Below are 256,858 nucleotides of genomic sequence, written 5' to 3'. Positions count from 1 at the left end.
TTTTTGTAATTAATAAATTGCGGGATGTGTTTCATGAATATTTTTCTTCTAAATTGCCAGAAAACGTATGAGAACCCCAGCTGTAGTCTTTATCCTGGTATTACGCACTCGTTATGTTGATGGGAAATGCAATCTTGAATTTTCAGACATAGCAAAAAAACCATTGAAAAATCTATTAAGTGTTTTTCTCTGATATTTAGCAGGAGTGGCTTTGAAGCACAAGGCTGCCCAGAGTCATGTACACTGTGTCTCCGGCCTTGGCCACTCAGCAAGGTCAGTGCTAGGCATGCTTGCTTATTCCAGACGCTGACACACTATAGATCAGGGAAACTGACTGTGGAAGTAGGTCTGGTCTTAAGGAATGAAAGCAGCTGCACCTCAGAGGCCAGACACAGTAAAACTATACCGCAGTATGGGGGCGGGGGTATGACACCTGCTGGTATTTGACCAGACAGTCATTTCAAATATGTAATTGTGGATTTACTGAGTATTTTAGCTAATAATAATGAGAGAGTCTATTCTGAATGGAGTACTCAAGCAAAAACAGAAACTCAAACCCCCGACCCACATTATTCATGTGTAATTTTGTGACATCATTCTGTTCAGATGTTGAAGACATATGGTTTTGCAGATGTTATTAGCAACCACCTCTAATTGATTAAAGCTAGCAGTGTAGTAACTGTAGTTCTTTTAAGAACAAGCAAATTAAACGTGCTCTGTTACCTTGTATTAGCTCACCTTACAGCAAATACAATGCTCAGACAGCAGGTTAACATTTTGCCACTGTAATAATACATCAGCACACAGTTTGAGTGTTTTGGAAAGCATGTGAGGGCAAGGCCAGGTGACTGTGACAAGCACCATATGCTCATGCCATAGTTTTAAAGGGGTTCCTCTCTGCCAGAGGGAATATGATGTACTATTAAATTTCTCTGGGGTTTATCTAAGCATGATCATGTTCTTATCTGGGATCAAAACATCTCACTAGGCTATCGAGGTCACCATCTATCAATTATATTTGGCTGAATTCTGGTTTTCTCACAGACACGCTGCATTGAACTGATTTTACAGCTGAATCCAGGCTAAAGTAAGCTACAAATGTTAGCCAAGATTTTCAAACATATTTTGATTTATTTCTTTATTTTTAATAAAGTACATAAATGGACTTTGCATGCTCTTGCCAGCTCTGTTTTTTTAAATTCTTGGACTCCTCTAGAGTGGCTTTACATGACTCACAGTTCAAAATAATCCCTGTTTCTTACCGTGGACTTCAGTGCAGGCTCTCAGCTTTTAAACTATCTGAAACAAGCTATTTTGCATCCAGTATCTGTGTATCCATTATTGCAACAGCATATATAAACCGAGGGAAAGGATGATGGGTCGACTTCAGAAAAATGATAAGAAAGGTTTGTTGCAGCAATAATAAGTCTCAGAGTGAGAGAGATTTACTTAGGCTGTCATATGCCCTGCAATAGAATTCCTTTTCAATAATTCCAACATCTCAATATGACAAGATATAATAGCACACATTTCAGGAGTGTAGTAGGCCAATACAATGCATTTTCACTGCATTGCATACATTACACTGTGTCCAGCAAGCAGCTGATCCTGAAATGTTTTGTGTTTTCAATGAGTGGACTACTAGTCTCTGGTCTGCTGCACATTTGTGAAATGTTATTTTGGAAAAAATATGTCTGTGCTGTTGAAAACAACACCACAGATGACCACCCGTGCCATATGAGTTCAAATGAACCCTGGTAAACTTCCTCCAGTGCCCTTTTCCAAAGACTAAATATCCCCTCTTTGCCTCTTCGCCCCTCCCAGTTTCCCTGTAAGAGGGTTGGGTAAAGCTGGCATGGCCGATGAGGATCTATTTTTATCAGCTGCTCCTGTTAAAGCCCAGCAGTACAAGTTCAGGATGAATTGCCCTGGTGACGATGTAAACAGACACTCAAACACACAGCCTACTTGGTGACATTTATCCTGACAGGAAGGGGCCTGGATGGGTGGGAGTGGGCTGATGTGGGCCGCATGTTTGACACATACACGCACACAAACTCCATTTCACATTACTTAGATCGCAGGAAAGCCAGCCAGCTGTTTACCAGGATTCCAGTTGAGCACATGAGTAAAAGAGTACACTGTAAACTCTAATTCCTCGATCGCTGTTACACTGAAGTTAAATATGAGACACTGTCAGATGTTTCTTGGATTACATGAGACTCATATGATGCTTGAAAACATTTCATTGTTAATTTAGTTACTATATTCCCTAGAAGTGATCTTTGAAAAGTATTTTTGAATGGTTTTTCATGTCTTCAGAACTGGTCTGCAATGTTTACAATGCAGGCTACACCGTCTTGCATTTGGCTCAGTAACGCTGACGATTTCTTCGCTGTTTGTTGCACAATCTCTGCTGTTGCCTAATGTGTCACCGGTAACTTTCATCAACAGACTTTCTGCGCATGACTTTACGCTTCCGCTGTAAACATACTGTGCTTAGTGTGCATATGTCAGAGATCAGGGTTTCGATACCCAGTGGTACCACCGGTTTACAGCTCTGTTTGTTGATACAGGTGTCCTGTTATACATACTCAATGTGCAAGCCTCATCACATGTTGCTACATGGAATTCTTTGCAGAACAGAAATCATTAGCTTTTAAATTCAACTGTCAATAGCAGCGGTCACGCTGTCCAATTTCTGGTATGCTACTCATTCATTAAACAGAATATCGTGTATTATCAAACATCCACCATACCTGCTGCTGAAACAAGCGTGTATATACTGTATATATAGTAACCAGTTATCCATCCCTTCTTTATTTCATAATTTATTCAAACATCTTTGCACTCTCCACCATTGCACATACAGTATGGATATGCCATACATGTTGTTACTACACTGGCTGTTTGTTCATTCTGTTTACACTGAATGCAAAGGGAAAAAAACAGAGCCCAGTTCCTTGTATGTGCACATATACTGATTCTGATATATAATAGTGAACAATTATATTTTGGTTTAACATCTACCAGTGATAAAAAAAAAAAAAAACCCTTATATGTGAGATATGTGCTGGTTGGTTTGCATTTGACAGTTACTTTACAATGTAATAAGATAGATATAAATGTGTTATTGTCTTAGAAAACATGATGTATGTTAATGAATTTGTAAATATTATCCAGCAATATGTATTGATGTAAGAATTACAGATCCTGTTTTGGTTTCATAATGAGTACTTACAGCTGGGAAAACAAACTTATATTTGTAATGGGGCTATTGACCCTTCATTACCAGATGATGGTAACATCACAAATAATCTGCCCATACAAAGAAACCAAGACAAATGAGTCCTTCAATTAAGCCATGTGTAGTGACGTGGAATGACACAAGGAATAAGTTTTGGACATATGAAGAAAAGGAGGTGTGAAAAGGCATTGAAAGCCTTAGAAGTCAGCTGAGATCTCTCTCTATTATGAATACAATCCTGCCCCCTATCAGTGGAAATGAGTACTAGCTGGTTCAGTCCTAACTCATGGCCTATAAGAAAGGTTTCTCATTAATAATAATAATATATACTTTATTAATCCCCATGGGGAAATTACTCTCTCTGCATTTGACCCATTCCCTCAGTGAAGCAGTGGGCAGCAGTGGGCAGCCACTAAGCAGGCGCCCAGGGAGCAGTGTGTAGGGACGGTACCTTGCTCAAGAGTACCTCAGGGTAGCCGTTCAGTGGATTCAAACCCCCGACCTTCCGATCATGGGGCGACCACACTACCTAGTGAGCCATCCCTGCCCATCCCCATCCCTTACCAAGGTGTCACAGAAAATGCAGCTTATGACAGGTAAAAGCAAAGGTCTTGCAACTTTAGTGTCTTGCAACAGTAAGGTTGCAAGACTGTAGCAGCCTTACTGTTGCAAAAGATACTGATGGCCTCAGTTACGGGCATATTTCTGACCTTCAGGATGTTACAGTGAATTAGGGAAGTGGAAAGAACATCGTTCCACCACAAACCAGCCACAATTAAGCGTTCCTCACAGGATTTCTGATAGAAGAGGCAAAAAACTCATCAAAAGAGTTGTCCAAGAGCCAAGAACCACTCTGGGAGAGCTTCAGAAAGAACTGAGGTCTATGCTAAGCAGCCAGACTTGGCTGGCTTATCCAGGTAACTTCTGGGTTAAACCTGGGTTTTCTTTACTATGAAATGATTCGCTTCTTATCAGAGTAAATCGGCAGATTAAGGATCAACAGGTATGAAATTACCACCTACCTACCAACCAATTCTCCAGAAAAGAGTGTCACCATCCCCAGGAGATCCTTCGGGCACCTGCGTGTGAACAGTAAAAAAAAATATCTAAAGTTTAAAAAAAAAAAAAAAAATCCTGTCTAATGTCTTTGATTCCCTGATGAGCATTATTAATTAACACTTACATATAATTAATTCATACTTACATATTTTTCTTTCAATTTTATTGTTCTATAAACATTAATATATTTTTCTAAAACAGGACAGCTACACTGTACTTGCTGGTCTCATCTCATATTTGTACTAAGTTGGAATTCTGTTTTTAAATGTAATTTTTACTCTAAAACTGTAAACAGCACAGAGTCTGCAGCTTAGAGAATAAACACTCAAACTGTCAGGAGAAAGTTATGTTCAGAGTTTGGGCTTAAAATAATCTGGAAGCGACACGTTTTCACTAATTCTTTTCTTTTAAAGCACGTTGTAAGTGTGATATAGATTCTCTACTGGGACAATACATAATATGTTAAGCTGTACCTTACTAAAATCACAAAATGAAGCCAAACTTTGTCAGTTGTCAAAGGATGCCCTTTAACAGTGTTGCATTTTACTGGCATTTTATGTTGTTTTGAGATTTTCATCACCATTTGATAACGTCTCTGGAGTAGGTGACACTCACAGGGATCATTTTCTGTGGAAGAAAAGTCACATGAGTCTTGAAACCTCCCTTCGTGATTGGTCAGATGCTGACGTCACCCCTTTCATGTGATAGCGCAGGGGAAATACTGGGTTAACTTAGGGAGTTGATAGCCAGCGTTGTTTTCCATTTATCCTGATCGCCAATGTTAGGGTAGGTGAATCTAGGTAGGGGAAATAGCTTCTTTGAACTCGCTGTGTAGTATAGAGCCCTGAGTTAACAGGTACAGTTGTTTCAAAGAAAACTAATTCACTCAACCGCCATGGCCTCTCTGCGCGTGCAAGACATTTTGACAAGCCAATAAACCACTGGGAGAATACGATCACAGATAACAGGGTTTTACACGATAGCAATCAGCCTATAATGAACACAAGTGCAGCCATACAGCCCACTCCACAAACCACTTTGATGTAGTTTGTTTTTCTTCTCTCGGATCTGTAAGATATACAATTGAAATTTGCCAAAGTGCTGCAATTAATGGGACTCAGAAAGATCGGAAGTGTCTTAGATTAATGCCTGAATCTTACAGCATATATTGTTAATAAACAGCTAACAACTCAACGACACCGTGTCCTGGTGTGCTCAGCAACTTACACAAAATTAAACACACGCATTTGGCTAATATACGAATTGTGTATCTCATATAAACACGAGAAGGTCTTATGATTACAGGCTGGGGCTAGCCTGACATCTGCTGGGACAAAACCAGCAATGCAATATGATAGATAAAACAGCAAATAATAAAAAAGTGCTTGTTCATACTTACATATATAAAATCATATTTGACTATAATGTGTCTTTGATAACATATTTAAATTATCCATTAACTTTATGAGATTTATGAGAAATAAGGTCATCGATGAATAATTAACCAGTTAGTCACTCCTCTGAGCTATTCTTGCTCCTCGTGTTAATTTCGTCACTGGCTGGGTGATGTAGACCCGTTTAATCGGTTATCTGTTCAAACGATCAGAAGTCATTGTTTTTTCCCCTGACGAACGGCTGGTCATCGCTCTAGCTTGTGATTGGACGCTGGCGAGCGGGTGGCCGTCTCAGCAGCTAATCCCGCCCTTCGGTGGCCCACTGAAACGCCCCCCGCTTGTCGCAACCTTTAAATGACGTCACGCCCAGCGAACGCGATACGCACCAAATATCAGGACAGTGGTCGGTCATTGCGGTAAAAAGTAGTAACAAGAAGAGAAGACAGACGCAGTTTCTAAGCAGACTTGCTGCCGTCTCTAACCGGAATAGTGGTTACTCAAAGGTAGGAAGCCCAGCCAGGGCCGGACTGTGTATATTTGTGTGTACGAGCCTTGTCACTGTGAAATTAGAGAGGGGTCGGACTGGGTTGTGGCCTGCAGGTGCGACTTCTGTTTGCCTTATGTAAAGGCTATAGAGTTCTTTTAAAAACAACTTAATAGGCTAAACTAAATTCTGCTGACTAACCCTGATAATAAGTGGGCTAGTCATACTAACAAACGCTCATTTAAAATACAAACGGATCAAATATTAACAGACTAGCTTTAGCTTAACTCAAATTAATTCAAGGCAGCGTTGCTGAGCAACAAAGGTTCCGGTTATAGTTTCTGTTCTTTCTTTCTTTTTTGTTTTCGTGTCTTTTTTTTAGTTTAGAGCTTTTTTTTCTCTGTTTCCTCCAAGCACCTGTTTATGTGACAAAGGTATGGTTCTGATTGCTCTTAATTGGGTCCAATGGGGTGTCTTAATATACACGGAGTCTTGTCTTGTCTCTAGACAAAGACAAGGTAAACATGAGCTGCCAGGCTACCGAACTGCTTTGCCACAGCTCAGCTTGTACAAACATGATGTAAATATAATGTAAGCTCATTCATTGTGGGGAATATGGGCTTTCCCCCCCATTTTTATATTTTTTTATATATATATATATATATATATATATATATATATATATATATATATATATATATATATAGCTGGTCCTTTTAGGCTCTGATATTTAGGTAAATATGTGTATTTTCTATGAACAGAATTTTTAAATTGGCATCATATCTTAAGTAGTTCAAGTCCTATGTACTAAAAAAATTGATTTTTTCTTTTATTGCTTAATGCTAATTATTAACACTTCTTTTGGCTTTGTGAGGTTATATTTTAAATATTCTATGGTTGTGCTTCCATGTTCTTTTACCACACAGTTTATTTTCCCCATGTTAGTGTTAAACTCAAGGATAATACAACTGTTAATGAAACTTCTTGCTTGTCATTATTTAACAATGTCATTTTTAGTGGCATTTAAACGATTCAGGAAGGTCTAGTGTTCAGTGTCCAGGTACTCCATGCGCCCTGTTTGTCTGTGATATTGTCATCATGATACTGTTGTGGAAACACATGTGATCTCACTTTACTCATTTATTTTTGCTTTTCGTCAGAGGGGAAAAACAAACACGTGACACATGCAAGTTAACACACTCGGACACAATAAAGACTGAGAAAACCTTCATAGAAGTCAACGTCTAATAATAACTTCTCATCAAAACTTAACCCTGTACCAAAGTCTAGTAAGAAATGTATGTGGGTATAATAAAAGCCCATGGCCTTCAAGGTGAACTTTGACAGTGTATGCAGACATCCTCAAAGGTGTCAGGTTACCGATCATTTGTTTGGCCTCTTTCTCAACCTTCAACACGTAATCTTACACAGGAAGAGAGGGACAGAATAGACCTTCATCACAGGGGACACTTTGGTGTCACCTCTCATTGTCCCAGCAGGACAGGTGAGCTTATTCCAGTGTTTTTTCTGCTGGTGAGTGTGCTGGCTTACTGTAACTTCTTAAACAAATCATCAGGAATTGTTTTGTCCCTCTTAGGCATCTTTAGAGGGAGTGCCGTCTGCCAGTAGCTTGAAGAACATATTCAGGTGGTGAAATGCGTGAAAGCTGTGATGGAGCTTATTGTTACACTTGGGCTGATAATGTTAACACTCCCACAGCATTTTGAAATTGGTATGAAACCAACCTCGTAGCTTATCTGCAGGTATAACATTACCCAAGAGCCACAATCAAACATGGTTATTAATGCTGTTGGGCAAAAAGACGTATGTACTTTGAACCCAATAAGAGATTTTCCATAACTGATAAGTACAGAAAAGTACATTGTTAAATCCTACTGTGCAGATAGGGTAATAACACTTTTCAAGGTCCAGTTTGGAGGTACTGTGTGTGTGCACATTTTTTAAAATTACAGATGGGAGATTGGATGTGGATAAAAAGATGAGCAGGAAGGAATGAAAGCCATTTGGATGTTTATAGTGTACATATACAAGGTCCCAAAAGGATTCCAGTGACATAAGCACCGCTACAGTTTTCCAGCGATCAGCCTTTTTGCTTTTCGTGGCTCTTCTACGTGAAAGCTAGCACATGTGCTTGGTGCTGGTCCCTGATCAACCTTCTCAGAAACCACTGGTTGTGAAATACACTTGAAAGAAATGACTTTTAAATGCCTGATCTCACACGGTTTATTTACTTTGATAACGGCTTTGGGATCATTTTCTTTCCCATGTTTGATTCGCACACTGACAAAAAGAAGACATGAACGTGTGATATAATGTGATAAGTGTGAAAATGCAACTTGTACAGGCCTTGTGGTTACAGAGTTCTTTCTTCCTCTCTCTTATTCACGTGTTCTACTGGCCTCACCATGTACTCTGTGAAGCCAATCTTTCTGTGTGAATAGTAAAATAATTATGCTTGCCTCTGGAAGGGTTGATGTCTGCTGTGACTGACCACTGAATCATAAGATATCCTCTGCAAACATTAGAGTAATGTACTGTGCTTGTCTTTCCTCTGTGGCTGAGTGGAGATAATGGCCGTTTGCCAAAAGCATGGAATAGTCAACAGGTTTAAGAAGTAGAGTGAGTGAAGTGTGTGATGTACACAAACTAGAAACAGTTTCTCTTTTTTAGAACTTTGGCAAATTACTGCCAAATATAACTTTAGACTTTCTGAGTAGGAAACTGGAATATGGAGCAAGTGAAAAGGTATTCTGTGTACTTCTGTGTAGCTTCGGTGTATCTGCTTTCTAGTCAAGAAAAGCGCTGTAATCACACCATCTTTAACTTTTTTTTTTCTCTCCTTTCCTTTGAAGCAATCGTTTGACCTACAGCCAAACATGGAGAACCCGCCTCCATACCCAGGCAATGGCCCAACTGCTCCTGGTTACCCAGCCCAGGGCCCACCACCTCAAGGCTACCCAGCGTATCCTCAGCAGGGATACCCTGTGAACATGGAGCAACCTAACCCAGCTTACCCGAACTACCCTCCCGGACCAATGGGCCCTGGTGGTCCTTATCCCGGACCAGGACAGCCTCCTTATGGGTACGCTGGACAGCCTCAGTTTGGTTGGCAGGGTGGACCTCCTCCCGGGCCCATGTATGGGGAAGCTCCCAAAAACACAGGTGAGCACTGTGACCCACAAGTGCTACACAACACTTGTGAGTCCAAATCGAGCAGTACTAGCAGGACTTAAAATTGTGTAAGGACAGTGACAATTTGAAGTCCTGTGCTGAATTACTTATTGACTGGATGTTATGGGGATGCACTGGGAGAGTCTTGCAAGTCTGCATTCAGCTGCAAAGCAGCAGGTCACATGACCAACAGGATTAGCAACTCTCATTACTCATAAACAGTAGGAAAGCTGTGTGTAGCTACATTGTTGTCACACACTGGTTTTTGAAAGGCATTTTGAAGACATTTTTGTGCTAAGAATGACCATATTTGGGTGAGAGGATGCAGTGCTACATTGTCAACTGGCTACTAAAGGAGCTGCAAGTTTTGGCACCTGACATTGGTTTCAGGTTTTAAGTCTGGAGGTTGCCCCTTGTTAGTACTACTAGGAAGCTGATCTATTAGCATAAGCTGTATCTTTTTAAGGTGGTTACATAAGTACCTAAAACACGCATTCTTTGTAATGGCAAGAGAAGGGCCTTTCCGCTGCTCTAGCAAATATGCCAGATAGGCAAATTAGCTTATTGCTCACTTGATCTTAGACCTTAAACATTTTCTTGATGAGTTTATGGTCATAGTTGAAGTAAAACTGGTGGTATACTTTAGGACTGGCCTGCCTTGTGATTAACAAATTTCTTCTGAATGAACTGTATTGCTCAGTCACATCCTCCCAAGGCATGACATGACAAAAAAAAAAAAAAAAACTTCTTAAACAAATAACTGATGTCTATGTTCGTGACAAGTGAAGTGGACTATATCTAAATGTTGAAGTGGACACATTTCATTGAGCTCCTGAAACACGAGTTCCTGTTTGGGATGGGTGTGTAATTTCTCTTAGCTAGTTTTAGATTAGGCTGAATATTGAATCGAAGCTTCATGAACAGGAAGTCATTACTTTAGTTGTTACCCCCCCCCCCCCCCCCCCCCCCCCCCCCCCCCCCCCCCCCCCTAAGTGTGTGCTTAACACAGTAAAGTCAACATTGTTTAACAAAGTATACAACACTCTCAGGCTGAATGAAAAAACAGGATTTCATTTAGATGCTTGGCTTCCTTAAAAAAGTCCCACTTTATTAAAGCAAGCATTGGGGTTCCGCTGCTTTATAGGCCATCACTCTGTTCCCTAACAACATCAACAAATACCGTGTTGTTAAGTCGTGGTACTCGATAATCTAATTGCCAATTTGACAAATGCCTGTGTTTCTATCAGGAACCATAATGTGGTACAACTTTAAGCATCCCGAGCAGGCTGCTAAGGTTTCAGATGTGTGAAGTCAAGCCGGGTTTTAGATGAAAGGTGTGTTAATGCAGCTTCAACTCCCCACTGAGCAGCCAATAAAGTGTAGCGCAAGCTGTGAAACAAAGGGCACGTTTTAAAAAGAAATATTCAAAGTGAGTATGCAAAGAGAACAGCCTTGCATGAAGAAAACACAGCCAATCCTTCTATTTATGAAAGCGAGCACTAAGGTGTTGCTGCTTTTGTCGCCTAAGATAAACCTGATCTGGTCGATAAAAGGTAAGTGTGCTGTGACTGAGATTCTCATTGCAAGCCATGTCGATTAGCGGCATAAAAATAAATATTGGCCAAACATTTATTAACCTTTGCCACATCGTTATCAGAGTTCAGTATGAAAAGTGGTAAGCCATCTGTCCTTGCCTATTGGGTCAGTGGCATGTCACCTAGGTAACTTGCCTCCCAGCTGAAGCTGTTAAAAGCTGGATTAGTGTTTGCTTCCACATAAATGATTAATCACAAACACAAAGAAGGCGAGATGTGCTCATTCAGGCTGGAGCAGCTGTTGAAGCTAATGTATGGCTAACACGATCATTTGATTCGACAAGTTTCCACATGTTGGCGAGGGGTGAAATAAAGCTACTGCTACACATGTGAAGTAAAGGGAGACGTCTTGTTGCCACACCGAAGGCGAGCTGATGTTAGTCAAGTGTAATGCTGTGTGATCATGGCTGTGCGCTGCTATGGTATTACTGTAAAGATTAAACTCCTAAGATGACTGTAATTAGAAGAAAAGTGTATAAACCCCTGGTTACACTTGAACTCCCTGCTGGAGATTTGACACTGAGAATCCTATAACTGGGTTTTATGTTGTTTTAGAAAAATCACTAATTGCTTTCTTTCCAACCTCTTTCTTCCATCTCTTCTCTTTGTTTCGCTGTAGTGTACGTGGTGGAAGACAGGAGAAGGGATGACACAGCAGACACATGCCTGACAGCCTGCTGGACAGCTCTGTGCTGCTGCTGTCTCTGGGACATGCTGACATAACGTCATTCCCCTACTGATTGACCCCCATTACCCTCTTGCCCCTATTTCTGTGCCTCGAAGCCCATCGCCCTTTCTCCCATCTGCCTTAAACCTTGCACTTCCTCACAAACGCCCCTCTGTTCCCTCCAGAAGTCCCATATGCCTGTAAAGCTATTAATGACTTCTATAAATGAAGTCCTCCCTCCCACATGGAAGCTTCATCCCAGAGCCTCGTACTCTACCTTAATGTGAAACCCTCCACACTGACTGACTGACCTATCCACGGTTACACAGTAGCAGTTTCTGACCGAGCCTGTAAACATGACCAAAATCTCAGGTTCCTTACTAAAATTGTGCAACAGCACACAAGCTACAGATTTGCACACCCAATATGGTAGATGCCAAACATACAGCATACTATGATCTCAGGCTCATCCTGCGTGATTCACTTGGGCACTTTATAATGATTGCCTCTGTAATATACTCCTTCCTGTCTTCATAACCACATAAAAGCTTTGCTTACTCCTCCCCTTCAGCTATGCTATCTGCAAAACTTCAAGGACTTTTACCCAGTATGATGATACCCAAAGGCTGTGAGAACCCCGCTGCAGACAGGGCTGATGCTTGAAATGTTTCCCATCTCATTTGCACACAAGTCATTTTAACAAATGTACGTTTGTCCATAGGCGGTAAGACAATAAATGGAATGCTTTTATTTGTTTTAACAGTGATTTATGTTTGATTAATGGCAACATTTAACGGCCACAATGGTTTTTTTTTTTCTTCATATACAAAGAAATGACTATCAATATTATTTTTATTATATTAGCTTTTCAGCTTTATTTCTCACTGAAACAAGATGTTGTGATTGCTATACAGACCGATCCAAATTACCCATACGATGCCTTTTTGCTGTAGATGACTCTTGCATTAAAATAATTTATTGCCATAACAATAAAAGGCTCTGTTTGTTTAATGGGCTGCAGACTGTGAATGAGGTGTGTGTGTGATTTAGGCAGGGATGACAGTGCAGATTTATGGCTGTTGGTGACTGGGTTTTCAACTATTTTTAACACCAAATATCTTACAATCAAATAGAAGGAAGAGGAGGGGGGGGGAAAAGCAGAGGAGAAAATGAGACATAATTGCCAGGCAGTAGTTGTGGAGGAGGTAAATTACAAGATGTACAGTTACTCTAGCACAAACACTTTTAGGGTACTTGTACTTCTAGTGATTTTCTTTTTTTGCCACAATACTGTCATAGTCTCAGTCAGTACATTTATTGCGACTTTGAAGCCATGATTACTTGAAATGCGGGATCCTTTAAATTTCCAGAAGAAATAATAGAATAAACGGCACAGTTGAAACATCGATCTGTTGATTATTATCCATGTTTATCGATTAAAATTCACATTACTATATATGTTCAGAATATAAAGAAGACATTTTTGTATTTTACTTAAACCTATAAGAATTTCCTCTAATTGGCCACTTGGGGGCACTGTGGAAACGGTCTGTAAAGCTAAAATTCCCTTTTAGCAACATTTTCCCAGTTACATTACCACTCTGTGACTTTTTATCAAATATAAATCTGATACTCACCTGCCTTTGTACAGCCTTTGGTGTCATGAAGCGTAAGATTTCCGGTTTACCTGCTAAATGTTTCCACTACAGTTGCCAGCTAAGCTAGTTCACTACAACTGGTGGTAACGAAAGGAGACTATTTCACCACCCAAACTGCCTGCTGTGCCAAGAATGAGCCATCACTGAAAAGTCGTGAGCTTAATCATGAAAACTATCACTTTACACGTTAAAAATAGCATTAGACCGTTTTCACAGTATTTCACTTAATTTGTGGGATACAGCAGGGAGCTCACATGTGAATCAACCATAGTTTGCATCACAGTTCTCATTAAGCTAGCCTCCATAGTATTTATAACTGTTTCAATTAAAAGACATGCAAAGCTTTTTAAAGTTATAAGTTTCACTTGTGCTTTTGCTGCTGTAACCTACAGTGACTGGACAATTTATAAGGTTCTTATTACTGCTAATATGCATTCAAACAATAACATGACGGAAACTTACAGCATTTAGGTTTGAAGACATGGCTGACATGACCTAGTTCAAACTAGGGTCAGAGTGGGAAGAAAGGTGATTTAAGTGACTTTGAATGCGGCAGTTCTGTGGGGGAAAATGCCTTGATGATGTCAGAGGCTGAAGGAGACTAGACTCCTAATAGCTGATAGGGAGGCAATAGTAACTCAACTAACGAACTCACTCTGTCCCACCGAGGTATGCAGAAGAGCATCTCTGAATGCAGGTTATGCCGAACCTTTAAGCTGATGGACTAGAGCAGCAGAAGACCAGACCAGGCATCACTCCTGTCAGCTATCAACAGGAAACTGAGGCTACAACTCATAATAGAAGATTGGGGAAATGCCATGTGGTCTTATGAGTCTTGATTTCTGCTGCAACACTTAGATGACTGGGTCAGAATCTGCCATAAATAACATAAAGAAACATGGATTCATCCTGCTTCGTATCAATGGTTCAGGCTGATGGTGGTGTAACAGTGTGGGGGATATTTTCTTGTACCAAGTTAGCACTGTTTAAATGTCACAGCTTAGCTGAGGATAATTGCTTACCATGTCTATCCCTTTATATCTAGAACCATCTTATGCTGTCATCTTTTCACAATGCTCAGATCTCCTCAAACTAGTTTTTTAAATATATGAGAGTGAGGTCACTGTATTTAAATGGCTTCTACAGTCACCAGGTCTCAAGCCAACAGAGCACCTTTGGGATGTGGGGTAATAGGAGAGTTACACTATGGACTTTGTCATGCTGTCATGCCAATTTGGAACAACATCTCTGAGGAATATTTCCAGAACCTTCTTCAGTCTGTGCAAGTCTGAAGGCAAAAGGGAGTCCAACCCAGTACTGGCAAGTTGTACCTAAAAGAGTGAGCAGTGAGCGTAAGTAGACAGTAAATTCTACACATTGTAATTACATCACTAATACCCATTAACACAAACATTTATAATGTTTATAGGAAACATTTACTAGAGTAGTTGCTGGTGGCATGGACATGTAGATGTCAGAGTTGTATTTTTTAAACTATGTTGTCTGAGCTGGCGATATATCAGATCCTGCCCTGTGCCTTATCTCGATAATTGGCAACAGTGAGAAACCCCTAAAAAAAGGGAGACCACCACTTCACCTGTCAAACCTGGCAGGTGTTTTGCTGGAGACTAAGAGTGAAAGTGCAGGTTCGAGTCTGAGGTTGTGTTTTTTGGGGGCTTTTAAATTTGTAAGCAACATCATCAAAGGCACTGCGATATCATCTGCGACCGCACGCTCCTCCTTTATAATTAAGCCTTCATTGAGAATGCTGTCACATCTACTTTAGCTTATGTAAACATGCCCGAGTAAGTGTCAAGAGGCAGCAGATATAAAAAATGTAGCCCCCCCCCCACAGAGCATAGACGAGAGGGAAATGGTAGCTCTCTGTGTGTTTATAAAACACTGCTGTTAATTACCTCTTATTTTCTGAACAAACCTAAGGAAATGATGTACAGTTAACAAAGAAAGCGGTGGGTGTGGGCTGCCCGTTTTAATTATTGGAACTTTCCAGTACCAGCAACAAGCTCAAAGATACCTTTGAAATGCATTTCAGCATCACACAACTAATACGAATGCATGTCATAAAATAATGAGGATGTTCTGTATGAGTAACATCGGTAGTCTTCAAACGGAAAAGTGGGATGAAAGTGAAGTACACGTCACTCGGCTGAAGTAAACAATTATGTTTTATTGATAAGGTTTCTCAGAAGAGTCTCGTTTTCAGCGAATGTATAAGAATCATCCTTTGATAATACTGATTTGGTACATTATGACATCCAGCACGAGTCTCTTCACAGTGAGAGGGATCCATTACTGCTACTGCTGTTGGGATCTAGGACAGCTTCCGAACAAAAAGGAAAAAAAAAAAAACAGTCAAAAACAACAAACTGGGGGTGGGGTGGGGGGGTCGATATTGTAGATATGGAGTATTAGAGTGCCACAAAACTCTAGAGTAGTAAGACCAGCTAAAGATTTTGCACATTACAAGCCACTTCCTCTTAGAAATATAAAACTTGATAATCTGAACAATATTCTACTGTGCTGCATAAAGGTAAGTCTATACACTGTACATCGAAATATATTTCGAAAAAACAGATTTCACAGTTTTAAAGACTTTATTTAAAGTATAAACTGTTTTTTTTAAAACACTTTATTACATAAATTATTCTTTTTGAGAGTGACTATTATTTGCCCTGGCAGCAAACGGAAATGAATACAAAAAAACCCCAAAAATGAACAATTTCTTACATATCTTACAAAAGAAAATAAACTCATCCATTTAATGTTCATATTGAATAGAACTGGTGACTCATTCATGATTGTCATATAGTACTAAGAATAAATAAATAAAAAAAAAGAAGAAGAAAATCAAATAAATACTAACGTAAGCATGTTGTCTGGACTCTGTGAGCGGTGTGTTTGATCGTTCTGTACAGAAGTGCCTTATGTGAAAGTCTCACAATTCTACCGCGACTGGAACGTACAAAACTACGGCATCTACAGTATACGCAACATCCTGAAATTCAGTGTAGTCGGACACATATGTAAGTAGTATGATTCTTTTCCCCGTTTCAAAATAAACAATGCCGTGTGACACCACTGTCCACAAATATAGCCATCACATTTTTTTGACTTTGTTTTTCTTAAAAAGTTTACTTCGTAGTCTGTTAACAGCGTGGATTTTTCAAGGATGCCGTTAGCCTGCGTGTTGCTTGGTTGGGTGTCCGAGGTGGACAATGGGAGGCCTGAGACAGGGAGACGACTCATAGTGTTGGGCAACTCTTAGCGTTGCCGTGTCTGTCGCTGTGCACGACGTCCTCCTTTTGATGAGCAGTTTTAATGGCGGCACTCTGGAGTGGCTCTGCCTCCACTTTGGTCCCTTTTTTTTGTTTTTTTTGTCTCTAGCGTCGATTAGAGACAGACGAGCCTCGATCGCAGAAGCCACCGCAGTGCAAACCCTCCGTGTTATCAGTAGCTGTCATGGACGCTCTCAGTGTGACCCAAAAAATATGGGCAAAAATATCACTATCTTTTTTAAAAAGGGGAATCTTCTTACTCATTAAGCAACAGTTCTCAAAGTTCTTCAGTGCTTTTTCAGTTGTTCAAAGTTTTTTCAAAAGAAAAAAAAACAGAACAAAAAATCTGACTGACTAAACTGTATTTTTTATTTGTATTTTTATTTTTTTGCCTGTGGCAGTAAAATTAACAATGTGTTGTCTGGTAAGTCATTCTTTTTTAAAAGTCCCTGCAGCGTTCCGTGAATAACCCCGTTTGTTGGTTAATTCTCCATGGGTTTTAAGAGGAGGGAGGGTAAGAGAAAAAAAAAAGGAACCGGGACAAAATCTCGAGATGTGAAAGTGGGAGAGAGTGGGAAGAGTCCGCCCTTCCAGTGGGCTGTTACCTCCTGCCCATCTCGTTCTGTCTGAGAAACTGGATGTTGTTGCTGCTGTCAGCCAGTTCTGGATACTGCTCCACAGGCAGTACGTAGTAGCCGTCATAGCCCTGTACTCGACCTGTCGTTAGGAGCTGCTGTCTCTCCCCTTCTGTCCAGAGGCGACTGCCTCCCTTTCCGTCCCTAGCCCGCTGCTGTTCCTTGGCCCAGGCCCCCGCCAGCGCCCTCTGCCTGGCCAGCTCCAACAGTCTTACCTTCTCTTCGTCCAGCACGTCTGCAGCGAGCCCGTACCGAACGCTCAGTAATAATGACGGAACTGCAAACTCCACGGTCACTCCTCTCCTCGACCGCCCGCTCACTGTCACATTGATTCCGCTCTCCAGTGACTTGCGCCCGTTTGTGAGCCCCAGGGCCAGCAGGTCGCTGTCAGCAGAGCCTACCTTCACAAAGTAGTGGCAGTCCTTTCCATCCTGTGTGTAATGTGTGCCTTCCAGGTACTGCGCACCATTGAGCACCAGAGCCACTTTGCGGCTGTCTTCGCTGGCCAGCGCCGACACACCGGCCACCACTCTCCCCTCCTGCAGTGCCAGCATTACTCCTCTGCCTATTATGGGGGTGCTGGTGCCGAACCAGTGGCCGGGCTTGTCCTTGCGCCTGCGACGCTCCTTGTTGAGCAGACGACCCTCCAGGGCCATGAAGGCCTGGTTGTGGCGCTCAGCTGCCTGCTGCACTCCGGTTATGAGCTATATAGAAAAAGTTAAAGAAAAGCTTTGTCACTTTTTTGAAAGAGATGATAATGTAATAACACACAGCTGACCGCAGTGAGTAAATACAGGGCACATTTATATTAGATTTAAAAGAAAATGGTCAATATTTGATTTAATAATGAGAGTGGGTATATATTTTAAATAGGTGTACCTGTCCGTTCTCACAGTGCTGGGTGGCCTGCAGCTCATACGGTGGCTCCACAAAGTAGAGCGAGTGTCGAGGGAACCCTGGGATTATGTTACTGAGCTGGAAGCCAAACATTACCAGCCAACTCTTCACATCTACAGCAAGCAGACGAGGGGAAATTACTTTTGCTGAATGACAAAGTTAAACACAGTAGCAAATGAATCAGTGGTTTTATTATAACAAAAAACCAAAAAACTGAAAGCGTGTTTGCTTTTGTGACTTATCTCGTCTGTGCCATCTGTAGTACATTGTTACTAGCATAAACTATCTAGTCCACAACAATCTGTTCTGCTGAACACTAGAGATTCCTGACAGTCTCAGGACATAAGCTAAGATGAGCTTGTTAAGTAAACTAGAAGCGTTATTTTCCCTGCTTTTTAATATGCCAGGAAGAAACACAGCCAACCATCTGAGACAGAGTACAAGGGCTAAATATTCATACAACACATTTCACCATTTGGCCCACATAATATTTGTAACTATCTACCTGTGACGTAGTTTTTAACATCCAGCATGTCACTGAGTGGGTTGTTGTTCTTGAACATATACAGATTAAAGGGAGCGGGATCTTTTCCTATCTTGGGCCACATGCTGTAGTCGGGTGAGGTCCACCGTCCAGCCAAGACGTCATAGTCCCGCTGGGTGAAGTGGACCAGCTTCGTCAAGGGGTCGTACAGACCGCCGTGGAAACCCACCACCAGTTGGAACTCTGGGTTAGAGTCCAGATACACCTCGCCGTAGGCGGTGTACTGGACCTGGGTAACAGAAGCAGATCAGCCAAAATTAAACAACAGTGCGGATGGTGAAGCGGGAATAAATGTGGAACGGGTGTGATTCACAGCTGGATACCTGTTTGATCATCTGTCCATTGCTGCTGAAGACTGCTAGCGGTGTGCCGGTGTTGTCAGAAGCTATGTAATATTCCTCTCCACTGCTCACCTCCATGGCAAAGAGATGACCCTGATCAATAGACAGTTACAAATTCAGATTTTAGTTCAGGATCATGTTTGTGTCGATTAATCAGTCTGTACCACAAACGTTATAGGATGATCTTATAATTAACCAACCACGCCCACCTGGAGGTCATAGTAGAGTGACGAGATGTCAGAGCTGGAGTGATTGAAGATGTGCGTCACCCTGGTTGGATGGTTGAGGTCAGCATAGAAGAACTGAAGGTGCTGCCCCAGGCTGTTCCTCGTGGACACCCTGCGACCGACCCCATCATAGTGATATACAACGCTCCAGCCTCCTGGACCTCTGTTGTACGCCCGCAGGAGCTGACCTTTGGAGTTATAGTCGAAAACGTCCGACCCACGCTGACTCAGGAAGCCGTCTTCGTCCAGGCGATACTGGACATCTCCCAGGCGCGTAATGCGATCTCTGAGGTCGTAACGCAGAGGCAAGATCCGGGCACTGTTCCCAGGATTCAGCAGGTGGAGGTTACCGTTAAGGTCGTAGCTGTAGCGCCAGGTAGACCAATCATTCACCTGGAAACAAACAATGATGTTTGTAAATCAGAGTTATGGATACTTCAGCCTCTAATGAAGACACACCGCACAGTTAGAATCCCAACCTCTCCGCTCACCTTGACGCCACTGAGCTGCCCGTCTCCATCGTAATCGTAGCGGTATTGTGTGGTGTTGGCGTAGGGCCCGATCTTAAGCTCTCTCTTCACCACACGTCCCATGCTGTCATACTGGACCGTCATCCAGTACATGAGAGAACGGAAGATCTCGTACTGGACCTCCTTGATGCGACCGTGGGTGTCAAAATGCTTACTCAGTGTCATAACGGCAGTGGTGATGATTTGATTGATGTCGTAGTAAATGACCCCAAACTTTCCAAAGTGTTCTATCTGTAAGGAGGAAAAAGCAAGAAAGGTAAGTTACAAATACTTGGAAAGGGCGTTGCTAAAACAGGAAAGTAAACCAGAACAAATCTTCTGCACCTTTCCAGAGATCTCATCATATCGGTAGAGGTCAACAGGCAGTGGCGTCTCACTGATGACCGGCTTCATGCTGGCAATCCGGAAGCTGTTGTCATGGTAGGTGTAGTCGAACCGCGCGTTGACCATCCCCTCCTCACTGAAGCGATAGATCTGCTTGTCGATAAGCGGGCCCATTTTGCGATAGCGGATTGTGCAGGAGAAGCCCCCGCTCTGCAGGTTGACCATCTTTAGCACACCGGCTGTCTCGTCGTACCCAAAAGTGACGGCGGTGCTGTCGTAAACGATCTCCGACAGCTTCGTTAGCTTGCCGTACTTGTAGAGGACACGCCGCCCGGTGCCCAGGTAATGTACAGCCTGAGGTCTGCCATCCTCACTGAAATCGTGGATGATGGAGGCGTTGCTCTCCGGAGGGTTGTAGGTGTTGCGAATATAGCCGACGGACACGTGCGTGAACATAGTGTGGCGAGCGACACTGGGCATCGTGACAGCTGTGACTCGACCCGAGGCGTCAAACTCAAAGACGTACTGCCTCTGGCTTTGCAGGAGCAGCACCATGGACTGGAAGCAGAGCAGGGAGGTGAAATACGGATTAATATAATAGCATTATCACTGGGTGACTTGTCTCCTGTGAAATAGCACCAGGAGTAATTTGCTCTCTCCCCTGACAAATCTGAACCTTCATAACCATAAAAATGATGTATTATTTCACTCAGTCCTACAATCCAAATTACTGTACTTTCTTGCTAATGCCTTCCTCTGGATGTGACTCTGTGGATGACAGTGTTGAAGATAAATGCACTCACTTTGTCAAGATAGCTGTAGCTCCACACCTTCCCGTCTACAAAAGAGCGAGACAGGATGCGTCCCTGGGGGTCAAATTCCGTCCTCTCACTCATGCTTCCCCTCTGCAGCCCTACAAGCTGTCCGGTGGCAGAGTACGACACGTTGACCACGGCCAGGCTGCTGCTGGGCAACCACATAGCTGGCCGGCCCTGAGCGTCGTACATGATGCGCAGTGTGAACTTGCGGTGATCGTCGTAAATCTTTTCCGTACGGGTGTTGCGGTCGAAATCAATGGAGAGGAGATTGCGGCCGTGAGCCTAAAGAAAAGGAAGGCGTTTCTCAGGTAAGTTAAGTGAACTGCACATGTGGATTTTAACAAAGCTGTGGACAGCTTAGTAAAATTGGTTACCCTCAGCTTCCTCCCAAACACGGTGATCTTGCCCTTGGTCTGCTCCTTGCGCAGTCGCCACTCAATGGAGTTGAGCCCATTGTCTGTAGGCAGAGTGATGTTCCTTCGGCCGATGGTTGGACTGACAGAACCCGCCAGGATGTGCGGCTCTGTGTGGAAACTGATGCCCATCCCATTGGCGTACATCACTCTTAGGGTCCCGTTGTTACACAGCTGATAGCTGTTCCTCACCTGGTCTGTAGGGGGACACCAGCAGACACGGCATCAAAGACAAGACGAGAGGCACATAAAACTTCCAGGTTCCAACTCAATAGCCAATGTCTTTTGGGAAGCTTCCACAATGAGTGAAGTGACCCGGAAATATGGGTGTGGCGAGCATAATAAGAGCTGGTAAACACTAAAGTGCTTTAGTGCTTCCTTTATGACTTCCTTAAACACAGGCTACACCAGACTATGAAAGGAAAGAAGATAATGCTTGAGAACAAAGTGATGACTAGAATGCTAAACTGTCAGTCTAATGCCACATGTGGAGCTGATATACAAATACATCGTAAACTTTTAACAATTTATTAAACCAACTCGAAGCATTCCACTTTATTTAAATCTGCTGCTGCTTCATGTGAAGTATTTTTCAGCATGAGTTTACAAAAGCGGTATATAAATAAAGCTAATTAGCCATTTTAAAATAATGTAAAAGGGAAGGTTGTGTAGTTTAGTGTTGCGTGCTTATATCCTTGTTTTGGGAGCTGCTGCACTCACTGCCAACTTTTAGGATTATCAGTACTTAATTTTGCTCCAGAGATGCTGAAAGCCTCAATAAAGGAAGAGTTAAAGTAGATTCAGCGGAGAGAGACAGAAAGAGAAAATACGAGTGGATCAGAGGGGGAGCAACATCTCTTAAGACAACACCACTGCTGTGACAGGAAAGGGTATTCTTCTTAGAAACTCCAATCTAACTAATAAAGTGGAAAGTGCTCCATCTTTGGGCAATTTTAGCTTCTACCTGGCAAACTCAGGTCAACAGCCTCCTCATATTATCAAACAGCTTAGTGTAAGTGCAGTCTCTTTGCCTACATCTTTGCAAATCCACGTTTTCCACTGAGGTGAATGAAAAGTGGTTTGAAAAAGAGGAAGTCTGACTATTTAGCTGCAACCTAAGTTCTTGTGTTGAGATCCAAATGACAGTACCTCAGAAGAAGCATAGTACCCAAATCTTAGTGAATCGAAACCTGAAAGTATTCGATTTCACAGACAAAGTCTGTGAAAAAATTATAATCTATGAAGTCAGAATAGCAAGGTGAAGGCACTGGTTTCATATAGAGGATACAGGCAATAGATAGGATATGAACACTGGTGAGGAGAATACATTACGTTTTATGACCTTTCAGGCAAGGATACATAGGATCATTCACTCTGAAAATTACTGTACGTACAGTAAAAGTAGGTGAAGAGATAAAACATAAAAGACTGTAGGTTCCATCAGAGAAGTTGTATCATTTTATCTTTGCACTGCTTTTCAACCGTACTGCATTTTCACTGTGGTCTGGGAAATGTTACATAAGCTTTCTACCGTTTGGATGGAGCTGATTCTGTCAGGCAAACTGCAGCCTGTGTTGACAGACACACGTATTTACTCTGTTTTTTACCGCACAAAATCCAAGCTTAGACCCGGCGGACCAATCAGAAGTGATCCAACAGAACGGGCACTTTAGCATCTGATGGCGATGGGAAATCCGAGTCACAGAGGCTTACGTCAGTCGGAATCAGATCGTGTCCATTAAACGTTTACGGACCTGATTTCTGATTCCTTCCCACAAAGTGTGTGCTATTCTAAATAAAAAATCCTCAGGCTAAAGAGACATCGCTCCACAATCAACATCTCTCCAATTTATCGACTTCAACAAGAATGGAGACAGATAAGCCCGTGATTAATGCAGAGGCTAAATTTTCCCTCTGATGTCTGAAAGCAAGCTCTCCTCCCCACCCTCGATCACAATGAAGTGATTAAAAGCGAGATTAAATTGTTTTCAGCTCAGAAATATCGAGAAGATGCAGAGTTGGGAGCTTTCTTTATTTCACTTACAAAAGGTGAGGGGGTAGGGGATCGGATGGTTGTCTCTTTGAAGTCCTGCCATAAATGACAGTAATCCATAAGGCCAATTTGTAATAAAGCTCCAGGCACATTTTAACAATGCCTCAAACAGACAAGTGAAGCTTTTTCCATTGACTTGGCAGCAACAGCCTTTAGATAAATCTTCTTCGCTCTCTCTGTCTGAACAACCTCGTAATAAAACAGAAGCGAGGTAGAGGGATAGTGAGCGCGCGTGAGAGAGAGAGGGTGAAATGAGAGCTGGAGGGCCAAGGAGAATTCACTGTGCTGGAGTTAATGAAGAGAGCGAGAAAGAGCCGAAAGTGAGGGAGACGGTTAAGTGAGTATGTCAGCAGAGAGCTGCGCTCAAACCCACACAGTGCAGTGGAAACCTTAAATTACTTACAGCCGTGTGAACAACTCTTCTCTTCTACCGCAACAAAGGTGGACAACTGAACATATACGTAGACGCAACGTTTTCTCAATGTTTTTGGACCGTAACGAGTCCGGTTTGGATTCTAGCGTCTGTCACACGGCGCCGGTCAGTGGAGAGGTGGGGGCGTCGGGAGAATTCTTCTTCTTCTTCTTTGTCCCCCCACCTCTCTAAACAGACCAAATAAGCTCAGGGATCATGGGAACTGTCAGTATGTGTGTGTGCGTGTGTTTCTGTCTGTGTGTAAGGAGAGAGCTTGAGGGATGAGGAGGATTCACTCTACACGAGTTAATGAATTTTGCTGTGATGATATTCAAAAGCAGGATGATCCCAGCTGGGATTAACTATATATTGGTAATTTTACTCCTTAAGAGGGGAGCGAGAGAGGGCTGGGTGTGGGTAGGGGGAAAGAAAATAATCTCCTGGAGCATGCACATAACTGAGTGAAAATTAGAAGACTTTCAATTAGAGCCGGCAGGCCGGAGCACATTCAGCATCAGAGGGCGGCTGTGTTTTTTTGAATGCTAAGACAAAGCAGTGCTAGAGCCTGCGTGAATCTCATTAGGGCGGTGATACCACATAAACAGATCTGCTGCACCGTTATCAGGATTACTTAAAAATCTACTCAGAATGACTAATGAACGATAGTTGCTTGATTTACACTGTTCCATGTTGATAAGGTGAACCCAGGATTAGCCTGTCTTTGTGCCACATCATTTCACAAGTATTTAAAAATTCATGGGCGGATCATTTTTCCGCTGTGTGTCCAGGGATGTGCTAAGCGTGTCCCCTACCTTGTACCACGGTGTATGAGGCTTCAACCGAGGACAGGTTGGTGATGACGGTGACATCGTCGTCTCTGCTCGAGCTCTCAATGTCGATGTTGATGGAGCGCTCGATCTCTCGGTGCAGACTTGTCACCATGCCCGTCGGGTACGTCACGTTGGTCAGGCGACCCTCGCTGTCATACCTGGGAAATGGGAGATTGCAGACTTGTTCATACTTGTGCCACCTGTGTGTTGAAAATCGAGCGCACACCCAACAGTCACAAAAAACACTTTGGCAAGGGGGTGGGGGTGTTTGGTTGTAGATATAAAAGCTAACACTTGGGGGCAGCAGAGCACTGTGTGAAATTCAAGGAGAAAGCAGGAATCGGAGGACAGGAATTGATGGAAATGAACCCGACAGCACTCAAAGAAGAAAATGCACACAGTGTCACACACTTACTGGTAAAATGTGGTCCATCCAGTCTCGTCAGCTTTGGTTGCCAGGAGGCCCGTGTTGCCACTGTAGCTCATCAGAGCCACTTCTTGGCCCAAGGCTGACACACTACGCAGCCCCCCACTGGGGTCCAGTCCAAGGGTCACCACTTGATTCTCAGGCAGCAGCACCAGTCTGAGCAGGCCGGCTCCTCCTCCTTGGCCCACCCCATCCCGCCTCACTTTCACAGTATTGTTGCAGTTATCCACCAGCATGGCCAGCTCGCCGTCAGGGCCATAGGTGAAGTTGAAAAGCGGCTCCCCAGTCACAAGGCTGACTGTCTGGATGTGAAGCCCCTCCCCATTGAAGACGTACAGCTCCTGCTCCCTTGGAGACGCGACTTCGTACTGCGCTGATCCCACGTACCCGACGCTCGAGAGGGCAGGGCCGGGCCGGTTCGCCCGCACGGCTCGGATGCGTATGTTGTTGAGGTCTGCGATAAAAAGAGTCCCGTCGGGGGAGACGGCCAGGGAGGTGGGGGAATTCAAGCCGGCGTCGGGGGCGTAGCCCTCGTCACCGTAGAAGCAGTTGCAGTTGACGTCGTTCTTGCAGTCGCAGTCAGAGGCAGCACCGGCCAGGAGAGAGATTTCTCCATTAGTGCTCACCTAAAAATAAATAAATGAACAAATAAATAAATAAATAAAAACACCCACACTCTGAACACAGAAACAACCAGACAACCGCATACCTGTCTCACTCGGTTAATCTTTTTCTCATCTGTTTCAGCGATGTACAGGATGCCGGTGTGGGACAAGGCGATGGCTGTGGCGCTCTCCAGGGCGGCGTGTATAGCCAGCTTACTGAGGCTGTAGTCGATGCCCGGCACTTGGCAGTGCATAGGCCGACCTGCTATAATGCTCACCTTTAGGAAACAACGCAGAAAGTATTGATGATCCAAAAAAGTAGGATTCCAACATAAGATTCCAAAGTAGTAAGTAGTATCTTCCTAGAACTAATTAATCAGTAATTTTCTTGCAAAACTTAGAAAACTGGTAGAATTTGAACTTTTTACTTCTAAATTGGCTTTAGGAAGGCTAATTGGGACGAAACCTTGTCAAAAGCCTATGGTGAGTGTGCACTCTAATGGGTTTGCAGCCTTGTATGTACAGACCTGGTGGTTCTCAGTGATGCGTAAGATGACATTGTTTTCCAGGACGTACAAGGAGTTGTCCATGGGGTTCACTGCTAAGTCTGTGGGCCACTCAAGACGCACCTGACGGGCAGAAACAGAAGTTATACGATCTGTGAGACGGTATCTATACTGAAAGGGTGCCAAGGTTCAGACAAGTCTCTTATTCATTTAAGTGACTGCAGCAGTGTTCACTTTCTTCTGATCCATTCATTTATCCATTGACTCTTTAATCCCTCCCTAAATCAGTTTCTCCCTGACCTCCCGGCTGGCTCTACTCCACAGAGTCATCATAGCTCAGCAGTAAGGGAGCTCTTAGATCATCATCAATCACACCATCGGCTTTTGTCTCTTTTTTCCCCCCTTTCTCTCCCACCTGGCTGACGTCCATGCTGGTGTCACAGCTCAGAGGCCGCACGGCGGTCAGGTCGTTAGCCCCCAGCAGAGTAGAGATGATGCCATTCTGGTCCACCTTGCGGATCATGGTGGCGTCCACGAAATACATCAGCCCGTTTTTATCCACTGCGATACCTGTCAGCGGGGGGAGATGAACACCGTGAACGACGACTCATAACTCAAACACTGCGGGGCCATACCCATAGACATTTTAAGTCAATTAAACTTCACTCTTTCAGCCGCTGAAAATGAATAGCAGCCCGGGCCGCTCAATTGCTCAATGCTTCATCGAATGAGAGGGAACACAGTGATGGAACGGGCATTGAACTGTTGAGAAATGTTAGTTTTGGGATGAGTCATCGGGATGCCGAGCTGAACTCCCCTCAGAGGGCAACCGCAGACGGCACGCAGATCATCTAGAATGGCGAGTGATCTCTTGCGCTTCTCTTCCTTCCTTGGTTTCCTCTTGATCTCTTTTTTGTTTTTTGTTTTTTGACACCCAACTTTCGACTTCTCATTTGTTTATACCTCTCTCCGTTTTATCCTTTATCACTGGGTTGGTGTCACCCCGTCAGTCTATCAGACAGCAGACGCTCAGAGAGGTGTGACTGTTCAAGTAAAGTGTGCCCAGAAATAACTTCTAGATGCACTGGGATAGAAAACAACAGATGGAGGATACAGCGAAGGGCGCACAGGGTAAATGATATGGAGATAAATAGGAAAAAGAGCGGAAGAGCTGGAGGAAGAGAAGAAACAGGAAAAGGGAGGAACTGACGCTTTCTGACTGTGTGACGGGTAAGAGAGAATCAGCAGTTCATTGTCTGCCCCGATCGTCCCATCTTATCTCATGAACCGTGCATACACACACACATGCATGCACTCTTGCATGCATATTCTAACATCTGTGGCGCTACATGTACACACATGGCAAGAAATGTGACAGTGTGACATCCTTGACAGTTTGGTGTCACAGTGTTCTGAGATCCAATGATCCACAAAAATAATCCCATTATAAGTTTAACATTAACCTGGTTTATAACCTCCTTCTGTCTCTGTCCTGCTTTAGTTGAGTCATAAGATGGGCGCATTATGAAAAAAAAAAAAAATCTCATCAGTGAAAATGTAAGCCCCCTTAAATTACACGTCTCGTGAACTGAACTGTGGATCACAAAGTGTAGGTCTCCTCAACAAAACTCATTTCGAAGGATGTCTTAAGAGTCTGTATCCACATTTTTTACTGTAATACAAGAAAATGCAATTTGAATAATATGAAGTTAACTGTGAAGTGAAATTCCCCCTAAGTGGCTCACCTTTGGGGCTCATAAGTGTAGCTTCAGTGGCTTTTCCACCGTCGCCACAGCGCTCATCGAAGGGCAGGCACTGCTCCCCGGTCCCCGCCACGACCTCAGCATTATCCGACAGCAGCCGACCACCAGTTAATGATCGGACGCGGTAAATCCGTCGCGAGTTTGTGTCTGAGATAAACAGCGCCCCAGATACGGGATCCACAGCCATAAAGTACTTATGGGTTGGGTTATTACTGAAGCAAAAAAGACAAAAAATCAAAACGGGTATAATTATAAAATCAGCCTGGATTTACATTGTAAATGATACTTCAAAACGCTTTTGCAATTTTTTTTTTCCTTTGCTGGTATGTTGTTAATTTCTCGTCCTGAGCCTCTTACCTGTGTCTGAAATCTTTGTTCCTTTAAGAAAAGAAAGGGAGACAGAAGCACAGCAAAACAAATGTTAATTCACACAGTCTGCACAGAGCAACCTACAGAGAGCAACACAAAGCTGGCAGTGGTGTGAAGAGCAACATTTAAAGATGTGTAAAAACACCCTGGGGAAATGTTATCTAGCACAGTCTATATTTCTTGCCAGTCCAAGTCTCTCACCTCACTTCTTTCATCTAACATCTTGTAAGCACTGAAAACATCCAGTCTTTATCCACAATTTTTCCTTTTCCTGCTGACTTACCTCAATATATCTGCAACATCGAGAAACCTCTAAATTCAAAACTACTTTCCTATTGATTACTATTCTGTTAATTCATAATTTACAATCCCACAGTTGATCTGGAGGTTTACCTCAGTTCCAGGATGCCGGTTGTGTTCATAGACGGGTACACCCGGCGTACAAAATTGAGGTCCCCGACATACAGGCTGCCATCGATGCCCATTGCCAAAGCAACCGGAGCCAGCAGCTTGTTGCCGTCTGCGAGGCCGTTACAGCTGGGGCACGAGATGCTGCGCCTGCGGCCGTTTCCCATGATGCTCGTGATTACCGGAGGCTGCTCTGTCACAAAGATGTTTTCCCCGCTGCCTTTGTGAAGGATGCCTGGGAACAACAAAAGAAAAACAGATAAATCAAAAGCAGATAAGGGCTCATTATTCCACAGGTAACCGTGGAATCAGCTACCCCCAATCACATCCACCCTGATGTAGAAATGGTTTCCTTTAACTCATTGCTGGAGCCATCAAGGATGCAAAATTTAACTTGTTCAATGTTTTTTTTTTTAATTTAATACCTGGAAGCTTTTAGCCTCGGCTGAATTTGTGCATTCTGAGCTAATTAGCTCGTTCAAACCAAGCGGCAACCTCTAGGGTTGAAAAACAAAGCCAACATAAAAGTGCCAAAAACCCCCAAAACAAAACTACAGTTCCCTTTAATTGGTAGCTATCAGCTAATTCAACTCACTGAACTGGACTTCACGACTGAGTGTGCGGTGACAAATATTATGTCAGCTTATGTCCAAGAAGCCGAGGTTCCAGTTTTAATGACTGAAATTCTAGTATTATTTCACATTTATCTCTGTCTATTCGAGGAAACGACACGGACTGCACCTTGGTAACTGAGCTTACTGGCACTAGCTGATCCTGCGCCAAGACGGCGATGGCCATAATGCTAAAATTAAGGCTTCACAATTGGAGTTCACAAACCAATGGGTGATATCATCTTTTATATACAGCCTATGGCATACCACTCAAGCGATCCCGAACTCAGTTTTGGCAAAGGTGTCCCTGCCAACCACACCACCTGTCTCTGTTTTAGTAGCTGCCGCTGATTGGTCGGTGCACACTTTTAGTGGATGAGGGAGTCAAACTAGGTGAGACAACACTTCCTGTGAAAATCCTCACTGACAGGTAAAGTCTGGCAACTTCAACTAGAGGAAGCGCAGTGTGGTCTAACCCCCCTCCACCATCACCACCAAGACAATAGCACATTGAGTACTGTAAACCTGCTACACACAGGGAACTGGCTAAATATAAACTGGAAGGCAAAACAGGGGAAAAACAGAAAAGGCTTTTGCATAACTATCAGTGTGTAAGTGTGTGTCTGTGTGCGTATACGTACCACTGCGTGTGTTGAGTATGTGGTGCTTGTCGAGCGACCAGCCGCCCAGATTGGTGGGATCCAATTCGTAGCCCTGCAGGAGGGCCGTCCTCTTCTCCCAGAGGATGAGACTGGCACATGACTCATACTCATAGCCCACTGACACTACATGCAGGAAAGAGTAGAGACAAGAGAAACGAGAGGGGTGGGGTTGGGTGGAGGGGGACGCGCAAAATAAAGGGATAAGAAAACATCAAAGAATCATTTAAGAAACAACAGAGGAAGAGAGGCTGTGAAACTTCATCAAAGTATAATCTCCCAAGTTCATTTAAGGTGTGAAACACAGAGAAGCTAGTTAGCACCTGTACCAAAACCTGCACTCGCACCTTACTAACACTCTGGCGTGCTGTTAAATCAATTAAAAAGCTTGCTAATTGGAAAGATTGCCCTTTAAACCTGGAGGCCACGCTGACTGCAACGGTAAAAACTTTGCTTGCGGAAAAATAATGCCCCGATTGTGTACGCGTCCTGACTGAGCCACGGTTAATTTGAGTAAATAAATTGAACAATTAAGGGAAATTAGTTGCGATCAGGTATATTTTTGAAGACTACTTAGAGAGTGTTTGTGTTACGTGCATGTTTTCTGTTTTTTTCATGGGTGTGCTGTTGTGTTCCTGCTTGTTAAAGGGAAAAAAGTGTGTTAACACATCATCTCCCTCCTGAGTCAAAGAGAGTGCTGCTGCCAGCACATTTTCGGCTTCACTACAAGCAGTAATGCAGTATACCTGTGTCTGTATCTATGCTTAGCAAAACGTAACCTAATCATCAGCCACGTATGTCCTTTATATTCTCCAGGAATTGGAAAATTGCTCCTACTCAAGGGACATTTAAGATCTTTCAGCGAATGCAATTTTCCAAACAGTGTGCCCCTCCACACTGAAGCCCCAGATGTCCACTGCATCTGTGGCCTGACAGCAGTGTTTGGCTGACAGCATCTGTGAGCGACTGTGACAGCAGAATGTAATAGCACTGAGGCTCCCCTGGACTCCTGCTTGCTGCTCCAGTAGTTAACTGCTAACTCCTCCTGATGGCTAATAACCCTTCACCACAGTTACGGCTGGCTGACTGAACCAAACGCGGCTTCAATGAAAAATAGACATATGAAAAAAAAAAAGAGCCCTTCACTGGGGCCATATTGCGAAGTGGATCCAAGCTGGGTTTCTGGTGTATTATCTCCCCTTCAGGCTCACTAATTAGCCCCACTCCCTCTGTCACAACCAGTGCTGTCTTAGTGGTAAAGTGTCTAATGTATTCAGGGTGTGCAAGGCTGGGAGAAAAAAATGATCTGTGCCCGCCAGCACAGCTTTTCCTCTATCCATCCCTTCCACTTACCGACAGCTTCGGAAAGCCCGTAGACCCTTTGCCCGTATGCATCTGTCTTATCCCAGATGTAGGTATATGCCAAGTTGGGCGAGGCGTGGAACCACTTCTGGAAGAGGTGGCCCTCCACAGCGACCATCAGGTGAACCTTCAGAAGGCCCATGGACACCACGGCTGGAGTCATGGTGACCTTGAGGAGGGAGCGATAACCTTGGGTCCTGGAGCTTAGGTAGCACAGCTTTAAACTTGTGCCAGGCACCTCGATCTGCTCATGCAGCACCTGGAAGACAAAGAGAGGATGGCGGGAGAGAGGGATTAGGGAGGATTAGAGAAAGAGGGAGTAATGGGGGTCACGCTTCCACTGATGGCTGAAGGACAAGAAATGGCAAAAAAACAATGGGAGAAATAAAGGAATAGGAAAGAGGGAATAAAATGGGGGAACTATGGAAGCGGAAGGAGAAAGAGAGCTACAAAAAGATAAGCATACAGGAGAGTGGGAAGAGAGCGAGGGAACCAGAAGGAAGATTAGCCGGCAGCCAGAGGTCAGTGGTACTGCACCTGTGTCTCCGGTATGATGGGTTTCTCCCCTGGCTTGGAGCTGAAGAAGGAGGAGAGAGGGGATGCAATCACAAGTGGGTCAGGCCTGACGAAACCGCTCAGGTCACAGCCTGGGATCGTGTTCTCTTCTGTCTTAAGCACCAGAGTGTCCATAGCATAAAACTGGCTCCAGGGCAGCCACACGGTGCGCTCCTGGCTCAGGAAGGGGGCGCGCTCGAACCGAAGGGTCAGTGATGCACCACCATTAGCTATCAGGTCAAACCTGGAGAGGTTTGCGAGAAGAGGACGGGAATGAGGTATACATGGGGAGTGCCGTGGTGGATGGACAGGCCAAGTTACTTGGACCTAAACAGAGCTTAACACAGCAATTACTCCACAACAACAAAACACCTGAAATAAATATTCCGACATTATTAATTACGGTCCAAAAAACAGTACACAGAGCACAACAAGGTGACAAGTTGAAGGCCAACCTAGCCATCGGTCTGCTCTGAAATATGAATAAGGCGATGTTAGAACACACGTCTCATAACAGAAGTGATTTTATTAGATGTTATCCTTTTACCCTTTGTCACCAAATTATGGGTAGCAGCTGTAGGTTAATGATTAGTAGAGGAAAAGGTCACACACACGCACGCATACACACACAACTGACATGTCTTATGGGAAACGGCCAGAGCTGCGTGAGGAGCTGCGAGAGCCTCTAACAACTGGAAGAAAATAACATAAAATCAGCAAGACCAAACAAGACCAGACGGAGACGTGTTCAATGAAGACCGCGTCTGGAATTCAAGGTCAATTAAACATTACAAGAAGTTCGGATATTTCTCGAAGAAAACGCTGCAAAGAAACAAATGATAAAAGGCGATTGCTTAAAGAATATGACAGAAGACACGGGGGGAGGGGAGAAAAATGTATTTTTAATGCGTGGAGGTCAGGCTGAAGAACCAGTGAATCAAATTTTGAAATAACATGTTAGAGATGTCAGCCAGACTTAAATTCAATAGAAGTTGTTGGGGGGGAAATTGGACAGAGAAGTCAAATCAAAGCGGCCGAGCAGCTGGAGTTCCTGCAGAGGAACTAAAAAGACATGTAAGATGACTTAACTAAATGTGTTTGGAAAGTGGCTATCAAAGAAGAAGAAAAAAACTAAGAAATTCAAAATTGCTTAAGCTGTTAAGGCTTTGATTCAACCTTGCTTTGATCGCTGCAGTGAAAAGGAAAATCACATGTGAAATCACAAAATCAAATCAAGTTTAACAGGAGGAAGAAGTAAGAGGTAATCAAGTAGAAGGAAGAATTTAAACCCTACATTGCGTTTTGCACTTTGTTTTTCCCTTTCTTCCTCTGCATTTACTATAATGTACATGTGTTTTGCTTTTTAGCAGTTTCACTTCAGAGAAGATTCTAGTGTTACAATCCTCAGTTGTGTTGTTCTTGTTACATACATTTACCCCTCTGCTATTTGAAATCTCCTTTTCTTTCATGTATCTAATTATTTGTTCCACCAACAGCACTGCCTTCTCGTGGGATCAGTTTTCTAACCTAATCTAATCAAATCTGATTTAATAACAGAGCCTATGTGGTGAGGTAGTTTCCATATTTCAGCAAGGAGTGCTGGGTGGCTGTTGTACATACATTCCATCCTGCCGTGTCAGCGTGTATCCGTAGTGGGGATAGTTGACAAAAGACACGTTCACCCCCACCAGAGGGGTTCCATCTGTAGTCAACACCTGACCCCGAATTAGAGATGCCAAGCTGGAAGAAGACAGAGGAGACACAAGTGAGGGGAGCGAAAGTCAGCCTGTCAAACCAGTCTTCCCAAACCATCCATCATCTGATTTGATTAATCTCTCCATCTTTCAATCATCCAATTTGCCCATTCAATTATTGCCCTGCTCTTCCACCACTCATTAATTAGAAACAATCAGCTACCCCCACCGTCTAGATGAGCTTGTGTCAATCACGTAAACAAACCATGACAATATAGATGGGCATGTGCGCGTATTGTTAAGTACGGGCGAGAGATTGCATTCTCGAGAACTAATAGACGCAGATTAACGTTTAAACATTTCAGGGTAGCGTCGCTTTGATAAGTTATTTTCTTTGAAACGTCCGATGTCAGCATGTGTAAATATATTCGGAGGAAAATCAGCACAGTGGACAGCGCTTCACAGCTCTTTTAAATCTATGGGGAATCTTGGCTTGCCAGCAATTGGCTGTGGGATTTGTTAAGGTCTTGGCTAGCTGTGCGAACCATTTCAAAGTCTATTTGATATTTGTTTTTGGAAATCTAAAGATTGGAAATGTTCCACGGCTCGTATTTATTCACTTAAATGTCAAATCTTTTAAGATTCGGCTGAAATGCAAACTTGCAGGCATGCATAGTCACCACACAATATTACAGTGTCTGCAACACCAATGAAAGACAAAGTAAATGTAAATGATCAAAGCTTTTAACCTGCATTCCTACTTTCATTATTGGCTTGTATTGCTAGTTTGTGGGGCGTAGAACAGTATCACTACACTGTATGTATAGATATTCACCGTTGACTTGATATTATGCTCATATTTTAAAATATTAGATCTGTAACATTTCTCTGAACGGCTCTTTTGTGTCACATTCGGCCTTAGTTGCTAGCGGTTGAATTATATGTATCATATGCTTTCATGTGGATTTCCTGCCATACCTGGAGTTGAACGGGTTTTCCGAAGGGATGATGTGGGTGCTGTCCCGTCCCACAAGCATCTTGACGCGGTCGTAGAAGGAGCGGACTCGTGGCTGGGACATCGGACTCTGCTGGATGACTAGCAGAGGGTCCCGGGAGCCCCGGCACAGGGGGCTGTTCTGGCAGGGACTCTGGATGCAGCAGTCTGGGTCCATGCAGTCTGTCAGTCCATCTGATAGAAGAAGAGCAATGATAAATACTCTAAGGGACGCGAAAAAAAAGAAGAAGCTTTGAATAATCTGTTTCTTTCACTTGGGAAAGTTTAATTTTGCCATCCACAGTCAGGGCTCTTCTCAGGAGACCTTAATTTTATATTTTGTTTAATTTATTATTTTCTCCATCACCCTTTATTTCTTTGAAGAAGCAGATTTTGCTCGTTGAATTCTTAAAGCACTGTACGCCCCCCCACCCAAACTCACCTCCTTCGTTGTCCTTGTTGTCGGCACAGGAGGTCTCCATGGCAACACTGCAACCAGGGCCCCTCCACCCCGTCTGACATTCACAATGCCAACTCTGCTGGCCCATGGTGCACTGGCCGTTACCGTTACACAAGTTAGGACAGCCGTCTGTGAGAAGAGGACAGGAGAGGAGAGAGGGAGGGGGGAAGGGAGAGAAACAGGGTGATGTTTGTTTTATCATTAATGATGCACAGATGAAAACACACACGCACGCACAAACACACGCACGCACACATATGCTCATATGGTAATGATAGATCAATGAGTCACACTCAGTGTGGTAACCAAATAATTGTAGCATACTGCCAGTGCTGATTGTTCAGGAATCAATTCCAATCAGGAGGTCAGTTTCCATGCACACCTTTCCATCTTTATGTCTCTGCACCTGAGGGATGGCTCCTAGTGTGTGTATATGTGTGTGTGGACCGAGGTGGATAGATCACTTTATTCACTTACTGGATGGAGCCCAACCCGATCATCTCTCTCTCTTTCTCGGGTGCAGTTTCACTCTCTCTCTCTTACTTATGATTCAGTGTAGGTAATGGGATTCTGATGGCCTGAGAGTAATGCTTTCTCATGAGAGAATGAGATTATGCTTGACAGAGTGTGTGCGTGCATGCGTGTGTCTGTGTGGTGGCAGTCTATGAACTAATAAACCTTCGCTTTAGCGTATGCAAAAAACCCTTACCAGAATCTACGACCCTGGAGCCAAGTAAGTTCTGTAACTAGCATAGCAAGGGCACCCTCAACTCAGGAGTGACTTTAAGGCAAGGCAGAGCGGACGTTTTGAGGTGCTCTGGATAAGGGAATTTGCAATTATAGAGGAAAGTGCCATTTTCTCACTTTAATATTATCTGGTAACTTTTGGAGGCTTATATCATATATACATATTTATATATGCTATATATATATATATGTGTGTGTATGCTTTATACATGCCATATTTCTCTATGTGATGCTGTAAACTGCAGCCAGCTATCTTGACATAAAGACTGGAAGCAGGGAAACAGCTAACTTGGCACTTATGTTATAATATCCATCAATCAGTTCTGCTAAAACTGCACAAAATAACATGTTATATGCTAAAAGTGAAGTGCGAAAACTTGCATTTTGTCATTTTACAGGAAGGTATGTGTGGGATTATTTCTTGCCAGGCAGCAGAGACTTCCTGGAGTGTTGTGACTGCGTGTTGGCCAAGAATCCAGGAGAAAATCCAGAAAGTTACAGCGCTATAGGGCACAAACAAGCCTCATGCATAACCCCTTGTAATAAGTTGTTTTGAATTCAATTCATTTATTTATTTATTTTTTTGTATAGTGCCAAATTACAACAATCATCTCAAGGTGCTTTATATTGTACAGCAAAGACCTTAGGATAAGACGACCCCGACAATCAGATGAACCCCTATGAGCAAGCACTTGGCAACAGTGGGAAGGAAAAACTCCCTTTTAACGGGAAGAAACCTCCAGCAGAACCAGGCTCGGAGAGGGGCGGGGCCATCTGCTGCGACTGGTTAGGGGTGAGGGGAGGAAGACAGGACAAAGACAAACTGCGGAGCAGAGTGAGACATTTTTGCACGTTGGACAGCGAAGCTAGCTTTTACCTGGCTTGATGCTAATCTTAGCCAAATGGCTGGTGGTTCATGATGAACAGATAGGCCTGAGATTACATCAATTTTCCACAAAATGTTCATTTGTTCCTTCTAACTGATTCCTATATTAAGACAATTTCACCAAATTGGGACCATTAAATATCTCCTAAATGCCACGAAATAAAAACTTTTCTTTAAAAATCACTAGATTCCATTTGATAATTTGCCCCCAAGCTGAGACAACGTACCCCATCAATGTCATTTAAAGGAAAAAAAGCCTTTAACTCCTGGCTTGACTTACAACTTTCCCGTATCTTTCTAAATCGCACCTCTCTAACTCTAACGCAAGACTGTCTGTTTGCCACGTTATAATCTATCAAGGAGGGGAGGGGTGGGGAAAAAAAGGCATGATGACACACAATGACAATGTTTTCTCCAGCAGCACAAAGAGCCCCAAACAAACTTGTCACAGTGATTTCCTCTTAAACAAATGAGGGAGCGGGATGCGACACTCTTAAGTCTACCCACGGGAGACGAAGGCAAAGAAAAGGGTTGACTGATAAAACAATACGTGCATGCACGAAAAGGCTCTCGCTCGCAAACGCACGCACACGCCCAGCACGACACACCCTGGAGATATGACCTGACATTTCTCACTCGGTAGTATTGTGCCGACAGAGTGAGGAAGGACAAAATAACCCAGTAAGAGATTATGAATATGAAATGCTTTTCACTGAGTCCTGCTCAGTAGATTAATGAACATATTTTCACTCAAGTTGCACTGTAGGATTTTGCCCTCTAACAAATCGCTGCATCAATAAAGCCATGCATTATGAATACAAATAGTGCAATCTAAACCGTGGCAGTGGCTAAATTAACAGGCATTTCACCCCGATTGGCATTTTATCATATGTCTCAACCAACAGACGATGAGGAGGGAAAGTCAACAAAGGACTTTTAAAGAAAGACAGCGCACCATCTTGTTTGTGACGGAAGAGGTGGGGAGCCGGGCGAGCTTAACAACGTTACTCAGTTCAACAAGAAGACTCAAATCAAAGGTTTTATCTTTAATTATGACCATTTTCTGCATCAGGGGACTGCTCATGATGCTGTATTAACAGTCAGCCTGGAATAGATTGTCCCCAAGTATTGAGCTCAGGGAACAAAGGCAGTTAGCAGTGATTGCCTGTTAAATGGAGTTGCCATTTAAAAGCAGCCAAATACTTATGAAGCACCCGGACAGGACAATCCATAGCGGGCATTGATTGGCTTGCCTGGGCAGGCCGGCACGAGGCTCCTCTCTCTTTAATGCCAGGACCCAGTCGATACCCCCTCATACTAACTAGAATAAAGTGGGATTTCAGAAACTATTAAGTCCACCCTCCCCAGTAATGTGGTTGGACTCTGATGAAATCCTCCTAAAAAGGAGAAGAAATTGCCTTGGGTTATGGGTGAGCACACACACACACACACACACGTTATATTGGTGTGCAGTGTCTGTGGGTGTGGGTGTGGATGGTGGGGCATATGACTCGAAAGATATCGTGTAGGACTCCAAGGATGAAGTGAGAGGGAGGCAGGCGGAGATAGAGACAGATAGAATGAGAACAAAGTGTATAAAAGAAAGTAAGTCGAGACATTGTACTGAAAAGTTCCACCTTTCTCTCCATTCCCCTTGTACCCAGCTCTGCCTCCTTTAAAGGTCACGAAATAAAGGTCACAGCCATAAATCCGCGATCAGAGCTCATAGATGGACCAGATAACGCTGTACTTTCTCAAATATACCCCACTTAGCTGCTTCTCCTATTCTTAACAAGCTACCTTTGAAATTACATTGATTGCTTTATCCCAAATTGTTCTTTGACCTGCCTCTCTGTTTCCCTTTGGCTCCGTCTCTTCCTTTTTCTTTTTTTTACGCGCTGCCTCTTGCTCCCTTTTTAACCCTGCAATTTACCTTTTCTCTGGGTTGGCTCTTCATAAAACAATGAGAGCTATTCCATTAAGCGTAGAGGGTGAGAGGACACTCTCAACGGCGCTCCAGGGACCTGTACTGTCAGGCAATCTGTGCCGCTCCGTGCAACCCGGCAGAGGTTCAGCTGCGGGGCTATCTATTAAGCATTCTTGTTGTGCGTGTGAGACAACTCACCTCAGACCCGAACTCGCCTCTGTGTGTTAACCTCAGCTGTTATTCTGTTTATTATTGAGTGATCTGACTAAACGGCATATTTTTTTGGTTTGGTTTGGTTTGGTTTTGGAGGGATGTTGAAAAATAGAAATTCTTAAATTAATACTGTAGGCCCTTTCAGTCACACAAGCATAATCAAGCACACACACGTGCACAAAATAAATTTAGCAGCCACTCTACCATGGCCACGACACTTGCCACACAAACCCAAATGTAAACACACACACACACACACACACACACTTAACAGTTCTGTATGTATTTGACACCACATTGAGGACCTGCATCATTGGGTTATGAAATACACCAATTACCTCCAAACTTTTTTACAACTTTCATTATTTTCTCCTCGTGTGAAGCATATTGTGTTGACACAACACATGAGTGGAATACCTGAGTGTTTTTTTTGTGTTTCCAGGCTCCACGTTGGAAATATTAAGGAGAACACGCTCACACGCATGCACGATCACACTTTTCACAGCACAGCCCCTCGACACTGCTGATACCACACTAGGCTCTACGGTACCCCACAACACATCAAGGCTCAATGACAGCTAACCCCTGCTGTAGTCCACTGCTGTAATGGGAGTGCACTACATGTAGGGAGTCATCATTGAGGCTGGAGCCCTAATCTACGAACAGATAGCACCACAGAGTCTACAGAGCCAAGCCAGGCCAAGAACCCACAAATGCAGCAGCTAGCTTCTACCACCACAGGCTAAGAAACAAAACACCAGAGTCAGATACGGTACCTGCTTTGTCAACCATGCTCCCATGGTCTGCAGTGGGAGAAAATGTGCAAAAGGTAAGAGATGGGGAGAGTATTTTTTTTCTGAAAGAAATGCAAGCAACATCATGCAGAGCTGAAATGAATAACAGGCAAGCTGAGATAAGCTAACGCTGAGAGTGTCTGGTGCTAGTGAAGTGTGCTTTGCGCCAAGCTGAGGCCTGATAACTCTTTCATCTTGGGCTGATGGTGCAGTCAAAGCTGCCCTACTTTCTGATGGGGGAAATCGGGAGATCATAAACTGTTATTCCCCTGTGCATATGTATGTGCCTATGTGTGTGTAGGTGTGTATATATATATTTATATATCTATATTTTGGTGTTTTGTTTGGTGTGTGTGTATCAGATTGCAATCACAGTGCTTTTGGTGACAAGGAAATGAGACTTTGTGTCTCAAAGCACTGACGGTGAATCAAAGGAATCTGGCACTCATCCATCCAAAGTGACAGTGATGTCAATATGAGACAGTGATTGACTGACAAAAACGCTCACTCACACTCTAGCGCAACTGTGTGCATGCACACACCATAAACAAAGTGAGAGTTATTTTTTGATTGCAGTGAGGTGAAGTGGGGATTTTTTTTGTGCCTTTCATCACATAACTTTGGTGTTTCAAAGGCCATAAAAACTAAAACTCCTGGGGTCTGCAGTTGAGAGGCAGCATAAAACAGCTAAATCCTGCTCTTGTGTAATCTCCCACCCCCACTTCTAAGAAGTTTGCACCTCTTCTCTCTGCTCGCCCACCTTCTACGTCAGCCCCTTCTTCAATTCCCCATGGCCTTCCTCCTGCTTCCACTTCTGATTTCCAAATTCCTTTAAGAAAGTATAAAGGAGCTGCCAGTTTAGCCTGACTGGGTGCTGGTGTTTCTGTGCACACCCACGTGTTGACACACAGGCACGCACGTCAAACACACAGCTCCAGACACACGCTCACGGGAAAACACTCACCGATGGTGCAGTGCTCTCCGTTCCAGCCCTGGTGACACTGGCACTTCCCGTCCTTGCAGGTTCCATGTTTGATGCAGAGAGGGTTGCACACACGCTGGTCACAGCCTGCACCGGTCCAGCCTTCCTCACAGCGACAGGCTCCGCCCATGCACACTCCATGGGTTCCACAGTCCACTGAGCAGACCTCTGAAGGAGAAAAGATTTGGATCACAAACAAACGGTGCTAGACTCAAAACTCAGTGTTTCCTGTATTTATTATTTTTAGTATTCTAACATTTCATATACAGTCATGTGAAAAACTAAATACAGCTCTTGATTCAAAAGCTTTTAACCAATGATGACTTGAAGTAATTGTGTTTTGTATGACTCAGCCGCTCACATTGTTGTGGAGGAATTTTTTGCAGCTTTGCTTCAGTTCATTGAGGTTTGCAGGCATTAATTTAAACTCTCTTAAGGTCTCCCCACAGCTTTTCAGTCAGCTTGACGTCTGGACTTTGACTGGGCCACTGGAGCATCCTGATTCTTTGCTTTTTCAGCCATTCTGCCGTAGATTTACTGGTGAGTTTGGATCACTGACCTGTTGCATGACCCAGTTTGGTTCAAACTTCAGCTGTTGGAAATTTGACTCTAAAATACTTTGATATACAGAGACGTTCATGGGCAACTCAGTGACTACAAGGTGACCAGGTCCTTGTCTTTTCAGTGGTGATGACAGGCTTGTTTTGCAAAACAACCTGAAGTCATCATCCCTCCATCACCATGCTTGGCAGTTGGTTTTTGGATTTGCCAAACATCTTCACATCAGTCTCATGTATCAAAGGACATTCTTCAATGGAAAAGACACAAGAAGTCTTGTGGTTTGTTCAGATGCAGCTTTTCAAACCTAAGCTGTGTTGCCGTGTCCTTTTTAGAGAGAAAAGGCTTTCTCCTGGCAATCTTTCTAAATAGGCCAATCAGAGTGTTCAGTTTTGTTAAGTCTTTTTCTATTTGTACTCTCACAAACTTTAACATTTAACATGTTAACTGAGGTCTGCAGAGTCTGAGATGTAGCTCTTAGTTTTTTTGGAATTCCTCTGAGCATTGCACGATGTGACCTTGAGGTAATTTTGCTGAGAGACTTACTCCTGGGAAGATCTGAATTCTCCAGTGCAGGAAACTGCAAAAACGTGTGCTTTTATAGACGTGCTTACACTTGCCGATGATCAATTAATCAGGTGCATTTGATTAGCAGCTCCAGGCTGCTACTTACTACTTACCCTCTTTACTCCAATGGAAGCAGTAAGGGTGCACTTAGTTTTTCACAGGAACACATGACGGTATGTATTCATAATGGACACTACTGGCCAGTGAACATGCCTTCTGTTCAGATGCATGTATGTGCTTTTTTATGAATAACATAATAGCAAATGTTACAAAGTACCAGTTCCTAACTTGAAATGCCTTTAAACTATGGTGGTATCTGAAAAAAACATCTGCAAAAACGTCATTTTCAATCCTTTTAGTCAATTTTTAAAGCTAGAAAACATAAATGTGTCTGTGTTTGATTTCAAATCACATTGGCAAGTGCAAAAAGAGAGAACCTTGAGCTTCAAAACAATCAAATCCACATTACATGAAAACGCAACTCTCTGTCATGTATTTTTAATTAAAATCAGTAGTTATAGTAGTGCGACAACAGGGTTTATTTCCTGAGCCTCTATTACAGTCGCTGTCTGAGAGGCTCAGATGTTGCAGTCGGCGACAGTGCATGTGGCGAAATGTGACAATCCCGCTTGTGTGCTCAGGACCCCCTGGTGTGCAGGGAACGTGGTATGTACAGACGTTTTGATACACACTTGCTGAGGGATCCTGCAGTGTGAAACAATGTTGTCTTTATTAAAGTTAAGCATTGCTTCTCTCATAACAAATGCTGGAGCTCTCGTGGTGCTCCTGAGGAAGCGTTCCCAGGCTGGCATGACGGAGGTGGCTGTCTTACTTTCTAAAGTGGAAGCTTAACGGCTTCATTTTATTGAGATAAAGAACTGTGAAACCTCCTAGCCCATCTTGGTAAACTGTATGTGTTACTATCCGCAGTGCAAGAACACCTCCAATACATTCTTATGAAAGCCTTGGAACTAGCATGCCATTATCTCCCCGGTACTAGAATCACAGAATTGGCTCCCAGAGCAATACATAGCCAATTAAAAAAATTCTGATAGTAATCACGAAAGCTTAACAAAGTTAGGATTCCTACCTCATTTCTGAGTAGCTCACTGAATGCAGCCTAATCATACCTCTTGGGTCATACAGTCTTTCAAGTCTACAAGATTAAAGAAAGTTTTACTTTGGCCTGAACTGAGATGTGTTACAGCTACCTTGTTTAAACATTATAAATTTCCAGTGCTAGTTTTTTCTTATTGGCTGACCCTATAAACAGCCCTATAAACAGCAGGTGGGCGGGGCTTCTGCACTCAAATGCCAGAGCAGTGTATCCGACATGACCGTATTTGGATATTTAAAGAGTTTCGAGCAGTTTGAGGCACAAGCTTTTGGTTTGTAGATGCAACTTATACATGCACTAAAAGCCCAGCCATGTTTAATATGAATATTCACCTTATTAACAGTATGTATGTGTCAGAACACAGGGACAGAGTCATTTTATTCATGTTCCTTTTATGTAAAACCCAGAGTACTGTAGTTTGCTATATAAATAAAAGTGTTCTGCCTTTCCCAAATTTGGATTTTAAGCACTACCCTGATAACCATAAAAATCTGTCATTACCATACTGTCACTGACAGTCTACTGAGAGAGATGATTTTATATAGTCTTGATAGTACAAACTTGCCACATTTTTATTCCTGCATGTTCCAATTTGGCTTCGATACTACAACAGTTGTTGTACCCTGTTTCTGAGCATGTTGTAAATTTTTTTTTTTACGATTTGGTAGATTTGGTCCAAGTGTAGCTCGAAAACCGGAACAGTATGAAATAAAATGGCAAACTAATTAGCCATACTGGGACCGCGAAATATGTTTGGACAAAGGGTAATCAGCAGTTATTTCTCTCCAACTTTCAAACCCACAACCCCCATTTTTACCCGATGTATCTGACTCTCGCAGCTGAACCAGCTTTACAATCACACTCACCCATGGAGCAGTCGGGTCCCATCCAGTTGGGGTCACAGCTGCACAGCCCAGTGTCTGGTATGAAGGCACCGTGGCCATGGCACTGATCTGGGCACTGGGCCCTGGGCAGTTCGCAGTGGAGTCCTCCCCAGCCTGGCTTACAGTGGCACTCCCCGTTCACACAGATGCCATTGTTGGAACATGTCGGATCCATGCAGTCCACTGGATTAAGCCAGCAATACACCAATTTAAAAGAAAAAAAAGCAGGAAAAAAGAAATTAACAAACACAAACTAAAAAATGTCATTACAGAGCTGATGACAAAAACAAATTAATAGTTGTTTTTTAAAAAAACAGATGTGGCAGAGGACATCATTTCACTCTTTGTGTTTATAAAAAGATAATGAAATAAAGTAAAATGTTACCAGACGTATTACTAAAGCAATTAAAGCACACGATAATGAATAGCTAAGTCTATAATTGGGGCACAGCAGCAAATGCGTTCCACTCTGAAAGAGCAGTGCGCTTCGCTGACACATCATTTGGTGTGAGCTTTTCGCCCGTGTGGATGTGGAAGTGTGTGTGGCTGTATTTGTGTGTATGCGAGTATCGTGCCAATACATGGGGAGAATCTGACACTGTCAGTCTGCCAGGTTGACAGGCAGCTCTGAGTCCAAGCAGTGAGTGAAAACCAATTTGACAAATTACCTCCTCCCGGCAATGCGCACACCCAACCCACCCACCCACTCGCTCGCCCGCCCCTTCTCAGGCCTCCTCGCATTGCTCTGTCCCGGTCACTCGCATTTTCCTCTCTCCTTCTCTCTCTCTCTCTCATCTTGTCCTCTTCTTTGTGACACCACTCTCCCCACCTCCACCTCCTCCCTCTTTTTCCACCACCTCGGGCATGATTGACCCCAGCGCACATGCAGTATTAATAAAAGCGGCCCCCGTGCACACAACCTCGACCCTCCATTTCTGTTTGCCTGGCAGAAATGGCGGATCACAGTTATCGATTTTCATGTCGCTGGCACTTCAGGTAAATTGTTTGAGGGACTCTGCTGTGATGAATATCTGATTTGAGGCTGGAGTAGAAGGGGAAAAATTGGATGAGAGGGAGATCGGGGATCGGTGGGGGTGGGGAGAAAAATGAAGCGCAGAGGAGAGAAAATGCTGACCTTGTTCTCAGGCCCCGTGTTTTGACTCCTTCTGTCACTCATCTCTATTCTTCCCTTTGCATCTCCCTCTCTGCCGATCTTCTTCTTCACCCCTGGCGTGCTGCTTTCTCTTTTCCTTCTTCTCAACCTATTCTCTCTTTCTTCATACATATTCACCTCTCACCACCCTGACTCCAGCTCCCTCCTCAGCATCTTTTTATCCCTTTATTTTTCTCTCTTGCTTTCTGATGACTACGATCGCGGCGTGCTGATCCTTCTTAACAAAGATCAATAGAAGCGATTTCAGTCCTTAATAAAATCTGTGATATGTTTGGCTGCACCATCATACTTCATCTGTATAAATGGAGGGAACGGACGCTCAGTCAGCGCAAGATTATGCCGTGATAAGCTGTCTTCACTGGTGTTAGAAGGGGTAAATCTGTGAAGTTTTTTGTGCTTCACCTTACTTTCAAAGCGATCACGCAGAACAGTTTTAAAGAAAAAAAACAATCATGCACCATTACACCTCCTGCGCTCACCCTCTGCACAGTTTGGCCCTTTGTAACCGACGGAGCACACGCAGTTTCCATCAGTGCAGGTGCCGTGGCCGCTGCAAAGAGGATCTATGCACTGTGTGACAGGGACGTCGCATTCGGGTCCTTTCCAGCCGCTGTAACACACACAGGAGCCCTTGTCGTACTGGCCGTTGCCACTGCACAGCACCGGGCACGCTGCTGTAGGAACAGAGAAACGGAGAGATTAAACCCTGCGCATAAGAACAAACCAAACAAACAAACAAAGAAAAAAACAATTAGCAAGCTTTTTAAAAGATCGCCAAAGCGGCGAAAAGTGCACGTCGCCCACCCACGCAGATCCGCATCCCACCGTGCAGGAGGGTTGAATAGAGTGGTTAAGGGGCTGGAGAGCGCCAATGACATGAAGAGTAATTACAGGCAGAGGTAACTAAACTATTCATCAAAGCTGTCTACCCCAGGTGAGCACAGAGCCAGGGAGTCGTTAGCTAGGGGAGCTGCCATTCATCATCAGTCATCTTGTCTCAGCTCCACCTAAGGCCATGCACCATCTTGCTACTCTTAATCCTCTTCTCCTTTTTTTTATTTTTTATTTTTGCACGCAGCTGAAATGTGTCTGCTCTTCTAATTAGACAGCGGAAATGACAGATTTTTCTTTCCTTTTCATCCTTGCTCCGACGGAAGAAATGCATTCGTAAACAGCTAATACCTTTGGAGCAGTCCATGCCATGGAATCCTGGGAAGCAGTGGCACACACCAGAATTACACTCTCCGTTGCCATGGCAATTGCGCGGGCACTCTTGCACTGAATCTGTGAAGAAGATGAAGTGAGACACAGAGAGAGAGAGAGAGAGAGAGAGAGAGAGGGAGAGGCGAGGGGTGAGACAGTTTGACGGCAAGCATCAAAGCCTTCCATTAAACCATTGGCACAATTCATTCTTTAAGATACTACAAATTGAGTCGAGGCGCTGCCGAGTCTCACAGTCGCACAGACATCAAACGCCCTCCTCCAAGATTCCATGCGTTTCTTTTTTGTCTGCATTTTTCATAATGTGGCAGGAATGTATTATGAATCAGCCATTTCGACGAGATGGGATCCACCAATGCTCCGCTCACAGAAAATAAGAGTATCCCTCTCCACTCTCCTTCTCCTTCCTCTTCGACCCTTTTCTATCCACGGCTCACTTTCTCACTCCTCACTCATGTCCGGCCCCACCGAGGTCACTAATATTTCATCAAGCTGCGGATGTTTGGTGCAGCTAGGCCAGATTTTAGCTGGACTCTGTGAGCTGCTCCATCTGCCTTCTAACCTACTCACCAGAAATGAGAAACAGTTTGGTGGGAAGGAACGGGGTCGGTGCTAATCATAATCACAAGGAGGACACTTGGACTTTCATCCTCTCTGTTCTATATGCTTCTTCCAACTTCCACTCTTCTTACACAAAGAATGACACAGCCAAGCCTCACTGCTTCTCCTAACACTTCCCCTACTCCATGCACCCCCCCCCCCCAAATAAAAAAAAAACTAAAGCCCCTCGCCTCCCTCTTTACCCTAATGCCACCCTCTCTTTCATTCTCCTCTTCAGCTCCTCCTCCTCCCGTCCTTCACTCCACTTCATCCCATTCTGGCTTTGCCCCTACCATTAGGCCTTTCTTCCAACTCCCCCTCTAACTACTCCACTCTCATTCTGCCCCTGCCGCCTCCGCCTCTCCATCTCGCCGCTACTCCAACTGCTGAAAGCTCTACCCCTCTGTTATTGACAGTGAAGGATTCTTTCACTCCGCTTGACTCTTTCCATCCAACCCCGCCTTTTGTCCATTTGTTCTCCTTTGGCTCGAATGCAACCGAAATTATCTGGTTACGATCCTAAGATCATTCTGTTTATAGGGCCGTGTGACACTGTGGTCCTCATCCACCTCAAAGATGAAGGTTGTTTAATGTAAGTGTGTGGGTTTTTTTGTTTTTTTGCCACACTGTTGGACATATTAGCGTGCCCAACTATGTTTTGGCAAACATACATTTTTAACTCACTGAGCAGTCTTTCCTACTTGACAATGTTACTATGGTTGTGTTGCATTGGCAACATTGTTCACATGCTGCCGGGGAGCATTTTTGCACGTTGTGAATGTGTAAAGTCACCGAGTAACTGATGGGGAATCTATTTGACTAAAATAGCAGCATTGCTCTGCCGCCAGTGGTAGAGAAAGTTTCTGCGTGCCTCTCTCTAACCAGCTCCTAAATTCCGGTGCCTAATCTCATTCTCACTGCCGTTCTGCTTTTCCCTGCCGCGCTGCCACCTCTCCGCCCACAACGACAGATGCCGACTCTGTCTCACCCATGACATTCGTGCTGAAGGAAACCGTCTCTCGCTCCCGACCGTCGTTGTAGAAGGCCAGGTGCCAGGCACCGGCGTCCAGGTACTGGACAAACACCGCCTCATTGAGGACCACGGTTTGGATGCTCCTCCTCTCCCGTGGAGACTCCACCACACTCCACTTCTCCTTCCCATCGAGGCGCTCCATATAGTCGTACTGCAGAGGAAAACGTGTGAGAGCAAGTTCACTTTTTCAGGCTTCAGAAAATGAGCCATGGTTTTACATGCTTGAGGAATTTGGTAAATAAGATAGCTGGCAAATGACAGTGAAGCATGAGGAAGGGAACACAAAGTTCCTCGCAGGGTTTTCTTTGGGTGTCTGTGTGCATTGCAGGGGAGTGTTTTTACAGTTGCCCCGACTGTGCAGTTTCACCAGCTGAAGTCAGGTCAGGCAGTGAAACAGCTATCTGGATGCAATTATCCCTTCCTACAAATCGAATCCATTGTTAATGGAGTAGCTTCTAATTAATAAGAGGCAGTAAAAGTTACATTACTGTGAAATTTAATTAAGTGTAAATCTTAGTCTAAATTAGTTTTTTCAAACAACTATTACAATGAATCACAAATGAATTTTAAGATGTCCCAAGAAACAAGCCCGTTTCTTTCTTTCTTTCTTTTTTTTAAATACATTCTCCACTCAGATGAATATGAAGATTATTCTTTCATTATGAAGCTTTCATAATGAATGAAATAATAATTTGTGAGTACCCCATTATCTCAAAGATGCTGATGGTCCTTGTACAGATTTTACCTGCGCATGCGAAGGAGGCAAGCCCTTGCGGATGTACACCCCGAAAAGTGCATCTTTGCCGAGGGAGATGTTGAACTTCAGGAACTGTGGTTGGCTGAGGTGGAGCAGGGACCTCCAAAACACTCCCGGAGGGACTTCTTGGGTCACCCGCCTCCCAACCTCGATGCTGCCTGAGTCTATACTGCTGTTCCGGCCTGCCCATGGACCTGGAGCAAAGGGGAAAGAAACTGCATAATCTGTGATTCCAGACATTGATTGGTACAGTCAATAGTTAATCATCGCACTTTAATGGGAATAACCTGGCGCAAACATTGAATGGTATAGAGGACACGCACCATTAGCTGTGCAAACTGTTCAAAGTTTATAGTAAAACGAACGCTGTTAGGCGCGATATGCGGGATGCAAAATGACGCCTCTGTATCAAAGCCTGCACGACTGTTGACTCTGTTGTCTGGGCTGAAATGATAGAGGGCTGATAGAACTGCAGAGCACAGATTTCCAAGCAGACAGGCCCGCACACAGAAACATCCTGCAATCAGGTCAGTCATCTAACAGCACAGTGTCGGAGCCCAGAGAGGGAAAAGACAGCAATGTGAGCGCGCGCGTCTGTGCGCAGAATAGCAAAGAAATAAAAGTAACAATGTGGAAAAACAACAGCAGCATCTGGCCCAGACAGTCACACACACAGCAGTCCTCTCATTAATACAGAATACAGACACAGAGCAGCAGCCCACACGTACCTATAGTACACGCTGTGTATGTTGCAGAGCGAGATCGAGCGAGCGAAAGAAGAATAGATGGAAAAAACCGCATGGGGGCCTTTAAAGAGAGGGGGTGAGCGAGGGGAGCTTTACCTCGCTGCTGACTGAAACCCAGCTCAACACAACTCAGCAGAGTGGTTAAGCAGCATACACAGACAGCACAGCTACTACTGCGTCATGAATTATAGAAATAATTTATGTGTGCGAGGCTGTCTGGTTAGGAGGGAAAAAAAGAAGCTATTGGGCTGTTTTAGTATTTAACACAGCAGATATAGCATTTATAAGCCATAAAAGATAAGGCTGACATTCTTCTTGTTTGCAACAAGAGATGTGGCAGTCTGTCCTTCAAAACTTTCTGACTTTCCTGCAATGAGTGGTGCATTCAGCCTCAAGCCAGTTAGGCCATAAATATTCACAAATGCATAAAAAATACTAAAGTCCCATTTGTTGATTTGTTTTATGCAATTGGCATGCTAATTAGGATGCTGCTTTAGATAAATACCTCCACAATGGTATAAAAAAATGGTGGAAGCGATTTAAAATAAACTCCAGCGTCCCCCTCATCAAAATGAAGGAGCACCGGAGCTCTGTGGCACAAAGAAACGAGTAGGCTTTGGCTGCACAAACAGCACTTGTTAGGATCTATTTATTGTTGAATTTGTTATTTTCACAAGGTCTGTTGCTAGGGAAAAAAAATGCAGAACATTAGCAGCCTTAACCTTTAAGTTTCTTTTTTCTTTTTTCTTTTTAAACATGTAAAGTGCTTGCTTCTTCAGGCAAAGATGTGTAGGAGGGGTGCGTGTGTGTTGCAGTTCATACCTCTCCCTCCAGAGGGCAGTGTGGCCACGTCGCTGTTGACAGGCAGACCAGCTCCCAGTCCGTTGTTTAACACGGGGCCGTCGGATGGCTTCAGCTGCCACGTCAAACCCAGCAAGTTGATTGCTGCACGCAGAGAGATGAAGAGTGAGGATGTAGGGGAGGAAAAGGAGGATGGAAATAAATAAATAAATAAATAAAAAGCCCAAGATGAAGGCTTGTCAAGGCGAAGAAATAGGAGGCCAGGCCTCTTAAATCTGATCTGTCATTTAGACAGCAAATCCTGTAGCATTAACAGAACCAGCCACCTCTATATTTAAGTCATGAATCAAACGCACGGTCATCAGAGTGGCGGGTTTAGTTAACAGGCACACAAACAGAGGCAAAATCTTACAAATCAGGCAATTAAACCACCTCCCCAAAAAATCCTTCTCTGTTTTGCTTTCTTAACCCCCGACCTCTCGCAGGCATCTTTCACGAGGAAAGCATCTTCAGCTTTTATTTGGAAGCCTTTACACCGTCTCACAGAGAGCAAGTGACAGATTGCTCTCTGAAGAGAATGCTCTATGGCTCTCCTTTCGCTTCTCCTCTTCTTTTGTCCTCTGTTGTGTTATTGTGTGCTGGTGGTATAAGGCTGCTCGAGTGTGTTCGCTCTTCACTTTGTCAGCTCTTTACTCTCCCCACGTCTCTTCCCTCCTTAGCCTGCTGCCAAGCGTCTCCTCCTCCTCCTCTGCATCCAACTCCCCCTCCTCCCAAAAAAAAAAACGAAAGAAAAAAAAGGAAACAGAAAGACTGTACTGCAAAAGTTCAGCGGTTTATTTGGTGACAGGTATGTTTTCTGTTTGTTGTAAATGATTTGTTTTGATCTCTTTAATGCCTTCAAAGAATCTTTGTAGTGGGGAGAAAAAAATCGGAGATGAATCGCCTGCTCGCGTCTGAATATCGAAGATAACGTTAATGTTAACGGCGGAATGCACCAGCATTTTCCCGCGTATACGTGAATACTGTGATGTGAGCTTTGATGATACACGCAGCACGAATCTGTGATCGAGTCCAATGCATTACGTAGGCGCTATCGCACGCTTCTCAGCGTCGGCCTTATCCCCACCGCAGAAGCCTCGCAACACCTGAATCCGAAACCCGGGAATCAATTTCCTTCTTGTCAAATTCTATCTCTGCTTGCCGAGGGTTTGCACACACAGGGGCCGGGAGTGTAAAAGTTGCAGAGGGAAGGGGATGCGGCTTTAGGATTCGCTGCCGGGGCAGACTCATTCTCACCCCCTAAAGTGTCCCGGCGCTCTTTTTCTCTCGCCCTGCTTCTTTGTTTCTTCCTTTTTATGCTTCTTCTATTCCCCTCTTTCCTCCCTCCCTCGCTAGTGGTCAAAAGAAAGCGCTGACACCTTTGGCTGCTGCCCAGCCTCCACTGTCAGCTCTTTTTTATTTTTCATGTGTGAGGGTGGTGGTGGGGGCGTGGGGGTATAGAAAACAAGAGACGGAGTGGGAGAAGCAAAAAGAGTGCTCCCACCCCTTTCTCCTTCCCCTGCTACCCCAACTCTTGCCCTCTCCTCTTTCACTGGGCTGACCTTCATTTCTCTCCTACTTTTCCTTTTAATTCCCCTTTTTTCTTCCTTCGTTTCGTCTTATCTCTGCCTGTCCCTTCTTGTAGATAATGCAGACATGCATCCACACACACACACACACACACACAGGTGCGCGCAAAGATGGTATCAGAGGGAGCAGTCGATTGAAAGCTTGCCTATTGAACCATCTGGAGACAGTAAGCAATTGTGAGTCTATTGTGACGGCACTCTCAATCTAGGTCATCCCCAAGAACACACATAGCAGACAGGCCTATAGTTAGCTTACTGTGTGTGTCTCATCATTGTGTCGGTGAGGGTTGGTGCACACTTTTCTCAAATTTGTTTTTCCTGTCTTGCTTTTTTCCCCCTTCTTCTTCGTCTTCTTCTTCTGTGGGTGGTTGTGAAAAGCTGACCAATAGATGGCACACTTACTCCTTAGCGACAGAAGCGCAAAAGCCAACAATTTGTCAACAGGATTCTTTTGCAGCAAGACACAGAGCAGGAGAGACGTGCAAAAGAAAGAAAGAAAGAAAGACAAAGAGAGACACTTGTTATCATTCTCTTTACAAGTGCCATCCCTTATTTCAACAACACTTCTAAGTTTGTTAGGGTGTAATTTTAGCTGAAATGAAACTGCTGAAATTGATGTATTTAGCTTTGTGTTGCCATAATTTTAAGCATTTTCTTTTCTGATCATAATTGCCATAATTACTGTTTTCAAACTGGATTGGAAGGCTTTATTAAATACCATGCCAATAAAGCCTATCTGAATCAGATCCGACTGACAGACTTGGGAAGAACAAGAGCGATAGTCAGACTTGGGCTGTTCTTCTTTTTAATCTTCGTCTTCTCACTCATGTTCAATTTGACAGACACACACACACTGCATATACGCACACATAGAAAAGATCACAGAGAAGCAGGTTTAACAAGCAAACGAGTCAGATTAAAAATAGATCAGTTGCTCCGTGAGGTTTTTATGTAATCTCGATGCATAATTCAGACAGGCAAAGTGCTTGCCAGTATCATCTGCAAAAAACAGCATCTGAGGAAAACAAAACGTGATCCTGTGATGACAAAAAAAAAAAGGACGGAGGATGATGGACGGAGAAACAAGAGAGATGAAAAGAGAGAGGTGGTGGCCGGGCTTGGAGAGGGGGCAGCGGTCAGGAGCTCTTAGAGAAATTGTGCCAAACCTCAGCACAGAGGAGGAGAGGCAAGGGGGGAACAGAGAGAATACTGGAGGACAGCGAGAACTGAGAGAATATTAAAGAACACATGAAATCCCCCGAGGAAATATAAAAAAGAGGAGCAGAGAAACAGGCTACAGATGATGTTGCAGAAAAAAAAGGGAGGAAAAGATGAATAAAGGCCCCCACGGATAAAGTGAGGAAGGGGGAAGAAGATGGCAAGTGAGGAGAAGAAAAGATTTAAGGGATAAGTGGCCCTGTATTCATTGACTGGTTGGGTAAAAAAAAAGGATGGTGGTGATTCATCCTTTGACAGTAAGTGGTTCACAACACGGGCAATCAGGCAGAAATACAATGCACATGTGCATGTTTTGGGAAATATTTATATATCTCAGAGTTAAAGGGTGTAAATGGATTTCTGGATGAGAGAAGGAAAGAGAAGGAAAATAAAGAGCGAGGCAGAGATGGAGAAAGGTGACTTTGCAGCGAGTGTCCCCTGACTGGAAAATATTGTATCATCATCATTCTGTTCTCTGGAACATGTTCCAAATGTTCAAATCCTCTCCCCACCCCTCTTTCTCTCTCTGTGCTCTTATGTCTCTCACCCTTTTCTGTCTCAACTCAACCTTATCATTGCCTGCTTAAACGCCACTGTATCCCCGCTGAACCATTTGCGATGCTCCTAATTGCTCCGAAGCCGGAGAACGGCTTCTCGCATGTTGTCGCATGCAATCGCTCGCAATGCAACCAAAATTGCACAAAGAGCACAAGCTCTGGTCGGCTGCAACACTTTTTTTCCTCCCCCCCCATTTCGCCTTCTCCCCTGGCCATCCCAATAAATGCATATTAACCGTTCTAATTCACCACTAAATTAACAACTCTGACCTCAATTAGGGCAGTAATTGTAGCTAAGACCACCTCCCCCCCAACTCACCCAACCATCCTTGGTCTGCCTTTTAATTGGTTTAGGAACCCTTTTCCCAGCCTTTCTAGCCCCCCTGCGCTTTCCCCACCTCACACACTCCTAAAACACACGCGCAAAAAAAGGAGCCACCTGAGAAAAAAAAGAGGCGTCTTCACTGTGTCTTTCTCTCTGTACCTCTGCGGCACAGGGGTGCAGTGCTGCTAATATTGAAGAGACTGAGGAAAAGAGCAGCGTGCCGCCTCAGGTTCTCAATATTCAGGCCATTTGGGACGTTTTCTCAGAATTTACCACACAGTATCCACTTATGTAATCTATAAATAAGGCAGCCTTCTCTCTCGGCTAAGTTTTGAAGGCGCTGCTTGCTGAGATCATTTAGAGCCTCAGACAGAGGAACGGGGGCGGCGGTTGGCTGCTGCCCTTGGGGGTCATATACACTGAGAGACACAATTTGTCTGCTTCTGAGTGTGTATCTGCGTATGCATGCTGAAAATTGCATGGTATTAACAACAAGCGCGCACGCACGCTGCAACCCCCGACGGGACCTCCTCACCCAGCTGATGCAACTGAACTGTAATTGACTGCAACACAAAAGGTTATGCGAGTTGCTGGCAGCTCCTACCTGCACGGCTGTGTCTAGCCGAGAGAAACAGCAACTCACTCAATCACACAGCTGAAAATGGTTTCTTTATTGGCACCGAAATATTGAGACGGCCCGGCGCAGACGTAGCCGCCCGGCGCGCGTGTGCGTGCACGTGTGTGATTGGTTAAATGAAAAGAGATGTGAATCTGAGTGATGTCCTCCTTTCTGAATCCTCATTTCCTCTTCAGATATCTCTACCCTGACCCCCCCCGCCGCTTTACTCCCCACACCCCCCAGCAACATCAACCCACTCTGCCTCGTCTCACCCCTCCCTTCCTACCTCGCTCCTTTCCCTCTCATCGATCTGTATTAGAAACAGGATATGAGGAACTATGCTATCTTATCACAGATCAGAGAGTGGGAGAGAATGAGTGAGGACGAAAGACGGAGAAAAGAGTTCGCTGTGGAGGCCAAGAGACGGAGAAACCGAAAGAAAATGAGAGACGGAGCGAGAGGATAAAAAAAAGGGAGGACAGCAATTTCTTTTCGCTTTGCATTCATCCATCTCCTGTTTCAAACACAGTACCAGTGAAGCACCATAGGCCTAATTGGACTAACGATTGAGGCCCCGATAAGACCCGCACTAATGAATAAATGAATGAGGAAATAAATGAATGAAATGAGCTCGTGCACACTAATGCACGAGACGGTATGAACATCGCTCAGCATCACATCACTGAGGATGCAAATCCTCGGCTCATGCACACATGGGCGTTATTTCCTTCAAAGCATGTACTGAAGCTCAAGTCAAAGGAAGAACATCGATGTCACCACTTAAACAACTCCTGCTCCCTGCTTTGCATTACCTTTACCAGTGCATTGACCCATGTATCCCTCTGGTGCAGATGGTATAGCACCTTGTCCCTGGTCCTGGCCATGCCCTGCCCATTTTCTGGACTGGCAACGTGTGGTAAGATCCTAACCTTTATCAGTCCGACAGGCCCTGCTGCTGCGGACACACGCTCCACGTCTGATCCTTATGCCCAGGTTCCTGCATTCACCATATGCCCAATTGCGACTTCACCTCCGCACACACACACATTAAATGCACACACGGACGCCTACGCTGGCATGAGTGACACATCCTGACCTCTAGCTGTTCCACCTCAGATCAGCAGAAGGGAAGCCACATGCAATGTGAGAGGGGACTTTGGGGTCAAGGAGGTGCGTTTGGAAAGCAGCCACATTGCGAGACCTGCATGGCCAACACAACTATCCACTTGACTGTCTTGACTTGCTTTTATACTTACTCATAAAAGAAGGAGTCTTATTCAAATAAATTCAAACTTTGGCATATAACTACTTGGGAAAACAAGCATGCACTATAGAAGTTGTTCTTGCCTAAAGGACGATCAAGTTAGGAAAAAATTGCTCCTTTTCTTGTATGCTTTTATGATTTGTGCTTATTTTTAATATGACATAATGAATACTTTTTAAAACATCAATCACTTAGCCTGTTAAGAGTAGACTTTTGTATATCATGTATATCAAAAAGTGTAATTAGGTGCTTTTTCTGAATCTTTTTTTTCTTTCTCAGAAGAGTACAGTAGTACCTCCCATCCACACAAGGCTGGGAGCATAAAATTAATATAAAGGCTCTAAAGATGATTGATAAGGAAAGGGACGAAGAACTAATGTTGTATTTCTAGTCCAGAAACTGTTCAATTGGCAGAACAGTAAAATCATTAACATGTGATTATGTAAGGGAGCAGTGATATGAATGCACTGTAGTGAGACACTTGTAATCGGGAAGAATGGGCAGTAAGCGATTGTGATCACTCTGGAACAGGAAGACAGCGGTGATGGATGGAAAGTGGTCGGCTCGGAGGCATGAAGGTCACGCTCGATGACAGTGCCACTGTGTGTGTGTGTGTGTGTGTGTGTGTGTGTGGAGTGTGGTTCTGTTGAATCAACAGACAGGGGAGCTGAGAGTAAGACTAAAAATACATCGTGTGTGTGCGCGCGCCTGTGCGTGCGTGCGTGTGTGCGCTCTTACTCATTAGTGGTGACAATACCATGTGGATTATGCCACGTTGCCTGACAAATTCCGCAGATGCACACGCGCACACATTGGCGCCAAACACCCCTGCAAAGGTGACACAAGCGCCCGCTAGCAAGTTTACTCATTGCAGTCAAGGGCACACCTGTGCATGTGTGTATGAAAACAGTCCACCTGGGCGCAAGCAGTTTGACACGACCTCGATTTCTCATCCATCAAGCCAGGCTCTCCTCTCATTCCTCACTACAACGCATTTCTATCTGTTTCCCCCCCTTGCTGCATATGTTTTTGCTCTCAGAGGTTTACATCCCTTTTCTCTTTTTTTAATCCTCTCTAACTTCTCTTTTTCGTCACCCCTTGTCCTTCACAGCCTCTCTCTGTCCTCTGTCACACTCCCTCTGTTCTCTGCTCGCTGTGATCAATTAGGAGACATTAGTCCCGCAGATATTCCAGGTGACAGAGCCCTCAGGAGGCCACGCTCTCCTTCATCTCTCCTCCTTCTGCTTCCCTTCAGTTTCTTCTCTCCACACCTGGCTGTCTTGTCACTCCTCCTCCTCCTCATCTCCTCTACTTTCCTCAGCAGCACAAACAACCTCACCCGCGCCCCCCCATCAACCAATCTCACACCTTACAGTGCTGACAGTGACATACCAGCCCTCCTCTCCTCTGTCTCTCCACTGATCTATCCCTCCTTTTTCTTTCCCCTTTATGTTCCCCTCTGCCCCCTGTGCACCAACTCCATTCCACCCCGTTCCTTTTTTTTCTTCTTCTCTCACCCCTCTCTATCTCGTTCTCTCCAGGTTGCCATTCACAATGATGGACCTGTCTTCTCTCCTGTATGCCAACCGCTCACCTGTATCCTAGCAACCACCTCTCCTTTGGCTCAGGTGCTCCATGCGGAGCAAGCAAACAAGACGCCGGGGGAATGAAGAACAAGCACTCTCGTTTATCCTCCTCCCTCCATCCGTTCAGTCATTCCTTCACACATAAAGAGGAGGCCATACTCCGCTGGAGTTTGAAGAGGGAATAAAAACGCTTTCTGTCCTCCCTTACAAATAAACTCCCTTGAACTCACACAGACACAAATAACGACTCGCAGCTCCAAACGCTTTTTTCATGCTACCTGTGTATGTTTATCTCATCCCCAAGGCTTCATTCTAACGGTAGGACACAGTAAATAAGCTTCACAGAGATGCAGAGAGTCAGCTATGCTCCCGAAACATGCAAAGTCATGTTTTTTCTGAAGACGTCATCCTCAATTGGCACACACATGTGCGCGCGTGAGTTTCTGGAAGATTGTCAAGCAATTTTTTTCTTCTTAATATTCATGTGAAGTCTGAATAAAGAAAAAAGAAAGAAAGGCAAATCATTTGAAGGCCAGCAGAGCCTCAGACACACACGGAGAAGTTAGGAGTTCTCACACACACACATGCCAACCAGCACAAAAAATGAAAAAGTGCTGTTCAGGCACATGTGTCCTGGTGTAATTTATGAGTGGGCTCCTGGGCGGACGCCTCAGAGGGGTCCTCTTCACGCTGCATGGCTCTGGGTGCTCTGCACAATCCCCACAGTGAGCGCTGGGCCCCACGCACACATAACACACAAACAAGGTAGTACAAAATCCCCCTTATGAGTAGTGAACTCGCTGCACGATTAACGCTACAAAAAGCATGGTAAACACAAGGGTTTCAGGCTTGGCAGCACTGCTACAGCTTTGTTCAGCGTAGAAAAAACACCGGAGCAAAAACATTTCCTTACAACAGCTGAAAAGGGGCCACAGTTAGCAATAGTAATAATAACAATAAAGTATCATTTCAGCTTTGTTTCAGCTTACTGAATTATAGCCAGTTGGACAATTAAGTTTGGTGGTGAAGCATACACACACACACTATTTGGCATATAATAAAACTGAAAAATATACAGAAAGTGGGGCTTAGAGGGAAAAATATTACACTCTATTTTCCCTTAATCATGCAATTCCATTAAAAATGCAATATTATACAGAATACTGACAGGGTATCTGGATAGCTTGCTCTTTTGTGCTGTAAATACACCAATAATAAAAAAAATCTTTTATAATATAGCTAACAATCTAATAGTACCTATTATTAAGACAGGCTGTTGTTAACAAGCTTTATGTGTCTGCAGGTACCCAAAAATTACTGATGGAGTGGTATGAAAAAAGAAAAAAGAAAGGTAGAAGCAAAAATTAGTCTTTGAAACAAATGTTTTGATTTATTTCCCCAATTAGATGTTCATTTAACAATTATATGTTCTGAAGAAAACAAATATTTGTGTCATTAAAGCCCCAGGTGAGCTCTGCGCTTCGAGTAAAAGATGAATAACGGGAGGTCTTTGGTTCTTTCTGCGCTTCAGTGCCCTTGAGTACATATGGATAGGATTTCGGGGGGGTTAGGGGGTATGAGGGCAGCGGTTGCCGTCCTTCGTCCCTCTCCCGGCTTTTGTTTTGTGGCTCCATATGTGGCTGTCTACTGCAGTGTGACCGTGTAAAGCTCAGGAGAGAATGGATCTTACTGTGTGCCCTCGGCAAGAGGCCTTGATCTGCTCTGGAGGACACACACCACTACTGTCAAGGGCACTCCACGGGGGTTACACAAATCACACAAATACTGACACATGCACAGATTGGAGTGCACATGCATAAAATTTGGTAGGTCGGGATGCATACGACACACATATGGCTGCATATATCACAAACTCACTATGGACGGTTAGATCGATGTGGTCACGTTTGGATAAATATATTTATAAATAAAGAAAAAAATGATCTTAATAATATATGTAGAGAGGGTTGTTATTTCTGCTGATGCCACTCTTCCCCCCATCTGTTGACTCTGGTCTCTCGGGTAAGAGGCCAATCAGGGGCTCAGTGGCACATCTGCCTTCTTGCACACACACCAACACAGTGAAATAGACAAACACACAAACATGCACATTCATACATAATTACATTTCCTCATTTTCTGTTCCTCCTCCTTCTATTGTCTTCCTCTCTCCCTCACACACACACACACACGCACACACACACACAGATGCATAGGTCTGCATTCTTTTGTCCAGTGAATGAGGTCAAGAAGGAATAAAATCCATGCCCACACACACACTCCCACACACACTCCAAGCAATGTTTTGTATTTTTTTGCTCCCTTCTCTTCACACAGATTCGCCGGTAGACAGCCCATCAGAATCTCTTCCTGATGTGCTGGGTAAGTGCTCTCCTCTGAGTATCTGCCATTCCTTAAAGTATGACTATCGCACGTTGGCTTCAGATCAGTGAAAAACATCCACTTTCCTGCTGGGTCTGTTAGGATTCCTACCTTGACTGATACCTGCTTGCAGAAACAGCCGCGGTATGCTGCGGTTTGTGTATCTTCCTGCCTCTCTAACTGCCTGTGCACTGATGCTGAGTGGAGGCCGAGGCTCCAGCTGGGGTCGATTTTGACAGTGCAGCAGTCGACTGAAGTGACAAAGCTCACGCCTTCTGAATCTGCTTTGTGTTTTAAAGGCAGCGGCTACTAACTTAACACTTTGTTGTGGAGGTGTGGGAGGTTTATGCATTTTAGGTCAATGCAACACAGTGTGGCGACTGAGCTTGTATTTGTTCAGGGGTGTATATATAGACAACAAAATAAAATAAAATCTGGTTAACCCTTTTCATAAAAATGTTGCTTTCACTTACCAATGAAGTAAGACAGCAGGATGGCCAGCAGGGCAGCGGCTGCGATGGCTGTCACCGCGGCACATTTCCAGCTGCAGTACTTGGACGGCTTCTTTAGTTTGAAGGCTGAGCGGGAGAAGGTGTTTCTGGGTAGCAGGCGAGGCGGTGGAGAATACACTGTTCCCGAGGTCAGGGGGTATCCGGGGGAGGAGCTACTGAAGAGAGGGGTGGTCCCTGACGACGTCTTGAACAAAAAATGCCTGAAGATGAGAAAAAGGGGTGAAAAAAGAAAAATCAACACACACAGAAAGACGCTTTATAAAGTAAGTGGTTAAAACAAGCTCTGCTTGAGTGCAAACACACCAAACTATAACCTAATAAGCGTCTGGATGACAGGGTCGCATATGTGCAAGCTTCTGTCCAATTTACTTTCCGATGAACCCTTCCTGCCATATGGGTTTTAACATCCTTGAACTGATTGTGTCTCCAATTCAGTGCTGTTCCAGTCCGAGGTCTCTTTTTAACCTCCACCTGCTCTTCTGTGGCTTCGCTTCTCTTCTGTTCACCCCACTTATAATTTGCGTCGTTTCTACCCTTAATGGCTGGCGAGGATCGCTGCTGTCCCCCTTTTGCTGTCCTCATTGTCCAGGTGGGGTCAGAGCTCAGAGAGAGGATAAAAGGGGGATTTGAACCATCATCCCTTTGCTCATATTACCCATTATCCTCTGCTATCACTGCACCTGCTCACCCGCTCACTCTTTCGCTGCTCCCCCTCCCCCAGCTGCTTTTCCTATTTCTTGTCTTATCTTTTCTTTTTCACTACCACTCCAGTATTCCTCTTCTTTCCCCCCTTTTTTATTCCTATAATCATGTCTTTCCTCGTTTCCCTCCTACAAAAAAAGTCCCTTTCTTCTTTCGGATTTTCTTTTGTTATCTGACCTTGAAAGAACACTTTCGCCATAGCAAGGAGAAAGACTGCACTTGAAGACTCTTTTAAAGGACACAAGAAGAAGAACTTCAGTGAAACCTTTGTGACATCTTTCATGGCACGCATGCACACACACAGCTCACACGGCGAGTGAGAAGCTGCCCCTGCGCAGACCTCAGGTGGTATGACAGAACAAAGCCCTCAGGTGAGGTGAGCGTGATCTATCAGAGGAGAGAAGGTCACTCCACTGCCTCAGAGATGAGTGAACAGAAAAATAAAGTCTTTTTGTGCCAGATTTTTGTGGAACTTGCTTGTTTGTGTGTTTGCTAGTGTGTGTTTGTGTGCACATATGAAGATGCTCTCTGAATGCTCTCCTACTTTTATCTTGTGAATAATGAACCTTGGCCGCACAGACATTTCTGCAAAGAGAGGAAACAATTTTTGGCTGTTACTTCATCTAAATGCAGTGTGAGGCCTAGAGCCTGGGTTTTAAGCATTCTGTCATGATTAATGGATAATTTTGGATTATTACAAATGCTAAACTATTTCCATAACTTCTCTGTTAGGATAACATTATCCTCACAAAAAATAATTACTCTGACAGGCCAAGAAAGTGGCGAGACAATAGGACGGGGAGTAAACAAGCCAACAGTTTAGGATTTGGGTAATTATTTTACAATTTGTATGTTTTTCTCTTCCTAAATGTTTGGCAAAGCCAGGGGTTTGTTTAAAATCTGACTTCTAATTTTATCTCCTGCCTAATCTGGCCAGATTCACAGGACTAAGCAGTGACTTGGTGGAATGCATTATGAAGAGGTGGAACTAATTACTACCAAATTACTACTAAGTCTTTATAAATCATGAAAAAAACCCAAACCAACCAGTCTTGAACCCCTCATTTCTGGATGTTTTACTAGTAAAATAGGAAACAGATGCAAATAGAAATTAAAACAGAGTATATCAGGCAAAAACAGAGTTTGCGCACATCTAACCAGCTTGAAGATCTGTATATGACCACCTTTATTCTTCATCACAGCATGAACTCTCTTAGACAACTTCTTGACATTTCTTTAAGAACTCTTCAGGAATAGTTCCCCAGGCTTCTTGAAGGACATTCAAAGCTCTTCTTTGGATGTTGGCTGCCTTTTGTGCCTTTTCTCTGTCAAGATGATCCCCCACCGCTTTAATAATGTTGAAATAATCTTAAATAGAAGAATATCTGAGTGTATAGAAGCCCATGAGAAAATTACCCGATGACCCACTTGACTTATCAGCTCAGAAAACATTTTCTGGTGACTTTATGGTCTCATTCACTGGTTTTAAGTCTTCTTCAATACAGCAAAATAAATAAATAAATAAATGAATAAAGGGTAGCTTTAGCTGAGATCGGTGCTACTGTATGCATACAGTATCCTTGGTTTTCACCTGTTTTTTTCGCTAACCATTACCAGTATTTCTTCTTCAGTCACCTTTCTCACTCACTATGTGTTAATAGACCTCTCAGCAATGAATCATACTTGTTATTAATCTCTGTCTCTCTTCCACAGCATGTCTCCTCTCCTGTCTTCCTTCTCTCACCCCAACCCATCGCAGCAGATGGCCCCGCCCCTCCCTGAGTCTGGTTCTGTCGGAGGTTTCTTCCTGTTAAAAGGGAGTTTTTCCTTCCCAATGTCGCCAAAGTGCTTGCTCATAGGGGGTCATATGATTGTTGGTTTTTTTTCTCTGTATGTATTATTGTAGGGTCTACCTTACAATATAAAGTGCCTTGAGGTGACTGTTGTTGTGATTTGGGTCTATATAAATAAAGTTGAATTGAATTGATCCCAGTTAATATAATGGTGAATAATGGATAAACCATAAGCTCTACCCCGTAGTTTAAATATGATCACATGGGGTTTCAAAATTCCAAGATAATGATGGCTAAAATGCCAACAGTAGTCCACAAATCAGTGGGCGGCATCGTGACAGCCCCGTCTATCTTTTATATGCGGTCGAACAAAACACAAAAATCTGAGAAGGTTGCCGGGTTTCTCTTTGACAAGCTGGAGTAAAGCAGATTCCAAGTCCCCAGCCTCGTGCTTTCTCTCTACCTCCACACCATGACAAATGACTCATTCCTGCACAGATGTGTGTCTGAGTTGTCCTCTTTCTTCTGCAGCCTGCTCTCTCTTCTTTTCAGACTAGTCTAATGGGACCAGTAATAACCCACCACTGTTACTGGACTGGATGATCTCTGTTTAAAAAGGTGTTTCACTGCACTTTGTGGTCTTCTATCCTTTTGATCACTGCTGTTTCATAACAGCATGTCCGCTCATCTGAAAACAGTTGGCAAAAACAGGTGACGTGCTCAGAGCATGAAGATTTAGTTTGGGAGCGCTGTTCCACTCTCTATCAATTATTCAGCCAGTCTGTGCTTTGTCTCTCTCTTTCTCTCTCATCATTTCAAGCCACTGATTGTTGGACTGCTATCTTGCTGGATTTTTCCCCTCTTCCATCGCTTCTCTCCCTGTTCCTCTCTTTTAGCTGTCAGGTATGGCCCGTGACTCCAGGAAAAGAAAATAGGCAAAAGAGAGAAAAAAAAGCTGAAGACAGATAGAGGCTGAAAGAGCATGAGGCGATGACACGCAAAGAAAAAAGAGGTTATTGTCTAAAAATACCACATTCTCAGTCTCGCCAACATCAACACATTGTTATGCATTGCATAAACCTATATGGTCTGGCATGCATGCATATATGCTCAAACACACAGGCGCGCCGTCCAAGGTCAAGCGGCTCATGTGCTCGTTTCAATTCATTTTCACAGCTGCTGACTCACTGTGATGGCAAGGCCAGCGGTAATTAATGGCAATACTCAAATAATGCACGTGTGAGCACAAGGGGAGGGTGAGCTGCTGAACTGTTTGTATTCTGCGCCACACAAAGCGTATGATTCGATGTGCTGGTATGTGTTTGAACTTAAGCAGTGAAATCATTTCATTCCCTGGCTTTGTTGTTTGTGTGCAGAAGCTCCGCTGTGAGCTTGGTGTGGGATGGGAATATGTCTATGGGCCATACTAATTACGAGTAGGAATGGAAAGTGTCTAATGTGCTCTGGGGAGGTAATTGACATTGATTTATGTTGCTGAGGACTATGGAGGGGTTCTATCATAGCAGGCAGCCGGCAATCACAACTCTGTATCATTAGGCTGGGGTGTGTGCGTGTGTGCGCTTGTATTTGTGTTTGTGCTTTTGTGTGTGCCTATTGTAGGGTTTTTGACAGGGGTCCAGCGTGGAAATGTCACACATAATTAGAGAGAGCTGACAGAGATTCCCTTAACCACCGCTACCTCGCTGTCATGCATTCTGTCTTATATATGCAACACACATCCATACAGAACATTAGCCAAAACTGACTCACACACTGACACACATTTACCCGGGCTCACACACAGGCGCCCACCCACGCGCAGTAAAATATAAATTTATGTGGGTATTCTTTCATGAGATTGCCCCGTATGTGCTACCGAGTGTTTAATTTTCATCCTTGCGGAACAAACAGTGACACAAGAGGGGAAGGATAGACAATGGAGATAAAGGCTATAGATTAGAAGACAGAGAGAAGACGAGAGGATGTGTTTTCACTCCGTTCCAACCCCGCTCCCCATTGAGAGAAAAAGAGGACCTGGACAATTAACCACAGAACAGAGAGCATGCTGGGTAATTAGCAGGAAGTCAAAGCTCGCATTCCCCTTGAGCGAACAAACACACACAAGCTTTGTGCATGCCCGCACACACGCACACTCTTCATATTCTCAGCTCTCACAAACATGCGGTTGCTTAGCATAGCACTTTCAGAGTCATCATCAGATGTAGAGAACAATTAACGGAGGTCGACACGGTATGGGGGTGACTGAAAAACAGTCAGATCTGAGAATGAAACAAAAAGCCCAGGGAGAGGAAGATGCTCAAGGACGGAGTCGTGAGTATTGCTACCTGCTACGATTGTAGGAAAAAATTGTGTGCAGATGGATACAGTAGATGGGGATTCATTTGCTTATTGTTGTGCAGATGAGGAGAAAAATTCAGAGGGCTACTAATGTTCATGAAAAGCAAAAATAAACAAATCCAGCCTGATTATGTATAAATCTCAGATTTTTCTTTTTTCCTGGCAAACTAGGCGCTGTACTGGAGTTTTATCCATTTTTTAATTTAGTTAAAGGAACATTTGAGAAATCCTTTTTGAATGAAGCCAGTTAGGCGCTGGCTCATTGATTTTATATAAAAACTGGACTTAGCCTCTAGCCTCTTAAAACTGCATTCTTTCTAATGGCCAGCAGGAGGCAACTTCTGTGGGTAAAACGGCACTACTAGTGTTGGGTGGAACGTGTTTGCTATTCATTACTGTAATCATATTACATTTTTCAGAAATGCAGTAATGTTATGCATTTCTGTATAAAATTTGACAATCACATTACAGTTGCTTCTTACTTAGGATATGCTGAATGTTTTTGTTGATAAGCACTGTTGTTTTTGCTGCTGTTAGCTTCTGTTAGCTGCTATTAGCTTCTGTTAGCCGCTATTAGCTCATGTTAGCCGCTGTTAGGTGCTGTTGGCCAGCATTAGTGAAACTACCTTTGAAGTGGACTCGGACACTCAGTGATAAAAGTCATAAAACATCAAACTTGTTTATCAGATTAAAAGTCTGATTTTTAGAACACTTGAGCATAACATTAGCCGGTATAACGCTAGCTTATAACCAGCTGCTGCTGTTGTTTAGCCGACTTTTGTCTGGAGATGGTCATTTGTCTAATCTGCTGACAATAAGTAACTGTGACAACATTGGAAATGAATGAGTATGTTATGCATATGTTCTTGTCATTGAGGTGAAGAGGAAGACCAACAAATATGTTGGGGGAACAACAAACTGGTGTATGCTCCTATGTATTTTTAATGGATTGTATATATGAGAATGTGTCAGTTTGTTGGAAGATGTAATTACACACTAATCAATGTATATTTAGAAGTACAACATTTTTGTTTTTGTTAAATAACATTAAAAAATTACTGAGTGTGTAGCTTTAATGTATGAATACGAGGTCATGTCATTAATAAACTTGATGTTACACAGGTCTGTGCCTGTTACAGTAGTGCGTACAGTATTTGGAACAGATATACTGCCTCTCCTCCTTCTTCTTCACTGCCTGTCGTTCCAACAGGTAACATCTTTGTATCTGTCCCCACAGTAATGCATTTGAAAGTAACCAGTAGTAACGTCCACCCCTTCCTTTCCAGCTCCTTCCAGATAAATTGAGATGCCGCAACCCTCTCGGTGATCTTATTCCGCCACCCCCGAGGGTTGTGGCCCACAGAGGAGCGTGCCGGGGTGCAAGGGAATATCCCGAGATCACGGAGATTGAACCTGGCATGAGCCACCCATAGGAGCTCAGAGGGAGCGATTGGAAATCAGATGCTTTCACACAAATCACGCGTGCGCACACACACACACACACACACACACACACACACACACACACACACACACATGCGGTCGCATTCACACAGAGAAATGTATTTTGTCTCTGTGTTTCTCATTCACACGCACACGCAGCGGCATCAGCCGTCTATAGTCATTTATCTCACACGGGTAAATGTATCCATGTTCTGCGGGCCTCAATCTCCCTCTTCTGCCTTTCTATCTCTCACACACACTCCCCAAAACAATCTCCTTCAATCACCCCCTCTCTCCATTTCTCTCCCTCTCTCTCCTTCTTTATCTCTCCCTCCTCTACCGTAAACCATTCCTTTCCACATTCCCCCGCCCTCTCACCTCCCACTCTCCTGACTTACATTTCTTTGCTATATAACCCCCCCCCCCTCGTCTGTTTCTATCTCTCTCTGTCTCTGCCAGTCATCCAAGCCCTGGGGTGTTCTTAGGTGATCAATCTTCATCCTCTCACCGCTGTCACACTGTCGGGTCAAGCCAAAACGCATGTGCACACACACACACGCACGCACGCGCACACACACACACACACGCAATGCATAATGAGTGGACAACAAATGCCAAGATTTACATATGATTACAGTGGGGAGCAGTCTGATTTAAAAAAAACAAAAAACAAACACATGCTTGGATGCAAATACACACACGAGCGTACACACATACACTCCCTCCCCTCACATGAACAGGTTGCTCATCATTTCCTATAGCTGCAGGTTATAATGAGATGGAGGACAGGCTCTGCCAGCACAGGGATGGTGTGACTCGCTGGCTCTGCCTGGCTGGCTCTGCCTGGCTGGCTCCGTCCCAATCACGAGCTCCAGCAACTCCAGCAGCTCCAGCCAGCACACCCAGCCTCCACCATAGCCTGGACCGGAGAGGAGGGCCCAATCTGGGCTGGAGGGTGGAGCCGGAATACTCTGTGTGCTGCTCTGGGCTCCATTCACAGCGACAGGCTCTGAGCCATGCCAAACCCCACCACCTGAACATGACCAAATACTGGCACTGTAGAGGCCTCAACAGTGTGGGCGTGTGTGTGTGAGACGCTTCAAATCTGCAAAGATGGCAGTTGTAAGGCGAAAAAGGATTTATAACTTTAAATACATTTTATTTTCATCCTAGATCACTGCATCAAAAACTGCAAAAAAACCCCAAATCGTCCTTCACCTCGGGTGATGTTGTGCCAATCACGTAAACATGACAACGCAGGCCTAGAAGAAGAAACTGCTAGTGGAAACAGCTTCTTTTTAAAGGTGTACGTATTCTTGTTCCTACCCATCATGCATACAAGCACAATGTGTGAGCACAGGTTGAGCATAGACCTGAGATCAGTGGGGATGAATTAAACATCGCCAGGCCTCATAAATACTGCACAGGTCCAACGCTCTGGGGAGTTTATCCAGGCCCATCAGTGCTGGAAGCCTCAGCACCCAGCAGGAGAAACACAAGTACAGCTTGCAGAGTAAATGCTCGGAGACTGACCACGCGCATGCGAACAAGCATGCAGGCAGCCTCCCTCTCACTGCCATGCTTCATGAATAGTAATACCCTGCATGAATGCTCTGTTTTCCTGGTAAGTGTTCTTTGTGTACTGACAAACCCACCCCACATGTGTAGAGTGTGTGAAAAGGTTTGTATTTCCTGCTTCTTCACTCCAGGTTGCATGCATAATACTCTTTTGTAAGGTGTCCTGTTTGGGGATGAGGTAGAGAAGGAAACTGAGCAGCACACTTTTATGAATCACAGCCTGGAGCAATTGGCTTTTCATTTAAAGGTTCATATACTGGTTTAGAAATAATGGAGGAAATGTGTGAGATCGTGGTTGCTTTGGGAACTAAAACAGTGCAGATACAGTTAGGCCCATAATTCGTTGGATAAAGACATTTTGTAGTTTTGCCTCTGTACACCACCACAATGGATTTTTAAAGCATACAATCAATAAGTGATTAAAGTGCAGACTTTCAGCTTTAATTCTGGGGCTTTTACAAACATTTTGCATTAACTGCTTAATTTTTAAACACAGTCCTGGATTTTCAGAGGCTCAAACTGAGAAACTAACAATTTTAAATACAAGCATTGTTATTAGTACTTGGATGAAAATCCTTTGCAGTCAGTGACTGCTTGAAGTTTAGAACTGTGGACATCACATAAATGCTGTGTGTCCTCCACTGAGATGCTCTCCGCTTTTTTTGCAGCCACCTCCAGTTGCGTGGGTCTCTTTGTATTCAATTTCAATATTTATTAAGATCAAGAGCATTCTCTTTTTGGCTGAGAACAAACGACTGACTTTGCCATTGAAGAATTTTCCTGTATATGGGTCATTATCCATATTGCAGGTGTACCTGAGCTGTTCCTTACCCCTTCTACATACTATGTTTTCTGGCTGATCTGATCTTCTTCTTCTTGAGTAAAATCAGAGTTTTACACTTTATTTTTTTCTTAACCATGGAAATAATTCTGTGATTGTGCACTGTACTTGTGGTCTCTCAGGCCTTTTTGGTGCCAGATGTACCAAACTATTGATTTGGCCACCCCTAAAGTTGTTCCTATTTCTGATAGGTTCATTTCGTTTTGTTCAACCTAATTATGGCAACCATATTTGCACTGACGTCTGTTGATAGTGAGAAACTATAAAATGCAAATTCAACATTTTGAATCAAGTTCAGCTATTATGTCTGTAAGAGAAGAGGACTTACCTGGTCGTGATGATGTTTGTCACAAACACACAATTATTTCTGGGACTCTGAAAATGTCTCAAAGTTAATGCAAAACGTTGTAAAACCCTTGCTAGTGTGCACTTTGATCATATATTTGACTTAAAATCCATTGTGGTGGTATAAAAGAGGAAAAATTACAGAAATTGTATCTTTGTGCAACATATTGTGGACCTAATTATGGACGTTTAAGAGACAATAAGCTGAACTGTATTATTCAGGCACTTCATGCAGGTGCTCCCCTCTCACAGTGCCTATAACTGATATCCATGTCTCAGGGTTCCAAAACTTTTATAACAAGTATGCTAAATATACAAAACTCATCATGGTGGAGTCAATCAGTGATTTGTTGAATTAAAAAATAAATTGGTGTTAGGTGGGTGTTAAATAACAAAAAAGGACAACAGTCAAAGCAGCATTTTAAGAGCAAATACAGGGTCAGTTAATTCCAGTGCAATTGCAATAAGTGGTTTCTCTTGTGGAGGCAGAGTAGTTTGTACAGCGCTCTGAGGTAAAGTTTGCAATGAAATTTCACAGGCTTAGATCACATTTTAAAAGGTGGATTTTGGTGAACACAGCTTTGTAGACGGGAGTTAATGAATATTCGGACTGTGATAGGTTTGTGTTACAGCTGGAGAAGTGTCTACATTTTACTTTTCCACTTTTCGGTGTTAAAAGCTTCGTTGACCTTTAAAGGAATGGAGATGTCAAAGTGGACCTTTCGTTTTAAAGCTGGGATGGGTAGATTTTTTTTTGTTGTTGTTAATGGTCAAAAATATTTTAAAAAAGACAAAAGTTTTTGATTTGTTTATATGTAGATTTCAAGAAAAAGCAGCTGATGAATGGTTAAGTGGAATGTTGCTAGTAATTTGCTAAAAACCACTAAGCTGGAGCCTAAGCAAATTATTATTAATTAATTAATATTAATTGTCTCTGTTCTTACACAAGAATGCAAATATTTAAATAATAAATATTTACAGATTTTGGTGCTATTATACAGTGACTGTGAGAGTCCAACACAACATTAGTGTTTTTTGGGATACAATGACATGACAGAGCAGTTGCAGAAGTCACAAGCTAACAATAAACGGCCAATAGCCAACATAGTATTATATTGCTCTATGTCAGCGGTCCCCAACCCCCGGGCCACAGGCTGGTACCGGTCCGTGAGTTGTTTGGTACCGGGCCGCGAGAGTTGAGGCTCGGGTGTGAAACTTATAGTTTTCAGGGTTTTTATTGTTTTTTATCGTTATTTTTTATCGATTTATTATTAACTCTGTTTCCCTGGGTCTTTTCCCCTGTGTTATGAATAAATCTTCCTTTTTTTGGTACCAGTACTGGTTTTATTTTGTTGTATTTATCCGTGACACCTTAAAGGCCGGTTTGTGAAAATATTGTTGGACATAAACCGGTCCGTGGTGCAAAAAAGGTTGGGGACCGCTGCTCTATGTGACGTAAACACACATTACCCTACACATCCTCCGCTTCCTATAAGCATGTCTCAGTGCATGCTTTGCTCGGGCGATCGTGGCTCAAGAGTTGGGAGTTCGCCTTGTAATCGGAAGGTTGCCGGTTCGAGCCCCGGCTTGGTCGTTGTGTCCTTGGGCAAGACACTTCACCCGTTGCCTACTGGTGGTGGTCAGAGGGGCCTGGTGGCGCCAGTGTCCGGCAACCTTGCCTCTGTCAGTGCGCCCCAGGGTGGCTGTGGCTACAATGTAGCTGGCCATCACCAGTGAGTGAATGTGTGTGTGAATGACTGGATGTGTAAAGCGCTTTGGGGTCCTTAGGGACTAGTAAAGCGCTATACAAATACAGGCCATTTACCATTTTGCTTCCTTTCACTTCCGCAGCTGATCCGTCAAGTTATTGTGTCCCCAGAAACACTTCTGTTGTGTTTTGTGAGATTTAGTTTTTTTTATACTTCCAATGTGTAATTTGTGCATTTTTTTTTCTTAAGCTCCAGTGTGTTTGACCTCTCAGGGCTGCTGTTTCATTAACTCACAGTTAAACACAGACTAGTTAAAAGGCTCCCAAAAGCTTGCCAGCAGTTGCCACGGCAAAAAAGCTTCGACAGCTTATTACTGGCTAGAGATAGCCAGTGTTATTAAGACACTCTGTTACCAGTTAGCTTGTCAGCCACAGCAGCTTACTAAATAGTCACTTCATCACTAAGGTTACAGCACCATTTATTTCAAGAGGACATAGTTTTAAAAGTGTCCATGGCCCATGGAGTCTAATATTTTTTTTGCCAGTCTGCCAAGACCTTCCATTGATTTGTTCCCAGTTCCCTAATTGCCTTCCTTTTTAAGTTCTTAAGTATTCTTTCATTTTTAGTGTAACAATTTTTGTGTTAGTCCTAGTGAGTGAATAGTTGTTATTTTACATCATGGCCAAATACACCACAGCTTCTTTCTTTCTCTGCTAACATTTCTGTCTGACACCGCCACACTGAGCTTACAGAAATGTTGCTGAATGGATCTGACCTTTCATTCCTCACTATTGATTACTCAAGGCTTATTCAACTGCTGTGCTTACTGTAAGTGGCTCCAGATATCAGCGTCAGGTAAACCTGTCAACAGAAAAACAATCCAAAACAAAACAGAAAATATATACTCTGACCTGGTCTCCAGCGGCACGTTACTGTTAAGCACCCAGCTGTCTTGTAACTGGACAGACTCAGGGGTGGTCGGACCATCTCCCGTCCCCGGAGCGGGCGCGTGAATGGGGTTTCGTCCGCCTCTCAGGGTGTTTCTGTTCAGGCTGTTGGCAGACTGGTGGGACAAAGTGTGGTGGTTGTGTGGAGGGGGCAGTGGAGGTCGTAGCGTGGTCTGACTCTGGTGGTTGGCAGCCCCTGGAAAAAAACAAGCACAGAGACGAATTTAAGAAAAACACTTCTGTGTGAAAATAGAGTCTCAGATCAAAGGGATCAAGGACTCGGCTCCAAAATGCTACAAACCCAAAAGCAGAACAGAAATGTTATTTGATATTTGGTGATTATTTCGCAGTATGTCAAAAGCAAAGCTCTTCAGCTTGCAAATAACTTCATTATCATTCCATTATGTACTACTTTTGCCTCTGCAATCATTTGGTGCGGAGTAGGTGTCATGTTTTCCAAACGGTCGATAACTTATTTGAGAAGGAAATTCCAGCTCAACAGATACGTGGAATTTGATAATCATCTTCTTACATTTTGATTCACGTTTTTCTCCATTTTGTCCATCTTCATTTTTATCCACTCCTCTCTCTCCTTGTCTTACTTTTACGCTTTCCCTCCATATTTCTTTTTCCCCCCAAGTAGCAAAAAGATGTGTGTGAGCAATATTAGAGCACTCAGCACAGCGTGCGCCCTCATCTCTTGCTCTCAGACTTGGGGGAACATGTCAGCTAGAATCCAATACCAGCCCTTCCAACAATGAGCTAATGGACTGTTGAGTGAGAGAGCTGAAAAACAAACCCGGATGACTCAGACGAGAACACCCATTCACACATTACACTTCTCCCTCCCTCCCCCTCTCCCTCTTTCCATGAATCAGTGGGGGATTTGAGCCCATCTTCATCGTGCGTGTGTGGGTTTGCACGGGAAAATCAATAAACCACATACTATACGGTACAGGAGATCTTAACATACTTTTTTTTGTTGCCAGCTGCTTAAAAAATTACATATCATGACAGTGCAAAACCTGCATGTCATTTATGCTTCACGCGGCTTTACGACATCGTTTGCTTTTTCTTTCATCGATGCCACGCATCAGACTTTCATCATTACTGAGTATGGAGATACATTATGAGATTGTTTACTTTGTGCGTCGTCTTTCTCCAATTGATCAAAGTTTGGAGCACATACACACACATATGTGTGGGGTGAAAACAACAAAAAAGCAACTGCTTTGTCAAGCTGCGTGATCACACTTGCCCTCCTCCATATGTCATCTTCTCTTGGATTTGATAAGAAAAGAAACAGCGTGCGAGAGGAAGGGAGAAGTGTGGATGTGCTGAACTCTCCTGTCTGCTCTTCTGCTTTGATATTTGCCTGTTCACGTGTGTGTGTGTGTGTGTGTGTGTGTGTGTGTGTGTGTGTGTGTGTGGCGGAGGGAGGGGGGGTGACGACTTTTGACAGATAGAAACCAAATCAGAAGGCGAATGCATTTTGCATCTACATCATGCAAATGCATCTTCCTTTGTTCTCCTGGATGGGTGTTTAAGGGGAACCCGGCTTGCTTGCAACTCCCGCTGTAATGACAACCAGTTTGCGAGGTGACCTGATTCCTCTGCGATACCGCGGGGACGCAGGTGTCACCGCCGTGGCTGGAGAACAGATGCTCGTGAAAGGAGAGAAGGGACGAGAAGGGGGAAGGAGACTGGGGGAAAAAAGATGGGGCCTGACCTCTGCTACACAGGAGAGACGCTAAACATCTGTTTGTGCGTGCAAAGATGCTCTTGGGAGAAACAGATACACATGCGTGCATGCAATCACCCGCATACATGCAGCCACAACACCGCCCGAAAGGCCATCCTTCTCTATCATAAACTCTGCATGTAAATTGATATTAAAGCATGCGGTGGGGTTTATTTCTTGTACTTCCCTCCTCCTCCTCCTTCCTATACTGCCCCATTTCTTGCTAAGGATTGTTTCTCTCTCTTTCATCTTCCTTTTATTTGCATTTTCCTTGTGTCCCTTTGCTGAAATGTAAAGCACTTTAAGATAAACCTTGTTTGTTAAAAGCACTTTATAAATAAAATTAACTAGACTTCCCCTCCCTGCAATGTCCCTATAAATGTGAAATAACTTGTACTGCGCCCTATCTGCATAAATACTTTTATATAGTGTACGCATATCAACAAAAGCACACACACATTAAAAAAAAAACCCAAAAAACAAAAGCCGTATACTAGGGGGGGCACGCATGCAGGCATGGACACAGTCCCAGCGATGCAAAAAATACAACTAGGCAACCCCACGCTCACTAGACCAGCCTGCTGTCTCCCATGTTTAAATCTGCGTACAAAAATGCATGCCTTATGCTTTTGTTCACTTTCCCTCCCATAAATATTGAACAGATTTTTCATTCAAATTTGGATGAATAATATATGGCACACCTTGTATGGAAGAGGAATACTTTTTTTTTCCCAGCCCTACTTTTCCCACAAACTGCTGTAGCCTGGGTACGTGAATGTGGTAAAATCTTCTGTGTGTATGTGTGTGTGTGCAGACACACTCCAACCACCGGAGAGGGTGTTCTTCAAATATCCAGCCACTAAATTATGTTGCGCAGGTATCGAGTCACGCTCTGTTCTGTCTGCAGAAACTTGCATCCACCACTTTTTGTAATAAGTGCATTTTGCTTTGCAGACTCAAAGCAAAAGAGAAAAAAAATGCTAATCCTGTTATCTATCATTCAGCAGCAAATTCAATTGCACGTCTCCAGATAATGTCAGAAAAATGTAAATTCGGAGAAAAGTACTGCCTGTAATTCTATGCATTAACTCTCTTCATAGCCTACTGGGACCGCCGCGACTGTCATGTTCTGTCGGGCTAACCGAACTGAATTGTTACATGATAGAATGCGATTGTTCCTTTTATTCTTCGCTGAATCAATATTTGCTGAATAAAGTGGATAACGACTCATTACTAATGCTCTGCTTGTGTTGTTGTAGAATGTGCTGCAGAGAAAAAAAAGAACAACTTTTTTAAAGAAAGCACTATTCTTCCAAAAAGTCCCTCAACCTTTGGTAGAAGTTCAAGAAAGAAAGAAAGAAAGAAAGAAAAAAACAGAAAAGAGAAGAAAAATCTCTCTAGACGTGCTACAAAATATTTATGATCAGAGACAAATTGCTTTCTTTTTTCTGCTACAGCACGGGAGATTGATGTCAAAGAAATTTGTTCTCATGCAGACTTCAAATCCATAAAAAAAACAACCCAAAAAAACAACCCTTAGAGCTCACTGGAGAAAACACAAACATATTGAGAAGTGGGGTCTGCCGGAGGAGCAAGGCCGAGGTACAAGGCTGTTTTTTTCATACATGCAGAGAACCGAAGAAAACATTTGCGTTTCTGTTTTGGCCACAAATACACAAACGCGAGTAGCCACTGGAACAGAGGCGGCGTGCAGGAATGAGGAATCTTGAGCTAAATGGTTCTAATAAATTAAGATAGGGGACTTAGTCAGATAAAGTGTGTGGTTTCCAAACTACAACCCGCAGGTAGGCTAATAGGAACAACCGTTTTACTAGGAACCCGGTCTGATAAAAGACCAAACATGCGAAAAAGGAAATGGAGCAATTAGTGAGCAGCCAAGCAGATCACATTTTATTCCACTTTATCTTTTTCTCCTTTCTTTTCCCTCTCTTTCACTCGCCAGTGTGAGTAAACAGAAAACGTTTACTTGACAGCTCTTGGTTTTGTTTTGTTTTTTGTGGAGAAGCTCTGAGCCCCCTTCCGACTGCTGTCAAAGCCTGACCCAGTTTATTCTTGTCCAAGGTCCCCTGCGACCGGAGAGAGAGGGGGACTATAGCTGTAAGCTGGTGCGTTTGGCTCAGGCTAATCCCTGGAAGTTCATTATGCTCGCCAATTCAAAGCGGCCTCGTTCAGCAGAAAAGCATTAGCCTGTCTGCTAACCTGTAAAACACACTTCAGCCAGAGGAAGGGCCTCACCACATCATATTAATCTCACAGTGTGTGTGTTTGTGTGTGTGTGTGTGTGTGCGTGTGTGTGTGTGTGTGTGTGGCCAACTGGCAGCAAGAACCAACCAAGGCAGTTTGTTTTGCAGCCTTGGATGGGTAAACTGTTTATTGACATTTTCTGTGGTTAACAGAGAAAAGTCACGGGGCAGGATGTGCATCTGTGTGTGTGTGTGTCTGTGCGCAGGACAGAAATGCCCATTCAGCAGTTAAAAAGGGATCATTGCAGGGCTCAGCTCCCACCCCTCGCTCCCTATCGTCCCTCTATCCCTCTCACTCCCTCTGTCTACCCATCTCTTTATTTCACGCCCCATATCTCCACTGCTTCCACTTTCCTTTTTTTTTCTTTTCTTTTCTTTTTTTTTAAACTGCTGCACCAACCTTCATTGTTTTTCATGCACCTTCCCTTCCAATCTAATTGCCATGCTCCCCGTGTTTTTAAGGGTGGTATATTCCCATGTGTTGCTGCTTCATGCGTCCTCTATCTGAGAATGTCACATGCTCCTCATTTGTCATTCTTCTCAGAGCTCTGAGGCTGAGCATGGAAGGAGAACTTGAGGTGAAACACACACACACACACACACACACACACACACACACACACACACACACACACACACAGCCTGACAAAGGAGCTTATTTCTCACTAAGATTTTACTGTACACAATTGCACACACCACAACAAACACGTGCTGGCACAAAGAGGAGATAAAGTTAAAGACATACATTTATACACACATACATGCACACACACACACCGCCTCTGCCTTGGCTAGTCATCTCTGTCTAATTAGGAGGCAATAATCCGCTAGAGAAGAGTCATCAAATTCAGCCAAAAACAAACAGTCTGAGCAGAAATGCATGCGTGCATTTTACCCTGCACCCACCACCCCACCACACACACACACACACACACACACCTATAAGTCCACACGCACACACACACACACACACACACAAATACAAATGCACAAATTGTCCAACTGCTTTGCAAATGTCACCCTTACATAAGCACCATTAGGGAAGAATAACATTAGCGGAGAAGAAGGGAGTGTGTCTTTGTTGTGCCTTTGTTTCTGTAGATTTGTTTCAACAAAGCCATTAAACATTCATTGCTTCGGCAGTGACTTGAGGTGGCTTCCCTGGCAGCAGATAGCTAGCCACTTTAGAAGAGGATCGAGCTAAAAATAGCTTAGTGTTCCCCATGCATAATGAATGGCCAGAGACAGCGCTAACGCTAGCTCTTTCCAGGAGCGATCTGCTACGCTCCGTTTGGTCGTCTCAGCTCTCCCGTCGTTCCGAGGGAGCGTTCCCAGACAGGTGCTCCGAGCCAGACAGTATTCCCATATAAACATTCGCAGACCAATTCCCAGCCAATCCTCGGCAACAACGTTCCGTTCCCATTCACCTGTCACGCTTCACTAGGAACACAAGTCATGTCTGTCCACCTGTTAGCTTAGGTAATGGTGGACTACTTTAGAGGAGCACACACACACGCACACACACACACACACACACACAAATACGCACACACACGCAGCATGCAGTTTCCTGAGGATTATCTCGCTGTGGTCAGTTTCTGCCTGGCTTGGTAGGGCTCATTTCCTGCCCAGCATCGACTCTCTCCAGGACCACACCAAACACATATTCAGACAGGCATGCACTTTCACAGCACATGCATAAACAGTCGCCGGTTATAGGTGTTTTATTTGCTCGCAGCCATCGCTCGCCTCGCCTGCATGCCAGGGTATGTTTATGCAGTGCCAGACTGACACTCTGAACTCATTTAGGCCGATTTTAATGGATGCCCAAAGCCAAGGACTCTCTCTGCACACCATTAGATCGGCAGTCCTGGCTTGGAAAAGTGGCACTTTCATCCGAATGTTGTTGTTCTCCCATCCAAATATCTCCCTTTCACCCTCTAAGCTCTCATCAGTTTACCCTTTTTTACCCCGTGTCTCTTTAACTTTCTACGTGCCTTCGTCTCTGTCTCCCTTTCACTCACTTCCCCACCACCCCCATCTATTTTTACTGGTGTGTTCTGGCTGCTTTCTTTTCTCTCTCCTTTTTTTTCATGCAAGATGTCTCATTAAACAACTTCAAGAAGTCAAAGTTTGGCTTTCTCTCTCTCTCTGCTCCCATTTGCCTCTTTGTGCCTCTTCTTCTTTTTTTTCTTCTTTCCCAGCTTCTCCGTCATTGTTTTCTTTCTTTGTCTCTCTTGCTCGCTGTCTGCGCGTACATGCTCAGCAGAGACTGAAAGAAGCCCCACAACAGAAAGTGTGGGTGTATACGAACAAGAATGAGAGAAAGAGAGAGTGCGCCTGCGAGCCTCACTCTCCCTCTTTGCCAGTGTCTGCCATTAGGGTGTCAGTGGCAGAGTGAATTTATTTGCTGTGCGGTTACTGGGCTAATGATTGATGTTGCCCCAGCAAACAGTAAACCAATTAGAAGGCTGATGTAACGTCATTTTAAAAGCCTCCTAATCACGTTGCTCTTGAACCTGGGACCCGGGCCTTCCCTAATGAAGATTTATACTGGATCAAAGGAGAGCCTAACGCCATTAACAATAGATTGTATTCCACCAAAAATCACATTAGGACTTCTCTGCCCACCCCTCTCCCTCCCATCAGGCCTTTGCTAAATATATCTACTGATTACAAGTGCAGATGCACAGAGGAATGGAGAAACAGGGGAAGAGCGGGAAAGGGAGGCATAGAGTTGCCCCACAGTAGCTAATTGTTGAGAATAAATGTGTATACTGATGAACAGCCTCATCACTGCAGATGTTTGCACGTGCATGTATACGCGCACATAGCGTAAGAAGAGAAAAATAGTTGTGAGGTGCTGATATAAGCACACGAGGCCTCTAACAGCCAACATGAAGGGCCCGGTGATGAAAGAGAAAGCTTAAAGCCGGGGAAACTAACTAGTTTGTCTTTGCTACGCTGATCCTCCTGCTGGCACTTAAAATTCATCATCCCCTTACCTTTCACTTTCCAGCGGATTATTAATGTCATATGGAAAATAACTACAAGCACACCTACTCAGTGGCAACCAAGCTGCACTCTGCAGAGTGTAGGGGGTTGCTTCCCCTTGCATCATTGTTTTTTTTTTTTTTTGTTAAAGGTGGGAGGGTTACATTTAAAATGCAATCCATTAACGAATCAGCAATTGTCAGTCTAGGATTGTCACATGTGCCACAAAAAAATAAAGGAAGAGGGAGTTTTTTTTATTAGTTCTTTTTATGCTTATGCAACAACTGATTCAAAAATCATAAACTGTTTTTTATTACAATCAGTGTCATCTAACGATTACCCGACGCTGTAATTGTTTGCTTTGAATTCATCCAAGAATGATCCAAATTAAAGGTTTTACGTCTTCCCGAGAAAACCATCTATTACTGGCCACAAATTCCACAAATTTTATTTATTTATTTTTTACGTTCTCTTATTATTTTAAAGCAATCACAGTAAAAACGTCCCCTCGGTTTGATTTCCAGCCCTGCAAACAAATGCTGACTTCAGTGGAATGCAGAGAAGCAGAAACAAATGGCCAGAGCCGAACAAGATGTGACATTAAATTAAAGCGCAGCATTGCTTGGCATTTTACTGAACGACTAAATCAGATCAGGAAATGGACACATGATGAGGTAATGCATCGACTCAGGTGATGGATGGCATATTGATGCAAACATTAAAATGAAAAAAAAAAGAGAAGAGAGAATGAAAGGATGGTTGAATGGAGCGCTCTCTTACCAGTGGACGAGGGCTGGGCCCGGAGCAAGTATGAATCCTCCGGGTGGGGCTCCAGGTGAGAGTGGGTGGAGTTTTTCTCCAGCAGGGGCACCTGGCATTCCCTGATCGGTGGAGACGGGCCAGGGGAGGGGTGGTGGGGGCGGACGAGGAGGACGGGAGGGACGGAGGGAGCAGGGTGGAGGAAGAGGTTGGAGGGAGTGGACGACCTGGAGGATGGAGGGACAGAAAGAGAGGGGGGGCAGAGAAGGACGGAGGGGACGTTAGACAAAACAGATGGCATTGTCTGACAGTGATACAGGGGCCTTCTCACAGAGGCAGCCTGAATGGGAGACGTGGATATTTTTAATGAGGAGATGCCACAATTTTTTTTAAGGGCCCTGTTCACTCAAATTACAGGTAACTTAATACCCCAAATTTTACGGTAACTGTATCTGAATTTTTAAAAAAGTTTTATTGGTATTACTGATTACTGTTTGGACAGAGCTAATGCAAATGTGTTTGTCTTTGTTGGGAAATAAAATAAAATTAAGATCAAAATGTCTCTGAATGAGAGATTTTATTTTTGTGCTTTACTTAATTTGAGCTAACCTTAACCTTTAAGGCTTAAAAATCTGCACACGGATAGAAACACCTGCTGCACGCACGTTGTACTCAACAAAGCTATCCGGTTAACCCCTAATTAAACTTGCTTCTTTGAGCATCCCCCTGATATTAACAATGTAGAACATGCTGGGTACAATCACAGAAGGCTGAGACACAGAGAATGATCAGCGCAGATCTCCTAAGTGCATTAATGAGTACAAAAAAGTTTCCTCTCAAGTCATGACAATTTTAGTGCCGTTTTCTCATTTTTTTTAAACGAAATATTGATATAAGTGGTTTAAAGCCATTCACAGTACTATACACACATGCACACACACGTATATACATACATGTTTTTTCATACACATGCCAAAAATGACACAGGATGCTATCTACTCCTGTAAACACATAAAAAATGACCAAATGAAGCAACAGGTGCATACTGAATTGACCAACGGTGCGATTTATAAGCTTCGTTTATTTCGTCATTAAAAGATTCCTGTTTCAAAACCAATGGTAGAAGACTTCTGCTAGGACCTACATCCATGATGCGATTGTCCTCTACATGGGTAAGACAAAAGAAAGTTAACAGCCAAGTCTTTAAATAGTAGGAGCCATGGGATGCGTGGACACAATCAGGCTGTCCCGTACACCAGAGAGAGAAGAGTGGGATGGAGAGAATTCACTCTACTCTCCAAAGGTTTGGAATCAAGGACAAAGACAAATCTAATAAATTCTATTTAGAGACGGCTCAAAATATAGAATAATTATGTCTGCCATATTTGCAGCTCAATCAATCAACAATATGATAAGAATGAGGCCACTGAGTCCAGTCAATCCGCAGAAGGACTCAGGTTATTATAACTACTAATTAGACAGTCGACCGAAGACTTTTTAACACAATCGTTTATTTTCTCCTCCTTCAAAGTAAGATCCCTTGTTAGCCAGCCATGTTTTTTTTTCTTCTTTACAATAACAAATTAGCCATTTTTTCTCCCCCAAAGTTTAAGCGTGTGGGGGAAGCGGTCTAGTTCATCTCCAGTTCTGCAAACTTCATCTATTTGTTCGTTTGTCGCCAAAGACTTCACCGGAAAAATCGAAAACACAGCCTTTCAGTCTCCTTTCTCTTTCTTTTCACACAGAACAAAAACAGTCAGCAACATAGCAGGAGAAAGACAGAAAAGCATTGAGACCTTGGAGAAAAAGAAAAGATAGCTGCACATTCATCATTGCACTATCTCCCCCCCCTTTCTTTTTTTTCCCTTACTGGCGCTCCTTCAGAATACAGATGTGGTGTGATTGTAATTTGACAGCATTCATCTTCCCATCACAGAGCATTGACAGGAATCAAAAACTGCAAAGGGCATGATAGATCGGGGGGGCATGGTGGGCTTTTTTTTCAGTGACAATGCAATTTTGCTCGCCTCGGGGGGGAAACGGCACCTGGGCGAGGGAGGGGAGAAAGATCAATGCAGACATCACTTAAGAAACAAAGCGGTTGGACATATTTGTTGGCTAACGCGCCCTTCTATGCGGCATCAAAATGAAACGCATTAATCATGGTAAATACACCTTTGACTCCAGGTGTTGTCGCGGCTTTTGCAGAGATTTATTTGATAGAAACAGAGACAGACTGATGCCTCCATCCTGCTGTCCAAACTGCTCCAGCTCAGAGCTTTGCGTCATGGAAACCAGAGCTAGGATCGATCCACAGCCCCACGTTAACTACACCCCAGAGACATGCTAGCCTTGTCTTCTGTTTAGGTATGTGTGTGTGTCTGCGTGTGTGTGTGTGTGTACGGTCAATCTCATCAGAGCAAACAGAGAAAAATGGATAAACAATGGCAAAGCAAACACTGTGGCCGACAGGAGGGAAAAGGGGACGGACAGAGAGGGACAGGCAGAGACTGATGGAGAGAAGGGGATGCAGGTGGGGGGAGACAGTGAGGTTACAGGGTTAACCGGGGAAATCAAGACTAGGAGAGACAGACAGAGAGAGAGAGAGAGAGAGAGAGAGGTATGGAGGGGGTTTGGGGGACAGTCAAGAAGCTATGAGCTGACAAAACTTATTGCCAATAAAAAGGAAAAAAATGCGAGGAAGAAAGCAATAGAGGAAGGGAATTAGGAGGGGAAGAGGCAATAAGAGGGGACTGAGCAAGATGGAGGACAGGAACAAAACGAATAAAGAGGTAAAGGGGGAATAAGCCACCGATACGAGCAAAAAAAAAAAAAGGCCCAATGATCTACATGAAGTGACTCTTTAAAGATTGATGAGAGGGGACCTAGTGATTTGCATATTTCACATGGCCTACAATGAGGCTACTGGTGACCACTGGCAATAAAAAATGGCCGTGCATGTGTTGCAGCACACCTTGAGAAGAAGAAACATGCATGTTTTTATCGTGGGTCCACACAGCTGTGTCTGTGTGTGTGAGAGCCCGTGCACATGCTGTTATTAATATTCTAAATGACTTTAATCACAAAAAAAGGAAAAATTGCACTAGTTGGCCAAAAGCAATTAAGGGAACTTTAATCTCCTTAGCAATTATGCTGTGGGGCATCCTTAACTCAGTCATTTCTGCCCGCTACATTTCTAGAAAGGTCAGTGGAAATTGCTTTGTGTTATTAGAACAAAGACTTGGCAATGAGCTCACGTGGTTCTCCTGACGATTTGTTCATTGCCATCCTTCAGCCGCCTCCCTGGCCATCTGTATACATCTCTCAGTCCTCCTCTCCCTGTGCCCGTCTCTCACTCACTTTGAATCTACAGCTCTCTCGCGCAAGTGTTGATTAGTGTGAAAAAGAAGCGTATCATGGGGGAGAATCTAGGCAATCCTAAGACTGTAGCAGTGTATTAGAAGTATTAGCAGTGTCCCTTGATGATTTGTGTACAATGTAAAACACAAGACACACACGCGTGCACATGCACACAGTCGTCATTAGTTTGTTCCGCGGGCACCAGGCTTTGAGTTGCTTGTATGAGTCATACAAGTGTATAAGCTTTGCCTGTTGCTGAGCTACTGCATGTGAATGAGCGAATGAGTTTTGCATCGTCTGTTGTTTCTCCGTGAAGCCATTCCTTACTCTGCAACAGCATTATACATCAGGCATAATTCTGCTAGTTGGCTGCTCAATGATTTCCCTTCCCTTCTCTTCCCTGTCCTTGCCTTCCTTTCCGTCCCTCCCTCCCTCCTGCCTCAATCCGTCCATCCGTCCACCCATCTGGCTGAGGTGAGGAGCGGTAGGCCGAGGGAGAGGAGAGCAGAGTGGAGCGAAGGATGGAGCGACAGCTGGAGCCCAGTCAGACAAGGAGAGACAAATTACCCCTCTAACGAGAGCCATTCATCATCTCTTCATCTCTCCCTTCATTCATCCCTCTCTTCCTCCACACCTCAACGTGCGGCGCGGCGCACCTGAAAAGCGCGCCGATCTGCCACACAACTTCACACTTGACGATGTTTCTCATTTAGTTGCTACTCGAGCGCGGAAAAGTCAATCAGCACGTGCTCCTAAAAAGATGACGAGGGGTAAAAAAAAAAAGTAGAAATAACAAAAAGAAAAGAGCGGGGGGAAAACAACAAGATGAGTGAAATGATTGAATGAGCTATGCGCCGGGAAAGAGGGAGGAAAAAGAAGCGACACACCCATGCTGGCACATGCAGAGACTCATTACCATGGCTGCTGTCAGCACAGATGTTGGACTGAGGGGGTGCTGTCAGTCAGTGTGTGCCTAACTATGCACATATATGTGTGTGCGCGCGTACGATAGTGCCTGACAGTGATCTGAGGGCTATTTAGACAGCTGTTGACACAATGGGCCCTTTTCTCTATTTATCCATACAGTTCAGTCTATCTCCTCCATCTCATCTCTTCCTGTTCCTCCCCTCTCTTCCTATTTCTCAAGTTCTCGCCTCCTATTTCCTCTTATTCATTGCTTCTTAATATTACACATTTGCTTGACTTGCAAGACGCACACCTGTTGTTGTTGTGAGCAACAACTGGATGTGGAAGTCTATCCAGGAACGGCCTACTTTATGCGTCCTCCCACATCCACCCCCTCTATTCTTTCCTTTCGTAATCAGCGCCATTGCCGAAAATGAGTGATAAAATGAGTAAAGTGGGAAGGGAGAGATGAGAAGATGATTCAACAGACGTGTTTTAATTAATAAAGTTGGGCTTTCATTGCCTAAAGAGATGATTGTATCACTGGCTCCCTCTTTGATGTGTAACAGAGTGTCTGGGTTTTTCTCTGCCCTAGAGCTCTCCTCTGCTTGTGCTACGCTTCTTTCTTTCATCTCGCCAGCATCACTTTGTCGCTTCGCAAGTGTAGGGGCCGTCTTCCCAAACACGCAGATCCTCCACGGACACACAAACAGCCCGGGGCTGTGGCTGAAGATGTCTTTCAGTAGGGGAAGAGTGTGCTATCCAGACTTCAGGGCATGACTCAGAGCCCTCTTCTGGTTTACTCCGAGTACATCGGTCCAAGTTCTCATAGTTTCTCTCAAAAATATCAGATGTTTTTCAAATTGAATTGAATTTTTTCTGAGAAAAAAAATTATTTAATTTTCTGTTCTGTCTCCGTTTTTCTGCTCCCATGCACAGACAAAAATATTTATTCCGGACCACACGTTCAAACTGTAAAGATCTGAACTAACTTTGAGCTGGATGCTAATCATCACTATTAATGAAATCAAATAACATTTGAGTTTGCGGGTTCTCAAGCATTTCTAAGAATCTTTAATTTAAATAGAGCTTAAACTGAGCTTATCCATTAATGTTATCTACTTATTTTAACAGCTTTTTGTTCACTCTCAATAAGCAACCACCAATTTCTCACTAGTCTGTTTTTCTGCTCCCATTCAAACATGAAGTATTTATTCTGCAGTCACTAAGGACCAAATGTTCAAACTGTAAATATCTGAGCCAACTTTGAGCTGGATGTCATTCAACATGATTAATTAAATCAATAAGAATTAACTCGCTTACTCAAAAACAATTTAAATAAGCGAGTTCTCAGTGTAGGCTTAAAAAAAGTCACGTGTTAGAGTCATCTAGATTTAAAAAAAAAAGTTCATTCTCATTGAGCAACAGGTAGCGTTGAAATATTTCAGTGAACTGAAAATAAAGTACTCCACAGTACTTCTATGTACCACTTGGAAAGTAGCTTCAAATTACTGGTTTGCATTACATTATGCACTCATTGCTTTAGAGAACAAAGCTTCTACACTTTTACACAATAACTGTTTCTACCAGTCTTTACAATTTTTTTAAAATAACTAAACATTTCGCAAAAATTTGTATTACTGACTTTATAAGCCTGTGACTGAGTGTCACCATTGTGACTATTGACTCGACGAAAATGGAATATTGATTGAAAAATACTCAGTAACTTGATGCAACACAACCAGCACAAGGAGGCTTGTGAACATGAATTAGTGAATTTGTAAAGAGCCTAACTCCACCTTCCAATTCCAAGCTACCATGGTGTTGGAGCTAAGAATATAACAAATACAACCAGTTAGCAACCAGTTGTGTTAAATCCTGTATTACAAAGACATCTGACAGATGAGTACATTGGGTTGATTGCAGCGTGTTGGTAGTGCCTTTGCATTCATAAAATAGATGGCAATTATTTGCAGACCTTGGCCGATCTGGGTGATCACATTCACTGTGAGTCAAATCACACACAGAAGTCACCCAAAGGTTATTCAACCTCCAAGTAACCAGCTGGTTGCTGCAACTACTTGTATTTGGTCTCAGACAGAAAAAAATATTGAATGCAATCAAAGAGCAACCACCGATTTTTACTTAAGCCTAATCCAGAAACTAATAAAAACTAAACAGAAATGAGCAAACCCAGTCCAGTTAAGAAGTGAAACTACACACAATTCGAAACAAAAATTAAAAACGGAATACAAAATTAAATTGAGTGGAAAATACAAACCTAAATGACACATTTCTCATCTAGCCAGATATGCTGTCTAAAACTTGAACGCTGTGAAAATTACAGCCAGCCTCACAGAAGCAGCACAAAAGGAATGAATGAAACTGGATTATTTGAAAGGGAAAAAAAGGGGATATGTATGCAGGGAGATGAAAAGTTAAAGGCAGAAATCCTCAAAAGACCTTTACCTTGTTCCATCTTTTCAATCACAAATCAAAAACCACCTCTACAGAAGATGGCTCTGAGGTCACTCAGAAGTAATAGGTTCTGATGATTAGTGGCCTCTTAACAATATCCTTTGGCCTTCATATAATGTGAAGTGCACTGGGATAATGGAAACCAATTACAAACTAATGTCAACAGAACTTTGAAAAGAAAGGCAAGGAGATGATGAATTGAATAACAGTGTTGATGGTCTCATCAAGGACTATTCTACGAAGGAACAGAGACAGACACAGACCTCAAAAGTCTTTGTGTGTCGTACTTGACCACCGCAACATGGTACTGACTGATTGAGCTTTGCTGTGCTTTAAAACCTATAAAAATACAAAAACCTACATTCACCTAAACAAAGTGCAAAGATAGTGGACAGGATGGAGAACCGAAGATGAACTGCACAATGCTCCCAGGGGATTAAACAGAAAGGAGCATTGTATAGATCAAAAAGGTGGAGGCCAGAGTCGACAGCTTTTACAGCAAGCCTGACCACAAATGCACGTGGATACATTTGCATGCACACAGTCGTATAGTATGCTACAGTGTGCTGCAGGAAAACAAATGATGCAGGCCATGAATTCTAACAAAATACTTCCCAGCTTATTCCAGCGTCTGCTTCAGGAGGTCCTTTCTCACTCCTGTCAAGAAACATTTTTTTGTTTTTATATTTTACCAGGGATACGAGAGCAGACCCAGCTTGACACAAAACAATACACTCGACCTTTAGCCCCAGCAGCACAAATGCAGTCGAGCATCTTTCAGCGTCTGCTAATTGAAACATGCCTCCCTGTTGCGGAAATGTGCAAGAGTGTCGTGTGTGTGTGTGTCTGTGGCTATACATAGCATTAGGATGCTACACCACAGTCATGCTGTCCACTGTCAGAGATGTCCACTGTGTAACTTGGGGCAACCACGCAGGCTGCATTACCATATAAATTACATCCATGTTGCTGCTCCTGCTGCGGATTGATGGTATTGTTATGGATTCTACGCATTGGAGCCTCATTGAAAACAATCAAAATAAATAGCCTCCTCCTTCCACATCAATGCAAACACACGCACAGATGCATGAGCAAGCGCACTTCACCACAGCTGCACGTGCACAAACACAATATACTTGCATGGGAAGCACAAAAAATACGCCCAGACCTTCAACCTAAGGTGAAAAGCTATAGATAGCTATCCTCTCAGCTTTCCATTAACTCTGAACATGCTCAGTAATTGCTGAAAGGAGCAGATCTGCACAGGGCGACATTTCTGTGCAGAAAAGTCGGTTTGCTGGTGTGTGTGTGTGTGAGTCGTTTGCAAGAACCCGTATCAATACATCACTTTTGTGCTGCTGCTGTGCTCACTAAGCAACCCATTGCCTATTAATGAATCAATCTGATCCAAGCAGAAAAAGTGGACATGTCAGGGAAGAAAACACAATAAATTATTAATCAGCAAAATCACCAAAAATTATGCATACGGCATATATTAAATCTTGTATTTATACAGTTCTAATTTGCAGCAACAGTTATCTCAAGGCACTTTCACTGTAATGTAAAGAGCTGTCAATATTAAAGGAGAGAAACCCAACAATTTGCTGTGACAGTTGAAAGAAAAAAAACTCAATTTCAATAGGAAGAAACTTCGCTCAAATCCAGGCTCGGGGAGGTCAGCCATCTGCCTCGAGCAGTCGGGGTGATGTGAGGGAAGTGCTGTTGCCATGGTGGGGGGGGGGTGTGCTTGGTCTGCAACAATGTTTAGGTGGGTGGTATGTGTGAAAGGAACATCCACATGGATGCCAGGACAGAAAGTTTGCCATTAACGTTGCATTGCATTGCAGCAGAATGATCAATGTCGTTCCCTAAACGTGCCAGCAGTTTTAACATTGTGTCTGATCCGTGCAGATATATGAACAGAGTAACAAGAACCACACAAAACACATCTCAATATGACACTGAATAAAAGCCGGCGTTTAAAAATGCCACCCAATTATTTTGAGTTTCATTCCTATTATAAAACGAAGACAAGTGAAACAAATATTACATCTGAATAATAGAAAAAGCACTTTTTCTGTATTAAATCCAAAAGATTTCATGGCACCAGCAAAGCTGCTTCCATGTTTTCGCACTTGAGAGAAGGGCCGAGAGTCACATATGGACAAAGTCTTGATTACCGGAGATAGCACTTGGTCTTGGCACTTAGTGTAGCCACTGACAAAAACAACAGAAACCTGCCTGCAGCTTTGGACATTAAATTTATATTCTATCTGGAAGTCCAATATCTGTGTTTGTTATTTCCACTGGAGAAAGCTTTTAGATGCTGCAGTAGAAAAATCAGTGGGGTGAAAACCTGGGCAGACAGAGCTTTCCCTCCAATCTTCCATGCTGCTGAATCACTCGCAGAAGGGTTTAGTGGCGTGAGGAAAAAATGTGAACCTGGTACAAGCTAGGCACATGAATTAGGAGGAGAAGCAGAAATTAAATTCAACATGTCCATGTGCTTGCCATGCAAAAAAAGGAGAAAAAAGGCAAGTTACAGTTAATTTAATGTAATTAGCTGTAAGTAATGTTTACTAAAAGATAAAAATTGGACAGTTTCACTGTTCTGATAAAGATCAAGGTAAGAAAGAAGCTTCACCAAAAAGAAGAAGAAGAAAAAAATTCACTGCTCAAAACATTCTCACTAATAAGCACTTAAATGTGAGTCACCCAAGCTTGAATTAAATGTTTACACCATTTCCAGACAGCCTAAATTTCCACACAGCTAATAATTAGGTCTTCTTCTGTGGTGGATAGAGAATGTGCTTATTTTTTATTAATTACATGAGGCCAGTGCGAAAAATAAACTCAAATCCTGCATTACCCACAATCATCCGAAATTAATACTACACTCATTAAAAATCAAGTGTTCGTGGAATGCATCATAAAAAAAAAAAGCAAATAAAGACAAGTGCACAAATAATACAAAAACACACATTCAGATACACACCATACACGGTTATAGTAACACATGAGCAGGTAACTGCATAAATACCTATTCAGCACAGCTCTACAAATCAGCCATTTTGGTGTGGTTGCTATGACGAGCTAAATCTTTAAAGAGCACAAAAAGGACAGAAAGATGCAGAAAAACAGAGCAGAACAATTAAAGAGCAGAAAAAGAATCCAAAAGAAGAACAAAAAAAGAGAGCGAGAGCCAGGGGAGAAAGAGGAGATGGAAAGCGATCCGCTTGGCGCACGCTAGTTTGCGACCTTGTGCAATCGGAGATAACGCGTTTAACTGGAAAGTCGTGAATCAACTCAATTTCAATCACACTCTTTTGTTTGAGTTGTTACATTATTTAATGTATGCGTGTGAGACAGTGGGCTTGTGAGGCTGAGTCAGCAGTGTCTCCTTTGACGATAAAGCACTAACACACACACGCAGTCCCCAGAACCCTCTACGTTGGGATCAGCCAAAAGAGGGATGATGTATTTAGAGCCAGTGGATAATGGCTGTACTGTGGCCTGTTGCTGAGAGAAACCTCTCCTCTCTTTGATGTTCTGCAGTCTCTATTTATAGTAACAACAGAAAAAAGGACTGAGAGAGCTGGAAAACACATAGGCCACATTTTGTTCTCACTAACTAGCTTACTGTTGAGCACTGTGCTCTCTCTGAGCAGGCGGTAGTGTCTCAACACTCCTGGCAGAATTTACAGAGCCGCTGGCACCTCGGTTTAGACACATCCTGCACCTCGGAGCAGTGAAGTTATTTATCAGACAGATACAGCATTGTTGAATTTGCAGTTTGCTAGTGCTGCTGCAAATTCTGGTATCGATCTGATACCAAGTAAATTCAAGGCCAGTATTGCCGATATCAATACCGATGATATGACTCATCGTAAATTTCCAAATTAGGAACACATTTTAATGACCACTAAATCACTGTGATTTTTACCTACCACAATAATTAGTCAACACAACAACAAGAAATTCCTTTAAGCTTTTCATGTATTTGAAGACGTAGAATGTAAGTGTGCCTGTGTCTGTTTAAATGTGCCATAGGCTATACATAAAATAGACATTTTCAAATAAATAAATAAATTACACAACTCAGTGGGCGACATAGCTAACTTAGAGGACAGAAAGTATCGATCCTGTTGCGCTACTATCGATCTGATACCGATACTATCAATATTTGGATTGATCTGCCTGCTTCTACTGTGTGCATTTTTAAGGAGTGAGGCGTAACAGATGGAGGCGTGGATTTTACAGCGGCTCTGAAGGTTCACTGTTCACTTGTTTTTTGGATACTGTGTCTCCTGTGAAACTTTTAGCATGACCACAGTTTCCATCAAAAAGCGGGCTCAATTACTTCATCCGTTTAACCTTTACGTACATTTCTATAAATAGGTCATTATTACAATTTTACCATAATAGACACCCAATTTATTCTCCCTGTTTGAGTTTCATTAAGAAGCTCAGTTAATGGAACTGACATTTTGGATATTACAAAAATATTATTTTGGGTGGATCTCTGACAAATCCTACTGCCCCTTTTGAAATCATCATCACTTGCAGGATGTACTTAGGAGGCGAGCGTTATCACTGATTGCATTATTAGCTGCTGCCTTAGTAAATCAGATGTTAATTACATGCAGATTGCGAGCTCAAACGGAATAAAAGGTGCAACTTGCTGTCCCACACTCTGCCGCGGCTCTCTCTCTATATCTGGGCCTTCTGCTAGTAAATGGTATTATTCTGTCTCCTTATATATGTAGTGTGTATGTATCTACCCTTCTTTCCTACATGATCATGCAATAGTCATACAGCCTTACAATTAGCACAGCTTGCATCAGCTGACATCAGCTGACTCAGAGGAATATGGAAGTCCCTATGCTAATGGACTTGACATGCAGTTGTGCATCTAGGTGTACGCCTGAGTGTGTATTTCGGAGCGCTTGTTTGTGGTCCCCTTTTGCACAAACACTCTCTTGCAAATGTGATGCAACTCCCCAAGGCACAACCTGCAAGCCCTTTCAGCTCACAAACAGTCATGCCCAGCCAAGCAGAGGCAAAAAGCCTTTAGTAGGCACTCTAGGAGACGCACAACAGCCGCACGCTCCACATTAGACTATTAGGCTCACCTCTCATTGTGAACTAGAGACCTCAGAGACAAATAATAAATGCTAATCTTTATAGGACGAAGCCAAGTCAGTCAGTTTAAGCTGAGAGCGTTGAATGAGATTTTTAATTACTGCATGACCTGGGGTATATTAGCACATATTAATGAGGATCATTAACCTAGAGGTAACTAAGACCCCTCCTCCTTAACTACAACTGATAGCACCTCTGCTGTGTGCTAAACTATCAGTGTGTGCGTGTGCGTGCATTTAAAAAAAAAAAGAAAGAAAAAACGTTTCACAGATGGCTTATTCCATCCCAACTGCCTGTCCTTGGTGAAAATAAATAACTACAGTGAATCTCCTTTTACAGTTGAGGAATTATACCGCTGAAAGTGTGAAAAAAGGCTGGGAAAAAAACAAAACAAGAACAGAATACAAAACCTTGGCCTGTAACTTAAATGTTGTTGTGCCCATTTGCTGCAGCACAAGGATGGGGGCAGGGAGTGTCATCGTTTTTATGTAGCCTTTGACCAAAAAAGGAAAAAAGAAAAATTCAATGGGCAACAAGTAGGAGCAGCAGAGAGCAAAAAAAGAAAGACGAAGAGAAAGGAAGACCAATTTCAATTGACATATGCAAAGGTCAAGGTAATTTCAATGGATAAAGAAGAGGACAAACAGGGGGAAAAAGAGAAACTTTCCTAGTATCTCTCTTGAACTACGAGAGGTTGAGGCGGAACAGAGGAGGTCTTATTTTCCACCCCCTGCAGAGTAAATGTCAGGGCTGATACTGACGTCACCCACCCATCGTTTCTATAACGCCTCCCCCTCTCCCCCGCCCCGGCCCTTTTCTCCAACCACATGTGTCAGCTTCAGTCTTGTAGTGCCATTACACCGCAGTCTCAGTGGTATAGAGGCAGACGCTTTTATCTCATAAGAGGGCAGACCAGCCGTATTTGGCTTGTAACATTTGCTAAGCACACACACACACACATTCACCAACTCATTCATGCAAAGACGCCTAATGCGCACACACGCACGCAGACACCCATTCATGCGCGTGCACGCTCTAACACTGTCCATTCCTCTCCACTCTCACTGCCTCAGCAGTTTATCCTTTCATCTTTACATAACTGTGAGGTCCCTCGGTGACCTGCTCTAAAAGTAGTTGTTCCACAGAAGACACATGCAACAATCCGCAGTGCAGGGAGGGACCCATCCACCCGAGGCTCGTTTCCCCAACTCTAAATCTCCCTCATTTCTCCACTCAAGCCAGTGCACCAACTGGAAGAAAATACCAATAAGATAATGAGCAGAGGGGCCAGTGTGAGGGGAGTTAGCTGTGCTGGTGCACACACACACACACACACACACACACACACACACACACACTCACACGTACACACAGATTTATATATGAAATATAGGGCAATGCAGCAGAGGGAACAGGACTCCTTTGTGCAGGAAACCCAAAGGAAGAACAAGGCCTGTGTCGTTGAGTGTTCTGGGTGGTTACATACGTGCACAATGGAGCCAATCACTTGAGCTGGAGCCAGTATGGAATAATGGGAAATAAAACTGTTCTCCGGTAGCCATTTTCATTATGTAAACTCATGGTAAATGTAATATGGTTGAATGCTGCATTTGCACAGTTTTGCACAGTTTGAGTTTAGACCATGGCAAGTTGGGCTGTGGTTCGTTTTATGTAACTGTGCATCTGAATGTGTGCACCAGCCAGTGTGTGTGTGCATCTTCCTTCAGTACACCATGCATTAATTGCCATTCCCAGTGGTCGTCAAGAGAGCGCAGGACTCCTGGGGGACATCTCCACCTTCATTAGACTCTACTGATCATCACACTGCGGTACCAAGAGAGGGCCTGTTCCTCTCTTTCATCACTCCTTCACTTCACGACTCCCTTGCCTCACGATTTTTATATGTAGCATTCTTTCTCAACCAGACCCTGCAGTGTCGTTTTCTTTAAATATTATCTTCATGGCATTTCTGGGTTTATTAAGCTGGCGCAGACAGAAAAAAGGAAGGAGATGCGAGAAGGAGCCTGTGAGAAAGTTCTAGACGAGCTGGACTTGAACGCGGTTGCTCCGTGCTCGCCCCTAAACTGCCGTACAACTGTGCATCTTTCTCCCTCAATTTGCAATGGCTTATGATTTCACCGTCTCCCCTCTCATCCTTCAATATTTCTGTCACCCCACTCGCGCCCCCTCCCCTCAAACCACCACCCCACTCCCTCCCTCCCTCGCGCTTCCTCTCCGCCCTCATCTCACACGTTCTTTTGCATTTTCATTCCCATCAGCCTTCCTTTCGTCATTATCTCTCAGTTAATACTTCTTACTGTCTCGAATCCCGGTGCAAGTGGTTCTTACCCCCAGGGGGTAAGTTCGCTCGCACTCCACAGACCCCTACAGACATGTAATGCCCCCCCCTCCTGCTCCCCACCAACTCCTCCAACTCATCCCTCCGCTCTCTCCTCCCCTCCCTCCTTCTCTCTCTCTCCCCTCCTTTCTCCGCAGTGGATGAGAGACGCCAGCTGGAGGAAACAGAGAGAAATGGGCCCAATTACAGCATTGGGAACTGAAAGTTGGCTAATTAACTCTAATTCGTTAACAAACTGGTTTTTCACCAAGAATCATCTCTCTCTGTCACATGGCATACGCATGCATGAGAATCTGCATTTGCATGCGCTGCCAAAGAAAAGAAGAGAGGCCGAACAGACACCCATCCCCATCTACACGATTGCAGGTACACACGCACACAAATACAGCAAAAAGAAAAAAACCCGCACTCCCTTCCCATTTCCACACAAACACACACACACACACGCACGCACACACACACACACACACACACACACACAGAAGCTCACATGCCCACACAAGTGTGCGCGGATCCACTTGCTCAGCTGTATTTACTGCAAGGGCAATATGTTGATTACGTTAGAGTGGCTGATTATTGCACAGTGACAGTAAAGGAAACAAATGTCTTTCATAGGCAGGCATCTATCTCTGCGAGAGGGCTTCTAGCTATAGACTATAGCAGCAAATGACTGCGCTGTACCCAGCTATGACAGACAAAAGAAGGAGTGCAGGAAGAGGAGGAGGGGGGGTAAAAAGAAGAGAGTGATTGCACGAATGATGTGCGGGAAGAACAAACCCCCTCCCAAAAAAACGAGGAGCCCCAGATGGAGACGCAAAAACAGATGAAATTAAAAAAGCGAATGGATGGAGAGATGAGATGAGACAGCGCTAGGAGATGGGTGAGGAGCGATACTCTGGATTTTGCACGGAACAAGTGAAGCAGTTTTCCTCTGCACTGGGATAATGGTGGTTAGAGGAGAGAACAATAGGTTTATCTAGTGCAAAGATGCTATCTGGGGTGAAGCACAAACATCACACGACCTCACACACGTACACACTGTAGGATGTTTCATTACTTGTGCATTACAGACAGTATAGGGAATTATAGTGTTGGTAGCACTTGAACAATAAGCTTGTCAGTGTAGAGTTATCAGAACAGGTGTCCAATGGGTACAACTTGTCTGAACACACACACACGGTCACACACACACTTGCAGTATATATGAGTATGAAGTTTGAAAGCATCTCTTAAAGCCATTGTTAGTAAATCAGGATATCCTCTCATCCCACTTGATGAGTCGTGAAATCCTCCTGGATTACCAGATACGATAACCAGCTTCTCACATATGTGTGTGATAATACACGTATGTACATAGAGAGCAGACACACAGACACACGCATGCAGTCTACACTACAGAACAGATGGTTTTGGATGGGAAATGTCACTTCTCAGTTCTTGCTACGCCTTTACTTTCATTCCGCCCGTCTTGCTTCTCCCTCCTTTACCAACTCTCACTCTTTCCCAGTAAATTTCTGCTCCCTGCCTTCCTCTCCAACTCTATACCTTCTTCATTGATTCCTTTGCAATGAGATTGATAGTTACTCCTCTCCCTCTCGCTCGCTCTGTTTCCCTGATCCACCTCTTTTTCCTTTTTTCACTTGCTTCATCTCTGTCCCTCTCTCACACCTCATTAGTAATGCTAATACCCCAAGTAATAGAAGACACCATTCAATGTATTTGTGTGAGTGTGTGTTTGTGTGTGAGAGAGGGACTGTGTCTGGGAAGGGGAGATGAGTTTCCCCCTCTGATCCCATTTCTCCGTCTCCGGCCCTGCTTTCCTTCTCGCCGGGGAGAAAATCCAATGGAAATGCAATCACAATCAGTTAGGGTCCAGACAAGAACGGACACACACGCGCACGCATGCGCACGTGCACGCACGCATGAGCACACACAAACACACACTCTGCTCCAGTACCGCAAGGGAGCCATGCAGAAAATTGTTTTGGACATGGTGATGAGGAGAGGGGGGTCGGGGTGTGGTGAAGGGGGGACTTTTTAATTTACATTTTTAATGTAAAATATCATTCAAAGAGGGAAAGTTAGGCATCTCATTATGCTGCTTCTTTATTACACGCGAGGCACATCAGTCTCAGGGTGCTGTGTCCTGGGAAATGTGCACGCTCGCACATGCATAAACACAGGCGTGAACAACCTGCGGAGCCCTCCGGCCGTAATCAGCGCGTAAGAAATGAGGCTCATCCTCCGACACAATAAATCTGGAATAACCTATTCTGTCTTCCAGAAATCATCAATCACAAATAATCTATATCTTTGGATTTCCCTTCTTAACTCAAATCTGTTGGGGAGGGGAAAACTTCGAACAGTAGGAAAACTTTAAACTCCTGCCCCGTTAGTCTTAATTACGAGTAATCTATTTGATGGTCTGGATCAGGAATTTAGCTGTGCATCAAGATCCACGGCGACGATCGCAAAATAACCACCTAAAATTTTTGTTTTTTGTCACCTGCTTTTCGAAAGGTAATGACCAAAAACATATAGGGACCATTAACTGATTACTTGCGTATATAAAATGCTGACTTGTGTGTGTTTGGCACAGATAAACCTCAGCATTTTGAATATCTATACTTTGCATTTTCTATGTCATTGTGTAGCCAGCGGTTAAGAGAAGAATGAGATATGATTGCTATTTTGCACTGAGATGAATCACTTTTTTTCCCCCGAAGATAGAGGTGTCTTTCTCTCGAGTACAGATGCTTGCCCTGTGTGTTTGTTCTACACAGTCTGTTGATTTCCACAACAGCACAAATACTATGAATGGCTCACAGAGGGAAATCATTATCTCTGTCTTTCTAAGCTCTCGCTCTGCTCAATCAAATGAGGCACTTTGCGCCTTCAGCTTTGCACCGCCTCTGAGGTCAGAGCCAGTGATGTCAAGCCAAAATGAGACTGTGTGGCCCTCATAGGCCCCGAGGACCCCCCGTGGCTGCCTGTGTCATAAGCGATCAGTGCCAGACCATCAGTCGGATGTACTGGCTGAGGATCAACCACTTGCAGGAGCAATAGTGGTGAAGCCTCTAATGGCATGGGCGCATGTCTACGCCTTTAAATATAGAGATCTGTGTATAAAAGCTTTGATTTATACGACATACCATCCAGAACCCTTAGGGAAGCATCTGAGATTCATTTTCTAGCTAGACAGTGACCCCAAACATACAGCTAGAGCCATAATGAACTATCTTCAGCAACAAGAAGAAAGAGTTCTACAACAGATGGTACGCCTCCCCCCCCTCCAAGTGAGCCCTCATATCAGTATCATGGAGTCAGTCTGGGACACAATAATTCCACACAAGAACAGTGGCAAGTTGTCCAAGATGCTTGGAACAAGCCTCATGCCAAGAAAAAAAAACTCAGCGCAAGTGTAGCTAGTACAATTGGTGCCGTCTTAACCCTATGAGACCTGACGTGTTGTCGCAGACACAGCCAAGCAAGCTGTCTTCTTATTACCGGAACTCATCGGAACAGTTTGAACTATCAGAATAATTCAAACTGGATTCAGCACAACTGGAGCATAAACATGCGCTATCAACATCTGCTTAGCTTTGTGTGGAAATTTAAATCACGTCAGCAGTGATTTAAATCTCCTCCACACACCAGCGCGAGTTGACACACAGTCGATAAGCTATCCATCTAATGGGCGAGTCTGACTGATAGCGATTTGTATAAACAATGCCGTCCATCTATTAAAACTTGACCTCCCCCCACCCTCCCACCCCTAACACGCCGTAATTCAAATTCCACACCTGTTTGCTTATCGCACTGAATAGCAGTTTTAAAGCAGCGGGGCTTCACGCCGACGCTCCGATAATCATCCCGCAAAGACCTCCTTGTCAAAAAAAGTGTAGTTTCACAAACTAATGCAAATACACAGTCGGAACGTGAACCTGACACTGCCCTTCCTCTATTTCCTCCTTTTTTTTCCCCCTATCTCCTTTCATGCTGTTTTTTGTCCTCTACAAGTCTCCTGCAGTTCTTAAAGGCTGAGACGGCACTGTGGGAGTCTGATCACTACTGCGTCCGCATGCACACACGCACACGGACAGACACACACTCTGTGAGTTTCCTTTGTATTGCAGAAAATAAAAAAAATAAAAAAATACTGAACCTTTAGAAGTGTGTCTGTCAAAATGAAATTGCTGGCTGCATTACAAGCCTTTGAAGGTATTGAAAACTCATTTTCACAATCACCCCACAGGCAGGTAGAGAGAGCCCGTGTGTGTGTGTAGTTAGACGGTTTTCACCAGGTGGGTTAGGCAATATTCTCTGTTCTTTTAGTCGGTTTGCAGTTGATTATTATTGTCTCGGCTACAGTTTGTTGCCATGCCCGTCGCCGTTTCTCAGCCCTCCATCCACCCACCCGGCACATCTTCGTCTGGATAATCCTTACCTCTTTCTTCCCTTCGAACTCTAAGGAAAGTCATTTCTCCCTGAAACCCCCCACTGGGGAAAAACAAACTTTCAAAGCCGGCCAAACAATGACTCACACATACACACATTCCTCTATGAAAAGGCACACTCCCACAGAGGAACATCAAGAGGCACTGAGCGGACATAATGGTTTTCTGATAATTATTCACAAAGGTGACTTTTGTGTGAGTGCCACTATGTGCTCAAGCTCAGCAGCATGGAATGAGCCCGGAGTTAGTCACAACACAGGCAGATGACCAACATTATGGTCAGTCTGAAACTGACTGACACACACACACACACACACACACACACACACACACACACACACACACACACAGAAGGGCCTAGGCACACACATATGCAGATTCCGTGACTCTTTCTCATCGTAATGTTTCAATTAGCTGCAGAGGACAGTCTGGCCCCACACTGATGGCCATGCCTCCCATCTGGGGTTACTGCAGCCACACAGGCAGGCGGATGGATGGACAGAATGACAGACAGGCTGATGGCCCTCCATGCTGATTAATTCGGAGAGATGAGGAGGGCGGGGTGAAAGCAGAACAGTGATGGAAATAATCAGTCGAGGCAGTGAGCTGTGCTTTTCCCAGAATTACAATATGGTCACCGAGAGCATATGGTTCTTCTCTATTTCAGTTTCTGTTACACCTCCGGCTCAGCAGTTATATAAGTCGAACTGCTTTCTTTGAAAACAATTTTCCAACTTATCTCTTCCGCATTCTTCTTGAACCCACTTTTGTTTGCAGTTATTGGGGACGTAAGGTGCATCGTCTCTGCTGCAGAAAACATGCACAACAACAACAACTACTGTCCCGAAGGACCAGGAGAGAGGAGGGCTGCGTTGCCCCTCCATGATCTCTCCCTTGAGAACCCCCACATTTTTATCCCCATCTCCGGTTTCCAAGGCGAGGCGTAATCGTTCCTGTACGGAAGTCGTTACCGAAGGATTGTGGTGAAAAAAAAAAAAAAGATCAATGAAGGAAAAAAAACCCAAGGTCATACTCCACTTCTCCCTGTGTCTCCCTGCTCACCTATCTAGCCTGGACCCCTCCTCATCTCTCTCAAATTCTCCATCTCCTTCCCTCCATCACCCTCTCTCTGGTGCAGGATAGTAATCCCATTAGGATCAATATTCCAGGCGAGTGAGCATCCTTTCACTGCAGCAATTACAAACCTTTAGAGACATAAAGGAGAGCATTTCTTCACAGCTTAGACCATCAATCAACTATTTAGCTTCGGAGGCAAAGGATGTTGTGTCTGTGTGTGTGTCTGTGTGTGTGTGAGGGAGACAGCATGCATGCATGCATGTCTGAGCGCGTGCACGCGTTTCTGAATTCTGCAGTATTGTTCCGTCTGCGTTACTGAAATGACTGTTGGGATTTTCGTCTTATAGATCCTATTATGGGTGCATGAATACATGAGAGAGCTCCTTAATGCACACTTCCCATCTGGCAGTGCAACAAGGCCCTATCATCTCCCCTGTGAATGCACGTATTAGTATTGTCCGCAGCGGGATTTCACAGACGGCTAGTCTCGGGTGTTTAGCTAGGGGTTAATATTTCATGCCTTCATGTTATCCCCCCTCCCCTCCCCTGCCATGCCGCCACCTCTCACTTCCAACATGTGCACCACATGCGCTTCTTGCCTCTGCAGCAACATTTCACAGCTACGCTCGTGTGACAAGTACAGTACGCTTACTGGTTCCTTGATGACAGTAGAGCATTCCTATGATTGTAATTTAACCCAAAATAGATCCATCGCTAACAAAAACACCACCGCTGCCGTCTTTCCCTAAAAACTCTCTCCCTCTCCGTTTCAGTCTCTAATGAGGTGGCGTGACTGACAGGACTGGTGAGGGCATATCACTTCTCATCTCGTCAGCTCTGCGGCCACTTGCGCCCCTCAATGTCACAGGGCTCCACTTTGCCTCGAGGGCCCCTGGCTTCCATCTATCGAGCTGCTGTACAAACCCCCATCTGGCACTGTTTGCCCTCAAAACAGAGACAGCCTTGGTTAGTTCGCATCTGGGGGCAGCCTTGCTAGCAGGCTCGCCAGCATACAGCAAGCTCAAAGAGGACGGGGAAAATGCAATTCATTAAAAAGCTTTATATACATCCTCTGCAGTGAAAATTGAATCTGTGTCTGGGGTAAAAAAAAAAAAATTGTTAGCGAGTAAAACAATTTAATCAGTTCTTTAGTGGAGCAGAAATTAAAAAACGCTACTGTAGATCTGAAGCAACACCACGGGTTACAGTGGATCCTGAAACAACAATGAGTAAATTATAAAGCCAAAGACTAACAGACAGGAAATGACAGATCCAAATGGCTCACTATTTTTATCGACAACTCAGAGCTGCATCGTAGCCCGTGGCTCACACTGTCAAAATGATCGTTCTAATTCTTTGCCATGAAAAAATTCAATTAGACTATCATTAGACCAGGCTGATGATGAGGTTCTGTTTATCGTTAACTGCACATTATTCGATTCTTCATTTAACAGGCAGCGCCTCATTTACTGATGATCCATTTAACAAATGCTTTTCTAAAAGTTTCTTTTGGCTGGAAATGTGGTGTTTTGTGGGTTTTTTTCAAAGTGTTTGTTGAGAGCGCCACAGAGGAAACCAGGGTAACTTGTCATGTTGCCTTTTTGATGATGACGAGTTCACTTTCCTGCCAGTCTGACTTAGAAATTCAAGCATATGACTGCGAGTAAAAAAAGAAAAAGCAAATGGAGTGGCAAAGGGGTTAACTGTTGGATAGCTGCTTACAGACCAGAGAAAAGGGAAACGGTGCCAGAAGCGTGAAGAGTGCATGCACGTATGGAAATAGTGAAAGCACCAGAAGGGGCTTGATGGCACTTGTGGTAGTGGATTATCGATTACACCCACAACAGAAAGCGGTAGCAGGAGAGAGGAGGGCCGGTGTTGTGCCAAAGTAGTTACCCCCGTCAAAAATTGTTTCCCCATCCACGAGAGCGCGCAAAGTAGGAGGAGCCACTTGCCCAGCTCCGTTCTGTACGCTACTTGTCACTGATCTGCAGTCGACGCAATAAAGAGTAAAAGCTGGAAACGGCAGGCTCGATAATTTAATATTAGTTTCGTGACATTGTAATGTGCCGTGTGGAAGACAATTTACATTAAACTGTACACTGAAATAACCTGCTGGGAATACTTTGTCTAGAAAAATACTTTGATACTATAATACTGTAAAACCAGACGCGATCATGGAAACACGTCGCTCTCCGGTGAATTTACACTCGGTTTACATTTTGTAGCGAAGCTATCACGAAGGAGTTTATTTGCGAAATCAATCACAGTATAACCAATAACTACAGTAACGTTGGAGAGGGTTTCTTCACAGCAAAAGTTATGGAGGGATTCAGATTTTATCAGGCTGTGTGGCATCGGCTGCCAAAATGTGTGCCCCCCCCCATCTGTAATCCATATTGGCTTTGCTATCACAAAGGGTATATTTGCAAAATAAGTCACAGTATAACCAATAAGTACAGTAACTTTGGAGAGGATTTCTCCTTCACAGCAAAAGTTATGGAGGGATACAAAATTTATCAGGCTGTGTGGCCTCGGCTGCCAAAATGTGTGCCCCCCCTATCTTTAATCCATATTGGCTTTGCTATCACAAAGGGTATATTTGCAAAATAAGTCACAGTATAACCAATAAGTACAGTAACTTTGGAGAGGATTTCTTCTTCACAGCAAAAGTTATGGAGGGGTACAAAATTTATCAGGCTGTGTGGCCTCGGCTGCCAAATGTGTGCCCCCCTATCTTTAATCCATATTGGCTTTGCTATCACAAAGGGTATATTTGCAAATAAGTCACAGTATAACCAATAAGTACAGTAACTTTGGAGAGGATTTCTCCTTCACAGCAAAAGTTATAGAGGGATACAAAATTTATCAGGCTGCGTGGCATCGGCTGCCAAAATGTGTGCCCCCCCTATCTTTAATCCATATTGGCTTTGCTATCACAAAGGGTATATTTGCAAAATAAGTCACAGTATAACCAATAAGTACAGTAACTTTGGAGAGGATTTCTTCTTCACAGCAAAAGTTATGGAGGGGTACAAAATTTATCAGGCTGTGTGGCCTCGGCTGCCAAAATGTGTGCCCCCCCTATCTTAAATCCATATTTGCTTTGCTATCACAAAGGGTATATTTGCAAAATAAGTCACAGTATAACCAATAAGTACAGTAACTTTGGAGAGGATTTCTCCTTCACAGCAAAAGTTATAGAGGGATACAAAATTTATCAGGCTGTGTGGCCTCGGCTGCCAAAATGTGTGCCCCCCCTATCTTAAATCCATATTTGCTTTGCTATCACAAAGGGTATATTTGCAAAATAAGTCACAGTATAACCAATAAGTACAGTAACTTTGGAGAGGATTTCTCCTTCACAGCAAAAGTTATAGAGGGATACAAAATTTATCAGGCTGTGTGGCCTCGGCTGCCAAAATGTGTGCCCCCCCCATCAATAATGCACATTGGCAGAGTTTTTCTTTGTAAATAAATAAATTTAAAACAACATTTAAATATATATATATCGTCTTTGTAAGTCACAGGGCTTTTCAAAATTTTGCAAGTTAGTTTTGGCCAACCTTTCGTAGGCCTACTTGACTCCGACATTGTCAAATTTTTCCAAAATCTCTGGTCACGTGGGTTTTCCTCATCAATTATGCAAATTAGCTCACGTTGTGCGCACGAACCGAAAAACAGAGTGGCTCTGAACTAACTAGAAGATTACTTTACAATTTGTTTTCGAAAATAACAAACACCACAAGAGAATGGAACCAGACGAGTACAAGATTTTGGTTGCATATAAACTGAAAGGCGAGTATCCAGCGCTTTTCACGAAGAAAGAGAAGTTTCTTCTCCGAAGAAAAGCTGCTATTTACGACATTGAAGGTAATAACAGCAACTTCGTAGCGTTTATAAATGTCATCAATACATATATATTAACACATATACAAAGGCATAATGTGTAGTCTTAATTTGCACTAACCGATTTAATTAGCTTGACCTTTCTTTGACCTAGTTAACCCCGGTTAATAGGCACATGGGCGTTTATTAAAGTAAAAGTTTTAAGGTTTGCTATTAAGAAGACAGCGTTAACTAAGAACTGTTTTTGTCCTTTTATAGCTTAACTACAATATATTACGTCGTAATTACTTTTGGAGTGGTATGTGCCACACCCTTTTACGCAGGTGTACCCACTGTTATGTCTTTATGTCTTTAAATTACATATGTGGAAAATTACGGACAGCAGGAAATTTGGAATTAAACTACTTTGAATTGATATTTGTACAAAAGATAACTCCATGATATCTGAAGGCCATTAGTTATAATGACTTTACACATCCATCACTTTGTTTAGTATCACTAATACAGTCTTGTGAGTGGCATAATCTTTTTGGCTTCTGAAGTAGTCATACTGTCATAACTATAGAGAACCAGTCCAATAGTCACCCCAAATTATATCACATACATAATTGATTCATTACATTGAAGATGTATTGTCATGACTTTTACCACATATAGACCTGTCATGGTTTAAACAGCTATAATAAACTTTTCTATTTTCTTGTTTATGTTTAGGGGAGCAGCTGTTTTACTGGCGCTACAAAGGCACAGACAAAACCATAAAGACAACGGTAGTCTGTGGGGCTGATGAGGCAAACACAATTTTTCAGATTTTCATGCCAGTCCTACTGGGGCCCATTGCGGGCAAACAAAAACAAGAGAAGCCATTTCAAAGCGGTTCTACTGGCCAGGGATGTCAGTGGACATCAATAATTGGGTGGGTACTCCAAAACAAACTCTATGTAATTCGACTACAGCTAATTTATTTTAAGAGGAACACAGCAATGTTTCTGTATCTCTCATAATAAGTTATGTAAACCTTGATCATCAACTCTTGTGTTTCTTATTGAATTGCTTTTATTTTTGATTAGGTTTCCCAATGTGCACTTTGCCAGGCAAGTGCTGCAACAATTAAAAAACCAGCGGAATACATTCCGATAAAGGTTAGTCATCGACCACAGCAAATAATCACATTTAATCACACAATGTTTTCATTGCTTAGAAACCTACTGATTATATACTTGAAAAATTATAACAGTAGACTAGCATTCTGTGTAATTTCAGTATTATTAACTTAACTATGATTTTGTTTTAAGGTCTCTCAGCCATTTGAACTGGTTGGGATGGACCTTATTGGAAAACTTACTGAAACCAACAATGGACATCAATACATATGTGTTTTTATTGATTATTTTACAAAATGGCCACAAGCATACCCTTTAAAGTCAAAATCAGCCGGGGAAGTGACAAACTGTCTCATAAAATTTGTCCACCAGTTCGAAGCCCCCAAAAGGATTCTTACTGACCAAGGCAAAGAATTTGTCAATTCTGTAAGTACTTTAGTCTTTGGCAAAAATATGTGAACTCATATTTGAATAATTTTTTGAAAATGGTTAATTTTCTGGTCTTTATAAATCTGTTTTTGAGATATTAGTATGACAGCTGTTTATTTAAATTCTTATTGTAATGTGCTTATAGTCAGTGTATATAACTTTCTTTTGCAGCTCAACAAAAGGGTTGCGGATTGTTAAAAATTAAAAGAAGCCTCTGCTCCCCCTATCACCCACAAACAATGGGCTGGTGGAGAAAATGAATGGCACCATCCAGAGGTAAATTCTTGGAGTACATGTTATACATTTATGGGGGTTCCCTTCAACCAAAACATGAATGCATGACATTAAACTATTAAAAAATGTAAATGATCTTTCATATGAATGTCTTCTATGTGCTTTCATTGTCAGAGCCCTGTGTAAAGTCGTTGGCGACCAACCAGAAATGTGGGATGAGTATCTGGATGCTGTAATGTTTGGACTCAGAACTAAAAAACAAGTGACCACCAAATACTCACCTTATTACCTAATGTTTGGCAGAGAGGCTCGCTATCCTTCCGAAATCCCAGAAGAGTTCATGGTATGTCTTTCTGTCTGTGACAAACTACACGGAAATCCCACACAACGAAACTTTTTTTAGTTTTTGAGGCACAGGCAGATCAGTTTCAATGGATGCTATGTCACCGCCATAAAAGCACTACACCACTGAATATTTTTATGGATTGTTCAAACCCTCAATAACAGTTTTCTTCATGTCCAATCAATCCCAAGATACACTGAAGCTTTGCCAGAAATACATTGTGTCTTAAAACCTTACCAAAGACACTTAATGTAAATTTTCACTGTATTTCTCAGTTCTTTTATGTATTATCTGTGTATCTTACACAAATTATAGTAATGATAGACATGTCTTTGATTCAAAGGTTGATGAGAGTGTGGAAGACATTGTGGGGCAGGAGGAGCTGTCGGAAGACATTCAAAAGCATCAAAAGCTGTTGGAACTGGTGAAGGACAATGTGGTCAAAGCTCAGGAAAAAACAAAGGGCAAAATAAAAATGATGACGAGAGATGTCGTCTTCAAAGTTGTGACAAAGTTTTAAGAGCTAACATAAGAAGTCAGCAGAGGAAAGGGGGAAAACTTGAAGCAAACTTTTTAGGCCCTTACATTATTACAGCAATCCAAGGTAAAAGTGCAGATCTTCAGGATTCCAATGGGACAATCATTCCAAAAGTAAATATTGACCAACTAAAGTTAAGCAAAGACAGCATGCCAAGAGTGCCACACCGGGGTTCAAAGAAAACAGCAGCCACATTACCAACAGCACAACCAGGTCCAGCAGCACCACAAGCTGCAGCAGCACCAGCATCTGCTCTAGCTTCACAGGCTACAGCAGCACCAGTGGCGGTAGCACCACCACCACCTCCTCCTAGAGCTACACAGCCTACAGCACCAATGGCATCACTTACATCACTATCGTTCAAACACAACATCCATCTCCAGTTCCACAAGGTATAGCAATAACGGTATCAGATCCAGAGTCAGGAGCAACAGCACAGAAAGAGAACGAACCAGCCACAAGTGCTACAGCACCAGAATATGCTACAGCTGTACAAACCGAATCCCAAACAGCAGCAGACCCAGCCTCAAAGACCATAACAGCAGACCAGGCCTCACAAACCACAACAGCAGACCCAGCCTCACAAACCACAACAGCAGACCAGGCCTCACAAACCACAACGGCAGCAGACCCATCCTCACAGACCACAGCTCCAAATGCTACAACCACACAAGCCTCAGCTCCACAGATTACAGCCCAGCAATCTACAGCACAAACCATGGAAGCAACAGTTCCACTTGTGACACCAGCCCCAGCAACAGCCACACAAGCTAGCCCTGCACCACCTCCAGCATCACCCTCTCAGAGATACACTGAACCTGTTGCAGAGAAATGTAAATAAATATAATATTTTTTATTTTTTAAAAAGGACTTTTGTTCCTATGACAGTGTTTGTTTCAGTACTCTGTAGATCATGGCATAGCAAATTTTACACCTTTAAAAAGATTTTTTTAGGTATATTTCCTAACAGAATATTTAAATTTAACAATATGTTAATGCTTTAAAAAAAAAACCTTCATGGGGCAAAACATTATAGAAAACTTGTAAAAGATGTAAGCCACATGTGTAAAATTACACAAATGAAAAAGTGAGTCCTTCAAAACTGTGAATCTTTCTTTTGTTGTTGTGGAACCCAGAATGTTAATGATTGATATTGTACATCTGATGTACACTAAGAGTGAAAAGTTTGGACACACCTTCATTTTAATGTTGCTTCTTAATTTCCTTGTCTATTTTGTAGATTCATTGTTGATTAGAACTCGAGGCATCAAAATTATGAATGGACACATATGGAGCACTAACCCTAACACAAATGATGTAGTAAACCAAAAAATATGAAAGAACCAAAATATTTTTATATCTTAGATTCTTCAAATTAGCCACCCTTTGCTTTGATCACTGCTTTGCACACTCTAGGCCTTCTGTCAGTGAGCTTCATGGGGTAGTCACATAAGATGATTGTCACTGCATGAAAAGCATGAACACACAGAAAAACACTGAATGGGAAGGTGTGTCCCTAATTTTGACTAGTAGTGTATGTTCTTCATTTTCTTCTTTTCTGAAATTGCTGTCATATATGCTGTTAGTGACATAGAATGCCCACTACAAGCAGTATATTAATGTTGTGATGATGACTGCCTGCCAGCAATAGTTCGAAAGATCAAATACTCTTTAAGAAGCTGCTTTTAACAGCCCAGAAATTGACACTCTATTTAAAGACAATAAAACTAGTTTTGGAGGAGAAAAATAACATTTTTCCAGAAATGGTTATGTAATAGTAAAGGCCACAGGTGCAAGCCTTGAGCCTGAGTATTTAAAACATATTCATGTAGCTTCAACTAAACATAATTTTAAAAATTGTTGTAATAGGTGTTTCTGCTGGAAAAAAAATTTGATAGGGGGCAAGAGCATTTCTATTGCTATGTATTTAAATTCCTTTTCTTTATTAATATGAATTTATTTAAATTTCTTTAGAGGACATTGTAAGTGTAACTTTACCCCCAAATAAAAGCAAATTTAAGTGCTCTTTTTTTTCTACAAAATACAATGTTAAACCATGTGCCCATTTTATCAGCGTCTTAAAAGTATTTACCCTGAAACACGCCTTTTGTCAGAAAACTACATAAGAAATTATGCATTTTAAATTTTGATTTACATTTAGTCCTGATGACTTGTCTCTTTTCTCATTACTTTTGTAGATATAATGGATGCCTGGGCTGGAAAGAGTCCTCACGTTCTACTCTCCAAAATTGGTGCTTACAAATTATTCTACTGGGATATCCAACAATTGGTCCGGACATGGAGTTGGAAAGTGAGGTACAGTGATCTTTACTGACAACAATGCAACTATCAGTGTTTTATTGCTTGACAACAGTTAAAAAATGTTTACATTTTGTATTCGCAGTCTATTAATGCATATCTTGCGATCATGGTGAGACAATGCAATCGCCATAATTCAGCCAAAGCAGCATTCATTGATTCATTTTCAATGACTGCCATTTGGAAGAGAAAAGCTCCAAGACTCAAGGTAGGTATCTCTAGAAGAATCTGTGTGTATTGTTTAAGTACCTCAGATCATATCCACATCCAGATTTAGATTGGATAACAGCTTATGGAGAAAGAACGAATTGAGACTGGGGTTAGTAGATGTGGATAGTTTATTAGACTTGCCAGTTCTCTTTTGTTCTCTGTTTGTCTGGTTTCCTCCTTTTTTGTACACACTCCAATCAATGCTTGATTTGAGATTTGCAAACATTTGGCTAATATCTCTTTTGAAATCATCAACACTGCTTCATCTCTTTAATAGGTACCTTTTTATTCTCAAGTGATTCATACGTCACTGTTAAAGAGGCTTAATAAAGCATTACACATTATTTTGCAGATGGCACAATGATCGCATTGAAAATGAGTGAAAATGAACTCCATGTCCAAAGAAAATCCTTAGAAAGAGCTTTATTAGTCTTGGAGGAAGTAATGTGCAAAACCACTTATAAAAATATAAGATAGTCCAGCTTCTTGCACAGTTTAAAGAAATGAGGGATGAATCATGGCTGTCACAGAGTACTTTATAAGTGGATGATATATAATATATCATAAATTGCTTTAATAAAAAAGGACTCTAAACAACATGTTATTGCATTTCTTTTTTTATGTCTGAAGTTAATATTTTTATTCTTTTGTTTCAATTTAAGATCAAACCCATGGAGCATGAAGTGATTCTGGGAATTGTAAATGAACATCATCACTGGACATTAGTGGTAAACAAAATAATTGCATTTACAATATTCATCAAATCAGTTTTATAAGAAAAATGCATGGCATGCAGATAATCTTAAGTCTTGAATTATTACATGTAATTCTCCACATAATTTTACTGTAGGTCATTTACCCACAAGAAAAGAAGTCGCTGTATCTTGATCCACTCGGAGAAACTAAACAAGGTATCCAAAATTGTTTGGAATCAACAAGGTAAGGATAACTGCTCAAATTTATTTCGACCCTTTATTAAACTCTTTGTTGCTTTTGTTATTTTGTGTTTATTATGACAATTACAAGTATGATGTCAATCAAAAATAAATGGTACTCAGAATTAAAAAACTAGCAGCAACAGGTTTAAATTTTTGTGTTCGTCTTCTGATATTGTGGTGTTATGGGTTAATTTTGCCTTTAAAGAGAAGTCTCCCCATGTTTCAATGTTTATTTGAGGACCTGATGTCTGTATGAGATGATGTTTTTACATTAGAAAATATAGCACGGGGATATTAATGTTTAGTAGTTGCATAAAGTGTTGCGGAGGTTTAGCACTAAAACATCAGACAAATGTCTAAAATAATTCCACATAGGTTATACATGTGTGAATTTCATCTTTGCTTCTCCTCCACATCTCTTCAAAGTGTACTGTGTAAGTGATTGATTTCTATATCATGGGAGAAACAGGAAAATAAAAGCACAAGTAATTGTCCACGAAAATGCGTTGTAGACTTTTAAAAAGTAATGATTTTAACAAAACAGTGTGGTCAGTGTTCTTAACTTGATGTTCAACAGACACTTAAGCTCTCCATACTGTTCATCTTTTGTGTCACCAAAATTTTAAAACATGTTATTTGTTTTATTGTACTTGTCTTTCAGGGCATTCATGCGAAAAAAAGGATGCAACGTCTCAAGATGGACTTGTGACACAGTCAAACACCCAAAACAATTGGACGCTACCTCATGTGGAGTCTTTGCATTGAAAGTACGAGTCTTAACCGTAATACATACATATATACAACAATATTGGAAATGTTGTGTTGTAATAAATGTTAATGACAGGAAAAGGAATATAAGATAATTACACAAAAAAAGAAAGAAATTGATTCACAGCAAACAAATTTCTATAAAATAACATTTACGATATTAGCCTATTTAGTCATCTTAGAATCTCTTTTTCAGTTTGCTGAAAAGATCTTGCAAAAAGAGTCAATAGACTTTCCGTCTACAAAAAGGCCATAAACACACACAGGCTGCAAATTGCCACCACTCTCCTCCTAGAGACAGGTAACTCATTTCCACAATTCAGTGTTCTGAAATCATGAATATTTCATCATGATAGCTGTAGAAACAAACCATATAGTTGTTTGAATGAAGTAATAAGTGCAGTAGGTAGTATACTCTGTGCTATTTTTTCACTTTTTAAAACAGATGACTTGACAAACATCTGTCTTTTCTGCGGCGAAGAAGAGCATGAAACTGACAACAAATGGGTAATGTCATCATGAAAGACTGCTAAATGTTATGATCAATTCCCGTAAATGAAATTTTAACATTGGGATTTATAATTATTTATTTTTTTTACAGATTCAGTGTGAGATGTGTTTGCGGTGGTTCCACCAGCTCTGCGTGAAAAGCCCACCACCAGAAGACGTGTTTATTTGTTTCGCTTGTACATAGTTGACACTAAAGGTGCACAGCTAGTGTTCTTATGGCACACATTGTTGAGAACACACATATCGACATATATATATATGTAGATGTTAAATTAAGAAGTCTAAAAAAAGAAAATGGTCTCCAAAGTTACTGTAGTTATTAGTTATACTGTGATTTATTTTGCAAATAAACTCTTTCGTGATAGCAACGCCAATGTGCATTATTGATGGGGGGGGGCACACATTTTGGCAGCCGATGCCACACAGCCTGATAAATTTTGTATCCCTCCATAACTTTTGCTTTGAAGGAGAAATCCTCTCCAAAGTTACTGTACTTATTGGTTATACTGTGACTTATTTTGCAAATAAACCCTTTGTGATAGCAAAGCCAATATGGATTACAGATAGGGGGGCACACATTTGGCAGCCGATGCCACACAGCCTGATAAATTTTGTACCCTCCATAACTTTTGCTGTGAAGAAGAAATCCTCTCCAAAGTTACTGTACTTATTGGTTATACTGTGACTTATTTTGCAAATATACCCTTTGTGATAGCAAAGCCAATATGGATTAAAGATAGGGGGGCACACATTTTGGCAGCCGAGGCCACACAGCCTGATAAATTTGTACCCCTCCATAACTTTTGCTGTGAAGAAGAAATCCTCTCCAAAGTTACTGTACTTATTGGTTATACTGTGACTTATTTTGCAAATATACCCTTTGTGATAGCAAAGCCAATATGGATTAAAGATAGGGGGGCACACATTTGGCAGCCGATGCCACACAGCCTGATAAATTTTGTATCCCTCTATAACTTTTGCTGTGAAGGAGAAATCCTCTCCAAAGTTACTGTACTTATTGGTTATACTGTGACTTATTTTGCAAATATACCCTTTGTGATAGCAAAGCAAATATGGATTTAAGATAGGGGGGGCACACATTTTGGCAGCCGAGGCCACACAGCCTGATAAATTTGTATCCCTCTATAACTTTGCTGTGAAGGAGAAATCCTCTCCAAAGTTACTGTACTTATTGGTTATACTGTGACTTATTTTGCAAATATACCCTTTGTGATAGCAAAGCAAATATGGATTTAAGATAGGGGGGGCACACATTTTGGCAGCCGAGGCCACACAGCCTGATAAATTTTGTACCCCTCCATAACTTTTGCTGTGAAGAAGAAATCCTCTCCAAAGTTACTGTACTTATTGGTTATACTGTGACTTATTTTGCAAATATACCCTTTGTGATAGCAAAGCCAATATGGATTAAAGATAGGGGGGGCACACATTTTGGCAGCCGATGCCACGCAGCCTGATAAATTTTGTATCCCTCTATAACTTTTGCTGTGAAGGAGAAATCCTCTCCAAAGTTACTGTACTTATTGGTTATACTGTGACTTATTTTGCAAATATACCCTTTGTGATAGCAAAGCCAATATGGATTAAAGATAGGGGGGGCACACATTTTGGCAGCCGAGGCCACACAGCCTGATAAATTTTGTACCCCTCCATAACTTTTGCTGTGAAGAAGAAATCCTCTCCAAAGTTACTGTACTTATTGGTTATACTGTGACTTATTTTGCAAATATACCTTTGTGATAGCAAAGCCAATATGGATTAAAGATAGGGGGGCACACATTTGGCAGCCGATGCCACGCAGCCTGATAAATTTTGTATCCTCTATAACTTTTGCTGTGAAGGAGAAATCCTCTCCAAAGTTACTGTACTTATTGGTTATACTGTGACTTATTTTGCAAATATACCCTTTGTGATAGCAAAGCCAATATGGATTAAAGATAGGGGGGGCACACATTTTGGCAGCCGAGGCCACACAGCCTGATAAATTTTGTACCCCTCCATAACTTTTGCTGTGAAGAAGAAATCCTCTCCAAAGTTACTGTACTTATTGGTTATACTGTGACTTATTTTGCAAATATACCCTTTGTGATAGCAAAGCCAATATGGATTAAAGATAGGGGGGCACACATTTTGGCAGCCGAGGCCACACAGCCTGATAAATTTTGTATCCCTCCATAACTTTTGCTGTGAAGGAGAAATCCTCTCCAAAGTTACTGTACTTATTGGTTATACTGTGACTTATTTTGCAAATATACCCTTTGTGATAGCAAAGCCAATATGGATTACAGATGGGGGGGGCACACATTTTGGCAGCCGATGCCACACAGCCTGATAAAATCTGAATCCCTCCATAACTTTTGCTGTGAAGAAACCCTCTCCAACGTTACTGTAGTTATTGGTTATACTGTGATTGATTTCGCAAATAAACTCCTTCGTGATAGCTTCGCTACAAAATGTAAACCGAGTGTAAATTCACCGGAGAGCGACGTGTTTCCATGATCGCGTCTGGTTTTACAGTATTATAGTATCAAAGTATTTTTCTAGACAAAGTATTCCCAGCAGGTTATTTCAGTGTACAGTTTAATGTAAATTGTCTTCCACACGGCACATTACAATGTCACGAAACTAATATTAAATTAATCGAGCCTGCCGTTTTCCAGCTTTTACTCTTTATTGCGTCGACTGCAGATCAGTGACAAGTAGCGTACAGAACGGAGCTGGGCAAGTGGCTCCTCCTACTTTGCGCGCTCTCGTGGATGGGGAAACAATTTTTGACGGGGGTAACTACTTTGGCACAACACCGGCTCTAAAGCTGAGCCCCTCTTTTTGCAAGGCTTTTTTTTTTAAACCAACAATAGAGCGGGAGAACAGATTGACTCCTGTAAGGCCAGCACTTTCTGTTCTTCTTTTTCTTCATCCCATTTCTATAAATCTCCAAATTATGCACTCCAAGAATGGAATCTTATGGCAGTTTGTGCAGCACTTGGAAGGCTGAATTTGGCTTTCCACCCTTGTCCCTGCTGGTGAATCTACCAGATGCAACTGCCGCACATCAATTCCTTTGGCTTTCCGTCACATTATCTCACTTCAAGCATTCGCATATTTCCACACACACAGCCACGCGCGTCCTGCCGCGAGCGCCGATAGGTTCCCGTACTGATCACCCACTCGTTCCTCCGAAAGCCCTGGAGACGGTGAGCACAGGCTAACAAGGGAACGGGGGATGAAAACAGAGTGCTGGAAGACGCAGGCTGCTGGAGGAAAAAGTATCAGGGTTGAGGATGTCTTTCCTTGGAATCAAATTGTGCATATTTTCATCTTTGCTCATAGACCAACTCCCACAGGACATCAGTATGCCAAACCAAAGGCCTGCTGTGTCTGTTTACTCTTCGCTACAAGAGAGGGGACTGAATCAAACTCATTTCAGTAAAGAGAAATTATATCTCCTTTGATATCACTGTGTGCGAAGGCAAAATTCTATCAAAGCCGCCTCGTTGAGTAGCTAAATCTTGTTCCAATACTATTCAGGAGCTAAATGCTAGCTTAACAAATACGAACTGAATACTAGCCTGTATAATGCACCAGTCAAATATAGCAAAACAGCAATAAATGTTACAGTAAAGAGTAACAGACAAGTGCCATTTGCTTATACAGGTGAATGGCAATAATTGTTAAATGGTGGCTTTGAAAAATTACAGCCTGATAGCTAATGCATACTATACCATTCACTGAAGCCTGGCACACTAACAATGGTTTTAAAGTTTGTTTATCTTCTCGCACATTCTCCAATTATATTGTCAAGAGACTAAAGAGTGTGAATCAGCACTTTTTTTCCCTTCTGTTTGACAACAGGCCCGTAAGACACGTTCGCAAGAAATAAAGACACAGAACTTCAAACAGAACTCGGTTATACAGATTCAGTCAGTGAGTCAATGCTTTGTTTTTTCCCTTCGCCCCTCTGTTTTCCCTGCCCTTTGCTGTACGTTAATTGTGTGCATGTTTATGTTGGTGAATAGATATGCGCTGACAGCCTGGCAGCCTTCGTCAGAGCACGCGTCTTTGTCAGACCACGGGCTGACTGACTGATGAGGAGGAGAGCAGCAAACTGGAAAATGAGAGGCAAGAAAAGAGGAGGAGGAGGTGCGAAGAAAGAGGAGAGAGGAGGGCGAAGTGGACAAGAGGATTTGAGAAGGTTGAATAAAAATGGCACGAAAAATAGGCCGAGTGACAAAAAAAAGTGGCTGTGGATGTGCCTGAAATGTGGAGATGAAGCAGGGGTGAAGAGGAGACCAGATTGTAGGAATTAAAGTGGGGGGAGCGTGGTGGCTCCCCTACTAAAAGGGAGTAAAGAAAAGGAAACTGTAGTTTAATAGCTACTGTAGGCGTCTGTGTTTGTGTTGCTTGTGTGCACAAGCGGGAACTGGTTTAGATGGGTGGCAGAGTGTAATAAGAAATGTGACCTATTGATTGGTTGTAGAAAGATGTCAAAGCTCTGTATATGTGTGTGTGTGTGTGTGTGTGTGTGTGTGAGAGAGAGAGTGTCGAGGGGGTTGATGTCAGGGGTGGCACGGGGACAAAATGTCTTCCTCTTTTCCTGTGAGCGTATCCAGCCACTTGCCATCACATCTTTAGCATGATTTGGCTTTGCCACGGATAAAATCAGATTATTATATGATTATGATGTGTGGTTAAGGTAACGGCGCCTGAGGGCTGCGGCGGGTTATTATGTGAGAGTGTTAAACAGAGGAGGAAGTGTGCTCCCCCAGATTGACAATCCAATTAAACGAGTGCGTGGTGTGTTAAGAGCAGCTTCAGACCACCCAGGGAAGCAACAAATAATACACGATTTCTGGCCTACATAGGCACTTGAAATCGAGGTGCTTTGATGTCTGCCTGCACAGCCAGTTGTGAAAAAGATTCTGCATGCATTATAATATACATAATACAGCTCTTATATCATCCTCTCATCTCTGTTTGTCCAAGGCTGTCGTATAAGAAAGGAGCGAGTGGATCCTCAAGCTTGGAAAGCAGATTGAAAGAGCGTGACTTGTCCTTCAAACTGCTGCAACATTTTGAATATGTGCATTATGCACTATTTAACCTACAGAATCCCCCCAACCAGTGCTTTTCTGTAGCAAGGGCCCTCTCTCATGGCTCACCTTGTCAGTGTTTCTGTGCTCGCAGCAGAAGAGATCAGAAGAGTGAGCACAGAGGAAGCCTATAGACAGAGCAAACAATTCAAATGCCACAAAGGTGATTGATTAGTTGGCCTGACCCGCGCTCCTGCGTCAATAAAATGGATCATGAAAAAGGATGAAAGAAAGGATGCTTGTGGTGTGTGTATGATGGACGCCTGATGCTACTAAAAAGAGCCCTTCATAGTGATTGAGAGCAGAGGAGGAATCTGAAACAGAGACATTATTTTTTACCCTTAATCCCTGACAGAGAGGTAATTTTTTTTACATTCAGTTTATAAGTTCATCATTCTTTAAACAATCGAGAGGGATTTTTTTCTTCTGAAACAATCCGCAGATTAGGGACGGTTCGGTTTGCTTGTCTCGGTTTTAGACGTGTGTGTTGTTCGGTTCAGGGCATGCTCGTAAAAGCCTTGCACCATTGACTCAAATGAAGGAGCAGAGGGTTTGCAGCAGCCAAGTCGTGAAAATAGTGAACGGTAAAGCGAAAGCGATAGAGGATGCGCCAGCAGCAGCATCGTTTCGGTCTGCTGTGTGAGACCATTCTGGATTTAGTGCTACCTTAGATGACCGCAGTAAGAAAGTGGTGGATAAAACTGTAACAGGTGTCGCGTCTGCTAACAGCAACACACCCAAAATTGGCTCCAATCCAGCCTTAATGCCGCAGTAGAGGTGACACAATGACATTTCCACTTTTGATACTAAATAACCTTAAATCTGTAATTGTGTTTCCAATGCTGCAGAAGTGGAAAAATAATCTTTCCATAAATAACTCACTATCAGGAAACTGAACTACTGTTTTCTGTGTTTATTTTAAAGAAGGAAAAGTCTTCTTCTCTTTATTTTGATTGTCTTTGCCTGTAATGTGATCACAAAAATACCAAAGTTATAGTCTTTTGTTTGCACAAATTTAGGGTTCACAACTTTGAGAGCCAGCTTCCTCTTTTATTTAATCAGGCAATATTCTTTTGTAAGAAGCACAGCAGAGTTAACAGATAAATACAGTGTGTGAATTTCAGTCATTTTACTCTTTATGTTCTGAACACATAGAAAGGGTCCTTAAAGATGGAGAGATCACTATATTTTAGCATCAAGAAAACGTATACTTTTAGTTAAGACGTGACAGTGAAGAACTACTTATGTAATTAGCAGGAATTTAAGGAAAAACCCATTTTAATCATTTTGTGCCAAAAAAAGAAGGAAAAGCATTTTAAATTTAGCCATATTTCTACTTTACTGTACAAAAGTCTCACCTAGCTGTAACCTAAGACTGTCACAATGACGTGCGTCATTCTTTCAGTTATGCATGCCTTAAGCATAACTGATATTGTAAACACTGTAAACTGAACCAAAAACTGCGACCCCATAAAATCATAGTATGGACTGGCTAGTGCAGACCTATTTCATATTTGATTTTAGAAGCTAAATGGGAATTATTTATGTAAAATACTTTAAAAAAAATAATTTAAAGAAATGTAAATCATAAACATAAAGTCCCTTTGCCATGTAGTGAGATTTATGCTGGTATCATAATGGAAACATTCCCAGAAGTACTTGAGTAAATGTACTTAAATACTTCAGGGATGGTAGAAGCTGCTCAGGCTGTGAAAATAGCTGCGTCACTGCTTCTGTAGGAGCTTCTAGAAGTCTGACTCTAACCATCAGTGTGCTATCTCAACTTGGAGCCATTCATAGCAGAGAACCTGGGTTTCACATGTATAAATGTGCATGTGCACAAGTTCGGACGAGAGCTAATAAAAAAGATACCAAGCCGACTGCATTCATTGTGGAATAGAATCCTGCTTTTTTAAGCCCTGACCCTCTTTGGCAACTAAAAATCAGGGTATCTCAACCTCTGCTGCACATATTCCTGAATATTCCTGTTAAATTTGTCTCTTGTCATGAGTGCAATGTGGAGTCTCTACGGTGCCAATTTTTAATTTGCATGAAAATTGCAGCCGAGCTGATTTGCACGTGTTATTAAACGAGTGGTTGTTTCACAGGCACAGGATCCTACAGATCTGACACTGAATGTGATTTAAGGTCCTCCTGAAGTATCGCCATCCTTGAAACCAGATGAAGGCACTGAGGCAAAATATGCTGGGTGAGAGAAGGAACAGATTTTATTTGCACAGAACCGAGTCGAGTGCATCCCTTATTGTTTCCTGTGAAGCCTTATGTTGCGCCACATATCCGACGCAACGTGCATGTTCCCTTTTATCTGCGTCTCGAGCTTATGTTCCTCCCCGCCTTGTTCCCTCCAATATCTGCTTGCCAGCAACCAAACCGTGTCGACCAATTTATGTGGAGACGCATTGTCCCATACGGGGCCCATCTAAGACAATCAAGGCTACCTGATGAGACCCTGGGGGGAAATGTAGGGAAGGGAGGGGCGAAGAAGGAAGGATGGAAGAGGAAAATGCACAGGAGTTGGAGGAGGGGGGTGTGGGGGAAATAGGCGCCGAAAAACAATGAGACAAAATCAGAAGATAAACGAGGCGCTATTTCAGTGGCAGGATTTATGTACTGTCAACATTACCCTCGCTATTAGGGGGAATCCAATTACTCTGCGCCTCTTCTCTCCTCTTCTTTTTCTTTGGGAGCGAGGGAATAAGGGAGCAAAAGAGTGAAGGATGAAAAGACAACAGATATGAAGAGGGAAAGGACGAGAACACCTCTGCGTGATTTATCCAATTTTCCATCACATATTTAGATATTAAGGTGAGGGAGCAGAGGAGGTTAGGGAGGACGGACTTAAAAACTGAGTTAAAGAGACGGGAAGAAGCAGAATAAACAAGAGCGCAGAGTAGGAGAAAAGAACAGAGATGGAAAGGACACGACTGAAAGCTCGTGCGAGGGAGAGCGGGGGGAAATTTTGAAAGCGAGAGAAGACGGAGAGATTTGGAAAGACAGAAGCTCCCTCTAGATTTAATTGCATGCACCTCCGCTTTTAAACGGCTGATAAATTATACATGAAGGATGCTAAGACAATAATTATGAGCTGTTTTAGTGCAAAACAGCGGGATGAGGACAGACAGACAACGGCGGAGGAGTTGGAAGACTGCAGTCGGCCAAGAAATTCTCCATGGAAAAAATCTCTGGAGAGCACGCAGGGTCCAGGAGTGGAGGAATCACAGTGCATTATCATGATATTACAGAGGCCACATGAGCCAAGCAAGGAGTGGGTAGTCTTGGTGAAGCACACGCTGAACAACACACAAAAAAGGAGCGCACACACACACACATGGATTTCTTTTCAATACAGTGCCCTCAGGTTATAGCCCCAGCAGCTTTGGCCCCTCAGATTTTTGGCTTTGTTTATGTGACCTAGCCTGCAGCGCACACGCACGCTGAGGAGGCTTGCATTTGCAGTTCGCTGTCAGTACCTCACCACCATATCCTCCTCTGAACTCCTTCTCTTTTCTCGCTCCCTCCATGCATGCCCTCTACCAGTAGAGTTTTAAGCAGCAACAATATATTCTCCCTCAGTCTCCAGATAATCATTATAAATCTCTATTAAATCCCCACCTTCTGGATGGATGGGGAGCGTCAGCCCACATCTGGCACTGCGAGTGTGTGTGTGTGACTGTGTGTGTGTGAGAGAGGTTTGAAATCTATAAATGAAAGTGTGGGTGAAAAGGAGAGGAAATGAGATAAATATGAATTGACAATCTAGCAAAAACAAAGGGATGACAGAAAATCAAACCGCACACTGTCCGTACGCTCTCTCTTCAGTGTGTGTGCGCGTGTGTGTGTCTCTCGTTGGCTACGATGTGTGTTTTCATGAGCCCTTTATCTTGTTTCGCAGGGCTCGTTCCAAAGCTGTACGGGAGCAGCCAGTGATCTCAGCAGTGCTGTTGTGCCCTTAAGCACAGCCACTTAACCCAGACTAACTCACTCACTCAATACACTCAATACCCAGTCGGGTGAAAATGGAAAGCCTGCAATGGCATGCTGCTTAACATAAAAGCTAAAAAAAAAAGCAAAAAGCAGAGAGCCGAGCTAATGCTGTGTCCACAGTCCCTGTACTTGTCATATCTGCTATAGCTGAGGATGAAAAGCTGTATTTGTCTGTCTGTGCATTTGTGTGTGTGTGTTTTCCTTAGTGGCTAGCTAGGGGCAGCGCCACAATGGATGCCTCCATCAGCTATGAGGCAGATAGCGACTTAGCTTTAAGTGCTTCCCTCTGCTTTGTGTACAAACACACGCACAAACTGGTGCGCACACACACCTACACACACACGCACACACATATTGAAATGAAAGGTCAATTTCTTGCCAAACCACTGGTCTGCCCAAGAAACCTGAATTGATTGATTTGACTCAATTGTACTGCAGGCTGAGATGGAGAAAAGACATCTGACAGAGACTGACAGCACACACATCTATATTCACACACACAAACACACATACACACTCACACAAATATACATACATACACATACATACATATATATTTAAATATATGAGGAGAAAATAAGTTTCTTGTGTGCTTCATGCAGCAAGATCCAAAACCAAAAAAATCAAACAATTCTGTCATTATCTATTATGATCACTGTCACACACACACCTACACACCTTGGTGTGAACCTGGCATGGTAGAAGTGCTGGAGGATAGGTGCAATTGGATCACTCTATTCTAGTCATGGTGTCGGAGGGGGGAGATTTTGTGTGAACAGATGGTGTTTACCTAGTAGCAGGTTGATTGGATCACCTAACCACCCCCCTCTGCCGACCATACCATTTTAGCAACACCAAGTACACAACAGACACACGCACACAGGACGCAGACACTTGGAAACACGTGCACACGCACGCACACACTAACAAAACAAAGAAAAAACCCAGACGTACACGCCATTCCTCTCATCGGAATGAGGGGTGATAACTCGCCAAGCCGCTGTCGGGGAAAGGATAGAGATAAACGAGGGGTGACGAAATGAGAGAGAAAAAGAGCAGCTACAGAAGCAGCAACAGAGATAGAGAATGAGGGAGTGGAGTGGAGTAGAGGAGAGGAGAATTGGGCCACTGGTGTTTTTTTTTTTCTCCCCTGGTCTGTAGTTATGTAGGTCACTTTTCCCTCCAACTCGGGTGTGGGGAATTTGTAAATCTGACATAATAAAGCATTTGGCCCGCAGTGATGCTTCTAAAACGTTTCATCTCTTCTACCTGTGTTCATTACACCACTGCAAAAACTAGATGAATGCAACTCTACTTGGTCATCTAAAGATCCCAAATACAGTAAATGACGGATGAAAGGACAATAACTGATTATTTCCGTTTTCTCTTTATTTCTGGTTAGAATCTGATGTTGACACAAACATCTGCTCATTCATCGAGAGAAGTCTGCAAACGCCACAAAAGAAAAAAAAAATATCTCCAATTCCTTTATGGCTCTTGAATTTCACAGAAGGCCACGAATGTTTGGTATTTCATGCTTGCCTTCCTTCCGAGACTTTTCTTGTAAGAAGCGGTGGGCGATCTGAAGCAGAACGACAATTCCCTCTCTCATTAATAATTCACCTGTAGCTCTGACTGCACCACACCGAACCAAAGAAAGAAAGAGGCGGAAGAAAGAGAGAAATACAGAAACATCACATGGCTGTGTTTTCTTGATGACACAGCTTGTCCCGTCAGTCCTGAAACATCAGAAAGTCAGCACGTTTATGCAAGCGCAGATAGACAGACAGACACACACACACACACACACACACACACACACACACACACACACACGTGCATGCACAGAGGGGCAGACGGCATAGTGTATGAGGTCTGACAGTGCTCTCTGAGGACCAGCTTGTGTTGCTAAAATAAGGGCAAGTCTGGAAAGAGGTGGATTCCCCTGGAGTGGGGCACAGAAGAGCACTAAAAGCTAAGTGGAGATAAGAAAAAAAAATAGCCTCGAGAACTGGAGGATGAGTGAGAGGATGAAGGAGAGGAGGAGAGAAGGTGAAGGGCAGTAGAGGGAGGGGAAAGAATCGAGGATGGAAGAGAGGAAGGAAAGGAAATGTCAGGAAAAGGAGACAAAAGTGTGCTTATATGGTGCACTTTTAGTGCAATATATTATTATTATTATATATATTTATCCTGGGACTCATAACGTATGAATGGCTATATGATGGAAACGCCAGAGAACATTTTTGAGAATTAAAAAAATTACAGGAGGCTACAGCAAAGCTTAAGTGAGCGACAGGCGTAGGAAAAGTTTAGGCATTAGCTGGTTAAGCGTGGTGTGTTTCTTATGACACTCTCAGTCAGCCATTCCTTTTTTCTCGCTGACAGCATTTGTGTTTGTATGTATCTAAGAATGTAGATATTTGTATAGAAGCGGACACACAATTTATCCCCCGCCAAGCAAAGAAGCGAGGCAGAGGGATAAATATTTGTCTGTTTGTCGGCAAGATTAAGCTAAAAAAAAGAAGAAGAAGAAAAATAAATAAATAAATAAAATGGAAAATCTGGAAACTGCAAGGATGGATGCATTGTCAGAGTGCCCTTCAAATTATTATTAGTATTACATTATTTCCTTTTTGCCAGTCGAGCCTTAATTGCAAGCGTGAGATGTTATCCACTGAATCATGGCTGAACTTTCAAAAAGATGCGCATACTCTCACTATCTCTACGCCTCAATTTTTAACTAAGCGAGTAGTACGTTACTTAGTTACAGTGTTACAAACCCACAAATACGCACACACACGTGTGCATGCATTCTAAGAAACAACAAAAAAGAAAAAAGTAGCGCACACTCTCTACTACTTCACAACTTGGCGTAGAAGCTGTGGAAACACATGGAACAAGGGTGTTACTTTGGCAACATGACTAAGAGCTTTTTACTTCTCTTTTTCCGCTCCGCACCATACAACACTGTGCCTCCTCCTCCTGTTTCAATCCTTCTGTTTCTCTCTCCCTCTCTCTTTTTGCCTGTGTGCCTCTTTGTCCCTCGCCCTCTCTCTCTCTCTCTGTATCTCTCCATCTGTGACTGTGTGTAGGTACATTCCTTCTCCATTAGCTGCTTTTGTTGCTGTGCCAGGGGACACCGTGGGGTGGGCTGGGAAGGTGGGAGGGAGGAAGAGATCTGGAGAAACGAGTAAGAGAAAAGGACGACAGAAAATAAGAGCTACAGCTGGATGCAGCACCTTATCCTCATGCTGTACCTGCTCTCATATACGGGATGCACTGGAAAATGACAAGGTTCAGGGGGGACTGTATGAAAGATGCGAGAGCCAAAAACAGCAGAACAAGGCACAAAATAATAGCTCTGCAGATTGGCAGCACTGCAGCGCTGTCTTTAAACGGGATTGCTTTGTGCGATTGTAATTTTTGGGTTTGTTTTTTTTATGCATATGTATCCATTGTCTTAAGAAAACAAGCAGTATTCGTGGGCTGCCTGCTGGCTGATGCTGGGAAACAAAAACATTCAAATGAGCTGCTTTTTAAGTCATTCTTGGAAAGAAAGGGGAAAAAAAGAAAAGAGAAAAACCTTTGATATGTTTCACTCAGCCATCACTCACGCGGCATGTTTTGACTCCCCTACTTTATTTCTTCCGTGCCATATTTGCTTGTATTGCTTGTTTGTTCTCAAAGATGAGGTTACGGGCCCTGAAAATTGGCAAGTGGTGCTTTAAATTTGTGTGGCCTTGATCAGGTCACGCAGCTTACAGCAGTAACAGAGAGCAGTGCTTCTCAGTCAGAGAGCCCTAACCGAGTTTTAAAATATTCTTGAGGGGAGGCTTTTATCAGGAAGCTTTTTGGTGTCTGAGTTCAGCTCCGGCGGACGAAGTCATCTCCTTCCGTCCGGCTATTCTAATTGAGGCTGCCACGAAATGAAACGGCAAGTCTCCCTGTCTGATGCTGATGCAGCCTGGGTAATATCCTTGCTGCATCCCCCAGTGCGCTGTTTCAATCTCACCCAGTCGGCGTGAGGATGATAGAGCGAGATATGAGCGTATGGGCACCGAGGGGAAAGGGAAGTGTGGCTGTAAACAACCTCAACCTGTTCTCAGAGCTCCGACAGACCTGGAGAAAGGGATGAGACGAGCTGGAGTGTGTTTGAGCAGAAACACTCCTCCTACTGTCTCCTCTGTCTGCCTTTTCTCTCTGCAATCCCTCTTTCCCTGGGAGCCAGTGTGTGTTTGAGTGGGTGAAACACTGCCACAGTCCTATTGCCTCCCGTGAGACGCTACTTCAAACAGACTGGAGAAGTACTGCCAAGGGTTCACTTGCTGGATGTGTGTGTGTGTGTGTGTGTATCCCCCATCTATGTGTGAGTATTGTGTCTATACACACAGATGCTCTCTGTGCCTCCGTGTGTCATTTCGCTTTCATATACTCCTATAGTTATTTTAAATTCATTAAATTACACACGGGCACGTTCCAAAACAAACTGTCATCAAAGTGGAGTTCGTATATAATCAAACACACCCTCACTTTCTCTCTCTCTCGCTCCAAAACACACATTCGCAGACAGACGTGATTTAACAAATCCATGGTGTCTATTAGGCGTGAAGGCCTCCCCGCTGTGTGAGACATATTAAAACTCGGATTAGTCCAAAACAATTACAAAAAGCTACAGATCCAGAGCCACGGATGCTCTAAGTATGTTTGTGCGCACGCATATGGGTGTGTGTGAAATTGCCTCTATCGCCCCATGTGGACTTTATACTCTGGGGGTGGGAGGCGGAGGAATTGCTCACATTGCTCGCGCAGCTCACGTTTTATTTAATACTTGGCAATTGTTGATGAGCAAAGGTAGCGGGGACCTTGAAGCACTATGCTGCTCTAAATAAAATTGAAAAAACAAAACACTCTGAACAGAGCAATGGCAATGACTCAAGTCTCATTATATCTGTGTGGTTATGTTCCAACAGCGATGTGCAGTTAACAATGTTAAGAGCCCTGACAAAAAGAGCAAAGGGAAATTTGCTGACACTATTATACAAATACACATGCTGGAGCAATGCTTTGCTCCCGTTGCTGGTTTCCGAAAACTCACCTGGAAAGCGCTCCCCTGTTCCCCCGCCTCCTCGTTTCTCCTCTCGCACGCTGCTGCAGCAGCTCTTCAGGCGCTGCGCGGGCTTCCGGTGTGTCACAGTATTAAAAGAAACAAACTTGCGTCTTGTCTATAAATCATTAAAAGACTTAGCCCTGAGAAGCATGGCTGACTTGTTTGCACAATGTAAAATGAACAGGGCTCTTAGATCATCTGCTGCTTCTTAGAGTAAGAACAGAGATAAGTGGATCATCACGGAGCTGCTGCGTGCTTGCAGAACAAATTGCTAAAGGTCTGGAGTGCACATTGCTGTGAATGTGTGTATATTTTTGTCATTCTTATTAAGCAAATCACCCTGAAACACGATTTCTAAACACCCTTCCCAATATCTGTTATGTAAATCTTTATTTTTAATTTCATGCATGTGAAACTCCTCCAAACTACCTCTCTGTATAAAGTTTGCAAACTGCGCTTCGCTACACTTCCCTTCCTCCCTCGACTCCTTTGCTCTCTTTGCTCACTCCTCTCTGTCCATCCGTCTCTTCCTCCCTATCCTCGCCGACTCTCCATCTCCTCCTCAGCAGAAGAAGTGGGAAGTCTACCTGCTGGATAATCCTGCATTACATCCCTAATCCCCTCAACGTGTTCTCACACACACACACACACACACACACACACACACACACACACACACACACACACACACGGTAAACAATAGATTCGGCTTTCGGAGGATTTACACACCTGCAGGTACTGCAGATTTTTTTCCTTTTCTGGAAGTAGTAAGTAATAGCAGTAGTATGGGCATTATCAAGTGACAGGTTTTCTACAATCTCCTGAAACTTATAGAAAACATTCACTGTGATTGGATGTAGAGGCACAGTCCTTTATGACTATAAGACTGAGCCGCTGTTAGTGAAGGGTCTGCTGACACTGAGCTTATCTAAGAAGATGTACGAGTGTAAATATAAGGAAAAGAAAACAGAGGTGTGCAAACACTGAGCTTTGGGAGTACGTGTGCACGCATATGAGGATCTTCTCTACCAGGCGAGAGGCAAAAAAAGGTGCGATAATTGAGAGCAACGGAAAGTGAGAGCGGCGTGGAAGATGGAGGCAGAGCAGCGGGCGAAAAAGAGAACAGAAAGAAGTGGGGACGCGGGGAGTGCGAACATCTCTGAGGAGGGGTTCTCATTAAGAAGTGGCTGCGGGGTCCAGCCACTTGGCATTGATCTGTTTTAAAATCCAAAGCTCAGCCATCGACAGGCTCGGTGTCCTCAAGTCACTGTCAAAGCCAACAACCGCACGCATCGCACACAGGCCTGTTTAACAGCAAGTCAAACCACCAAGATATTTTTCTCTTCTATTTCTCTAAAATAACACCCGACACTTAGAATAACACAAGAATATTTTTGAAATGACATTAATAAAATATTTAACTTGTGTTTCATCCATTTCTCTTTCAGAGTTAAATGAATAAATCACAAACCCAAACCAAAAAAACCCAGCAAATCCAAACTCTGCAAACACTCAAGTCTGCGTCTGCTTTCACATTTTCCAGACTTTTTCTTGTGCACGAGCCTCTCAGCGCGCACACGTGTGCGTCTGTGTGTGTGTGTGCTTCTCGCTGAATAGCCAGTGAATAGAGGCCATAGGCAATCAATAGCAATCTACGGCCAGCCTTCGCAATGCTAATGGAACTGTGTGGAATAGCTGGCATTTGGCCAGTGCCATCACTGAAGCATCAGTCTGAAAAGCACACATGTGTATACACACAGAGAAAAAGGTTAGACAGACAAAAGGTGAGAGCCACAATGTGTGTCAATATGAGAGACGGCGAGAGTGAAGTAGACAGAGAGAGACACACATGCGGCGAGATGAATGTGCCGGGTGACATTGTTTAGGTGATCGAGAATGATCGATGGAATCATTTCGGTGCCCCCTTTGCCCTCCTGCACGGCCCATCTCCCCCTCATCTCCCCCTTAAGCGCTGGTCATTAGTAACACAGGCACACGCACACACAAACACGCGCTAACACACATGCACAGACTCCTTTTCACTTTGTCATCATCCCTAAGGCAAGGTCACAGCGCACCGTCTCCTCAGCACACGTCTTCTGTTTAGTGGTTGGAGCTACTTTCTGCTGCATTAGGATGAGAGCGGCGTTAACGCTGGTAATGAAAAGAATGAAAAAAAAATGTTATGTAACTATAGATTATGCATTGAGCTACGAAGCCACATAATGTCTTATTTGTGCAGCGCAACACACAGTGACATTTACAAGTCTTTTCAAAGTCAGAGTCTACAGTTCAAAGTGAGCTGAATCTAGTGAGTAAATCCCTCCTGAGCTGTAAATATGCCTGCACTGTGACTGAGCGCAGAGAGAGAGAAATAAAAATTAATAAATAAATAAAGAAAACCGCAACAGAGAGAAAATGGAAGCCGTGATGATGTTTTTCTGTTTAATCGTCTCCTGGCGGAAGTGAGAACATTATGTCGAGTTAATTGAGGGAGAAGTGAAAAAACATTTTAGCTGAATGTGTATCACCCCCCGCCCCCAACCTCACAAAATTGATGGACGGCTAATGTACGTCTTTCGGATGAGCCATTTCGTTCTGTTCGTCAAAGTAATTCCGAAGTAATAAAACTTGGTCTGTAATTCATTACTCTTTGCGTGGAGACGAGCTTAAAGTCCCCCCCTCCCTTTTTTTAAGTGATTTAAGGCACGCACATAATCGATAATCTCTTTCTTAAAAATGAATGTGACAGCACTACAGTGAGGGGAAGAATATAGCACGAAAGGGAAACCTCATTTTGCACTCTCCATCAGTGCCATTTGTGCATTAAGCTACTCAAGTATCCAAACACAGCACCCTCTGGCAACTGGGAAAAGAAGCACCTCAAGCTATGCCCTACACAAAACTACAGCAATGAGGCTCCTGCGCTAGACGCGAGTACAGAAACACCTCCCTTTCTGCACTTGTAATACAATCCTATATTTGACCTATTTTTTTTTTTGCGCAACCAAAATACCTGACTCTCCCCGGCAGAAGCAGGGCTCTTTGAAACTGCCGGGTGTAACGCACTAATGCATGAGCTGTTGTCCTCACCCAATCCCTTAAAATCAGCTTCACATCTGTCCCGACTTGACAGCCAGGGAAGCAGCCAGTAGCTGGCGGCGCGGTGTGACTCACAGTCTGGGGCTGGAGGAAAGGTAGTCACTCCTCCTTTTTTTTCTTCTTCTCCTTCTTTTTATGGTAATAACACAGAACCTGAGGAGAGTGTTCACGAGAAAAGAGGAAGAGATGCAGGAGGGAGAACAAAAGAAGAGGTGAAGAGTTCAGGAAGCTGGAGTCAGTGCTTTGGGGAGAAGGATATTAAAGATGAAGGGAGGTGCTGAGAAGGGATACGTGGACGGGAGGTAGGAGCAGCAGCAGCAGGAGAAGCAGCAGAGGGGTGCAGATAGTAGAGAAATGCGAAACATTAGATAAGATGAGGAATGAAAAGGAGAACGGTTAGTCGGGTTTCGAGTTTACAAACAACGGCGTGATGAGTCAATGAGTCACGGCTGTCGCTGCTACAGCAGAAGGTATAATGAGGCTGTATAGATGAACGATGGCATCTCTAGGACAAAAACTCGTTTCTAGCAGAAATATGGGGATCAATTTATCACTTGAGCCTGACTGTAATTGTGACACTTTCATCTGTCTCGTAGTTAGCTTTGGCACGGATCGATCACTCAGAGCGTTAGTGTTGCATGGCTAACAAATGGCGTAACGCTGCATCCTACACAGCTGCACAGACTCAGGGATGGGATGCTTAAGGGAAAATTAAAAAGGTGAATAAAAAAAATGATGAATACCTCTAAAAAAAAAAAATCGAATTCTTCTGCATTAATATGGAGGAGAAAGTAAGAGAAAGGGCTTTAAATTAACTGCGATGCCACGCTTTTGTTTTCTTTCTCCTTTTCTAATTTAGCTTTTGAAATGAAAGCAGAAGAGCCAGAAGAGATAAGAAGACACTGAGACAGTGTCAGGCGTGGATGGAGGGATGCTTAGAGATATGAGAGGAGTGGGATGTGTTGGGGGTACAGGTGACACACATGGCAGCGCCACATGCAGATGGTACACATGGATGAGCAGCCAGGGCAGTGAAGCGTAAAACCAGCCAGCTCACTGATCAGACACACACACACACACACACACACACACACACACACACACACACACACACACACACACTCAAAAGCATGCTGAGAACACCAGTTAGCTTGCCAGCCCTTTACTCACCCAAATCACCACTGTGAAAATTAATACCGCCAACCGTCCATACAAAAAACACTCACAGACACACACACACACACACACTTTATAGCAGACACACATACAGTATACCGTTCAGTAATCAATAAAAGCATTAAATATTAACATAGGAAAATGTATCTATAAAATTTGTGAGGAACCCTTTCTGAAGCATTTTACTTTAAAACTTTAAAAGTGTGTTCAATTAAAAAAAAAACACTCCAGGATCCTAAAGTTTTAATATTGGTGTGTTTAAGCTTAACGATTCTTTTCGCTTTCCATTTATTTATTTTCCCTTCAAAATGGACTCGAAAAGCAAGATTGACTACCAGCTTTTCAAGACACACACACACACACACACACACACACACACACACACACACACACACACACACACACATCCAAAAAAAACCCCAGCCACATAAGTGCTTACCTGATGAGAGACAGGTCAGACAGAGCAGTACAACCTGAGCCCCCTCCTCGCCTCAATCTTGTGATTCCAAACATGCACAAACGTGTTATACACCAGCACTGATGGCCGTGTGCACAATAAAAACATGGGGTGTTGGGGAGGACACAAGGGGCTAAAAGCAATCTTCCAACTGACCTTGAGTGGGGAGGACAAAATGCAGTGATGGAAGGAAGGGGGGGGGAGAAAAAAAAGCCAATGCGACGAAAAGGGAGTGAAATACTTAATCTATCTCCCCTGGCGGAGGGAAACAAATGCTTTCACTGTGATTGAGGACGCATCGCCCTCACACACCAACACACACACACACACACGTATACGCGCATTCTGGCTTAAGGTGGAACTGGAAAGCAAAGCGAGAGTGAAACTCATTTTCCTGAAGCAGAATGGGAACACAGAGAGAAGTGGAAGAGGAATTTGTTTGGGGAAGGCGGAGAAGTACAGAAGAAGGCAAAGAGGCCGAAATAGGTGGAAACATGGGGGGTGGGAGCAGACAGAGACAGATGGACGGAGTAGAGACAGGGACGGGAGAAAGGGAGATGACTGCTAGTGACCGGCCTTTGTAGATGACTGTTGTTGCTCACTTTTGAGTCAGCTTCACTGAGGCAAAGTCTTAATGACTCATGACCCGATACTCCGCATAATCAAGCTGTGCCTGTGTGGGTCTGCGTGTGCGTGAGCGTGCGTACGAGCCACTAGTCTTGTAACAGAGAACTTTATTACCATCTGTTCCCACACATGCTTATTTGTTTAGCCCTGACATCCACGTCTTCTTCAATCGCTTTGCTATTTTTTCCCTCTCCTACTCTGTGCCTCTTCCAATCACCTCTCCTTTTGTGTGTGTACACCCCCTCTTCCTCCTCCACCCCTCGCTGCCTGCGTGGAGGGGTTGTGTTCCAATAAATAGCGTCCGACCCAAAAAGGAAAAAAAAATCACGGCCATTATCTCTGCGGCTTCCTAACTACCTCGCTCGTCTTGGTGACATGGAATCGCGCTCCAGCCATTTTAATCAAAGCATGTGTGTGCATGTCAGCCTGTCTGAATGTGTGTGTGTGTGTGTGTGTATGCCTGTGTGTGTGTGTGTGTGTGTGTGTGTGTGTGTGTGTGTGTGAGTGCCTCAGTACCTGCAGAGGCCATTAGGTGGAGCTGGTGCCTGGCTTAGAGAAAGGGAGAGAGGTAGGCTGGATAGCTGAGCGCAACGGAAGGGAAGGCTCACTCTCTTCTACCTGGTATCACAGATTTTCCTGGCAGTGTGTGTGTCTGTTTTTAAAGGTGTCCAAGTGTGTTGTAGGCTGGATTGCTTGTGTCCAGGGGAATCAATTATTCATGGTACAATGAGTAGTAGAAGTGTTGATTACAGACTTAAAAAAGCAAAAGAAGAAGAAGGAGAAGTAATATTATTTTTCCCTTTTCTTTGTAACCTTAAATAAAAGCACAGGTGTGCCGATAACAAGCATCCAGCTAGCCCTACCTTCAAAAACGAAACAAAAAGAAACGCCTTAACTGAAGACAATAATATAAAACAGACTGTGTTTAAGGACAATACCAATATCAATTACGTTCACACGTTTACCTGTGACAGCGTTTTGAGTTTTAGTTTTCGCAAATGTGCTGGAAATCAGCGAGACTCTGTGTGAAATTCCTCACAATAAGATTCTGACACCTCGCATGAAACACGCAGATCTTCCCTCTGATTTGTGAACCCCCCCCCCCCCCCCCCCCCCCCACACACACACACACAAACACGCACAACACAACACACAGACACACATGCACCTGTGCGACCACAGATCTTGTTGGCAGTTGAGAGAAAAAGGGACGGTAGCCTGGAGGAAGGGCAGGTGTCCACAGATGGAGCTCTCTCTGTCTCTCTCTCTCTCCCTCTCTGTGTCACAGATGGACCCAATCACACCTATTTCTCTCTCAAATGCCCTATAGCTACATAATCGTGTGTGCGTGTGACTCTGACTTGTTTATTGTCACATTAAAAAAAAGAAAGAAAAAAGGGTGTATTCTGAATGAGCCTCTAAATATGCATACGTCTAGCCTACAGCTGCGAGCGTGTATTGTTTTTTGTGGGTGAAGCAGAGGCTGAGCAACGAGGCCACGCCAGACATCTATCCCACCTATCAGTCTGCGTGTCGGTCTGCTCGGAGCCAAAGTACAACGTACGGCAAATATGCTCACAGTCGGATGTTGTCATCATCGCAGTTTAGGACAACTTTTAATTTTCTGCATATCTGGTGACAGCTGAACACGTGCGAGGCGGCCTGCGGGGGGGTTTGTCTGTCTCAGATAGCGGGGGTTCCCACTAGCCAATGGGGACCACACAATCTGTAAAGCAGGAAGTGAACCACCGATCTGTCATCTGTCTTCATAAACCCACCAGTCAGGACCCTCCTAATTAGTCACCATAGAAACCATGGCTAATTCCCCGGTCTGCCATGCCAATCACGTCCTGTCTGTGGCAGCAATCAGAAAGGCACATTTATCCACCACTGGGCCGGATCCCTGTAACAGATGAGTGTGTGTGTGTGTGTGTGTGTGTTTGGTGGGTGGCTTTGTGTGCATGTGTATGCGTGTGGGCGGTTCAGGGAGTTTGTGTGAGCTTGTCAAAGGCTTGTATTTCCTTAGACAATGTTGCCTTTATCTTAAAAAAACACACGCACACACATGCGCACACATTACGCCTGTCTAGCTTGTAAATTCATAATGTTTGTTCAGATAGGAGGCAGATGTGTCAGAGCTGCTGAGAGGGGTGTGTGCCACGTTGTGATTTTCTGTGGGAACTGTTTGATTAGCCTGACGAGTGCTAGCAATCCCCACACACCCACAAAGCAATCAAACAACTATTATATGGCTCGCACACAAACACAAACACATACATGGATACAGACGTAGAGATGTGCCGCAGACGTGCTTAACCTTTCCCTCGGAGGTCAAACTGTTCGGTCAAACAACACCGCCACGCTAAAGATGACCCCTGCGGGTCCGTTCACACGTGGGAGTTGAGACTCATTAAGCCACTTTGATTTTTTTTTTTAAATAAATGAAACTCACATCTAAATAGTCAATCAATTGATCAACAGCGGATTAGAAAGGCAAATAGCTCGAAATAACCTTGTAAATATTGAAGAACACACAGATGAATACATTATAGATCGACGTGGAGCGGGGTGGAGAGGGGGGACAACCTGTGTCCCATCCATTTCTCCCCATCAGCTGCCTGTCAATCACTGCAATCGCCGTCAATTGGAACGTGCTCACCAGAAGGCTGGGGTGGCTGACACACAAAGATGCTCTTACATCCAACTTCAAATCAATAAAAAAACCCCACTCGGAATCGCATCCGAACGGCGCATGCTGGCATTCACGGATGCCAATCATAACTTCAAGGGCACATCAAAGCCAAGTTCTATTCAGATGTATGCCCTTTGATCACCACCACTGCCTTCACCGTGCACGCACATTCTCGCACTTCGCCATATGTATATATATAACCTGTGATATAACGGCGAGTCATTAAAATTAAACATGTGCAGGCTGGGAAAAAAAAAGCATAAATAATTCAAGATCCGTGTGTGCTCATCCACAGCAGACGAATTACAGGGGTTTGCATAGAGTGAAGTTTGAGCGTGGCTCTATTGTTCCCGCTGTCTGCAAAGAACACAGAACGATGCCATCTGACCGCTGTAGTGACAAAGAAGTATCCGAGAGTCCTACCTGTCTCGTGAGAGAGGGTCTTGGTCCTTCCTGTGTTGCCTGCGTGATGCATCGCTCCGTACTTGTCGCTCTTTCTCATTAACCCTCTACCCTTATCTCCTCTCCTCCACGCTCCACTCCTCTCTGTTCCCTTAAGAGTCCTCTTTTCTTGATTCTCAATCTTTTGCACTCTGTTTTCTCCCTCTTATCAAAGTCCTCGCTGTCTGTCGCCTCTGCTTCGCTGTTCTTCTTCTTCTTCACTCTTGATTTCCCTCCCTTCTCCTCTCTCTGCCTATTTCAGTGAGCTCTGTGAAGCACAATCCGCTAGCTGAGTGCTGGAGCACCGCGCAGGAGCAGAGAGAGAGAGAGAAAGAGACACAGAGCAGAACGAAGAGCTACGAGCACACGCACACACACACACATACATGCGCGTGCTCGCACACACACTTGCGCTATGTGGATCGACACACTTGCGCACGTGTAGCTGTTGCTCTGCAGAGATGAACGGCACAACACCAAAACACCGGGGGGGAAAAAAATGATGAGCGCAATGCCCTGCACTGCTCTCCCTGCTTTTCCAGGAGACTGCAGGTCTTTTTGTCTCCCCTCCTGCTTCTAGTCCTCAGTCCTTTTTTTTGCTCAATCCGTCACAGATCAAGGCCAACTCGGGCACAGGGGAATGGATGGATGAGAAAACACTGAGAGTGAGAGCGCCTTTCAGCCTGTGGCAGGCAGAGCAGAAGACAAGGAGAGATGTGGCTGTGGCTCCATCCTCCATCTGCCCACAGCTGAGACTGAGAGCAGACTCAACACACACACGCACACACACCAGCTCCCTTGCCCTCTCTCTCTCTCTCTCGCTCGCTCTCTCTCCCTCGCTCTCCCAGCAGCGATGCACCAGCGAGATGGAGGGGGAGGAAGGATGACGGCGGGAACTAACGAATGAGCCGAAGGAGAAAGAGAAAAGGGGTTGGGGTGAGACAGTGAAAGAGGGATGGTGTACTGGTAGAAAGGAGGAGGAGGAGTAGGAGGTGGCAACGAGGGCGGCAACACGCAATGGAGCCCACGAGCGCTAGAGAGTGAAAGAGTGACAGAATCATGGGAATGTGACAAAGCATGCACATTAGAGGAGAAGGGAAAGGATAGAATGGTTACGAGGAAAATACAAGGGAGTGGGTGTGAGACAGGAGAGATGGAAAAAGAGAGGAGGAAAGGAAAGGTAGGAGAACAGGGGTGAGGTTAAAAGGAGAAAAGACGAGGCAGCAAAGCGGAGACGTAGAGGAGGACGGGGGGGAGGAAGGGCAGAGGACACTGCGGCGCTGAAGCCGGTAATATGTCAGATCTCACATGGGCACGCTCACATCCACACCGTGTGCCTAAAAAGGAACGATACAATGTCAAACAACGCAGGATGATGGCAGCCTGTGAAACAACACTTTTTAAACCTCTCAAGATAAAATAAAAAAGTGAGAATGGTACTTTTCATTTTTCTTTAAAAAAAAAATCATAAATTATTTGTTCAGTGGCAGACAAGGATAAACAGAACCTTGCACATCAAGCTTGTCAGACAAATCTTCTAAAATACAAAACTGTGCTTCTTTATGTCTCCATAAACGGACTCCAGCCAAAGTCTCAGGTGGCAGGTTACCAGGTGAGTGAAGGTCCTCGCACTGCCCAGCAGAGGGCACACATCTAGTCAAATGTCAACCACAAAAAGAAAAAAAAGGCTGAGGCCAACCAACTCATCATGTTTTTACAATATTAGCATAACCCCACATGATTAAACACATTAATCAACATTCAGTATGCATCCAGGCACATCATTTAAGACACTTATCAGACATTATGCAGCGATGCATCTTCAAAGCTGCTCATCAGATATTTCAACGCTACTACGAAAGATATATAAGCTAGTCATTGGTAAGCCAGTCTGTGCGTTTCTCTGTTTTTGCACGCCGGAGAAGCAATGTGGAAGGTAAACTTTGCTATGAGTCGGACAACAAGGATGCCGCTCAAAAAGAAGTGGACGCTGATTAAACAGATACAGTCTTGCATGCGGTGAGGAGCAGGTATGAAGCTGCTACACAGGCAAAGAATCCGGTGTGTGTAGTAATGAAGAGAGAGGACGAGATGAGCAGGTATGACCCATAAGGCTCTACTCCAGGGGACCACTGTCAGCCCCATTTTCTATTTCTTCATGCAACATTCTCACACGCCATTCATCATCCTCAACGAGTCACGTCGTGACTTGTGCACAATGTGCCGCTGCGGCACCCCGGCGTGCGCACACTCCGGTTGATATGTGGGGGCACGTACACACATGCTCGCACATATGTATGCGGAGATCAAGAGCCGCGCGCACGCGGGCAGGTACTCTCCCTCGGCACCCATGCTAGCAGGTGCTGAGAGTCGATTTACGGCGGGAAAAGGAAGGGGTGGCGATTGGGGTGGCGGCGGAAGAGGGTAGAAGGGAGGGGTAGTGGGGAGGGGGGTTACAGTTATGACTTCATCATATTAAAGTTGAGCGAGCAGCCTGGGTAGAATCGGAGGGGGTGCAGGAGGAGATGCTGGATTTTTAGATGAGGTTCACGTCGATTTGTCATGATAAAGAAAAAAAAAAACATCTGAGAGAGAAACAAATTGCTTTTTTGACAACACCTTGTAATACTCCATCATGCACACACACACACACACACACACACCCCTGCGCATATACACATGTTCGTACACACGCGCGCAAACACAAAGCAATGCATTTTCTCAAGCTGGCTATTTATCAATGCCATTCAGCATCATTATACCTGGCATATCTGTATAACCATATATATCAGGTGTATACATGTATGAGAGCTACACACACAATTTCCCCACTCAGTGTGAATTGCTCACTGGAGAGGCCGTTCAACCTGCTGTAATTCGGTATAGAGGACACAAGGCTGTGCGGAGAGGATGTAAAGAGAAGCAGACGTATGTGTTAAAGAAAAGAATATGCAAAGGTCACACAGGCAAAGGTGAGCAAGGATCATGTAATGGCATGAGCTGAAGCGAAACCTGTGCAGCCTTTATGCAGATTTATATTCCTTCTTTTCTTTTCTTCATCTCACTATTACACTCACAGGTTAATACAGGGTTTCTAGAGCTCAAACTACGAAGTCTAAATGGAAACCTGTCAGTTTATATATTCCTAGCAGGTTATTGAGTACTTTTTTTTTCCTTTTCATGCTTTCTCTTCAACACTTAGTTTCTTTCTTCCCTCAGTGACACTTTTTGTTCTTTCTCCCTTACTTTGCTACCATCCACCTACCTTCTCGTTTCTCCCACTACTACCCGCCTCATGAACTGAAACACCAGGGGATAGTGGGTGAAGAGGAGGGGAGAGGGCAGGTCTGCTGTAAGGTGCCCCATGGGTTGAACATGGTCATTTGTCATGAGGCTGAAAGCTAAAGAAAAGACTAGTTAACCTTTACAGCTGATTCCCGCGAGACGGGAAAGAACACAGCCAGGCGAAACACCTCCAGGAGAAGGCGGAGCGTACATGCATGTGTATACACACACACACACACACACGTGCACACACACATGCATGCATGGCGCTTGCGGCATAGTCTCCAGAAATCGATATCTACGGGAAGCAAGAGGAGGTTACCGTTTTTACACCACCACACCACCCTCCCCGACTCGCTTTTCCCTCGGCATAAAGACTCAGTGTCTCCGTGGTCCTTTTCCTTCCTCCTTCATCCCACCACCCCCCAATCCTTCTCATCCCCACACCCTGCCAGAGTAATTAATCACCTTGTGCTAATGAGCTATTAACTAATGACAGATTGACATGTCGCTGCCTGTGTGCGCATGTCTGAGTGTGTCTGTGGAGGCATGTGTGAGTGTTGCCAGAGCCACCCTCGGCACACTAATGTGATTAATAAGGTTAAGCTCTTATTACTGAGGGAGCAACAAAAAAAGGAGTACACACACACATACACACACATGCACCGGTGCAAGGCCAACATGCATGCACAGAAATACAAAAGTGACAAATTTCTTTCATGCACAGGGCAAAGAATGACTAGTGTCAGGCCGCTTCAAAGTATAAATAAAACTAGGTCACAGAAGAAAAAAAAGACATCGAACGCTACCTTTCACCATATATTCTCATTACCCAGAGGCTGACTCTGCTATACACTATCACATCTCGGGGAAAAAGAGGGAAGCATTCCAGTAAAGCACTTCACTACAATTGAGTTAGAACTGCCTAAAAAAAAGAAAGAAAGAAAAAACGATTAAAGAAAACTACAAGTCTTCTTGTGTCTTTGTCAACATTTTCAGTCACTTGTCAACATTTTTACACCGATTCAGTTGACGACTCATAGGTGCCCATAGTTTTTGGTTTGCTGCTGCTGACACATACCAACACACACACACACACGCCTCCTATCACCTTAAGCCTGGTTTCAGCACCACGGACAGCTACACGAAGGAGGCGCTTTATGAGCACATTTCAAGAGTCCCTGGAACAGCGTCCTTGTTTTGGTGCACAGCGAGAGACTCCTTCTTTGTAATAACACTCGCATCCTAATATGTGTACCGAACGCACCGAACAATTACGGTACCAAACAGACACACTATATCAAACCGTAACGCAAATAGGAAGGTATTGCTTGAGACAGGTAGTTACGCCTGAAGAAGTCACTACCTGGAGTCTGTTTAATCAGATGTATTGGACTGTAATGTCTCTGCACTCCAATTCTAAGAGAAATGTAGTTACAGCGAGATCATTTGATACTCAAGAGAATCCTTGCACTACATAATAGCGAGTCTAACTTAGCTACATGTGAGCGCATAGCATGTAAGCGTGTATGTGCGTGTGGCAGCACATGTACTGTACTGTATGTGTGTCTGTGACCTAACAGTGCGTCCCCCCGGAGAAGTTTTGGCGCATACCGAGACTCATTTGCATTCTCGCAGCTCTCTCATTTTTTTCCGTGGCTTTAGAAGTGAACAGCTGCTTAATGGTCATAGCTCTTCAGAGACGGGACATTGGGAAGCGCAGAGGGGGTTAGCCAGGGTTTCTGCGCTGCCAAACGCACAACTACACAGGGCGGAGACACACACAAAGGCACACACACGTGCGCGCTTGGAGCACACACCAGGTAAATCCTGGTTCAGCTATGGCTCTGAGAGTGAGATGTGACCATTTAGCAGATGTTTTCCTTCCCAATAGTGACTTTGGAGGCTTTCCACACTGTTGAATTTAACTACAATGGAAGACAAACCAAGATGCACGCGCATTACACTTGAGCTGATGTGACAACAACAGAGAGAAATCCTTTGCTCAGTATGGCTAAAACAACACTGGTACGTGTATGTTAACAGTAAGCGCCAAGCTGGTATAGCTGCATGTTCCAAGCAAGTGATAGCAGCATAATACCTTTTCTGTAATCCACTGAAATCACTTAAATCTGGAATTTTATTGGATGGATGGCTGGACGGTGCAGTGGAGGATGGTTGTAAAACCTGATTTAAAAAGCAAAAGAGGGGATTGTCAGTGGATTTTTTTAGGGGGTGAGGGGAGGTTGAGTGCTTTCTCTATTTTTTTTTTCGTGGCGCACGCAAACTTAAACCCCGTGCCACAGACACAGTGACACACATTCGAGCAACACTACATGAAATGGCCTTCATCTCCATGCGCATTTGACTGCTTCGCTTGCCGACACATACAAATGGGTTGTGTTTCATGAGATGCCAAAAGAAGGGATTTGGTGAAGTGAGAGAAGGTTATCACCTCACAGCTGGAAGTGCGGAGAGCCGTTCTGGTTCCACGGCGCTCTTCTCAGCGGGAAGCCTTGCGTTTTGACCTTTACGTGTTAAAAATTACTCAAAATTGTCAGGAGCATGACAATGAAGCATACCAATATATAAAAAAAGGCAAATGAATGATTGGGTTGGCAGGGTTATTGACCTCACAGATCACAATTTAGTTACCGGACCTAAAAATAAATCCAAGAACAAAATGTTGAAATATATTTGATCTAATATTACTAAATGAAAGGTAGCTGTTTTGTCTTAATTGAGACAAAAACAACAGGAACTTGTTGAGGATGATAAATGCAAAATATGTCTATTTTTAAAATGACCACCTCTTGGCAAATCCATATTCAGTTCAGTTTTATTTATATAGCCCCAAATTACAACAAGAGTCACCTCAAGGTGCTTTATATTGTGAGCTAAAGGCTGCATAATAACAGAAATTATACCCCATCAATCAGATGACCCCCTATGAGCAAGCATTCAGATATAGGAGGCTCTCTGTTGTGAACGGTTGGGGTGAGGTGGGAAAGACGGGACAAAAGACACACTGCGGAGGAAAATGTATTCATCACTAATGATTAAATGTAAAGTAATGTATAAACACAGAGTGAAAAGAGGTGAGTGAAAAAGAAACACTCAGTGCATCATGCGAATTCCACAGCAGCCTAGGACTATTGCAAAGTAACTAAGGGAGGGTTCAGGGTCACCTGATCAAGCTTTAACTGTAAGGTTTGTCAAAAAGGAAAGTTTTGAGTTGAATCTTAAAAGTAGATTGTGTCTATGAAGACTAAATAACCCTCCTGGCCTTAACATTCCAGACATGATCCCGGTGAAAGCCAAATATTATTTACTTAAAATATGCTAAAATAAAATGTATTTAAACATGCTGAGTTTTTGTTCCTTGTATTAACAGACTTTTTTTTTCAAAAAACTCCCCCCCAAAACTCCAAATATGTCTACTTGAATTGCTTTTAAAATGGTATTAAAAGACTTTTCTTTTAATATTTTTTTAATAGTTTTGCAGATCTTTCACAAAGTCAGTACATTATCTACATCTATATAGACAGTATGATTGGTATAATAAAAATATTTGGTTGGCAGGTGTTCTGTCTGTAACCACACCGCCATCATTAGCACATCTGTTGCCCATCTGTTCCTCCTGCTATTATCTGGTGCTACTTGGGACTAAATAGAAAGACTAGCTAATATGTAAAGTATATGATTTATTATTGGACTAAAAGTTTGAGCAAAAATTTAACAGGTAACTAAAAGTAATTGACAGGCAGCAGAAAATAAGCAAATGTAATGTGATGGTCAAAAAGTGAGTGAATGGTTCAAGTTCAAGTTTTAAAAGAAAACCGATAAAATACAATAGACGGCTAAAATGATTTTATTGGTGCAGGCTAAAATCATTCTAAGGAATTAAAGTGCTTACAATACATGGGTAAGACTGGTCACAAAGCTTAATGAAAAAAGCACCAGGATAAAAGTAGTGGCTGAATGGCTGCAAAGTAGGCTAATAGGACAATTTAAGTAGTTAACTATGAATAAGATCTAGTTAAAATGAATTCAACTGAACTCATCTGAGCATGAAAGGATTTAATGAAGATGTTTTTTGGGGTCTACCTGACTGGGATGTGTTGTTTGTCAGATGTAAAAAAAAAAGTTGATAAGATATGTAATAAAAAAACTCACCAAAACACAAGTGAGCTTGTTTGTCTCCTTGTTTAAAGGTAATTTTGTAGATACAATCTAGCTTTATTTTTCATCATTCATAATAATTCAGTTACTCTTGGCATTATTCTTTCTCTGACTTAACCTTGTAAGGCAACATTTCTCTCAGGAAGTATCAATCCAGCCTCTTTCTCTGTGACTCGCAAACAGGTAGAGATGTCTTAATCTGTGAGTAGCTCCTTAAAATAATCTAATGACCACCAACTTTTCTTCATTTCCTAGCCGCTATTATAACACACCGGCTTTAGCTTGTTGGTTGCACAGACTGTGATAAATGACTGGTTTCCTTGAGATGGATTGGAATATCTGTCAAGGTCTGCAACGTCTTTAGATTTTCATTTGTTTTTCTTCTTGTGTTTTCGCCTTCTTCCCGTCCCCGTGTCTCCCTCACTGCATTTTCTCTGCTTGCCTGTGTGTTTCATGTCCTCTTTTCTGTGGCTTCCCATTGTATTTTGAAGGTTATGTCCTGGCACGGCTTGCTGTTTCTACTTCCCGTGTTTGTTCTTTTTCTGCCCTCATTATTGTTTAATTTGGCTTACCAATGCCTTATTACCACTCTGAATATTTTAACAGTCACTTTGTCAAGTTATCAGCCTCTTCTCCTGCATCTTCCCTCATGTCTCATGAGTTTGTTTTTCCTATCATCTTTTTGGCTTTCCAGTACTATTCCCAGTTGGGCTTTTTTAAAATTCATTTTTATTTCCTTTTTGCTAGTCTTTTTTACATTTCTTTTTTTCTTGCAAACTATCTATCTGCTTCCTCGATAACATGCGCTTGACTGTTCAAGAGCTCTCCCTTAAAAGAAAGACAACAATATCTCCTTCATGGGCCCAGAATGCCAATTTTCTCCTGATCTAAACATACAGCACCATGTTCAAAATAACAGCAGATGGATGAATGGAGTCAGACAGGGCCATTATGAGGATGCTTTTAAGTAGTTTCTGTTTGTCAATTTATTTTAAACAAAGTGGCATACTATGTTCTTCTTCTTCTGTTATTGAGTCTGGCTGTGCATTTGCGGTCACCGTCATGTTGTGCAGAATAAATTCTACACCGAACAGATGCCTCTGCGATGCTTCAAGGGTCTAAAATATTTATACAAGGCCATACATTAATGCAAAAAAACAAAAAACAAATAAAAAATGAAAACAAAACCCCCACATATATCAAGTATATCTGATGAAGAGTTACAAGAATTTGTAGGATCCAGACAAAACAAGGGAGGGAGACAGGACAGCTCTAACATAGAGACAAATGACCTCCTAGCATCACGAACAGGGTGGGTATGAGCAGTACCAGGTTAAAAAAAAATAAAAAATCAAAGTCTGTATCCAACGAATACAGAAGGCAAAATACACAAAGGTAGATGGTGAGAGCTAGACCAAACACAAGGATTGATGGCCTTGTAATTTCTTCTATTCTGCCCGCTAAAGATGATGAATCCCTCCACGAGGAATTTAATCAAACTCCAACAGTGTACACAGGTAGTACTACAGCAAACCTTTCATGGTTAAGTAAACAGCGCGGTACAAACAAATACAAAGCTTACGCGTAACCTTATATGTGATGTGAAATAAAAATACACATAAATTCTCAAATTCTGGCCTCGACTAAAAGTCACGTTATCCAGCTATAAACAAACGCTACAGTCCAGAATGCATGTGTGCATTTTCCTGCTGGAAAGTGTGTGTACGTGTCCTGTATTGGCTCTTTACTGTGTAGACTGAAGAGATTACAATACCCAAGCCTCATGGATCAATACTCACAAGCTATGGACATGTGAATTGCTTGTGGCAATGTAAGGAAGACCACAAAACTTGTGCAAGGAAGAATAACCCTTGGGGGAGGGGGGCGATGTAACACTGTGTGTGTGTGTGTGTGTGTGTCTGTGTGAGCTTGTTGCCAGAGTCAGCTGTGCATGCTTAAAATAGTTATTGTTAGTCAATAAGCAATTTCTGTGTGAGAGGCTTCAATATACAGCCTATTAATTCAATTACAGCAGTCGGCCTTGACTCAACAGTGAAATATGCAGAAAAACAGAGTTGCAGAATGGAGGGAAAGCGAGAAAAGGGGGTAAGAGGAGAGAAGAAGCAGGTGAGTTTGGGGGTTTCTGTCATTATGATGGATAGATCAAGCGAACAGGGGCTCCCACAAGGAGGGATATAAAAATAGGCGAGCACCTCTCTCTTGCCGGTGCTCCACTCTGCCCATTTAGCGAATCACAAGTCTCCTCGTTTTGCGATTCCCTTTCTTTTCACCTCTGACTGCCGTGGCCTTGCGCTTCCTCTCTCAAAACCATTCTTCTTCACCGGTTTCTCCCAGCATCCTCCTCCCCTCCTTCCTTCTCTGTGCTCATTGACGTATCTGCTTACCCCCACATCCAGCACAGACAAAACACAAAACCAATCCATCCCACTGGGTTTCTTCTTCATCACACTCAGCCAGAAAGGGTTTCATTTTTTTTTTACTGATCCCAGATGACACACTAATTCAGAACCCACAATTTTTTTCCCTTCTTCTTTTTTTTCTTATGAAAAACCTATATTTACACCCAGGGATTGCTTAGAGACTCTTCTGTCCTTTTATCTTAGTTGCCTTTCCCTGCTTTGTATTCATGCTGCTATACAGATTCAACACATTCAAACTAGTGGTCTATGAGGGATACTAATGGAAGTCGTTCAGAGCACCACTTATTGTCCTGTGTGTCTCAAATGCTCAACAAACCAAACAGCGCTGAGACCGCTAAGGAAAGAATAGAAACAGTCCTCTGCTGCTTCCCCCCCAAGTTTTCACCCAAGTCTCTCTTCCATTCTTCTTCTGTCCTCCCCAATCTCTATCACTTTCTCACTCATTAACCACACCCCCACTGCCATTCCTCCATTCCTCTTCCTCGCTCTCTGGAGAGGAAAAACAAACAGCTGTCAGGGTCAGGCTCGCAGATGAATTCCAAATGACTTTGAAGGGCAGAGGGGCCGACCAACTTTCTCTAGAGGAGAAGCTGGTTACAAACATGCATGCAAACAGCATAGAATAAATATGGCCCATTCATCGAATCCCCCACCCCCAATACCACACTCACAGAAGCAGAGTGCAGCTACTCCTTGAATCAATACTGTGTCTTAAGTCGGCCTGCTGTCAAGGTAAAGGGAGCTTGTGTGTGTAAAATGGATCTGTGGGTGGTTACACACAAACACACACACGCATGTGCTGAAGTGTGTCAGTGAGAGTGTGTACACAAGTGGCCAAAGCTTGCTCCCATGTGATGACACAGATATTGTAAATCTCGATAAACAGGGAGGCATTGTGCGCAGGTTTGTTCACTTCCTCTTTGATTTATTTCACAAGTCCTCCTTCAAACTTTCTAAAGACGCAAGAAGTCAATGTCTCCTTCACCGGCTTGCCACCCATGGCTCCATTTGCGGCTCTCGCTGGGTCAAGATGAGTCGATGAATCATTTTTCATCTTATCAATCATATCTATGCGGTACCTCTCCATCTTGTCTGTTGAGTCCACTCTCTATCACTGTCTGTTACCATTCATCCATCACGAATAAAGGAGACCTTTGAATTATTCAGTGGTGCTAAGCAAAGGTTTAATCAAGGCATTAGCTCCATTCTTAATTCTTTCATGATGTTTTCTCACTGGTAGCGTCCTCTGAAGGAGCTCAAAGGTCGCAGGCCCCGGGATTCTGTTTGCTTGACCAGGATCAAGGAAAAGATCGTTACCTTTTTGATTACAATAAAACCAAAGTTAATAAACAGAGTTATATGGACAGATGTGTCAATCCACCTTTGATCCACAAGGGGTCCAGTCATTTTCAAGACACAACCGGGTAGGCCTCTATGTAAGACTGCTGCTCCTCCCTGAGTCTGGTTCTGCTGGAGGTTTCTTCCTGTTGAAAGTAAGTTTTTCGTTTCCACTGTCACCACGTGCTTGCTTATAGTGGTTTGTCTGATTGTTGGAGTAATCTAAAACACCTCAACCTGCCAGCTCCAGTACCCACTATTTACCTAAACTAAACAACTTTTTTCCAAAAGTCAAATGTGTCATGTTAGGAAGAGTGACTCTGGATGTTCCCATGTAAAAACAACACAAAACATTTACTGCAGCTTGTTTGATCAAACCACTGGAAAGGACATTGTTCATTTAAACCGTACCCTGTATAGGTGCATCTGAAAATATTAGTATTATTTTTTTTACCCATCTGTATATATTGAATAAGAGCCTCACTGCAATGCAATGTATGTATGCTTACTATATGCTGGTGCTAATGTGTTTGCTATAAATAAAACCACGATGGTTGATTGGATTCAGTGTTAAAATGAAAAAAAAAAGAGAGAGTAATAATTTTTCCAGCCACACATGTAACTTGTACTCATGTCTCACAGGTTTCAACACTGGCTGACGAAATTTAATTCAAGACTTTTTAGCACTCGGGTATACGTCTGTGTGTATGTGCCTGCTCGTGTGTGCGTATTAGTCCTTCCAAGTCTTTGAGTTTTGGCAGCAAGATCAGAGGAAATGTGTGTTGTTGTGTTTGCGAGTGTGCGTTCGTGATTTTGTGTGCGTGTCACAGAGAGAGAGAGAGAGAGAGAGAAAGAGAGAGCGAGTAGGCATGAAAGTGAGATTCTGCTCTGAGACGTTTGATGTCGAAGAACAGCGTCTGCTGTCTGTCTGCCAACTGCCAACCCTCTATCACCGTCCCAACACATGGCCTCCGCAAAGTGTGTGCATGCGAATGCGTGCGTGTGTGTGCGCAAGTGGCCTGATCAGGCGGGGACTTGGCGATGTGACACTGCTACAGAGCTAGTTAGACTCATAACGTGCACCTCACTGTGTCACAGTGTTAATGTGTGGGCCTGAGAACGCAAAATAGGATTTTGTTTTGAATCACATGACAGAGAGAAGGAGAGAGATGGAGGAAGAGGTGCGAGTGTGTGTGTGTGTGTGTGTTTGTGGGCGTACTGGAAAGGGTGAGTAATCTGTCACATTTTATACCTCTCATCTTTCACCAGTGATCTTTGGATGGGTCCTTAACATACAGAGTCAAGTATACTCAAGCCTAATTGTTAATGTTGTGTATGTGTGGCTCTGTGCATGCATATGCTCTATGTTTATGAACATTTCTTTGGAACGTGTTTGTCCGTGTGCGTACACTGTGTCGCAACACTTTGAGAAATACTGCAAAAGCTATTCCAACATGTCTGCAATTACAGACAAGCAAATCCTGTTTTTAACTTTAACTCCAACTTTGTTCAACTAAGGTTAAAAGAGTACAAAATACGCTTGCGAAACATGGAAAAAGAAATTAAAAAAACAGCAAATGAGACATACCGCTTGCTATATTTGGCCTCAGAAGGCCAAGGGATCCCTTTATGACGAGTTTGAGTTTGGTAAGAAGCAAAAACAGAAAAGATCCGAAAACGTCTGAAGAACTGAAAGCCGGGGGAACAAAAAACATTAAAAGGGAGATGGAGAAGAAAGGCAAAAAATGAGATCTGTTTAAAAAAAAAAAGTCAAACACTTGTCTTGACTCACACTAGCAGACGTGCGTGCCTACGCAAACTTAAGCACAAACAAACAAAATAAAAACAGTGATTGAGGTACTAACAGACGCGCGCGTGCAAAAAACCCCAAAACATACTGAAATATTGGCAGAGCAAAGGGCTCAAAGATCAGGTGAATCTACAGAGCAAAAGACACATGGGTCTTTCTTTTGCACCCTTCTTGACATTTTCACTCTGATAGGGCCAGATATAGCTCTCCTGCCTCCTCACGGCTCACAAGAGCACACACAAACACGCACACTGTGAGAATGAATAGTTCAAGACCGAGGGGGAGTGAGTTATTTTGGAGGAAAAAAAACAGAATAGAATATGGTAACAAGAAAAAAAAGAAAGCGAACACTGGAGAGGCGATGGAAACGTCTTGTGGCAACAGACAAATAAGTGGTGCTACTGGAGTGATCCCGGCACCTCGTGTCGGCTACATTGATGAGGAAATTCACAATGCTGAAAGGCTTGAGAAATTGAAGAAGAAAAAGCAGAATGAGATGGGGCCTAGAATCAAAAGTAAGAAAAATCAATATAGAGGCTCGACACAAGATAAAAAAGGACTTGAGACTGAAAACTGGTTTACACTGAATAGATAAAGACATGGAATTTTCTCAATGCTTTGTGCCCTTTGTGTGATACTTGCGCTTGCAATGTCGTGTCTCTATTGTCTTTGGATAGAAACATAGAGGCAAGAGCGCTCCACCGATCTGCAATTAGTCAATTCATTTTTAATAGGTTCTGAGGGCTGTGTTGCATTAATTACGCCCAGGGGTGACAGGAGCATAATAATATTGATCCGTTTGGATGATTCCGATTTAGTCTTTTAGTTGCCAAGGTGTGGGGTGAAAGTTACCCGATGACTGCAGCTGCATACGTAATGTGTCAACATCATCAATTCTGGCCAGTGCTGGGTCACGTGTTAACCTAAGACTGCCTTAGAAATTTGAATAATTTCTTAGTTTGTCTCTACAACTGCCTGTTTTTGGTGAGCATTACCATATGGCAGCTCTTGTAACTTACTTTTGTTTATAATACTACGTAGTTAGGTTCAGGAAAACATGCTTGGGGGAAAAAAGCAGATGGCATAATGGACTTGTATTTATATTGCACCTTTCTGCTTAAGTTGAACACTCAACATCTTCTGCTACAAGTCTCACTCACCCAGTCAGTCAGCACTTTTTCTCTAACATTCACACACATGTACAGATGCACAGGAGGATGCTTCGACATGCAGAGGTGATGAGCTGGGGTTTGATACGCCAACCTTCCAATTGGTGGACGACTTGCTCCATCACTTGACTCGCAGTTCAGACTTCAGGGTACTTTTTTGACTGCCTTAGTTGCAAGGGGTCATGACACTGGATACTCATCCTGAAGCAACCCTTCCAGGGATTTGGTTCTTCTCTCAGTTTCAGGGATCTTTCACATGCCAGACGAATGTACTAAACAAGGGCTGCCATTGTTCTTAAGTATATGATGGTAAAGGATCCAGATTGAGGATCTATGGTTGGTAGTAAGACCCATCTCGCCATTGCAATTACCCACTGAGTACTGGCACTAATGCCAAAGGACACCTTGTGTGTACCTCTCAAACATGAGCAGTTTTGCCAGAATCTGGAAATGACAATAGGTTGGTTCTTTCCATCCTGACATAATGTGGTTCTCTCATTTCCAAAGATCTACTGTTAATTGGTGATTAAACAATTTTATCAGATCTTTTATAGATGTTTATCATCACTTAGCATTTTAATTAAAACCCACTGCTGTTAAATGACCCACAGCTACAACAGATTTACAGTTCTGAATTGGTACAAGAAGAACAATTAGTATCATAAACTTTAGATTTAAGATCTTAAGACACTTGTCAGATGATACTTATTGCAATTAAACGACTCTGTGTTTGAGAAAAACAACTAATGGTTTTCTATGGCACTTTTACTACGGTTTCTGTGCAATGAGCAGTGCCAGTGTGGAAGTATAATGGCAGGAAGGTTTGAACAGGATTTGGACTGCCTCTCTCTTTTAATCCCTAGCATATGCTCTCAACCAACAACAGCATTTTAGTGATGTAGTAATCCTGCAAAATGTTGCTGAAATAGATACAAAGCTGCTGTTTGTTTTAATTTAAAGCAGATCTGTTGGCTTTGCTCGCTGATGGTTGCTATTTCTGAGGCTAACTTTCACTGAAGTGGTTGCTACTACTGAGGCGGCTGTGTTTTGTGCACACGCTTACAACCTTCGGCATCAAGATATAGTTTCACAGTGTTTTAATTCATACCAATTTTTTAAAACATCCCTCTGCAACTGATCTCAAGTATAAGCTTATGTAGGGTACTGTAACGGATATCAGCAACTTGCTGTTGTCTCCTAAAATAGATAGTTATGACTTTGCAAAGGGACCACTGGGGACAATGGATGGGGTAGTCTAGAGTGACCCATTGATTACGTACAAAGGTGACCGTGGTGCACTATCGATTGCAACTGGCAGGACAGACATACTCCTGCATAAACCGGACAAAGCTTCCAATTTGACAAAATGGAGAAAAAAGAGGAGATGAAGACAGACTGAACACTTCTCCTAGTTTTTTTTTCTTTTGTAAAGTCAAGACATTATGAAAATGGCAGCTGATGAGAATCCAAATAGTCATATTTCTCTGTTCTCTGGGCTTTCGCCTGACTGCCTGCCTGTACAACTGATACTTGGCTTTGCCATGGAAAGGGCTCAAAAAGGAAGATTTGGGACCAGCTGAGATACCAGGCTGTCTCCATCCCCGTTTATGGAGATGGAGGATAAAGTCAGATACTTGTCTGATGATTAGCCAGTGCTGAGGATTAAGTGGCAAAACAAAGAAGACTTGCACAATCAGAGGTTAGCGACTCGAATATAGATCTATTCATCTTGTCTCTTTCCTCCCATTTGACTCCCCGCGAAACAAAGCCAACCTATTAAAGCAAGTATTGAGTGGAGAAGAAATGGTTTTAACAGAAATATTGACATTACCACTGCCTGCTTTTTTCTGCTGAGCAGGGCACTTTTAATCGGAGTCTATTTCTTCGTTTGGTATCCATACAATAACTGAGCACAGTGTTTAGGTTTAGGAATGCAACAAATTCATGATGAGGGATGTTCTGTGGCTTGTGTTTAAAACCAGTGAATTACTATATACGTGTTAGATGTGACACGACTGATGGGCACATCTTTTCATCACAGTGGTGCTTGTTGGATAGTGTAACTGAGGCATCGTAGGGTTTATTCACACTTTATTTTACCACTACAGCACTAGTGGCAATGAGAGAAAATAACTGTCCAATCAGAGATAATTACCTAAATTTGCTACTGTAATGCCTAACACCCCCGCAAGCATCAGGCTCATAAGAGGAACCTGCTACTTCAAGTCTGTATGTGTGAACAGTCATCGACAGTAATCATCAATAGCGAGAGCACCTCTTTAATCTTAATCTAGCAATGACGTTCCATAGGTGGGTGCATGTGTGCTATAGGTCTCTCTTATTAAAAATGTTGCTCTCTGCTGCCAGACTGTACCTGCCTTTTTATCAGGTAATCTCCCACTCCTTCTCTTTCACACATAAACAAACACTGGCCGGCAGAGACCTGCAAGGTAACGCCATTGCATGCCTCGCCATGCTGTGTGATGCCCCGCGGTGCTGCGCTCCATTCGGTGAGGCAGCATGAAGCACAAATCAATATGGATTAAAACTCTGTAAGGAGCTATCTACTCACCTCCTCGCACTACATACAGAAGGGAAACGTGTGCACTTAGTATGCCAGATTGCCGAATTTTCCCCCTTTTAAATCAGAGAGGAAAAGTGAAGAGTTTTAGATAAGCTAGCTGTAAAGTAAGGGTTACCCTGACGATGAAGAAAAACACCTGTGCTGCGTCCAGCTCATGCCACCCGTGGTTCATATCCATCATGCTGCTTAGAGGGCAGCATGGTGGGGGGGCTGGAATCAGCACCTCATTCCACCTGCCACACCTAGACTGAGCATCGCACACGAGGACTCACACACATGCACACGGAGTGACAGCCCTGGTGGTAGGCCTCAACCCCCATAGCAATGGTGGGCCTCCCACAGTGCACCGCAGGACACCAGAGATTATCCCGACACTTGCAGACAGTCACAGAATGTTAATCCTCAGCCATCTCTTCTACTGTGCTGTTAAATCTGGATCTTACTCTCAATTGCTCCTCCTACAAATCTCCCTTCTTTCTTTATCCATCACTCACCACATCCTCTCCCCCACAATCCACTAGAATCTTCCTCAAATTCCCTGCTCTAACCCCTTCCTACCGCCTGTTTTTAACTCCATCCTCTCCTCCCCTAAAATCTCTTGATCCCTGTTTTCTACTCGAGAGCGACAAGGCCTCATCCCCATTTTTCTCTTATCCTTTCTCTCCGCTCCCAGCCCAGCCCTCGCTATCAGCCCTGCATTGATCTTCTCATCCCCAAGAACACAAAACACCAATCAGCCTGTCATAATCACTCTGTTGGAGGAGGAAGCTCTGAACGCCAAGCACAGCTGCTACGTGTTGAATTAGAGAAAGCAGAAATGCTAACGCTGCAGCTCATAATAGTATGGGTTGTTTTTTTTGTTGTTGCTTGAACATTTTACTGGATGTCTTCTATTTTTAAATATGCAGAAAAGGGAATTCGAAGGTTTATTAACTACACTGTTGATTCCATTCTGCTAATGATAATACTGATTCTCATTCCTTTTTTATTTGTATCCTGGAACAATAAAGCGACAGCTGCCGGGACTGTTCATTTAAAAAATTACAGAGGAACAACCTCTGAATGGTATCTGGTCTCCCGCAGCTTCCCTTCTTATTCACTGCGATTTGACTCATAAAAATTGCCCTCTACAGCTTGTACTTTTTTTTAACTACTTGTCCCACAGGATTTTTCATCAGGACACTGTGTCTGCTAACTTCCAAACAATAAATGCAGTTTACGATCTGTCAGCAGTCTCCAGCCCGTTAACTTCCTCATACTGCTGTTGTCATGCAAAACACATGCAAACTTCTTGTCTTCATATACGTCAGCAACTTTCTACCACTGGTGATGTGGAAGAGTCAATAAAAGTACGGTTGAAATGTTTTCTGTGATGCACTTAGATCTTAATTAAACATTAAGAAATACAGTCACGGTGAAAAGAAAAGGCTCACTCTTTCCCTTCTAAGGTTTGATGGGTCATAGAAATTGAAAAAACAAACAAACAACAAATCCAGGAGCTACATCTCAGACTCTAGAAGCCTCAGTTAGCATGTTAAATTTGATAACAGTACAGAATTAGAAAAAGGCTGAACAAGTATGGTGGCTTGTTTGGAAGGACTGCCAGGAGAATGACTCATCTCTCTAACGAGAACATGGCAGCACAGTTTAAGTTTGCAAAGTTACAGCTGAACATACATGAAGATGTTTCGCAATAATGCAATGCCGTGTTTGGAGCAAACCAAACACAGCATCAACGCCTGATATCAACTGTCAGGCACGGTGGTGGAGGGGTAATGATTCGGACTTGTTTTGCAGCCACAGCATCTGGGTACCTTGTGGCCACTGAGTCGACCATGATCTCCTCTGTATGAAATCTGACAGCTAAAGCTTGGCTGAAACTGACTCACACAACAGGACAACGATTCCAGGCACAGCAGCAAATCCACAACAGAACGTGTGAAAAAGGAAAGAATAATGGTGTTGTTAAAGTTGAGACCTCAACCTGATTAAAATGCTGTTGTGGGACATTAGGAGCTGTGTAAAAATGAACTGAAGCTATGTTGTATAGACGAGTGGGCCAGAATTCCTCCACAGCAACGTGAGAGACTGATAAAGTCATACAGAAAATTGTTACTTCAAGTTATTGCTGCTAAAATTGGTTCTGCAAGTTACTGAGTGATGGGGTGTACTTAGCTTTTCAGCACTGCTCCTGCATTTTGACATAGATACAGCGTAATATGGGTTGTTGTAATTAGGTTGTATTTACCTCACTGACCTGGTGAGAACCACATTACTTTTTTTTCTATCCAGATACATAAAACCTAAGTAATGCAAGAGTGCATACTTTCTTCTTACAATGACTGTACTGTCAGTCTGTAAAATGTATCCCTAAATTATTTACACATATTATAGTTTGTAATTAACTCACTCTTCCATATTCTTCTATAGTGCCCTAATCACAAGACCCTGTCATCCACATTTCAACCAGTGCTGTGACATTTTTTCCTGCCTTTCTAGTCCCTTCTCATCTCACAGCTTCATGTATTATGCAAATATTCAACAAACAAAATAGTTACATGATTCAGCGATGTCTGAGAGCAGAATAAAGCATCAAAAGCTCACCAGAGATGTCTTTTGTTAATGGTTACTTTTTTAACACTGTATGGCAGTTCAAAATGTTCTGATGCTGTTTGTTTCTGTTTGTGTGACAAGCTGCTAGCTTTCTGCTAGTTTACCATCTAAAGTATTTGTTTTCACGAATTATATATTATTAGAAGTTACTGATACCACACTATTTAACCAACACTGGAAGGGCTTTTTACACTGTGTGACGCTGTCTGAGAAGAAAGATGGCCGTCGTCAAAGCAACGCGGTCAGCTCTGAGGTCATCAATCCAGAACAGCGGTCCTAGATTGCGCTGTGAGAAATGTTTGGAGCTTTGGTGACTAAAGTGAGCCTGCAGCAAAACCGAGGCGGTGTCAGAAACATAGGATTACACTCCCACAGCGTGGCTGCTGTTACAACCCACATGTACTAGCCAACAAATCAGTTTGTGAAATAAAAAAGTGCAGAGTGCAGTTGGTCAGTGTGACATTTTATATGTCCCATTTAAAGAAAAAAGCCTATATTGATTTAATAACGTTATTGGAAGGAGACAGCCAAGACTCTCTCACTCACTGTCATCACCCAAACAAAGCCACGCAGCCACTCTGAAACTATACACACATTAGACACGAGCATTAACAAGTGCACAACAATTATTATCAAATTAGAATACAATGTTCTACTGGGACACCATCAGTCTGGTTTGGAGCAGCAGTGGGATGCTCAAAAGAAACTGTTTTCTTCACATCACTGAACCATGGAGTTATTTATGTTCATTAAACAGTTACAGTCACTGATCACCCCCTAACTAGATAAGAGGTCCATGCCCTGTTGGTAAGCCCTGGTTTTGTCCATAGGGTGATTGGGTTTTGTATGGAAAGTAAAGTCAAAATCAATGTGAATGTGGGAAGGAAACATCAAAAGGAAACCGACAATGTTGCTTTAGTTCATCCCAAGCGAAACATCACCGTCTGGATCAAATTCATCTAATAATTTTGACTTATTTTCATTTATGCTAATACAGGGAAAGTCACCAAAGTGATTAAGGTTTATCATCTGGGTACCACGAGATTAGTGAAAAATGTCCAAAATGATCTGGCAGTATAATATTACTACTATTTCAGAAAGTGTGAGAACACTGGAAAAAATTCTAAACATATATAATAAATGTTAGACATATAAAAGTGAGTGTCAACAGATGAATAAGCAACAACAAAACAAAACAAAACAAAACAAAACAAAAACAAGCAAAAGACACACACAACAAAAAGGCACGATAATTGTATAGGTCTTTTCAGGTCTACTTATGTACCTATGCATGCTGAACGTTGCAGCTAATATCAATATAACTGTTGAGAAGATTGATGATAGAGTAGCTTGTTGTCCTCTACAGTGACTGGTGGGGTTGTATATCATTCTTTGGACATCTGACATCTGTATGAATGATTTAGCCAGTAGACAGTTTGTCAGTTATTGGTTTCAGATTGTGGACCTTGATAAGGCTGCCATCTTCAAAGATGTGCATAAGGATAGTTGGCTGCTTTACACGATTAAGTATTTATGCTCATATAGCATGTCGCTGAAGTTAAATTAATTTAAACAAGGAAATACATGATAACTAATTTCATTTTATAATTTGAATTCTTTCATTTTAAATATAAATTACATGGACCTTAAATGATATTTAAAGCCCATGGTGCTACTGAAGAGCTGAAACAGAGTTGAAATACACCGAAATGAAATACTGCTTTAATAATTGCAGAACTGGTAGTAGGAGAATGAGCGTTTTTTGATTTGTGCAGTTGTCAGGATTTGGCTGATGACGGTACTGTATGTTCTATATTAGTATCAGGGAGGAGCCGGCGATTTAGATGGGAACTTTCTCATCTTTTTTTTTTCCATTTACCTAAATGCTGACTTGATATAGTTTCTTTTTTATTGCTACCCACTCTCAAAGTGAATGCATGCGAATACAATAAAGCCATTCCCACCTATTGTATTTCTCGTGCGCTATAAGGTAAATGCAATATACAGTTTTTTAAGATTTTAATTTCCAGAGAAGTCATGCTATTTACTCACCACAGAAGACTGCGCAAAGCAAATAGTCTATTTCTGACTTGCTTCCACGGACAGAAAGTAATAAAATAAGGCATTGAGGGAAATTATCATCAGCAAATATCAAAGGTAAAAACTTTGCTTCCATAAGGATTTTAACTGAGCCAGAAAAGCAAACTCTGTGAATTTATGAAACAACAATTTTAACCTGAAAGTGTCAGTGTCACAGCCCTCCGTTATTTGTTTACTGTAAAAGTGTGGGTCAGAATATGTCAAGAAGATAAACCTTTACATGATCCGATTTAGATAATCTGCGCTCCGACATCTCCTCACGTCTTTGCTGCCACGTGAATGAATACCTTTGTATTGCCTTCAAGGTTGCGAACTTAAGAAAAATCCTGTTAAACGAACCATAATGGTATTAAATAAAAAATAACCTTCAACCTCTAACATAAAAAAATGTTTATTTTCCTTTTCTAATACGCACTCTGCTCTTACTCCTTTCTACCACTTCTTACTAATGAAAACAGATGAAAACTCTGCGGCCCAATAACGCGAGCATTAACACTAACCCACGCTCATAGAGACAAACAATCTCTGAAACAGGAGTAAATATGGCTGACTTTCCAATAGCGGAGGAGGAGAAAAAAAAATGGACCCTCTGGGAAATTTTCTCTGATCAAGTGCAAAGAGATTAACCAGTTGGACGTGTGCTAATGAACAGAAGATCATAATGAGAGGCGCTCGTAAATGTAGATGAGGCATGTGAAGAAGAACAGTGGCTTCGCCTTGTATCAGATGAAACACAAGAGTAATGTACGGAAACCAATTATTTTACTGTTCCCTTTCTACCCAACATCCTGACACTGTCTAATGATGGACTGATGAAAATGTCAAGTCTTGATTTAAAGCGTGGATAGAAAATAATGCTATAATAATTTCCAGCGGTAGCCAAGTTAGAAAATAGGATTACATTGGGTGCAGTGCCTATACACAGCAACTAATATACACTCCTCAAAAAAATTAAAGGAACACTTTTTAATCAGAGAATAGCATCAAATAAATTAAACTTCTGGGATATTGATCTGGTCATTTAAATAGCAGAGGGGGTAGTTAATCAGTTTCAGATGCTTTGGTGTCAACTCCTGCAGGATGGCACATCAATATGTTTGCTGTGTCACCCGGCACCATGTCTAGAGCATGGAGGAGAATCCAGGAGACGTGCAGTTAGTCTAGGAGAGCTGGACTTGGCTGTAGAAGGTTCTTAACATATCAGCGGGACCAGTATCTGCTGGTTTGTGGAAGGAGGAACAGGGTGAGCACTTTGAAAGCTACAAACCCACAGCAGGACACTGCTGTGAGTGTCTGATTAAAAAACAAACAGAAATAGACTTAATAAGGGTGGCCTGAGGAACATACACCCTTCCTCTAGTGGGCCTTGTGCTAACTGCCCGGCACCGTGGAGCCCAATTAGCATTTGCCATAGAATACTAGAATTGGCAGGTCCACCACTCGTGCCCTGTGCTTTTCACAGATAAGAACAGGTTTATCCTGAGCACATGTGACAGACATGAAAGGGTCTGGAGATGCCGTGGAGAACGTTATGTTGCCTGTAACATTGTTCAACATGACTGCAAATAGGTATCAGGATGAAATCCTTGGACCTATTGTGAGACCCTATACTGATACAGTGGGTCCTGGGTTTCTTCTGGTCCACAACAATGCCCAGCCTCATGTGGCGAGAGTGTATAGGCAGTTCCTGGAGGATGAAGGAACTGATACCACTGCCTGGCTCCCAAGCTTGCCAGACCAAAATCCAATACGTTCCAATAATCCAGTACCTCAGAGACATTATGTTTTAGTCCATCCGGCATGTTGCATCCTCAGACTGTCCAGCAGCTCAGCAATGCCCTGCTCCGGATCTGGGAGGAGATCCTCCAGGACACCATCCATTGTCTCATGCATACAAGCACATGGTCAAACTCTTAAGTACAATTTTGAGTTGCTGTAACGAAATTTTGGTAATATGGACTACATCGTTTTTTTACTTTGATTTTTGCGGTGCCTTTGAATTTTGCCCTCTGTAGTCTGATAATTTCCATTTCCATCAAATAATGTCCCAGAGTTTCGTTCCTAACACATCACCGAGTCTATATCAGTGTAGATATTCAGCATGATATTTCTTTTCCCATCGACCCGATGTGTTTTCAGAGTGTTCCTGTAATTTGTTTGAACAATGCATAATACTACCAGTTATATATCGTAGCACATCACATACAAGGGGATCTAAAATGGGTTCAATAATCACAAAGAGGCTACAGTCAGTTGTGACTTACTGATCACATAGTCTCCGAATGGATCGTCATCATCCTCATCATCCAGGTAAGCTGGAGCAGAAGTAATGGAAGAAAGAAAAGGCGAGAGAAAAGAAACAAACAAAAAAAAGATTATGAAAAATCAAGAGAGAAAGCATGAGAAACAAACCAAAAACAAAACTGAAAGTGCTCAAGACAATCAGAGAAACGGCCTGACAACAAATAAAACTAAAGGAAAGAAAACAAAAACAAAGCGAATTGCAGTCTTCTAACCTCCGATCATCTGCCTTTTTTATACTCATTCTTGTTCTCAGCCTGATACTTCCAGCCTTCATTAGGAGGCAAAGCGCTGACCATTAAACTACAAAAGTAGTTTCAGCACCACGCGGAGGAAAATATGATCACTCATAATTGACTAGAGAATTCTCAGCTTGCTCTCAGCGCTGCTTCTCACCGTTACACTCCTTTCCCCCCCTCTTTCTCTAGGCAGGTTCTGACGATGGCATGAGAGGCCATTACGGCTCACTAAATTCCCTATTAGGATGGCAGCACAGTCGTCAGCAAGTTACAAGTCCAACACAAACGATATTTTACAATGTGTGTAACTTTTTTTTTAACTGATAATATTACTGTTACTATGAGTGGACCCTCACTGCCTGCTTACACCAGCAAGTTGGCACAATAACGCATATTTGAATGCCCTTTTTGTCAGCTGTATAGGAAAATCCCTCCCTCATCATCCTCTTTCCATTTATTCATCGTTTAGGTTTTCCTCTTCTTCTCTGCCTTTCTATCACTCCCGGCTCCCTTCCCTTAATGTGAGTTAGCATCCATCTACTGTGATCGATATCCCGAGGCTTTTATTAAACACTGCTCTTATGCATCTGTGTGCGTGTGTGTCTGTGGTGTGGACCTGCCTGCCCGTCTTTGTGCATGTGTATTATCAGCTCTGGGTCCAGCAATATCATACAGTCAGAAATGCTCGACAAGGACAGGGAAAATTTTTTATTCATCGCTTAGTTTTGTGCGAGCGTGTGAGCATGTATGAGCACCATGTTGAATAGACCAATCATTATTGATCCTGACTGCGGGGCATATTTCAAACCCTTGGCTTAACCAGAGGACATACGCATGCAGATGCATGCTGCACACGTGTGTGTGTCTATCACCACTTTTCTCATTCCGGCATGCACGGCTCTTAGCACATGGACAAAAAGTCCTTGAACCGCTGGGTGAAGTATGGAGGTGTACGCACACATACACATTGCATGCACACGCTCTCAGTGGTGTGTATTTCTGAAAGCGAACTGTCAGTGCTGCTCTCACACACCATTCATCACAAGCTACTAATTCTGTTAGACCATTGTCGAGCCTTTCGCACCCCACGTTGCTCTCTGAAAACTCAATCAGAGGCTAATGCCCCCAACCCTCCCAACACACAAACACGCGTGCTCTCACTCTCAGTTTCTTACTCGCACACACTCACAGAGACCCTGAGGGGACAGCAGTGGTCTTGGGGGACCCCACCAGCCCAACTCTATAAGTGTTGCTCGAATTTGATAGACAGGCGAGGCACGAACTGAGTTACTCGTGTTGAGAGTGGCTGCAGTGTAAATCTAACTGCTAACACCTGAAAGCAAAAAAAAGGTCTTACAGTCACTCGGTGGCATATAATTATAATCTGCGTTGCATAGTATAAAGCACTTTTTATTCAAAACGAAAATGATCATAATTAAACATTATCTTAATATCCTTGATTACAAGACAATCACTTGAGCGCCGTCACTGTCTAAGGTAAAAAAATTAGAAAAAAATCCCGTCAGCCGATTTGAATGCGGTTTGATTTACGGTTTGCTTTGTGGGGGAATATTAAAAAAGAGGACAGCGCTGGTGCAGGCACTCTGCCACCTGTGCTAGTAGATTTGATTAGTTAATCAGAGGAATCACTTTGCCCAACTCTGCTTTTATAAAGCATAATTACAGCTCCAGCTACCAAGGAAATGAAAAAACAGAAAAGAACAAAAGGAAAAAAAAGTTCTCAACTGCAGATGTTTTTAGAGACATTTGGAAAGTTTTGTTTCTGGTCTTTTCAAAAAAGAGAATTAATACTTTAGCATAATAAAAGCATCACAGCAAGGCTCCTTAATAAAAACAGAGTGAAGAAAGGCTCTGCAAGGAGGGGAATTAAGGCATTTCAGCATGCCCAGATCGGGGGCAGGGTTAGTCAGAAAAGGCCAGACTAAATTTAGCGCCACCTTTTCATTCTCTAATTATGAGATTAATACATCCTGTCACATACGTCACAATACAACCTCATGATTTATTATCCAGTCAACCAGATGGAGAGATTGAGCCAGAGAAGGAACGAGGAGGAGAGGGAGTTTGTCTGAAAACAGCTAATCAGCATGCATGTGTGATTTGGGCCGGTCCTCAACTGAGCGGCCAGTCTGTGTATATAAAGTTGGCTGGCGGGGTAAAGGCAAGATTTATTGATGGGAAACAATGCTGAAGTTGAATTTGATTCTGTCTGTTTCCTTTAACTGGCTGCTGTATAATGAGAGGAAAACACAGAGGCATATGGACCACACACACAAACACACACACAAGCATATGAGGAGCGCTGGACTATGGATTGTGGCCATAAAGTCTGGCCTGGGCTTCAGGTTTAAATCAATATCGGAGCCTGATCTTATTTCATTTAATGCATGTTTTAATCATTCTCCCTTCTGATCAATGCAGTTTGGATGTGACCATCAGGCACTGCTGTGGGAATTTACAAGCACTCCTGTTCTCCTGCCTGTGTTTCCAGACGGACGTTTTACGAGGCAGTGCACAGTGTGACAGTAAATCTCTTCCTCCACTTTGCCAAAATGAAATCTCCAAATGCTGCTCACTATGCCCATATTTGTTTGTCTCCCGCTAAAGAAACTTGCATTGGCTCTGCCAAGTCAACGTTCTAGTCTCTTTATTTTAATAGTGTCTGGAAGGGGCAATAAACGGGAAGTGTCTTTATTCAATAGTTGACAATAAAACTGGATGTAGGGAAACTTTGAAATCCCTGAGTTGCGTTTATGAAACTAATTTAACGGGCTTTGCATACTTCTCTGTAAAAGGAATTTACCAGTGAATGAAAACACCCCAACAAGCGAAAAACAAACCAGAAAATGAAAAATCCTCTCTTATGAACTGAGAGTTAAAGTCAGGAAGCTGGTGTGACAGATACTAGAGCTCTGCAGTGGAAATGAATACACTCATAAACTGCTCCTTAAGCGCTAACTTATTCACTTAACGGTCAATTCATCCTCATCAGTGGATGAAGCTCACAGAACAACATAGCTATTTTGTATTGTTCATTCCCCATTTTTTGGATATACATAGATACTTAAAGGGAAATATATTAGATTTCTTTAACCTACAGTTCCTGCAGACCTTTGACACCTATCCCCAAATCCTTCCATTTATGTTGATCTCATTAATGCCTTTTGTGATGACAGCTACTATGTTCTTGCTATTGCTCTTGCTGCATATGCTTTCCATGTATGGGTGTGGAATGGTGACAGGCCCTGTAAAAACAGTCACACCAGCAGATATGCATTAACAAGCCACCTCATTAGGTACACCTTGTTAAAGTCTAACCCTCCTTTTCCCTCAGAACTGCATTAATTCTTTGTCACATAAGTTACTATCCATTTGAGTACACTATTCTACATATTATAAATTCACTGTTATACAAACTTAACTCAAACTTGAGGGTTATTCTGCTGGTTATTCAGCAGTCATCAAAAGATAGCTACGCTGTGGTCATAAATAGGTGGACATGGTCAGCAGTACTCATGCAGGTTCCAGCAAATAATTGATGCTCAGTTGGTACTAAGAAGCCCAACGTGTGCCAATAAAATGTCCCTCACACCATTAGACCACCTGCAGCCTGAACCATCAATACAGGGCAGGGTGGATCCATCCTGACGGTACTGTCTGAATGTTGCAGCAGAACAGGCAACTTCTAATGTCCAGTTTTGGTAAGCATTTTCAAAATATCAGTTTCCTGTTCTTAGTTGACAGAAGAGCACCTCGTGTCATGTTCTCTGCTGCTCAAGGTTCGATGTGCTGTAACGACTAGTTTCAGTTACTGTGGCCTTCTTTTCAGCTCAAAGCAATCAGCTCAAAGTCAATTGTGACGAAAGGACCCACAAAACACAGCTTTGCAGGCAGTTGAATGTTTATTTATAATGTCTTTAGTAACTCCAGTTAGGCAGCTTTGGAGCCACCTCTCTTCAGTGCAGTACACCCAGCTCTGCTGTCAGGTCCCAGCATCCTACTCAAACAGGGAAGGCACGATTATACAATGGAAATCAGCTGTGTTGGTAAGCCTTCCCCCAACACCACACCTGCTGCTCCGCTCCACCCCCTCCCCCCTCCCCCTCCATTCTGATGCCTGATTTGAACTTCAGCAGTTGATGTTGACCAGGTCCACTTGCCTATGCAATGAGCTGCTGCCATGTGATTGGCTTTTAAGATATTTGTGTTAACAAGCAGTCGATCAGGTGTACCTAACAAAGTGGCTGGTGAGTGTAAACTAAAGTATATTTCCCAACGTGAGACACTGACAGCCATTTTAAAAGCACGGATGGGGTAAATTGTTTTTCGAATGCAGTTTTTATCCCAAATCATAAATATAGTTCGCTTAGCAAACACTTCAGATCACACATAGTGACACTTGTTGTGCACTTTGTTTATCTATGCAGTGGCTGTAAATGTAAAAAAACGGGGAAAAAACTGTATTCAAGATTCTCTAATGTAACATCTCCTTAGGTGTATGTACAGTTTGAAGTGCTGATTGTGTTGAGACTAACAAAGGCACCAGGCATCGTGATTGCTATAAAAAAGATAACACTTTTTAATTTGTTATTGACTCAGCTTTTGTTTTGATTGTTTTCCAGGCTTTTCACCTCCTCCAGGAACAAAGATACAAAAATAGTACATGTAGTCAGGCACTCAGATATACGGGTGCCCAACTACACGGTTAGGGAAACGTGTGTATTTTGTTTGTTTGCCATTATAACGACATAGAATGGAAAAACGAAGATCACAGATATGAAGTAAAAGAAATCTGTAAATATATACTTCACTGACTCTTCAGACAGTTGCCCTGCTGACAACAAAAAATAAAAAATGAATAAAAAATAAAACACACAAACTCTTACGCAAACACAAATTGTAGTAACCTGGAGGTTTGTAGTATCTGTCATCGTTTCTGTGGGTTTTCTATTTTGGTAGTGAAATCTGCAATAGGGCACACGCAGACATTCATCCACATGTACCCTGAAGGGGAACCTTAGACCCTCAAACTGAAACCTGTCAGTCACACTGCCAAGCTATACTGACAGGAGCGTAACGAGAGCTGGTGAGAGGCGCCGTGCGAGCGAACAGAAAGACACAAGAGGAAGCTTGAAAGCTGGAGAAGAAAGATGGGAGAGGAGTGAGATGAAGAGGAGGAGGAGGAGGAGGAGGAGGAGAAGCAAGTGGAGGTGAGACTTCTGAAGATTGTTAGAGACGCGGCGAGATGAGAGCGGTGCAGCATGCTGCTTGGTGTTTTGGCACGTCACCGTCTTTTTGATTTGTTAGCATGTGTTTATGATGTTGTTTCTCTGTCTGCTTCTGTCAATCTCTATTATTAGACCCTCAGATCCTCCTCCTGCTGTTTTGACACTCCCGCTGCTCCTGTTTCACACTTCCACTCACACGGTTCAGACTTATACACTCTCACGCCGATAGACAAGCGATATAGGACACATGTCAAACTCAGAAACATATATGCACGTGTGCAAAATCGACACAAGATCAACACGCGCTCGATGCTAAGGTTCGGCGGGCGCTTTAAGATGTGACGTGCGGCTGTATCCGGTGTTTTGTTTGGAAGCAGGAGCAGAGGGTGAGATTTCCTCACTCAGAGAGACTAAATAACTAATGGATTGACTTGATCAGACACACGTACACTCGTCTTTTTATCAGGCTGCTGCGTTGCCTCTGATCTCTTCATGCTGGCAGAGACACCAGTGCAGACGTCTGATCTGATCTAAATCTACAGTCTGTGAAACCACGAGACGGGCCTAAAGGTGTGAGATGGTGGTTTCCCTTAATGCTTCTATAGAAGGCAAACTTTTGAAGTGGAATTAAATTAAAATGACTTTGATTTGAGACGTACTGCATAATCAAAAGTATGAATGTCTGCCCCCCCCAGGAGCGTATAAATAGTCATTAATACCACTTTTTTGACAACGTTTATGTTGCGACACTGACAAGCGACATGTTTTGATCGCCTGAACAATCGACACTCAGTGACATCATACTGCAGGCAAGTGATTATCACAATACAGAGGTGGATTAAGAAGCTAATTCTACAAGGTCCTGAAATACAGGCGACAGAGTGCTCATTGCTGTTCCTCTGGCCCTGAAACAGAGAGAGTGAGAGCGGTGGCTGCAGCTGATATCTGTGGCTGCAAGATTAGCTTGGTAATTAACCACAAAGCAATTATCGGGTGGTTGGAAGAGAAGCGCATCTCAGGGTAGGTGTTTCTTGACGTGTTTAATAGGTGTTGAGTAGTTTGATCAGTCGACAGAAGTTGTTTCGGATTCTGAGGCTCACAGTCCAACAGAGGTTGATCCACAGCTGATATGTGCGGCTGCCGAGAATTCAATTAATTAGACTGTTGCTCTTCCTTCCATCCACTTTTCATTAACCTCCATTGACACCTCGGTGAGGCTCGTGCGCGGGTTTACGACTGCATCAGGATTAACAAGGAAATGGGAAGTTGGCAATAAACAAAGTTGCCGGAGGAATGAGATTTCCCCTGGGAGAAACGCACTCTCGCAGTCACGGGGCGATTCAGAGAAAAGATGCAATTGGAGAAGCGAGATTAGCTCCTCTCACAAAAGCTAAAATGCAATCGGTGCTCCCAAAAAAAGCTCAGAAGAGTTTTTTTATCTTCTTGTTCTGAAGACTGACAGACCAGTGGTGAGATATCAGCAGATAAGTGGCTTAAAAGGGTGGAGTTAGAGGGTTTTGGCTAAGTGCTATTGATGAAAATAAAGAGGGCCCTCTGGGGGGGTGTCCAACTACTGTTCTTCAGATCACAAACAGACTTAATCAATAAATCCAACTCTCTCGCAATTTATGCAATGGCTGTCTGTCGGAGAGAGGTTTTCACAATATTGTGTAAGATTTATGCATACATTCCCTTTCATGATCCCATTTCATATAACATCAGCCCAGAGCATCAGCCTCACTGTGTTCACACATTCTCATCAAATTCGTACTCTTCCACCTTTTTTCTCAGATCATGGGCCTCTACTTTAATAAATGAAACACATCTCGATCTTCTGAGAGTCCTTTGTCCTACCTGACTCATCATCGGACTTGTTATCATTCTCAGAGTCAGTGAGGGTGAGGGCTGAGTTCTCGCGACTGGACACTCCTGAGCTTCGGCGGGACTTTACCCCTCCTCGTCCGGCCCACAGCTGGATGGCCCGCTCCGGAGACAGCGGCCCCTCGGGGTCTGAGTCGGCGTCGGAGCCAGCGCTAAGGGAGTAACCCCGCTGGAGCAGGCCGAGGTCGGGACAGTAAGGAACAGCGGCGGGGTGCGGAGGGGGAGACGGCTCGCACACTCCGAGCTCGGCCAGGGAGAAGTTGCCCCCTGCGAAGGAGAAAGATGGGTTTAAGGGGATTGCTGAGAATAATGTGCGTAAATGCAGCAAAACTGATCGCACTAGCACAAACGAATGCTCGCACAAGCAAATGCTCACGCACGTCTGGAAAACAAACCCACCATCACACGCAGAGAAGCACACTAATTATGAAACCACGGAGGCGGAGGAGGAAAATTGCGCTTTGTTGTGGCAGGCAGGAGGGGGAGAGATGACGCAGCATGAATCATGCACAAAATAAAAACTAGCTGCTGGAAGAAATATGTACTGGCCTGCAAGCCTGTTAAGGCTGGCTGAGAAGGCCCGGCTGCCTTGCTTTACTGATCCACATTGGCATTCATGAGGTGTTGATGTGAGATCAAAGAGTTGCTCACTTGAGGCCTCTCAGACTTTAGTGGAGCTGCTTCGTTGCCTTCTGGGTTTGATCATCTCCCCACCTAGTTGCCATTGCACGCTGGACCCCAGGCTCGCCGAATGTACCGCAGTCTGCTGCAGCACCAACCCCACCGCCTAACACTCTCCCCCTCAAGACAAACCGACTCGTCACGTCCAAAATAAATATATAAAATTATCCAAATTAAAGCACATCAAAGGAGATCAATAAACAGAGCTGCGGCCCAATTAAATCCAAGCTGAGGAAAAAGCAATTAAGGAAAAAGGCATGCTCAACCAATTTATTCTCTATACTAATTAAAAGAGTATTGTGGATGCAATCGCTCACCATCAGCTGTTGGGGTAAAGGGATCGGGGGAAAAACAGTTGTGATTCACTTCATTAGCAGTTTGTGAGGGAGGGTAAAGGAAGAGGCGAGCAGAGAGAGAGGTTGGCATTGTGGCGGCACACTATATGAATCAGCGTGCTGGGAATCGCACAGCTGTGTGACTGGGTTAACCGTGACTCATCAGGCGTACGGACGCAATCACAGAAAGAGGAATTAAACAGATGAGAATCGTCTGCTGGATCTTCACGGCTCCTCTTCACAGGCTCGGCGGAACTCGAGAGTTGTGCTGAAAGTAATGCGGAGGGAAACGCAGCCAGGGAAGTGGTGAAAGGCTCTATATTTCTACTCAGGCAAACAGATGGACTAGGCTAGAGAGCAGAGGCAAGTATAAAGCTCCACAGGTGGATTCGGCTAATGCGCTACAGCTTGCCAAGCTTCCAACAAGCTACAGTGCAAAGGCACCCAAGCACCAAAAGACATCAGCGAGTATTACCATTCCTCGTTTTCCTCGCTTCATTGTCTTTTCCTCCCACTTATCATAAAAGAAAGACAAAAGGAACCTTCTTTACAATCCGTGAGCCAAGGGACTTTGACAATTTGTTGGCAATTTACACTACAGGATCTAACTAAAGTCGATGAACTCATACCTGAGATGAAGTATCGCAGGAGGACAGGAGAGAACTCCAGGAGGCCTGAGAGAGTAGAGCACATGGGTTCTTTAACATCAGTCAGCAAATTATCCAGAACTGTTCTGCTTGCTAGAAAAGCGTCTACTCCACAATCACAGTCAGGATGAGTTTTTATGCAGATTATCCCATCCGCCTAAAATGACAATAATTGGGCTACAAACACAGCTAGTCTACACAAACACTACGTGGACACAGTTACACAACACTGACGTGTATGCTTGAGTGCATTTGTATGCGTGTGTGCGTGCATGCACATATCTAATGTTACATCCCACAGGACACCGCTCTGTACAATTAACATCTCATAACCAGTGATTACACATGTAAAATCCAATCTCTCCTTATCACCATCAGCTGGAGACACCGCCCGATACACTATGTATTCAAAGAAAGATGGATTGGGGCGAGGGGTTGAAGCAGACGTGAAAATCTATCTCAGTTATTCCTCAAATAGAAAACCAATTGCATGTTTGTTACATGATATTATGACAGATGTGGGGGCAAAATGTGGCACTGAATTCTAATCAAATCAGTGCCTGTCCGTCCATACGACACCGTCGCTGTCATGCCCGCCCTTATGCGCATTAATGTGTGTTTTAAGGCTTGTGCCATTTTGGCAGCAAACTTGGGCTGCTCACATCTGTTTCTGTTAATTGTCTGTGTGCTAACATGTTGCAGGATCCAAAGAGCCAAAAGCTATCCCACCATGATTTTATTGATGTTCCAAAGAGCTTCTGTTCATCAAAGGCCCAAGTTTATCAGTCTTCAAGTGCGCCACAGTACCCATAATACTTGCAAATATATAGAACTTTGCGAAAGTCTGTATATTTTACTAGGGAATTTGAAAATTGAGACATATGCAAACATGCAGGGCTATACAGTATATAAAGTAAAACAGAATGCTTTAAAGTCAGTATTGGGTATGACCACCTGTCTTCAACACAGCCTCAACTCTCTTAGGCAAGCCTTCTTGTCATTTCTTTAAGTAGCCTTCATGAACAGTTTTCAAGGCTTCCCGAAGGACATTCGAAAGTCTTCTAAGGATGTTGGCTGCTTGTTGTTGACATTTTTTGTAGATTCAACAAGAAATGGGAACAAATGATGTCTTTTGGCGTCTGCTAGCTAAGAGGATTTAAAACTGGTTCTTTGCTAGCTTGTCTTTCACATGTAGACGCAACAGTTGTTCCTACCTTGAGTTACGTGCCTTTTTTATGCTTTAATCATTCAAGCATAAAAAGGTCAGTGTTATGTCAGTGTTAAGCAGTGTTGGGACTAACGCGTTATTAAGTAACGCGTTACAGTAACTACGTTATTATTGTGGTAACGAGCACGGTAACTAGTTATTATGCCAAAACCAGGAACGCGTTACTCGTTACTGGGATTTAGATAGGCTCGTTACTCGTTACTTCGTGTGGTGGATATCGCGGAGCTTCCACAGATTCAATAACATTAGCAAGTGGTGGAAGCCAGCAGGTGGATGAAGGAAAAGGGAGGCAAGAGCAGAGACCCGAATCTGCCGCCGGTCCGCGTGTCAGGTGAACTGAACTTCCGGTAAGAAGTTATGACCTGCAGTCTATCTGAGTCAGATATAAACCAAGTTTAGGTGGAGTTTATTTTCGGTATGCTGACATTTTCATACTGCGTGCTAGCTAGCATGACGGAGTTTCTATACAGCTGGGTGGGTGCTATGTTACTGATGTTGAACTTTATTTTGTTCATATGGTTAATTATTAGAGTTGCCAACCGTCCCATAAAAAACAGAATCGTCTCGTTTTCAGAGAAAATATTACGCGTTTCGTATTGAGCTGAAAAGGAACACAGCTTCAGCTACAATGAAAAAGACAAGCTGGATTTATTCTGTCTTTACGCTGCACAGCTGCCTCTTCTCTCATTCTCTCCTCTCCTGTTTCTACTTAAATCATAAAACTGATCAATGATCAGCTGATCGGCTTTTCTCTCTTGTTTATTTATCGCCCACTTTGCGCCAGAAAGAGGAAACCAGCGGATGTCGCGTTAAACAACAGCAGCACGTTTAAGCTTGATCAGCTGTTGTTAGAATTTATTTAATATTAATTTCTAGTATCAGCTGATGTTTGCTGGAGCCACAGCTGTAAAGCGGCTGGTCATGATATCGGTTTGGTTATCTGGTGAGAGGGAAACATGCAGATGAAACCAGGAGATGTTCTTACTGAATCATCAGAGCTGAACAGGTGATGGAGAAACAGGTTTACCTTTTAGGTGACATGAATGAGTTGAAGGGAAGTTATGAACTGTTTCTGAGAGACAAATAACACCAGGATCCTTTTCTACGTAGCTGACAGCTGGTAACTGTGCAGGGGCGAGTCTAGCAAAGTGTTGCCAGGGGGCCAGGTAGGGCATTAACAGGGAAAGGAGGGCACAAAGATATACTTTTCTTTCTTATTCTCATTTAAAATGTCTCGCTTTTAAAAAAATAATTATCTGAGTCTTACAACAAACAATTGATAGATTGATACATATATACTATCAGAACAGTGTACATCACTGTCACAACAGGGTTTGTTTTCATTCAAAGGCTTTATGATTTTTCCTATAATGGTGGGCCGGTCTCTAGTCAAAATGCCCAGGATGATTGTTTTGTCCCAGTCCAGCTCTGTATGCAGCTCATCTGCAGTCTGGTGTTACCTACATCTTCCTATTCAGAAGGCAGAATTTCCAAGTTCTGAGTACAATCAAAAGCACCACGACTGCAGTTTTTGTGTTGGATGTAAAAAGCAGGCTAGAATCATGGCGGCGGTCAACGACGGTCCAGGCGTGGGATTTCTCTCGTGGAAATGTGCACATTATTTTTTCCTCTCTGTTGGTAGGTGGCACAGTGCACTTGTGGCAAGTAAGCAAGCTAGAAGACTGGGAATCTTGCTGGTATCCAGTTACGGAAGCAACACATTAACAAGAGAATTCTGAGTAAAACCAAAGTTACTTTCCCTAGTAACTAGTTACTTTGAAAGTAACGAGTAACTTGAAGTAACTGAGTTACTTTTGATAGAAGTAACTAGTAATGTAACTAAGTTACTAATTTAAAGTAACTTACCCAACACTGGTGTTAAGTGACTTAACAGAAAAATCAATCCCCTTAAAATTGGTACAAGGATACTGAAAATGTGTAAAAAATCAGCAAATGTCCATAGAAAACCTAAAAAACTTTTAGAAAGGCTGGAGAACAATTAGTTAAGAGCACCTTTAAAAACGTACAAGAAAGTCTGGTTCCTTGGAAGCAAAACTGAAAGAAAAAAGGGGTGGCTCAAGTCTTTTTTATTGTAATGCACTGAATAAAAATGAAGTGAACTAGTTCTCTAGTCGCGAACTTTAGCTCAGCATCTTTATCTTGGTCCTGACTTTAATATCTAATGATCAGAAAGACTGATCAGTCATTAAAAGTCAGGTGTGCTACACAGAATATCTACAACCCTCCCTGATATTTTGCCATCATACTGAAAATCTACTGAAAAGTTATATTTATAGCTAGAAAAGCATTTTGAGAACACAGAAGTCATTCAGATATTTATCAAAATCAGCAGACAGATACTGATCATTAGCAATCCCATTTTTGACGTAAACAACCATGCAATACTCACTTCATTTTACACATGACTTCACCTCATCACCATGGAAACAGTGATTTGGGAAGCTGTTTATTCATTTTCCATCACTGATGTAGGTTTTTTAAAAAAAACAAAAAAACAAAAACCCATATAACCGTAATAGTATTGTGAAAATAGTCTCATATCGTCCATTATTACTTCAGACAAAAAAAGTGACCTTGAACTTTGACCCTTGTCTTAACATGCATTCCCATTAACGCCAACCTCCTTCCCCCTGCTCTTTGTCTCTCTGCTGAGGTGCTTTCATTAAATCCACTTTATTGCCGTTTTGTTCACTTGTCCACTGCTCTGTCTGCTCCACCTCCATCTTTTCCTCTTTTCATCTCTCTCCCTGCAAAGAGTGTTTACCATGACCAAGGATTTCATCAGTCTTCACTACCGCATCTTATGATCCCCTTTTTCGTCATCAGCTTGCCTCACTCTCTGTTTCACTCCCTATTTTTTCCCTTATCAGCTTAAAAGGAAGCGCATCCCCCCCCCTCCATCTTCACACACAGTGTAGCACAGCGGCAGTCTGTGCAAATGACACTGTGGATCATTTTTCATTGCTTTGACACAATGTTAATTCAATCACCAGCTTTCTCACTCAAACTTTAAGGAACTGTCTCTGGACTATATTGATATAAAAAAAATATTTAAATCAAAAGTATTTTCACTTCATTAGGATATTTAAAAAAAATAATATTAAGATTTTTTTTTTTTTAAGTTTTATTGCCTGAAGATTCTTTAAGTCTCACAGCTTTGACAGAGCTAGCATATTTTAACAAGGCCTGAACTGGCTTCACTTGGCTAATTAGCATAAGCAACACCAGCGCATGGCTAATTAGCATACCATTACATGCACACTTTTCTCTGCTACTATTTACAACCTATATTTACAAAAACTATTTACAGCAACAGAAAACTTTATTTTATTCTTTTGAAATGTGTTCTTAAGGGAAAATCTCACTCAGTGAAACTGCACATTTAAAGCTCCGTTTGCATACCTGTTGCTAGTAGCTTCCATGCTAGAGTTTCTCTGTCACATAATCCTCTCATTGTGTCGGTGTTTATGCACTGAAGTGTTTCAGTTTTACAATCTTCCTTCAGGTTACTATTGTGCCTCTATTAGTAATATAATGAGAGCTCAATAAGGTCAGGTAGCAGCAGGTAGAGTCTGTGGGAGGATAGGGTCCTGTAGCTATATGCGAAAACAGAAGAGGTGAGGTTCGTGTTGGTCTGCTTTAGGATTCTTAAACCCCTACTAAATTCCTCTGCATCTGTTTGCATGCTCTTATTTCTTGTCTAATTGCACAGATTAATTATGCACTCAGCGGAGACCGATTATAAGATAATAAAGATAAATGGAATTCTGGGAATTTTTTTGATCTGGGAAGCATGACCCTTAACTGCAAGCTGCCTTTTATTCTCTACTTGGTCATTTCTGCTGCTTCCCTGACTCTCCTGTCCTTTTCCTTTCTCTTGGATCTGTTGAAAAATGTCATCACTAAAGCTTTCATTTATTAAGAAGCAATATAGATGTATTTTTTATTGCTTCAAAATTCAGGTAAAAGAAAACACAAAAGAGAAGTTCATTTTCTTGAGGCATACTAAAGTGCAGCACAGATGAATTCAGAATTGGATGCAAATGAAAATGGAAAATATTAAGAAATGACACATTTTGGCTGCTAATAGCCACGAATTTCTGCATTTTCTTAGCTGTGCCAAAGAAAATAAGGCTTTTACTGTTATTAACAGTAATTTTACGTATGTCAGGAGATTGTTGGAGAACCTACTGTGCACAGTGGCATTTGCTTCCTGATTTTGATGCAGCCTCCACTGAGGAGCAAATCAGTTCACTAGTTCGGCACTTCAGGGCAAATCAGAACTTGTTCTGAACTCGCACTCCCTTGAATGCTGAAAATGGCATGTCCGAGGGTGGCCCGGACTGTAAACTATTCAATCTGAAAAAAAGCAGCATAATTGCAGGCAATGAAACCCACAAGTTCTGCCTGCTTTACATCCTTTACAGAATTACACGGTGGGGTGGGGGAAAGTCAACCAGCATAATGCAGAGTCCTGCTGCCTATACTTTGCCTGTCAAACTGCTAACAAGCACAAATGATTTTTTAATGATAGGCCCTCTATCCCACAAAGCTGTCTACTCACAAACAGTCACACTTACACACATACACTGTGCATTGCACACTTTCGCTCCCCCACGCACACACACACACACATAATGAGTTTTATCAAGGGAAGTACATTTGGTTTAATGGATCACTGCCAATGCCATACCCACTCACACTATTGCATTGTTGTAAGTTTCAGCAAGATCCTTGCTATTTCCCCCATGTCACTTATTTTTCTGAGGCACAGCGTGTGGCGCATGAATACTCCAAATGATTATGTACTGTACCTCGGGTAAAGGGAGCTAAACTTACTGCTGAGCAAAGTAACAAGTAAATCTGCAGCTTATAACATGCAATGTTTCAACCAAATGATAGGTCTATGAAGGTAAATCCAAATAAATCTAGAAGACTCTGTTTGGCTGAATAAAAAAAGGCTTATTGTAGAGTTTAAAAAAACAACTGCATAGTGGTTAAAAGTACATATTAATGTCTTTTTGTTTGTTAAGCCACTTAACACTGACCTGTGAATGATTCAAGCATAGAAACAGCACCTGACTAAAGGAATGAGTTAGCGTTATGTCTGCACATAACAGACAACAATTTTATATTGTATCTTTGTTACTAGCAGCCTGTTGAAAAACAAAACAAACAGACACAATCTATGAATATGAAAAATCTATAATATTTAAATAATTAAATACTTTTGCACCAGCAAAATGATTCGCTATTAGGTGAAAAGTTGTCATATTTCAGTGTAGTGCGTGGTGTGTCCTTAATCAATTTGAAGGAACTGGACAAGTGAAGGACAAAGGATGAATGGTAAGCCTAATGATCCACAGCAAATGTACACTATCTGAAATTTATGTTCTTGAGAAAAAAGAAAATTCCAGCAAAGACCTGAGAGATGCCAAATTACACAAACGGGACTGTGACAATAGTTCTTATGAAGTGGTTCAGATCACTGAGAAAATATACGGAAGAGGTCAGGAGACATATTAGAGGCTCTGTCATGGTCTGGAACTGCATTTCAGCTAGTGGTGCTTGGGATCTTGTCAAAACTGATGTCAACATCCAAAGAAGAGCTTTGGCATCAATGTGCTTGAAGAAATCTGAAGAACTATTCCTGAAGACTCCTTAAAGAATATACAAGAATGCTTGACCAACAGAGTTCAGGCTGTGTTGAAGAATAAGTTGGTCAAACCAAATACTGACTTTCAAACTTGTTAGAATTGTACAAACTCAAATTTTTCCTTACTGTATCTCCAATTATGTTTCCACATGTTTCAATAAACCACTACAGCCGTTTCACCGTTTCCTAGCATTTTGTTTTGTTTCCTAGCAAAGTATACTATGAACATTTCAACACACCTCTGAACTTTGATGTGTTCCACATTGTCCAAAAAAACCAGAAACATACCGTCCAACCAGCATTTAGTATTTTGGGATCTAGTCACCCCGGAGTTCTCAGTCGCTATACCCCAGTAGGGAATAAACAAAGGGACAGCGTCAGTATTTCTAAGTGGCCAAAAATGACATATGTTTGCATTCAAGTGGCATAGTGTACCTTGGCAGTGGTAATTATCACAACAGGAAAGTAAGAAGTATACAGAGCAGCGAGGCAGGCAGGAAATGTTAACAAATCTGTGGATTTCAACACAGAAAACTAACCAATACTTCATCTAAGTGTCCTTTAACATTGACAGTTATCATACGTGAACCGGTTTATTCTTGCAAGCATAATGCCAGCGCTCACTAATTGCTAAGCGGTAGAGTAGTAGTGTAATTAAACACACTGTTTTTTAACTAAAACCATAATGTGAAGCCTAACCCTGACCAAAGCAGCCCTTGATCTACTACTGCCCTTTGCTTTATTAGAGCAAAGTGTTGAGAACATTCTAGGTCCTAAAGCTTTGTCCTATTGCAATCCTCGATACAGATGTCTACACTCACCTACACACACACACACACCTAATCTATTTGCTTTGTTTATTTCTCTCTTGTTAGTTCAATTTCATTCACTTAAACCTACTCTTATTGGAATTGGATTTTGATTATACTGATTACCATTCTTGTATACCTTGTGTTCCTGTTTCCGTGTGCACTAACAGTTGGTATCTAACTTAGTTGTCTCGCTCGGTGTCTTTCCGTTTCTTTCTCACATACAAATGATCATATTTCTTTTTAAATCTCGCTTTCTTCCTTTTCTTGCTCTGTTTTTCCATTTACAAGCTACACTTCACTCAAGTTAAAAACACTGAGTGAAGCGTTCTTCGGATTCTTGCTATTTATTGTGAGTCAGGGCCAGCAACCAAGCTGTTGTGGCATTACCTTTATTGTGCGACTGACATGTCATGACACGATGGCAGTGCACACTCTCAATTACACACATATACATCCCATAGCGTGTGACATGTCATTAACGCCACCATTAGCAGTGCAATAACAACCTAACAGATACGCACAAATCAGACTGCTATGGTCAAACACTTCCCACACCTCCCAGATGACACCCGTACTTTCAGTTCCCGCCTGAGCCACAGGGGCCTTGCACCTTCTAATGAAGAGACCAAAATAGGTGTAACAAATGTCATCCATTCTTGATCTCATTCTACTTCTGCCCAGAGGACAGCAGTCGGGTTGGACAGGACATGACGAGACATGACACAACGCCATGCACTTGAGAAGAGGTCTTGTCACTGAGAAGTGTAGCTCTAAGCAGTGAGGTATTCCTCATCCATAAGCAAGGGGCCAAAATTGACTAGACTGGGAGACACGGCTTATCCTTGGTTATGACACTGGCATATTTCATTTGGCATTGGGATTAAACTGACTTTTATTAAAGCGTAAAAGTAAATGCGGGAATAATTTTAATCGTTATTATTAGCCAATATTGTGAACACAATTATTTAACAAAATGACAGATTGTAGGTTTTTAATATTACTTAAAATATGTGTCCTTAAAAAAGTAGATTTGTTTGTACTTTTTGATTTTTAACGTCATTGAAAAAACAAATAAAAGTGGATTAAACTAAACATGCCACAGCCTGGCGGGGAGTGAATTTGGAAAGACAAAAACAAGACCATTGTCATAAAATGTGTCAGAATAATAGTTTTTTTTTATCATGATTACCTTGTTTTAATAATCACTGGGGACCAAAATTGTAATTAAAATTAAAGTTTGATTAACTGAACAGCCCAATGTGACACATAAAGCCCAAGGCACCTGTCGAAATGCGCGGCTGACTAGCAAAACTATGGGGGGTGTTTTTTTATGTTACAACATTTTTTTGTTTGTGTTCAAAATTACCAAATCAGTCATAACTGTTTATAAATATAAATCTGTTATCTAAAATTTAAATTTACTAACAGAAATTATGAATGATGCCGTCAGAGCTTTTTTTTAAGTGTCACATTTGTTTAAAAAAAAAAAAATCAAGATCAAGATTTGCAGGATTGTTGTCATCACTGGAGGACTAAATTCTAAATCAAACAGATATGATTTATAATTTTTTCTTTTACTATTGTAAATACAAAAGGAGACATGCTGTGCTGTTTATCGCAGAGCTCTGGTAAGTGGTACAAAACAGCATCTGTAGTGTTCAAAGACTCAAAAGAATTTCCCAAATATGGGATAAATAAAGTACCACTGTCTGTCTCCCTCTCGTTCTCTCTCTTCTCTGTTTATGTATATATAAACTGCTTCACTATTTTCACAACAGATGTGCAGCCTTTAAAATGTGGAAGAAAAAATGGTAAAACCTGCTCCAAATATGAAAAAAAATGCCAATTACTGCACTGAGCTGCCGGTCGTAGGATCCAGGTCCACAGAGCAGACAAAAATTCATCTCTCAGTCAAGGGTATATTTAACTGCAGGTAACCACAGCAACAACAAGTCTGCTTTATGCTATGGTACCTTCACCTGAAAAATAGATTTACAGGGTTTAAGTTTAAAAAAAAAGGTGACTTTTTAGCAGGTCACAGAATTTCCAAGGCAAACCTTGATCGGAACAGGAAGATTTTTGCTTTATTTATACATTCGTCATCTCGGTTGCATAGAAAGGCGAGGTGGCGAAATGTGTTCCATGGGCCAAATCAAGGTTGAAATCCTACATTTCTTTACTCTGCACCAGCTGTGTAATGTTTTAAACCTTGGTTTCACCTCGGGCAGCCCAGGGTAAGCAAACAAAGGATATTATTCATGTGATCATGGGGGAAAAACAAACAAAAAAAGAATGCTTCCACTGAGATTCTCACATCAGGAGCAATATATCATCATATACAAAATAATCAAAAGAAAGACCACAAAAGATTGTGGGATTTTTTGCCTCATCTATTGTTCCAATATACAAGGAAAACCAGGGCGGCATAGTACAAAGCAACATAAGCAGGATCTGTTTGTGTTAGCTGGCTTGACAAAACCGCAGTCAGAGATAACAGGTTTCACAAAGGTGGTTAGCAACTTTCTTTGTTAACACAGTCTTTCTACTTAACGCTCTGTGTGTGCTCACATAAAAAGGAGGTGTTTGACGTGTCATTTGACTTTTCTTCTGCACAGAGTAGATCAATTAAGCACTGCCTGCTCCAATCACAGCCATAATTGAGGTGAGAGAGATTATAAAAAATAAGAGTAACATGTAACTTTAACACTGTTGCTATAAGAATAGGAAAGAGAGAAGAAGAAAGAAGAAGAAAAGAGTAACTGTGTCGTTGTGAATTTTTGAGTAGTGCTGAAAATAAATATATTATCTAATACTAATATTTTTATTTTCATGCTCAGTGTTTCTAACGTGACAGCTGGACATTAGAACTCTGTAACTTTAAATGTGATCAGTTAACACGAAAGGGTATTCGGTACCTTTGGGTACTTTATTAGTTACTCTGTCGTCTAATAAAGAAGACGTGGAAATCGCTTCAGTTTGTTACCAGATGAAAGTGAAATGAATTGTACTGATTAAACAGGGGATAAATAGCCTGCCAATATAAGTCAATCATCAAGTCAATCAATTTTCTAAACTGTGTTCTAGTAGCTTTGATTTCAGCCGTGTAAAAGAGACACAGCAGCAGAATAGGGCCAGGCATAAAATCCTTTATACATTTTCTACATCACTAAATGAATGCATGCAAATTCCAGCGACAATGTGAAGCACAGTTTGCGCTGTTGTAACTTTACAGCTGGGCTTTATTCGGTCGAGTTACCAAGGCGTGGCTTAACAAATTGCATATATGAATTGCGCCCTTTCAGCAGATGATCTATATCACGCTTACTGGAATCAATTCAAATGTGGCACTTCAAGCTGATTTTAAACTCAAACTCTGAATATAACCTTCTCTAGACTAATTATGGGTTCAGCATAAGTTGACATGGTCAGATTAAAAAGAGACACCTTCATGCCACTGGGGATGACTGAGAACTACACAGACATGCTTCATGATACTGAAAACTGACTTTAAGCTCAACATACACTGTAGTCCCAAAAGTATTCCCTCACCCATCCAAATCATTTAATTTCGGTGTTTCAGTCACTATAAAATCAAGCACATAGACATATAGACTGCTTTTACAAACATTTGTGAAAGAATGGGTCCCTCTCAGCAGCTTGGTGAATTCCTCTGTGGTACTGTGATTGGATGCCACCTGTGCAACAAGTCCAGTTGTGAAATTTTCTCTCTACTGAATATTCCACAGTCAACTGTTCGTGTTATTATAACAAAGTGGAAGCAACTAGAAATGACACTAACTCAGCCACAAAGTGGTAGGCCACAGAAAAACACATGGCGGGGTCAGCAGATGCCGAAGCATATACTGCACAGAGGTCACCAACTTCCAGCAGAGTCAGTCGCTACAGGTGTCCAAATTTCATGTGGCCTTCAGATTAACTCAAAAACAGAGAGCTTTATGAAATGGGTTTCCATGGCAAAGCACCTAAATCCAAGCCTTACATCAAGCACAATGAAAAGCCTTGGATGCCGTGGTGTAAAGCATGCCGCCGGTGGACTCTAGAGCCGTGAAGATGTATTCTCTGGAGCAACAAATCATTCTTCTCCATCTGGGAATCCAATGGACGAGTCTGGGTTTGAATAGATTGCTCGGGGGTTCAGGAGGTAGAGCAGTTCATCTATTATCTCTATCAGAAGGCTGGTCGTTCAATTCCTGGCCAGTCCAGTCGTCATGCCTTGGGCAAGATACTGTACCCCTAGTTGGTCTCAATACATTCATTCAAATATGAATGTTATGATGATAGAAAGCTCTTAAATCTAGAATGTGTGTGTGAATGGTTGACTGAGACATGTTGATGTAAGTCCTTTGAGTGCTCAAGTAGAGTACAAAAGCACGATTTAAGAACCGATCCATTAATCTTGTGCCAGTGTGATACCATGATAGGATTCCACCTGTGCAACAAGTCCTGTGTTCATCTGTTGTTACTTAGGCTTATTTTCTGAAACTCCTGAAACTCGTAAGATTTTTATGCATTGTAATTCCATGATATATGGAAGCCTACCTCTACATGCTAGAAAAACAGCTGCAAACCCAATCTTTTCACAGCACCCTGTCACCCACCTTTCTGTTACTTGGGCAAGGACAGGGGGGATGTCAAAACATATATAGACATGTATAGTGTAAGAAATGTGGCCTATATCTTTGCACGCAAAACACATTTAAATTCTGTAGCGGGGGAACGTGTTTAATTACAGCCTAGGAAGCAACTGACTCCACTGAGAGCGAGCGAGAAAAAAACACTTGATAACAGTGACATTTACAATCTGCCTCATTTATCAAAAGCTGCCAAAGCAGAGTCAAAGAGGGTCATTACATAGTAAACATAGATTAACTCAACTCTCACAAAACCCACACAAAATTGTCTGATAAATGATTTTTATTCTAAGAAAATTGCAAATGTCAGCATGCATTTCCCTGGACTCTGTCAATTAATAGTGTTGTTTGTTACCCAATATTTGTGTGTGCCCGTGTGTCTGCGAATAAAAGCCTGCGCCGGTGCTAAATAGCTGCCACAATCAGCATGCATTTCCCTAGCCTCTCCCTGTTATTTGTCTCATTTGTTACCCTGTGTTTTCATGTGCTGTGCATGCACCTGTGTGAACATCATTCCTAATAGCGAAGCACTTTTACTTTTATAGCACGGGGGAGGATTTGACAAAACTAAGCCGAGGTGCATTTTGGTTTTGTGTAGATGATGTCGAAGAGTGAATTCCAAGGGCACATCGGGTTCTGACAGGCCCGCACTTAGTCCCAAAACAACTCATAATCCCTTTCAATCTTTCACAAACACTGTTTATGCGCACAAATTCGTAATGCGGGGAAAATAACTAAATTAAGTGTTTAAACCAGATCCCTTTAATATATACGCAAGTCTGTGAGTGCCAAATGCTGGACCAGATGCTACTTTGAGTTGTAAACCCCTTTAAAGACATCCTTGCATGTTTAGGGGCCACATATACAAACCCAGATGAGCAGTTTCCTGTCTAAAAGAGCGAATGTGGGGATGTGGTGAGTGGGGCGCATTGAGGATCGGAGGAGTGGAGTGGAGTCGGCCCCAGGATATTCTTCAGCAACTCTGCTGCTCTATTGCTGCAGCTACGGGATGCTTTTGAGTGTCAGCAGCTGGCAGAGGCACAGAATGCCAGGGAGAAGACAAAGATAAAGAGGGATCGGAAGAAGAGGGGAGGGATTGTATTTAATCTCACCGCCATTTATTTTTAATAGCATGCAGCTGCTTTGTTCTCTCTTTGATCATCAGCAGTACAGGTTGACAGTAACTCGGTGGAATGCACAAACACACAGACAAGCATGTGTGCATGAATATACACAAAGAAGAATATAAAACTTGCATTCTCTATTTTGCTTTAGTTCAATTTTGTGGAAATTCGTACTTGTTTACACTATTATTTTACTCTTCTGTGTCCCCTGTGCAGAACAGCTATGCTATTGGTCCACGAAGGGACCACAAACAAATGTGCATTCCTTCTGAGAGGCATGGTGTCACCGACTGCTGCAAGTGATAAGCACCACTAAGAAAGGAATATGTGGTAGGTGCAATCTGCTACCCTAATTCAAACCAACACTGTGTAAGAGTCACAGCCAAGAAGAAGACGAAGGAGTGAAGCATCATAAATGAGAACACTGACTGGCTTCCTACTGGGGATCACAGTTGAAAGTTGTTGGAACCCTTGCTTTAAGGACTAGAGGCACCTCTACTCGTAATCACACATCAGATGGAAGAGACAAATATATTGCTTCTTCAACCGTGTACCCACGGGATGTTTATCTGAAAGGGAAATGCCACTACTGCGCAGCTGAACATGTTCACAAGCCACTGAGGGTGCTATAAACTAGTCTGTCACTGTAGAGGGAACTTCTTAAAGTTGAATTAGTATTTAGGGCCTGAACATGGCAAGTAGGAAAATGAAAAAAAAATATAATTTGGGGCCAAATGTGGATCTGCAACAAATCGTTGGGGGCTGAGTTCCAACAGCAATGCCCATCATGAGTTTGACACTGCTAAAATCGGTAGACAGCTCGCTCTGAATGGAACAAGGCCTTCAGGGGATGTTTGTGTGGCCGGGTAAACACACACCTAAGCCGAGGAGCGATTTGAAATAGTCACACTTTCATCACGTAAGACTTTACACAGGTTCCTTTGATCTTTTCATGGAGGATTCCGCAAACACAGTCACACAGAAGGCTGCTCTCTCCAGAGGGTTAGGGTGAGTCCCTGAATCCTGCTGAAGAGGACATATTATGAGAGGTTGCTGCTGCTGCTTTTCTCACAGATATTTGGAAGTCTCCCCAAAGAATGGAGAGGACAGAGAAAACAAAGGAAGCCTCTCTAGCATAAAGCTTCTTCCCAGCCACCTCACAGTGGGTTTTCCTTCCCATTCGGTCTTGAATACAGACAGCGGAGGTAATCGTGCCAGGATACAAGTGGCAGAGTTTGGCTAGAGTTTTTGGACAAGGCATTCCTTGGCCACTGTAGTGATTTGTCAAATCAAAGTCAAAGGAGAAAAGGGAATGCAAAATGAGGGAAACATGGCCACACAGGATATATAGTGCAGCTCTTCAGATTTCAGTGGCCTCATTCTGGTAATATAGGCGCACGCATGCACATTTGACCATATCTCTGAAAACGAGAGGCCAGACCTATAGAACCCAGATAGCTGGCAAAGCCTGTGTGCAGTCTAAAATGAAGTCACACCCCATGCGCTTGGTCTCGAATCCATAGAGGGGGCCTGAACATAACACAAAGGTGTGATATGACCACTAAAGCAACAATACAGGGCCAGCAAGGGTGAAAGAAATGGGGAGAAAGCGAATGTGAGTGAAAGAGCAGACATGAAAGGTGTGACAGAAAAGCAAAGAAGGACATCAAAGAAAGTGGGAAAAAAAGTGAGAGACAGAAAGAGAGAGCAACAGATACACAATTGAGAAGGGACAGTAGATGATGTTGAGTGTTGTCCAGGCAGTGAGGTAGATAGGTGGGTGGTGGATTCTCTCTGTGACACTGATTTCAAGCCCTGGGGGTAAAACAGCAGAGGAGAATGTAGAAGGGCCCATTTAGATCCATCTGAAAGGAAAGGCCACAGCTTCTAGAGACTGCAGTGGCTGTGATAATGCCTGCTGTCTCGAGGTGGACCTGCAGGGATGACACACCCCTGGGATGCGCTAAATAGGAGCGGCGGAAAGGACTTGGAGAGAGACAAAGAGATGTACTATGAGTTGAAAGATCAGAGAGACAGTGAGGTGAATACAACAAAGAGAAAGTGCAGTAGGAGAGTATGGGGAAGTGTGCCTCTGCACATCGCTCAGAGTGATGTTTTACACTTTTGTCATATTTTTATATCTGTCGTGGGTTCAATTTGGAAGCGATTCAAACTGCTAACAAACCAGCTGAAAAAAACAAGACAGGGAAATGAAACTTGTCACAGTTTTATGTATAAAATAAATCCAACCAATGCGTCTCTCGTATTCGGCTTTTATGGGAGTCAGATTTGCGCCTTATTGGGATCACTCGTGTTTTCAAATGCATGGCTTTGTGGTGTTAAATAGTGAACACTTGTAATGAGCTTTCCAGGCTGCTGCATGTTATGTTGAGAAAAAGACTGTGTTATTTGGCTGTGCTTATCCAAGCAGACTAGGTAATAAGTGTGTAATGGGGAAACAGTGGAGTTGATATCCAATGAAAGTGGGGGGTCTGTTGGAAGACACAACTGAGCCCGCTTTATCAGGATCTCCAAAGAGCCATTTCAGACAGCTAGTTTTCAAACACTAGAAATAAACTGAAATGAAAAAGGGCTGCACAAATCTGCAGTATGTTTGGACCGACATAGGAGCATCAAGAAAAAAAGAAAAAAAAAATCAAGAATTTCAGCAACATGCAGGAACATATTGCACAATTCATCTTTCAACCAGATAAACAGACCAAATTCCTAAATGCTTCATTCAGCCGCCCATGAATGAACGTTAGCTGACTGATTAGCTCTTAGCAAGGCAGAGGTCATTTTGTTCTGTTGCTATTTCAAATGAATGATACCTTGCAAGTCACATGGGGCGATAATCTCTCAATATCGTTGAGTTATTTCTTTAATTATGGGAAACTGCAGTCAGTGAACACAACGCAACATGCTGTATAGTTCAAACATTAATGTGAAGAAAGCAGATGAGCTTTTATGATAAATTTGTCATTTGATTTGTATGCAGATGTATCTTATACTACCTTTAAAAAAATGAATACTACAAAATCCAGAGAAAAATCTCATTGTTGCTGAATTCCAAAGCACACTGCAAATATGCTTCCAAAATCAGATGATACTTTTAGTTTCATTTACAGTGCTGAGCAAAAGTCATAATCTGCTCCTGAAAGTCTTTCAAGTTTTTAATTTTTTTTTATTTAGACAGTGGCTGCTTTTCACTCATTTTCAGTCCAGTTCTTGTACCTTTTCATCTTAAATGTTTTAAAAAAATGTTATATTGAACTAATATTTAACTAATATAACAAATTTTAGCAGAAATATAATAACATTTTTAATTGGTATGGTGTACAGTGTGTGCTTAAAGAAACTTGACAAGCAGAGGACAAAAGAAGTGTCAGGCCTAAAACACTGTCTACAGCGGATGAGCTGTAGCTGAGGTACAGAGAAATTGTGCAAAGATCTGATGCAGGACCCAAGAGAACCAATCTTCCAATCTTCATCTGATCCATCTAATGCTTGGCCTTAGTGGAAAGATGGCTCCGCTATTATAAAGGCAGAGGTATGCTAAATTACACTACAACTGAAAACCAGTGACAACAGGTCTTATAGAATGATGCATCTGAATTAGAAATGTATGCGTCAAATTTTTCTCAGTGTGTACAGAGGAGGTCAGGAGCTCCATTATGGTTTGAGGCTGCATTCAGGCCAGTAGTGTTCAGGATCTTGTCAAAACTGATAAAATTATGAAAGCAGAAAAGTACCATCAGATATTGATCCACCATGCAGTACCATCTGGAAAGCTTCTGATTGGTGATGGCTTCATTTTTCAGTACGGCCAAGATCCCAAACACACTGCCAATGGAGTGTAAGCATGTCTGGCTAGAAAAACACCCAGTGGAACACTAACAGTCATGGACTGACCTCCCCAGACCCTAGACCTCATTATTGAACATTATCAATATTATTGAAGCAGTGTGGGATCATCATGAGAGGGATTGGAACAAAAGGCAGCCAAAATCCAAATCTATTCATGAATACTTCTTACAAAAACTACAAGAAATCTTGCCTGAGAGAGTTCAGGCTATGTTGAAGAATAAAGGTGGTTATACCAAATATTGACTTTAAAGCTTCTTATAATTGTGCAAACTCTGTTTTTTCCATATATACAGTATTTCCATGTATTCATTTACACGTAAAGGAACAAGACAGTAAAAGCCATTATTTGATGATTAGTTATTCTACAAGACAAACTGAAGTCTTCATTTACTTTTAAACTACTGGTATATATTCAAAAAACTTAAATCATATCACATGCACATCTGAGCTCAGTGGGTGCTCTATTCCCACCTGTGCTGGACTTAAGCTTTGCTTTCTCACACATGACTCTAACGACAGCTGTAAGGGTGAGTCATATGCATTAGCACACCACAGAACTGCAAATTGGTTTGTGTTACACGGAACCATTAAAGCAAAATAAAAATGTGAGAAAATCTTTAGATGACCTCAGAACGTCTTGACAACACAAAGCAGAAAAATGCCAGGATGGCTTACCTACTCAATCACAGCTGATCATATTTTTCATGTGGTTTTATCAACTATTAATCAATAATACTACAAATCAGTTTCAGATATCAAACTGTTCCTCTCTGGGTTTATCTAGTTTTTTTTTTCTTTTTAGAAAAACAATAGAACAAAAAGTCAATATTCTGAAATCCGTCTACGAGCTACTATCTGGAAGGAAAATAAAGTATCTCGCTTCTTTCTACCTTACCGCTAAAGTACTCGATAACAACAAAATATGAACACATTGTTTCCATCCCTCGTTATCTCACATACTAGTTATAAAAATATCTAGTTGGAGGATCATGGAAACTCTGTCTGCTGCTTCTTTCGCTCTATCTTTCTCACACTCAACTCCTTCTCTTTCTCCATCCTTCCAGCACCATGCCTCCTCCCATAGTGTCACAGTCCATATGGTGCTGCAACACTGTTGGTCTCCTGTGGCCACACTTCCCACGATGCATCTGCGGCTCTGGGCTTTCGAGGGAGCCGATAGGCTGAGAGGACTTTGGTATCGACCAGCTATTGCCTGGTGTGAGGTCAGCTCAGTGCAGCATTGGAGTGTGTCCGAATCTACACACACCACTGCTTCCAGTCTTTCATCCATTCTGCCAATCAATCCTCCATTTTCTGCTGTTACCTTTGCCTCAGAAGAAGTATGTTCTTCTGTTGTATTCCTTTCTTCCAAAACCTTTCTCCCCTGTGAGTGTGCCATTGCACATTTTCTTCTTTAAACTACTGCCCGATTGATCCATTTCTCAAATTTCTTGAGAGCACATGCAGTTAGAAGCTGCTACCATAGCTTTACACCTTTTCTTTAAAGCTTTAATGACGATATTCTATTTGTAAAATACCACCAAGGATTCTTCAACATACTACGCACATTTATTTATGCATTTGTTTGACGGAGGTGGGGGGGATTTTGTTTTTTATCTATCGTCTGCATTGTAGTGTTGTATTACTCTGAGCTGGCTTCCTCCTCTGTCTGTGTCCATGCAGAGAAAACAGAGCTTAGTAGAGATCAATCCCATTGAGTCTGACTCCTTTCACTAGCCAAGGATCAATACTGCCTGTTTCATGTCCCCCTGCAATACACGTGCACACGCACACACAAATCCACACATACACACACACACACAGTTTAAAGACATGGGCTACGAAGGCCGACCCACCCCTTTAAAAATGACCTATCGGCCTATTGGCTAGCTTGCTCACCGGGGGATACAGAAGTTCATTATGACAGCCTTGCCAGTGTTAAAGGTCTGCTCTGGTCGTCCTCCGGAAAGTGCGGGATCTGATTACATTAACAGCTTGCTAACAGAAGCAAGAAATGCATATTGGCTAAAAGTAGCGTACAGCTGGAAGCCTTTTTCACATGCAACAACGTGGCCGTTCACAATGTGATAGAATTTTTTTACGTAATGCTGGATCACAGAAAAGGAGTGGAAAGGCTTTTGAAGTCTATGACTACGCTAGGCTCACCCACCTGTGCTGGACAGAACAATACTAGAGTTACGCAGGCATCAGAAATAATTGTTCAGATTTTGACAGGGAAATGTTACCCCCAAGAGCTTTGAGTTTCGCTTTTTAATCTCAATTAGTCGTCGTCATCTCCTATTACTCTGGATGTATACTGCCTGCAAAAAAAAAACCCCAACCCTCTTCTATGCTTAATACAAAGCTGTATTTTATGCAAGTAAATTATGCATAATGCAAATTATTATTCCAAAAAATCACATGACATTTTGGGAAATGTGTTATTGCTCTTTTGCTGAGTGAATCTGAACCTTTGCTTCATTGCCCTAAAATATTTAAGGCAATGAAGGTACAAATAGAAAAACAAAGAGATGCTATATCACAGAGATGTCAAACACATTTTACATCATGGGCTACATACGGCTTTGATGTTAAGTAGGCCGGACCAGTGACCATTATAAATGTGTAAAATTACAGAAAAAGTTCTGTTAGTTCATCATTCCCCACATACTGAACTAACAGAACTGCAATATTATAAATTTTTAATAAATTCACAGATAATGCCCCTTTTAGTAGAAAGTAGAAAAACAAGAACTTTTCTGTTATTTAATCTGTTACTTGATTACTTTGGTGTAGTATGAATGGCAACTGAGGGGAGTCCTTTATTGAGTGGAAAAGCTGTAAACCAGTGGGCCTGATTGGAGTCTTTGCGAGGCTGATTCTGGTCCCCGGGCCTTATGTTTGACAGCCCTGCTATAGCTGTTTATTGTATTGCATTTGCTCAGTGTATATGCAATGTGCAAAAATAAGACATAATTTAATACACCTTCTTAACCCACAGCATGTTATTTTTATATCATTATTTTATCTGAATACATAAATAAGCCTGTTAGGTCTCGTTAGGTGGATTTCTAACCTTTGGGCAAATAAGCAAAAAAGCAAATAAGTGTGTTTCCCAAAACAGATGTCCTTTGAGGTCATAAAGCTAACGTGATTTTCTCAGTAATGTCTTCAGTCCAGCATAGAGTGGGTGCATAAATATATATATGTACAGGGGATTTTAGGGCAAACTGACCTTGCCTAGAATACTCATCAGCCTCGTGGTGAACCAGGTCCGTCACACACCCGCCGTAGTGCAGCCTCTGCTCATGGTCGAAGGCCTTGAGCGTTTCACTCGAGCTATAGGACTTCTGGGTAGGCACACGACACTCATCGGCATCCAGGGAGGAGGTGTTATACTGGGAGTCTTTGGAGCAGCGGCCCCTGGTCAGTGAGCGATTTCTGCGGTCCTTCAGATCCATGCTGATGTTGTGTGGGGGGGTTTGGATGCAGCGAGAAGAAGACACAGAGTAGACGGAGGAGAAGGCAGTGACGGGAGAGGGAGGGCTCTCCTAAGGGCCTCCCTAATGTCAGTCTCCACTTCAGTCACCTGGAAAACAGAGACAGGAAGAGGAAGAGATAGAGAGATGGGAAAAGACAGAGAAAGGTTGGTCTAAAATTAATGGATGCACTGCTGTGACTCACTCTCGCCTCGCACTCCCAGCAGAATATACAGACAAAGTAAGACAGGAGCAAACAGCATGAGTGGACATGAGTAGCCAGGCAAATATAAAACACATTAGAGTATTGATGCAGGATAAGTAAGGCTATTGTAGGTACCATTAGGATTTCCACAGATTAACTTGTTAATTTGTGTGATTAAGGTGAACTCTTAAAAAGGAAAGAGTCACACCGCTCCTCCAGTCACTTACTGCAACTGTAACTTGATAGCAGGGCAATAAAACCCCCAAGTCCCCATTGTTTCTCTTCCTTTCTACTTTTACTCTCTGACCCCTCTCATGTCTTTGATGGTTCTCTTTTAATTAGTAACAGCAGCCACAACACAAAGTCTTCCAGCAAACTTTACTGAGCAAGCAACAAGAGCAACGAGGCAAGTTTTCAACTCCGCAAGGAAAACAAACCGCTTTTCTTCAACCTGCACCCTCAAACACACACACACACACACACACACACACACACACACACACACACAAGAGTTGAAACCACAACTCTTCTGAGTCTGGCTCATCATATCCAGACCAAGGGAGCACTGCCAGCTCGTGGAGCTGCGCACCAAGGAATTTCCTTCTCTTTCATGCACTAGTAATTTCCCACACACAGGTATCCCGGTGAAATTGTGCACAGCTAAGCTTTGCTTTTATTAATGTACACAAACTGGTTTTGTTCACTGAGATGTAATATTATGTATCCTACAGTCAAAGCTCCCATTTCACATTTTCTTTTGTTTTCATCTAAAACATGTGTTCACGTGGTGCGCATTGAACATATGGAGGCATATCACATAATCTTCCTGGTGCATGCTCCCCCTCACTCACATGCACAAAGCTCTCCTTAGTTCTTTAGGTGGGTACATTTAGTAAAACTGTATATTACTTTTATAAATAAATGCGTTTAAATACACTCTAATTCCTTTATTACTGCACAGGAGTGAATGCTGCCAACCTCTGCTATTAAAAACTCCCAAATCCTTAAATATATAGTTTATTGCAGGAAAGCGATGAATCAGACAATATAAATTTCCAGTCTTTTTTATTAAACTTAAATAGTAACTGAATGACAAAATGTGCAATCCATCACTAAAGAGAATTATTTGGTGCAGATGTTTTCCTACAGTCTAAGGTGGCTCCTCTAATTTGGTTTCCTTCCTTTTTTCAGAGGATCCCTGTTGTGCTTACGCTTTGTGGGGCGAAACAGAGCTGTTAGCACTGTGGTCCACAGAGACAGTCAGCCATTGACCGCGCTGATGAAAAATGGTCAGACGGCATTTAAATCTATTAGAACAGAGAGGGACTCAAATGCGGTCATCCTTAACCGATGCCGGCGGAGGTATGCACACAACGAAAGTGGACAAGTGCAGGTGCATTATCGAGACTGAAAAGAAATAATAAGAAAAAAAAGAGATGCAAAAGGCAAGAAAGAAAGAAAGAAAGAAAAGCAACAGGAAGGATGGAAGAAGAGGAGAAATGACTTGAGGGCATTGCTAGTCTCTCCCTCATTATCAGAGTGGGAATGAATCCGGCTCCCTTAGAGGCTGTGAGGGATAATCAAACACACCCAAACACAGATACACGCAAACAGAACATCACTAACACACATATGCAGTCCAGCGATACCTGAGACAACAGAGTCTCCTAAACTTGACATAAACTGTAAAACAGCCTGTAAGGCAACTAAACATTTGTATTATGACACTGCCTCTATGATACACGATAATGACGCTAATAAAGCTTGATGCAAGTTTTGCAGCCTTGAGGAATGCATTACGCTGGCGTCCAAGGATCAAAGTACAACGATATGACAACAGCCAAACAGCCAGCTGTAACTGACAGGCACACTTCCTGCAGCTATAGCTACTATGGGATATTTATGGTAATAAGCAGGTCACCCATGGTTCCATTACTTGAGGCTGAAAAAAGTCCGATCCACCCACAGAATTACAGCGTTGCATTGCATTTGCACCAAAAATACTGCTCAGTCTTAATAGTTTTTATCAATATGAGAGCAGACAAGGGCATCACTAAAGGACAGGCATCATTTCTTTTTCGAATATGTGATGTAATTAATTACATGCAGGAGCAGAGGAAGAATTAGAAGAGAGAGGAGAAGGAGAGACAAGTATACAGAATATGAGTCAATCTATTCAATGAGGGCTCATTTTAAAATGCTTAGAAGGTAGTATTGAAAAGTGCCCTGCTATGTCCATTGATTAACAGTAGGTATTAAGTCTCATAAAGAGCTCATTATGCTTGGGCATCCATCACACAGGCTATTAGGAGTTCGACCTTAATGTGTTTGTACCTTGAATGGAGGGCGAGGAAATAGAGAGCGATACTGGCTCAGAAAAAGTGGGGACATTCAGACTGGGGTTAAAGAAATAATGGCAAAACGAGTCTCCGTGTGGAGCTGTGGGTGTGCACAGGTGGGTGACAAATTAAAGGAAAAAACAAAACCAGAAAAGGACCCCATTGATCTTTACAGTGAAGAGCTCTTGTGTATGCTCCTGGGCATTCTGCTGGAATGGTTTAGGTCTACTTGAGAGACGTGTGACCACAAACGAATACAGCGGTACTCCCTGTGATCAGATTTATCCCACCCCCTTACATTTCTATCCTCACGGGAGTGGTCTCTTCCAGGGTGACAATGCCACCATCTATAGGGCATGACGGGTCACTGAATGGTTTGAAAAGTATAAAACGGATGTGAATCATATGCCATGGCCTTTGCAGTCGCACAGCTCTCAACTTGATCGAGTATGGTAGATTCTGGACTGACAGCTCTGTCCGCTGCCAGCGTTAAAAACGTCAAATGAGGGAATATCTGTGGTGTACTGTAGAATTTCTGAGCCAGTGCCATGGCACATTAAAGCTGTTCTACCAGCATATATTGAGCCAAAAATGTAGGCAAAAGTTGCTCAATTTACGTTAGATACAAACTTTGATGTCAAATCAGCTGAGAAAACAGAATTACACTGACGATGCAGTCGTGTTTAATATCTTAATGGGAGCTGTTTTTTGTGTGTTAACACAAAGAAACTCTCAACTCCTAAAGCGGATGTTGTGGCTAATATTAATCTATCTTTGTATGGCTTGCACGTATTGAAATTAGATTGACTTCTTTCAAAAGATTTGATGAGATAAATGCATAACCACCTACTTTCCTTGGACGTTTGAGCTTCACTGTACAGAATAAACTGCAAATATGAACACTCATCTGTTGTAAGTGGAAAATTTCCCTTTAGTCATCTAAAACTCTAAGCTTTAGGCCTGAGCCTTACAGACTGAGTTATGATGTCATAAACTGGATTTTTTTTTTTCTCCTGAAATTCTAATTTTGTGATTTTACTTTTTAATGGAAAAAAATTGTAGAAGCAGAAGAGAAGACACACAATAGCGGGCTGATGGATAGACTGGAGGAAGCTAAGGGAAACAACCTTGAGATCTGGAACACATTATCAATCACATCCCATCCACCCAGGTGTTTCCTCAAGGTCACTGAAGCACATACAGGCAAACTTTTCTTAGTTAATTACTCCAGCGACAACAGTCCAACCCCCCAGATCGTCACAACGAGGCAGATTATCTCATTTATCAGAAGTACAATGACTTACTGTCATTCTGACTGTTCACATACCACAACTTCATGGTACGCTAGCACGTAGGTACATGCATATTTATGTGCAGACACCCACACAGACTCAGCAGACAGACAAACACACGCATAAATGCAAAACTATAGAAAGACGTGCGTGAGCTTGCAAAGCAGCGGCGTCTCCTTGACAGGCAAGAAAGCGTGGTTAGATGAAGGAGAAAGGAGACATGCACGCAACCGTGAAGTGACCATGAAATCCAGGCAGAATGAGAAATGTAATTGGAAGATGACAGGGAGGGCGGGGAATTCATTTTGGAAATTACAGAGGTGAAGTTTGGTGCAGATAATGGCCTTTTCTCTGCAAATAACAGCTTTGAAGGGGGAAAAAAAGAAATATGGAGCGCACAATGTAAATCCACTGTAACTAGAAATCACACCCAGTTAATAGGATGTTAATGACATCAGTGGATTAGCAAGTATCAAACAAGACGGTTTTGTGTTCAACCTAATCAACCTCCTAAAGAACAAAATCCAAATATTAAGGAAAGCAAAGTAACAGACAACGAAGATTCAGTTCTTATGGATCAAAATGAGGCTTCATTTTCTTCACCTGGAACAATCGAAACACGTGACGGATGAAGTCATGAACAAATCCCAATTCTCCCTTCCTGTTTTCTCACAAACTATTCTATCAAACTAGCAGAATATGGGGGTGGGAGGTTAAAGTGAATAAGACCTACTAATCAGCATCGAATTGGTGCATTTGTGCCTTGAAATTGCCACAGGTATTTTGTGTATTGTTCCATCGTGAAACAAATCTGCCTCAGGAAACCATTGCCGAGATATCCAGCTCTGGGAGCATGCTGGATACATTCGACCGGACTCGGACCTCAATCCTTTGCTCCATTTTCTGATGATTACATGTAGACTGGCACGATCGCCGAAAACAATTAGATGCAAATCTTCCATCCAGCCACTGCTCACATTTATCATACAAATAAGCATGGAGGCGATGTGTGAGCGCTAGTATAGATGCTGTTTAGGGCCATCACACTGTGGGAGGCTTCCTGACCAGATGACTCCTACTGCAGCCAACCAGGAGGTTACAAATAGGGCATGACTTCTTCTTACCAGACACCAGAAATAGCTGTTGTTGTTCTTAGCTCTAAGAGTTGTGCACTTATATTATTGAGAATATTTTAAGTCTCAATAATTGTTCATATCAGAAAATACGGAAAAGTGCATGTCCTATTTTTGTTTTTTTAGATGAGATGTTTAAACAGGTTTTCAAGAAATAGAACGCTAAAGTAGTATTACATTATAATATTACCTGTAACTTACACTTCTATATAGTATGTTACCTGCAGACCTGTTAGGTGTATCCATAGAAAAACTGCATTTACTCCATTTTTCGTTTAACTACAACCATGTAATAACATTACATCCAATTTTATGCATGAGGATTTGATTCTGTTATATAGCTTTTCCTTTTGTTCTGTGAAGTAGGTTTAATATTTTTTATGCTTCTTTAAAGCATTAAACATAAGAATAATTATTACTGGTTTTTGTTACTCCTTCAATGTACTTTTTAATCTTTTATATCCTATAAGCATCTCATCTGATCTTATCTAGTCTTATCTTTAGTTTAGCTTCTTATCATTGCATTAGAGGAGCCTGTAACACAGCCATTACCTGGCTCATTTAATTCAATTGTAACCACACCAAAAGCAGCAATCAGCCAACAAGACTGGCAGCTAAAAGCCTGATAAAACACAGCATGGAGCCTTTCCATCAGAAAATTTATCCACTCTTCCAGCACTCTTTGTCAACAGGAGATGAAGTTGTTCATTTGGTGTCTTTTTCTTTCTCAGTCTCTCTCTCCCTTTCACGATCTCTCTCTCTATCGCTCGCTCTTTTGTTTTTTTGTGGGTTTTTTAAAATTTGAATGGAATTTGTATAGCAAAAGATGGCCTATTGAAAACCTGGCCCTGTTATCACAAAAGACAAAATTGTGGCTACAAAGCGTTTGGCTTCAATTTTCTGCTGTTTTTGTGCCGCTGCTCAAATTAAGTTGTTTACGCAGTTTGTTCACAAAGACAAAGAGAGGAAGACACGGAGTGACTGAGAAAAAACAAAAGAGGAGACAAGAAGAGAGCTGAGTACAGAGAGGTTGCGAGAGAATAAAGACGGAAAACAAATCCTTGAATGAAACTCATACTCAATTATACATCACCACAAAGCCTCTGTGCGTCTTGACTTCAGGAATGAACATCCAAGTCAAAGTCCAAATATGCTTTAAATGGAAATACTATATGCACAGTTCATCAAAGCATTCAATTACATGTTCAGATTTCAGCGTGTACTTGACATCTGATGTGTAGGTGTAAATCCTTATTATCCTAACATATAATTTGTTCTTTTCACTGTAAAATCTTGTCTTTTCTGTGCTGAATACAAGTGGAGGTGAATCATAGTAATTAGTTTTTAGAATGTGTAGTAATAAAAAAAAATCACTTAATTTCTTATTTTATATATAAGAATCCGAGTTTCATTTACAGATAACAAGTTAAAGTTATAAAAATAAATGTGTGTTTCTGTGTCAAAGGCTAATAGGAGCTTCAGCAGATAAATATTCCTGTATTTATACAATTTTATCAGTGCACTGCGACCTCCATTATTCGCCGTGCAACTCACACACAAGCGCGCCGTCTATGAGCTCTGCACTGCGCCCCGACGGAGAGGCTCCTCACCACGAACAGCCATTAATCATGTCTTCGATCTCGGGTGGCTTTGAAAATTCACACACAAAAACGTGTGTAGACTCACACGTACAGTACACACACAAGGCAAACGGATGGACGCATGCTTGGATGGCTCCAGTTCAACTGGAAACTGCAACTCCATTTTGGATCCAAGGTGCTTTGCGAGCCAGCAGCTGAGGGGTGCAGGACAGGAAACATCTCATCTCTCGCTCTCTCTCTTCCACGAACCTTGCCTCATTACCTCCAACACCTCTTTGAGCCAAATAGGTAAAAATCACTTGCTTATTAAGAGTGATCAGTCGTTGTATTCACTGGTTCTGTCACTATTTGTTTGTGTTGTTGACAAACTGATTCAATAAAGTTGTCTTAGTGAAAAAGAAAATTGCTTCCATTGTAGAAAATTTCAACACAGATGCAAAAAATACAATAATAATAAATAAGATATTGACACTGAAATGCCAACACAGTCTAATTGCAGTTCAAAAGCACAACGTATTCGGTTGTGTTCAAGGGCAAGAATTTTTTTCTCTTTTTAATTATATTTACTATCACCCTTCAGTATAGCTTTCTACGTAATAAAATTCTACTGCTTCATCCACTTCCACGCTAGTCGAGTAAGGTACATGATATGACTGTTATGTCCAGATCTTCAGATCGTTTTAGGCCTACGCGCTACTAGCTATTTCACCTGGTACTTTGCTAAGCTAATGTCTTAGCTGCAGCGCATGCTACAAGCCTTTCAGTTCACTTGTTTAGCACACAAAGGTTTGTTTCTGAGTTCGCTTAAAGGGCAATCTTGGAAAAAAAACTTTCTGCTGAAACACATTTTCTTCAAAGCGTTGCTGATTTTCACACACAAGAAAATAAATTACATTTTAAGAATAATGCCAGGTTGGAGATGCATGAAGCTGTCAGATTTACATGATAATTGTGATGGTACCCGTGTTTGATTACTGTGTACATTCTGGGTTTAACTACTTTACAATGCAGCATCTGAGTGCGGTGATGTGCGGCAAACTTCCATATTTCAGATTTTGAAACAATCATTAGCAAGTGTACACATAATGAGTCTGTAGTAGAGTTTACAAATTAGGCTGCCTTTCATCTGCACTGCTATGCAACAATAAGGTCACCTATAAAAATAAAGCAAGATATATTCTCCGTAATTGAGCCTAGTTCTATCGTGTTTCATGTCCCTGCGAGCTGATTTTCATACTGTACTGAAATAGAAAGGAACGCAAGAACACATTCATTTATCTCCAGTAGTACAGGCTTTGGAAAATGCTAATCAGAAATGCAGACAGACAAGATGGGATTCTTAGTGAGCTAATAGTTGTGTTAGGCTTTCAAGCCAATGCAGAGCCTTGTTCTGTGCCTAGTTTGTGCTCTGCTGAGTATTGGGTTTGAGTGAGGCAACATCCCCTTTGATCAGCCAGTATTTATGAAGTATTGTTGGGATTGTACATGGGTACAGGATAAGATTTAGGCCTACCAACCCCAGAGTCTGCATATGTGACTCACAGTTGCTGGGAGGAGGAAAGGTCCCATCCACCTTCCATTTTCTCTCTCTCTCCTCTCATTTGCCAGGATGGAAAACAAATGAGGAAGGATGTGAGGAGGTGGTGGGTGGATAGGGGGGCATCCATCCCTCTCTCTTTCTTGCACTTGGTGCCTGTGTAATCTCCACACTGGGCTGCAGAGTGCCACAGAGCCTCTGTTTATTAGACTAATCCTTAAATCCACATTCTGCAGGCCTCGCAAACGCCTCGCAAAGCTCTAATCTGACTCAAAACAAAGGGATTAGGAATGACAAGGTCCCTCTCTCTGTCTCTCCGTGTCTGCCAGAGCGGGCTTGGGGTGGCGCACACATGTGCTGAGAAACACACAAGAACTGTTGCATACTCTTGCCTGTCACGCCCATATTTGCTAAAGACTGATTGGCACATGCAAACCCTCATGCACACGCGCACACACACACACGCTTCCTGTGAACACAAGCTGGCTGTGACAAGACAGCCAGTTAGAGCCAAGGTGCAAACAAACTGGGTAATTACACATAGCTCAAAAACTCATGGGAGAAATGACGGACAAGATGAGAATGAGCTGTGGGAATGGGACGCGGCGACAGCAGGGAGGATATACTTGGCTAACTAAACAAACCAGGCTTATATTATAGACTTACACTGTTACGAAAACAAATGAGAGAAGGTTTTTTTTATGTGTGTGGGGTTGTTTTTTTTTTACTCACAAGCATCAAATGCCAGAGGTCCACCTTGGGTGTACTGGGTTGTTTTAGTATACACACAGCATAGAGCCAACAAATCAATATTTGTTGAGTATTTATCTGTATTAAAGGGCCTTTACATCCAAACAGTGCAACAAGTCAGAACCTGCTACAAATTTACATCGCACTTCAGCCTCTCCACGAAACCCATTTGCTAGCTAGAATTTGCTCTCCAAGTCTCTTTGTGTTTTTCACACAATTCCATCCCGTTTCCCCTCAATATGGCAAATGAATAATGCAAAAAAAAGTCACTGCTTAAATTGTGTTCACCCAGCTGTTAATCCTAATTTTACACTATAATCTTAATAACTGAAGTTCCATTTTGGAAATGCAACATGTAATAATTCTGAAAGTGGGCTCGGTTTATTTTCTGGTTCATCTCTTCATGGGGAAACTTTTCAAAAGAAACTTTTCTTTCAACGAGATATAAAAAACAAGCGAGCACAAATACAGGCAAACGGTGCCAGTATGTGGGCACGCTGACATATTGCTAACATTATTGGAAAGATTTTTGAATGATTTTTTTCAAGTACTCAAAGTTGTAGAGCCTGAATGATGTCTACATTTAAAAAGTGAGTTTAACATGGTCTTTTCACAGTTATTTACCTCTCTTTAGTGTTAGTGTGAATCCTCTGCGACAGGGATCGTTGCCACAGCTTCTGCCACACAATCTGCCATTGTGTGACCATCAGCTGATAAGGATCCAACCTAACACCTGCCAGCCAAACTAAATTTGAGCAGACCTATTCCTCCACAGGCATCCAGTGTACGGACATCCTCTCAAAATCTCGTAATTCTAGATTATTCGAGTTGGAAAGTGCTGCTATATTTTTTAAAAGAGAAACTTCAGGCTATTTTGGAGTACCATCCATCTCGGCATCTTTGCAGTGATATGAGGGCTGGATATTTCCAGCCACTTTACAGTAGTGTCTTATTCTGAGGTTATGGTGCACATCCATGCTGGGCTATGCGTCTGACAAGAGTGTTATAATGCAGGTGAAGGTCATGTGAGATATAGAAAGCAGTTGGGTCACAGAGCTATGCTACCCTGTTCTTTTATTCATTGAGGGAATTCCTGCTCATCCTCATTCAGCAGAATCACACCCTTGGTAGTGTGTGGGGCTTTTTTTTCTTCACCTGTGCCCTAGGAACTAGCTGCGGCACGGAGAGTCAGGGCAAACTTCGCTGCGGCACTGCCACTGAGTTATTAAAACAATCGAGTGCTGACAAGCCCTGCATTCTGTCGCAGAGGGAGAGGGCTAGGGCTTAATAACTCAGTGTCACGCCTTGACATTCTTACCATCTGTCTGGGTAAAATATTCAAATGTGCAATAAATGTCACTGGGGACAGCCGGTGACACTGTCTAATTAACACTATGACAGAGGTGACACACTGAAGACTTTGGCTGGCTTTTACTGTACAACATGCATCGTCTGTGTGTGTGTACGTGTGCATGCCATAACTCTGTGCGGAGGTGAAATGTTGAGGGACACTGTAGCGATTATACTGCCATCCTGTCTCTTTAGAGGGTAGTCAGCTATTGTTTAAGTTAACAGAAAAGTGTAGCACTAACACACATATTAAAAAGTGTAAATGACAGCAGCTATAGGGCTGAGCAACCCTGGAGCGATGAATAAATGCCAAAGAAGATTCATTTCTTCAGGCTGAAATGTCAACTAGTTGGAGAGTGGGGAGGAGACAGACCGTCAGCCATATATGGGCGTCTTACCTCAGCTCAGGTAGATGCATGTAGGTCAAACATAAGCTGCAGTGATTCATTCCTTAACTTAAAGTGAAACAAAGTAACACCTCCCATACACACACTAAAAGCTGAGGGAATTCCCAGAAAGAAGATCTAAAAGATATTTATTTATTGGGTAAATAAGAAATGATGTCTTCTACTTATCCTAACAGCGAAGTCTGTGTGCGCTTTCAAACTTGAGTGGCTCTAACAAAAATGCAACGGCAAACATGTGACAGTTAAAAAGAAAAATGTGAAGGCCAGGGATGTGTCCAAAATGTATATTTTTGCTTGCCAAAACACATTGCAGCATGCTCATATTCAGTATAATGTGTCCTCCAGTGATATCATGGTTTGCTTACGAAGTAAGGTACTTCAGTGAGGACCTCCGGAGTCAAAAGGAAGTTATTTCTGTTCAATACAATTCAGTTTTATTTATATGTGCCAAATCACAACAGTTGCCTCAAGGCGCTTTATTTTGCAAGGTAAAGATGCTACAATAATATGAGCGAAAACCCCAACAGCCCCAACAGTTCATCATGGGAAGCCCCCAGCAGCCTAGGCCTATTGCAACGAGGGAGGATTCAGAGTCACCTGATTCAGCCCTTTATCAAAAAGGAAAGTTCTAAGCCTATTCTTGAAATTAGATAGCGTATCTTTCTCCCAAAGTCAAACTGGAAGCTGGCTCCACAGAAGAGAGGTCTGAAAGCTAACGGCTCGGCCTCCCATTCTACTTTTAAATATCCTAGGAACCACAAGTAGGCCAGCGGTCAGAGAGCGAAGTGCTCTGTTGGGGTAATATGGTACTATGAGGTCCTTAAGATAAGATGGGGCCTGATTATTTTGGATCTTGTATGTGAGGAGATGAATTTAAATAAGTCTAGATTTAACAGTAAAGAGAAGCCAATATGGGCAAAATATGCTCTCTCTTTCTAGTCGCCGTCAGCACTGTCTCTGCAACATTTCTGTCTGCGGTCATTTATATTTGGTGCCATGGTTCTGCTCTGGGACCTTGTGCATACGTGTAAAGGGAGGAAGGTAGAGCAACAGCAAGACCCCAGCTCAGATAACAGATGTGACAGTAATTAAGTCAGATGCAGCATGAAAAGGGGAGGCTGCGATGGAGGTTGGCCACCAAGCTTGCAGATATGCAGAAGGCTGTGAGATTTATCAAGTGAACACGCAGGACTGTATCAGCTCAGCCATCACGTGATGTTTGCTGGCACTGAGGTCAGTTGATCTACCAGGACTGCAGCTGAACTCGACTTTCTGGCATGCCTGAGCTAAACCTACGCTCGACTGAAAAGCCCCGGTTTATTTTCAGATAAAGAGGCATTTGCTAGCGATAAAAACATTTTATGCACTACAATGACACAAGGACACTTCATAATAAAATGTATCTGTGCTTACAAATGTACAGTTTTAAACAACTTAATGAGCAGAAAACTGTTGCTACCGCATGTTTTACTATTCAAAGCATCATAAAAATGAATCTGTGTATAAAGCGGTGTACACATGTACACCAGAATGTGTTTGAACTTTTAGCACCTAAAAAATGCTCTTGTGCTCCGTTTCCCTCTCAGTCTGTTCTTTTCTCACTTCCCTCTCTGTATTCTCGTTGAGAGGCTGTTGTATGAAGCACCTTTAATGGGTTTGTGAGGGATATATTGGACTTCAGTAGGAGATTTGGCACACTGTGTGTGCGCGTGTGCTTGTACGTACCTGTAAGTGTGTGCGCATTTTGGATTGTCATGTAGGGTCCTATAGTACGGTGCTTTTCCACTTGTGTTACTGTGTGCACTCACACTCCAAAGCCATTAGATTCTATACAAAATCCTGAAGCTGAGAACTTTAAAGCTGAGAGTGGTGCAATCGACAAGCCGGTCTCCCACCGAGCACGTCTCGCTACTCTTGATCTCTGGTACAGTAGCGATCTCAGCTGGGGCTACAGTTGCACTTTCACATGCACATTTTGACTCTGTTACTTTTATCTGTTCTCTACAGCCCACACATGGGTGCCTCTGTCTTCGGCTACATGCATGGTACCAATATTTCAGAGCTACCACTGATAAGTGCCCGCTACTTGGGACTATATTGTTTGTGCCTACTGTACTGTGAATGCTTCTAATGCCACCGACTTACCGTCTTGAAGTGTTTGTGCCTTTGGGGCCAATAGAAGACAGCCCAGGCTGCTCCAGCACCAATGACATAGCTGACTGGTCCCATTTAGCATGCTAGATTTAGCTTCATTAGAGAGGATATGGCTGGGAAGGCACACAGAAGAAATGAAATGAGAGGTGGGGTGGTGGGGTGGGGGATGGGATGGGATGGGAGAATGACTGCTCAGCGTTTGCAAGGGCCCACTTTGCAGAAGAGGTGGACAAAAAGCTTAAGCTGTCTCATAAAGATACTTTATAAAGCAGCCATATCCATAATGGCAACGCAATAGAGAGAAATGGATGAATGAAGGAAATCAATGCAGCAGTTAGACTTGAATTAAAAAGCACCCCACGCTAGGCTACATTACGGCCTGGCAAGGAGCTCTTACAAAAGTTTACTGTAACTTGCAAAACAAAGTATGTGAAAACTGTATTTAACAATAAAGAAGAAATGATGAAAACCAATTACAGACCACAAATAATAATAATGTTTCATTTTATTCAGTCTTCCCGAAAATGTGTTCACCACATTTCAAGCACAAACAATCCAACAATCTACCCGGTGGGGTAAAGGTATTACATAATTTCTTATGCAACAAGTGTTCTGCCTGCTGAAGCTTTAAAACCCCATCTTAATTCAAGAAATGTCCCACTTTGGCATGACAGATACAAATGAGCTATCGCATCCAATTGGCAGATTTGTTTCTCTTCTATTAAGGAAAATAAGTCTGCAAAATTGAAAATAAGAATAAATGACTTGTCAAAATGGATACTGCTCGCAGTGACGGGGAAAAAGAGAAGTTTAGGCGATTAATGTGTTGCTGTTTGAGAGGTTAGCTAGGACTAGGGACAGATGTGGGACTGTCGCTGGGTTAAAAATCTGTCATTTCAAACAGCATACCGTGGAAATGAAGGAGACAGGATCATCATCCGTGAGGATTGGTACATGTACATGTTACCCTTTAACCTCCTCCCTAATCTCTGCGCATTCAAATATGCATGAAGCCACGTGACCTCACACAGAGACTGTGTGCGTGCGGTCTCGTGGAAGAACATGTCCCTTAGAAACGCCGCACAGGTCACCGAAAGACACCCTGCAACTAATGGTGTGAGGTCATCACACTTAGCCCTGGCCCTCGCTCTAGGTCAGCGTCACAATAACTGCTCATGATGAAGGGGTTTCCAAGGTAACCGGAGGGCTTTCAGCAAATCAGAGAGAGGGAGAAAGGACTCCTCTGGGTGTGCATGTCTTGTAGCAACCAGAAGACCTCTGGTGATTTATCCCTCACTGCTCTTGTACCACGCTAAACCATCAGGGCACAGTGATAAGAGATAAACAAAGTCTAGGACAGAGTCTGTGGGGTAGATAGGGTAGAACACAGCCTGCTCATTGCCATGTGAACCCGTCTCTGGCTGTGCTGTAAAATCATTATTATTTTTTTTCCCTTTAGAAAGGCTGGAGTGTCGAACGTACACACATACATTAATCACAATTTTGAGACATTTATAACACCTGCTGCTGCAGCTCCTGTAACTATACTGCCAATCACTTATTCTGTGGTGGCCATTGTGATTGCAGTGGAAATAATAGGCAAAGGCAGAACTTGGAAAAGTTGCCTTTTTTTATCCCACGCCTACACCTGGACTTTAAAATACCATGTTTATGAAAAGTGCTCAAAAAGGCCACAACTGTGCTGCGAAATGAAATTCACAAGTACAAGTGCATGAAATGTTTGAAATCAGCCGTGTCTGGGGGCATTTTTAAGATCCACAAAAGATCTGAAGACATTTTTAAGAACCACCTGAATCACCTGCTCTGGTTAGCCACAAAGATTCATTACAGCTCTGCGGGGAACTCTTGTAACCAAAAACCCTTGCAGATTGTTCCCTTTTTTTGGTCTTTCTAGTACAAGAAATAGCAGGTAGTATTGGCGTTAGTACTATCATGTGGCATGGAGTGGTCAAAAAAAAAAAAAAATAGTGGTCGTATTATGGTGGCAGTAGCCACACCAGTCTTGTATAGTGCTATATTGATGAAGATTGGAGTGGAGTGTTCTCCCTCCTCCTTAACGCACGGGCCTATATTGGATTTCACGCTGGCTGCCCATTCACCAGACACTGCAGTGCATTCCTACCAAAGGCCTGGAGGCAATACGGCTGCTTTATTTGTTTATAATGTTTAGGCTTCCAGCAAATGGCTTGCGCTGCAGTACCAATAACTGTGCATAGTTACATTTAGGCAATCGACTGGGCTCGTTTCGACATGAGTGCCGCAGCTCAATTCATTTGGAATGGACTAAAAATCCAATAGAGTTGTCTAAGTGGGAGGAGGGAAAGGGAGAGGAGGAGAGAAGTATGGATAGAGAAAAATTGAGGAATAAAGAAGAAAGACGGGAATGGGGTCAGTGGGACTGATGCTGAGCACGAAGAGGGACACGCGCTGATACGTTTCTGTCAAGAAAGCGATCAACGGAAAGCAAAGCGCAGATCTTCTCCCTCGCTCAAATTTAACTGACAAATAAAATATAGATGCCCTCTGAGTGCTCGCGGTTACTTAGGCATCCCTCGCCGTGTTGCACAGCTCTCCGCCGTGAATTCCTCTGGCTGCAGCGGCGGCAGCACCCAGAAAATGCGAGAGCCAACTTTCACAACTTTGGGTCCATTAAGAGATTTGAGTACATCCAAGACAAATTCCCTGGAAACACTTGCCGGAGTGAAAATATAATTCACTGAACTGATGACAGATGATGACATGCGGGTGACAAGGCAGGAGAAATTAATTTAGCGGTGTTGCAGTAGGTTGTCGCTGAGATGACACACAAATGACGGCATCTGGAAAGTGAACTGGTGTGAGTCATGTCACTTCGCGTGTGTGCCACCAGCTTGAATCATCATTGCTCGCGTCTACGTGCGTGTGTGTTTGTGTGCGTGTTTGTGAGCGTGCGTAAATCTCCCATCTTCTTCACTAGCCTACTCCTTGTCCTCTGCCAGCTGCTCAGCTTCTCACTCCATTTGCTCCAGACTTCATACACATCTGCTCACAAAAATCCATCCATGTCTCAGTTACCCACACACACGTACACACATGCACACTATCTGCAGTCATAAATATGCCCAAAGGCCATTGACTGAGGCAAAGCAGAGCATTCACTCTGATGCATCACATAGCTCCTAAACACTTATCTTCAGCTTGTCACATGAACAATCTCGACAAGAGTGGCGCAGCTGACCAAGGTCAGCAGAGAAATTCTACCTTTTCTCTCTAATTACTTTTGCCTTCTCTTCAGTGAGTTCGCCGCACATTCTTTCTCTGTGTGAAATGGAACGTCCTTGCAAACTTTAGGCGATGTCTCAGAAATTCCTTTTCTACGTGGTTGTAGCAAATAAAAAATCTGAAGTCTCCCAAAGGCTCCTGTGAAGTGAAGGATGAAAGCCAGCGAGCGGGAGAGTGGGTAGAAAAGCTTGGAGTGAGGGGTTTGATGCAGTCTCCTGAGTGAGGGGAAGGGAGTGAGAGAAAAGGGAAAATGCACAGGGAAAAAGTGTCCTCTTAAAAAAAATAATAGTTCATTGATGCAACCATTTCCCCTTAACCTCAAACGGTGAGCTTCAGAGCTGAGAAGGGCAGAAACCAGGGAGTTTTTTTTCTTGAAAAAGAAAGGAGAAAAAAACATCCGTCCTCAGCCTTTTCTCCTCCTCCTCCTCCTCCTCCTCCCTCCTTCCTCTCTTTTTCTTTAGGCTCTTTGAGGAAGAGCAGGAGCATCTCTCAGAAAAATGACAGTCCTTATACTGGAATTTGGTTCTGTAATTAACCTGCTCATTTGCTAATTTGACTGTAATCAAGCCTCTCATCTTTCCCAGCGGGGTGCCAGAGCACTTTGAGCAGACAAGGCAGGAGACAGTAGCAGTGAGCTCAGTGATGAGTTGCATCAAGTGCCTCCTCTCCTTTACTTCACCTTCGAGAAAAAAAAAAAGAAACAGCCACTTGCGTGCTTAAAGCAATGAGCAAACAAGTTCAGGTAAGACGCATAGAGGACTGTGACACATATGGTGTAGTGTTAAAATAAAAGTGCAGTAAAGGACGAGACATTCCTTGAGGCTCTTCATGTCTGTTATAGCTCTGCTGCGGATCTCAGCCCCCGCAGTCTGTTAGAAAAGCACACACAAACATTTTAGCAAAAGACGAGAATTCAGGTAAAGGTATTCTTCGTTCCGAGCCCTTCAAAGCAAACAATCCAGCTGACATTTACGTCTGTCAAGACCCAGTGTGTGTCCTTTTTCTTCTCCTTGAATGATCAGAATCCAGTATATCTCTTTTGATTCCCCTCTTTATAATGCTCTTTCATTCAGGCGGTTTTGCTTGGTCTATCACCTCTCTCGCTCACATTCAATTCAAACGGGCGGCACACTCTCTAGAAAAAACGAAAGAAAGAGGCAGACTGTATTGGTAGTCAGTGGCAACAGAAGCTTGGGGGTAATGGCATTAGATTGGCTATCGGTTTTGATGTGAACTTCATAGTTAACAATTACGAGAGCCGCGGCCATTGCAGCAGCATTTCCACACCGACCGTTAGTCCATTCGTGGAGCTGACAGAGCTGCACTCACAAATGCAACACTTGAGCTGAAGTAAACCAATCAGGCTCAAGTTGAGCTCAGATTCTGTACTGGGCGGGAGCCTGGCTGCCTTAGCCCACAAAAAATCTGTTCATTGGATGAATTTTAGAATAATAGCTCCAAGTAATTATCAATCAAACAGCTCAGATGCATTTATTTCATCTAAAAGGATTGTTACTACATTATCAAGTCTGTGTTTGTTTTTCTTTTTTCATAGGGAATATGCAATAAAATGCCATAGCTAAAAACTGTCCTGATGCTCAGCTGGGTGCACTAAAGGTATAATCTTCCTGTTAGTGCAACAGGTTGCCGCGATAAAAAAGCGTTTTAATCCAATTAGATGATTGGCTGAACACACTTTAAGAGCCAACATATAGTTGCGAACAAATTAAATATAATACAGATCAAATTAGATGAGTTTTTGGCAGCGTCCCTTTAATTGGCAGAAAGAAAGTCAGAGGGAGAGAGCTTGAGGTAGGCTGACAGAGATGAGAAAGAAGTTATTTAAGAACAGAGAGGGTCTGACTCAGAAATGGGGCTGCCTGTGACAGTCAGTTTCAAGAGAGAGGAAAAAAAACCACACTTTGACGTGCCGAGTGTGACTGAGGAAGTTCTACTCATCCAAGCCTTTCCTCTGTCATTCTCTTTATGTCTAATAGTTTTTATATATAATTCATAAGCCGACTGCAACCCCAACTCTGTCTTGGCTGTTTCTTTTCTCTTTCCTTCGCTGCTTTCCCCCCCTCCTTCCTTCCTTTTTATTTTAAGCACTGATAAGTGGTGATTCCGACTCTCCAGATGTCGACACAGCAGGTGTTGTGATCGGTTGGGATCAGCTCGTCTCAGCTCAATCAGATGCCCAGAGAGGTGTCCAGGTGAACGGGAGCAATCCCTTAATGAGACTAGCATACTGACATAGTTTGCGCACACTCAAGAAAAGACATGCGCACACACATGTGAGATAAGCACGTGCCACTGGCGGATTGGCTCGGAGTCAGTAACCTACAACGGAGAGACGCCAAGAAACGGGAACACACTGAGTTAACCTATGGACACAAAGGAATCACCCCCCCACCCCCCCTCCCTGGAAAAGGTAAGGTTGCATACAAACAACTAATGATGGTGCATTTTGCTATGTTGTGCGGGGCATCTCCATGCAGTTGCCATCTCTTCAAAAAAGAGGACCTGCACAAAAGCAAAGTGTTCGGTTGGCATGACGACGGCGTTGAGTCAAAGTCTAACGAGCTGCCAGGCCCAATTATGAATGTTTGGTCAAATGTGCACGTAAGCACACACCCACACACACATATACACATGCTGATTGGATACCGTAACTTCCCCTCAGGTGTCATAAAGGTGAGCAAAAGGAAGTCTCTCTGAATATTAGCCTCCTTTTCACACTCTCCCAGGTTTTCCCTTCACCATTCCTCCAGTACCAGAAAGCATCTCACCTCATGAACACCATCTGGTATTTCAGTCTGAAGATGACCCCACAAAGGACCCTTTGCCTGGCCTTGACCTGCTACAATGCAACATCCAAGTACTTTTTTTTCCCTCTTTTTTTGCACTTACTGCAAAAACTCGCTCAGTGAAACAAAGTTTTCTGCCTCCAACAAAAAACAGGGAAAAAAAAGGTTACATGGGATTTAGAAAAAAAAAAGCATAAAACCTAAAACTTGTGCTACTTTTGGTTTCACTTAAATCTTTCTGCAGCAGTTGCTTGTGGGGGCCCTGGCTTTACTGTTCTCTTCCTGCTTTCTTTACACTATACAGAGACATAACTCGCCTACTCTTCAAAAGGCTGAGCCGCATCAGGGCCGCATAAAAATTCCCTGATGAAGCAAGAACCAAATGAGCTGCGCGTTGCAGTGGAGGAGAAGTCAATAAAAGTGGATGGATTTTCAACTGGGGAACAATTATGTGTTTTTGTTGTGGGATGATGTTTACCTCAGTATTTGCTTCTGTTTGTATGCGTATCTTTTTGTATACATGTAAGTGTTTCGATGCTTTTCCCCCCTTCATTTTTTGGAGATAGTGGGGCTATCCAGACCCCCCGAGAAAAGAAAAAAGTAAACATCTGCACATCTTGAACCCGTGTGCTAACGTGTACATACAAACCCTGATGAAATAACCTCTTGAGCCATGCACGGCCTTTGCGTAACACCTCCAACCCTTCTAGGCCTGTCCGGAGGGGAGCAACGATGGTAGACAGAACTCACTCACACGCTCCTGCGGGATTATGACTATTTTTAGATAAGCGCCCCCCTGGCCGGGCTGGAGTGCAGACATGTACCTGTGACTAATCCACAACACACACAGACACACAAACTCTGCTGGAACACATGCACAAAGATCAGCCCGTGCATGCAAATGTGAAAGATATTACTTCATTTACGATGTTAGTGATTCTGCAGCCATTAAGGATTCTGGTGGTCGAATAGGAGGGAAAACATGGAATAACTCTTTTAAATATAACACTTGACACGCAGTCTGTGTGTCGGAGCTTTTAGTTCCGTGACCTCCTTACCCCGAGACAAACCGCACTTGCCACAGCAGCAGTGTCGCCACCTAACCCTTCCCCTACGCCCTCACCTCTACAGATAGAGAGGTCCCATCTAAGTTTCAAATCCTCTAAAATATTCATCAGCACTAAAAAAGGAAAACTTTTAATACACATGAAACAAGACCCCGCTACCTTTGTTGTTGCTCTCTATCTCTTTGCTCCCTTCCTCCCTCTTTCCTGGTCCCTCTCTGTGGTTCTCATGAATAATGAAGGCCTATAGAATCCAGTGGCTCAGATTGTCCCTGCAGTCGGATACAGCTCTCCTGTATTGATCAAATAAGGCTCCTTAAATAATTAACCAAGCCTTTGTCATGCAAATGAGTGGCCACAGCAGTGTGTGTGTGTGTGTGTCTGTACGCTTGTATGGCTGCAAGTTCAAAACGTTAGAAGTTACCGAGGGTTCATGTCGGGGCCTGAAAACAAGTCGCACCTTACTAACTAAAGTCACACAAGAAAACCAGCTACAACATTTCCACAGGGATCGAGCAAACAGGCTTCTTTCCTGTCCTGTTTTACTCCTTTTTTTTAAGCCTCCCATGTGATAAGGTTGATTTTTTGGGCGGTAATGGACACCATAAACAGTAGCAGTGGAAAAAGCACAAGACAAAGCAACAAGGTCAGAAATTACAGAAAAATTTTATACCTTTAAATTTATACCTATGAGCAGCATCTGTGCTGACCTTCCAGTTTACCAACCAGGGGGATGAGATAACTTTCACTCACTGTGAATCTCATTCATGCCAGTTCTTCCATATTTCTGGCACCATACAAACACTTGGAAAGAGACTCTCCCTCACAAGTCTTTCTTCCAAGGACAGACTCTTTTGTAATGCAACAGTTCTTTGCAACAAACAGCTCATTTTCATTCAACCCCTTCTTTTTTCCCCATTCTTTGACTTCTGTATGATATAAGCGGGAGTCTTTTTTTCGTGGTCTCTACCTTTTTCCTTTCAGTTACCGTTTTCTCTTTGAGGGGTAAAGCCATTTCAGCAGCAAAGAGATGAGCAGTGATAATATTTTGATTTATTACAAAGCTTTTTTGGATATGTTGACTTATTTTGACTGCATTTTTGACTGCAGCAGGCAGTCAACAGCCACAACATTAAATTTGTGAGTTTGCATTTTATTTTTATGATATTGACAAATGAAAAATCCAAGTGAAATATTGACGTTCTGACCTCCTTTAGTCACACATGTCATTAATTATTGAACACACAATTATACACAATGACAACATTTATACAGCGTCAATTCATAACAACTGTCGCCCCAGGATGCTTCATATTGTAAAGTAAACACCTTACAATAATACAAATTCACACAGTACATTATGAGTAGGCACTTGGTGACAGTGGGAAGGAAAAACTCCCTTTTAACAGGAAGAAACCTAGAGCAGAACCAGGCTTTCATTAGGGATTTACTGTTATTTATGGTTATTTTTGCCAGTTTTTAATACAATTATTTGCATTTAAGGACACCATATTATTGTAAAATGTGACAGAACAACTATTAATTTGTTTCTGGTTCGATTTTAAAGAGACTTTCACGTTGGCAGCATCAAAGCATCAAAGTTTAAATCTCATGACCCTGCAGCAAAACTTTTGGGCAAAAAAAAAAACCCAAACAGAACTTTTTTTTCCAAGTTGGACCAAACTTTTGATAGCAGACAACTAGGAAAAAAAGGGGGGCACCTGGCTGGCAAGATATCGAACCACCTCAGCCACTGAGGTCTCTGTTCCACTGTAGATTTCAAGAGTCATTAGTAACTCCAGCTGAATAATGGTAGGTGGTGCAACTTCCAATCAGTGCAAGTCGGAATATGGCAAAGCAAGTACCTTGCTGTGAGAGTTTTAAAGTATAGATACGTATACCCAAATACTGAGTAACAATTATATTGGCTGAAGAGAAAAACATTTTCTGAGATGATAGTGACTCTAAACACTTTACAGCAACTGCAAAAGACTTTTAAAAGAAGTAGAAAGTAGAAACTGGCCAAACATGTCCCCTGACTTTGTCCAATAGAACACCTTTAGCGCATTTTCAAAGTTGAAGGCTGAGGAACAAAATCCATCCAACAAAGAGCTGAAAAGAAGAATCTGGGAAGAAAGAATAAACATCTCTCCACAGACCTGTGTGACAGACTGCTATCATCTCTGCTAGAATAAAAACAAAAAAACTGAAAAATGGTAGAGATAAAGAATATATGTATCCTGTAGGTACAATTTCCTGGAGAATATTGAATAAGGGGATAACTGTGGAAGGCATTCTGGTCTATAAATATAATTTTACTGTCGAAGAATTAAACACTTTTTTCTCCACATCTTTCTTTCAATTCAGCCATTAAGATTTAATTCACGAATTGTCCCTGGGATGTCCTTGACTGGCCATCTCTGTCGCCAAATTTTAATCTAATTGAAAATCTTTGGTGAAATTCAAAGAAAAAGAGATGGCTGCGAAGAAATGAAGGCATACTAGTAGACTTGGAAGCTTTGTGTTTGAGAAATGGGGTAAAATATTCAAAAGAGTGATATCAGAAGCTTGTTTGAAGCTACCAAAAACATTTATCTGAGGGTTAAAGGCTGCCATTCTTAAATGCCAATTCTGGGGGTGTGGTTGAATAACCTTGTTTATAAGGTGGCAGAAAATGCTATTTGTCTTTGCTACTATTAATCACTTCATATTATCGTGTATTCTAATTTCCGTTATTGACTGGCTCAGTGGCTGGTGGTGCATTTATATATCCATTTATCGTGTGCTGCATTGTGAGATTATTTCCACGGGGCTCTGGAATGACACAATGCATAATGATCGCTCCTATGCCCTTAAAAACCCTGAGATACAGTGAAGGACAACCTATGGCCCAAGTTTGCTTTCTTTCCAACTCATTTTTCATTTCCATGGTAACTGGCAGCATGTACTCTATTCTCGTTTAATCCTTTCTTTTCCTCATTATGCTAATTAAGACCAACTCATAAGGATCACACCAATAAGTGCTCTTTTCTCTATTTTCGTCTCTCCGGCTCCTCTTCCCCTCTCTGCGCTTTACTCTGCTCATTTAATCACGATGGCTCAGCGAGTTAGGAGCATAAAAACAGAGTTTTAACCCCGCTACCATTGATACACTTTTCATGTTGAATGGTGTTAAAAGCTGATTTTACACCAAATTAAATGTTAATTTCACCCTGCATAGCCGAGCAGTAATGTGCTTCTTTTCAAATGTTTCGTGAATATAGCTGCAGGAATAGCGTTACCTGTGTGCGTGTTTGTGTGTATGCTTGAATGAACACGATCGTGCTTGTCACCGTGACTCACGTGTCTTACTGTATATCACTTTTAGGGCAGGGATGTCAAGCTCATTTTACATCGTTGTACATCCCGCTTTGATCTCAAGTGGGTCGAACCAATAAAATGACACAATAAATGTGTAAGATTACGGTAAAAGTTCTGTCTTTTAATTATAAAATATAAAAATTCACAAAAATGTCCTTAAATAAGAAAACAACCTGTGGACTCAGTGTAAAAAACTGATATTTCTAGAGCAGAAAACAGGAATGTTTATCTATTACTTCATTACTTTGGTGTGGTGTGAATGGTGTATAGGAAAAGTCATAAAACTTAAGAAAATGCAGTTTAAAATCTATGCACTCATTCATATTTTCCAAAGCCATTCAGTGGGCCGGTTTGGAAGCCTTATGCTTGACATCCCAGAATTAGGGCACACCAAGTTAACCCAACTCCCTCTTTGAATACCTTACAATTCTCACAGGGCAACTTTTACAACAGCAAACATGGCACATCAGCGCTCGGCTTTGATCAGACGAAGACATTTTGTTGCCACATTCGTATTTCTGATGCACAGCTGACAATGTTGCCAATTAACGTCGACTCTTAGTCACCACACACACAATACACAAACATGCACACACACACACGTCTTCGTAACTTTGGTCCTGTACATCTGCAATCAAACAGGGACAAAATACGCCAAACATTTTTGATGCCTTGTCTGTCTCAAGGCATCGTCAGCCTCCTGTGGCTGCTTCTCTTTCCCTCTCTTAACTGTGAGTAGCCAGAGGAGAGCAATCTCACCAACTGTACTGAACAGACAGGCGCCAAAAAAAAGAGAAAGAAAAAAAAAAGGGAGAAAGCGAGAAACTGAGATTGCCATTGGGAAGGAGATGGAAAAAAAAGAGAGACATTGCTAAAAAGAACCAAGGTGTTCACTTTTTTTTTTTTTTTTATCTTTCTGCCAGAATGCCTCTCATTGAATGCCTTTTTTTCCCTCCTTTGACTTTATAGCCCCCCCCCAACAACAAATGAGCAATTTACCTTGACAACAATGGTACATAACATAAAATTGGAACAGAAAGGAGCAGTTGACATTTTATGTAGATTTTGTCAATAGGCATTGTCACCCCTGGAAACCCCATGTTTAACGGCAGCAGACCTTGATTTAATTACTACTCAAGATCCGCATCTATTCTCTGTCACTCACACACCATAACACAAATGCCACAGAGACAACGAAAACATGATTAGAGTGATGGAGGAGATGGCGTTTTTTTTTTTTTTTTAAAGGTGGTGCTTTGAAAAGGCCACATTCTTTGTTTTGTGCAAGACCAACATGCCTTTCACAAACAACACGAGGAAATTCAATAAAAATCTCTTGGCTAAAAAAATGAATTAACAGACATGTAATTTTGTCCATGCATTTTTTTGGTCTTTTTTTGTTCGTTTGGTTCGGTTGTCTAACATATGGCTCTTTGGTTAAATCTCTAATTTCTGTGTTTACGACCGAAGTTCTCAATCAGCTTACTCCCTGAAACAGCTTTCATCTCCTCTCTGTTTCCAACTCACGCATGCCTTCGGGGACTAAAAGCATTCATTCCCTCAGCTATTCTTAACATGCTCACTTGTTGGCTTTAGTATACAAACACACACACAGACACCGATATATATATATGTATGTGTGTGTGTGTATACACCCCCCCCCCCCCCCCCCCCCCACACACACACACACACACAGACAGAACTTGGGCCTTGGTGGGGGAGGGCAGGCAAACTTTTCCCCCAGCGCTGCGACATCTCCTCAGGACAGAAAAAGTAAATGAACGAGAGTGATTTGTGTGTAAGTGTGGAACCAAACACACAATGTGTTTTGCTGTAAAGCTTTTCTGTCAGCTCTGCAGGCTCCAAGAGCACATGGCCCATACAAATAGGCTGCCCCAGGGCTGGCTTCCTCTAATATGCCACAACTATCAGCAACAGATGACAGAACAGGGGAGGGGAGAAACACAGAGAAGGAAACAAAAGCTAGATCACCACTAACAGAGGGAGACACGAGGCTGGCTCGGGGTACAGCGAGTGTAACGTAAGAAGGACCGGCCGACACGTGAATGGGAAAAGATCTGACTGTCCCAAACAAGCAAAAGAGTGTTACAAGTAAAATCTGAGCTTAAATAAATGGAGCTGAATACTGCATTATAGGTGAGGACTGGCGAGGCAGAATGTTTACCATGCAGGTCACATGTAATGACTCTGAGCATTATAGGTTGCTGAGAAGATAAGTGTGGGTGTATAAAATAATGATACGTTATAACTGAGACAGAAAGGCAAGCAAAAGCGCTTCTAAGACAGAGCGGGGAAAAACACAGAGAAATGAAGGCAAAAGAGATAAACAAACAAATTAAATGACTGACAGAATTTGACAGAGACGGAGATAAAGTGGGAAGAAGACTGGGAAAAAAAAGAGGGGAAGAGACAGTGAGTGACTGAGGAAGAGGCAGAGAGACATTGCCTTAGACTTTGCTATGACAACCTTTACAGAACTCAGCATGCTCCCAAATGTGCAGCTGAAATGTCACCGACAGTAAGCAAGAGAAGAGCTGCACACAGAGAAAGACATATCTGCGCGGAACAGGCAGCACAGCTGACAGAAGCAAATCTTACATCAGGAGGACTGAAAATGTGATCAATTCTGTGGCTAAATAAAATCCACGTCTCAATTCCGAGAGGCACGTCTTCGTCTGTTTTACCAGAAGTCTCGCTTTTGACTTTCTTTCTTTTCAGCCTCCGCCACTTTAGCCGATGAGTAATGGTCTTCATTCAGTCCCATTTGGAACAGATATTGATTCAAGGTTTCAATCAGAAGTCTCAAAAAAACCTAATAAAATTAGCATCATGAGACTGATTTCACAGGAATTTAATGAAAGCTAAGAAAGCGCGCCTGGTATGACTCATATGTTGCGCGTTCGAGCTCCTTTGTTTGTGTGTTTGCTGTGCATTTTGTTTTGTGCCGCCTCTGACAAAGTTAAGGAGTGCCCCACCTGCTTGAGCACCTTTTTAATGATTATTGATGAAGTTGTTCAGTTAAACAGAAAAACAATTAGTGCCCTGCCAGTACAGAGTCCATACTACTAATGAGCGAGAGCGTGCCTGGGCCTGCTCGCTGTACTGCTGACTAGTGTGTAAAACCTAATGGAGGCGACGCTTGTTTTAATCGCACCTGAATCCTACAGGCTCGAGGTAGCTGTCAGTGTCAATGTCTTTACAGGACTTGAGCTTATGGGGCTGAAGCAAACAGCAGATGGGCGACGGCTTCGCGAGCAGCAACACACGGCGAGTCCTTGACTGTGCAGCTCGCTGGAGCCCGGGGTGGTGGCGTGTGCAGGCGCCTTTTCCACATCTGCTGTTTACACATGGGCAACCTGACCCTTCCCCTCCGCTGCAGGCCCCCGAAGAACCCAATAAAATCATCAGCCTCTGCTCAAGATGACTGCCTTTGCCTCCCGAAGCATTTCTGAGCTTGTTTTTTTTTTGCTGCCCTCCTTGCTGTCATCTCATCTCTGCTCTTTTGTCTCTGCACCGCCTACTCGCGGCTCTTTACCCCCTTCTCTTCCTCGTGTTCTGTCATTTCCCAGCACCCCCTTTGCCTCCTTTGTGTCTACATTCGATGTATTCTCCTATAACACAATCCTAAGCATCCAACAGCGGCTTTAGCAGAACCATTGGCTGACTGACCTTTTGCACCTCCAGCTGTTTCCTCCTCCCTCTGGCTTCACTCTTACATACTCTCTCTCTCCTTTAACCCATTTACATTCAGAGGATAGGGGCCATAGAGGGACAATGTGTTACATAGTGTGTGTTTGTCTGTCTGACTGCAAAAAAAAGTGTGAGTAATAGAGCTAACGTCATCCTCCAAAGAGCGCTGTCTGAGAAACATTGGCGCTTCCTCTACGTAGGTATGGGTAAGTGTGTGTGTCACATAGACATCACCAGGCCTGACTGGAGGATTAACACAGCCCATATGTGGGATTCACCCAACCACACACACACACACATCCTCACATACACGCACACACAGTCACAACAGCAAAATCCTCAGCTGGATTTGCGAGCATCATTCTGTCTTTCTTACTGTCCGCTCATTCCCTCAGTCTGAACCCCAATCTCATCTAGGAGAGGATTTATGAGGGGGCGCACCTCATCCCTTCAACACAACACAATCTCAATTGGACTGAGTACAGCCTTATTCCAAACCAGACATCCATTAAACCAAGGTATTACTGTAATACAACTATCGGACAACTCTATCTCTTTCTATCTCCCTCTGTCTCTCTCATTCAGGCTGAACATCAGCGAGAGTGATGTTATTAATATAGATTCCGCTATAGTGCGAAGACATTTCATTTCTATGTATATCAGATTAAAATGCCTTACAGCAAAGACCTTATATATTTCCATAGAAAAAAAGCTGCTTGGTTCATGATTAGGTTTGGGTCTTGTTTAGGCTTGGTGTTGAATTCTATCAAGTAAATGAGTGTGTAATATGCTCCATAGCCCCTCTTGGCTGATAGGCTCAGGAGAAAAGGGTTTTAGCCCACGTTACTTCCCTAGTGTCTATCCTCCTTTCCCCAAAGACTCCCCGATCCAATTACCAACCTGGCACTGCTTGGCTCAGCACTGACTCTGCCAACCTGCGTGAGCTATGTCTTTTCAGCTCCACCTCCCTTACTTTGCCTTCATTCATTCACTCTACTTTTATCTTCTATCTCTCCTTTTATTCATTATGTGACGTAGTCACGCTCTGTCAGCCTGCAGCGGGCGCTTATTTATTTGTTTTTTTGCTTAGCATTGTTGTGTGTCTGTGTATGTGTTTGTCAGCTGTGTGCTGGGAGCGAGTTTCAGGCTGATTAAAGAGATGATTTATAGGCACACGATGTCGGAGGAATTCCCTGATCACTCCTCAAATCGCATCTTCTCAAACGAGCTCTCGCCATTCAACCACAGTCAGCTGCAAAAGAAAGTCACCCCGAGACGCGCATGCATGCACACACACCCACACACACACACACACATACACACACACATATATATTTATCTTTACACATATCACCTTACATCTGCACAGCTGAGAAGTAGCTCAGATTTTGCCAGTGATTCGGTGCCCTTATATTTCGGAGTCACTCAGTGAAAATGTCAATTCCACACAAGCCTCAGACTTGATTACCTTGGTATTTTTTGGACTTTACTGGATCACAATCGGGTTGGGAAAAAAATGCTTTTGCTCCTACTTCTTCTGTTCAGTTTACATTTACCTGTAAAATCTAAAGCTTACCAACTTCAGATCATCTTTCTCCATCTCATCCTATCCCTAGAATCCACTGTCACACCAACCCTCTGCACGTCCTCCTTCACTACATCCATGAATCTTCTCTATGTTCTTTTCCTCCTGCCTGGCAGCTTAATATTTATCATCCTTTGTCCAATATATCAACTATACCTCCTTTGTACATGTCCAGATCATCTCAGCCTTGAGTCTCTAACTTTGTCTCCAAACCGCTCAACCTAAGCTGGTCCTCTGATATACTCATTTCTAATCTTTTACAGTTTGGTCGCTCCCAAAGAAAATCTTAACATCTTCAGTTCAGCCTCCTGTCTTTTTGTCAGTGCTACCATCTCCAAACCATACATCATAGCACATCTCGCTATCTTCTTGTAAACCTTCCTTTTCACTCTTGCTGCTATCCTTCTGTCACAAATCCCCTCTGATACTTGTCTCCACCCACTCCACCCTGCTTGCACTTCTTCCCTTTTCTTGTGCACTGTCTGTTGCTTTGGATGGTTGGCTCCAGGTATTTAAACTTCTTCACCTTCACTGTCTCTGCTCCTTGCATCTTCACTGTAACACCAGTCTCCCTGTTCCACCTGTTCCTTACTCTCACTACAGATCACAATCCCATCTGCGAACATTATAGTCCACAAAGACTCCTTGGGGACCTCATCTCTCAACCCATCCATCATTGGGAAGAAGAATGGGCTCAAAACCGATCCCCGATATAATCCTACCACCACTTTGAACCCATCTGTCACTCCTACTGCTCACCTCACCTCTGTCTCACTGTCCTCATACATGTCCTGCAAGATCCTCACATTCTTCCTCACGTAGCACCCTATCATATGTTTCTCTAGATCCACAGACACAGTGAAACTCTGACCTTTTCTGTACTTCTCCATCAGCACTCTCAATCTGTAGTGCTCTTTCTCAGCATGAGGGCTTACTGCTACTCACTAATTGTCACTTCTCGTCTTAATCTAGCTTCAACAACTCTTCCCCATAGCTTCACAGTATGACTAATCACCCTCGTTCTCGAAAATCGGTATCAGTACACTTCTTCTTATACATTCTTCGGGCACTTTCCAGGATTGTGTTAAACAATCTGGTTATAAAGTCCACTGGCGTCTCTCCTACTGTACATCTTTGTACCTTTGCAGGTATGTTATCTGGACCAACTGTCTTTCTACACTTCATCCTCTTCATAGCTGCCCTAATTTCCTCCGTACTAATGCGCTGCTCTTCCTGATTCACTAACTTTCCTCCACATGTCCTCCTCTCTTTCTTATTATCTTCATTCGTCAGCTCCATAAAGTACTCCTTCTATCTTTTCAGCACACTGTCTTCAAGTGTTAGTACATTTCCATCTCCATCCTTAATCACCCTAACCTGCTGCACATCATTTCCAGCTCGATTTCTCTGCCTAGCCAATCGATACAAGTCCCTTTCTCACTACAAGCCTTTTCTTTTTCCTTTACCACCTCTTTCCCATACACCTAGCCACCCAGTACTCCTGTCTTATTCATCTACACCATGGTAGAACGGCTTAAATCCACCTGCCCTTGCTTCCCTTCCACCGGATTTCCTGCACACACAATATATCTACCTTCCGTCTCTCCATCATGTCAGCCAGCTCTCTCCCTTTAGTCAACAGTAGGACAGTTTCCTGGTGGTCACTGTTAACCTGGATGCCCGACTAATCCGTTATGGAAAACTCATTCTCAGTGATGTGCATATTTGATTTGTAAAGATTTTCTACAGGATACTCACCCTGACACAATCCTCCCCGTTTATCTGGGCTTGACACTGGCACTAGCAGTATACTGAAATTGCTACTCTTTACATAATGTCTTCCACAAACCAGACACCTAAAATCTAACCTACTTTGGTCAATGTCTGTTATGTTTAAAGCACCAAGCTCAAGTTCCTGTTATCAGTAGTATGGGCTTACAAGAAAATTAACAGTTTATGCCAATGTTTTAATGGTCGTTATTTCAACGCAGAATCTTGTTTATGAAAATTTGTAGTTTTATATATGTGACTAAAGTAGCTCTATATAAATGGTCCTCTCTCTGTCTCACTGTGGCTTATTACATTAGGTAATATTTACAGTAATGTAGGAATTTTCTTGAGATTCTGCCTGCTTATCAGCAAAGCAGAAAATGCAGCTCCTCCACACAGCGTTGGCTTTGTTTATGTTGTTAACCACAGTATGTATGTTTTTCTATTACCATGTATAGCACTGTCATCTAGACACAAAGAATAGGTCTAATTGGGGTAGTAAGGGAGTGAGGTAAACTGAGAAGACATGCAGACTAATTGGAGCAGGAACAACACAATCACTGAAAATAAATAAATAAAAAAATGCTTTAATCTCAATGTTAGCTACTTTTAACATGTGATATTTGGGTCTACTTAAGGTTAAACAAATTGCAGAAATTACCTTTCTGTTGTATCCACCTTCTCTTAACCATCTTTGATTTTCCCAAAAGTCGGTTATGTCTGTTTATCCTTGATTATTAGGTTGTATTATTGATAATTTACATGTCTATCTTTCTCAAATGAATCACTGGTAACATAATTGTATCAAATTACATTGTCAGTCTGCTTTGGCACTGATGCCCCGAGCAGCGAGTCCCCTGTTTCGATCTTGGCTCATTCCCCTGCTGTCTTTTCCTCATATTCCCTTTCTGTTTTTCATGCTTCAGTCAATAGAGCCCCAGCAAACACACATCCTCGGTATAACACCACAATGAATCTGAAATGGAAAAATTAAAATGTAATTGATGTGCAGACCTTCAGTTTTACCTATTCATACATAGCAGCCCAGTTTTAGAAGCTGAAATTTAACAATTGACAGACAAACCAGGTGAGGCCTTTTTCCTTGTTATTTCATGACAGATTAAGCAGATACAAGGTCCTGAGCTGAACTCAGTAGAATTCTGAATGTGGGGTCCAAAGGGATGTAATGGAGAACCATCATTAGACTTAAAAACCAAAATAAACCAATTGGAGAGATATCACAAACTTTGGGAGTGTGCAAATCAACTATCTGGTACATTCTTTAATATAAGGAATACAACTACCAGCTCAGCAACACCAAAACACCTGAAAGACCAAAAAAGACAGCTAAAATTCTTTAATCTCCAACTAAGTCAAGAACACACTCAATGACATAGTTGCAACAATTCTGCATGACTTTTAAAGTCTACACTCAAAAATAATTTTAAATGAGAAGGGTTTATCACACAGTGCAAACACTCAAGAACCGACTAGACTTCACCAGAAAACATCTAAAAGAGCCTGCACAGCGCTGGAAGAGAAAATTCATTTGACAGATGAATACAAGATTAACCTGAATGATGGAAAGAGAAAAGAGAAGAAAAAAACCCAGACTGTGATCCGAAGCATACCACATTATCTGTCAAACAAGATGAAAGAAATGTTATGGCGTGGACATATATGGCTGCCAGTGGAACCAGGTCACTAGTGTTTATTGATGATGTGACTGCTGATAGAAGCAGCAGGATGAACTGTGAAGGGTACAGGGCTGTAGTCTCTGCTCCGATTCAGACAAATGCTTCAAACCCGATCAGACAGCGCATATGACAGCATAGATAATGACCCAAAGCATGCTACAGAAGGAACCCGACAGTTTCTCAAGGCAAAGAAATGGGAAATGGCCTAGACAGTCACCTGATCTCAGCCTGTTTTTCAGTTACTGAAGAGAAACCCTGATGGCAGAGGAACGCAAAATATATAACATATAAACCACATATTGTTATGTGCAATCTCTCTCCTGCTGCCTTATCATTCATCTTTAAACATCTTTTCTATCAGTTTAACGCCCATTGATCAGACGGAGCCCTCTTTGCTGTAGGGCTAATTTTAACATGCAATCAATAGCCACCGACTTGTTTTTGTTTTATAACTATTACAAGCAAATTATGTGTTTGATGGGAAAATATAGACCAGCTGCGTGTTTCTGACATACTCCTAGTCGCTTCAGGTAATTTATTCTCTACTGGGAGAGACATTCGATTTTTGACACATTGGGAGTGTTTATTTTTTTCTCTTTTCTTTTCCTTGCCTGTATTTTTTTTTCCAGCCTGCGGAGAGAGTACGAGAAAGGCCTTGAATAATGATGAGTGTGTGCTGTAATGCAACTTCAGTTCAGTTGAGAGATTCATTAACAAACTCTGATGATTTTTTTCTTTTTCTTTTTTATTTCTGCCACATCACTGAGCACGGGGGTTTTGGTTGATGTTATACAACGTTATCCTCTCTCAAGGTTACGCATTCTCTCATTTCCCCTGACTCCTCTGTTTCTTCTTAAAAGTAATTGTTTCGTGCTATGGCTGTATTCGGGCTATGTGAGTTATTAGCTGAATCCTCCGGCAGGAGTGTGGGCTAAATGGAATGGTGTCAAGAGGCTGGCTGCCCTGCTGTGTGGGAGGATGACTGGGAGTTAAGTAACAATGGCCAAGTGAACACAGCATGATTTTTTTCTTTTTTATGTGTGCATCAGTACATGTGTCTATCACAGCTTTTTTTTTTTCAATGCCACATCTCCTGAGCAACAGTTCAACCTGAACGTCAGATTCCAGTACGTACCACGACTATTTCTACACAAATTGAAATGTATTGTTGGTCAGTGAAGATAAGTGTGAATATATAATGGATTGGATTTTTTTACACTGATAGTGGGAATATCTAGAGGTTAGAAAAAGGTAAAATATGTGCAGCATTCAGTCTGAGATGCCTAAAAAAGCACACTGCAAAGAGTGATAAACAGAAGTAATAAGCCAGAAGTTAAAGATCACAGCAAGTTTTTTCTCTCCATTTAACCTTTATTCAACAGGAGAGTGGAGAGTATACAGGAAAGTAAGGCGACAGTAAGAGGGAATGACCTACATGATATTGTCTGGGGTAGACTCAAACACAGACCCTTGCAGCAAGGACTCTAGCTTGCAGTATACAGGCCACCAGCTTCACCAGGTGAGCTATAGAGCCACCCTGAATGAATATACTTGAGGACACTGACATACCGTCATCATAGCCTGTGTTTCATCGCTTGATCGTTAGCCATTGGTTGATTAACTTGAACATTAGTCAGTTCTTACACAGAAATAAAGCTGTTTCTAACTAATCATAGTCTTTTAGAAAAATTAGACCCCCCAAAATAGGTACCACAGGGTTAAGCCCCATTCCCAGAACTGCAGCAAGGCTTTAAGAGAAACGATCCTGCAACAAATCATACGAATCCTAAGTGCTTCACCCTCCACCCAACTTGGTCTCGCCACAAATTTAGCTGCTTGGTAATGGCAAAGAACAAGCCACGATAGTTTCCTGTCAAAATAAGGGAACACAATTCTTTGCTCATTTTTCAGTTCCTAATTTTTTTGATAAGATTGTAAGACTATTGCACAGTATTAGTATTTCACTCATAAAACTCTAGTTACTCCTAATAGAAGAGAAATGCCTCAGAGTTGGCACAGGAGAATTAGACATACTCTTATCACCTTACACAACATCTTCTTCCTTGGCAACACATAGCAACTGCAGTACCCGAAATCCAACTCAACTTATGACATTATGGGCAGAGACTCTTGGTGAGTTATGCCACACACAGCTGGTCTATAGCCTCCAGGCACTAGCCGTTTATTATTTTTTATTGATATCCACCATGGGTTAAAGTGGGATTGGGCAGGATGGGTGAACCCAGAGATCGGCTGTAGTGGCGCAGCATGGAGAAAAAGGATCACTTAGAAATAAGTCACGTAATAATTTTTGAGCTCCAGTAGATTTTTACTTTTACAGGCAGGACATTTTCCGCCACTCCAGATCGTTCCAGTTCATTGTGGTAAAAGTTGATGCTATGTCACCCACCACCGTGTTTCTGTCATCTTCTGCTGCAAAGATACCTGCTAGTGTTTCCCTTCAAGTCCCACTGATGCTCGCTTTGCTCCTCCTCTTCTCTTTCTGTCAGTCTTTGATTCAGACACACACACACACGCACGCACGCACGCACGCACGCACACACACACACACACACACACACACACACACACACACACACACACACAGAGCTGCCCTATTAAAAGCTTCAGAAAAAATAGGGCCGCCTTTGTCCTATTACTGAGTAGTGGAGCTGATGTTACTGAAGTTGGCAGCCATGGATGACTGGGAGCCACCAAGGCCTTGGTCAGCTGACATTATTCTGGCCCTCAAACATTACCCAGCCCTGCAGCGGTGTCTGCCTCTGTGTGCGTGTGTGTGTGTGTGTGTGTACCTCCTGTACTATTTGTCCTTGTCCAAATGTAACTTCTGGATGGAGTTGCCATTTGCGGCTAGGTGGACATGAGAAAAGGAGGGAGGGCCAGAAAGAGAGAGAGAGAGAGAATAACAAAGAAGGTCGTAATCTGAGTGGATCCGAGCACTGATCCTCTTTGGCTCTCGTAGCGTGTGTATGGGGGTCACATCAAGCTTGAGCTCCAGGATAAGACGGGCAGGAAAGCAGCGGAGATACGGTATTTGGACAGGGGGTAAAGTCACCAATGACAGATTGAGAAGGATCAGCATTATCACAAAACAGAAAAAATATGGAAAAATAATTTGAGTTATCCATCTGTATTGTTTACGTCTCGACGTGTGTGTGCGTGCCGCTATGTCTGAGTCAAGAGCTGCATCTGCCGTGGGATTATGCGCATGTCGCATATTGTGATTCATATAAAAATTGTTGGACGTATTTTAGGTCGATAACCGACAAAACTTTGCCACAGCTATAATGCCGGAGGTCTGATTTGAGTAAAGGCAGCAGAGATGAGCACTCCGCCTGTAGTCCGGGGATGAGGCTGAAACCCGGCAAACAGTCCAGATGGGTCAGCAGCACAGAGCCAAAGCCCTCCTTAACCTGCTGGATCAGGGAATCAGCCATGCTTCACGACTGAAAGGCAACACACACACAGTCCCCCACATAGAAAAACACTCAAACGCATAGCAACACAGACTCTACCTGCACACAACCCTCCCATTCACAGCAGGTGTAACAAATCGGGTGGCTTTAAGAATTCTATCCACGCTGCAAGTGATAAAGCCCAGCTCACTAGTTTGTCTTTGGTAACTGCTGTAAAATAGCAAACGCCCAGCTTTATAGATTCAATGTCATAAAAAGATCAATTTGTTTCTTTGGGAATAAACAATAATACGGTAAATGTAATATTCTTTTTTACAGACTTGTTTATTTTCATGTAGACTGGAGCATTAGAGATGCCATTATAAGGCTGTCTAAATTGGTCCACCGAGGTTTGGGCTAGCCCATAACAAGCGCGGCGTTTCTGAAACATTTATGCAACATCGCCCAACATTACAGCTTTTAGTGTTTACTTCAGAGAATTCTTTGGTCCCTATAGATGATCAAGTGTCTCGCAAATTCATAAACCAGTCCTCTGCCAGTTACTTCTGTCTTCTCTAGTCATGTGGAACTGCGTGAAGAGGCGCAGTTTACACCCTCCCACCCGATTCCCACTCCAAAAAAAACATCCATTAACTTGTTTTGACTTTTTTATTCTCTATCACTAATCAATGGAGAATTAGCACGCTGGCCATCCTTAAAACTTTGAAGTCGTCAGGAGCAGGTTTTGAAACTAATTCTCTCTCACGTGTTTCTAAATTGTGTGATTAAGCACACTGGCTGCAGCTCTGCCTTGCTGCACCGCCGACAAGTTGGAGCGCACGTACAATGCCGGCAATTACTTTTTTTTTTCCCCCCCTGAATAATCGTCAGGGAATTGAGGGGCACACAGAATAAATAAGAACATAAGTCAGGTTTAGGGCACATTGTTATCACAGCTATGCCAGTGCTGTGACTGTGAAATGGAGAATAGAGTTTCAGCGCTCTCGAAAATCGCTCTCGCCCACTGGGCCAGTGTTCCTCTAGTTCAGCTCACCCAGAGTGATATCCTCTTGCCGAGGGTAAGTGCAGGGTCCTGAAATTCCATCCTACACTGATTTACCAAAAAACATTACGCTGTGTCTTTGCTCGAGCTAAGTAGTGCCAACTCCAGCACTCCTCTAAACAACTGTGATGCAGAATTTTTATAGCACTCCAACGCAGAAGAAAATGTTGTTGTTTTTTTTTTGTAGTAAAACAAAACTGAGACAAGTGATAAATAAAGGAAGGGAAGAGGGGGGGAGACAAATTCACAAAATCTCCTTTTTGGGGGAGAAACATAAAATAACCAATCCATTATCTGAGCGCCACCCCTGCTGTGTTCCCCTGATTCCTTCTAGCTATTAGCAGCTTAGGACACAAATAGATCACACAAGATATTAAAAAGCAGCAGGAATCTAACAGTTTAAAAGCTCTGTCGTAATCCTTGCTGTGGAACAAAAACATGTCTGAATGCAGTCAAATTATTTTTCCGCTGATTCTTTCTTCTTTTTTTACGGTTATTGTTTAGTATTCATATTTTATAGTACATGTTTTGTTTTTTTTTATTAGAGAAGGAATTTTCAAAGAGAAGATGCAAAGCAACAAAGGTGATAAGCTACTCAGCTGAGCATCCACACAAACCCTGCTGGTGGTATATAAAACGTATGCATTCTTAACTCCATTTTTATTCCTTTTCCCAAGTAAACATGACTCAAATGAATGGAAGGCATTATTTTGTGCCAGAAATATAAAAGCATCTGGTTATACAGTGGCAGTACTGAGGCAGATTTAATAATAAAACCTCAGGAGACAAATGTAATGTCGTTCATAAGAATGAAAACGTACAGATATACGACTTTATTGTATTTCCAAGCTTCGCCTTCCAAACATCAGCCACAGATTTGCGGTTGGCAGGAAATAAAACATTCTGTCAGAAGCGATCAAGGTATCAAGACGTGAGAGGGGCTGGTGGCAACAATTGTTGCCATCATTTAATTGACAGTAGCTGCGAACCTAATATTGTTAAACTCTTACACGAGTGCAAATCCTGGCACACAGTTTGTTTTTATCCTTTTACACAAATGTAAAAGGAACATAAGGGAGCAGACAAAAAAATAAAATAAAATAAAATTGCTGGCTTCAGGTAGGAAAAAAGAGAGAATTCAAAACGTCCTTGAGGTTTTTGATGGACTGTGATCTTGTCCATGAAAACACATAATACATTCATGCTCTTGCACCTCTGATTTAATGAGTATTCACATTCTGCTTCAAACTCTCTTTGGGTTTAGCTCCTTTCTGGGGTTATAAAATCCATGTTGAGGAAAATATTATACTGGCAGACATAATAAACATGAAGGGAGTTTAAGTGATTATGTCAGTGCGCCTTCCCCGACTAAATCCATGAAAATCCACGAAACTAAATCCATGAAAATAGCACAGGATGCAAGTGTTTGCTCTAAGATATAGTCTGAGCAGTTAAAAGCAAAGCACACACACCCCTCTAAATTGAACTTGAGCCTTCTCACATATCTTATGCTGACCTTATATCAGATGATATTTGAGGTGATTCAGTTCGAGGCAAATTTCTAATTTAGAGTCTAATCACAGACCCGAGCTCTGCTGCCACCAAACTTCGTGGATACGACTCAGTTAGAGCTAAAGTCATTTTACTAGACAGTATGTTATGTATGTTAATGCTATGTTACCCTTCCTTTTACTTTTATATCACTGAAAATTTCTTCTTTCAGATGTTTTCTGCTTTTGTGTGAAGGGTTAGTACAAAAAGAGAGAAAAAAATACTATATGACTTTAATGTATTTAATATATTGCACAAGGATAGTTTTAATAAAGCTATTAACGCCTATGTTGCAGCAGGAAGAATAATTGTTTATTAGGAGCCCAGTTTAGCTCTAACATAAATTACTTTCAATCTAATAACAATCAGTTGAGTATATATCTATTTTATGCATCTATGATATCCATATTAGTTTGGTTTATTTTCAGTCTTTTACTTTAATATGTTCAATTGTGTCCATTCTTTGAATTATTGTGGTTTAGTCATGATGCAAGTAGATAAATACTCACCTGTAGTGTGTTTGTAAATGACTAAACTTTTGATAAAAACTTCACCAAGTTTACGGGAAACCATCAATTGATCACAATCCACACAGCGTTATCACCACAGGCATTTTCTTGTTCTTTGGCTGGCTTTTTTGGATCCTGTGTCACAATTGGTCAGTTTCTGACCAAAGCTGATTTTTACAAATGACACCGTTTAGTTGGCCTCACAACCTCAGTTCAGCAGATGGTTTGTGTAACTATAAATCACACATCAACTGGATAGTTTAGAGATCAGCTGACAAAAAAACCTCCTTGTAATTGCCTCGTTGCTAGCAGATTGCTACAGTCGCCCATAGTTTGCATGGAGATCCCCAACTGGAGAATGTTAGCCTTCAAAGTAAAGACTGATATCAAGACATTTAAAAAGGTGCAAACTTTTATTTTTAATGGTCTCTGTTTCCAGTTTGCATCGCAGTCCTCACAGTTTGAATACCTCCCAGTGAGTAGTTGGTAAGGTGAATGAGACAAGTCTGTGCCTTCCATACAAACTATGGATGACCGTGGCAAAGCAAATTTGACTTTTTTATTCTCTATCACTAAAGCAAACTAGTTCCAGCAAGCAACCTCCTGCAACCAACTGTCAACCAGTTGGGGAATACATATTATTTCCTATCGTCTGGTTGTTTCCAGGCAGTACTAGAATTTTATCATCACTGACAACATTCAAAGTTCACTCAAAACAAACAATTAAAAACTTGAAACATCCAGAAAACCTTACATTATGAATCAAATCCTCCTCCTGTGAGCAGTCTTTCCCAAACCACTCTTGGCAGCCGTTCACATATGCCATATTTGCACAGGATAAGTATGACTCAGGAACCTTTATTATTTGTTAAAAAATGTCAGGTTTGTTTAGGCTTTTTGTGCTCATGTGTGATTTTTGTAGCTGATAAGTAAAATATTCCATCACAAATGACCTACCACATTTCACCAAACACAAAGGTCCAGTAATATTGTTAGTCCTGTACATTTTGGTGATTTTGGTGTCTCTATTTTTTGTTTTTCAAAGTTTTTTTGCTGTCCTCCACCTCTTTCTTCTGTCTGTTTCCTACACCAGAGTTAAAGAGGCTCTGCTGGAAATTATCAAGAGGCTCATGTCTTCACACGGTATGCAGACCAAGTAACAGAAAGCAGGTTCAAATCCATCAGAAGAGCGACATCGGGATGATGAGATGGATAACACGCAGTGCAGCATGCGATAAGGAACATTTTGCTGTCTTTCAAGAGGCTCAACAGTTATTACGTGGCGTTCCGTGCAAATAGGGCTATATTCTTAAATCAATGTTGAGCGACAGCAGGGTAAAGAAAACAGAGAAGTGGACTTAAAGATTAGACCGCTCTGCCTAGATACAACCGCACAAACACGGTGAACGTGAAGTGCCCTTATTATGCACAGTGTCACACCGCACCGCGAGCTCCATCAGGGCTTGACACTTATAGAAACAAAAGAACTCTTGAGACGCGACAACATGTGGTAATAATAAAAAGCCGAGGCATTAACCTTAAGTGCGAATGTTCTGTGCAGGAGTTGCAAATATAACTGGCAAAGTCGAACACGCCAAGCTCACATTTTTAGAAGACACATTCACACACACACAAAAGTCTCAGAGGGCATTTTCAAGTCCAATAACATCATTACATCCATTCGTGTTATTACTATTCACATGAGTGAATAGTAATAACATCAAATATGAATATGGTGTAGACAAGTCATCTGTGTGTGAGTGCGCGTGCGTATAATGTGTGTATGCGGGTTATGAGATTAGAATCATCCAGGACATTCATCTATTCTGTTGCTGGTGAGGCGATTGAGTGGGGCTGGGTGATATGATGGCACTTTCACAAAGGATTACATTACTCTCTTTCATCCCCTTCATGCAGTACTATTTTGCTCTCCCAAATCTTTGCATTTGATAATGGACACTGCTTATGTTATGAATTGAGCTGGTGCTATATAAAGGATTAACACCCAAAGAGAGAAAACACACAATCGTGTGCGAGTATATGTTCATGTTAGATACGTATGCTTCTCTTTTGCCAACTTGCATTAATCCAGCACTCCAAATTGCCTTTGCATGCACACAGGATCCATTCGATGTGATGCAAACAGGGCTGCTGTTGCATTTTTGGTGGCACATCAGTTTTAATTATAGCTGGGAGTAATAAAAAAAGTAATAACCTCATTTAAACTCAGGTTGCAAGTTAAATACTTCCAATCTTCAAGTTCTTGAGCTATGCAACTGACTCCAAACTCCTTAACCTCCTAGGGCCTGGCGTCCACATATGTGGACATCACATTTTGGGTTATTTAGACCAAAATACTCAATTTTGCTTTACATGGGCCTGATATCCACCTATGAGGACATTATACTGCTACTGTTCTATCAAAAATTTTAAACAAATATCCTCATATGTGGCTCTTATTTTTCTTAAAAACAAAAATAAGGTAAAAAAAAAAAATCTGGTAATTCTTTGTTTTTACTTTCATCGGGCCCCAATATGCCCAAATATCAAAGACAAATTAAAAATGCATGCCGTGGAAGAGTTCAGGTCTTAGGAGGTTAAAGTCGACACCAAGAGGACAGAATGCAGTTGAGATTGAACCAATTAGTCTTTACTGACTTCTTAATTTAAATAATGAAAGTTGGTTTAATAGCTCTGTAAACATCTATACTAATAATGGCTTCATGGTTTGTATTTTAACAAAGCAAGAAGCTTTACTAAAAAGCGTGCTTCTCACCACCGCTAACCACGAGTCTCACCATGGTGGATAAGACTAAGATTAATGATAAAAATATAGAACATTTTTACTGATTATAGTGCAACAACAATAGCTTATAACTCGAGACTAAGGTACATGTATGTAGGTAGACATCGAGTACATTCCGACACTAAGAGAGAAAAAATTCTCCTGATTCCGATTTTCTTTTAAAAACTGTACCTGACAGCACACGCAAACATATATCAGCTTTTTCTAATTGGAAAACTTTCTTTACAATTTTCCCCAAACTGCAGCCTGTTCCACAATCTTCTCTCACTTAAACAACTTCAAATAAAGGCTTCAACTGAAACTGAACTGAAAATGAGCTGCTGTACACCGACCTTGATCTATTTTACCTTACCACCTTAACCAAAGTAGGAGAAATAGACTTATGTAACAAAACAAATGTCAGGGACTTACATCATTTTCATCAGTATGTATATATATGTAAATTCACCAGATAACTGGACATTGACCGTTTTCTCTTTTTCATTCATCTCCGTAATTTCCCTCGTAACTGCTTTGATCCTTTCCAGATGGCTTTTAGCTTTAGCCACTTTGTCTTCTTTTAATTTAAGTGTCTGACTAGTTTTTTGCTGTAAACGTTTTCATAGTTTACTCTAGTGGGCTTATGCTAATGACACGTTAGCGTGAGGCTGTGATTATTTGCTTGCACATGCATGAAATAGATCCACTCATAATCGAACATTATGGTTGGCTGCTCACTGGTAAGGGATGATAACGCTAAAAATGGGCAGATTCCGGTCCCTGTCTGCTCCATCACTGTAGTCTTGGATAAAAAGCTAACCAAAATTTACAAAGCTAATGGTCAAAAGCTTTGGTGTTAGATGCTCATTTCATCCTGAATTTGTTCAAGTCTTCCTGTCTTGCTAGAAACATTTAATTACATGATTACATGACAGTGTGTTTCTACAAAACTCATATTCCCACCGCCACCAATGCCCACCCTCCCATCCAGTCCCAGGAAAGAAGATGGACTGCATTCGCATCTATACTCTGTCAGTGATACAGAGACATAGCCAGCTCTGTGTCTTTGTTACTATGTAAAGAGGCAGAGAAGCAGAAATGACAAAAGCATAGGAATCTAAGCTACAGTTGTCTGTAAATGCTCTCCATTACAATAAATGACTTCATTAAAATAAAGATGTGTTCAACCACCCTCTGTGTTTCAATGAGTACAACTGCGGAACAATTTGTTGAAGTGCGCTCAAGTAATGGAGCTTCGGATGCAGCCCGTGGTATTTACACTTATCCTCTCAATGTGCTGGCCCAGGACTGCCAAAAAGTATTTGTACCTGTGCAGAGCACCTGAATATGCACACTTATGTACATAGACACAGCTGTATCGCACAAAGAGGGCCAGATCCTGCCTTTCTCTGTGCTTATTAAGACATTGAAGCTGTTAGCACCTAGCAGCACTAATCCTATAGCCTTATGCTCACTGGTAGTGGAGCCAAATGGCCTTATACAGAGCAGCTCACACTCTTTCTCTCCCTCCCTTTTCTGACTCTCTTTCTCCCTGTGTGACTGTGAGCATCTGTGACTGTTTGTGATGAATGGACAAGGCAAAAGAGGAGAGGAGTGAATGTGAGACATTGCACCACTGAGGCCAGTGAGAATAGGGGGGAAAAAGACAGAATGAACAAGGCAGCCAGAGACAAAAAAAAAGAGGATATGGGTGTATTTGGGAGTGTGATTTTGTGTGAATGCATCTGTCTGGATGCTAGGTGGAGAGGGTCGGGGAAGGGGAAGGTAGGGTACTTGCACATGAATTGCATACAAACACAACTACATGCACTCTGGCCCAGCGTTTATGTCCAGCTTGTTAAGCATGCAGAGTGTGCGCGTGTTTACACCTGTGTGTGTTTGTTGTGCTGTGCGCACGCCAGCACGTGTGTGCGTGCATGCGTGTGCAAGGCCGAGCTAGGTTAAACTTGTATTCGTGAAGTGTTCCCAGAAGAGATTAATCATCCTGTGCTGGAATGCAGCATCGCGGTCATATATCATCACCTGACCTCTCTCTCTCTCTCTCTCTCTGTCTCCCTCTCTTGCTGCCACACGTAGCAGTGGAGTCAGGGTAAAAGGAGTGTCATTGCATATCTGCAGTAAACAAACAGCCGAATGCTTTGACAGAAGCGTGAAAGGTAGGAAACTGTGCTAATTATCAAATACCAGCATTCAGCCTCAATCAGATGTTACAGAAACCTGTTAAGGTCAGAACCATTTAAAAAAGAGAGAGCTAAAAAGAAGACAATGCGAGCCACAAATGGGAAAAGAAACTAGCAAAAAAAAAAAAAAAGGAAAATGCTAGCCTTCAGCTGCCTCTGTTGGAGACACGCAGAAGCAGATGGATGCTCTAAAAGTCTTTATTTTAAACAGAATCAGAACCACTTTAGCTAACTCCAACAAAAATGCTAAAGATGCCAGCCTCATCTCATTGCAGTAACCACAAGAGCATCACTACTGCGGACTAATTTGGGTTTGACTTAGCTGTTTAGTCATGCAATATATACAGTCTGTGCTGGGAAGCATTAATAAATACCTTTAAATACTTCCACAAATTCCTAAACCACAGAAACTGTAACACATTGTGTGTGTGTGTGTTTATTGTTAATCCTGCATCCCAAAAATATAGATATATATAGCGCAAGGTCTGAATGACCACTTCTTTGAAAGCATTATTTTTGCATATATTGTCAGCATACCCTGCTTTGGCCTATGCATAAGTGAAAAGTTTTCCTGGAAGACCCTTTTTAAAGGAATCTCAGACTGCATGGCTGACTGGTTATTTGTTAAGACAGCCAAGACATCTGAAGAAATGCTTTCCAGTAATTGTATCCAGATGACTTCATTTTTTTTTTTACAGCACTGCATGAAAGCAGTGTAAAGCATGTATGACTTCATAATTCTGCAAATGTACCTACACACTGTGAAATCTTGACCTTCAGATGGATTGCAGCTTAATTCAGAAAATGCTTTTGGTGCTTTTAACATTTTTAAAAGTGCTTTTATGCTTGCGATAGCTACTCCATTTTTTCTGTTTTTTGGAGTAGGGACTTAGGTGAGGACAATGTGTGCTTCCAGCTGGTGCTTAAACATTCAAGGGTGGACGGGAGGTAGAAGATGCTGCTAAACAAATGTTCTCATCAAACCTTCACATCTTCCCACAGTAAGAACAGGAGGCCAGCCATAAGTCAATGCTATTCTGTGTGAGTTGCAATGCATGTGGAAGAAAGGACCTTTTACTTAGTTGTGTTCAGCAATAGGAAATTGATTCTTTAATATTAAAAATTCAACAGCTGAGTTTCATTACTTTTCTGAGTCTATCCCCTTTCCCTTGTGGAGTGGGAAAATATAACAGTTTATTAAATTACTTCTCTGAAAAGTCTCTGGGGATGCCATCTTAACTCCCATCCTCCTTCACAAGGCCATTTTAGACTGTAACTAGACATGTCTGCTTAGAAAGAGAGACAGAGAGAGGCAGAGAGAACATGGATAGATGGTATACTAAATATACAGATTCCATTGGCTGCCACAGAGAGTTTGTAGTTATTTCACTGGCCGGGAAAGGCATGGAATTGAATGATCCCACATATTAAGGGAAGGGATTACTGTCAACTGACTGGTCTGAAACTGTGTGCATGTGTGTTGCCTAGCTATATAAGTGCTACCATGCAGTTATTAGATAACATAGATGACATGTTAAAGATAAAACCTGAATGCTTGATTCCTATAGTGAGGTTATTCACTCATTCCACTTGTGCCCTGACAGGAAATGGTCACTGCAAACCAATACAAAGTTCTTCTGATTGACCACTTTTATCCTATCATGGAGTATGGGAATGCTGATGGAAATGATCTTATTCAGGATGACAATGATCCCATGCTCAGGTGCCAGGGTGAGTTGGTGAGTAAGTCTTTATATCTCAGTCAACTTAAACACTTGTGGAACTGTTTTGGACTGACACATTAAATGATAATCTCCACCAGTGGAATTAACACACAAAATAAGGGAATATTTTTTGGCAGGATAATTTCCCATCCCTCCAGTAGAATTCCAGAGACTTGGAGGATCAATCCCAAAGCATACTGAAGCTGTTCTAATGGCACATGGTGTCCGAGCACCTTACCCTTTACTGCCTTTATCCTGATTTTCTTCTTGGAGTTGTCCTCAGTCTCTACATGTTCGACCAGTCAAGGTTAAAGCGGATACCTGTCTAATCCCCACAATATTCAATAGTTCCTGGGTCAGAGGGCTTTAAGAAAGTTCACTCTTACAAAAGATCCTTAAGTATCATCAATGAATGCTGTTAATACACTTCCTGATCTAAGGAGCAACGGGGTCAGGCCTTAATGACTCTGTAAGTCTAAGTAATAAAGGCAGTATATTTGAGCATGACTCAACCGGTCTTCTTAAAGGCAGATAAGGACTTTCCGACTATTAACTCCACTCCTCGGGAACAGAAGAAAAGAATTATTGTAACTTGTTAAAAAAAGACTGTCTACACTGAGAAAGAAAACTCTGACCTGTTAAACAAAGACCAACAGATGAAGGATGTTATTTTTTGGTGAGTTTAATTAAGTTTCCGCTGCGAAAGTTAGCCAAGAAATTCAGTTTCATTTGTTTCCGATAAGGTGCATGTTCAGCTGTACCATGACTTCTTTGCAAAAAGATCAGCCTTCAGCCCGTTTCATACACGGTGCTGTAGGTGTCATTTTCACTGACAGATGACTGACAGTGCTCGCCTTCGGTGAAACATCAACATGAACACTGAGCACCTAAATGAGTGAACACATCACTCACTGGTCAGCGGCCTTTGTTTCTGTGTGTTCCAAATTTCACCCACATCATCCGCTGAAACTGATGGTCTTACACAGCCTTGTTATGATGAAAGGCTCGGTACCAGCCGTTGTCCACATGCAAGCAGGCGCATGTGCTTGGCTGCACTTCAATGCAGGGAGGAAGCTCATCGCAAAGCGCCATGAGTCCATGAGAGGGATGAGTTAAAACCAGTCGGTCAGCTGTCAGACAGATGTAGTAAATATCATCCCACTCTGCCATCACTTCCAACACAAAAACCCACAGGATCCATGAGCATGGTAATCCAAGATGAAGGCTGCTCTCTACGAGCGTCACTTTCTCCAAAGCACAGCTAATGCTGGGTGTCACACACCACACACATGCAAACACACACGCATACACTCTCATCATGTAATGCTTAGCAGTATAGTCTGACCAACACACACACACAAAACCCGTCAAATAAAAACACAGGCCGCAAAGGATTCCAAGGAGTGTCCAAATCACAGATGAATGATGAGTTTATGGTTTTCAAATTTCGTGTACGTTTAGGAAAAATCACAGAAGAGCAACACAACACAAATCTCAGACTATTATGCATTTTAAAATTTTATTCATGTTACATTGGGGTTTAAGTATTGGCTACTGCGTCATCTTCTTCTATTATATGTTTTTTGCGGCTATTTTAAGAATCCTTGTTAGGATAAAGAGCTATCCAAGGCTCTCTGCTAATGTGATCTCTCTTTTTCCACTGAAAAATGCTCGATAATAGGGAGCAACAGCCATGTGCGTCATGGCCTTTTAGAGAGATGCTAAGATGATATGTTGAGTCAGTGTTTTGGTTCAATTTGATGGGACTAGAAGCACAGACATTAAGGAGGACTGTTAATTGAGGTGCTCTTGTAAAAAGTGCTTCAACATGAAAAATTTAACTGCACTGGCAGATTCGTCATACGTAAACTGGTACCAAACGTAATTGAATTCAGTCTTGTAATCACATCAGGAAGTTAATAATAATAATAATAATAATAATTATCATTATTATTATTGTTATTGTTATTATTATTATTATTTTAGCTTTGCTTTTATGAACTTCAGCCTTAAAATATCTCAGCAGCAAGCCACTGGATATGTCATCTACTATTTTTTTTTCACACTCTGTGGTTTCTTACTCATCTACCCACCAATTAATCAATTACTGCAATTAATATAATTTTCTCCTTCATCAGCAAGCCTTTGTAATTTTAGCCTCTCAAAAACCCACAGCATGCTATTCCTACCTATGCCTTGGCAAGCTCTCGAAAGGAGGACAATTAATGTTGAAAGTTGAAATGTTGAAATATAACACAAAGAGGACAATGGAGCATGAATGGATCAAAGTGAGGCCTCGCCAGATGAGGCAGGGAAAAGGAAGGGGGGATAGTAAGGAAGCATAACTGGTTAACTGAGTCGGTCTGTCCTTATAAAAGCCTTTCAGACACGGTTGTATGTCATGCTGCCCAAACTCTACTGTGTAGGAGGCCAAACAGGGCACTATCATAGGAATGAACCCATTTCCGCAGGAGTTTCTCTATCTGGATGTGGATTTATGACACTGAGATGATTGTATATTTGGCTCTAAAAAAAAAAAGCAAAAAAAAGCCCTGAGCTTGCTAAATAACTGGGAGGGTAGTAGGCCGGATGGACCTGCCTCTAATAGAGCTGTGCCACCAAGCTTAGTATTTTCTATTTACTAGCACGTCCTGACAATTACAGCAACAGTGTAAACATAATCACCCTCTCTGCATATTCTGACAGAAGGAACATCCTTTTCACCTGCCTCTACTCTCTCTAAAGGTCAGTATTCTTAGTTAATCAGCAGTGACAAGAGGCTATTTGTCCTCTGTTACTACTTATCTTGTTCTTTCCCAAATTATAAAGTGCTATAGTCTAATGTACTGTAGAGCAGCAATAATTGCTATTTATATATATATTTTAACATCATAAATTGTTCCAACCCTTATACGACCTGATTGTTACAACAGCAAAAGAAGTGGATGCTTCAAGATGCAACTGTGTGTAGATTATCTGGGTGTGATTGCTCAATTCATTCTTCCCAGCATCTTAAAAATAAATTAAGATCTAAACTTGGAATACCAATTTGAACCCTGTGGATTTAAGTTATTTAAAAACTTGCTGATGTTGCTATGGTTGCGCTGTCCGAAACAACAGTGCTTAGCAGTTCACACCCTGTCGAAATGGCCAGGTAAAGGGAAAAAAATGTTAACACCAAGCAGCAAATGGCTGTTTCCAAAACCAAGCCAGTCAACACATGAAATCATGTGAAAGCCTTCAAATAAGAGGCACTTTACTGCTCTCAGGTAATTATACCTGAGAGACGTATAAGCAGCTTTTTTCCTGTGACATCAATTAACATGGTGCAATGTAGTTCTAGTTGATGGGAATTAAAACAATGGAAACAATGGTAACTGGTTTGTGTTTAAAATGGATTTTTGGCTCTAAATCGGCAACAAAATTGCACTGGACTAGTCACAACTATTCAGCTACTATGCTGGTTCATTTTCCAACACTAAGTAGGCTCTGAATTGGTTGGGGAGGACAAAATGTATCAACCGGGCTTTCAGTACCTCTACGGGTTCACACCTCTAAAGTGAAATCGAACCCTTGAGATTTTCTTATGCCGCTTTCCATCTGTGACTGTGGACAGTCCCGCACAGTGTGGGATAACACACAGCACAGGGGTCAGACTGGATATCGCTGACCTCCGAACAGCCCCGCAGCCCCCAAAATGCGCGTGTGCCTGCTGACGTGCACATGCATTAGGGTTATTGTGTGAAGCCTTCAGTCTTTTAATCCCCTAATCTGCTGAACCCTGGAAATCACTTGCAGTCATCTGTTAGCCAGGTCGGAGTGGGCCACAGGACTCAACAGATTCGCAGACGAGTGCACGCGTGCACACAGCCAAACACACACGTACACAAATAGACACACACACACTTTCTCTATGCTAGTCATTTATTCAACAAGGCCAGCCTCATTGCAGGCTAATGAAGATTGATGCTCCTCTTTCCAGGACTCACAGGTGTTTCAGTCAAATGTATGTATAAATATATAACCCATATAGAGCACTGGGAAAAGGAAGAGAGATTAACAGAAAGATCGTCCCCAACAACATCTATGTGTGATTTAACAAAAAAAAAAAGAAGCCATATTTATGTAGAAGTCAACCTGCAGAATATCTGCATGGTAACAGCACTGACTTAATCTTGATGATTAGTTGTGAAGGGACGACAAGGACATGGACTCAGGGAACCTGTAGTGCTCAGACCCTTAAGTCAACTCTATGCATCTCAGGCCCATTTGTGCATGTGTGTGTGTCATCATGCCAAATAGGACACCGTGAAGGCTAGTCTGGAGATTGCGGTTGACACAGCCTGCTGCTATCCGGCGTGAGCGCCTATTAGCACTTAAGACCGAGTCTCACTATATGCACACACAAACACGACAAACTGGCCGTGATTACACCTGGCAGGTCAAACACTGTGGCAAACAGCTGAGCCTGTGCACTCGTCCTTGCAAGTGAACCAGACAAATGGTGAGAGAGAGCAACATATGCACTTGTTTCCATATGCATGCGCTTAAAAGTGTGTCAGAAGTGATCCCACGCAAATCTGAGGGCTTTGCTTCCTTTTTGATTTCTACGCCCCTGTCAAAAGCTCAAGATGGAGGAATGGAAAGCGGGAGAGAGATCAAAGAGCGTCAGAAATCACACAGACGCAGGCGGGCTTGAAGAGAGCTAAAAAGGTGGAGGAGGAGATAGCAGGGCCGCAGAGAGAAACTGTACCAGTTAGATTGAAGTGTGAATCTCAACAGTGCGTCTCATCACCAAGATCTTCGTGGCATGTGTGTGTGTGTGTGTGTCTGCGTTTGTGTTCCATGTCATAAGGTGCTGATGACTGCCAGGCTCTGGGATATACAGCTGGTGTGTGGGCCTCATATCCCTCGCCACCCTGCTTGATACACAACTGACTTTAAAAGTTTTCCTTATTCATCCTTAAACTTTGTGCCTGAAATCCTTAACTAAAAGTCTCACTCATGCTCAATCAATATTCATTCCTGTGTGTTCTACACTGTTATGTTCTGCTGCAGCTTGAAGGGGGGGCAGCTATCCTGTGCATGAGCGCATCACCAAAAACAGCAGCAGAAGAAGAAAGCTCACACTTCCACTGCCTTGACCTCTGATATAATACCACGCAAGCAGAAGAAATATGAATGAAAAAAGCTGAATAAAGTGCAGTGCACAAGAAAGAAGAGACAGGAATGCATCGCTGCTGCCGTCCCGAGGAGGGAGGCAAGAGGTAATGACAAGTCAAGCAGCCAATTAAAGCCCTCCAGCAGCTCCATGTTTGTTATTATGAACTGAAAGCGTGATTTTGGTTTCTTTTCGAAGGGTACTCACTTAGGTTACTTTCTCATGCACAATACGGGGAGCGCTGAAATGAGGATGCTGCGCTGCGGCAGCCATAAACGCGTCGGACAGGGACAGGAGCTCTTCATCACGAGTCACGACAGGGTCTCACAGTCCACTCTGACTCTTTTAGGGTTACTACATTTCTTAAAAAAAATATGCAGCGCAGAATCGCCATGTGGAAACCTCTCACGCCACAAAAAAGTCCACCGCAATTAATAAGGTCATTATTGACGGGACTATTTTTTTTGGACGTCTCTACGCATGGCACGTGAACGACACTGCAGACGCGGGGAAATGACCCCGATCACCAATGTCAGCCAAGCGCCAAGGGCTCGCATGAGGACTACAGAATGATATTCGGATAGAAGGCACCTCAATGTCATCGCTCTGCGCTGCCCTCCTCCCCTTCCTACTTGCCACAAGATATGACTGTGCATGTCACACACACACATGTGCTGCTCGGTCACAGAAGCTGGCGGGTTAATCAGCAGCATCGTTTCCACAGGAATACATTGCAAAATATCACGTACCTGTTTATAGTTACGTGCGGCACTCACTGCATAATCCTCCTTCTTCAACTTGAACTTTTCCTTCCCTCCAACCGAACCAGCCCGAAGCTACTTGACACTTGTTTATTGCATGCTTCTCTCTCGCTCTTTTTTCGTGTGTTTTTTTTGTTTGTTTGTTTTTGCCCTGACTATCCTGTCAAGCCGTTATTGAACGCGAAGTGAGATGACAGCACGAGGGGGTGAGCTGATAGAGAGGGCAGGCAAGGAGCCTCCAGTTCAGCATCTCACCAAAATCGTGGAATCAAACGGAACCGTCCGTTCTGCGCTGGTGGTCGTTACAGGCAAACAGTGCTGACTGGCAAAAAAAAAAAAAAAAAAAAAAAAAAGAAAGAAAAGAAAAGAAAAAAAAGAGAAGGAAAAAACAAACCCCCAAAATGGACCAAAACCGGATGAACACGGCTGTGCGCAAACGGCACGTCTTCCGTTGCTTCTCTTCGGACCGGAGAAACGGCGGGGCGAGCGGGCATGCTCTGAACACTGAACCACGGCCGATCGGTAAAGGCTGCGCGCAGCGGCACCCAGGGAGCGACCATTCACACACACGGTATAGAGAAATGACCGTGGCTCGCGGAGCGCGCGTTCACGGCCCAGCCAAAGTCAGTGGTCATTATCAGCGCATGCCGAAGAGTAATCCACAGTAGGCTGTTACAGCCACAGCTGCAGCACTACGAGATGAGATGCAGGAGATCAGCAGTGACAGCGATTAAACCATCTGAATTCCAAATGTTGAACTATGCCGTGATCACTATTGAGGGCACTTCCGCTCTAAATCTAAATCTATTTACATATTATTGTCACTTTAAAACATATTTAACATAATGTAGGATTTATTCGAAAATGCATATTCCACTCAATATTAATATATGATTACTTGAGGACATAATGGGACAATTTCACGAGAGGCAGCAGCAGCAGCAGCTACATTGCCACATGTATTTACAGCCTAACAAGCAAAAATTGAATCTCAGTGCATTTTTCAGGAAACTTACACATGCCCGCTTTTGGTGTTAGTGCCTTATTCTTTCCAGGGCCTGGTGCTCATTACAGTGGTCCTCAAGCATCTCTTTTTAAACAGTGCACCCACTGCACTGCAGGCTACTGTTCACATTAGCACACTGCCTAATGGGCTTTCTCTGTATTAGCAGCAATAGAAAGGTGCAATAATAGAAGCATGCAATTATGCACCATAACTAGGGAAAACATTGTTAACAGTTACCCTATTGCCTCTCACTCTCCGAGCTGTAAATGCATATTTCCCAATGGAGGTATGATAATAACGCCTGCTTATTTGAAAACACCTTGTAAGGAGAACCTTGTGGCTCTTTTGATAAAGATTTCATTTCAGAGGCATTTTTATGCATAACTGGGGATTGGCAGGGGACATAAACCTCCCACTTTCTGCTTTATTTATTTATTTATTTTACTCTTTCATTTTCTTCATCTTCTTCTTCTTTTTTGGCTTTGGCAATCCATCAACCCACACACAATTGGTATATTGATTGGGACAAAGGTGTCCACTTATAGCGTAAGTAAAATTTAACAAAACTGCAAATGGGTTTGAATTCACAGATGGCATGGTTGAATTCAGAGCGAAGGGTAAAAGAAAAGAGGAAGGAATCACTAGATCTCTAGTGGGCAACACAGGTGCAGTACAAGATGAAAAATGCAGATGAGGGTAGGATGGCGTACTGAACCATTTTAAAGTCCCCAAGTGATAACCTAAAAAAAATAAATAGAAAGCTTTGACTTGGGCTCATGGTACCCATTCTTAATCATGCAGGTGCAGCTTTGTCCAGGGATTTTTAGTTGCCTCATACTGTCCAATGTGGAGTTTTGTTTTCTTGAGGCTAATGAGCTTAGCTACATTAAGATATAGCAAGGCAGCACTAGTTTGTTGACAACAGTGTATGATGACTTCTTATGGTTGCATCCACGTCTTTGTTTTTTTAAAGTAAAAGACACAAACCAGAAGACCACAGATTATCATAATGGTAAAAAACAAAAAAAACAAAACAGAGGCAAACCCCCACCTTTCCTTTCGATTTTGCAGGGTGTTAGTGTGGACTTAAAAGCAGTGATGTCAGCAGTATTAAATCAGTCCTTCCTATCCATCTGCACTTAAGTCCTTGCATATGGACACACCTAGAGATTAGCCTTAATATGTCCTATAATAGGCCAACACTTAGCCAGGGGGATGCAGAGACTGGCCAGCGAGCAAACCCCAGATTAGATCAACCAGAAGCTAAAACCACACACTTGCTCACTAGTATTTTGCTCATGGTTTTTCTTTTTAATTCGAGCTTCTGCTTACGGCCCTGCCACACAAAGCAGGATCAGTTGTGGAAATCCTCCATCCTCTTGTCTGTACTCGCTTCCAATTTTCTGTCAGTATTAAGCAAATTGGTCTTCCCCTACAAATCCAAACAGTGAAGAGATATCGTTGTTACTGAGCAAACTAGTTTTTAAGTATTGTTGTTTTTTTAGTTAGTATTTAAAGTTGCACAAAATAAATTAGAGTGAAAACCCGATTCTCAGTGGTTGTCTTGCCTAACTCTCGCCACTTAAACATCCTCCCTCATCTGGCCGCTCTCACACGTGCATGTATGCATACAGAGACATAAACACAGACAAGTTTGTGCAGTTCCTTTGCATATATACTCAACCTTAACCTCAAAGTGACTAACCCCAAGCCTTCATCTCACTCCTAACCTTGACCCACATTCGATCTTAATGCTTTGCTGATAATGTCACAACTTCTGCCAAAAGGACCTCACTCCTGTGCTCTAAAACACAAGTGTGAGCCTAGCATAGATTGACACAGACACAAACAAACACAGGCTACACTTGGCAACAAAACAACAGGCAATTAATCAAACACCTGTTGATGAAGCATGAATTAAGCCCGCAGAAATGCTAATTTTAGCAAATTGTCACGAACGACCTAAAAATAAATGCTAATTGTATCTAACATCTGTGTTTAATTGGCCATGATTATGAAAATTATGAAGAGTCTCACATTAACAGCAGACAAGAGGCCAGACTGTTCGTCCATTTATTAATTAAAAAAATGTTTAAAAATGTTTATTCTAATGTTATTCTGATGTAGAGTATCTGAGATTAAATGGGACGAGATATGTGGGTCCTTCTCAGGCAGGTTGGTGATCAATCCTAGAACTCGCACAAAGCAACAGTGTGGACTGCATGCAGACACTGAGAAAGGCCTCAGCCACCCAGAAACTCCTTCTTTAACGTAAGACTAGTTAATGCCTTGCACGCTTTCTATAAACTGCCATCCTTAATCTCAAAAGGGGGTTGCACTGCATTTCCTAGCCTTTCCTGTACCTAGCCTTCTGTCCCATCCTTCTGCCTTACCCCGTAATTAGAAACAGTGAGGCACACAATCTGACCCGTGGATGAATGTGTTGCTTGAGACTTGCTCAAATGAGGAAAAAAATAATCCCAAGGCCAGTTGTCACATGCTATACGTGTAGATGAGTTAGTTGACCTTTCCCTATCATGAGCCAATATTAGCACAGGCCATTACAACCTATCAAAACTTAATGCTTATAGCCAATGCCCAGGGTCCATGAGCCTTACAGCGCTCTGACTGTGAATTGTGTTCCTAGTGCTATCTCTGCTATTACAGACTGCATAGTGTCAGGGGTTCTATTTAACCTTGTGCAATGAGTTCTGTCCCATACATATATCACCATCAGTCACATCTGCATCCACAAGGGTTAACTCTCAATACGGACTGCATCTGTGCGTGAGCTGGGTGAAAACGTGTGCCTTAAAAACACAACGAAGAAGATGCATTGCACTGTTAATTATATAATCAATTTGATTAATTTTCAAAATGCAAATGAGCTAATTAAAGGACCTGAACTTATAGAATTACCACTGATTAGCTGGCTAAGCACTATTGCTGCCCTCTCGATAGACCCTTATTAAGCTATATTAACTGTGCCTTTCTCTATACAGCAGTAATATAGCTCATAAGTTATAACTATTCAAAACAGCATGAAAAGGATGAAGAAAACCTGATGGGCTCTGAGTTAACAAATATGAGAAAAAAGCAGCAGTAATGGGTGTTAGACAGACAGTTTCTTTATCCAATTTGCGCTCAGACTAACCTTTGCTGCACAAAATAAAGCTGGTTATTAAAGTCCATATTAACAGGCTTTTGGGCATTCCTTTCAGTCTGTTTTTCCAGTGCCTGTCTATTTGTTTGTCTCTTTAGTAACAAAAGGCTGTGACTTTGTATTTCTGCTCCCAACCATTTCTCTTTTTCTCTCATCTCACCTTCAATACCGCAAGTGCCACTGGGAGCTGGCTGATGTGAGGCAGTAACAGGTACATCGGGGACTTGGAGAGAGTGGAAAGGAGCCCGTTCGGATTGGCACACAAGTCTGCTGTAATTACGTCGAGTAGCGGGGGGGTGCAAATGAGCATATACTGTGTATTTGAGGGGCAGGCTATGCTGTTTTATGTTTGCATGTTTCATTATGTCCATGTGCGCACACATGTCTGCACATTCAAATGCGTGCCGGCATGTTTTTGGGGGAAGCATTAGATCCATCAGCATGAGTCAAGAAGCTTACAGGCAGCTTACAGTGCAGCGGGGGGTTTGTGGCAGGGGGTACTGGAGAAGGAGGGGATGGCGGGTAAGACATGAGAGGAGGAGGGTGAGGAATGCTGGAGGGCTTACAGAGGAATAGGGCACAGCTGGTTTTTAATTGAGTCTCCCCCTCTACTTCACCATGTGTATATATGTGCACATGAACACACACCCACTTATTTTTACTCAGCAATTTCCCATGATGGCTCAGAGAAACTAAACACTTCTGTGTGGCAGCAAACTGCATTCAAAGACCTCCGCAAGGGCTCACTTTTGGTCATATGACTGGTACATTTTTCCACCAATCAAGGCCTCTGACAGCTGCGTGCGCCCCTGAATTTTAGTGCTAAGTCTCAGCTCAAGGCGAAATAGCCTGCCTCCTGCCGAACATCAGCCTGTGATCTCAGCTGGGAGGACCTGGGGTTACACCCAAGTTCAACCTTTTTCTTTTTCCAGTGTTAATGACTAATTATGAGCTGGACCAGTTTAACGAAGATTCGCTCTCGGCCAGTTATTTGCTCATTTCATTTCATTTCTAAGCTTGCTCGATAAACAATTTAACATTATTGCACATTCGCATATAATAAATACATTCATTTCCTTTTCTATTACATACATAAGAAAAATATGCTGCTTAACAAAATGTTTTGACGATATGAAACAGTGAGGTCTATTGCCCTAAGAAGAAACACAGTCATTATCTTCTAACATTGAATTTAAATGTTGTTAAGACTGAAATCTGTTTTAAAACAATGCCATTAACATATATAAATATATAAATATATAATCTCCATGAAAACAGTTTGCAGTTTTTATGAATCCAGATCTTGGATTCATAACTATAGTTATAGTTAGAGGCAGCAGCTTAATCCAGTCCTAAGAAAAGTAGCTAAACTGCTAAATCAATATCTCAACATGAGCTGAGACACAGGATAAAATAAAACATTATTATCGCTACAGTTTGCACTCTGTTGCTTAGTCACCCTGGAAACCTCATACATTGTTTTCTTCACTGTGTCTGTTTGATTTTCTTTGTATATTCAAAATATATGTTTTCAACTTGTCATAAATGCAGCTGAGCCTTTTTTTCTCATTTTTTCAATCACTACTGATAAAAAAAAACAGAAAGAAACTTATTTCATAAAAAAATCAAAACCATTGCTTTTTGCTGTTGTCTGCTGTCAGGCCACATGACTAATCCCTGGCAATCTGAAACCCAATTTTAAAAAACAGACCCAATTTTATTGACAATAAAACGTAGAACATTGGTCAAATGTTTAGACATGTTTACTGTTTCATTAGTAGCTCATTTTGAATTTGATGGCAGCACCACATTTGAAAAAAGTTGGGACAGGGGCAAACAAAAGGTTGGAAAAGTATGTGCATCTAATTAGGTTAATTGGCAACAGGTCAGTGACATGATTGGGTATAAAAAAGAGCATCTTAGAGAGCTAGAGCTTCTCAGAAGTAAAGACACCAATCTGCAAAAAAAAAAAAAAAAAGTGTCTACAATATGAATCTAATGTTTCTTAATAGTTTGGAAATCTCATCATGACATGATATTGTCAAAAGATTGTGAGAATCTGGAGAAATCTCTGTGCACAAAGGAAAAGGCTGGAAATCAATACTGGACGGATTACGACACTTCATTAAAAACAGGCATGGTTCTGTCATGAAAATGACTGCACGGGCTCAGGAACATTTCCAGAAATCATTGTCTGAGAACACAGATCACTGTGGCACCCACAAATGCAGATTAAAGCTCGATCACGTAAAAAAGAAGCCATATGTGAACATGATCCACCGTCTTCTCTGGGACACAGCTCATTTATAACGGACTGAGACAAAGTCAAAAAGTCTACTGTTCTGAAATTTTAAATTCTTATTTCAAAATCATGAATGCCTCGTCCTCCAGGTTAAAGATTAAGAAGAGTGGGACCGTTTGGCTTGTTATCAGTGCTCAGTTCAAAAGCCTGCATCTCTGATTGTATAGGGGTGCATCTGTACCTATGGAATTGGCAGCTTGCACATCTGGAAAGGCACCATCAATGCTGAAAGGTATATACAGGTTTAGGAGCTTTTACATGCTTCCATCCAGACAGCATCTTTTTTTCAGGGAAGACATTGGATATTTCAGCAGGATAATTGCTGTTAAAAGAAGAGGGGATGGTATAAAATACATTTTATGGTCTCATGTAATGATATGATATCTTTTTATGTTCTATTATAAATAAAATGTTGCTTTTTACTGTTTTGTCTTTCTTAGATTTGCAAATCATTATATTCTTTTTTTATCTACATTGCTAACTCTTTTGGGGGTTGCGACTGGATACCAACGTGTCGGCACGTTGCGCTTTGTTGTGTCTGTATGAATAGACTGCACATCTGACACCCAAGAAACACCATAATGGAACATTTTCAGCCACTATTATTTCATATAAAAGACAAAGTTTGATCTTAGCTCACACACTGTGTGAAGAATCACATAGTGATATCAAGGTCCATGGTTCAAATCCACAGTGGAGCTACTACAAACACTGTGAAACAGCCATAAATGGCAGTAAATGTTACCCTGCAAAAATAAAAGTCTTTTCTGCTCTCTGTGCAAACAGCTCAAATTTGGATTTCCATGATGCAACACAAGAACAAACAAACAGCGAGAACGTCTCTTTGTTTTGATGAGTTGTGAGAAAATATGTGGGATGTACAAGGGAAAGGGATTGGAGCACTAACTAGAACAGAGCTTTCCTCTAGATTGTATCAACAGAATGATAACATATTTTCTGTTCCAATCCCAGAAACAAGCATAAAGCAAGATTAATGATACAAATCTTTCCCAACTTACTGTATAGTTAAAGCTCACTCATGTTTAGATGTTTATGCCTGGATGATGTAATGATGTGATGATCTAGACAATTATCTCTGCTTCCAGTGACTACACTGTTCATTTTTCACTCGTGTCTAGACAGTAATTGTTGACTTCCTATTAAAATAAATCCAATTTTATGCTTTTTATAGGTTCATTTTGAAATAATGAATGACCATGCTTTTAGCAGTATATGGGTAAACAAGGCAGCAGAACTAAAAAAAAAAAATCCAAACGGTGCATTAACGGACTGGAATGCTTTTTGTCGATGGTGTCCGCTTTATTCTTGACCACAACCGAATGCTATCAGGGGCCCCGTTTTGCACTCTGTCTGCATATACACGCAAATGCACACACACACAGGCCCACAAAGATATGGTGATGAGCTCCTTCTGCTTTGTCTGCACTGCTCTTTCAAAGTGGAGCTGACGCCACATGACTGCCACCTCATTAGAGGCTTTAGGCCCTGAGCTAACAGGCCACAGAGACAGAGGGCCACGCCACGTTTGCTAATTATAATAATAACAATAACACTGCCTTAGGATGCTACTTGCTTTTCTTTTCAATTAATTTTATCAGATTCACTCAAGGGGAAAGAAGTGGAGGAGGCGGGGGTGGGTGGTGGTGGTGGTGGTGTGCATGCATGTGTGTGTGTGTTTGTTGCGGGGGGGGGGTGGGAATTCAGCCACAACACACTTGCTCTATAGGTGGGAAATGATGTGTTTATTCTACACACTTGGCCTGATGACAGGCTGTATAATTGCTGCCAAATAACAATAGTTAACCTGCTTTTGAATAAAAATCGTTGATGCCTGACGATGCTGCTGATGCGACTGATATTACTTGCTAGCAACAGTTGGTGATAGTTTCACCCGTGGTAATGCTTCAACAAAGTCACAGAGACGTGGCATGCAGAGGCCCCCTCTAGCCCCATGAGACGGCTGATGTTTGCTCAAGACCTGTTTCGAGGTACACTGAAGCAACTGCGCAGGAGGGGTGGGGTGGGGTGGGGGGGGGGGGGGGGGGGGTGGAGCGGCAGTAAACAGATGTTTCTAAAGGGAAGCTGTGGCCATCTGTGAGATATTGCTTTTGATACTCCTCAACTTTCACCTGGATCAGAGTTCAGCCTCTGCTATTTCATGTTATTATGTCTGGAATGGATAGCAGTTATCTGCAGGTGCCTCCTCGACACAGATACCGCGCAGCTCCTAAAATCAGTACATCGGTATAAAAATACACACTGAATCATAGTCAGGTTGTGTTGTGATAATGTATTCAGATATGATATGTGTGTCTTGGAGAGATGTATAATTTATTTTGACACTTTTGTCTGCCATATTACCATTTCCTGGCACATTCTGCAACAAACAGGCTAAAACACTATTCTCACTCTGCCAAGGTGAGATTTCAAAACAACAGCAAAAACTCCAGGAGCATATGCTGCCTTCATTCTCTTATTGTACAGAACTGGCTTCAAAGACAGCTCACAATGTTGCAATGTTGATTAGTGCAGGGTTAAAGATAGGCCTGACAGAATTAAACTGATTACAATTAAACAAAATGCTCTTTTTTTTAAGCAAATCTGCAGTCATCTGATATATGGGCTGTTCTGTGTCAGTTTTCTTGCAACTCTTCCAAAGCATCAACACTACACTTTTTAGTTCAACTCCAGTTCCATCTAACGTAAATGCACGCCAGCTATATAAACATCATATTAGCATTTCTTTTTAAATCAGACCTTAACGAAAATGCTTGGTTTCATCATTCATCCATCTATCCATCCAGATCTGTGTCATAGGGGTGTTGGAGCCTATCCCAGCTGTCATATGGTGAGTGGTGGGATATACCCTGGAAGGGTTGCCAATCTATCGCAGGGCTAACACATAGAGACAACCATTCACACTCACCTTCACACCCACTGCCAATTTAGAATCACCAATTAACCTAACCCATGCATTTCTTTGGATTGTGGGAGGAATCTGTGGGACCCGGAGGGAACCAAGAGTGGCATAGGGAGACAATGCCCTTCCAGCCAGTGGATTCAAACACAGAGCTTTTTTGCTGTGAAGCAACAGTACTAATCACCACATAACTGCACTAAACCACTGCACTGGGTGTTTGCAAATTAAACTAAGGTACAATTTGTGTACATTCAGTCAAATTTCCCTTCAGGACAGCATATTTCAAACTCAATTTACACTGTGTAATGTGGGAGGAGACCCAGGAGACCCCTCCCAATGCCAAATATTTATCTTTAAATCTAATAAGGACAGGTATTTGTAGATATTCACTTGACTGTAAAAATTAGGGGAACAGTTGAAAGTGTTTGTCCTTGATACGCACCCCGCCTCTAAAGAGGAAAACGAGTACAGTCAGGGGTTAAAGTGGATTCAGCAGGTGGAGGAACCCTAAAATTGGTTGTAATGGCTCAGTGTGGGGAAAAGAATCATAACTCACAATAATTTCTTTTGGGAGCTCCATTAGATTTTCTTAATGTACAGGCTGTGATCAGTTGACCTGCTGCTCTTTGTGGCTGCAGACAACTTAATTAAACCAGATGTCAGCAGATGTTTCATTGGTTGTCCTGGCTGACATCCATCCTCTACACTGACAGTAGACTCTTTATCCTGTCTTTTTCTAAACGGTATAAAGTTAGTGAATGGCTCTCAGCATGTTCAGCTAGAATTCATATGAGTCTCTGCTACAATTCATGTGACCTAACTCTGACCATGAAACCACAGCCACACACTGTTCTTTGCTTTAAATCCATCACAGTAAAGCAAACTAACCAGTTCATCCTGCACTAACATGCAACCTTTCAATAACAGTTAGTCTACCTCAGTTTGTTTTGCAGTATATTTCACAATATGATAAAACATAATGTCAGATGCACAATATCTGATTTAAAATGATTTATTGAGGACTTACATGTAAGCTTTACAATCACAGTCTATCAAACAGCAGTCCTTACCTTTAAATTTACCCTCTCTTCTTCCTGTTCGGTCTTTCTTATCTTTCTCCATCTCTGAGTGAAGTTAGCTCTCCTTCTTTTCTCCCCCTGTCAAATACAGCAGCTGGATCTTTAGCTAGCAACACACTGTGCGACAAACTGCTCACAAACAGCCTCTGTGTTTGCTGATGTTTGTTGAACTGATAGAAACGTTGCATTTGAAATTACCTGCTACTGAAAAAGTCACTCCCTTTATGCTCCTCTTCTGTAGGGCTAGCTAGATGCGGAAGTACCGCAACCGCAACTATGCATGTAGTCATTGTGGCAAACAATGTTCCCTCTAATTTTTCATGTGTCTGAGCGACCGCACAAACCTCCTGAGCGACCCCTTGGACCACTGTGAGCGACATCAGATGTGTGCACTGTGGTTATGCCAGCATCGAATCCATCCAAGTTACATGGTTTATGAAAAATAATCAAATTACAGCATTTACATTTATGTTACACTACATTTAATTAACTGCTTTAGCCCACTTACAATGAAAATTTAAAAAAATCTTGTTCATGACCTGTGTAGTATGTTAACACTATTGGAAGTAAAAATAACTTGAACTCCAATTTTGAAAACAAAACTTTATTGCTTTCTTTTTAAAAAAAAAATATAGCTCTGACTTATTATGAGTATGAGTCTGTGGTCTGGGAGAGAGTCCTGTAACTCTGTCTGCAAAATACAGTATATAATGACCAATGTTGGGCAATCAATTATATAGTTACTTCTTCAAAAAAGTAACTGAGTTTTGCAAACAACAAAGTTTTTTGCAGCTGTTTACCTAAAAATGCAGCCAAGGCGGGTTTTTTTTAAAATAAACATTTCAAACTATTTACAGAACAATCAGCTGTTCTGCATCAAATCTGATGCCACACAAATTATTTGTGCCACTGCAAAAAATAATTTCTGTCCACTATGAGATAAAGGAGAACAACACAAGCCTGATACCTGCAGACCTGACAGCAGGAGATGTATCACTGCTGTAACACCTGTAACATTCAGCAGTCGCCTCATTGTTCTGACACACACAAAACTATTGACTACACTACACACTAACTACACACTAACTACACAAGATTTGCGCTAAACGTCTCAAATCTCTCACATCTCAAAACACCGCCGTCACTCCTAAAACTTCCCGCCGCCCTAAACAACAAATGCCATTTTTTGATTGGTCGACACGGTACTTTTTTCGACCAATGGGAAAGGGTGGGGGGTGTTTTGGTTTTGTTTTTGCTCACAGGCGGAGAGTGCTTTCGAGCGTTTTCCTTATAAAACGCCGTTTTTACCGTTTCTTCCCGCAGTAAATATAAACAACTATAGTATTCAGGAAGAAAACCAAACATTGCATATTTTTTTATCATAACTCTGGTTTTACGTGGCCTATCAACACAATTTAAAAACTGGTATAAAGTCCACACTTTTTCCGTCAATTGTTCCGTCTGTCCTGCTCACATCTTCAATGGTTGTACACGTTGTCATTAACGTGGCTTCACTGCACATCAGCCACGCCGCTTTGCTAGCTAAAACACCGGTGTCGGCACATAAGGACGCTGTCATAGCCTGTCAACGACGTTGATTGGCTGCGTATATACGAATGTGAATCGCATTATTGGCTGGACTATGGGATAAGGTGGCATCGTTCTAATTCCATACGGGAGCAGCCAGTCACTTACTGACTAACACTGCAAAACAGAATTGTTTACATATTTACTTTAATTTCAATTCAGGTTGGATTTTTTTGTGCGCAACGCAGATTTTTTCTGCGCAGAGACCGTGCCACCAGTGCGCAATTGCGCACGCGCGCAGCTTAGAGGAAACATTGGTGGCAAAACCCCAAAACGAACAAACAAACAACAAAAAACAAAAAACGCCGTCCCACTTTTAACCCCTGGCTTTGACAATCGTCATCTCTTTTGATGCAACATCCTCTGGTGACTAATGTGCCAACACGTCTGCCTTCCATGTGTTTCATATCGCTTTGATGTTTGGAGGAGGCTCCCAGTGACGAAATAATAACTCGACCCAAACCCAAAAGTAACGAGTCTGTTTTGAAAATGTAAGGAGTAGAAAGTACAGATATTTGTTTAAAAAAATGTAGGGAGTAAAATGAAAAAGTAGTCAGAGGAAAAAAAACACTAAAGTATAAGTAGCTGAAAATTGTACTTAAGTACAGTAATGTAGTATTTGTACTTGCCTCTGCTGAGGACCAAGCACATCTTTACGTAGTTCTGGAAACATAACACTAGCGAAACAGACTTACCTTAAGCAATTAAAGGAGCCCATCACAATGATTAACATTATAATTTTTCCATGAATTCCAGACAGCTCTAAAACATTTTTTACCATTTACAAGTACCAAATGAAAGATGTTCTCTTTGTGCTAAATGTAAAATAAGTCATATCACTTTCAAACTGCTGCTTCCATTTGTTCAAACTGAAAACATCCGAGCACGTTAGCATGCTCAGACTGTCTGAAAATACCCTCAGACTCCCGAGGCATGCAAACAAACATAAAACATGACACCGGGGTTCAAAAGGCATCAGCCAGTGTCTTGGAAATATTTACTGACCATCACCAGCTAGCTCAGCATTAACCTCAGAGACTGGATGATGCACTCCGGGATTCTTGCAGTTCAAACACCCTCAAGCTCTTATCTAAACCGACCCATTCTGAATTCCCGGTAAGTCCGCAACATATAACTAAATCAGCTTTGAAGCTACCTGAAGACAGTTTCCCTTCACCTCTTAAACCTTGAACAAACTGAACTTGTGCCACTTCAGTCAGTCAAATGAATGCACACAGAATGGTTAAAGTGGATAAATGAATAATTTGGTGTGTGTGTTTCTTTTTTTTTCTTATCATGATGGTTTGCACCTTCCACAGGAAAGTAAAACCATTAGGAAGAAGGACCCTCTCGAAAAAGATATAAAGGTTTCCCAAGCAACCACACTCATCATTACTGACAGGTGAAGGACTAATAACACGTAAAGTCACATTAACCAGTACTGAACACATTAGTAACAACTTGATGAGCCACTAAGGTTGCTGCTCAGGATCACAAACTAGTTTTAATCACATCACAGTTCAATAGTTTATTCAGCATGGCGGTAGAGCAGGTCACCTACTGATCGGAAGGTTGGTGGTTCGATTCCTGGCTTCCCCCAGTCTGCATGCCAAATATCCTTGGGCAAGATACTAACCCCAAATTGCTCTCCGATGCGTCCATCGGAGTATGAATGTGTGTGAATGTTAGCTAAAAGAAGCACTTAGACAAATGTGCTTGTGCGAATGGGTGAATGCACAAGTTGTGTAAAGCGCTTTGAGTGCTCAGAAGAGTAGAAAGGCGCTATATAACAACCAGTCCATTTACCATAATCACGTTTTCCTTATATAGAAGGCTGTCTATAATATAACATTATCTCTACTCTTTTGTATATTTTTGACATTTGTGCCAAAGCAAAACCACCAATCCATGCATTTTCTTCCACGTATCTAATAATAATAATAATTATTATTATTATTATAATTATCATTGTTATATTATTATAAAAACAAACAATACTAAACACACTCTCAAGTGATTAAAAGCATTCTCAAGTAGGATGCTGATTAATGGAAAACCAAGATGACACATTCATTTGACTGACCCAAGAAAGGAGAGAGGGACAAGAAAAAATACTGTGAGGGGAAAAAAGCTATAATTAAGTAAATTAAACCCCTCTTATTTGCATGATCTCAATTAATGTGCAGTCCATGTAGCTCCAACAGGCACACACCAGAAATCAAATTAGCAGAGATGAGACAGCATCTGTCTTTGGCTCCCATGTCCCCCTGGACTGGAAAGGATGGCAGGACCGGCTCCAAACAGCCCATTGTTTTCACAAGAGCTTGATGAATGGGTGGGTGACAGAATGCTGTATGTCAGTCACAGAGACAAACTTACTCTGTTTAAACACAGGACAGCATACATATGAGAGAACGAGATGGTGATTTAATTAACTGCCACACTGTCAGTTATGAAAGTACTTGTGGTAATGCAAGAGTAAGAGTCTGATCCTGTTTTTTTTCTCTGAAAGAGAGCAATTTGGCAAATAAGACACAAAAGATCCCACAGGCAAAGAGCGCTATTGTTATTTGAGAACAAACTTTATCTTTATAGACTTGTTCTGTTTATTCCAATTTAGAAATCTGGCACGGTCATTTTATTCTCATATAGAACGATGGTTTTCATATTAAACTCGCTTCCATCCATACATCCATCAACATACTTGGGGGTAGGATGTTGGGAGCATACCCAAGCTGACAAACTATGGAAATTCAAGTACAAAAATCTGAATGCTTAAGTGGGTGGCTTTTCAGCCACGGTGACTGACAGGTATCTCCAGCACATTTATCTGAAGTTGAACTGTAAGCTGCGACAGATGGAATTACAAAAAAGTGTTTGTGTTCATATTTTTGTATGTGTGAATGTGCTCGCAGTTATGGATGCATCGTATAACTAGTCACTGTAAACTCTATTGCAAGCCAATTTATGAACCTTGGCAATAATACCAATTTATGTACCTGAACAATTGCCCTTGTTTGGGTTCTCATTACTGCCCATGCTTGTGTGCACGACTAAGAAAAAGAAGAAAACACACACACACACACACACACACACACACACACACACACACACACACACACACTTTGTGCTTGCTTATATTGCTGTGTGACTGGTGCTGAATTTAGCAGGTCTTACCTTCATGGAAATAGGCCAATTTTCTTTGTGAGGTATCTTGTGACTGCTTTGAAGGAGAAGATGGAGATTCCTTCTAGTTCCAGCTTGGCCAGTAAATGGCGCGTGTCTCCTCCCATCAATCACAGAGCTGCACTAACAGACAGCTGGCTGCCTAATATACACCTCCATTAGGAGTATCTCCTCCTCACCGAAAATCACTGGAATCTCAGTAGATACTGCAAGTATATGGAGCACTTGTCCTGAGGCGCATTGGCCTACCTTTCCAGCTGAAGGTGTGAATGAGTGTCAGGCTTTCAGTTAACACAAACACTGGCAACTAACATCAGTGGCGGCAGCGAATCGCATACACAGCTGCCAATGATGGTTGAAGACAAATGAACCCGACAGCCTGAATTTTTATTTTAATGTCAAAAACTCTAGAGACAAAAATCTATGTTTGCAACAAGCCACAGAATAGTCACTGCAGTTTTACTGACTTATCCACTATTTACTCTTGCTTTGCGTAACTTATGTACACTATGGTATGCATATGAAAGGCTAAACTAAACTGTGACACGGCAGCTTGCTGTTTACCTCCACAATGTAGTACAATGGCTTAGTTTTAGAGACCCTAAATCCCTCCCCCTCAGTAATTAGTATTTTTTTCTTCTTAATCATTTATTTTTTTAAATAAGGTTATTATTAATAGTTTTTATTTTGGGCTTAAAAGAAGCATGCTTTTCATTTCCGCTCAGCAACTATGGATTTTGACACCTATAATCACAATTTTACATTTTATTATTTGTAGCTACTGTTAGAAAATTAGTTAGCATTAGGGTCACGCTGATGATGATGTGGTCTCAAAACTCTTGTATGAAATAGGATGCATTTAGCGTTACTGGGCAAGCTGGACTTGTTAAGATTTCTAGCTTGCTTTAAACACACACTTAACCAGCCTCTGGTATTTGTGTGCTTTCAGTATTACATCATTTATAGAAAAATAACCCCCCCCAAAATTTATTAAATATAAAATTTCCCCATTAAAGTGTCTAATCTTAAATATTTTGCTAATTTGCTACTTACAATATCCCACATTATTCATTAGTTTTCAAAACAAACTAAATCTGAAATTGTATTCGATGCAAAGGTGTACCTCTGGGGAAACTGAATAAATTCTGCATAATGATGTGCGCTGTTACTGTGTTATTTGTACACACAACAAAACACACAAAGTAAAACATGCTCATAAAGCTTAATTAATATGCTTGTTACCCCACACAGATACAAAGACCTGTTGGATCCACACAGCTGGATCGATACTCCTACGCAACTCATTTGGTATTAAGTCGTCAAAACAATATCAGTAATTTTGTTTTATAAATGCAATATGCTGTCTGTGTGGGGATGCATCTCTTTTAAAGGTTCTCAGTAGACTTGTGCCTTATTTGGATCAAAATAGCCCTTTGTCACATGACCCAGCCCGTGCTTGTCACATCGCTTTAAGAGACGGGCACACCGTGGTGGATCATTTTACATAGCTTATCATTTTGTACACAAATAATTTCTATGGTGTTGAAAGTATCAGTAAAAAGCGTGACTAAAAATAAAAGCAAAAACAGCACCGCTTATCTCCGTTAGCTACAGTAGCTGCAGTTAATTAAAGACATCCTCAAACCATTGCGTCAATTGGTTTGATTGCGATAGCCCTTGTGGTAGAAATTATGTATGTTTAAGATGCTCTCATGCACATCATCTCCACATGTGGAGAATTCCAGACCTTGACAGAGATATTGTGCCTAGTTACAGTTGCTAAGATAGGACTGAAAGGCTGCTCAGTGAGTGAACGGTCAGATGCAGAAAGAGAAAGAGATGTATATTGACTGTCACACCTCAGCCATATCAAACAACCATTATTACTATTTCACATAAAATAAAGACACAGAAAAAGGAAACAAACAGCAATTTCATTGCCGTGCTTATGAAGTGCGCACTTTGTGAGAAGACACAATGAACACTCAGTCAATCAATACTTCCCCTCTCTTCCTGCTGTCTCTCAGTAATATATTGGAAATGGAGTTAGAAAGATTGATTCTGTACACAGCGCTACAGGCCAAAGGAAAATTAAATGAAAATGTAAATGAAGACTGCTGTGTTTGATGTGTTTTCTCCCTCAACTTGTTACCCTTCTTTCAGGCCTTTGCCATAGCTATTTGGTTTTTGGTTAAATCACTGTGCGCCTTTATGAATAAATTCACATAAAGGTAGAAAGAGGAGAGGTCAAACTGAAGGTAGAGGGTCAGATCGAGATTGTTATCATTATTAAACATTAAGCAATGCCAGTCCTGTGCTGCTGCTAAGAAGAGAGCACAAGTAGCAGCCATCGATTTAGGAGAGGAGGATATGGCTGACAGCACAAAAGAGGAGGAAAAACTTCACAGAAAGGTCAGAAAGCTATTTCAGAAACGGGAAAAAAAGAAGGAAAAAAACATGTATCTGCCACACAAACTTCCACCGGCACACAAACATCTACATAGGCACAAAAGAAAACAAACACAATCACCTTGCCTCAGGGTTAAGGGAAACTGTTCTTCAACTCTGTACAGCCACTCCAGTTGTCAGAAATGGCTTTGAGCTAGTAATGAAAAACTTTAAATCCAAGGAACCTGTTTGGAGTGGTTAAATGTCTGAGCCATACGGCTGCGTACCATTTTATTTTTAGTGAAAATGCTAAATGTTCATGCTCATTCGATGTGTGTCCATGCTGTTGATGTGACAAAATAAAAAGGTTCTATCACATGTTTGAGGATGTTGTTACTGGGGAAAAATTACATTTAAGAGTTATCCATGTCTGCAGGTCCTCCACAATGGCCCAGTTACAACAGACTCTTGAAATCTTGAAGCAGTCAAGTTAATTTCTATCACTTTTGCGATTAAAATATAATTTTATTAAAAATATATTATGAAAATGGAGAAAAAATATTTCTAGTCTTTGCTTAAAAAGTGAGATTAAAAAGGAGGTGGAATAACCACAAGAGTTTAACAGCTGAACAGCTGAACTTTGAGCCAGCTGCTAACATCACCATGCCAACATGCTCCTACTGTCAGCGCTAACATATTGGTGTTTAGCAATTATAATGCTCATGTCTTACATCTTGCATTTTGCATGCTAACATTGCCTAATCAGCTGTAATTAAAGCTCATTAAATCCATTTGATTCCACGTGCTACTTGACAACAAACTAAAATCACAACCAATAGCCCAACATTGCCCTCTCTCGAGTCGCGTCACTAGCATCGCTGAAAATTTATAGCTGGGATATTGTAAGGATCGGAACTGCACTTCAGAAGACACGAAATGTCATGCTACCCATGCAATC

The 256,858-nt window shown here is 42.4% G+C and overlaps 3 protein-coding genes and 3 long non-coding RNA genes across 8 annotated transcripts; 5 read left to right on the top strand and 1 right to left on the bottom strand.

Annotated features, from left to right (window-relative positions):
- Window positions 1–6,044: 6,044 nt before the first annotated feature.
- On the top strand, window positions 6,045–12,425 carry zgc:165573 (cysteine-rich and transmembrane domain-containing protein 1). The gene is made up of 3 exons (XM_019345689.2): window positions 6,045–6,203; window positions 9,058–9,367; window positions 11,591–12,425. Exons 2-3 carry the CDS (start codon window positions 9,082–9,084, stop codon window positions 11,692–11,694), a joined length of 390 nt encoding a protein of 129 aa, XP_019201234.1. The 5' UTR covers window positions 6,045–6,203; window positions 9,058–9,081; the 3' UTR covers window positions 11,695–12,425.
- A 3,039-nt stretch (window positions 12,426–15,464) lies between these two features.
- Window positions 15,465–238,580, bottom strand: tenm2a (teneurin transmembrane protein 2a). Its single transcript, XM_019345661.2, is given in 38 exon segments — window positions 15,465–17,931; window positions 18,107–18,237; window positions 18,630–18,897; window positions 18,992–19,102; window positions 19,219–19,629; window positions 19,728–19,997; window positions 20,091–20,648; window positions 20,894–21,190; window positions 21,283–21,518; window positions 24,599–24,774; window positions 25,032–25,669; window positions 25,753–25,926; window positions 26,176–26,277; window positions 26,570–26,724; window positions 27,900–28,129; window positions 28,275–28,295; window positions 28,680–28,929; window positions 29,947–30,090; window positions 31,318–31,585; window positions 31,864–32,125; window positions 33,502–33,621; window positions 34,554–34,764; window positions 35,012–35,158; window positions 39,579–39,605; window positions 40,561–40,746; window positions 43,687–43,887; window positions 45,358–45,552; window positions 46,061–46,162; window positions 47,688–47,883; window positions 48,478–48,704; window positions 50,058–50,180; window positions 60,089–60,327; window positions 71,808–72,039; window positions 79,623–79,767; window positions 79,770–79,828; window positions 164,505–164,798; window positions 186,790–187,143; window positions 238,237–238,580. Coding segments are annotated over 37 exon segments (8,370 nt in total). The 5' UTR covers window positions 187,016–187,143; window positions 238,237–238,580; the 3' UTR covers window positions 15,465–17,193.
- Window positions 104,039–104,947, top strand: LOC109194825 (uncharacterized). Its single transcript, XR_002056565.2, has 4 exons — window positions 104,039–104,145; window positions 104,300–104,371; window positions 104,525–104,758; window positions 104,933–104,947. It is a non-coding gene; the product is annotated as an uncharacterized LOC109194825 (long non-coding RNA).
- LOC109194822 (sentrin-specific protease 2) lies at window positions 108,168–110,359 on the top strand. Of its 3 annotated transcripts, XM_019345679.2 has the most exons (6): window positions 108,168–108,192; window positions 108,281–108,403; window positions 109,068–109,133; window positions 109,272–109,344; window positions 110,005–110,110; window positions 110,308–110,359. In XM_019345679.2, the coding sequence occupies exons 1-5, from the start codon at window positions 108,175–108,177 to the stop codon at window positions 110,106–110,108; spliced, it is 384 nt and encodes a 127-aa protein (XP_019201224.1). In that variant the 5' UTR covers window positions 108,168–108,174; the 3' UTR covers window positions 110,109–110,110; window positions 110,308–110,359. The 3 variants fall into 3 exon arrangements, with proteins under 3 accessions (XP_019201224.1, XP_019201228.1, XP_019201211.1); XM_019345683.2 differs by having other exon boundaries at window positions 110,005–110,352; XM_019345666.2 differs by having other exon boundaries at window positions 109,256–109,344; window positions 110,005–110,352.
- Window positions 110,355–110,989, top strand: LOC112842076 (uncharacterized). The gene is made up of 3 exons (XR_003213694.1): window positions 110,355–110,412; window positions 110,557–110,618; window positions 110,713–110,989. It is a non-coding gene; the product is annotated as an uncharacterized LOC112842076 (long non-coding RNA).
- Window positions 113,455–117,229, top strand: LOC106098277 (uncharacterized). Its single transcript, XR_001224453.3, has 3 exons — window positions 113,455–114,068; window positions 114,495–114,566; window positions 114,659–117,229. It is a non-coding gene; the product is annotated as an uncharacterized LOC106098277 (long non-coding RNA).
- Window positions 238,581–256,858: the final 18,278 nt, after the last annotated feature.

This window comes from Oreochromis niloticus, linkage group LG2, assembly GCF_001858045.2.
Source record: "Oreochromis niloticus isolate F11D_XX linkage group LG2, O_niloticus_UMD_NMBU, whole genome shotgun sequence".
Lineage (NCBI taxonomy): Eukaryota > Metazoa > Chordata > Actinopteri > Cichliformes > Cichlidae > Oreochromis > Oreochromis niloticus.
The sequence above is the reverse complement of the archived record's forward strand: the minus strand, read 5'-3'. Positions and strand labels throughout refer to the sequence as shown.

What these genes read in the sequence shown, in the direction of transcription:
- zgc:165573 (XM_019345689.2), top strand. Translation starts at nt 9,082, where the DNA reads ATGGAGAACCCGCCTCCATACCCAGGCAATGGCCCAACTGCTCCTGGT. An exon ending in GGAAGCTCCCAAAAACACAG is followed by an intron (nt 9,368 to 11,590) that starts GTGAGCACTGTG and finishes GTTTCGCTGTAG; the next exon opens with TGTACGTGGTGGAAGACAGG.
- LOC109194822 (XM_019345666.2), top strand. An exon ending in GAAAAGCTCCAAGACTCAAG is followed by an intron (nt 108,404 to 109,067) that starts GTAGGTATCTCT and finishes TTTCAATTTAAG; the next exon opens with ATCAAACCCATGGAGCATGA. An exon ending in ATCATCACTGGACATTAGTG is followed by an intron (nt 109,134 to 109,255) that starts GTAAACAAAATA and finishes ATTTTACTGTAG; the next exon opens with GTCATTTACCCACAAGAAAA.